At 35.4% G+C, this 288,358-nt stretch overlaps 2 protein-coding genes, 1 non-coding gene and 1 pseudogene across 4 annotated transcripts in view; 3 read left to right on the top strand and 1 right to left on the bottom strand.

Moving 5' to 3' along the window:
• Positions 1-100,044: 100,044 nt before the first annotated feature.
• Positions 100,045-100,182, top strand: LOC150096889 (U2 spliceosomal RNA; annotated as a pseudogene).
• Positions 100,183-128,467: 28,285 nt separating this feature from the next.
• LOC150096887 (chloride channel protein C-like) lies at positions 128,468-263,245 on the top strand. 2 transcript variants are annotated; one of them, XM_090408430.1, is made up of 17 exons: positions 128,468-128,749; positions 143,131-143,292; positions 143,754-143,893; positions 151,814-151,943; positions 159,216-159,296; positions 170,139-170,314; positions 175,059-175,151; positions 184,557-184,800; positions 197,264-197,458; positions 202,616-202,817; positions 204,990-205,161; positions 209,218-209,389; positions 218,021-218,190; positions 223,206-223,385; positions 227,000-227,099; positions 243,014-243,115; positions 262,485-263,245. In XM_090408430.1, exons 2-17 carry the CDS (start codon positions 143,146-143,148, stop codon positions 262,728-262,730), a joined length of 2,550 nt encoding a protein of 849 aa, XP_090264556.1. In that variant the 5' UTR covers positions 128,468-128,749; positions 143,131-143,145; the 3' UTR covers positions 262,731-263,245. The 2 variants fall into 2 exon arrangements, with proteins under 2 accessions (XP_090264556.1, XP_090264557.1); XM_090408431.1 differs by lacking the exon at positions 175,059-175,151.
• TRNAS-UGA (transfer RNA serine (anticodon UGA)) lies at positions 134,862-134,943 on the top strand. The gene has a single exon. It is a non-coding gene; the product is annotated as a tRNA-Ser (tRNA).
• A 21,072-nt stretch (positions 263,246-284,317) lies between the features above and the next one.
• Positions 284,318-288,358, bottom strand: part of LOC150096886 (tubulin polymerization-promoting protein homolog) — a 90,799-nt gene continuing 86,758 nt past the window's right edge. Inside the window, exon 4 of the mRNA XM_090408499.1 lies at positions 284,318-284,828. Within this exon, the coding sequence (XP_090264625.1) occupies positions 284,646-284,828 (183 nt within the window). The 3' untranslated portion in view covers positions 284,318-284,645. The remainder of the gene's footprint in view (positions 284,829-288,358) is intronic.

The following is a 288,358-nucleotide window of genomic DNA, read 5'->3' as shown; positions in this document are numbered from 1 at the left end:
CGGAATTGAGGTTGACGCCACAATTCCGGCGATGCGAAAGCTATCATAGACTGCGTCGGCGCAGAGAACATTTTTGGATTTACCCCTTATGGGGGAGGAAGATACCAGGTAGTGACCAAAAATATCGAGACCAGAGAAAAGCTTCTCAAAGGGTTTGATTGTGGCAAAGTAAAAGTACCTCCCTTCATGGTTGGGAGCATCCTGAGAACCCTTAAGATACCACGATTTCCCCTAGAATACGCAGAGAACAACGATATAAGTCACAGCGTATTCTCTAAGTGGGGAGTTGTATGGGAAATCCAGGTTCACAATGACTCAGACAATCCTGAGTGGAAGTCAGGGGAGGTAACTATCTCTCTTGAAATGAGGACCGAAGTTCCTAACTTTGTCCTCATAGGATCTGCCCGGGTAATGGTAAATTACCCAGGCGTCAAAAAACAGTGCTTTAGATGTAGTGCCTTCAATCATCTTGGGGCAGACTGCCCTCGCATAAAATGCAAGAACTGCCTAAAAATTGGCCACAACCAAGAAAAATGTGAGGCAGCTTGTTTGAAATGTGGGGTCACTGACCACAAAGTCGACACCTGCCCATCCAGAACCCTCGCAGAGAGGATGGGTGGTGCAGTCACATCAGCAACAAAACCAACTAATGAAAAGGTCACAATACAGGAAGAGTTTCCGCCTCTTGAGGCCACTCCTGATCATGCCGCCATGTCTAAGACAACGAAAAGGTCCCGTAAGGGAGGGAAACCAACCAGAATTGCAGAGACGAGCAATACAATCCCAACAGAAGAGACTGACAATGCAGAAACCATCATGGTAACTCCCACGGACGAAAGCGAAGCTACCACTGCCAATATAGACATCGCCAATTCAGATACAGTAGAAGAAGCTGTGGGAGAGATGGAGACGAACACCAAAACTTCCAAACGGCCATTAAGTCCGCAGGAAGAAGAGCTGACAAATCTCAAAACAGCAAAAGTATCTGAAACCGAACACCCAGAAGTCCCTCATGCAAAAGCAGGGGAGACTCTAAAACATCTCCTTAGAGGTATGCCCGGGGTGGCAGAAAAGTTTAAAGAGGCAATAGATAAAGTAGGAGAACCTGAACTCCTCCTCACAGGGAAATATGGACCCGACATCGTCAGTGCAAAATGGGGTGACCTCTTCGTTGATGACATCAGCAAAATCACCCCTGAGCAAGTAGAGGTAGCCCTGGATATAGACGAGGAGGCAGCTTCGGCGTTCTACATTGCTCTCTGCAAACTAGACATGGCCAAGGGAAGTGAGGTGGCCAAAAGAATCATAACAGCCCACAACAAAAGAAAGGAACAGTAACCACCTTGTGGATTTCTGTACTCAGTTTCACTGGTTTTTAGCTCCCACAGGTGGCGGAGGACCTGAGAACCCGAGCGGCGAAGGCTTACAGCGAGGCGGTGCAGTTCCTTGTGAGCTGCATCACTCGGGCCAGATCCTTCCTTCACCTCTAAGTTTACCTTTCAATTTTTGCTTTTCTCTGTACTTTTTTTTTTGTTTGTTTTGTTACATGTTTCCTTTTTAGGATTTTTCCTTTTTGTAAAGTGAAAAATCAACGACCGTTTTAGAAACGCCCCTGGGGGGCAAACAGGTCAACTGAGGCCTCTTTAACCTACTCTACCACTATGCATTCTATCTTTATTTCCTCTCCTACTATCTGCTGACTCTCAGCCTATCTTACTCTACAGGCCGATGATGAAGATTTGTTGAACTCACAAATTATTATTATTTTTTTTTATTATACGCTAAGATCCATAATGCTACAATTTGCGTTGTATCCATTGACACTGAGGTTAACCCCTCTTGTAAGCACACTATTGGAGTTGCAGGTCGAGCTTTTTTTTTTTTTTTTTGAGACTCGGCCAACATTTTTTCCCGGCCCAGTTCAATCAAATTAGCGAGCGTGCAGTAGCAGAACGGCAACGCTAGTGTAGCGTCTGTTTATACAAAAGTGCTAGAAAGGCTCTCACATTACATGGGAAACCGTCATAAAAATGGCAACTCGTTAGATCAGTGTTCGGGAAAGAGTTCTTGGATTGTGCACTTGGTGTAATCTGTCAACCCTCGTTGGCTTCGTGTCAAGAACTTACTGCTGTCAGGTGACTAAGCATTCGTTCTATGTGCTTCGTTGCCATAAGGAAGGATGTCAGGTTCTCTCTATTCTTGCTACTTCCTTCCCCATGTAGCTCGGCCCTGTTAACATCCCTTATGGTGTGATCCAACGAGTCAGGTGAATTGGTTTGAACTTGACAGACAGCCAAGCAACTTGGGGAGAAAATTACTTTGGGAGGGTGGTGAAAATAATTTCCACTTTATCACTGTTTAAACATTTGGTTCCTCTCCATCTGGAGCTATTACATTATTTATATTACGCTCCATTTGATTTTCACCCCCCCCTCTTGTTGTGTATGTTTTTAAATGAAGGTCTGTATTTTTCTTGTATGTTTAGAATTTCTCCACGTAAAGTAGTGGCCCTTATTATTTCAAAATAACCCCACGTATTATTATTATTATTATTATTATTATTATTATTAATACACAACAACTAAAAACTGCAGTAATTACGCCAATATACAAACATGGCAAAAGATACGATACTCAGAACTACAGACCAATATCTACCCTACCAGTCATCTCAAAAATTCTAGAAAAAATAACACACACCAGACTACAGAACTATTTACAGAAGTACAACATCATCTCACAAAACCAATACGGCTTTCAGAAAACAAAAAGCACCATCACTTTATTAGAAGACATCGCCGACACAATAAACAAAGTTCTCAGCAAAAACAAGTACGCCGTCCTTATACTGCTGGACCTAACCAAAGCTTTTGACACACTTGAACATGACATACTACTCACCAAAGTATACTCAATAGGTATAAGAGGAGCACTGCATACATGGTTCAAGAACTACCTCTCAAACAGAACACAAGTAACAAAAATAGGTACATGTCACAGTCGGAGTATACAAATAAAATACGGTGTACCTCAAGGTGCCATATTATCACCCACTCTATTCAACATATACATTAACGATGTTCATAACATATCCATAAGAAGTCAAATATTTCAGTACGCAGATGACACCGCACTACTAGCAATCGACACAGACATCAACACGGCTCTCTCCAAAGCACAACAAGACCTAAATGAAATCACAACATACTTCCACCAAAATGCAATTGTAATCAACGGCACTAAAACACAGATGTTGATAATATACAACCCAAGAATCATACACCCCACATCATTATCGATACACTCACACATACCGCTGCATTAACACAAAAATACCTGCCAATTTTCCGAAATCAATCCTGTAATACATGCAAAGCACGTCGGTCTGTATATATATTCCCACCTTAAATGGACAAAACATATAGAATACTTACACACCAAACTCCGAATCATCGCAGCAAAACTCTTCCAAGTTAAAGACATTATTCCATCCAATATAAGAAAAACTCCTATATCACGGTATCTGCGAATCCCTACTCAAATAGGGAATAACAGTCTATGCAAACACATCAAACAGCCACCTAACAAAATTAGAAACATTACACAGGAAAATGTGTCAACAGTGATCTGGACACCTTATACGCAACAACCAATATCCGACAAGCACATGGCGATACACAGAATTCTGAGCATTAAAAACCTGAAACATTACATGATATTAACAAGGAATTACTTCAACATCACCTATCGAAACAACAGAGACACATATCGTATAACACGACCCACAACAACGCTCTATATCCCTACACCCTTCAACAACTCATACGATTCTTTTGTGAGATCACATCAGATACCCTCAACTCGACAACCTACCAAGAAATTTAAAACACATAGATAACTACAGAACATTAAAACACAAACTCTGGAAAATATACCAACAAAGTTAAGATACCAGTAACACTAATATGCACATCTCAAATCACCAGCATCCAATGCCAACATCCCATACATAAACAGTAGCAAAAACATAAATAGTGAAGCCTAAATCCCACTCTCTTCACAAAAGCTAACCTAAGCTTCGAAGTAGGTGGGATTAACTCGCCTCACTCAACCACACGTAATCCTTATAACCAAAGAAGCAGATTATATAAAAAAAAAATAGTTAGTAAAGTATACAACAATAAAGAAGATACTGAAAATACTGATTATTATGTGATAATATCATTAATATAATACTCTTATGTAACACGAAAAAAATAATGTAATAAATTATTCTCATAATTAAAAAATTATATAAACAAAAAAAAATATTATACAAAAAAATTCTGATTAATCTTCATTGGTAACATTAGAAGAACATGTGTTGTAAATACATAACATATGGAGGCAAAAAAGTATTATTAAAAATTTTAGTCGAAATCAATGTAAAAAATGCAGCACTTAGAGCTGAATTCTGTAAAATCATAAGTTGCAATGTCACACAAGATGTTTATTGCATGTGTAAATATTTTAGCAATCAATAAATTACTATATATATATATATATATATTATTGACTGTATATATAGAATTGACTGTTCGTAATCATAATGAGGTGTATTTGTTTATTATTATTTATTTAATATTTTATTTATTATTTCTTCCAGCCTGCCCAAAATAGACCCTCTTACAAAAAAAAAAAAAAAAAAAAAAGGATCCTGTACACACTGCAAAGAGTGTAGTTTTTTTTTTTTTTTTTTCAAAGTTGCGACGATTTTTTATTTATTTATTTTTCTGATGTGGAGAAGGACAGGGATTTGGGGAAAGCTAAGTAATTTGTTAACCCTGCTAGAATTTTAGCTATTACATACAATTTTAGCAGGGATAACAAGTTATTTAGACATTTAATTTTTAATAATTTTTATTAAACATAAATAAAAATTTCATTATATTTAAAATATTTTAAAAATTATTAGATCAATTAAAAATCTTTATAACGTTTAATATATTTTAAAATACACCAATTATTTGTTACTATACTGTTCTTTAAGATGAAAAGTATTGTTTTATTTTCATTGTAATATAAGACATCTGAAAAAAAAAAGTCCTTTTCAGGACTTCCAGGGTAACAAATAGCAATGCTGAACCAAGGAAGTTAACTGAGGTTCGGCTGTTGCTGTTATCCTGGGTGTGAGTTTTTGAGTTCGCTCATTTAGGGTTTTTGCCTTAAGGGAGCACCTTGAGTCTCCGGGGAAGGTGTTCTCCGGCAGGGCCCGCTGAGGGGTTCTTGTCGGTGAATTATTTTCCTCGGAATTTGAGCGGTTCTGCTCAGGAGTCGGGGAGCCCATCGGGGTGCTAGGATGGAGCGGCCGACACTGAGTGGAACCAACGCTGAGCGGTTCTGCTTAAACGGGGAGCCCGTCGGGGTGCTTGGACGGGGCGGCCGTCAATGAGTGGAACCAACGCTGAGACATGGACGGTCTTTCGCCCACTATGGAGTGGCCTAGAGATCGTCCGATTTTTTGAGATTTTACCCTTTACTTACTAATCAGGACTTCCAGGGTAACAAATAGCAATGCTGAACCGTGGAAGAAAACTGAGGTTCGGCTGTTGCTGTTATCCTGGGTGTGAGTTTTTGAGTTCGCTCCCTTAGGGTTTTTGCCTTAAGGGAGCACCTTGAGTCTCCGGGGAAGGTGTTCTCCGGCACGGCCCGCTGAGGGGTTCTTGTCGGTGAATTATTTTCCTCGGAATTTGAGCGGTTCTGCTCAGGAGTCGGGGAGCCCATCGGGGTGCTAGGATGGGGCGGCCGACACTGAGTGGAACCAACGCTGAGCGGTTCTGCTTAAACGGGGAGCCCGTCGGGGTGCTTGGACGGGGCGGCCGTCAATGAGTGGAACCAACGCTGAGACATGGACGGTCTTTCGCCCACTATGGAGTGGCCTAGAGATCGTCCGTTTTTTTTGAGATTTTACCCTTTACTTACTAATCAGGACTTCCAGGGTAACAATTAGCAATGCTGAACCAAGGAAGTAAACTGAGGTTCGGCTGTTGCTGTTATCCTGGGTGTGAGTTTTTGAGTTTGCTCCCTTAGGGTTTTTGCCTTAAGGGAGCACCTTGAGTCTCCGGGGAAGGTGTTCTCCGGCAGGGCCCGCTGAGGGGTTCTTGTCGGTGAATTATTTTCCTCGGAATTTGAGCGGTTCTGCTCAGGAGTCGGGGAGCCCATCGGGGTGCTTGAACGGGGCGGCCGACACTGAGTGGAACCAACGCTGAGCGGTTCTGCTTAAACGGGGAGCCCGTCGGGGTGCTTGGACGGGGCGGCCGTCAATGAGTGGAACCAACGCTGAGACATGGACGGTCTTTCGCCCACTATGGAGTGGCCTAGAGATCGTCCGATTTTTTGAGATTTTACCCTTTACTTACTAATCAGGACTTCCAGGGTAACAATTTGCAATGCTGAACCGAGGAAGTAAACTGAGGTTCGGCTGTTGCTGTTATCCTGGGTGTGAGTTTTTGAGTTCGCTCCCTTAGGGTTTTTGCCTTAAGGGAGCACCTTGAGTCTCCGGGGAAGGTGTTCTCCGGCAGGGCCCGCTGAGGGGTTCTTGTCGGTGAATTATTTTCCTCGGAATTTGAGCGGTTCTGCTCAGGAGTCGGGAGCCCGTCGGGGTGCTTGAACGGGGCGGCCGTCAATGAGTGGAACCAACGCTGAGACATGGACGGTCTTTCGCCCACTATGGAGTGGCCTAGAGATCGTCCGATTTTTTGAGATTTTACCCTTTACTTACTAATCAGGACTTCCAGGGTAACAATTAGCAATGCTGAACCGAGGAAGTAAACTGAGGTTCGGCTGTTGCTGTTATCCTGGGTGTGAGTTTTTGAGTTCGCTCCCTTAGGGTTTTTGCCTTAAGGGAGCACCTTGAGTCTCCGGGGAAGGTGTTCTCCGGCACGGCCCGCTGAGGGGTTCTTGCCGGTGAATTATTTTCCTCGGAATTTGAGCGTTTCTGCTCAGTGGTCGGGGAGCCCGTCACTGAGTGGAACCAACGCTGAGATATGGACGGTCTTTCGCCCACTATGGAGTGGCCTAGAGATCGTCCGATATTTTGAGATTTTACCCTTTACTTACTAATCAGGATTTCCAGGGTAACAATTAGCAATGCTGAATCGAGGAAGTAAACTGAGGTTCGGCTGTTGCTGTTATCCTGGGTGTGAGTTTTTGAGTTCGCTCCCTTAGGGTTTTTGCCTTAAGGGAGCACCTTGAGTCTCCGGGGAAGATGTTCTCCGGCACGGCGCGCTGAGGGGTTCTTGTCGGTGAATTATTTTCCTCGGAATTTGAGCGGTTCTCCTCAGTAGTCGGGGTGCTACGACGGGGCGGCCGACACTGAGTGGAACCAACGCTGAGCGGTTCTGCTTAAACGGGGAGCCCGTCGGGGTGCTAGGACGGGGCGGCCGTCACTGAGTGGAACCAACGCTGAGATATGGACGGTCTTTCGCCCACTATGGATTGGCCTAGAGATCGTCCGATTTTTTGAGATTTTACCCTTTACTTACTAATCAGGATTTCCAGGGTAACAATTAGCAATGCTGAACCAAGGAAGTTAACTGAGGTTCGGCTGTTGCTGTTATCCTGGGTGATGAGTTTTTGAGTTCGCTCTCTTAAGGTTTTTGCCTTAAGGGAGCACTTTGATTCTCCGGGGTAGGTGTTCTCCGGCACGGCCCGCTGAGGGGTTCTTGCCGGTGAATTATTTTCCTCGGAATTTGAGCGGTTCTGCTCAGTGGTCGGGGAGCCCGTCACTGAGTGGAACCAACGCTGAGATATGGACGGTCTTTCGCCCACTATGGACTGGCCTAGAGATCGTCCGATTTTTTGAGATTTTACCCTTTACTTACTAATCAGGATTTCCAGGGTAACAATTAGCAATGCTGAACCAAGGAAGTTAACTGAGGTTCGGCTGTTGCTGTTATCCTGGGTAATGAGTTTTTAAGTTCGCTTTCTTGGGGTTTTTGCCTTAAGGGAGCACCTTGAGTCTCCGGGGAAGGTGTTCCCCGGCACGGCCCGCTGAGGGGTTCTTGCCGGTGAATTATTTTCCTCGGAATTTGAGCGGTTCTGCTGAGTGGTCGGGGAGCCCGTCACTGAGTGGAACCAACGCTGAGATATGGACGGTCTTTCGCCCACTATGGACTGGCCTAGAGATCGTCCGATTTTTTGAGATTTTACCCTTTACTTACTAATCAGGATTTCCAGGGTAACAATTAGCAATGCTGAACCAAGGAAGTTAACTGAGGTTCGGCTGTTGCTGTTATCCTGGGTAATGAGTTTTTGAGTTCGCTTTCTTGGGGTTTTTGCCTTAAGGGAGCACCTTGAGTCTCCGGGGAAGGTGTTCTCCGGCACGGCCCGCTGAGCGGTTCTTGCGGGTGAATTATTTTCCTCGGAATTTGAGCGGTTCTGCTCAGTGGTCGGGGAGCCCGTCACTGAGTGGAACCAACGCTGAGCGGTTCTGCTAGGACGGGGCGGCCGACACTGATTGGAACCAACGCTGAGATATGGACGGTCTTTCGCCCACTATGGAGTGGCCTAGAGATCGTCCGATTTTTTGAGATTTTACCCTTTACTTATTAAACAGGATTTCCAGGGTAACGAATGGCAATGCTGCAGCCAATGAAGCTTTAACTGAGGCGCGGCTATTGCAGTTACCCAGCCATGACTAGAGCTTTTTAGCTCAATAACACTCCATCCACACAGATTTACTTCATTCAGATGACGGGATAAAGAGTCAAGGACTCAGTCCATCGCCCAGTTCTTATAAGAACTATAAGAGGAGTATTTTCATTGTAAAATGGAGATGAAAACATCAACCCTTGGCGGGTAATGGTGTAGTTCATGAAGTTCTAACTGAGGCTCGGCTATTGCTGTTACCTTCCTGCTATGATCAGAGCTTTAATAGCTTAATAGCACCTTATCTCTGCACTGTCCTCTACAGACAATGGGGAAGATGAAAAGCATTCTTGCTTCGCCCCTTTAAGCCAGTCCTTATAAGGACTATTTTCATTGTATTTGTTACTATACTGTTCTTCAAGATGAAAAATATTATTTTTATTAATTTCATTATGTATATGTATATTTCAATATGTACGGTGTATATGGTAAATGGCAACAGAGACTGATAGCGAGGTCCTATATTAGTTTTAATGATACTGCTAGGGAGGATTAGAACAATTTTCATGTACATGTATTTGGTAGAGTGAGTCGGTTAGGTTTTTTTTTGTACACTGTAAACGAGAAGCTACCATTTGGAAAGCGTTTTAATAAGGTATCTACAAAGACATACTATTATTAATCTTTTCCCACAGTAAAACAGAAGTTAACTGTTAGCCTGAAGGAGGAATGAATCTTTTGTCCATGACGTCAAATTGAGAACAAATTATTAATAAACTTTAGCCAGATAGAAGGCTTAAGTGGTGGATGTGTAAATAGCCTGTTTTTCAAAACTCTCCATGTAAAAATTGGTAAGGGAAGTTGAAAGAGTAGATCTCATTCCTGTAACTTCATAGGTTTTTATATTTTGTTCTTCCAAGAAAAGTAAACTAGTAGCATGGATAGCAAAGGTATAGAGATCTGTGATATCACGAGTTTTTATGTTGCTCTTGTTTCTCTCTCTCTCTCTCTCTCTCTCTCTCTGTGTGTGTGTGTGTGTGTGTTACAATTTATATTGTATCCCTTGAAGATATCCCTTTGACAAAGACGAAATATTGGAAACATTAAATTCTTGTTTAATTCCTTCCCTGTGTGGTTTTATTCAATTAAACGTTCAAGATGAATATCTAAATAAATTCAAATATTCACAAATATTTATATGATGGTACTATTATGTTATATTTGTAAGATGATTACGCGAGTGTTATATATTTGCAGAATTTATTATATTTAAAGATGTTTTTACAGCCAATTTATTGATAAGAATGTTATGAGTAACTGTATTTATAGAACTGTTATAAGTGCCATATTATAAGATTATTATATAATTATTTCTTTGAATGAATACATTCCAAAAAAAAAAAAAATACATCCAAAATTCCTACTTAACATCTGTAGTCTTGTGATATGTTTCTGGCTTCGTAATACCAAACGAAAGATTGTAGGTTCGATTTAGACTCTGACCATAACAAATTTTCTCAATATTTATAATATGTTACATTATAACATAAAGATAAATTTACATTTACTATAATAAAGCTATGTAATATGTCATAATAACAGCTACAATATATACCTATCATTATGAGAATGAATAAATTTAAAATTAGTTAACTCCTACACTGTTATCATATTATGATAAAGAATAAATTTAAAGTATACTTCATTTGCTATAATATTCTTGATTTTCGAATTAATAGTTTCTATTTTTAAATTTAATGAACATTTATTATAATACTTAAATAAACGGGCGTTAAGTGTTTTTATTTTTAAATGTAATTTATTTAAAAATCTGAATTAATATTTAAACATTACCACCACACTGTCATGATATTATAGTAAAATTTAGTTATATTATTATTATAAAGATATTAATTATGATAAAATACTTTATCAATGCATCGCTATGGTATTCCTGTCCCTGTTAATTTCTAAACGACGCTGTAATAATTTTATAATAACTTAAAATTAAAATGAACTGAATTGTTAAAAATTAAATTGAAATAACAGATATGAAATGAATTATATTTACATTGATATTTTATATTAATTCCATTAATTATAACATTGCAAAAATATTTCGTTTATATTGATATTTTTGTTAACTGCCTGTATTAATAAAACAAAATTTCGATCTATTTGTATAAAATACGATAGTATAATTCATGTCCTTTGATGTGCGTATCCCGATTCCCAACAAATATATAGAATTTATTTTTGATTCCAACAGGCTTGGAATTATTGCAAAATGGACACTTTGTCCAAACTGATTCTTTCTCTATTCTAATATCTGAAAGCTTAATACAACCACGCCTTCTAGAAAATCCACGCAAACAGCATGCGCATAACTCAGATCTGACATGTGCGCAGAAATGCGCAGTGTCAGATTTGTCATGTTCCAGAAAATACTACCGATAAACAGGTTTCGTCACTATACTTCGGAATGGTAAACTATAAAAATAAAAAATAATAAAGGTAGTAAACTATATGAAAGAAAACTGGTAAAAGATAAATAAAAAAAAATAAATTAACACCTGATCGACACAATTCAAAGGGTTATCGTTTCTTCTGGACTATTGACTAGCTTCTTGTCTATTGGCGCAGGCATAAAGAGAACAGCGAATAATATGAAGGAAAAGAAATAAAAAATGAAAAGAAATTATTTTGCATACGTTTAGAATGAATCATAAAAGTCACGTGCATTTAGTGACCCAACCTTTCATTGCTCTTCACCTGGACAATACATCCGCTCACGTATGATGCGCACGCACATAGGAAGAGGCACAATGAAGTAAAGAGGAAATAGACGCGTCAATAAAAAATAAAAATAAAAGTCCCTCATGCTAGCTGTTGGGTTTTTCGCTATCTCGGTTTAGTATCCCATTTTAAGACACGTACTAGAGATCATAATCTGAGAATTCGTTTAGGCTTTCATGTTTTATTTAAAAAAATTATCTTAACTCCTTATTAGGAACCGGATGTACTTTAAAATGAAAGAAATAAATCTACTAAAACTTGATTCGAATTCCAATATCACTTCTATAAAAAAAAAGATATTTAAAACTGAATGTGAAAATTATGAGAATTACAGATGAAATGGCAAATTATTTCCACTCTTATTCCTCATAGGTATGGATCGTATTATGAATGAAAGCATATTAAGCCTAGTATCAAAAAATTGGGGATGTTAATCTCAACTCTTCCTTTATGCACATGATGTTATAATCCTATGTTATAACATCATGTGCATTTTATGTCAAATTTGTTATAATTTATATAACAAATTTGACATGAAAATCAATAATAAAAAAGGCAAAGACTGTAAAAATAGGCAGGGACACTTAAGACAATATTCAAATCAATTTTAACTCATGGATCTGAGATTTGGGTTAGAAATCAAATTTCTGATCAAATACGGGGAGCAAACAGATGGGATCAGTTGCAGAATCACATGAAAAAGGGAAATATTATATATATTTCTGAATGTTAATCTTGTTAGCGTCTAAGCAGAATATGTCACTAAAACAGAATGAGGATGAAAGATTAGCAAAACATGTTTGATGCTTAGATAGCAGGAAAACATCAAGTGAATATTAAGCTCTAGACGCATTCATATAGTTAGAAGTGTGTTGGAAGACAAAAATCGTCAATAGCGTTGACGATTACTTTGAAAGAATCTTTCGGAGTTCGATAAAGGTCTGGAGCCACGATTTTGGAAACATTAAAGCTGGCTAGTTTCTCAAAAGGTGAGATATTCCGGTTGTTTAATCAGTGGATAAATAACCTACATTGCTTATCTAAGAGCGTAACTGTGGTCTTAAGATAGTCTTTAAGGAACGAGATCGCCTCGTCTGAGAAGTCATGTATAGACAAACAGAAGACTTTTCCATATCTCACCGATCTATGCGCAAAGAATTGAAGAGAGTCAGTATTGGCAGCCGCATGCCCATACGGAAACCACTGATATCGGTGAAGAACCGTAAAGTTCGTCTACAGTGGTGTCAAGAACACCGTGATTGGACACATGAAGACTGAAAAGAAATTCATGTTGTTCGACAAATCACGGTACACCTTTTTCTGTACCGACAGTAAGCAGAGTTTGGGAGGATCCCCATGAAGCAATGAACCCAGTTTGCTTTGTAAACACAAGGTTCTGAAGGTTGTGTCATAGGGTGGGACCTGTTCTGTTAGAACGGAACAGGTCCTCTCATATTGTTGGATAGTCAAGAGTTATCCAAGGAATATCTGAACATTTTTATTGATCAAGTCTATCTTGCAATGTTGACTTTTTATCCAGCAGGTGACAGTTGTTTTATGGACGACAATGCTACTTGTATATTTATAGACACAGAAGATGGTCTGTAATGTAATATGTATATTTTGTAGACACAAAAGATGATCAGTAATATGTATAAATATACATATATTTGTATGTATGAACAAATATACAAATATTTGTAGACAATTGTAAACACAGAAGATGGTCTGTAATATTCAGATTCAGACCGAACCGAAATATTTGGCAAATTAAAGTCCTTATCCTTATAAGGACTGGCTTAAAGGGGTGAAGCAAGAATGCTTTTCATCTTCCCCGTTATCTGTAGAGGACAGTTTAGGGATAAGGTATTATTGAGCTATTAAATTAAAGCTCTGATCATGGCAGGAGGGTAACAGCAATAGTCGAGCCTCAGTTAGAACTTTATTGGCTACAGTATTGTCATCCATTACCCTCCAAGGGTTTTAATCATCGCATCCCACCCCGTCAAATTAAACGTTAACATTAACATTTCTGGCTAGATGGGTGAAGCAAAATTGCTTTTCATATTCCCCTTTGTCTTGTAATGGAAGAACTTTGAATGGAGTGTTTGTGAGCTATATGCTCGCCCATTGAGGGCAGTGAAGTTAGTTGCGTTCAGCTGAACTTAAAATAGATTTTGGTCTTTTAAATTTGTAGATTTCTTCTTCATTATATTCCGAGGCTTCCTTGATTAACGGGATGGTTACTTGTCTTGGTAAAGAACTTCTCAGCTAGATTTATGAGAAATGAAGAGATATAAGGGATATTAACTTCTCTATGGATCTGGGTGTTTCTTATGAACCAGGGGGCATCCAGAATCATCCTCAGGCACTTATTCTGTAATCTCTGAAGTTTTAGAATGTTAGAATTTGCGGTGTGGCTCCAAGCTGGGGATGCGTAAGTGATAACCGGTCTAATTACCATCTTGTAAATTGTTAATTTTGTTTGCATGTCCAGTTTACTTTGTCTGTTGATCATAGGGTAGAGCTGTGCTAAGACGTTGGATGTCTTTGAGGAAATGTAACTAATATGTTTGCTGAATAAGAGTTTACTATCAAGAATCACTCCAAGATATTTAACTTCAGTCTGCCATGGAATCTTTACTCCCAATAAATAAATATCCTCCATGGTATGGATTTTCTTTCTAGTAAACAATATAGCTGAGCTTTTCTGGGGGTTAACTTGGATCCTCCAGTCTGCCATCCACTTTTCTAAAGTGTGTATTCTATTTTGTAGTCTTTTAGTTGCCAGTTTTGGGCTCAGTGATCTTGCCATCAGTGCAGTATCATCTGCATATAATGCGGTGAATGTTGTTCTTGGGTTCAGAGGGATGTCTGCTACATAGATTGAAAACAGTAAAGGTGCCAGAAGAGATCCTTGAGGTACGCCTGCCGAGATCCTGCGTCTGATCGAAACCGTTTCGCCTACCCTGACCTGCATGTATCTGTCTTTCAGATAAGAATGTATTACCTTTATTAGTCTGACTGGGAAATTAAATTTTATCAGTTTGTAGAGAAGACCTTGATGCCATACTTTATCAAACGCCTTCTCTGCGTCGATGAAGATGGCAGGTGTATTGAGTTTCCAGTTGAAACCTTTAGTAATGATTTCTACCAGCCGGTGCACTTGTTGGGCTGTACTATGGGCCCTACGGAAGCCGCACTGTTCGTTAGGCAAAATTCCTAACTTATCTGTTTCTGCTTGGAATCTTGAGAGGATCACTTTCTCTGTTACCTTTCCGAGGCTGGATAATAGGCCTATGGGTCTGTAGCTTTCAGGAAGGTGAGCATTTTTTCCTGGCTTCTTCAGTGGTATGATTGTGGCTGTTTTCCATGTAGAAGGGAAATGCTGGAATCTAAAGATAGCATTTGTAATGTTGACGAGATGGACTATGGCCTTTCTTGGAAGTAGTTTTTTTTACTATTCTGTTAGTTATGCCATCCGGTCCTGGAGCTTTTCTATTGTTTAGATGGAAGATGATATTTATCATTTCTGTTGGATTTGTAGGAGTGATATGTTCTGAGTTGACAATGTTCTGTCTTAAGGTTGACCTAACATGACGATGAATCTTGTACATAAGGTTGATATTTAAATTAGTATACAATGGGTTGCACTGAGATTCTAGGTTATCTACTAGTGCTTCGGCTTTCTCTTCATCTTTGTGAACTGTCCCTTTCTTGGTTTGGATAGGGGGTATGAGTTGCTTTTTGGTGCGGATTGCTCTTAAGAATTTCCATACAGAATGATCTTCAGTATTGATGTTAGCCAATTTGGTTTCCCATTGATGGTTTCTGTGTTTTTGAAGATCTTCCCGGACCTGCCTGTTTAGATTGTTCAATACTTTTTTATCTTGTGGGGCTCTGGTATTGTGGTATCTCTTCCTGGCTCTATTTTTTGCTCTGATTAGGTCCATGATTTCTTCAGGGATACGGTTAGTTGGGTTGAAGACAGTTGATTGTCTGACTGATTCAATTGCTTTCTGAATTTGTATGGTTAAGTTATTTATTGCTGTGTCAATCTCTTCCTTTTTACTGATATTGGGTACCGGACCAATATGATCGGGAAGAACCTTGGCTAACTTGTCCCATGGTATGAATGTGTGCAGAGGAGAGAATTGATCTGATGAACCTAGATTGAGCACTATGGGACTGTGGTCAGAAGATAATTCGTTGACTGATGCCAATTTGAATTGGTATCTTAAATTTTTAAAAATGACAATGTCCAGCACATCCGAGCCACCCGAAGGGCTGAAATGGGTGGGCTCAGTAGGGCCGGCGACTATAACAGAGTTGAGCATTGCATAGTTGAAAAGTGTGTGGCCTTTGGTGTTAGTAAATGAGCTGTACCAAAATGTGTGATTTGAGTTGAAGTCTCCTGCTATTATTATGGAGTCATCTGGATCAAGTACGGAGTCTAGATCTGTTGTCAGCAGAGGAATGCTTGGAGGGTTATATGCAGCATAGATCTTGAGACTCCCAGCATTGAAGGTATGTACCTCCACACCAGTCACCTTCAGGTTTACTGTTTTGGGCTTGTCTATTGTGTTATGATTCAAATAACTCTTTATATATATGGCTGTGCCTCCACCTCTTGTGCCAATTCTGTCGTTTCTGTACATAGCGTATCCACGGATTTTTGGGTTATTAGCTGGTCTTAGGTGTGTTTCACCAACCAAGATGATATCAGCACTGAGACGAGTTGAAAGTTCTTGTAGTTCCAAAATCTTGTTCATCAATCCATTTGCATTCCATGCTATTATCTTAAGAGCTTTTGGTTTGAATTTATTATTCATGACAAATGGCTGTTATAATGTTTTGAGTGCTTTGCAGGAATCTCTTTCTGGAAGATGTTGAGGGGCATGTCTTGCTGAATTCTTGCAGCATAGTGGCAAGTGAGGCTGTTAAAACGGATGTTATGTTGGAGCTTTCTAGCTCGAGAGATGTAGGAGGCTTAGTTCTTGCAGCCTCAGCATATGTTTTGGTCATGGTTGTTCCGTCTTGTGAGGAAGAAGGCAAGGTGTTTCGGACTGGAAGACGATTTGTTTGGTTGCTTAAAACGTTGTTACGTGGCGGAACAAGATTGACTTTTGTTGGTCCTCGGTTTTTTGGGTTGGAAAGGCATCCCTTGTAGTTGGCGGGGTGAGGTCCTCTGCAGTTTGCACAACATACTGGAGTTGTGCGAGGTTTGGTGCAAGAGATGGTCTGGTGTCCCTCACCGCACTTCAAGCACCTGTAGGCTGCCTTACATAATTTTTGGGCATGTCCAAATCTTTGGCATCTATGACACTGACCTGCAGATGCTCTTTTCCTTAGAGGCTCAGTTGTAATTTTGAGACCGCATACTACAGTCAGTTCATAGATCTGGTTTTGTGTGTGTTGTTTATTTCCACCAGCACCAAAGGCATTGGCCTTTTATCTGCTCTGAGCAACTGGGGCAGACCCTGTCTGGAGAGATCAGTGGACACATCTTCAGGAGTGATACCTTCAGCTATCCCACGCAGAACAACTTTCAGATTCTTTTCACTAGGTAAAGTGAAGGTGTGGTATGAGACAGATGACCAGATTTGTCCATAAATCTGCTCATCTGTCTGTAATCCGAGACTGTAGAGGGTTGTATTTTAAATCCCTCATCTGTGCTTTTAGCGCATGAGAATGAGATGTTTTGTTCTCTTAGGGCTGATGAGATAGGGATCCATTTTTCTTTATCACTTAATATGACTGGTGGTATCTTTTCTTTAGGACCATTGAGTGCTTCTATCCCTGATGTTTTGGGTTCTTCCACATTGGTGGAGATTTTCCTCTTCTTTTTCACCAATTGGAACTCTGTATCAGTTTCCAAGGTATGATGACCGCTGTCTTGGAATGTAGCATCTTCCATACTCGGGGAGTGTGCTAAATCTGATTGCGTCTGAGTTATGGGCTCTTCACTCATGTCAACCATATTATCCTCTATGACTGCTGTGTGTGTGTGTGGGGGGATGTGTCAAAGAGCTTGACTTTTCCTGGCCAATTATCACTCAGCAGCTTTCCCAGTCTGAGGAATTCAAAGTAAACTTCCTCGAATTTGGCCTTATTTAGAAGTTTCGCCATGATAATATTCGGAAATAAGTCACGGATGGAGAAAGAGTAGAGATTGCTCGAGTGTTCCGAGCAGGTAAAGATAATCCTGTGGACTTTTGAGGGCCATTAGCAAATCCTGTAGACACACTAAGATGTCTACCAGCAATAAGATGTGGCGATATAAAATACAACAATGGCGATACTGGCGGCAGTAGGCCTAGCGTATCGCCCTTGTAAATTCAATAGACTTACCTGGATAAACCAGTATAGAAAATAAAGTGCCTGTTTATGGCAGCAAGAAATTAACTGATGTTACTAATGAATAAGCATAAATCTCTAAAAACATATCAGTCAAATTCACCATCAAAAATACACGACACGAAACACTAACACGCGAGCCGCCATCTTACTTTCACTCTTGTTATTGGTAAATTAAATCCTTATATTAGTCCTTATAAGGACTGGCTTAAAGGGGCGAAGCAAGAATGCTTTTCATCTTCCCCGTTATCTGTAGAGGACAGTGTATGGATAAGGTGTTATTGAGCATTTAAAGCTCTGATCATGGCAGGAGGGTAACAGCAATATAGCCAAGCCTCAGTTAGAACTTCATTAGCTACAGCATTGCCATCCATTACCCTGATTAGTAAGTAAAGGGTAAAATCTCAAAAAATCGGACGATCTCTAGGCCACTCCATAGTGGGCGAAAGACCGTCCATGTCTCAGCGTTGGTTCCACTCATTGACGGCCGCCCCGTCCAAGCACCCCGACGGGCTCCCCGTTTAAGCAGAACCGCTCAGCGTTGGTTCCACTCAGTGTCGGCCGCCCCATCCTAGCACCCCGATGGGCTCCCCGACTCCTGAGCAGAACCGCTCAAATTCCGAGGAAAATAATTCACCGACAAGAACCCCTCAGCGGGCCCTGCCGGAGAACACCTTCCCCGGAGACTCAAGGTGCTCCCTTAAGGCAAAAACCCTAAGGGAGCGAACTCAAAAACTCACACCCAGGATAACAGCAACAGCCGAACCTCAGTTTACTTCCTCGGTTCAGCATTGCCATTCATTACCCTCCAAGGGTATTGGATTGAATGTATCAATCCGATTTCATCCACCTACCGGCAAATTATTCTTGTGATTATTTCAATGGAAAATTATATTATAATTAGAGGTGTTAATGTATAACTTCAAATATTGCTGAATACCTTAAACATAATTTAAAATATTTTATAAAATTTCATTTATAATAAAGAATTTAATTATATTTTATAGGAATTTCGAACTATATTTTAATTTTTAGCTGTCGTTCGGTGATATTACTAATATTTGGTATTTGGGATCTCTGCTAAAATGTGCGGAGCTAGTTTTGGTTTGAGACAGCTTCTTTTTCAACCCATCCGTCTTTTAGGGTGGATTATGGATTCGAAATATATGATTGTTTCGAATCACTTTGTCAATTTTTTTCCACCAAAACTGAGTGAACTCGAAAATTTTAGTCACGATACAAAACCAAAACATCAATTCTAATAACACAGAAATAGCCACACGTAAAATAGAGGGATAAATTCATATACTAAATTATATGAATTTAGTACACTGTCAATATGAATTTCATAGGCACTTATATATTTTTGTATTTTGCATAAACACACATAAACTTTTCAATGAATTAATGACTGACTTCATTGCATTAATTAAAAAAAAAGTTAACTGTGCTAATTGATTACATAGATATTTCTCAACTGTAGCAGTGTGTAAAACCTAGGGAGTATTTGTGAACTCCATATATATATATATATATATATATATATATATATATTTATATATTGACAAAAATAAACAAGAAAATTTGCAAATTTTATTAAGAAAAATGTATAAACTATTATATAATGTCAAAATATTTTAATTTTTTATTTTATTTTTAATATTGTAATAGTTATAAAAAGTCAGGAGAAGACACCATTTACTTGATAACGTATTTCGCTTATAAAATTGTATATAAGCGCCTTAAGGGAGAGGAATAATCGACCATGAGATGCTGTGATTAATACCCTTGAAGGAAGCAAAATACTATTATTGTTATCACCATAAAAGAGTGGCTACTTCATTTGAAGCCTCCTGATGATGACTTCGCCTTTAGGCGAGTTTCGAACCAAAGTACCTCATCGAATACTGACGGAGGCTCAGCTGGTTGAACTTTCAGATTTAGTTGTTCTTCACTAAAGAAAACGCATAAGCCACAGTCAGATGTTTTCTTAATTTTAATTCGATTCATGTTATATTTCTATCTACTGAGACAGAGATTCTTACAGCGTGAGTCGCGTTAAATTTTAAAATATCAGGAGAGTTTAGGATTTAGAAACAAATTTCGAAATAAACTTCGGTTATCAAACACCATGCGTCTGAAAATAACACATCAATGTGGACGTCAAAGGCGTTATCAGCAAAAATTGAAAACAAACCCATTCTTCACACACACGCCTCATTATGTGTCTGATTAATAAATTTATATATTGATTAATTGTATTCAGTAAAAAATTAAAAATTATTAAAGCGATATTTTTTATTCACCCTCCCTCGTTCTTTTCAAATATGCATTACAAGCAAGTGGGTAGCGGGGATTTTGGGAAACTGAACTCTTTCAGGAAAAAATTAAATTGACATTTATAATTAAATCCTCAGTATTTCATTAAAATTTATAATCACTTACATTATTTATAAAATGAATGCGTTTAAATTTTAATTATCAAAATTATTTACGCAATCAACCGCTCACGTACATCACGCGATATATTTGAATCTTTTAGCGACAACGCTTCTGTACTTTAATTTTTTCTGGAAATCATGTCCAAAGCTCTCAAAATGCAGTTGCACAATAGTTCTAATGATGGTCTAGTAATCTTAATCCATCCCTGAGCAATCCAAGATTGAAGTCAGTGATCACACTCCCACATGTCCTCTACTGGTGGCTTCCATCTCTATGCATATGATTGCTGCGGTATGTTTTAAGAGAGATCATAACATTGGCAAACTTCTGTAATAAATTTAAATTTAAATATCGGTTTTAGTGATTACGTTTAAACAAAATTAAATATTTAAATACATTTTTGGAGATTACATTTAAAGTTTGAATATTATATTTCAATTGAGAAGATTCCATATCACTTTGGATATGGATTCTATTGTTGGTGTAATATCGCATTAAAAATTTTAAAAAAATCTGCATTTTTTACATAAGACATAACGAACTGAAGAATAGAGCATAGAATAACTACTGATGACAGGTAGAAATACAGAATATTAGACATACCGGTGTTCAAGAAAAATAAATAAATAAAAAAAATAAAATCTGACATTAAGCCTAACAAATATGCCACATTTTTATTATATATAAATGGTTTATATCCTAACGATTTGCAAACCTGTAGTTCATTATTACCTTTTAATTATTACTTTGTTTATTTATTTATTTGTATGTTATTTGTTTTTTAGGCAATTTGTAAACCCTTTTTAGAGAAACATGGAACATTTTTTCAAGAGCCATTTTCCAAGCCTCCAATAAACGATATATTTGTTAAAATACGTAAACGTATAACAGAAATCATGCTCGATATCTGAAGTGGATTTTGCCGAATTTTTTATTTTTTTTTTTCGATTTTGAGGGTGCATAGATATAAATAGCATATTAAAATTTGCGTGGTCCTTTTTACTTAAAAAGCTCTCAAATCTGTTAACACAACACTTTTATTATGTAGCTCTGATGGTTGCTGCGAAAGTTATTCAATAGACGATATTGCAAATCATTAAAGGATGTCTATTTAGGTTTTATTATAAACCATACGATATATCAAGAGAAAATCATGCTCTAACTTCATTATTTTATGGTGCAAATGGGACATTATATTGAGCAATACATAGTCTGTATTTAATTTGTATGTCAGCAGTTAGAATTGAAAAAGGGTGAAGGAAGATGGTTTGACTGAAAGTTAGGTGTAAGACAAGGATGCCCACATTTTATTCTTATTCGCCATCTATACGAATCAAATTATGAAAGAAAGTGGAAAATAATCAATGTCAACCATTCGGGATTCTTTGGCTAGATTGAATAATTTCCGTAACAAACTTGCTGTGAAAACAACATATTAAAAATCACATTAAAATTGAAGATATTTGGAAGAAACTTGACTTCGCTAGCATTCAAGAATGTTTCAGCAGAGTTAATCTAAGGTGGTATGGCCACTTAAACAGAAGAGAAGTGGAAAGGTTAGTAAAATAAGTGTTTGACGCCAAGATGGCTGATAAAAGACCCTGAAGAGGGCCAAGATATAATGGAGTGATGCACTTATAAGTGTCTTAAAAGAGTGAAATATGAGATCTGACACTATTGGAGTTCTGACAAATACAGGGTGTCCCAAAATTCACGCAAGATTTAAATTTAGCGCCATTTGTGCGGTAAAGTGTTGCCAACGAGAAAAAAAAAGACAGCGTGACAGCTGACAGTTCAGGGTTATTAAAAATGGAGCGCTACACGAGAGAACAACGCATTTTCATTGTTGAGCAATATTTTAAAAATAATGAACGTTTGGCAGCTACAGTTCGCAATTTTCGTACGAAATATGGTCGGAATAGTGATTTAACTTCAACTGTGAAAAGATTAATTAAACAAATTCAAGGAAACTGGATCAATTAGTGATCTTATACACTCTGGCCGTCCTTCAACAAGTCGTTCCACAGAAAACATCGAAGCAGTTGGTGAGAGTGTTGCTGAGAGTCCAGGAACATCAATTCGGCACCGTGGTCTTGAATCGGGCATTTCGAGAAGCTCTCTACAGCGTATTCTCACGAAAGATTTGCATCTTTATGCTTACAAAGTTCAATTGACTCAAAAACTGAAGCCTACTGACCACACACAGCGAAGAGAGTTCGTTGAATGGATTATGGAACAACAACAAGTGGATGCTTATTTTTCGAACAAAATCATCTTCAGCGATGAGGCTCATTTTCATCTTGATGGCTTCGTTAATCGACAAAACTGTCGCATTTGGGGTTCAGAAAATCCACGAGGGATTGTTGAGAAACAAATGCATCCACAACGTGTCACTGTTTGGTGCAGATTTTGGGCTGGAGGCATCATCGGTCCATTCTTCTTCGAAAATGCAGCTGGTAAGGCAATAACAGTTAATGGTGCTCGCGATCGCGACATGATAATCCAGTTGTTTGTGCCTAAATTGCAAGCTATGGATGTAGACGACATGTGGTTTCAACAAGACGGTGCCACATGCCATACAGCCCGAGAAACAATTCAATTACTGCATGAGTCATTTCCTGGTCGTGTAATTTCCCGTTTTGGTGATCAGAATTGGCCGCCCAGATCATGTGACTTAACGCCGTTGGACTTTTTTCTTTGGGGTTTTTTGAAGTCTAAGGTTTATGCCAACAAACCCACGAACCACCCACGCCTCGAAGGAGGAAATTGAGCGCTGTATCAGCGAAATTCAGCCACATTTATGCAAAACGGTCATGGAAAATTTCGACAAAAGAGTGCGTTTGTGCCAGCAAAGCCGTGGAGGCCATTTACCCGATATGCTATTCCATGCATAACCCTATACTGTATACTTTATGAATCAATAAGAAATTACAATTTTTAATTAAAAACCTGTGTTTTCTATCAAAATTACTTCTTGCGTGAATTTTGGGACACCCTATAATACATTAATTTGAATGAATATTGTTGATAGGAGGTTAATAATGATGTAAACTTAATGATGAAGTTCAGTTCTCTGTCATTGCATTTTGTACATATCTTGAGAACACCTATCAGCGAATTGATGGTGATATCATAAGATTTTAATGTTAAATAATCGTAATATTAGAATATTGTATTATCGGCTAATAACAATGCCAACTTACGATGTAGTGCTATCTTAGTATACTGTACTCCTTAATAACTGTAATATTCACGATAATCGCCTGTAGAGTAAGATAGGCTGAGAGTCAGCAGATAGTAGGAGAGGAAATAAAGCTAGAGTGCATAGTGGTAGGGTAGGTTAAATAGCCCTCAGTTGACCTGTTTTAGCTGTTTGCCCCCCAGGGGCGTTTCTAAAACGGTCGTTGATTTTTCACTTTACAAAAAGGAAAAATCCTAAAAAGGAAACATGTAACAAAACAAAAACAAAAAAAGTACAGAGAAAAGCAAAAATTGAAAGTTAAACTTAGAGGTGGAGGAAGGATCTGGCCCGAGTGATGCAGCTCACAAGGAACTGCACCGCCTCGCTGTAAGCCTTCGCCGCTCGGGTTCTCAGGTCCTCCCCCACCTGTGATAGCTGAAACCGGTGAAGCTGTGTACAGAAACCCCACAAGGTGATTACTGTGTCTTTCTTTTGTTGTGGGCAGTTATTATTCTTTTGGCCACCTCACTTCCCTTGGCCATGTCTAGTTTGCAGAGAGCTATGAAGAACGCCGAAGCTGCCTCCTCGTCTAAATCCTGGGCTACCTCTACTTGCTCAGGGGTGATTTTGCTGATGTCATCAACGAAAATGTCACCCCATTTTGCACTGACGATGTCAGATCCATGTTCTCCTGTGAGGAGGAGTTCAGGTTCTCCTATTTTTTTTTATCGCTTCTTTGAATTTTTCCGCCATCCCTGGGATACCTCTGATGAGATGGCTGAGAGTCTCCCCTGCTTTCGCGTGAGGGACTTCTGGGTGGGCGGTCTCAGATACTTTTGCTGTTTTGGGCGTTACCAACTCTTCTTCCTGTGGGCTTAATGGCCGTTTGGAGGTGTTGGTGTTCACCTCCATCTTTCCTTCTTCCCTATCTATATCATCTGTATTAGTATCTATATTGGTATTGATGGTTTCAATAGCGACTGTTTCTTCTTGTTGGATTTTACTGCTTGTGGAAGTTTTTTTCCCCTTTCGGTTTTTCTTAGACGTGGAGGTATGGATTTCTGTTATATCAGGAGCAGCCTCGAAAGGAGGAGAAGCTTCCTGTGGTGTGTCATTTCCATTGCTTGGTGGAGTTGCTGGCGTGATTGCACCACCCATCCTCTCAGCAAGGGTTCTGGATGGGCATGTGTCCACTTTGTGGTCAATTACGCCACATTTCAGGCAAGCTGACTCACAGTTTTCTTGGTTGTGGCCTGCTTTGAGGCAGTTTTTACATTTCACTCTAGGACAGTCCGCCCCAAGGTGAGTGAAAGCACCACATCTAAAACATTGTTTTTTTACACCAGGGTAATTTATCATTACTCTGGCGGATCCAATAATAATGAAGTTGGGAACGGGCGTTTTCATCTCGAGGGAGATGTGGACTTCACCCGACTTCCATTTGGGGTTTTCTGCGTCATTTAGGACTTCCACCTTGTGTATAACGCCGAATTTCCCGAATATTTCGTGGATGATCTTTACATCCGTTTCAATATATTCTAAAGGGAATCTGGGGATTCTAAGTAGTTTGGTAATGCTTCCTACCAAAAATGGAACTATTGTTTTTCCATTACATTCGAATCCTGCAAGTAGTTTGTACTATTGTTTTTCCATTACATTCGAATCCTGCAAGTAGTTTGTCTCTTGTTTGCTCACTCCTTACTACTACTTGGAAGCGGCCACCACCAAAGGGATTAAACCCAAAAATCTGCTCAGCGCCGACGCTTTCGATGAGGGCTTTGGCCAAACATCGAGGTCGTAGATCAGCTTCCACTTCGATTCCAAGGGTCCGCGTACGCGGCAAAGCCATGCTGGTGTTTATTATGTATCTGCTGCTGTAGTTTATTATCAAGTGCCTCTATGAGACGCTTTGCCGATAATAACTGAGCTAACATATACTATACTACAATTTGCGCTTAGCTAAACAATTTGCTAAACACTTATGGGGAAAGTTCACAAAAATGAACTACACACTTGATCTAAGGAAGCAATGATACACAATGCACGTTCATCCCAAACTGTAATAATCACGATAATCGATTAATTACGTGATTAATTTTGTCCTTATAGTCCTTATAAGGACTGGCTTAAAGGGGCGAAGCAAGAATGCTTTTCATATTCCCCGTTATCTGTAGCGGACAGTGTAGGGATAAGGTTATTGAGCTATTATTAAAGCTCTGATCATGGCAGGAGGGTAACAGCAATAGCCGAGCCTCAGTTAGAGCTTCTTTAGCTACAGCATTGCTATCCATTACCCTCCAAGGGTATTGGATTGAGTGAATCAATCACCGCATCTCACGGTCGATTGACCACTCATCGCCTGATTAATTTTGTGATAATCACCATGTTTAAAGTAAAAAGTTATATATTAAACATTTTGGTGTTTAAACTTTCATATTTATAATTATTAATGTCTTTCAAAAATTCCGAATAACGTACATTTTTCGAAATATATATTATTCGTAAATATATATTTTATATATTTCAAATAAAATATATTTCATTTTAACTACATTTTTGATATTTCTATATTTTTATCTCATTATAATGATGATTTTATCTCATTAGTCTAAATTATAAATATGATGTACAATATGTGCTTCCAAACTTTCGAAATTGATCATTTAAAAAAAAAAATAAATAAAAAAAACTCGAAAGATGAAAAGCCTCTGATTTTTCTTTTTCCTGAAATTATCATCGTATTACCGTATTTTTCCGTGCAATAAAGACGAACCCTACTTTTTCGAATCTAAAATTAAGAAATCAATGTTTTAAACATAAAACAGAACACATTTGATATTTTTTTAAATATTCAAAGTATATTTAGTAATATACTTTGTTATTTTGCGTAATTGATGACTTTTAACTTGAATTTGAAGAATATGACAATCGTTTTTATTTTCGGACATTTTTATGGGCTTAATGCATGATTAACTTACCCCCCGCCAACAAGTTGCAGTCGTATGAATGTTTCGAGAGTTCTGATTGGTTTATTCAGAATCAGCCGTTAATGACGTTCGACAGAGTTAACAAAGGCTAATGATTGGCGGAAGCCTGCTCGCGGAGACAAGGTACCGGCGGTTTCGCCATGGCAACCGCGGGTCTCTCAACCGATTACCCCAGTGTATAAGACAACCCACAATTTTTGCTCAAAAAATTTTACCAAAAAGGATCGTCTTATACACGGATAAATACGGCATATGTAACTTTTCTGCAAACAGTCATAAATGTGGCATATATATATATACACACACTCTCTATTCAAAAAGAAACCGAACTTTTCGAAAATAGAAGAAACTAGTGGTGCCACCTGTTGTATCTTTTTGTTGTCGAAAGCGGCAACCTTCATTAGTGTTTTCTCAACTGTTTATGACATTTGTTTCATAAGGAGCAGAGTTATAGTGCCAAGAGTGATAGTGTATTTTGACGAACGGTCGGAAAATGAGTTTTAAACAGTGAGCTTCGATTGACTTTTGTGTTAAACTTGGTAAAAGTTTTACCGAAACGAATCAAATGCTTCAAAAAGCATAAGTGATGAATGCTTGTCTAGTACTCAAGTTTACGAGTGGTTTAAGCTATTTCAAAGTGGTCGTGAGACGCTTCAGGACGACGAAAAGCCGGGCCGTCCAAAAACAGGACTGAGCGAAGTTAATATCCAAAAAGTGCGTCATTTTCAAAAAAAAAAAAAAAAAAAAAAAAAAAAATTCGAAATCGTCCGTGAGATTGATTGAAGGTTAATTGGGGATTCCAAAATCAATTGTGCACAACATTTTGACCGGAGAGTTTGGGCCTTCATAAATTGAAGTCGCGATTTGTTCCCCCACAAGTTGACCGACGACCAAAAAATGTATCGAATTGAACACTGCAAGGACCTCATTAAAACCGCTGGTAAGGACTCAAACTTCCTTGAGACGATCGTTACTGGTGGTGTTTTGTGTATGAGCCCGAAACCGAGTGCTGAGTGGGGACCACCAGAAGAGGGGCATCCGAAAAAAAGTCGCTTGTAGAAGTCAAAAGTAAATACAATGTTGATTCGTTTCTACGATTCCAAGGGCATCATCCACAAAGAATTCGTTCCGTCTGGCCAAACAGTCAATGGTGAGTTTTATCTCGAAGTTTTGTCTCGCGATTGATAGCGAGAATTCGTTGCATACGGCATGAATATCATGACGACCGACCGTTCGTCAAAACACACTGTCATTCTTGGCACTATAACTCGGCTTCTAATGAAACAAATGTCATAAACAGTTGAAACAACATTAATGAAGGTTGCCGCTTTCTACAACAAAAATATACAACAGGTGGCGCCACTAGTTTCTTTTATTTACGAAAAGTTCGGTTTCTTTTTGGACAGAGGATGTACTTATGTAACGTGTTTAAGCCAGGAGAGGCTGGAAATATATGTCTGTCCAAGAAAAGAGATTTGATGATTTTCTCGTTATTGAAGCTAAGAGATGGTGAGCTGAAATCTCTTTTGTTAGAGAAAGGCAAGAATACGTTTTGGTGGAATTGATGGTGACCACATTAATGCTCTTGAAGCTTGGGATGTCTCAGTACTTCATGGTTTGTCGAATGAGTACACTGAATCAAGCGAGCAAATCTGTGGATAGGATTAGTAGATCACAGCCTTGAGGTACTCCTCATTCTTGATAAGGAGGAACACGTTAGATGTTTGGAAGTTTGCTCAGCAGGCCTCGATCAAAAGCCCAAGAGATGTCTTGTGCGAAGCACATGTGTATCGGAACCTTTCAATGTCACGTGTCCAATGGTAGGTGTCGTAAGCTTAGAGGTCATCATCATCATCGTCATCATCATCATCATCATACGTATCAAGGATTTAGGCTTAGTATGGCCTGTTCCGGCCTTAGAAATCATCGTTGAATCGTTTAAGAGGACGTCCTGGTTTTCTTTTTCCTAATGGCTTGTACTTTAAGGCTTGTTTTGGTAATCTTTCTGTTTTCATTCTTTGAAAGTGTTCCATCCATATATGTTTATATTTTTTAATGTTTTCAATTAATGGTTCTTGGTTTAATTCTTTCATAATATCTTCGTTTCTTTTGTGATCAAATAGGGTATACTTTGCAGTTTTTCTCATAAACTTCATTTCTGCCGTTGTTAACTTTTTGTTTGTCTTTTTGTTTTATTGTCCAGATTTCGCTTCCATACATTAAGACCGGTAGGGCTAATGTATTGTATACTTTTAGCCTGGTTTGTTTTTGAACTAGGTTTGGTTTAAATATAGAGTTAATTACTCCTGTTATTTTTAAATATTTTGCAATTTTTATGTTTATATCTTTTTTATTTTCGTAAGTGATAATACATCCTAGGTAGTTAAATGAATTCACCTGTTCTAAGATCTTGTTATCTAATACTATTTTAGTTCTTGCTGGATCTTGTCCTTTAAAGGCCATTGTTTTTGATTTTTCCGTTGATATTATCATACCATAATCTTTGATTTTTCTCATTTAGATTTAAAATAGCTTTCTGTAAGTTATCTTCAGAATTTGTAATTGTTATTTGCTCGTCTGCATAGAGGAGAGTGTTTAAGTTAACTGTAGGTGAAAGTTTAATTCCTTGATGTAAATTTTTACTCCATTTTATTATTATTTCATTTTAGTAGATATTAAAAAGAGTTGCTGAGAGGGGACATCCCTGACGGACCCCTTGGTTTATCTCTCTTGTATATGATAGCTCGTGATTTAATCTTATTTGTATTTGATTATTTTCATATATACTTGTGACAGCTTTTAGGATATTATTTGGTATTTGTCTTTCTTTTAATATGTTAAATAATATGTTTCTTTTAACTTTGTCAAAGGCTTTTTCAAAGTCAATAAATGCAATATGTGTTTCTAAATTATATTCTCTTCTTTTCTCTATTATTAATTTTAGGCAGAAGGCTGGGTCTATACATGATCGTCCTTTTCTAAATCCATTTTGTACCTCTAGAATCAAGTTTTCGGAATATTTCATTAGTTTGTTATTTAAGATTCTGCTGTATATTTTGTAACATGAATTTAGTATACTGATACCTCTATAGTTTTTAGGGTCATCTCTATTACCTTTCTTAAAGATAGGAATCACAATTGCTTTTTTCCATTCTATTGGGGGGGGATACCAGTTGAGTAAATTTTATTTAAAAATAATAAGAGTCTTCCTTTGAATCTTGTTCCTGCGTATTTATATAGTTCTGAACCCAGCTTATCTTTTCCAGGTGATTTTCCGTTTCTTGTTTCTTTCAGGCTGATTTCTAATTCTTCTTCAGTTATTTCCTTTTCATTTTCGTTAATTGTTTGCCAGTTGTCTTTTTTAAAATATTTGTCTGTCCACAGTTCTGTGTAGTAATTTAGAAATTCTTCTAATTTCAATTCAGTGTTTAATTTTATGTTTTCTTTGGTATCTGCATTTAAGTGTTTAAAAATCTTATATACATTGGGTCTTATTTTATATAAATCATGTTCTAAATTAGAAACAAATTTATTCCATGATTCTCTATGTCTTTTTCTGACTTCTCTTTTAGCTATGGCTCTTATTCTTTTATATTCTATTTCATCTTCTAATCTTTTACTGCTTAACCATTTGTGATAGGCTTCTTTTTTCTTTTTGATTATTTCTTTGATTGTATCATCCCAGATCTTCAATTTTTTCTTTTATTGAATTTTTTGGTCTTTCCTAAGCTTTCATTTGCTGCTGCATTTAGTATCGTTTTTATATTAAGCCATTCTATTTCTATTTCTTCATTTTGTTTTATTTTATCTAGATACTTGTTAATTCTTTGTTCATATAGCCATTGTACATTTGTGTCATTCAATAGTCTAGTTTTATAAACAAATGTTTCAATTTTTCTTTCTGTTCTTGTTACTTGTAGCCATTTAGGTGGTAATCTTAATTTTATTTTAACAAGGAAGTGGTCACTGCTTATTTCATATCCTCTGTGAACTCTAGTGAAAATTTTGATGTCTTTTCATTTAATATGAAGTAATCTAATATTGATTTCCATCCTCTTGCTGCCCAAGTATCTTTATGTATGTCTTTATGTTTATAGAAGGAATTCATTATTTTTAGGTTATTATAAACTACAAAGTCAATCAATTTTTTACCATTTCTGTTTAGAGTGTGTTCTCCATGTATTCCTATATTATTATTAATTTTCGTGTTTCCAATTCTTGCATTTAAGTCTCCTGCTAAAATTACGTAATCGTTTTTATTTATTTTATTATATATGTTTTATAGCTGATTATAAAAATCAATATTATCCTGTTCTCTTCCTTCTTCTAGGTCATATAAACCAATTCTTGTTAAATAGCCTCTGTCTATTTTTATTCTAGCTTCTATTATTCTTTCATTCCATAATTTATAATGTTTTAACTGTTTTGAAAGGGAGTTATGAATCCAAATCATGACTCCTGCTTGTGCTCTTTGGTCTGTTGACTCCACTGTATATCACATTAAAATTTTCGGTTCTCATAGTTCCTTTTAATTTCTTTTTTGTTTCAGTGATTACTGCTATTTTAAAATTTCTTTCATTTAATAATTGGTCTAATTCTATTTCTTTATATGCTGTTCCTCTTACATTCCAGTTTGCTATGTGTATTATATTTTGTCGTTTCCATTTTCGTTTTCCCTTTTCCATTCCATGGTCGTTTCCCATAGATTCAATCCGATTATCTTTTTCTGTCAACTTACAAGTAGGATTATGTTCTCCATGTCAGGGGACTAGCCTGACGATGGAATAGTTCAGTGGTAGGGCTGCTACCTTAAGGCTTCTGAACTCGCCTTCTTCCGAATTTAAACCCATAGGAGGAATAGGGTATATTGAAGGGGAAAGGGTAGATTATAGAAGAAATATAGTAAGGTTTATAGAGAGGACATAGTTGTAAGGCCAGAAATGAAAAGACCCCATGGCCCTCAAGTACTCTAATAGCACAAGGGTCATAAAGTAAGAAGAGTTGGCTGATAAGGCCTTATAGGAAAGATTAAAGTAAGCGGGTCTTCCTCAAAGTAGAAGAAGGAGAGGATAGATCCAGCTAGGGGTCTATGGGAGTGCCGCTTCCCTTACAATCAAGATGATTGCCCTGTTTGTCCACGAGTCCTTATTCAGTATATTCGGACCACCCCACCATATATATATATATATATATATATATATATATATATATATATATATATATATATATATATATATATATATATATATATATATATATATATATATATATATATATATATACACGCGCACGGGCATGTACACACACACACACATGGTGGGCTTCCCTATCCGCCACCCAGGGGACGCGCTCTCTAGGGGATTACAGGATCCCCTGAGAGAGCTCTACCATCTATTTACATTGTTGATGACTTTCTCCATTATTTTGAAGAAAAGTAAATCAGAAAAAATGAATATACAAGTATGATTCAAGTGGATTCAACTCAAACAACCAAAAAATCCCGTGTTGAGAATTTTGTCTTTGCCTGCCATAAAATATTTAGAACGCACTTTTCTGTCTTTGCTTTTTTGTTCTAGGTACACGACTAAATAGCTATAGACGAAACCAAAGTCCCTCTTTGTTTCCTAACCATTTAGTAAGTTCTCTTAGGCGTTTAAATACCTGGGGATATTCATCAGATTCATATGCCTCAGACAAATGGTTTCCATTATGCATTTCTTTTGACAACTGGGGATAATTGGAGTAAGTTTGTGCATAAGTCTTAATTGTTTTCTATACAAAGTAGTAAGTAAATTATTATGACAGTGTGTAGTCGCGAAGTAGAACTTCGTTGACGCCCCAACTCTCACTGAAGAATTAAAACGAATTATTATAATAACTACAGACGATAAAACTAAAGAAATTTCTATTAGTTACTTATAATAAAATTAATCAGAATCGCGCGTTCTTAATGTTGAACAGAAAAACAACTCGCATAAAAGCTTTCAAAAACAAATAAAACAATGCTGTTTTACTGCTCATCTAAACTAACTAATTCTAACATTCCTTATAGTCCTTATAAGGACTGGCTTAAAGGGGCGAAGCAAGAATGCTTTTCTTCCCCGTTATCTGTAGAGGACAGTGTAGGGATAAGGTGTTATTGAGCTATTAAAGCTCTGATCATGGCAGGAGGGTAACAGCAATAGTCGAGCCTCAGTTAGAACTTCATTGGCTACAGCATTGCTATCCATTACCCTCCAAGGGTATCAATCTCCTCCAAGGATATGACTAACGCATAACGCATAAACCATAACGGTACTGACTTGATGGGTGAAGCATAAATGCTTTTCATATTCCCCTCCTTCTGAAAAGGAGAGATCTTTGGGTGGAGAATTATTGAGCTTTAAGCTCGCCCTGAAAGGGAAGTGAGGTTAACTCTGTTCAGCTGAGCATAGAATTGACTTGGGTCTCTTGTATTTGCAGAAATCTGCTTCATTATAGCCTGAAGCTTGCTTGATCAGTGGGTTCGGATGATTAATTGTCTTATTGAAGAACTTTTCAGCTAGGTCATGAAGAAGAGTTGTGATGTAGGGAATGCTGACGTCTCTGTGGATTTGGGAGTTTCTGATAAACCATGGAGCATCTAAACTCTTTCTCAGACATTTGTTTTGTATTCTCTGCCGCTTCTGAATATTTGTCTTCGAAGTGTGACTCCACGCAGGAAATGCATAAGTTATGACTGGGCGTATTACCATCTTGTATATGAGCAGTTTGTTCTGAGTATCTAATTTATTTTTCTGTTGATCATGGGGTAGAGCTGCGCTATTGCTTTAGTCGTCTTTGAACTTATGTGTTCTATATGGTTGGTGAATTGTAGTTTTTTATCCAGAAGTACTCCAAGATATTTGATTGTATTCTGCCATGGGACTTTAACACCTAGTAAATGTATATCTTCCTTGATTTGAGGCTTTTTTCTGGTGAAGAGTATGGCTGAGCTCTTCTGTGGATTGGTTTGAATTCTCCAGTCCATAAACTATCTTTCCAGCGTGTGAATGCTGCTTTGGAGTCTCTTAATAGCCAGTTTTGGGCTGAGAGATCTGGCTAATAATGCAGTGTCATCAGCATATAATGCAGTGATTGTTGAGTTTGGGTTTTGAGGGATATCAGCAATATAGATAGAAAACAGCAAGGGGGCCAAGAGTGAGCCCTGCGGTACTCCAGCCAGAACCTTGCGTCTGGTTGATACAGTTTCATTTATTTTGACTTGCATGTATCTGTCTCTGAGGTAAGAGTGAATTATTTTAACTAGCTTAATAGGTATATTGAATGTGATGAGTTTGTAGAGAAGACCTTGATGCCACACCTTATCAAAAGCCTTTGCAGCATCTAAGAAGACTGCAGCTGTATGAAGATTCCGGTTGAAGCCTTCGGAAATGTATTCGAGCAGCCTGTGGATCTGCTGAACGGTAGAATGTTTTTTTCTGAATCCAAATTGCTCATTTGGGATTATATGTAGTTGGTCCGTTTGTGATTGAAGTCTAGTAAGGACTACTTTTTCTGCAATCTTTCCAAGGTTAGACAGAAGACTGATAGGTCTGTAGTTTTCAGGGAGTTGAGCGTTTTTTATGCCATCTTTTTTATTGGTGTGACATCTGCTATTTTCCATGTTAAAGGGAAATACTGGAATCTGAGGATGGCATTAATTATGCTGACTAGATGTAGAATGGCTTTTCTGGGGAGAAGTTTAATTATGCTGTTAGTAGTTCCATCTGGGCCTGGAGCTTTATTGTTGTTCAGTTGGGTTATAATGTTTATAACTTCTGTTGGAGAAGTGGGTGTGAGAGATTCTAGATCATCTTTTTGTTCTGTTATGGTCTGCCTAACTCGGCGGTGAATCTTGTAGATAAGATTGATGTTCAAATTTTCATATGAGGGGTTGCATTGACTTTCCAAGCTGTCGGCTAGAGCCTCTGCTTTTTCCCCATCATTGTGAGCTATTCCTTTCGAGGTTTGAATTGGGGGTAAAAGTTGTCCTTTGGTGCGGAAGGTTCGCAGAAACTTCCATATGGAGTTGTCCTCAGGGTTTAATTTTGTTAGCTTAGATTCCCACTCCCGGTTTCGATGTATCTGGAGGGCTTCACGTACTTGTCTGTTTAATTTCTTCAAATTTGCTTTATCTTGAGGAGCTCTTGTGTTATGATACCGCTTTCTGGCTTTGTTTTTCAGTCTAATTAAATCCATAATTTCCTCAGGGATCCGTCCACTAGGGTGAAAAACTGTGGTTTGGGTAACTGCCTTTATTGCATTTTTGATTTGAATGGTAAAGTTGATTGCAGCCATTTCTATCTCCTTTTTAGTATGAATAGTAGGGACTGGGCCAATGTGATCAGGTAAGATTCTGGTGAGTTTGTCCCAAGATATGAAAGAGTGGGGAGGGGAGAATTGTTCTTGTGTACCAAGTTTAAGCAGAATAGGGTTATGATCTGATGAAAGTTCATTTATTGCTTCCAGCTGGTATTGGTATCTGATGTTTTTGAGGACGACTATATCAGGTACATCTGAACTTCCAGTTGAGCTATGATGGGTGGGCTCTGTGGGTCCGGTTGCAACAATAGAATTTTGCGTTGCGTAATGGTTTAGAATTCGACCTTTATCATTGATTGTGGAGCTATGCCAGGCTGTATGTTTGGCATTAAAGTCACCAGCCATGATGATGGAGTCGGAGAAGCCGAGAATGGGGTCCAAATCGAATACCAGCAATGGAATGCTGGGTGGATTATATACAGCGTAGATTTTGATATTGCCAGCGTTGTTGGTATTAACTTCAATGCCTGTTATCTCTAGGTTCTTGGTTTGGGGATTGGTCAGAACATTGTGGCTTAGATAGTTTTTAATGTATATAGCTGTTCCTCCTCTACTTCCGGTTAGTCTATCTGTTTTGTACATAGTATAGTTCCGTATTTTGGGATTATTAGCTGGCCTGAGATGTGTTTCGTTTACCAGTATTATGTCAGGATTATGCCTGTGAGAGAACTCTTGTAGTTCTAGGGATTAATTGCTGAGTCCGTTGGCATTCCATGCCGTGATCATGAGAGAGTTGGGATGGAATTTTCTTCTATTCATTGTTGAGGGCTGTCAGAATTGAGTGGGTACCTTGTAGGAATCTTTTCGTGGAGGACGGTGAAGGATTCGTCAAACTGAATTGTTGTAACATGGTAGCTAGTGAGGCAGTTAGTACTGAAGTTAGATTTGAGCCTATATGGTCATGAGATGGAGTAGCCTTTGTTCGTGCTGCCTCTGCATAAGTTTTAGGAATTTGTTTCCTTTCTTGAGTTGTTGAGCTACTGATAGTTTGGGCTGGGGTGTGATTAGCACGGCTGGCTTGAGCATCGCTGAATTGTGTTGGAGGGGTAGTTTTTTTGTAACCCTCGGTTATTTGGGCGTGTAATGCATCCCTTGTAGTTTGCATGGTGAGGTCCTCCACTATTTGCGCATTTAGCTGGAGTGGATCTTGGTTTTGTGCACATGACTGTCTGGTGGCCCTCGCCACATTTTAAACATCTGTAATTTGCCTTGCAGAGTTTTTGGGCATCGCCAAACCTTTGGCACCTATGGCACTGCCCAGCCATCGACTTCATCCTTAGTGGTTCAGTAGAGATTCTGAGGCCACATATCGTTGTTAATTCATAAATCTCTTTCTGTGTCTTATCAATTTCTACGAATATTAGTGGCATTGATCTTTTATCTGCCCTGAGCATCCTGCTCACTTTCACTGGTGTTAAGTTCCGACTCATGAGATCAGTGGTGACTTCTTCACAGGTGACACCCTCGGTCACTCCACGAAGCACAACCTTGAGATTTTTCTCGCTGGGTAAAGCAAAAGTATGATATGGGAGATTTTTGTTATCCATTAGTCTTGTTAGCTGTCTGTAATCAGTGACTGAGGCTGGTTGGATTTTGACTCCTTCATCTTGATTTTTTGCCCAGGAATATGCAATTTTGTGTTCTCTAAGGGCTGTGGTGACAGTGGTCCATTTGTCCTTGTCCCTAAGTATTACTGGTGGAACCTTTTCGGTGTTCTTTGGGACTTCTAATGTACATGTGTCTTCATCGATCTGGTCTTCTATGATTCTTCTTCTTTTGTAAGTGTGCTCCCCTTGAGAGATGTTTTGACAGGGGGATTTTGGTGACAGAGCAGCAATGAGATCCTCTTGTGAGATCTCATTCTCCTCCTCTTCTCCATCATTAGAGTGAATGTACTCTTTTATGAATCCTGGCCAGTCAGTTTCTAATTTGCTTATTATAAGTTTGAGCACTTCTAGAGACTGCTCCTTGTTAAGGAACTGGATGTGATCTTTGATGTTGTCCATCTCAAAGTGGCGATTTCCTGCCAGCAGAAATGGGTTAAAAGCAGTATAATAATCCCGCAGGGCCGGGGGCCTGCCAGCAAAGTATCCTGTAGACCTAGACGGACTACTAGCAATATATGATCCCGCAGGGCTTTGAAGCCTGCCAGCAAATGCCCTGTAGACTGAGTTAGTCTATCTACTAGCAATGTAGGCCTAGCGAATCGCGCTTGTAATTACAAATGACTTACCTGGATAAAGCACTATGGAAAATAAAGTGACTGTTTATGGTAGCAAGCAATTAACTACTATTACTAATGAATAAGCATAAATATAAATCTCTAAAAGCATATCAAACCAATTCATAATTCATCATCAATAATACACGACATTAAACACTAACACACGAGCCGCCATCTTTTTCATTCTTCGATTGTTTCTCCTTTGAACTTTGAACTTTGAACTTCTTTGGGAGATGGACCGAGTCCTTGACTCTTTATCCCTTCATCTGATTTTGGCTTCTGTGAGAGAGGATTATTGTGGGTAATTTACCCGCTCATTGTGAGCATTGTAAGTTGTATTAGCTGTCTTTTGCGATGGCGGATTTTGTTTTTTTGTGTTTGAATTGATCTGAGGGTTCGTAGTCCGCTGCCTGTCGAATTAGCTGATTATCTGTGAGTGCGAAGAATTTTTCTGTTATGCCTGTCATGTACGTCTGGATATCTGGGAGGTCAACTTCTTGGTGTAACTGGAGGTTTCTCATGAACCAAGGGGCATCAAATGCCATTCTGAGGCATTTGTTCTGGATCGTCTGCAATCTGTTGATGTTGCTTTGAGCTGTGTGTGCCCAGGTTGGTGAGGCGTAAGTTAGCTGGGGTCTTATGACTGATTTATAGAGGAGAATTTTGTTGGGTTTATTTAGGAAGCTGTTCCTATTCAAAAGTGGATATAGCTGAGCTATAGTCTGACTTGCTTTAGTGGAGATAGGATTTATGTGTGTCTTGAAGTTTAGGCGTTTATCAAGATGAACTCCTAGATATTTGGTAGAGTTGTGCCAAGGGATGATTTTTCCAAACATTTGAATCCTTGTGTTCGGTTCTGCTTTACGTCTGGTAAAAAGTACTGCTGAGCTTTTTCCTGGATTGATGGCAATGCGCCATTTCGTGTACCAGTCCTCTAATTCGTTGACTGCTCTCTGTAGCTTGTTTGTGGCCAAATCTGGACGGAGGGATCTGGCTATGATAATTGTGTCGTCGGCATAAAGAGCGGTGGTGGATGGGGACAACTTGGGGAGATCCACCATGTATTTGGAGAAGAGTAGGAGAGATAGCAGAGAGCCTTGTGGGCGATTGTTTTTCGAATAGAATCTTCTGAAATAACTTTTCATTATGCAAAACATAAAAAGGTGTTTGTTTCTTTTGAAATATTAATTTTAATTTTTTTAAAGAATTTAAAATATTTTATAAATATAGAACTAGTTGAATATATATTAGTTATATTTCATGCCCATAAAAATTTTAATTTGGTCATGAATTCTTTTTAATTGTTCATTTGTTCTAAAAGAACTATAATCCTTTGGCACAAACGAGTCAATAGGAACATATTCAGCAGCATGTTATCCTGAGCCATCAAAATAATCTTCCAGTAATAACAGCTGCAATCTTGTAATTTGGTTGAAAACTGTTACTATATTCAATACCGATTTCGGATTTTGAATGTAGTTAAAAACATCATATAATAACTTTTGTCTTTTTTTTTTTTATGTACTTTCATATACAAGATCGTCCAACAGATAATACAATAAAATGTGTATTAAAAATATAAATAAAAAATATCTGTATTTATTTATTTTATTAAAAATTATTTTATTATTATTATTTTATTTTGATTTTTGGCTGGCTTGACACGTGCAGTTGTAAATTTCTGGGAATATTAATATTTTTTTGTTATTATTTTTTTAATTGAAAAGAAGGCTAATGGGCGCTAGGAACGATAACAATTGGCACCAATTGAAATCTATGTTGCTTATTCGAAAAGGAAAAAAAAAAAAAAGAAGAAGAAAGTCCCAGTCACACCTTGGACATGTGCCATGGGAAGGTTTATAACAACCTGTGCTGTTGCATTTGACATTTTTGTGGAATTTGGTAGGTTTTTTATGTTGGGCTTCTCGTCAAATGGCCTCATATCGTCAAAATAGGATTGCCAATTTTCTTTCGTGCTGTTCACTGCATGTAATAATGAAGGACATTCTGTATTGATGTTCTTCAGCGCTTTGTTATTTTATCCAAATGGTGCACATAAAATCACTTTAAAAAATATAGATGCTGTTCCGAAGAGGGTAGTTCGGATAATTACAACCTCTAACTGTGCAAAAATAATATCAAAAGATAGCTTTTCCTTTGACACCTGCGCACTCAAGGCTTTGACTCATAGCTATACAGCCTTTGGTATGCAGAGGTGATATATGCAAAAAAAAATAATAAATAAATAAATATAGAATGGAAATAAATAAATAAAATCAATTAATTGAAATAAATATTATATCATATTATAATTATGAATAAATTAAAATATTAAATTAAGACAACAAAACTTTTGTCATAACTGAAATACAAACATTTTCAAGTATTTAGATCCAAATGAACACGTTTGTTTCCAAATGATTACAGTAGTTCCCCTTATCCGCTGAGAATAGGTCCCCCCCCACCGCAGATACCTGAAACCTCGGATAGTACCGAATATATATATATATATATATATATATATATATATATATATATATATAAAATATAGGAAGATAATAATTCTAATAGCGATATTTGTCAACTTGCACCAAAACAATTTTTCACCTGCACAAGGAGATTTCAGCGTACACTTTTTGATCTGGACTTTTTTTGCTTAACTTTTTTTTCCTTCAGATTCTGTAAATCTGTGAGTTTTACTTGCTGAGTTTTCGATTTTTTTTCTTTGATTTATAATTGTTGCTTCCTAGATACTTCTTCTCCTTTACGAGAACCGTGGCTTCTCTACTTCTAATGTTTGTGATTCTGGTAGAGACTTGGAATCATCGATAACAACATTCTTCATCGATAACAACAAACTTTGGAAGTCTGTAAACTGTCCAGGTACTCTCTTACTCATCATTTCTGATACGTTTAACTGGCTTTTCAATGCATTTTCAGTGGAGTAAATACATTCTTGTGTAGACTGTGTTCATTTAACATTAATTAGGATACCTACAGTATGATGCCTAATTTTCGCATCCTTCAATGTCTATTTGCCATAGAAGCACTAAGTGATGAACTTGAATGTATAACTATATCGAGCAGAGAAAAGTTTCCTGATGTATGTATATGTTATCTTGAGAAAGCATTTCTGACAGTATTATGGATGAATCGAGTTTACTCGATATATTTAGGTGAGATATGAATTTCATCTCCTAGCATCAGACTATCACCCTGCTTACTGGAGGCATGAAGTGACTTGAAAAAATGTTGAGTCTTTAGAACAACAGGAATGGATTGTCGAACTCATATCGAGCTCAGTACCTATTCGGGTACGTAGTATGCGATAGGTTTACAAACTTTCATGGAAGATTTAGGTGGAATTCATGTAATTATATATAAATTCACATATTTTGATTTTACAGTAATCTTATTATCAATCGCGACTATGTTTTTTGCTCATTTTGTTCATTTATTATTATTTTATTTATTTATTTATTTACACGGTGTTCCAAGAAGAAGTTAACTTCACTTAAAACCTGTCATATAGGATACGGATTCTGTTCAACACACACACACACACACACACACACACACACACACACACACACACACACACACACACACACACACACACACACACACACACACACACACACACACACATTATCATTAATTTGAAAGGAATATATGACCAAGATGGGGTCTAAAACTCATCGATTACTCTTGTTGACTATCCACGATACCATAGCTTTGTTTAAACCAAACCATATTTACCTCTTTAATTAAAATTTTTATTAAGATTAATTTTTAATTTTTAATTTTTTTTCATCCAGAACAATGAGATGTGTCTTTGTATGAAGTAAATCGAACAAAAAAAAAAAGTAATTCTAAAAAAAAAAATAATTAAAACCTAGTTGCAAAAGTCTCGAGCTGAAATACCCACAATTCTATATTTAAATATTCCATGAAAACTACACCGAAATGAAATTCAATCTTTGTTCTATAGATAGCTAAGCGTGATTAACGATATGTTTAATACACTCACGGATATCAAAGCTGAAAATCTTACCCTATAAAATATTTCAAATTAGGAAAAGCCAATAAAAGAATGTCTACTCAAGATGGAAGCTCCAACACGTTTAATTCCACGCAGAGGGGTGGGGGATAAAGGGGTATATAGTTCCACTTTATAGGCATTAACTGTGTTCCACTACAGCAGACGTTTAACAAAAAAAATCAGCTGGACTTGATCCAGCCACAACGCTGAAGACAGGATATCGATACTTGCTTTAAAAATATGGAATTAGACAGATGTCAGATTACTTTTTTTTAAATTTTATTTTAATTACTTTAATATATTTTATTAACTTATAAAATAAGTTTATATCCACATTTTTTTTTTTTTTGTAAGCTTCCTATTATAGTACAATATGTTGAACAATCACATTGTGTAACCTAAGAGCAACAGCTTATCCAGGTTACGACATGCATAAAGTTACAAAAATTAACGTAATGCATTTTCATTATATACACACATGTCATCATCATCATCATCATGCGTATCAAGGATTTAGGCCTAGCATGGCCTGGTCCGGCCTTAGAAGACATCGTTGAATCGTTTAAGAGAACGTCCTGGTTTTCTTTAAATGAAAAACGAATCCTAATGGCTTGTACTTTAATTCTTGTTTTGGTAATCTTTCTATTTTTATTCATTCAACGTGTTCCATCCATTTGTGTGTTTATTTATGTATTTATGTGTTTATTTGAACGTGTTCCATCCATACACATATGTACATTCATATAATATACATATTATTATAACATAATTACATAATAAAATCGCAGGAGACATGCTAATATGTACACAGAAAGTTGATTAACAATTAATTAGGAACAAAATTTACAAAGCAGCTAAATAACATTTAAATTTTACGTTTTACACATGAGACTGGATCTTTGAATACAAATATGCTAAAAACCAATAATTGATACAATTATTTTGAACAGAGCTTCCTCATTTCTGTGGGAAAATAAATACTCTTCGATTAGAGTTTTGTATTTGTTTGGGTTAGTTTCATTTCTTATTGTTAAAGGTAATGTGTTGAATACTTTTGGCGCTAAATAAGTATAATGTTTGTGTATTGCTTCTTTATTTGCTTTTGGAACTAAATATTTTAGGCCCTTATGTCTACTAAGGAAAACATCTTGTTTGATATTTACGTATTTGTTATCCTTTTTTATGAATAATCCTTAAAAGGACTGGCTTAAAGGGCGAAGCAACAATGCTTTTCATATTCTCCGTTATCTGTAAAGGACAGTGTAAGGATAAAGTGTTATTGAGCTATATAAAGCTCTGATCATGGCAGGAGGGTAACAGCAATAGCCGAGCCTCAGTTAGAACTTCATTAGCTACAGCATTGCCATCCATTACCCTCCCTGGGTACCCATTTTAGTCGCGTCGTACGACATGCATGAGCTACATTGAGACTATTCTTCTTTTCCCGGCCACCACACGGGAGTTTAGGAATAATAGTTCATAATAATAATTCATATTCCCCGTTGTCTGTAGAGGACAGTGTAAGGATAAGGTGTTATTGAGCTATATAAAGCTCTGATCATGGCAGGAGGGTAACAGCAATAGCCGAGCCTCAGTTAGAACTTCATTAGCTACAGCATTGCCATCCATTACCCTCCCTGGGTACCCATTTTAGTCGCGTCGTACGACATGCATGAGCTACATTGGGACTATTCTTTTTCCGGCCACCACACGGGAGTTTATGAATAATAGTACCCTATAGACGTATAAATATCTAAGGGAGAGTAAGTTTAGTATGGTGCATTTGTTACACATTGCAGTATCCTTATATTTGTTTCTAGTTAAGATTTTAATTACTTTATTCTGAGTCGAGACTAAAGGTTTCAGAGTAGTGCGACAGATTCCTCCCCAACTTAATATACCATATTGTAGTGTGCTTTGTATCCAGGCAGAATATAATATTTTAAACATATTTAAATTTAAGAATCTCTTTAGGTAGTGAAGTCTGTTTAAGATAGTCCTTACTTTATTTACGACATCGGTAATATGCGGTTTCCAGCCTAAATTACTACAATTTTTAATCCCAAGTAAGTTATTACACTGACTTTTTCTATTTTCTCGCAATTGCAATTTGAATTTGTCCTGCAATTCCAATCATGCAAGATTAATTGTGCAGTGAAGTTCATTTTTCCAGTTGTATTTCGCAAGTCAAAATTTACATATTTAGTTTTTGAGACATTCAGACTGAGTTTGTTTGACTGGAACCAATTTGTTACTTTCAAAAGATCTGCATTCATGATAGTTTTCATTTGTTCGGTTTTGTCTGTAGAGAAAATTAGTACTGTATCATCTGCAAAAGTATCTAATTCACTGTTTAGTTTAAGGCTGCAGAAGTCATTGATATAAATATTAAATAAAATTGGTCCCAAGACAGATCCTTGTGGTACACCGCAGTCTACTGTTTTGGAGCTGCTATAGCTGTTGTTTATTTTTACAATTTGTGATCTGGCATTTAAGTAATTTTTGAAACAGTTTAGGGCAGTACCTCGTATTCTTATGACTTCTAATTTTTTTATTACTTTTGTGATGTTTGTGAATGTAGGTTAGGTACCAAATGAATTTCATCACCCGATGTGATACTACTGTGATGCTCTTTTAGAGGCTTGCTTAAAATGTTCTGTTTAGTGTCTAGAACAGCATTTCCAGATTATGTAGCACCTAAATTAAAAAAAAAAGTAATAATAATAAATATTAGTCCAATATACCAGAAAGTTACAACATTTCTTGGGAGTCGCATAACAACTCACACATATCGCCAGCATACTACCAAAGATCACATAATTTCAACATAGCATCACTCAATAACAATGACTACCTTGCGAATTGCGAATACAATTTCAAATTTCAATTTCAATTTCAATTTTATTGGCTTAAAGGGTGAAGCAGATGCTGTTCATATTCCCCGCTGTCTGATGAGGAAACCTGTGAGAGGGAAAATATTAATGAGCCTGTTGCTCGCCCTGAGTGGGCCTAAGGATTAATCATTGAGGTTGCAGTTTAAAATAGCTTTTGGTCTTTTGTACTTGGTGTCATCTGTTGCGTGGTAATTTGCAGCTAGTCGAATTAGATTGTACACATGTACAGATAGGATGTACAGATGCTATTGAAAAGAACTTAGATGCTATAGTCTGCATGAAGGTATAAATATAGGGGACTTCTGTGTCCCAGTGAAGTTGCACAGTGCGTATGAACCATGGTGCGTTCAGGATTATTCTGAGACATTGATTCTGTACACGTTGTAGTATGAGGATATTAGTATTAGCATTATGACTCCAAGCCGGAAAAGCATAGAAAAGTATAGGACGAATCATCAATTTACCTATAAATAGTTTGATTCTGGTGCTCAATTTGCTGTTTCTGTTTATAAGAGGATAGAGCTGTGCAATGATTTTTGATGTCTTTAAACATTGACACTTGATATGGGAGCTGAAAGTCAATTTTCTGTCCAATAATATGCCAAGATATTTGATCTCAGACTGCAAAGGGATTTCCATGTTAAACAGGAGAACATGTGCAGCAGGAAGCATTGATCTTCTGGCGACCAGTACGGCTACGCTTTTTTGAGGATTTATTTTGAGTCGCCATTTGGTGAAATATTGTTCAATTATCAGTAGATTTTCCTGCAGTCTTTTGATTGCTAGGTGCGATTTTAAAGATCTGGCTAATATCACTATATCATCTGCATATAAAGCCTTGATAGATGACAGTGGGTTGTGCGGAATATCACACATATACATGGAGAAAAGAGTTGGTGCCAGTAGTGATCCTTGTGGGACACCAGCCAAGATGCGTTTTTGTATGGAGAGTGTGCCATTTAACTTAACTTACATGCGCCTATCATAGAGGTATGATCTGATCAGGTGAACCACTTCCAATGGTATTCCAGATGTTATCATTTTATATAGCAAGCCGTAGTGTCAGACTTTGTCGAATGCACTGGCTATGTCAAGGAAAACAGCCCCAGTGCATTGACGCCAGTTAAATCCCGTGGTAACATATTCTACCAATCTGTATACTTGTTGTGTGGTACTGTGAAATTTTCGGAATCCAAATTGCTCCTCAGGAAGAATGTTTAATTTGTGCACTAGCTCTTGGAGTCTAATGAGAATGACTTTCTCGGAAATTTTGCCTAGGTTGGAGATAAGGCTAATTGGTCTGTAGTTTTGATTGGTCTGTAGTTTTGAGGTGATCGCGGGTCTTACATAAAATATTTAATAATATGTTTACATAAACTATATTTTGGTGTCTTATACTTTCTAGAAAATATTGTATCAATTTTTTTATAAAAATTAAATAATTTAAAAAATTTTAGATATAATATAAGTTGCCATTATATTTCATATACGTTATATTATTTTAGAAAATATATATCTTAGTATTATTAAGTTCTTTAGAATATGCAGAAATTAATTTTTACACAAATTACTGGTTCTTACAAAACGTTTTTATTTGCAAATGACCATTAACACATATATGTCATCTTACAAGAAAAAATCGTTTCAAATATTTATATTGGCAAACATTACCCTAACCCTGGAATGTGTTATTTTTGATTTATAATTATAAATTAAATAATCGCAGTGTAGTTCGATGATCTGCAATAATAATTAATATTAATTATTAATAATATTAATTTCATTAAAATATAAATAAAAATTAATAAAAAATAAAAGTAAATATTAATAATTAATATTAATACATTAATAATTATTATTCAAATATAGAATATCCTTATATTTTGTGGATTAGTACCATGCAAATTGAACTGGACAAAGTTTTGCAAGAATTCCTAATGGCGACAGATTTCAATGCAGTCCGTCCATTCAGAGCTTTGAATAACTTGCGAATTCATTTTTATTTTCTTTTATTAACTATTATTGAGTAATTGTGGATAATATTTATATTTAGGCGTAAAGTAAGCATAATAACGGGAACCATTATTACTTGATATTGGTACCAAATCTCAGGGATTCTTTTTATCTGTTTCTAAATTCATGTTGCAAAAGTTTAATCATATTTAGTACTTGGGATAACCAACTACTCTCGTCCACACCCCCTCTGTGCGTTAAATTGGTGCATTCGTTTCATTTTTTAGTTTACAATGCAGCCGCTCATACTAAATGGCGCCACTTGTATTACACAGACAGAAAAGATATAGAAACATGTTAAACAAAAAATTGTGACAGTCTGAATTTTATCAGTGACACGAAGAAAAGATAGCAAACGAATTGATTGACGAATTAAATAATTAATACAATCGACATTTTAAAAATCCTAAGTTCTAATGTGAGAACTTGGAAAAATACAAATTAAAATAATTGGTAATAATGATTATATTTTTCATATAATGATATATTTATTACAGGTTTATAATTATGATAATTTTATATAAAGATATGTTTATCTTGGATTTAAAATTATAATAACTATAATAATTTTCATCTGAAAAATTGCTTTATAAGATTATATCTCATTGAAAAATTCTGGTTGCCATCTGATAAACCTTTTCATGGAATATATGTATGGAGAATAAGAATTTGAATTGTCTAGTCTTGAAAGTCTATCCCTCCTCTCCACATAAACAGCAATTTTATTTTATAAGGATAAAATAAAATTGCTGTTTAGGTGGAGAGGAGGGATAGACTTTCAGGGTAACAAATGGCAATGCTGTAGCCAATGAAGCTTTAACTGAGGCTCGGCTATTGCCGTTACCCAGCCATGACTAGAGCTTTTTAGCTCGATAACATCTCATCCACACAGATTTTCTTCATTCAGATGACGGGATAAAGAGTTAAGGACTCAGTTCATCGCCCAGTTCTTTTAAGAACTTTAAGATAAAATTGCTTCCTATTATATAAAACCCCATATTATAAATCCCGCAATTTACGTTTTCCTGCCATATACGTCATTTTCCGTTGGTCCCGTCGTAAGGCCTATTCTTACGATATATTGTTTTCCCGCAGTACGAATTGATTTTGCAGAATTTCTGTTACGTAATTTAGCTTCTGAAAGTTGCTTTCAAGTTGCGGTAGTGGATTATCACTTTGAACACGATAGTAGAAAACAGGTCAAGCATCGAACTCAATTCAAAGCAATCTGGCGCTATGTCAAAAAAAAAAAAAAAAAAAAAGCAAAAACAATCAACAATTAAAGATTTTTTTAAATAGATAAATGTAAGTAATTCTAAATTCATTTATTTTCAGTTATTAAATTGTGTAATCAAGTATGTAGACTCACATACTAGCAGCAAGTCATCTTTTAGCCTTTTTTTAAAATATTTTTAAATTCTTTTTTAAAGAGAGATGACAAACTACCAAACTGAGTGAACATCTAAGTTAGGAGAGCATGGAAAGAAGCCTATATTCAGACTATTACAAAGAGAGATGACAAACTACCAAAAAAAAAATAAAATAAAATAAAATAAAAAAATGCTAGTGATGATTTACGAATTGAACATGTTGGAAATGAGTAAACTCAGTCATATCCATGAATATCCTTAAATATGAATTGCATTTTATTATTATTATTTTTTTTCTTTTCCTGGTTTATTTGAAGTTCATTTGAACGCAAAGTTTGTTGTGAGTCATCCTTACAGGAAGACGTGTGTTCTTTTTGAGTACTTGGGAACAAGCAGAAACATTGAAATCCGAAATCCAAATAAAGACAGCCATTCCTTCTATTCACCTGACTGCGGTCGTCAGCATCAAACAGTACAGTTCACTCCAATATTGGCCTCTTCTCTTCCGCTTCCCACTGTCTTTTACGGGATCAGCGGTACCGTGAACTGTCCGCTAATCCAGCATGACAGTCATGCTATCCATCACTTACCCAAGAGTGTATCGACAGCCTGGGGTCATTTTCTCGACTCCTCCCAGTCTCTTTCTTTCGTAGGCGGGCACAAAAGGCATGAGCCGATTCCGCAGTCGCGTCCGTCACGTAACACCGAATCACGCCGCCTTGACAACAAATACCGATATCAAAGACTTCGTTTTTTTTTTTTTGTTTTCGGCGACTCTCTCTCTCTCTCTCTTCGCGCCCACGATCTCACTCCCCGATCTTCTCTAAACCCCGTGCTTTGACCTGTGTGACCTATAATTTTGCAAAGTAATCTCGTCATTGCATCTCTTTGCACGCTTTTCTCATCAGCAAATGTGATAAGTAAAATGATTCAGTGCTGATGTGCAGCTCTACAAAATCCGCTGTTGCCTTTTTCCCTGCTGTTCGGAATGCCAAGAGCGGTTGGATCGCTTTTTTTTAACAACAAGGCGCGGAACTGAAGAAATAATTCAGCTTTTGCCTAGCAATTATCTAACCAGTGTTGTAATCTAGAGATAACCTACATTTGTCACAATTGTAATGTCCAAGAATTCTTTTAGAAGTCATTCAAAACAGAAAAAAGTCTGAAATGTTCACCCATTTTATAGTACTAAATTGATCAGATTAGAGTTCAAAGAGAACGTGTGGAATTAGCGTGAATGAATTAAATATCCTATTTTAAAGATATCATATATGACTTCAACAGAATTAAACATTATTTTAAGAGTAATTTAATTTAATTAGAATTAAATATTATTTTTATTATTGAATTATATTTTATTTTTAATAGTTTCAAATTTAATTGGATTTCATTTAAAATCCTCATATTTATTACAATTTAAATTAAAAATTAATTGAATTCAAATATTCAGAATCTATCCTATTCATCATCGTCTGCTAGGATGGCATTTCTGTTGTTATTAATCAAAGATAGCCACCCTATCCTAAGAATCCCCTAAGAAAGCGTTTAAGTCCGCCTGGACGTATCTGCAGGAGAGCAACTTTTTCCTTGTTCATTTTATGTTACTTGGCCTCTTCTTCTTCTTCTTCTTCTTCTTCTTCTTCTCATCATCATCATTAGACTAATCTAGAGTTTAGGCTCCCTAAACGTAATAATAGTTAATAACAATGACCTTGATTTTATATAATATATGAGTTCGATTGCTGCAAATAAAACTTAGTTATGTAAAAAGATAAATGCAAATGCTGTGACTAATTGGCAAGTGTCGCCACCTAACTATGTGAAAGTAGCTTCTTCAAAGGTTCAGTACGTGTATAAGTATGTGAAACGTGGAAATTGTTAAACATAGGAAACATGGAGAATAAAGAGCGAGTCAAGTGTTTCAAACTATATTTAATAAGCTTTGATCTTATTGATTTCAGGTGATGGGTAGAATTGGATTCGAATCCTGTCAGGACGCGAAGAATCCCTCTATGCTACTGATGTTACCTATTTACGGTGTTCATCTTTATCGGGGGATCATGTGGTCCTCCGATTGTGGCCTTCCTGTCACTTTTCGCAATGTTTGCCATTCTTCTCTGACTTCGTGCATCAATGAGCTGTTTCCGCCCACAGGACTGGCGTTGGCTTCAAGTTGTCTGGCACCAACAATCATACCACGCTCAAAGTCACGCTTTTTACCCATTCCAATGCATCAAGCACAAAAGACAGAACCGTCGAATGCCTGTCCACCTGATTTATAAGCAAACTGCACCCATCAACGTATTCAGGAACAGTCTATTTTTCTAAAATCGACAGGTGTTCCTATCGAAGTGGTTACTGGTGTATACCACTTTCCTTTCCTTTTCATACTTCGGTAAATTTCTACTTACATTGCTTCATTATTGAGTAATTTAATTTTCAGGATAACTTTAAAGCTTGTAAAAAAAAAAGTCTTCGAATGGACACTCTTTCCCAGACATATCTACCAGTCTATAAAATAAATTCACTGTTTCTGTGGAACAACCTACATAAGTCAGACGGTAACATTTTTTTAAAAAATGCCATTAAGGAAGGCGACATCTTTAGTAATATTACTCTTAACAGGAAGGAATGAGAAAAAAAGTGTTAGCCGAACACATTTTTTCTTCAAACCACAACATATAAGGGGCCACTACCTACAATACTACGTAGAAGAAAATTATTAATTCTGATAGTATCCTTGTGGTCAGAGATTGATTCTTCTTGACATACTGACTACAAAAAAACAACCTGTTTATTATTATTAATATTATTATAAGGTAGCAGAACAAAATTATACAGTTTATTAATTTAAAATTAATTAATTTATATTATTCATTGTATTATATTAATTTAAAATTAATTTATTTATATTATTTATTATATTATATTATATAAGGTAGCAGAACAAAAATTATAATTATACAGTTTATTGAATTAAAATTAATTTATTGTTTAAATCTATTATTTATTATAATGTATTGTTTAAATCTATTTATTATATATCTATATCTATTTATTATATATTGTATTGTATTATTTTTATTATTATTAATGAAAATAACAGCAGAAAAACGACGGTAAAATCAATTTGATTACCACTCTATACTACACTAATTCTCTTTATTTAATATTAATTCATCTTGATTTTTATCAAGTGTAAGAACTAAAATATTTTGCTTTTCTTTAATTCTAAATATATTTAAATAAAATTTTACAGTTTCAATAATAATATTATCTGCATTATGTTTATTAATAAAATAATTAATAAATTTAAAATCAAAATGCCAAGGTTTTTTGTAAGTGTAGGCAGTTGAAAAGTAATTAAAATTAAAACTGAACAAAAAGAAGTGTCACAAACAACATTTCACTACTCTTTCTTCCTATAATAATAATAATAATAATAATAATAATAATAATAATAATAATAATAATCCTCCACAGCTGCAGTTTGGCGAATTCCTTTGATTTGAAATACCCGGGTTCGAATCTGGTTAGGAGGCGAAGGACTTTTATCAGAGCTTTTCAACTAAAGATGTTTTTTTTTTTCATCCTGAAATCGGCCAGAGAACACACAATTTACATACAATATATATATATATATATATATATATATATATATATATATATATATATATATATATATATATATATATATTATATATATATATATATATATGGGTGGGAATAAATTTTTAACTTGGGTATATTGTATATTAGGATAACCAAGCAATTTTATATGCTTGGTTATTTTAGCTCCTAATCCCAAGTATGCAAACAATTAAGTTTGCGCCTGAAACAAAGTTCAAGTCTAAAGATGGTACAACACCTGTGCAACTCATTGTAAAGGTGGGTAAAGTTCTGATCACTATTCTTAGTATTTTCCCATAATGTAAAGCACATCTCACTAGAAGATGTATACTGCAATGCATTATGGGTGGGGTCACTACCCAGACCGGTTTCAACCTTTTTTGAGGTCTCCTCAGTGAGTAGCTAGACCCTAAATACCAAGGTTTTAGTAATACAAAGCCTTATCAACTTTACCTATATAAGTTGCAACAAGGTGTATTAAGTTTTAATAAAAATCTCTGGAGGAGATATTGATGGGAATAAATTTTTAACTTGGGTATATTGTTAAAAAATTTATTCCCATCAATATCTCCTCCAGAGATTTTTATTAAAACTTAATACACCTTGTTGCAACTTATATAGGTAAAGTTGATAAGGCTTTGTATTACTAAAACCTTGGTATTTAGGGTCTAGCTACTCACTGAGGAGACCTCAAAAAAGGTTGAAACCGGTCTGGGTAGTGACCCCACCCATAATGCATTGCAGTATACATCTTCTAGTGAGATGTGCTTTACATTATGGGAAAATACTAAGAATAGTGATCAGAGCTTTACCCACCTTTACAATGAGTTGCACAGGTGTTGTACCATCTTTAGACTTGAACTTTGTTTCAGGCGCAAACTTAATTGTTTGCATACTTGGGATTAGGAGCTAAAATAACCAAGCATATAAAATTGCTTGGTTATCCTAATATCCTAATATATATATATATATATATATAAGGGTTACCAAGTAATTTTATAAACTTGGTTATTTTACTCCTAATCCCAAGTAAGCAAACAATTAAGTTTGCACCTGAACGTAGGTCAAGTCTAAAGGTGGTGCAACACCAGGGCAACTCATAGTAAAGGTGGGTAAAGATCTGATCACTATTCTTAGTATTTTTCATAATGTAAAGCACATTTCACTATATATATACATATATATATATATATGTATATATATATATATATATGTATATATATATATATTCCCTCTGTCCACCTGAATGTTGCAATGCCTTATTCAAAATTTGCTGTTACTGATGTTCATGAACGCAAGTACGCAGATACACAATCTCATTGCTACCACCTACACGCTACACTGGTGTCATATTCCATCAGTGATTTATAGGTGGAGTGTTAATCTGTTTTTTTCTCTCCTTGCACAAGAAATAATAAGATGTTCTGCCTGTACGTAAAAAAAGGTGCATAATAGCATAAATGCAATATGGCGAGATCCTGTATACAAGTATAGTCCTTAACCTTTCTCTCTATGAGTCACCTTTAGAATTTGTTGAGGAGCTAATAATTCGTACGTAAATACGACTCTAAGGGGATAAACGGATGCAAATGCAGCACAGATCTAAGATATTTTCCTTAACCCAAGAAAGTACAGTACTAGAGACCGCTTCTACATCATGACAATGCTCCTGCTCACTCTACCTTTTGTCCGTGCAATAATTTATGGCTAAAACTACAACTTTTTCTTTTCTTTTCTTTTTTTTTTCTCCAGTACGCAGAGAATTGAAGAAATCTTGACTTTAAAACTGAAAAGCTATGCATAAAGTTTTCACAATGACATGAATTGGAAACTCACTGCATACAACAACAAGTTATTATTGTGGTCTATTATAGACAAAAAAAAAAACATCCGAAAAAATATTTATTACACTTCAGATTTCTTAAATTCTTTATGTATAAAAAAAATTAGAAGTCACTTTCGAATTAAATATTTAAATCCTACACCAGTAACAGACTCCATTGTTACCGGCATTTCTCATTGTTTTACCTAACAGAATAAACTCCACGCAGCCATTTTTCAATTGGCATATCAGTCATTCTCGTGGAAAGGCTTAGACATTGGTTTTGCATTTTTTACTAAATAATTTAAGGAAATTACAACGTCAACTAGGCTATACATTAAAATAAATTTACTACGGTAAATACAAATATGAAAGGCTTTTCATGGAATCAGCTTCAGCCCTATCAAACAATCCAAACTTCAATAAATTTGGGAAACGTACATCAGAAGACCTTCAGCCCAATCGCCCAAGAATACCAACATTGCCCACTGGGGGGGCACCATCAGGACTTCAGGAGAAAGAATAGCTTCCTGCTTCTTCCTCATTTACTGTTTGTTGTGCCTGCGTGCACGTGTCTTGTTCTTAAGTTCCTCTGAAAATGGCAACGTGATGTTGCCGAAATATTGGAAGTGTATTAAAATTTATTTTAATGTATATCCTAGTTGACGTTGTAATTTCCTTAAATTATTTAGTATAAAAAAAGCATACCAATCAAAGTAATTATTTCTAAATCAGAATATATCACGGAAAATTATAACTGAAAAACGAACATTATAGATGATTATTCCTTAAGTAATTTTTATTAAAACATATTTAGATATCTACATCTTTCATAATAATAATTGTTAATTTTTTTGATTAGTTATTCGGTAATAGATTGCAATAAAGAGGTAATTAATTCGCTAGTGTGGCATTTTTAACATCAAATTAATTATTATTCTAAGTGAAATTAAAATATCTAAATGAATATTGGCAATTCGAATTAAAATGATTTTTATGGGTTAAAAAAAAAGATCTAAAATAAACGTTTACTCAAAAGTCAGAAAATATTGGAAACATGCAACAATTAGCTGTAAAGCACATTACCATATTTGCATGGTTGAGTCATAAGCAAAGTTGTCAAGTCGAGGCTCAGGAAAGATCTGGTGGCTGATTATATATTTTGTTATTTAACGATCAATCTCTTTGGGTGTTTTGGTGAAAAAAATTCATTCAAAGATATCAAGATATTTTACTGAAGAGACTAATTTCCCCAACAGTTCTTCATACTCAACCTTGGATGTGCTTCAGTTTTTATCTGAACACAGTGCATTGCACTTCAGACAACCAAATACTAGATCACAATGGATTGGGTTGATTTGAATTGCGATGAAGTCGCTAAGGCTTGACGTCACTATATTATATCTGTTAAGAGCGTGTCTGTTCATATTGCCTGCTTTGTCTGAATGCGACATCAACCAACGAACCATCTTCAGTCATTAACGACGATGGTTTGTTACAAAGACCCAGGTTCTTATCCCGTCTAGGAGCGAATAACCATTATAAGGGCTTTGCGCCTAAAGGTAAGTTAGCTGGTCTCATTCGTAGTGGAAAGGTTTTCATCAAGAAGAGAATACACGTAATTAAGAGAGTAGACAGGATTAACCCTTTCAGAACATTTAGAATTCTGTTACAACTTTAAAGTAGATTGAAAGTTAAAGCTCTTTTCATGTCATGTTGGCACAATTAAAGATGATACAATGAAGAAAGGGTTCTAAAATATCTCCCCTAAGAATATTTTGTTAACTCCCACAGTGGAAACTTTTATTGAATAAAGAGCATAATGTTAAAAAAAATGTAAATCTCAAATATTATTGGATATTTCTTTTTTTCAATGGCATCGTCAGAAAGTACTAGAACTCCTAGACACTAAAACTACATCATCCGCAACTCCGCTCTACCCTTAAACATATTTTGTCTGAACTATGTTCTTACAAATGTCCTTTTTAGTGGGAAGAAAACACCCTGGTTATCAATTGGAAATTACTCAAGAACACAGCTCCATTAAACATTTTACAAGTAACATAACGTTGCCTTGCATTCACAATTTGTAGTACGGGAGTTTGTATGAAAATTAAGGATTTCTCAGGGCATCAGGGACAAAACACATTATTTTAAAAAAAATAAATAAAGGAAGACTTATAGTACTTACGTGATAAGCGTTTTTTTTTTTAAATATTTTTTCTTACTACTCCAAATATTTTCATTGTTACACATACAAAATGAGCTAAGGTGTTTTATTGAAAAAGATTATTATTATCGTCCGGTTTGTTATAACCTTGCTTATTCGGAGCTTTTATTGACTCGAAAAACAGATGCTATTTGTTTATTTATTTATTTTTATATTTTTATTTACGAGAGAGAGAGCAAAAAACATTTAGAAGGTTTCAACAGTTTAAATATCGTTAAGAATCGTACCCAACTTTTTTTTTTAAAAAAAGACTATTTATTGAGGGGGGGTAGAAAATAAATTACCCCTTCTCTCTATCCAGCTAACAGCGCATAGATATAAAGGAACAGGAACGATAAAAAAAAAAACTTTTTTTTTCATTCTTTCTATTCCCTGCTGGAACTGTAATAGTTGACAGGGTAGTAGCAACGAAGCCAACCTGAGCACGAAGGAATGCTTCTGTCATTGTTGACCGTCTTAAGATTTTTCGCGGGTGAGAAAACTTGTATAGAGCGAAGGCAATATCAAGAGACCTTACTGTCCACCACTACTTGCCGAAAGAATAGACGAGCCTTACAGAAGCAGGGAGCATTGTGAAAGTGTAGAATTTAGCTGACGAGCTCTATTATATAAGAAAAAAAGCCAGAAGAGAAAGAAGGTTTATGGCAAGGTATGTGTGGTAGATTACAAACATAATCTACCGTGAATCGTTCGGTTTCCTTATACATTTCGGAACTTATTTCTAGATAGAAGGAAGGTCAGATACGTGACTGCTACTACTGGAAAAGTATACATTGTTGTAATGATCCAGCGAAGATAGAAATTCTGACCACATAACTTTTGATCTTTGCACTTAATGCAATCATTGTAAAGGCTAATCCTACAAAAAAGAGCACAGTTTCACTCATCTGTACATCGACAGTCAAAATCTATCCAATGAAATATGAATAGCAGTATTAATCATAGCAGAGGTTAGTTTGTTGTGTTAAATAATAAAATACAAATCTGTTGATTTATTTATTATTGAATTTCTAATCTATAAAAATAGTCTCTTGGATATCTTGACAGTTTCAGATAAATGGGACTCTTACAATTTTTTCTCAGTTATTTTTATTCTTTGCTCTACTTTTTTTAAATAAATAATAATGTTATATATATTTGAACTAAAATTTCTATTTTTTAATAAAAATTACTTAAATATTTTAAAAGTATATAATATAATACACCATTAAATAATCCATATTAAAACACTACAATTGAATTGTGAAAATAGAGTCCTTGATTCGAGAGAACGGATTCATTCAATCCAATACTCTTGGAGGGTAATGGATGGCAATGTTGTAGCCAATGAAGTTCTAACTGAGGCTCGGCTATTGCTGTTACCCTCCTGCCATGATCAGGGCTTTAATAATAGCTCAATAACACCTTATCCCTGTCCTCTACAGATAACGGGGAATAAGAAAAGCATTCTTGCTTCGCCCTTTTAAGCCAGTCCTTATAAGGATAAGTCATATCCTTGGCAAGGGGGGGGCAGTAATATAATAGATGGCAATGCTGTAGCCAATGAAGTTCTAACTGAGGCTCCGCTATTGCTGATACCCTCCTGCCATGATCAGAGCTTTAATAGCTCAATAACACCTTATCCTTACACTGTCCTCTACAGATAACGGGGAAGATGAAAAGCATTCTTGCTTCGCCCCTTTAAGCCAGTCCTTATAAGGATAATATAAGTCATATCCTTGGGATTAGTGAATTACCCTTGGAGGGTAATGGATGGCAATGCTGTAGCCAATGAAGTTCTAACTGAGGCTATTGCTGTTACCCTCTTGCCATGATCAGAGCTTTAATAGCTGAATAACACCTTATCCCTACAATGTCTTCTACAGATAACTGGGAAGTTGAAAAGCATTCTTGCTTCCTTTAAGCCAGTCCTTATAAGGACTATATAAGTCATACCACGAGATGAATCAATCGACCGTGAAATGCAGTGATTGATTTATTCAATTCAATACCCTTGGAGGGTAATAGATGGCAATGCTGAAGCCAATGAAGTTCTAACTGAGGCTCGGGTTTTGCTGTTACCCTCCTGCCATGATCAGAGCTTAAATTGCTTACTAACACCGTATCCCTACACTGTCCTCTACAGATAATAGGGAAGATGAAAAGCATTCTTGCTTCGCCCCTTTAAGCCAGTCCTTATAAGGAGTCATACCACGATGAGTGGATGCGAACAGGAGGATAGTCCTGTTATTCTGACGCCCCTTGGTACATCAGAAACTCACAAATCCACAGAGAAATCAACATCCCTACTCCTAGGGAGGAGATGTAAGGAGTTGTTGTGGCAAAGAACTGCTCTTGCTGAGAAGTTCTTTGCCACAACAAGCAACAACCCAAACCTGTTGATCAAGGAAGCCTCAGAATATAACGAAGAGGAAAGATACAAACACAAAAGGCCAAAGTCCATCCTACGTCCAGCTAAACTCACAGCTATCACGTGCGAGCTTAAAGCTCATTAAACAATACACTCAAAATACTCCCTTAACAGACAAAGGGGAAAACGAAAAGCATCTTTGCTTCACTCATCCAGTCAGTAATGTTATGCGAGTAATAATATGATATTACTAATATCATATTACAATTCTAGCAGTGTCAACGGACTTTTTGTTGTTGCGAAAATCAGGGTTACAATCCCGTCTGGGATGAGACGAATCTTTATCTAGCTCTCTTCAACTGAAAAAGACATGTTAAATCTCATGCAGAGATTGTGTTTTCATGCCACAAAACAGGAAAATCGACCGAAGAACACACGTTAACAGACGCATTACACGGACCTCATAGCTTTAGTTTCTTGGACTGTAAATCCAAAGATCAATAACCTAAAATAACTTTTTTTAAAATTCCAATTGCTCTTTCTGAATGTTTATTCGATTTCAATTACTTTATCTGAGTACCAAAAATTTTTTCCTTAAATTTTATTTTTAAAGAGTGTATCACATAAATACTTGGATAAGAGGACTTATTTTTTGAGCCAATTAAACTTCGAAGGTTTTTTGGACATGGTATCAAAGTGACTCTTTGTGTGTCTGAACTGGTTGCTGTATCAGTCATTCTGATTTTACATACACTTCTAATATCCCATTTGCACAAAAAGGGTGGGGGTGATATCATTACCTCGCTTATTGGAAGTCTGAATGCCTTAAAAAGTTATATGTTTGGTATACATGTACTCTCTGGCTTATGTAAAATACAAATATAAAATTACTAAAAGTAACAAAAATTATCAGCCTGCTGATGATACTAATGTACTTTTGTTGATAAGAGTCACATAAAAAAAAAAAACGCACATTGGTAACATCTAGAGTACTTTAGGTCTTCAGAGTAGCAACTACATTAGCGAACAAATTAATCCGAACAAGCTGAATTTTCGTCAAGTTTTTGGTTTTTGTTTCAGTTCTTTTGGAGGGGGGGGGGAATCATCTAGTTATCCCTAAGACTTCTAAACCGCTAAGAAGACTTCTCCTGCTGCCCACCTTCAATAAGCTCTTACGCACCCAGCTAAAAGATGTTCCGGGATTTCTTTATACATGATGGTCCAGGAACACATGTACCTGTTAATGAAAAGTGATCAATACATAAAAATATTAGGGAAACAGTGGTTCCAGAAAGACAGCGAATTCACTTTCAACAGGATCTGAGTGGTAGTAGGGGTACTTCTGACAAGATCAAGATAAGATAAGGAATCGTGACGTGATTGGTTTTTCATTTGATGACGTCTTTGTTTGTGTGACGTCATGAGTTTGGAATGTTTGGGATTTTTCTGGGGACCATCTTTGTGTGTGACGTCACGTTGTTTGTTTTGTTCGCGTATGGAATTATGGGTGATGGTAGCGATAAGGATTCGTGTCATGGTTGGTGGGACACTTTGAACAAGATCAAGATAACATAAATCGTGTCGTGAATGTTTGTTATTATCAGATATAGATAAGTGAAGTCATTTGTTAGTTGTAAATAAGTGAAGTTATTGTTTTGAATGGAAAAGAGAGATATATTAGTGGATAAGGATTCGTGTCGTGATTGGTGGGACACTATGAACAAAATAGTGGTAGGGTGAATGGGGGAAGCAACGTCAGTGTCTTGGATGTGTATTGTTATGATTTGTAGATAAGTAAATGGTTTGCATATGCATTATGGGTGATGGATAGTGATAAGATAAATTTTGGAATGTTTGGAATTTCGCTGGGGACTCACTTCTGTCAAGGACATCATGTGATGTTTGGTTTGCGTATAGTATTGTGGGTGTTATTTAGAGATAACCAATCGTGTCGTTATGTGTTTGAAAATTTCTGGGGAACATACTATGTCTCTCTGTGATATTACAGGATGTTTTGGTTTGCCTATGGAATTGTGGGCGATGTTTTTGAGATAAGATATCTTGGGATTTTCCCAGGGTGACACACATCCATCATTATCGTCAAGTTTTGTCTTTGGATGTCTGTACTAATATTCCAATACATTTTGGGGTATTTCTTTCCTGTTAATGGGTGAGAATTCTTAGGTAGAGTGGTGATGGCGGCAGTGTTTAGGCTTTATTGAATAATTTAATTAAATGCTGGTGTCCCTCAAACACACACACACACACACTAGATATGAAAAGTCGCTAATGGATACTCTAATATATACCCTATGATTATTCTTATGAAAAAAACAAAAAACTATTCAGTATTAGAATTACGCTTACCGAAACATATGAGCAGTGATTATTGAAATTACAATTATCAATTGTTATGTTTTAGTTAAAAAAAATTAACTTACATTTTTTTCCAGAATGGGAGCATCTTGGTACTATCTAGGTTTTCTGAATATTCCAAATTGTTGATTTTTAACATATATTTACAGCGCAGACCACAAACACGAGTCTGAAAATGCAGTTGACTTTTTCATTATAGGTTACTGGGGCTAACTTATATTCACAGCACAAAAACACACAAAACATAGGAGATGAAAGACATAAAAGCTAGTTGAGTACTAAATTTAGATTTCTATCCGATTGGTTCTCTGTATTAATTCCTTCCCACAGTTGCTCATGCTATGTTTTCCCAAGCTTGGTGGGAATGTCTATGCGCCGTTTTGTTTCGGGTAAGTGTTATTTCCGGTTTCGAATTCCGAGTGCTGTTAGAGTATGGAATTCTGACAAGTGAAGTGATTTTTTTTTTTCAAATTGATTGGTTATTTTCCCTATTTTACTCTTAAAATTCATTTTAACTACATATTCTAACAGAAGAACTGATCAAAATTAATAAATAAATAAAATGTGTGTGAATTTATTTTCCAACACTGTAGATTTCTCATTAAGTTTTACCTTAAAGATATCTCTCTTATCCGGTGGCCAAATTGTTGTACGTAGATGAGAAATCGCGTGTTTAGGTTGGAACTCTTCGTTCTCATGGGAAATTATTGCTGTAGTAAATTAATGCTTACATTTATTTTTTTAAAAACCAATATTACTGTTAATTTTACCTTCGATTCCTTGTGCTCATAACCTATTTCTGTAACTGGAATTTATTTATTTATTTTTTCTTTAGCATTAGTAATTTTAAGTAACGGATATGAGACAAACAAGGTTTTGAACTCTCCACAGTGTTTTCGTTTAGAAAATTCTTTTGCCAGCACAACAAATAAATAGTTATTTCTTATTTCAAATGAATATTAGCTCTGTAATATATACTTTGTTAATTTCTATGTTACCTTTTATTCGACTGTAATATTATTAACAAATTGTATTTATAACTAACATACAGAAATTAAATAAAGTGAAAAAGACAGTATTTGTTTTTTCTTATTCTTCTGATTTAACATTTATGCTGATGTTCATAGTGTATGATTTGCCACTGGTGCTTACGTGTAATTCATGTGATTTTTCTCCATGTGACATTTCAAAACAAGTTGAACTATGGTTTTTATATAGTTCAACTATGCAAAACTCATTTCCGTTAGTCCCAGTTGACTCTCAGCCCGACATTTATTTTACAGTAGGGATATTTATATATATATATTTTAACATAATTATTATATTAGATATTCTTTCCAATACAAATAAATAATTATTTATTCTTATTTCAGATGAAAATTAGAAAGCCAGAAAAATTGTAAAGAAAAAAAAATGTTTACCCTCAAATAAATATTTATGATCACAGCAAACAAGAAATTCATCACCCTTTCAAAGTTTTACAATTCCTACCCATATTGCTTTCATCATTTGGTAGCATTTAAATGAAGAATGGGTCTGGCTATTAAGTTTGTTAATGTTGTTTGATTTTTCTCTTCCAATGGCGAGTATTATTTGATATTTGCATGTTGATTCACTTGTTATCTGCATGCTACGATACCTTTTTATTTATACAACAAACTTTTTAAGAGTTTAGTAACTTGATGGGTTAAAATATCTAATGTCCCTCTGTAAATAACCAAATTCTAACAGTCGTACTTTAAGTAAGATTTTTTTTCCTGGTCTACTGGAGGTATCTACATATATAATAAATAAATTGTCACTTTTCAGGTGAAACATTCTCCACTAAAATTCTGGCTATTAATTTAATACCCGATTCCTTTTGCTTCCAAGTGTTGACACCGTTTCATGAAATATTTGAGGGCTTGCATGAACAAATAAGACTTTTAATTCATTGAGTGGATTTTCAAAAAAAAAAAAAAAAGAAAAGAAAAATTCTCTGGTTAGTTTATGACAAAAAAAAAGCTCTTACTTAAATTTGTATAACACATCAACGACAAACAATCGTTCATTTAAATGTACACATTTATTTGAGTATAATATTATTTACCTTCTTTTTTTTTTCAATCTAATATTCAAAAATTAAATAAAATGAAAACTGCATTCTAATTTGTTCCTTACTATTATTGTAACATTAGCGGTCATAGGTTATGATTTCCTGCTCGTGCGCAAGTTTTTTCATCATTAATTACCCTGAAGACATGTTGTCCAGAATATCGCTTAAATCTAAATAATTTTTTAGAGTGTCTGGGCATTCCAACTTCTAGACACCATCCTTCAGATTTCTTCCTGATGCGTTTCTGATGGAAACACGATTTTGATGAAGCAGCGAAGGGGGGTGATGGCACCCGTTCAAACAACCGCTTCTTTAAATCACTGTCTTCGACAGCATCAAGAAACAACTTGTTTTTTTAACCAAGTTTGCTTCTGTAAATCAATTCCTGCGGCCACCATCAACATAACACCCCTCTTGTTTCCGCTCCTGGTTAGTCGAAATAACGGTGATGTGTGCCATCTTTTACATTTCCTCAGCTCGTAGTTAGCAAAGACCAATTTTTCCACAACATCGGGCAGTTCGAAATCTGAACTCATTCGCATCAGATCCAATCCTGAAGAATCGTTTACATCTGCCCCTGTATTTAACATGTATTGGATGGCTTGCAATTGTTCGTTGTATCAATAGGAATCACCTTCTAAATGATGACGAAACGTCTGGCCAATGGAAAAGTGGAGAGCTGTAAAATTGATATTCGGGAATCGGTGAAAAAAAAAAAAATCAGCTAACGCCTTTTTATTCCCGTATACGGGAGTAGGCGAGGCCATTTAGCCCTATCTAACTTTGGAGACTGAGTGGGCAGTTCAATCTCCACTGGTACCCAATCAGAGATAGATGGCCCAAAGCTATCACTAATTAAGCGGTACGCAGTGAAGAGAGACGGCTCAAATGTGCCGCCATCTCGTGGTCCCTAACCCTAACACAATATATTTAATGTCTGTAATAATGTGGGTTCTACGGTCGATTTTCTTGAGTTTACAGGACGAAAAACCCGAGTTTCTGGGAGGAAAAACCTGCTTGCCCGTGCCAGAGATCGACTAACTCGGGAACCGGTCGAAAAAAGGCTTAGAAAAATTTCCTCTAGTCGCCGACTAGACTCGAAATGAAGTCTTCCTTCGTGCGGCCAAGCGCTGTGGTGTGCAAACGCCAAAAAACAAATAATAATAATAAATAAACAAATAAAAAATATGTTAGCTAATGAAAATTGCACATTTTTAGAGCTTCTGTAAGGCATTCGTGGAGAAGATATAATATTTGTCTATTTACAAGAAATAAGTGACGTGTAATGTCTTTCTGTTACTCGCACAGTCGTGTGTATGCAATCACATGCACTGATAGCGAAGTTCGAGAATGTAATTCAGGAAGATCCAAATGTCATCCCCAAATCACAATAATAGACTGGGTGAGCACTTATGTACATGAAACATATCATGCATTGTCATACCCTTTTGTAGTTCCGCATGAAAGGAAAGGCCATTCATATATTACAACCAAAAGTATTAGAACAGATAAATTACGTTTTGAATATAATTATGTATGAGGTTGTAATTAAGGTCTGTTAATGGTAAGGTATTTTGAAGAATCCAAAGCGATTTTTCAACACATCCTGTCGAATACCTTACAGAAGCTGTCAGTAAAATAAAAAAATAAAAATAAAAATAAAAAACAGATGATGATTTGGGAATTTACATTTGCTCCCAAGGTTAGCAAAGACGACAACCACATCAGAATTTCTGGAGAGAGTTGCAATAAGTAATGGGGTAACCCCATCACCAGCAATGTAGTTAACTTCAGCCCCGTTTGCGATAAGGTATAAAACTAAGCGATCACATCTTTTCTTGCAGGCCAAAATCATAGGCGTAAGGTTTCTATTGCTTCCACATTGATCTCACAACCAGCGTGTACAAGCACCTGCAAAATTTCTGCAATTAAAATAATACTAAAAAAAAAAGAGTAAAATTAGCGATTATTGTCAACAAAAATTTCAATTAATATGCGCAACATATGTTATTAATATATTTAACACTAGAATATATAATATGGTGTTAATTAAATGTCTGATAGTAATAATACACTTTGAAATACCTTCTGATTATCAACGAATTTTTAAGGATTTTGTGTGTACCATCGAATGAACAATGAAATGAATAAGAACAGTCGGCAAATGGGGGAGCAGTTTAAGTTTCATCATTCCAAAAACACTCGAACATCATTAATATGTGATCCATAATAGAAACCGGAATACTATTTTGTACTACGAAAGAATAAAAAATAAAAATAAAAAAAAAATACTAAGAAAACCATTTGTTGCAAAACGGGAAATGATTTTCCCTTTTCTTGTAGATGGGATTTAAAATCAAAATGAATAATTTGAATATTACCAAGATCGGCATCTCTTCTTGTCAGCAAAAAAGAGCACAGGGACTCCCCTGTAAATTGCATTTGGATCTGCACCATCCATCAAGAGATGAATCACTCGTGGTATATTCCTCCATTGGATGGCCCTTAAAAATTGGCGATAACGAATGCTGGAATTCTGTCTTTCCATATTTTGTGATTATTACGTCACTTATCTTTATCTGAAAACAACAACCATTTCACGTAACGATTCCTTATCTTATCTTGATCTGGTCAGAAGTGTCCCACCAATCACGACACGATTCCTTATCCACTAATATATCTCCCTTTTCCATTCAAAACAACAACGTCACTTATTTACAACTAACAAATTACGTCACTTATTGACAACTAACAAGTGACGTCACTTATCTACATCTGAAAACAACACACAGCCACGTCACGATTCCTTATCTTATCTTGATCTTGATCTGGTCAGAAGTGCCCACCAATCACAACGCGAATCCTTATCTCTACCATAACCCATAATTCCATACGCGAACGAAAACACGGGAACTGAAGCCATTGACACATATGCCCGCAGGGAAATTCCAAACATTCCAAACCCATGACGTCACACACACAATGACGTCATCAAATGAACAACCGATCACGTCACGATTCCTTATCTTATCTTGATCTGGTCAGAAGTGACTACACTACTACTGATCTGGCTTCATGACACACTTCAAAAAAAAAAAAAGTGAAAGAGTTCCTTAAAAATCCCAACATACAATTGCTTCAGTGGCCATGTAACTCTCCTGACATTAACCCAATAGAAAATTTGTAGCACATAATGGAAATAAATACAAAAAAAAAAAAAAAACTTAATACAATGCATTATAAAAGTATGGTTTCGAGATGAAGAAATAAGAAAAATGTGTGCTATGTTGGTAGAGTCCATGCTTAAACGAATTAATGAACTCATTAGGAACAGAGGAGCACATATAAATGATTACGTAAAGTTAAGTTTAATTTTCTTACTTATTTTCTTGCAAAATTAAAATTTTTCTTTAAAATGTGAGTGTTCGGATTCATTTGTTTGCTACTGTATGTTCTCTGTATTTGATGTTATTAACTAGAAATTCGAGATTTTGGCGTTTCCTTCAAGCGAATGAGCAATCAAAAGGATATGTAAAACTAACCATTGTAAAAACTGTTATTTTTGTTGGAATTAATGATGAAACAGCAACTAAAGCCAGTCGTGTGTGACCAAGCTTTGGTTGTTAGGTTATGCATTCATAGTGCTGAGTCACCGAAAGAAGGACTTGTTAAGTTCGATTTAATTCGACTTGAGCAACTTTTTCTTACTTTTATCTCACCTGTTGATCTCTTGCACGGGCAAGCGCGTTTTTTTATTATTATTTTTTTTCTTTTTTTTTTTTTGGAAGCAGGTTTTTCATGTTGCAAACTCAAGAAGATCGACTTACATGTGTTCTTCTGGTTGGTTTACTTGTTTTACAGAATGAAAAACCTGAGTTTCCGGAAGAAAAAATCCTATCACTACCGTATGAGATTGTCTAACTCACCTTTAACTGAAAAGTCCTTATGCTGGTACTTCACATCTTAGACGGCATTTGAACCTGGTAAATATTACGTATTTTTTTAAAAAAACGGAAGCTTTGGGAATAATAGATATGATAATGAAAATGGAATCAGCATAAGGAAAATGGGATCAGCATAAAGGAAATAGAAATATAAACAATATTAAATGTCAGAATAATTTGGAAATTAAGTTTTGGGATTCCCTACTTACCTGAAGCAATCGAAAATTTACATCAAATATATATATATTTGATTTACTTAAATATAAAGCGCCAATAGGCTTCGTTTCGGCGATATAAACATTATTTAAATTAAGGGGATATTAAATCCCACATTGTTTTAAAACTGAATAAGAAACTCAAAGATTGGAATCAGAGAGTTTCATGCCGAATAAGTAAACTATAAAAATATCGGCGATTACTAGCGTGAGCTAATGCAAGTAGTCCTAGTACATAGTACAATACCGGGCAACTCGCAGCAAAGGTGGTAAAGTTCTAATCGCTATTCTTGGTACTTTCCATAATGTAAAAAGATATATATATATATATATATATATATATATATATATTTTCGCCTGTGATATATACTTATAGTCCTTATAAGGACTGGCTTAAAGGGGCGAAGCAAGAATGCTTTTCATCTTCCCCGTTATCTATAGAGGACAGTATAGGGATAAGGTGTTATTGAGCAATTAAAGCTCTGATCATGACAGGAGGGTAACAGCAATAGCGGAGCCTCAGTTAGAACTTCATTGGCTACAGCATTGCCATCCGTTACCCTCCAAGGGTATTGGATTGAATGAATCAATCACCGCATCTCACGGTCGATTGATTCCAACCCCAAACTTCATATTCCTTCCTGTGATACCTTATAGTCCTTATAAGGACTGGCTTAAAGGGGCGAAGCAAGAATGCTTTTCATCTTCCCCGTTATCTGTAGCGGACAGTGTAGGGATAAGGTGTTATTGAGCTATTAAAGCTCTGATCATGGCAGGAGGGTAACAGCAACAGCCGAACCTCAGTTAAACTTCATTGGTTACAGCATTGCCATCCATTACCCTCCAAGGGTATTATTGGATTGAATGAATCAATCGCCGTATGTGTAAGTAAAGGTGATATCTCAAAAATATCGGACGATCTCTAGGCCACTCATTCGTGGGCGAAAGACCGTCCAAATCTCAGCGTTGGTTCTACTCAGTGAAACTCGAGTACCGAGCAGAACCGCTCATTCCGAAGAAAATAATTCACCAGCAAGTACCCCTCAGCGGGCCGTGCCGGAGAACACTTTCCCCGGTAACTCAAAGTGCTCCCTTAGGGCAAAACCTAAGAGAGCGAACTCATTTACCCAGGATAACAGCAACAGCCGAACCTCAGTTAAACTTCATTGGTTCAGCATTGCTATCCGTTACCCTATACCCTATATGTATATGTATGGGCATCTCATAATAAAATCAATCTACCGCATCTCACGGTCGATTGACCACTCCAACCTTCCTGTGATACCTGTTTTCCGTTCTTTACTATAGTATATTTATCGATATAAAAATTTCCTGTTGCATTTTGTTAATACTTTTTGTTTAATTGTTTTCAAAATTTACAATTATTTTATTATTGTACATACATACAATTATACATATATAATTATATGTATATGTATGGGCATCTCATAATAAAATCAATCTACCGCATCTCACGGTCGATTGACCACTCCAACCTTCCTGTGATACCTGTTTTCCGTTCTTTACTATAGTATATTTATCGATATAAAAATTTCCTGTTGCATTTTGTTAATACTTTTTGTTTAATTGTTTTCAAAATTTACAATTATTTTAAAAGAGTTTAATAGCATTTATAAGATTATTAATTTTTATATATTCAGTTATTTGAGTTTTAATTTTTCTAATATTCCGATTTTTTTTATGCCAATCTTTCAAATGTTTTTTGCTATTTATTGTTACTTAGTCATATATATTTCCTATATTATTTCCTGACTGAGAATATGTATGTATAAAGCAATACATTTATATAATGAAAATAATAACTAACTGTAATAATTCAACTCATTTTAAGAAGAAAAAAAATTAAGAAAAATTTACTATTATATGTGACTAATCTTAATCTAGTGAACTGAATGAAATGAAGATTATTATTATTATTATTATTATTATTATTATTATTATTATTATTATTATTATTATTATTATAATAACAAAGTACACAGACTTATCATATTGAAGTTTACATTTATTAATTAATTTTGTGTTATGACTTCTCAGCATTCATTACGAAAAAATAATGAAATTATTTTCATTAATAATGATTTTTGCAAATAGTTATTCCAAAAATAAATACATTTTAGGACTTAATATTAAGATATACGAAAAGGTTAAGGCGTAAAATTAATACACATCTGTAGGACTATTATAAACGCATTTATCGTTTTATTTTATTTTAAAATATAAATATTTGCATTTGTTTTTTAGCGCAAACTGTCTCGGTAATTTTTATGACAGCTATTCCTATAGTGTAGAAGTTAATGCGCAGACTCGGAAAATGTTACTAATAAAATAGCAAATACAATATCTGTATAGCGTCTAGAATTTTAAATATTACCTAATTCCTTTAAAAGTAATTTATATTTATAAAATAATGATGCAATTTTATATTTTGTTGTTTATAAATCGGGCTATTATAAAGTATTATATTTTTATAACTCAAAATCTTTATCACTTAATCCCAAACCTAAATACAGAATTAAGATTTCAGAATTAAAATTATATATTCGCTAAAAAATTAATGTATTGAAATTCTAATACATTTTATTTTATATTTATTAAGTCCCAAGCAATTATTAGATGTTACAATGTATATCGTGTACTGTGGAAGGCAGTACTGTGATACATGTTATGTAATTGAGCTATTTTAACATCACTTGGCTCCTTGGTACAGATTTTTGTCTCTCTAAGGTGATGTAATAAATTCGAAGACACGCTATATTGATAAACATTTTTAAAAAAATGAAAATGAAAAAAAAAAAAATGAACGTTTTATTTATGAATTTCACAAAGTCAGAGTCATAATACATTCCAGAAAAAAGAATGTGGATCTTTAATTGAAAACGCATTTTACTATTAATTTAAAATCAATAAATGGATACAGGTACTAATAATTCGACCTAATGTTTGCAGGCAGTAGTCGTAATTACAGCACACTGCTTAGAGCAGTATACATGTCTGAGCTCATGAAAATTAGATTTAATTCAACGTAATTTACTAACGACGAGATGATTATTTGCAACATTTAGATTATAATTGAATCTTTAGGCATAATTCTTCTACCTGCTTTCGTTATGTTGCATATAACAAAAATTCGTCAGTCATATAAAAAAAAGTTAATATATAATTCATAAATTAAGCGAGGATAAATCCAAACAATTCCTGTATTAAGATTTTTCTTCGCAAAATAAATATTCCGGAAGTGGAAACATACTATCGTCTGCCAATTGACGTCATAACAGTGATGTATTCATTTTGTTTGTTGGCATACGATTCATTGCCTTTGGCTGTTATTCGTTTATATCTCGTGTTTTATTGATTTATTTTGATGTCCACCACACATACGCACATGAGTACGTGTGCGCATGTGCTTGCTTTACTTTATCCCTGAAATAAGGTGCCTGAAATTATACAGTGTTACTTTTAAAAGGCTCCAACTGCAACATGATTTGTGGTTTCCACAGCAACCTTTGTAATAAATTACTTGAATAAACACAATATGTCAAGTGTAACCTACTTTTTTTCTGCCAAATTCTCACCCCTTTTTAAATGAGCTCATTACCACAGGACTGATAACAGCGATACCTTTAGTTTTCACACCCAACTATGGCCCTATACGGAATACAGTGGCTATGATCTGGTGTGGAGGATATTTAGAGATGTTTGTGTTTGCAGTCGGAAGCTGAGGAAAGGGCCATATCTTTACGCGTTTGTTACACCTCTGTGTCATCTATATAAACTGCCGGTCTATTTGTGGACGGCTGAAGCGATCTGACCTTCTTGTTTTCTTAAGTGAAAGAATTAGTTCGTTCTTTGGATAACTGCCAAGATCTGTGACGTCACTTCCGACATTAAGTCAATATATAAACGCATTAATTTATTTCAACAATTAATTTTGCGCTTTGTTTTCTGAAAATATTTTTAGGGATTACAAGGTTACCAACCTAATTGATTTATAAACAAATAGAAACTAGCAATGGTCTTCTATGTTCCAAAACCAACATTGAAGAAGTTATAGCAAAGAAAAAAGAAAAATATATACATGCATATTATATTTCTTTTTTTTAGATTATTTATCGATCATTATAATTTATTTGAATAAGTCTATCAATGAAAATGCGTTGTAAGGTAAAGTTTATATTTAAATATCACAAATACTGCAAAGAAATTTCATACACAATTTCTATCCTCTATGTTACTGGCAGCAAGTATTTATGGATAGTGTGGGTATTTTCACAGACAATTTCATTATATTAGATGCGTTAAAGAAATATGATAATTACCTTATTGTTATTTGTCGTTATACATAATATTCGATTTAAAAACTACTTTTAATAAATATTATTCATTCAATATTTTAAAACGTTTAAAGAATAACGACATATTTAAATCGTGTATAAATGTAATAAAAATTTAATACATATTTAGAAAAAAATTTTAAATATCTCCCAAACCGTAAATTAAAAATAATAATTTTTCTTCAAGTACCGATCGATGAGATATTGTTTCGTTAGTTTTTTTTTTTTTTTTTTTTTCATTACCGTTTCGTTACTAGCATAATCCATCAGACAGACGTCTTGTTCTTAAGATGTAATAATCACAGAAAAAAAGCTTTAGTGAGCTATGGAGTATATAAAAAAACGGGGGAGGGGGGGGATCCTGATTACATATTTTTGCGAAGATGCCGTTTATTATAATGAAAGCCAAAATTATCTTTTTTTTTTTTTTTACAAAGAATGTTCATTTAATAATGGGTTGACGGCAATGAGTCGAACTTTTTAACATATCAAGCGATACATTTTTGAAATACCAACATCCCATGAAGAAATCCAATAAAACCTGGAAGAAATGAAAGGAGATATATTGAGTTGTTTTGAAAGCAACTAATTGATGTATTATGTTTGTAAATTGTGTTCTTCTTTCGGTTTGCTATTTTGTATGACGAAAAAAAACTCGGGATAAAAGCCCTCCACCTCCGTATGAGTCCTAACACATGTCCAGTTGAAATCCCTTATAAAAGTTCTTTGCATCCTAACCCGGATTGGAATCCAGGTGTTTCTAGCTAAAGTACGTCGTCAATACCGACTGAGTTACAAGAGAATGTAACTCAGTCGGAAATTAGAAACATCTATTGATATTTTCAGTTCTCCTAGAAACTAAAATTATTTCAAAGACTAAATCAGACTGTACTGTACAGCCTTAAAGTGGGAAAAATCACATAAAAGAATTGGATGCTACTCCTAAGTCTCCGGTAAAGTGGTAGTCCAGCGAAAATTACGACTTTCCTCTAGGGTTACTACGATACTTTCGTGACGGCGAACACGGTCAACTGGGCCACGGACATCTGGGTAACAAAATAATAGATGAAATATGCAATGCAAATAAAAAAAAATTTCGTTTTCTTTATTAAAATCACTATTCTTTTCTATTAATCTACTACTCTATTGATCTCGCTTATAATTCCGTTTATTTTTATTGTGTAGAATTACAAAATTGTATAGCACGTTATATTGAAATTCCCATGCAAAAAATGAGTAAGCTAGTTAACAAATATTTTGTCGTTTGTTTTCGCAAAATTTGTTTTCGAAGAACTTACCGTGAATCAAAAATAAGTATGTATAAGAGCGAACGTTTTCAAAAAAAGAGAAGTATTTCTAAGCTTCATTGCATAAGGTCTCTTCTTTGTGAATTTATCATTTGTGCGGTTATTTCAATAAGCTTTCGCAAGATATTTTGACTTTTATTAAACAATCAAGACTAGTTGTTTTTTATTACACCGTTTCCAATATTTTTGTCAACGTTTACAGTTACAACGTGCAAAGAACAACTGTAAGTAAATAAAAGGTATGTATTCAAAATTTATAATCTTAAGCACGTACTAATTTTTTGGGACTATTGCTTTTTTAACACAGGACATATTTATAAGTAACACAAACAAATTATATATGTAACATCTAAATTAATTTAAATACATTTTAAATTGTTGATTATCTGTCAAATGAAACAAATTGCTAATTACAATTATTGTTATGAATCTTTTATTTGTGTCTTAATTTGTTTGTGTCTTTGGGCGAAAGAAACTTTACAATTTTTAAGTTTCTTTCGCTCAGATGACTGTCGCCCATTTGACCATCGGCCAGTTGTTGCGTACCGCGTGTGTGTGTGTGTGTGGGGGGGGGGGGGGGTAATTGTCCACTCTGCACTGCCACTTTCTCTGTTTACTCTGTAACTTTATTTCCATTGCATAGGGATCCTAAAAAAAAGAAATGTTCTTAGCTGAAATCCATACCTTTTAAATGACAATTTGTTAATAAAATAAAATAAAAAAAAACTGTAATCAGGCATGCAAACTGATAAATTTATGTCCCCCCCACATATATTCACGAGTTGTTATATTATATTATATTATATTATATTATACCACAATTTTATCGTTGTTTTAAAATATTTTATATTAAGAATTTAAAATTATTTTAAAATTTAAAATATATTTAGTGATACTTCTATATGATTATATATCAGTTATTTCTTTATTAGTGCATTGAGATTGCTTTCGGGTTAGTTGGCAGAGTGGATATGATTTCCACTTTTCAACCAGCAAGCTGAAGATTCCTACACCTGTATGTGTGTGTGTGTGTGTGTGTGTGTGAGAGAGAGAGAGAGAGAGAGAGAGAGTTGTAACAGTTTTTCACAACTTCCTAGATGAAACTGGAATCCAGGTCTTTCGAACCAGAAGGTGGTTTTGGAGGTTTTTCCAACTCTGCTACGGACTGCTATTCAACGTTTAGATTGTCTCTGGTATAATAATATGATTTTAACATAAGACCTAATTGAAGGTCTTGGAACAAAAAAGAAAACATGCACACAGAGATAGATATGTTAAAAACTTCAAAGTAGCCTAGAATACTTAAAGTAGTTGAGAGTTAATGCTGCCCCCCCCCCCCAAGGAAGGCTTAAATTCGAAGGCAGAATAAATAAACGTACTACACACACACACACACACACACACACACACACACACACACACACACACACACACACACACACACACACACACAAAAATAAATAAATAAATGAATAAATACAAACATATTTGGACAGTTTGATCTACTGTGTGAAGCGTATACATTACCTTCAGCATCAATATGGGAATTAGAGTATTTACGATACTGAATTAATTGCGACATATAAACAAACTGTTACAGAATGGTCGTCATGCCTTGCATATTATTAATAATTTATAAAATCCTCTCAGAGTTAACTAGCAATAGCTAGCAGTTAGGTAATCGATGCATCCTAGATATTCCTGGTTAACAGATATTCTTAGTTTATTAATTTTAGTATAGCATGTAAAAAACATCTCTGAAAATTGTCAGTATTTTTTTTCTTTAGTGAACCTCGTATTAGGCAGAGCCTCAGCTATGTTTCCGAATTGTATTATTGATAGAACAAATGCATTAATAATCAAAAATAATCATCATATTAATGTTAGATCAATAATTTAAGCTTGCATTTATATAGTACATAATAAAATCTGTACCTAATAAAACAAATTCATTTACAAAATTATCTTTTGCATAATTTTGGTATATATTGGAAATATTTAGTCATTAAATATCTTATGATGTTTAGTATATTAGATCCAAAGATCCTTTATATAAATACTAGCATAGCTAAGTCGCTATTATAAACTGTTAACATTTAAAATGTCAGTATATTTAGCCATTAAAATCGTCTTATAATGATTCACACAAAATGTTGTCTAATCATTATGACGTCGCTTGTAATCTTTTGGGCTTTTAAACTAATGACGTCATAAACATGTTAAATCAGTAATTTCGCACACTGCATTAACCTTTTTTTGTAATTAAAAAAAAATTTTTAAATTAATTTATGCCGCATATGGTTACTGTATATGTAGTTGCTCAGATAGCTAATTCATTGCTGTATGCGTTTAACTATGTGTGTAATTTACGAATGATGACATAATTTGCAAAAATCTCGAGATCGCTTGACTTGTTAAGAGCGACATCTAGGAGTCTAGTAAAAACAACGTCAAGGTTAATTTCAAAGTCAAATATCGTTGTTTATCGTTCATTTATAGGGTGTTAAAGTTCGTCAGCGAAGTATATCACTATTTTTTTTTTTTTTCTCTCTCTCTCTGAGTGCCGACAAGTGCAGGGATGCCAACACAAGAACAACCTTGTTACCGCAATCGGGAATTTTGCCAAATTCCGATTTCTTCATTTCAAACTGATGTTTCTGGCCTATTTAGTACTTGATGCTATAACACCACCGTGATGAAACAACTCGACAGCAATATTGTGGCTATTTTCAATTAATAATAATCATAATTATTATTTCGTAGTTATTATAGCAGTTTGGTTTGATTACAAATGCAAATTCTTAAGAATTTGTTAATAGAAGCATTAAATTTGAAACAGTTTCTACCAGTGTCAAAAATATTTGATTTTAAATTAGGATTATTTCCATTCTTTAAGAAGTCATATGCTTCGGTCAATTAAATTTCTTTATGAGTTTCATAAAAATGCCAGTTATTGGTAATCACATTTTTTCCGCATGAAAGTAGGAGCGCTGCATGTATTATTATTAATACTTAATTAACAAGTCGATTATTGATATTATCAATGATAATAAAAGAAACTCTTTGATTTTAAATTAGGATTATTTCCATTCTTTAAAGAGTCATAGGCTGTGGCCAATTAAATTTCTTTATGAGTTTCATAAAATGCTAGTTATTGATAATCACATTTTTCCCGCATGAATGCAGGGGCGCTGCATCTATTATTATGTAATACTTAATGACAAGTCGATTATTTGATATTATTAATGATAATAAAAGAAACTCTCTCTCTCTCTATATATATATATATATATGATTTAATTAATACTTAATATTAATATTAAATAATAATTAGAGAAAATATTTTTGAATGTACTTTGATTATTATGTTTACAAAATTATTAAAACATTCTGATGATGCAAAATTAGGAAGAGCGATAGTCGATTCAGATGATGTAGATATTTGTAGGATGACTTAAATAGGCTGTCAGTTTAACGTAGCTAAGTGTAAGATGATGCACTTTGGGAGGATGAGATCACATGTTGTTTACTATATTAACGGAACTGAACTGCAAGAAGTTGACGAGGCAAGGGACTTGGGGGTTATTGTGGACAGAGAACTTAAGTTTAAAGAGCATATTGGAAAGATTGCCAAAACATCACATCAAATTACATGGTTTTGAAGAACACACTGACAAGCAGAGATAAGGAAATTATTGTTCCACTTTATAAGGCATTAATAAGATGCATTTTGGTGGAGAGGATTCAAAGACGAGTTACAAAGATTGTTGCAGGTCTGTGGGATGTTCCCTACGAGGACAGATTGAAGATCTGTGGACTCCAAAAATTAGCTGATAGACGTAGCAGAGGAGATATAATAGAGGCATAAAAATTATTAAAGGGATTTTACAGGATTGATACTGATGACATTTTTAAGACCAGTGCAGGAAGGGAGAGAACAAGGGGCCATCCCTGGAGATTATGTAAGAGTGTGGTTAACAAGGGTGTTAGGACTAGAATTTTTGCCTGGAGGATTGTGAATGGGTGGAATGCGTTGCCAGAGGTTGTTGTGAATGCTTCGTCTGTGAATGAATTTAAGGAGAGGTATGATAGGTATTGTGTAAATAATGGTCAGTGTGTCAATGTAGGGTCTCCCGCGATGAGTCTTTTGGCTCCATGGAGACACAGTTATAATAATAATAATATTTTGTTGAGTCGTTTGTATTAATTTATAGGTTTCATGTATGCGCATAAACAAACTACATTTAGAAATAAAAAATAAAAAACGAATGACATTTTTCGTATTCATGTGATTTCTAAAGTTTAATTAGGTATCTTATAATCGGGAAAGAAAACTTTCTTCGGATACAGTAATATGTAATACCGTTCATTTTGTTCATTTTATAATTATTTTTATTTTGGGTAATTACCTCATTATTAACATGAGTGTAACGATATAGCTGCTAATGGTATTAACAACGCACTTGTCAATACTCTCCCTTGTCTATCATTCCATGAACAGAAAAAATACCACCCCATAAATCATCTTCAGTCACATGTCATTCTTGACAGAATGCCACCCGACAAAGTCAAAGGTGTCTTGCAATGGAACCTGTGTCATGACTTTTTTGAGCTTTCTAAGAAATTTTCCCATGTTCTGAGAAAATCTTAATATGTGGCAATTATTGGTAGACAGATATCCATGCCAGGATATCGGAGACATTTTCTCCGCCTCTCTACAAATATCAACACGGGTTGAATAACGAATCCAAAAAAGAAAGAAAGAAACGAAAAAAAAAGTTATTTTTAACTTACGCTTTTATTTTTATTTTTTTTTTTTAGTGACAAGCAATTTTGTCAAGTTTTGCCAGCAACAACTTAGTCATCAGTAATTCTCAGTGTTTGTTTTGAACACATTGACTGGGCAACTCTACTATATTTTATAGAATTCAGATATAGTTTTAAAAGATTTTATTTATTTGTTATTCTGAGCCAGGACCGAAGTCAAAAAAGCAAATATATGCAATTATTATTATTATTTGTAAATGAGTGTTCCTAACTGTAATTGCTTTCCCTTATATATAATTTTTAATATCTGTGTTTCTTTTTACCTTGTAATAGTAAAAGAAAACCGAAGCTTCTGATTGGCTGGGGTGTAAAAGGAAGTGCTTTATTAGCCATGAACATTAACCATTAAACATCTCTCACACCTGGATTCCAACTCATATACGCTTAAATGTGCGGTGAATTTAAAAACCGCAAAGGAAAAGCGGATGCTTAGCGTTACAATACGTTTTATCTGCAGCTGAAAATCCCTTATTATGATGAACAAATCACTGAAGCAACCACGGGACAATAAATGCGAATGATCAAGAGGAAGATATACCCCGACAATGTTAAACGTCTTCAGATCCCAGGGAATCAATAGATGTACGTTGGGAGGAGCGGAAATAAGGTGGAGATAGCAATAGCTACCCCTAATTGTCTGCCGTTTATCGCGCATGGCCCTGCACACCATATTTCACTGACGACATCGCTGATAGTCAATAACAGTCAGGTGACATGGGTTGCGGTAAGGTACCTTAGCAAGCAGGCAACGCGGATTCATTTGCATAATAAACGACACCAATAAATCAACCGACCTTTTTTTTTTTTTCGTGTATTTTTTTCAAATGATGGCAGGGTAACGCGAATCAACCAACCCACGTGCATTTTGAAGTATCCCAATTTTTAACTTTGCCACCGTTCCTAACGGACGCTTTATCGGTGACGCGTATCTTTGAAGCATCCGCAGTTGTGCATCTTATGTGTGTCCCTAGTCCGCTCGGGTCACTGGGTTTCCTTATGCCGAACTGTCGCACAAAAGGACACACAGGCTCTGCAATTCTACTCCGCCTAAAAGCGGACTACAGAAAAGAGACAGATTTTATGACGATGCCACCTCTATTGTACGACAGCGTCCAGTCCAGTCGTGAATCAGATGCACCTATTGAACTCTCCCGGCACCGACCGGGCGATGCAAAAGATTCGGAAATTATGGGAACGATCTAGCGGCGTGCATTCTGATAAGCTCATTGAAACGCTTCTTGGCTTGTCTCTTTTAACCCTTTGAGACCGGAAGGTTATTGTGCAACAGGTAGCTTTTTGTCCGTAACTGCGCGGCCTTCGCCTGCGGCATAGGGATTAGTGCCGTCATTCTACTTTGTTCCGTCTTGATAGATGGCGATACTACTCGCCTGCAGTCTTGCGACACACACACACACACACACACACACACACACTGGCGGACCAGATGGGCTCTCTTTTCTTCTTTACCTTTTGCAACTATCCAGAATTAATGCCCATTGCAACTAACAAGCACCCCCCTCCTCCCTCAGCTTAAAAAAAAATGACCTTGTGAACTGTTCGCCATTTTCAGCGCGTTACTGGATGCTGACCCAACCACACCTGTCGAGTTCGATAGGCTCTTCTATTGGGTGGGGTGTCAGGGGAGCCAAAAGGGATGTTCCCACGGGAGTTAGGTTAAAAGGATATAAAAAGGGAGCTTTTGTTCAACCTGCCCCAATACTTTTCTTGAATAGCAGGTTGGATATTGGAAGGTGTGATTTTTTTTTTTTTTCTAAGTCTAATAACCCACATACCAAATAGTGAAAGGAGAGGCAAAGGAAGATAAAAGCGGGACTGTGCTTAGATAACATCAAAAGGTTAAAAGAGACTGATAGAAAAAAAATGAAAATTAAATAGAAAACAGGTTGTCAGAAGGCGAGCTAAGAAAGTGAATTTTTTTCTTTCACTTTTAGTACGATATGAAAGTAACGGTACCAATGATATTTTATAACGCATATTTGTATGGATCGGAAACGAGAAATAAATAAGGAATCAAGAAAAAGAATTTTGACACTTAAAAGAACTTGTTACAAGAACATTCTAAGAATATGATGGGTACAGAATGTCACAAATGAAGAGCTCTATCAGAAGATACATCCAAAGGAGAATCTAATGTAGAAGATTATAAAACAGAAGCTGCAATTATTTGGACACATCTGCAGAGTGAGTGAGGATCGGATGATAGATGATAAAGACATTCATGTTTGGTATTATGGATGGTGCAAAGAGAAGAGATTGGCCATACAGAGAATGGATGGACCACATACAGGACTAGAATGGGTGTACTGAAAGTGCGACACTATGCACTGGACAAAGAAAGGTGGAAGAAGATAGTGAAGGAGGCATCGGACACCAACAAGCACTGAGCCCACAGTTCGTGATGATGATGATATTTTATATACACGACCACTCATGAGCATAACCAATCAGCTTTGAATTTAATTTAGGTCATACCAAGCTCATCGATCGGTCACATTATGTTTATTTTCTACGGCAAATGATCAAGTGTTTATTTGCTGTAGGCAATTAAGACATTTCACATGTATTTTAGCTAATTATAGCTTCTTGTAACAGCTTCTTAAACAAAACCCAATAAACTACACAGATTTGACGGCACTGGAACTCAAGTCCGTCAACTCCGAGTAATTACAATGCCAATTACATTGTAAATAAATAATTTCTAGATTTCAAGATATCTTTGTCATTTTTCTGCAAGACTTTTTAGTACACAAAATAACTTATGAAAACAAATATCCTACATCTACTTTTATATCTGTCATTTCCTTTATTCTTTAATATAATAAAGGCCGTAAAATGTTAGTAAAGAAACCACTTCAGAGAAGCCTATATATAAACGTTTCCCACTGTTGAATGTCTACTTTGTTGTTGGCACTCGGTCTAATACTGTTGCCTTGGCAATTAATTGCCTTGACATTTTAGAGACAGCCCTAAATGTTTCATTGTATTTTTAATTAGCAGTGTGTGTGTTGTTTGGTTTGTTTCAAGATTAATGCCGAGGCAGACAAGGCCAAAAGAGTGGGATAATCACATGTGTTCAACTGCCGGTTTGTTTTAATAGGGCAAAATAACATTTATATTCTCACTCACTCTCTCTTTCTCTCTCTCTCTCTCTCTCTCTCTCTCTCTCTCTCTCTCTCTGAGATCTTTATGTTAAAATTGGCTTGACCATCTTGTATAGCCCCCGTGATGTTTGGCTGTTTGCTTTATTTACTAAATACATTTTGTCTATTAGACACATTTTCATAAGAAAATCAGCAATAAAATTTAATAACTTGCTTATATGTATTTAATTTAGTCTAAAATTATTGAAAAATGTATTTAAAAACAAAATACGGGAGAAAAAAGAGTCATGAGCTAAGCTTAATTGCTTCTATTTTGACGAGAGAAAAAATATAATAATGCGTGCACATTATTACATTTTTCACTATAATAAAGTTAATCATAGCATGTGATTGTTGCTTTATTTTTCATGTAAGATCTGTTGGTTCCTCACTTGAATATAGAGAAACATGCACACATCTATGCAAACATAGATCTCCATCCGACGTCAAAAACTTGTCACCATCCGCTAACTGCAAGAATCATAATTTCATCGGGTTAATACATGTGCATAAATGCCCTATATATCCCCTCATCACTCACTCTCATAAGTTGTGAAACCTGTGACTCATTGGCTCCGAAAACTGCAGAGCAGGACAAGGACAAGACTTGGCAATGACACAGAACTCCTCGTTAACACCCTTACCCCCTCATGCCATCCATAATCCGAGCTTGTCACCTTTTCCTCTGTGGTTGTCGCCTTCCGGCTACTGGCAAACAGTAACAGCAAGTGAATCACACCTCACTTTACAGATAAAAACGAATTCGCACAAGTACAATAAATCACAGATGCCGACGGTCCATGTCTTAGACATTGTTTTAAACTGTCATCAAATAAGACGTGGCTCTTTAATTAATTACCATGACAGCTACTTAGGAATGTGACCCTCAGAGGATCCATTAATATTATTTAAATTTGGTATCGAACTTGAGTTTAAAAAAACACGTTCGCGTTGGGAAGATACCAAATAAAACATTCTCTGTCTGTTTTCACTAATGTTCTTCAAAAAAATGTTGGAAGGGGAGGGTTTTATACTTAAAAATAAGACTAATGTAACAACGTTATTTTATTTGGTACAAGAAAATCTCTTTAGAAGTGTAAAAATGGGTAAGATGTTCTCCCCTAAGCATCTAACGCCAGAAGTGAGTTTAGGTTTCGAGGAGTTTAATTGCTACTTGTTAACAATAATCACACATAATTTTCTCAATATTAAGTAAAACTTTATTTTATTCTCTTTAATTAGTTTAATTAAATATTTTGAATTTATATAATTCCTACGTTTCACAATGAACTTGTGGTAGCTAATTAATTCTAAGTTGGTTATACATCGTATATGAATGTGGCTTTACTAATTTATAAAATGAAATTTTGAATAACCGGAAATGGTTTAGTAAATCATTTCCGCCTAAATATTGGTAAACTACGATTTCAGAGACCCGATAAAATCCATACATTTTTAAATAATTAATAAATGAAACCGAACGAAATTCACGACGATGGATTGGAAGGAAGGAAGGGTTGAGATTATTACAACTAAATAATGACAGAGGTGTTTGCAACAACGGTAAGGAAAAAAAAGCAACATTAAGGTATACTTTGATTGATAACATGTTCTTGTATACTAAGAATAAGCTCGTGTGGTTTTAATTATTAACTGGTGAAATTAAGGTAATTTTTTTTCTTTAATTGACTCTCGTCCATGAAATATTGTAACCTATAATACATTGTACCACAGGTAGGCTAAGGATTTTTTTTTTTAATTTTATTATTATTATTATTTTAATTTACCCAGACGGGTAACCTTGAGTAGAGTCCAACTATGAAACTTTTTCATACTTATGAGGCCCGTGTATTATATACACTATCTACCAATAATTGTCCAGACACCCCTGTTATTTGAGTTATGGAGCATTCGAGGTTTGTTATTAACATAAAAGCAAGTGCACATAGATAGTAGAAGCAGCATTTCATCGTAGCAGTTGGATCCAGATGGAACGGCAACACGACGTGAACTCAATGACTTCGAGAGAGGTGTCATTGTGGGCTGTCACATTGGTGGTATGTCCATACGTGTCAATGTCGCTCATCTGGAGCATTCAAAATCAACGGTTGGCGATCTTATCAACAAATGGAGACGTTCTGGCATCACCAGTGCAGGAAAATACCCAGGACAGCTGCTGAAAATGACTGACAGGGACAGGAGGGTGTTAAAACTGGGGGCAGGCAAAAATCGGCTATAATTGGGACAGACCATCCGTGATGAGTTCCAGAGCGCCAGTACCATCATGGTGAGTACTAGTACTGTACGAAAAGAATTCCATTTCCTTTGCTATCAATTCTGGTTATTTTTCTTGGAAGAACAAAATCTACAAACAGATAGAGGGAACTTCTATAGGTTCCCCCCTCTCACCTCCTTTTGTCAATTTTTATATGGAAAATTTTGAAAGACTACCCACAGAGTCATCCCTCTCAAACCTTCTATCTGGCTAAGATATGTAGATATGTTCTTTAGTTGACCTCATGAAAGTCCACAAGCTCCAGACACATGAGACTCCTTCCTCAGTCACCTCAACAGCCGACATCCAAGAATCCAATTTACGATGGAAAAGGAAAACAACAATAGTTTACCCTTCCTGGACACTTTAGTAGCACGCATTCTTAATGGTAACCTTTCCTTCACTGTATATTGAAAGCCTACTTACACAGTCAGAACATTTACAAACATTCCCACCACTACCCCTCTGAGCAATACGGCATTATTACAACTAACCAAGAAAGTCCACAAGCTTTCTTCCAGTGGAATCGTCCTTTCAACTGAAGTCAAACACATACACAACACCTTCCTTTCCAATGGCTACAGCGATTACAGAATTAAAAAATAATAATCAGTTCCTCTTCTATTCCCGGCCATCTCTTCAGAAAGACCTCAGAAATGCCATCGCCATACCCAACATCCGTGGCACATCAGAAAAACAGGTCGTTAAAAAAGTACAATCTCCACAGCGTTTAAGCCCCACCGTAAACTTGTTACCCTTATCTGTTCTACCTAAGATCAGCCCCCTCCTCTCTCTCTCTCTCTCAGTGCCTGGAGTTTATAAAGTATCCTGTTCTTGCATGCTGACTTAATTCCTGACAGACTGGCAGATCAGCAATCATCCCTTTAGAAGAACACAAATCGTACATCTGCAATCATGACTATGGTCAATCTGGTCTTGCAGACCATGTTTTGGATACAACCAACAAGATATCCTGGAGAAAAACCACCATGCTTCACCATAGCAAATTCAAAAAAAGAAAGACTGTTTTTAGAATCTGCAGTGGCACTCAGAAATCAACCGAATTTAAATAAATACAGTGACATAAAACTTCCCAAAAATTTGGAAACATTAATTATCCGCCATCTCACGTTACAACCTAGCCCACATACAAACGCCCATAGAGGGCGCACCACTTAGATAGGACTTTAGATTAACCCACGTGTTTCACTCAGTATTGTGTTGTATTGGAGTGTGCTGTTACAAAAGTTATCTGTAATCCCTGAAGATGTCTCAGTGACTGAGACGAAATATTGGAAGCATTAAAATTAGTTTTAATTCTTTCCCAGTGCTGATAATACTCCATCAAACCTCCAACATGATGTCCCTCACAGCACTTAAACCTCAACACACGCATCCTATTCTAAAGAAATTAGGACCAAATATATCCATGTTTATAGATGTGTCAAACAATATAACACATCTATAAACATGGATGTGTCAAACAAAATAACCGCCTATCAATGTTATTTACTGGAAAACGAAGTGATTCAAGCATTTAAATCACTGAGAAATAACAAAGCGACAGGTGTGGATGGTATATACCCTGAGTTCATTAAACATCTTGGAAATAACGCTCCTGATTTATTAGTTACGTACGGCAGAACCAAAGCTAGTGCTCTGTCGAATCATGTCCTGAATTCTGCCGAAGCTAATGAGGAAAACTTCATTCATCCAGTATGGGACAAATCTGAAAATATCTTTCGATGCTATGATGAACTGGAAAGAAGAACTGTGGAATCCAATCGTTCTTCTCAATCAAATTCGTCTCAACACCAACCTCAGCTATAATCTCTCAGACCTCCGTTTCGCTGCCATCTAACTTTGGCGATCACGAGATGTTGATCGCATGCGCACGCCTAACAATGAAGAGTCCACAGAACAGCTTCAAATGTCAATACGCTAACATTTTAATGTATAGTTTTTTTTATCTTTCGGAACTTTTTTTAGTTATTTCCTCTTGTTATGCACCCAAAGAAGTCTTCAATGAAGACCAAACTAGTCGTGCAATATAATTAATTAAATAGTATTTTTTACTTTTATATCTCGGCTTTCGGTCAGTTAATCTTTTTTTAAAAAATATGTCTCTCAGCCGAATAAATCCGTTATATCACACACACACACACACACACACACACACACACACACACACACACACACACACACACACACACACACACACACACACACACACACACACACACACACACACACACACACACACACACACACACACACACACACACACACACACACACACACACACAGTTTTATTTAAAATTCTAGTTAAGGGGATCAATGACAATATAAACAATAGAGAAGATAATGAGTCTCCTTGAAAGATACCCCTTTTTATATTTACCTCTCCAATTTCTTCTCTATTCAGAACCAACGTTGTTTTCCAGTTTTTCATGCTGGATTGCAAACATTTTTAGGCACGTTTTCGCTAATACCGAATAGTTCTATGCATTTTAAAATCCAACTATGAGGCATCGAATGAAATTATTTTTTATAATCTATCCAAGCCATATGAAGGTTGGTTTTTCTACGTTTGCAATTTTTCAGAATCATTTTATCAATCAGCAATTGGTCTTTTGTGCCTATTGAATTTTTGCGATTACCTTTTTGTTCAATTGGGAAATGGGAATTTGCTTTAAGATAACTGTATATTTTATTAGCTAGCATGCCTGTGAGCTTAAAAGTTGTTGGCAGGCTGGTTATTGGTCGGAAGTTTTCTGGGTTTGGACCTTTTCCTTTATCCTTTATGATCAAAAACGTTTTCCCTGCTGTGAGTCACTCTTCTTTGCTTTTTCCTTCTAAAACATCATGAAATAAAATAAATTAATTTCAACCAGTAGCCACGTAATTCATCCTTCCCGGGTGTTGACCAATTTTTTTATTTTTTTAGCTTGCTTTTGAACCATTGCAGTTATTATTTTCAATTGGTCTATTTTTCCTTCTTGAGATTCGTTCGTAATATATATGTAGAAAGTATTTTACCTTGGGTACAATAAATGTTAAAGATACCAAGCTATTTTAAACCTCGTTTTACTCCATTTTCCTAAGTAAGCAAACAGACAAACAAGTCAAGTTTGCGCCCGCAAGTGTTGAAAGTCTAGCTGATCTGCACGTAGTGCAAGACCAAGGCAACTCATGGTAAAAGTAGAATAAGCTCTGATCACTAATCTTAATATTTACCCTTAATGCAAAGCACATCTCATGGAGGAGATGTATGATGCTATGTACTAAAGGCAAGGGGCCACTACCCAGACGGTTTCGACCTTTATTGAGGTCTCATCAGTGGGAGCCAGGCTAGAAATGAGTTGGATTGGACTTGCACCACTTGCAGGCGCAAAAAAAAAAAAAAAAAAAAAATATATATATATATATATATATATATGCAGAGCCTGTGTAGCTCAGCGGATGTGGCGTTTGCACACCGCCGCGCTTGGCCGCACGAAGGAAGACTTGGTTTCGAGTCTAGTCAGCGACTAGAGGAAATTTTTCTAAGCCTTTTTTCGACTGGTTCCAGAGTTAGTCGATCTCTGGCACGGGCAAGCAGGTTTTTCCTCCCGGAAACTCGGGTTTTTCGTCCTGTAAACTCAAGAAAATCGACCGTAGAACCCACATTATTTCAGACATTAAAATATATTGTGTTAGGTATAGGGACCACGAGATGGCGGCACATTTGAGCCGTCTCTCTTCACTGCGTACCGCTTAATTAGTGATAGCCTTGGGCCATCTGTCTCTGATTGGGTACCAGTGGAGATTGAACTGCCCACTCAGTCTCCAAAAGTTAGATAGGGCTAAATGGCCTCGCCTACTCTCGTATACGGGAATTAAAAGGCGTTAGCTGATTTTTTTTTTTTTTTTTTGATATATATATGCCCTGGCCTGCGCAGAGTTCTGACCTCAACTCCATCGAACACCTGTGGGACGAATCGGAATGGTGATTATGGACGTGCTCCAGAGCAGCACATCCTCAATCGCTCGCTGAACTCAGTGCTGCTCTGATGGAGGAATGGGGACAAATTCCACCTGATGTCTGTCTTACATTGGTGGAAAGCCTCCCTCAAAGGGTGCAGGAGGTGATCAAAGCCAAAGGTGGACATTGCTAATGTCCGGACAATTATTGGTAGAGAGTGTATATTCTCTGGCAAGTCTGTCTCATTTCTGGGATGAAAAAATTCGAATTTCCAGCAAGAAACTTCTCTGCCACTTTCATAAGAAAACGGCTATCTTACCTTCAATTAAAGAATCGTTATAAACATTTCTTGCATCCTTGATTTCAGCGAAATCTTTTATTGTTCTATTTTTTTTATTGTTGAAAGACAGCGACTTTTGATTGTCATCGGAAAAAAAATATACAAAAAAAGTTTTTGAAAATAATTAAACATCTTTCTGCTAAATAAAACAAAGCTGTTCAATCTGTCTTGAGAGAGCCTCATTTTTTTTTTTTTTTGCCAAAAAATTATGTTTAGAAGGCAGTCTTTACAGGAACATATAGTCAAGCGGATATTACAGGATTCGGTGTTAGAACCCTTGTTCTTTAACATGTTCATAATTAATTTCAGTTCAAATATGAAGGAGTAAAATGTCACCGTTTGCTGATAATATGAAACTGTAATGTAATCAATTGTATGGATGACCAAACAATTAAGTTCACAGAATAATCTTAAAAATATTCGAACAGTGGGTGAAGTTAAAGTTAAATGTAACGCGCTCCAACCAATTATACTGTGCATTTAAATTTCCTGTTAAAGTCCTTATAAGGACTGGCTTAAAGGAAGCAAAAATGCTTTTCAACTTCCCAGTTATCTGTAGAGGACAGTGTAGGGATAAGATGTTATTGAGCTATTAAAGCTCTGATCATGGCAGGAGGATAGCAGCAATAGCCGAGCCTCAGTTAGAACTTCACTGGCTACTGTATAAGTAAAGCCATCTCTAAAAATTAGGACGATTCCTAGACCACTCCATAATGGCCGAAAGACCGTTCAACCGAGCGTTGGCTCCACTCAGTGACAGACTGCCCCACCACCGAGCGGAACCGCTCATATTCTTCCAAGGAAAACTCCCCGGAGACTCAAAATACTCTCTCAGGCAAACCCCCATCACTGGGAGCAAACCTAAGAGAGCGAAACTCAGCGTCCCAATGTGTAACAGCAACAGCCGAGCCTCAGTTAGAACTTCATTGGCTGCAGCACTGCCAATGAAGTTATATAGTCCAATGAAGTTATTGAATCAATCACCGACTATGTAAGTAAAGGTGAAATCTCAAAAATACGGACGATCTCTAGGCCACTCTATCGGGGGCGAAAGACCGTCCTAATCTCAGCGTTGGTTCCACTCAGTGACGGGCTCCCCGACCACTGAGCAGAACCGCTCATATTCCGAGGAAAATAATTCACCGGCAAGTACCCCTCAGCGGGCCGTGCCGGAGAACACTTTCCCCGGAGACTCAAAGTGCTCCCTTAGGGCAAAACCTAAGAGAGCGAACTCCTTTACCCAGGATAACAGCAACAGCCGAACCTCAGTTAAACTTCATTGGTTCAGCATTGCCATCCGTTACCCTATATGGGCATCTCATATAAAATCAATCACCGACTATGTAAGTAAAGGTGAAATCTCAAAAATACGGACGATCTCTAGGCCACTCCATATAGTGGGCGAAAGACCGTCCTAATCCGTCCTAATCTCAGCGTTGGTTCTACTCAGTGAAACTCGATTACCGAGCAGAACCGCTCAAATTCCGAGGAAAATAATTCACCGACAAAGCCCCTCAGCGGGCCGTGCCGGAGAACACCTTCCCCGGAGACTCAAAGTGCTCCCTTAAGGCAAAAACCTTAAGAGAGCGAACTCAAAAACTCATCGCCCAAGGGGATAAGAGCAACAGCCGAACCTCAGTTAAACTTCATTGGTACAGCTTTGCGTTGCTATCCATCACCCCCAAGGGCATTAATGGACCAATCGACCGCATCTCACGGTCGATTGATTCAATCTCCGGACCAATTTCCGGTTACACATAAATGTTTTTCTTTAGATAGAAGATGAATTTTACTGAAAGGTGTGAGAACACTATCTCATTTATTAGAGGTTTGGAGTATTTTAATAAAATTTTATTTTGGTTTCTGAAGTAGAATTTCTATTCCATGTAAAAATTAAATAAAAATACAAAAATTACACAAAATAATAAGAATCTATAAAAATTTTCTTTAGTTCACCCATGGTACTGATATACAAAAAATGCAAGTAATAAGTAAAGTGAGCCTTCTCTATTAAATAGAGAAGACTCACTAAGTGCATGAAGGATCATTATTATTACATGGCACCTCCAGTGAGTATAAAGACTCATCGAGGGAGGACACCTACTCTACGAATCTCCGTCTCCACCACTCAACCTCATCCACAAGCTGTCTCTTCTACACCAACGCCATCTACTGGCCACCATCACCCCTATTATTTTCACAGACAATCACAAACATCCATGCATACGGCGGGATTCGAACCCGCAGCCTTTTGCGTGGAAAACGGATACACTAACCACTCGGCCAACCAATCCGTCTAATTATATCTTAATAGTTATTAGAATCACCTGTTGTTCATTTTTTATAGTAGTCTTGACAATAAAATGTATTATAATTTCTGCAGACCTGATGTGGCTTGAAAAAGTTTGATGTTTTGTCACTAGTGCAGGATATTCAGACTAGGTAAAAAAAATACGATTTTTTTTTTTTAAATAGGAATTTAAAAAAAAATCCTTATCCACTCACGGTAGTCATTCACTATGGGCTTATAACTTTGCAAGTGGGAATGAGAAGTTATCAAAAGCTTAAGAGTAATCGAATAGAAACAATATTCTCTTTCATTACGTTATATTTTCAATTTTCTTACCCCATTTACGAGTTTCTTAAAAATATGGCGGATTAATTCGCAGCAACATTAATTTAATTAATCCTATAATACACCTACAGATACGAGACCCTTCACCACTTCTGCGCATGTCGAAAGAAGGAGAATCCATTCCGATAATAGGGTAATCAATCCGCATTGTTGGATGAGCATTTATTATTATTACACGTCGGAAAAATAACTTCTCTTTTACGAAAGCTCTCGCTATAAATAGCTAATAAAAATAATAGTTCTAATAAGAACTGGGCGATGGACTGAGTCCTTGACTCTTTATCCCGTCATCTGAATGAAGAAAATCTGTATGGATGGTGTTATTGAGCTAAAAGCTCTAGTCATGGCTAGGTAACGGCAATAGCCGAGCCTCAGTTAAAACTTCATTGGCTACAGCATTGCTATCCGCTACCCTGGAAGTCCTAAAAAGGACTGGTTTTGAACTTCTTTCAAATAAAAATAACAACAACAACAACAACGTTACCGGCTTGCTGGGTGAAGCATAAAATGCTTTTTATTTTCCCCTTTATCTGTGTGGAGAAGCTTGATGGGGGAGGTTGTGAGACTTATGCTCGCACTTTGTGAGCTATGGAGTTAGCTCTGTTCTGCTGAAAGCAGGATTGCCTTGGGTCTTTTGTGTTTTTGATAGTCATGTTCACTATAACTGGAAGCTTGTCTGATTAGTGGATTGGGATGAGAGTGTGCCTTGCTGAAGAACTTTTCCGCATGGTCATGAAGGAGAGAATGGATGTCGGGGGTTCCGGTTTCTCTGTGGATCTGCGTGTTTCTGACGAACCACGGGGCGTCTAAGATCATCCGCAGGCATTTGTTTTGTATCCTCTGTAGTTTCTGGATGTTAGATTTGGATGTGTGACTCCATGCCGGGGATGCATATGTGATTACTGGTCGAATTACCATCTTATATAATAACAGCTTGTTGCGTTTATCCAATTTGCTGTTGCGATTGATCAGGGGATAGAGTTGGGCTATGGTTCTGGATGTCTTTGTGCCTATGAGCCTGATATGGCTGTTGAAATTTAGCTTTTTGTCTAGCTGTACTCCAAGGTATTTGGCTTCTGTCTGCCATGGTATCTTTTTTCCGAGAAGTTCAATATCATCTTGGATGAAGGCTTTGCGTCTGGTGAATAGTATAGCTGAGCATTTGACGGGGTTTACTTGTATCCTCCACTCAGAGAACCATTTCTCTAGCTTTGTGATAGTATCCTGGAGACGACTGATCGCCAGGTGTGGGCGGAGAGATCTTGTCATTATGGCTGTGTCGTCAGCATATAGGGCTGTGATGGTAGTCCTCAGGTTCTGTGGAATGTCAGCCACGTAGATTGTGAAAAGTAAAGGAGCTAAAAGAGATCCCTGTGGTACTCCTGCCAGGATTTTGCGCCTAGTTGAGATGGTGCCATTTATTTTTATCTGCATGGATCTGTCAGTGAGAAATAAAGATAAAAATCGTTCACTAACTATTTAGTTTAGTTTATAGAAATCAATGAAAGGTGTTGCAAATAAAAAATGAATATATTAAAAAATTTATAACAACTAAAATGTTTTTATATTTTCAAAAATTTAGTTATACTTACTACAACTTAATATAAAAATAAAATAATATTATCTAAATTATTTAAGAATTTACGATATGTTAGCACGAGCTAATACTGTTTATAATAATAGAATTATTCATGAATATTTATTGACTGAAATAGTCTGTTGTTTTTAATTCTATTTTACATGAACATAACCTCTTTTTCAGATACACGAAGACATTAATGGATGGTAGAGATCACGCAACTATTTTCCGTTATTGTATGACATGTTGGAAATAAATATTTCACACTTAACTGTAATCTGTAATGATAAACATAGATATCATGTTTAAGTAGACTAGAAACATCGTGGATGGAAATCTTTAAGCTGAACTTGCTTATATTATAGATCAGTGGCGCACACTACGCATTGCATACGACCTATGACTGAGCATCTACAGTGATCGCCAATACATGATAAGTAGTATAGAAATAGAAGACACAAAATAAATAAAAAATGAATTTTAATTAGGAAAAGATTTTTGTAAAATTTTCTAGTGTTTCTTTCCATTTTCGTTTGGGGAGCATGGCCCCTTGGTCCCCTCCCTGGGTGTGCCACTGGGAGGGGACTAAGATTCCGACTCAAAGTCTAATTGATGACTGTGAACAATGAAAAAGATTCTGAAATTTTAACCAAAACAGGCAAAAATTTCTCTTGCATGGATCAAAAAAAGAAATTCTTTATGGATTACTTTAAAAATTACTGAAATAAATTTGAACTTTATTTTACTAACAGATAATCTTAGTCTTTCTTCTACTTTATCCAAGATAAGCATGTATTAAAGCATTAAAAATAGAAAGAAATCAAAAATTTAAATAATTAAATCATAAAACACTATAAAGTCACTATTCAATGACACGATCTGAAAAGTATGCAATACAAGCAACCATGAGCCATCCTTGCTATGTTGCTGCCATCTGCCGACGATTTGGTAAAGTCATTGACATTTTTCGATTCTAATATTATGAGTAACGTATACCATACAATCATTTAAAATTTGCTCCCTTGGGATGGTTGTCATGTTTCGTGGCTACTACAGAGAGATGACTTTTTTTTCTTCCCTAATCGACATTCGAACACTTAAAAGCAAAATTCATTTTTTTTTATTAAACGATTTTGAAGGCCAGTGTTCATTCTTATCTATACTCTTAAATGTTTTAGAAATACAGCACAATATCATGATAGCAAATCCCCATTTTTTTAATATTAATTACTTAAGATTTTATTTAAAAACACATTCGAATAAAACTATCAAAATTCTATTCAAAAACATGTAGTAAAGAAATAATAAATTTATTTATATTTAAATATATTTGAAAGCGTGCAGAAATATGGTAACTCCAAACTATTGTGAATTTCATAACAACCAGTAGCGTCTAAAAGGGGGGGGGGGAGTTACTTCCTTAGAGACGGATCGCTTTGTCATATATTAATATACGGAAGCACACGTGCCTTTAACTGAACGTAACCTGCGGTGAATTACAGAAGGTGTGGCACCAATCGATCTTCTGTATCAATGATGCCAAAAAGTACTAATCTATCTTTCTTTTTTTTTTTTTTTAACGAAAAATCATTGTCCGTTGACTGGGCAGAATGAAAACTCAACTATTTTCTTAAGATATGATAATAGTTGCTTCTTTTTTTTTAATGAAAGAAGTGTTGAATCTCTTTTATTTCTTTCACGTTGAGAAGGTAAGCGCTAACTTTAAAAATTATAAGTACATAAACAGTCTTCTTTGATGCAAAGTCAGGATTCGTGTACACCTGGGCATAATCTTTTGAAAAAGGTGGCCTTCACTAAACCATCCGGTCTTTGTTCTATAAGCAAACGCTTGCTTTTTGAAATGCATCTTAAGTAAACAGGACAGTAAACATTTAAGATAAATGTTAAGCATATCTCTGACCTTTGCGAGTTAACAATTATACGCCCAGGGTAAGCATTACGGAGTTATAAGATGGCGCAACGATCGCTTTTGTTCATACTGTGAAAAATAGAAAAGAACACTTTAAAATGTTGATAATTTTTTATAGAATAAAAAAGAAAACTGTTTTATAATTAGAGAATTTTAAAATGTAAATAGCGTTTCAGAAGTATACACTTTATATTTGCAAGTTGTTTTCATTTTTGTGAACAAAGTTATATCCAGGTGGCGTTTGTAACAGTTTAACCTAAATATAAAATAAAGAAAGAAATTATTAATAAACAGTAGTCTTTGAATAAATAATAAACATGCATAAATAACAAAAGTACCAAATAAATCATTAAGGCACGATTGTAAGAGTGTCATCGAACAAATTAGCCATCTAAATAGATACACCTTTTTTTTATATATATGAAATGATAACATCTTCCATTTGATGAAAATTTGAAATCGGCGGTTGAATGGGGAATCAGTCGACCGTTAGAAGCGATGTGGGATTTTGCCGCTTTGGAAAAAATGATATATATAATAACGCTGTAATGATATAATAATGATATAATAATATAATAATATCATAATATCATAATATAATAATGATATAATAACTGTGAGTCAGCTTGCCTGAAATGTGGCGTAATTGACCACAAAGTGGACACATGCCAATCCAGAACCCTTGCTGAGAGGATGGGTGGTGCAATCACGCCAGCAACTCCACCAAGCAATGGAAATGACACCACAGGAAGCTTCTCCTCCTTTCGAGGCTGCTCCTGATATAACAGAAATCCATACCTCCACGTCTAAGAAAAACCGAAAGGGCAAAAAAACTTCCACAAGCAGTAAAATCCAACAAGAAGAAACAGTCGCTATTGAAACCATCACTACCAATATAGATACTAATACAGATGATATAGATAGGGAAGAAGGAAAGATGGAGGTGAACACCAACACCTCCAAACGGCCATTAAGCCCACAGGAAGAGTTGGTAACGCCCAAAACAGCAAAAGTATCTGAGACCGCCCACCCAGAAGTCCCTCACGCGAAAGCAGGGGAGACTCTCAGCCATCTCATCAGAGGTATCCTCCCAGGGATGGCGGAAAAATTCAAAGAAGCGATAAAAAAAATAGGAGAACCTGAACTCCTCCTCACAGGAGAACATGGATCTGACATCGTCAGTGCAAAATGGGGTGACATTTTCGTTGATGACATCAGCAAAATCACCCCTGAGCAAGTAGAGGTAGCCCAGGATTTAGACGAGGAGGCAGCTTCGGCGTTCTTCATAGCTCTCTGCAAACTAGACATGGCCAATGGAAGTGAGGTGGCCAAAAGAATAATAACTGCCCACAACAAAAGAAAGACACAGTAACCACTTTGTTGGTTTTACTGTACTCAGCTTCACTGGTTTTTAGCTCCCACAGGTGGGGGAGGACCTGAGAACCCGAGCGGCGAAGGCTTACAGCGAGGCGGTGCAGTTCCTTGTGAGCTGCATCATTCGGGCCAGATCCTTCCTCCACCTCTAAGTTTAACTTTCAATTTTTGCTTTTCTGTGTACTTTTTTGTTTTTGTTTTGTTACATGTTTCCTTTTTAGGATTTTTCCTTTTTTGTAAAGTGAAAAATCAACGACCGTTTTAGAAACGCCCCTGGGGGGCAAACAGCTAAAACAGGTCAACTGAGGCCTCTTTAACCTACCCTACCACTATGCACTCTATCTTTATTTCCTCTCCTACTATCTGCTGACTCTCAGCCTATCTTACTCTACAAGCCGATGATGATGATTTGTTGAAATCACAAATTATTATTATTATGCGGTGATTGATTCATTCAATCCAATACCTTTGGAGGGTAATGGATGGCAATGCTGAAGCCAATGAAGTTCTAACTGAGGTTCAGCTATTGCTGTTACCCTCCTGCCATGATCAGAGCTTTAATAGCTTAATAACACCTTATCCCTACACTGCGCTCTACAGATAACGGGGAAGATGAAAAGCATTCTTGCTTCGCCCCTTTAAGCCAGTCTTTATAAGGATAAGGATTGAAAGCGGCTGATAAAATAGCTAGCTAGCTATTGATATTGATATGTTGTTGTCAGGGTTTGGTTTTGGCGAATGAAAGATGGATGGCGGTTGCCAAGTGTTTATGTTTATATATATATTTATATATGTTTATGTTTATATATATATATATATATTTATATATATATAAATAAGAAATCTGCTTCACACAAAATGGCCAGGAACGGTAGCAGTTCACGAAATACAAGAAGTTGATACAGACGACTCTCAACTTTTAGAACTTCTTCAAGACAGCGCTACCGAAATAGCAACAACGGCCGAGGATAATTCACTTACTGACCACACTGATTATCAGGAGGTTCGCGCAAGCAAAACTGCGGCTTCTGAACCACCAAATGTGGATGTAATGGAAGAAGATGGCTCTGTCCCAGACTCTCCTACCTCCTCAAGGGCAAAGATCCCCCCAATTATTCTGCGTGAAAAGAATAAATGGATGTCGCTAAGGAATACATTGAACAACTTACAGATCTCTTACCACCATGCAAAGAATGTCACAGACGGTGTTAAAATTCACCCCAAAGACTGTGATGGACTATCGTCGGTTAACATCCGAATTAAATACCAGAGGAATTCAGTATCATACATTCTCACTTGGTTCGGCAAAAAATCTCAAGGTAATGATCAGAGGTGTATCTGAGGATGTCTACACAGACGAAATCACTACAGATCTGCACCAGAATGATTTACCACCAGTAAAGGTCAGCAGAATGATCAGGAGGGACAAGACCCCAATGCCACTAGTGTTGATTGAGATCAGTCAAACCTACAAACACATATATGACTTGACGACCATCTGTGGATTGAAAATCTCGGTTGAACCGTTAAGAAAAAGAGCTTCAACTGGGCAATGCCATAGATGTCAAAAGTTTGGGCATGCCCAGAAAATATGTAGGGCCGAATTTAAATGTTTGAAGTGTGGAGTCGGTCACCCAACGAACACATGCTCTAAGCCGAAATCTACCCCGGCCAAATGTGCCAACTGTGGCGGTCCTCACACTGCCAACTACAGAGGATGTTTGCATAATCCACATAATAGAAAATCTGAAGAAGGAACATTCTCTTCCTCTCTTAGCTCACCTACATCAGCGACTACTTCACAGCCTCCTATAGTTCAGAACAAAGACTCAGAAGCCCATCTACTGAAAACTGAGGCCCCCAAAAGAACAACTCAAAAACAGCAGTCTAGGACATATGCGGATGTAAACCGCCCTAAATAGACATCCCTAGAACAGTCAGCATCACGCCCAAATCTGACAGCTATCATTACCGCTTCCTTGGCAAATATGCTGTTAGATTTTAGCAGATCCAATCCTTCACAAAGTTCTACTAAGAGATTTCTAAAGGACACCCAAGTCATCATTTCAGCGCTCACTAATGAATGGCAACAAACTAAAACCAGAATCCCTAGAGATCATTGCACGGAACGCGAACGGCTTGAGAAATAAGATTCTAGAACTTCAAAATTTTGTCCAAAGACATCAGCCAGATGTCCTTTTACTAAATGAAACGCACATAAGACTTTCAGACAATCCCAAAATTTGTGGATATCAATTGTACAGAACTGACAGATCAACCCACAGAGGTGGAGGCACGGCAATTTTCATCAAGAATTTTATCTCTCATCACTTCACAAACATCCCTCCTACCTCCAATCTTGAGGTCACCGGCATTGAGATTCTCACGAGTTCTGTCGGCAAATTAAACATTTTTGCAGCATGCCATCCCCCACAAAAATCATTATTATTCAACGCCCTTAGGCAGGTGATTTAAATGCCAAGCATTCTACCTGGAATAGCCATTCCACTAATAAAAATGGACAGATACTACAGAACTATGATGTTTTCAACAACCTTCATGTAATAGGTCCTGCTGATCCCACCCATCACAACACTTATGGTAGGGCTGATGTATTGGACATAGCCATACTACAGCACATCAGACTCCAATACAATTTAATGACAATCAATGATCTATCATCAGATCATAACCCAATAGGGTTAAAATTAGGAAATCTTGAAAAATTATCTCCCCCCCTTCACTCATTCATTCCTTGGGAAAGGCTCTCCAAGGTGCTTCCAAAATATATTGGTCCTGTTCCCATCTTTAAATCAAAAGAGGAAATTGAAACAGCTGTTAAAAATCTAACAGAACAGATTACAGCAACCTGTGGAGCAGTTACTACTCCTGCAACTACCTGCAAATCCAACCACTTGCCTGAAGATATTATGAATCTGATTAGAGAAAAAAATAAGGCTAGAAAAAGATACCATAACACCAGGGCGCCACAAGACAAGAGGATCTTGAACAGGTTCAATTCTGCAGTGAGAGATGCACTCGCGGCTCATATAACTCAACTCTGGGAAGAAAAACTGACCTCCATCTCCACTGACAACCACTCTGTATGGAATCTTATCCGAAAGATTAAAAACAGAAATAAACCTCTTCCCCCTCTTCAAACAGATTCAGGTCTCATCCACACTGATGCTGATAAAGCTGAAGCAATAGCAAATCATTTCGAAACACAATGCAAACCTGCATATGACCACCTTGATATTAGTCATATATATACAAGATTCACCGTAACATCAGATATTCGCTCAATTCAGCTCTCACACATTCCACTCAAATTGCACCCACCTCACCTACTGAAATATATGCTATTATTCAGAAATTCATGAATAAAAAGGCTCCTGGACCCGATGGTATCTCCAACAAAGTTATAAAACTTCTACCACGTAAAGCTATTGTTCATCTAACAAATATAATTAGCTCCATCCTTCACTACAAATATTTCCCTTCCTATTGGAACTGGCGTACATAATACCAATTCATAAACCTGGAAAAGATTCCAGTTTGCCTCAAAATTACAGACCAATTCAGTCTCATCTATAATCTCGGCAAAATTGTCGAGAAGGTAATTCTTACCAGGCTTCAAAATTTAGTACTCCGATTAAATATCTTTCCTGAGGAGCAGTTTGGCTTCCGACAGTTGCACAGCACCACGCAACAAATACACAGATTGGTAGAACACATCATCACAGGTTTTGACTGGCGTCAATGCACTGGGGCTGTTTTCCTTGACTTAGCCAGTGCATTTGACAAGGTTTGGCATTATGGTTTGCTATACAAACTAATATCATCTGGTATACCAGTCGGAATCATTCAACTTTTAAAGGCATACCTCTACGATAGGCGCATGCAAGTGAGACTAAGTGGAGTAGTGTCCTCACAGAAACACATCTTGGCTGGAGTTCCACAAGGGTCCTTACTAGCACCAATCCTATTCTCCTTATACCTGCATGATATGCCACACAACCCATTATCTTCAATTAAAGCTCTTTACGCTGACGACACAGGGATATTGGCCAGATCATTAAAGCCTCACCTAGCCATTAAGAAACTGCAAGAAAACCTACAGCAAATTGAACAATCTTTAGCCAAATGGCGACTCCTAGTGAATCCTCTAAAGAGCGTAGCCGTCCTATTTTCAAGAAGATCACTGCTTCTTAAAGAAGATATTCTCCTATTTAACACAAAAATTCAGTGGAAAACAGAGATCAAATATCTTGGTGTAATATTAGACAGAAAACTGACCTTTAGTTCACATACCAGCAATCTTTGTGCCAACACATCAAAAACCATAGCTCAGCTCTACCCTACTAATAAAAAAACAGTAAGCTGAGTACCAGAATCAAACTTCTTATATACAAACTGATGGTTCGTCCAATACTCATCTACGCCTCACCGGCCTGGAGTCATACTTCAAACTCGAATATTATCAAATTACAACGTATCCAGAACAAATGTCTCAGAATGATCCTGGGCGCCCCATGGTTCATCCGAACTGTCCAACTGCACCGGGACACGGAGGTCCCCTATATTTATACTTTCATGCAGACTATAGCAACCAAATTCTTCTCAAAAGCAACTGTGCATCCTAACAGACTGATCCAACTGGCTGCTGATTATGATGTAATGGACTATTCTAAGCACAAAAGACCTAAAGCCATCCTCAACCCCAACACCGAGGATTAATCTCCTAGCCCACTCAGGGCGAGCAATTAGCTCATAAACTCTCTCAAGATAGCCGGGAATATGAAAAGCTTTTGCTTCACCCGTTAAGTCAGTAATGTTAATAGTTAATAGTTAATAAATTTGAAAGCATATAAATATATTAAATTCTTAATAATAAAGTATTTAATATTAAATATATTAAATCCTTTTAAATATTTTAAATACTTTTTATTAAATATATTAAATACTTTTAAAAAACGATTAAACTTCAATATTAGATGAAAAGCATTCTTGCTTCGCCCCTTTAAGCCAGTCCTTATAAGGATTATAAGGAATATATATATATATATATATATATATATTTAAAAGGATTTAAAATCCTTTTAAATATACATTTAAAATATTTAAAAGGATTTAATATATTATCAGTTATCTGTAGAGGACAGTGTAGGGATAAGGTGTTATTGAGCTATTAAAGCTCTGATCATGACAGGAGGGTAACAGCAATAGCCGAGCCTCAGTTAGAACTTCATTAGCTACAGCATTGCCATCCATTACCCTCCAAGGGTATATATATATATATATATATATATATATATTAAATACTTTGAAAAAACGATTAAACTTCAATATTAATTATATTAAATATATATATATATATCTGTGAAAAGTTTTTTATCTCAAAAAAAAAAAAATCAGCTAACGCCTTTTTATTCCCGTATACGGGAGTAGGCGAGGCCATTTAGCCCTATCTAACTTTTGGAGACTGAGTGGGCAGTTCAGTCTCCACTGGTACCAATCAGAGATAGATGGCCCAAGGCTATCACTAATTAAGTGGTATGCAGTGAAGAGAGATGGCTCAAATGTGCCGCCATCTCGTGGTCCCTAACCCTAACACAATATATTTAATGTCTGAAATAATGTGGGTTCTACGGTCGATTTTCTTGAGTTTACAGGACGAAAAACCCGAGTTTCCAGGAGAAAAAACCTGCTCGCCCGTGCCAGAGATCGACTAACTCGGGAACCGGTCGAAAAAAGGCTTAGAAAAATTTCCTCTAGTCGCCGACTAGACTCGAAACCAAGCCTTCCTTCGTGCGGCCAAGCGTGGTGGTGTGCAAACGCCACATCCACTGAGCTACACAGCTGATAGTTTTTTATCTTTGGGATAATATATATTAAGGATACCAAGTAATTTTATAAACTTGGTTTTTTTACTCCTTATAAATTTTTACTTATAAAATTACTTGGTATCCTTAATATATATATATTCTATTATATTAAATACTTAATATTAAAGTATTTAATATTAAATATATTAAATACTTTAAATACTTTTAAAAAACGATTAAACTTCAATATTAAATATATCATATATATATATATATATATATATATATATATATATGTGTGTGTGTTTGTGTGTGTGTGTGATATTTAAATTTATATAATATATTTGCACAATAATTTAATTTTTACTGCTTACACACCTTCAAAAGGTTATTATCCTGCCTACATTAGTATCGTGGAAAGATTAGGGCGATACGCTAGGCCTACAGCCGCTAGTATCGCCTTTGTCTGTATATAGTGGGATGGCGATGCAGCTCCTTGTGGGCTACATCATCAATGTCTAAAAATTCAAATCGCTTCTCGGCCTTTTGGCTTAGATCAAGTGTGTAGTATAGTTCGCGTTTTTTCGTGAAACAAACTGAGCATCTGTTCATAACCGTTGATATCGGTACGAGTCCCATCGGGCCTCACGATATTTAACGGAGATTTACAGATCTTCCTAAACCTCGGACCGGGGCAATAATAAACACTTGGGGGTGGGAATAGCTAGGTCCCCCTCGCCAGTTATGGCCAATGTTTTGCCGCGCACGCGGACTCTCGGCATCGAGACTGACGCTGATCTGAGACCCCGACTTTTGGCTAAAGCCCTGATTGACTGCGTCGGTGCGGACCAGATATTTGGATTCACTCCTTTCGGTAATGGCAGAAATGGCAGATACCAAGTTGTAGTTAGGAGCGCCGAGACTAGGGACAAGTTGCTCAAAGGCTTTCAATGTAACAGAAAGGAAATTTTTCCGTTCATGGTGGGGAGCATTATCAAACTGCTCAAAATCTCCAGATTCCCCTTGGAATATATACAATGTGATGAAAAAATAATCCACGAAGTGTTTGGGAAATGGGGTGTTGTTCGAAACATACAAATCTTAAACGATGCAGACAACCCCCAATGGAAGTCGGGGGAAGTAAACATCTCGTTCGAGATGAAAACAGCGGTTCCAAAAGTTTCGTCAGCATTGGATCCGCTAGGGTAATGGTAAACTACCCTGGCGTTAAGAAGCAATGCTTCCGATGTGGATCCTTCGACCATCTAGGAGCGAACTGCCCAAAACTGACATGCAAAAACTGCCTAACGACAAGTCATTCACTGGACAAATGTCTCATGGCTTGCCTCAAATGCGGGTCCAAAGACCACAAAGTTAACACCTGCCTATCAAGAACGCATGCAGAAAGGATGGGAGGTGCTATTATACCAGTCATAGTCTCCTCAGTAGAGAAGCCTACAGCTACTACAGAACAAGAGTCGGGAAACACAGATTTTCCAACTATAAACGAGGCATACGGCAAAATAACGGCTATAGAAGAAAAGGCAGCCGCCACAGAAACCATAGCCTGCACACCCAAGAAAGAGAAGAAGCGAGAAACAGCCAATAAACAAGCTGTGTCACATGATGAAATCACTGCAGAAGGAAAAGTAAATAAAACAGAAAACATGGAGGCAAGCAGCGCCCCCTTCAAAAGACCTCTGAGTCCAGAGGAAAAAGAGATGAAAAAAATAAAACCAGCAGAAACAGAAGAATTGGAGACTCCTCATGCAAAAGCAGGGGAGACTCTAAAGCATCTAGTTAAAGGTATCCCTGGGGTGGCAGGAAAATTTCAAGACGCAATAGTGAGAATAGGGGAACCTGAGCTCCTCCTCACTGGGAAATATGGTCCAAACGTAGTTAGTGCAAAATGGGGTGACATATTTGTTGAGAACATCAGCCAAATCACCCCTGAGCAAGTGCAGCTAGCCATGGACATAGACGAGGAGGCGGCATCGGCGTTCTTCATAGCTCTCTCCAAATTGGACATGGCCAGGGGAGGTGAGGTGGCTAAAAGAATAATGACTGCCCACAAAAAGCGACAGTCACAATAACCATCCCATGGTTTCCTGTCCACAGCAATAGCTCTCTAGTTCTAACAGGTGGGGAAGGGCCTGAGAACCTGAGCGGCGAAGGCCTACAGCGAGGCGGTGCAGCTTCTTGAGAGCAGCATCACTTAGGCCAGACCCTTTTCCCCCCATCTTTTTTTGGTTTCCAGTTCTTTCTATATAGTTTTATTTTCTCTGTACTTCATGTTTTTGTTTTTGTTCCATGTTTCCTTTTTAGGATTTTTCCTTTTTCTTCTAAAGTGAAAAATCAACGACCGTTTTAGAATCGCCCCTGGGGGGCAAACAGGTCAACTGAGGCCTCTTTTACCTACCCTACTACTATGCACTCTATCTTTATATTTCCTCTCCTACTATCTGCTGACTCTCAGTCTATCTTACTCTACAGGCCGATGATGAAGATTTGTTGAACTCACAAATTAATTATAGTGAAAATTTATTGCTGGTAGATACCTAAGAGTGTCTGCAGGATTTACTAGTGGACCCTCAAAAGTCCACAGGATTATCTTTACCTGCTCGAGACACCTGAGAAATCTCTACTCTGAGAAATCTCTACTCTACTCCGTCTGTGTCTTAACACATTTTAAATTATTGAAATGGCAAAACTTCTGAATGAGACCAAATTCGAGGAAGTATACATGGAATTCCTCAGACTAGGAAAGCTGCTGAATGATAATTGGCCGGGAAAAGTGAAATTGTATGACACGTTTCCCTCCGAATGTGTCTCAGACGTTGTCTCTGAAGATCATTTAGAATCGGTGCCTTCTACTCCTTCAGACGTTGTAGAAGTGCGCGCACGCAAAAAGCGAAGAACAACAGATGAACTGCACAATGACAATACTGAAATGGAACCGGATTCTCAGGGTTCGGACGCCGCTATTTCTCCCAAAGAAAAGGTGCCTCCGATCATCCTTAGAGAAAAGCGTAAGTGGGCAGCTTTAAGATCCACAATGTCCAATCTGCATATTGGCTTCATTAAGGCCAAAAACATGGATGAAGGCATAAAGATCCAGCCAGCAACAGTGACAGACTACAGAAGGTTGACCAAAGAACTGGACGACAGAGGCATCCAGTATCATACCTTTGCGCTCAGCTCCGAAAAAAACTTAAAAATATCCTTCGTGGTGTCTGTGAAGACAATGACACAGCAGAAATAGCTGCTGACCTAAATTCTCAGGATCTGCCTCCAGTCAAGGTCAGCAGAATGTACAAAGCAGACAAGACTCCCATGCCTTGTTGAGATTCAAAAATATACAAGGATATCTACAACTTAAAAACAGTCTGTGGTCTCATCGTCACACCGGAACGACTCTGTAAAAGAAATGCCACAGGTGCCAGAAGTTTGGCCATGCCCAGAATTTATGCAGAGCAGAATATAGATGTTTAAAATGTGGCCACCCACTAGACAGCCACCCAAACAATACCTGCACAAAGCCGAGGACCACCTCGGCCAAATGTGCCAACTGCAGTGGCCCTCATCCTGCGAACTACAAAGGATGTACTCAGCACCCAAAGAACAGACGAATGGAGGTAATCAATCAGCCCTCCTCCTACAGTACAAGAGCACCAGAGGCCCAGCCATCAAAACCAGAGACTCAGCGACCACAGTCGGAGACCTCCAATAATAGAGACACCCAAAAGCAAACAAGAAGTTATGCCGATGTGACCCGTACAATTAGACCAATTCCAGAACAAAATCAACCAACAGCACCTAAAAACCTAACTGCTGTTATTACGGCCTCACTAGCAAAGATGCTACAAAATTTCAGCCTATCAAACCCTACTGAAACCTCCACTAAAAGATTTCTTCGTGAAACACAGGTCATCCTCACAGCTCTCATAAATGAATAGTAACAAACTCATTCAAGCATCTCTTCAGATAGTTGCTTGGAACGCAAATGGCATCAAAAACAAAATTCTGGAACTCCGAGATTTCGCATATAGGTATCAACCAGATGTTATTTTAATCAGTGAAATTCATTTAAGACCCTCAGACAGTCCTACAATAAGGGGCTATCACCTATACAGAAATGACAGACTACTCTACAGAGGCGGCGGCACTGCCATCTTCATTAAAAACTACATTAAGCACCACTCTGTGAGCATTCCTTCAACCACTAACCTTGAGATCACAGGCGTGGAAGTAGTCACCAGCTTCACTGGCAAACTGAAAATCTACTCAGCTTACAACCCTCCCCAAAAATCTATACTTCACTCTGATCTAAATGCCATTTTATGCATCAGAGAGCGCACCATTATTGCCGTGGATCTGAATTCCAAGCATCCTGCGTGGACTTGTACAACCACAAACAAGAATGGTTGCATCCTTTCCAATTACTTAGGATCAAGCAACGCTGTTGTGGTAGGCCCCACCGAACCAACTCATCTCAGTACGTTCGGCACTGCTGACATCCTGGATATAGCTATGCAGGATATTAAACTTCAGTACAGCATTATATCTATGGATGAACTATCATCCGTCACAGTTCAATTCTACTACAGCTGGGAAATCAAGAATACCTGTGTCCTCCTTCTCACTCCTACATTGCACGGGAAAGACTGTCAGCAGCACTCAAGGATTATATTGGACCTGTTCCTCACACAACAAATTAATTCTGCTATAAAGGTAGCTTCCTCCTACAAATCTGCCGCAAGCCAGATCGTTTGCCTGAAGACATCATGAACTTGATCAGAGACAAAAACAGAGCTAGGAAAAGATTCCGTAATACGTGTACACCACAAGATAAAACAAATCTAAACAGATTAAATGGGGCAGTAAGAGATGCACTCAAAGCTCATAGAGACCAAGTATGGGATGAAAAGTTATCCTCCATTTCACCTACTGATCACTCCATCTGGGGACTACTGAAAAATATCAAAAACAAAGACAGATCCCTTCCCCCAATATTCTCTGACCAGAGCCTTGCTCACACAGATGTAGACAAAGCAGAAGTTATATCATACAACTTAGAGGAGCAATGCAGGCCTTCGTATGGAAACCTTGACTTTGACCACATATATAAGATTCACAGCAAGGTCAGACACTCACTCAAACTTCCTATCACCAGCGCTGTCCATATTGCATCAACATCACCTGCTGAGATATATGACATTATTAAAAAATTAAAGAACAAAAAAGCTCCTGGGCGAGACGGCATTACTAATCGGATGATAAACTTCTGCCCCGAAAAGCAGTAGTGCACCTGACCAGTATAATAAATGCAATTTTAAGATTTCACTATTTTCCTTCCACCTGGAAACTGGCTGACGTAATTCCTATACATAAGCCAGGCAAAGACCCACACTACTGCAAAATTATCGTCCAATCAATCTCATCTCAAATCTGGGTAAGGTTGCAGAGAAAGTCATCCTCTCAGGACTCCAAACCTCATTAAATGACTCCTCCCTAAAGAACAGTTTGGTTTTAGGCAACACCATAGTACTAGTATAATGTAGGTTCTCTTGGTTCTCTAAGTGGAGATTGGAAGTCAACCCCCAGAAAAGCTCAGCCGTTCTTTTCTCAAAAAGGCCAATGTCTCCTGTAGGAGATGTGTTACTATTCAATACTAAAATTCCCTGGCAGACAGAAACAAATTACCTGGGCGTAATTCTCGACAAAAAGCTATCTTTCAATCAGCACACCAAGTCTGCGTGCACAAAGGCATCTAAAGCCATAGCTCAGATCTATCCGCTTAATAGAAATAGTAAGCTCAGCAACAGAATCAAATTACAACTATACCAGATGACAATTCGTCCTATAATCACCTATGCCTCTCCGGCCTGGAGCCACACCTCTAATGCTAACATTATCAAAATACAGCGAGTGCAGAACAAGTGCTTGAGAATGATTCTGAACGCCCCGTGGTATGTTAGAAACAATCAACTCCACAGAGACACAAATATTCCCTATATTTTCTCTTTTCTACAATCCTTAACAACCAAGTTTTTCCTAAAGACGTCCATACATCCCAACGATTTGGTTCAGCAAGTTGCAGCATACGATCCAACGGACATATTCAAATATAAAAGACCAAAAGCTATATTAGCCTCCTTTAGTGATGCATAATCTCCATGCCCATTCATGGCGAGCAATCTGCTCATAAATTTTACCTTCACTATAACCACAACAGATAGAGGGGAATATGAAAAGTATCTTGCTTCACCCCTAAAGACATAAATGTCAGTTGTCAATTGTTGAGCAAATCTCAAATCTCAAAAGGCTTCAATTGAAATCTCCATACAGCTGCAGTCTTTGTAGATGTTGCAAAGGCTTTTGATAAAGTGCGGTGGCATCAGCGCCTGCTTTATTTATAAACTCATAGAATTCAACCCAGCAATTAAGCTAATAAAAATAAAATAATATAATAATGCATACCTCAAAGACAGATTTATGCAATTAAAAATAAATGAAATTGCATCTACTAGATGCAAAATCCTGGATGGTGTGCCTTTTGGCTCTCTCTTGGTCCCCTTTTATTTTCAATTTACACAGCTGACATCCCCCAAAACTCCTAGTAAAAGGGACTGGGGATTCAAGTAAACCCCCCAAAAAGTTCAGCTATAATGGTTTCCAAAAAGAAGGTCCAGAGCAAGAAGGACATACACCTATTAGGAGTCAAGACTCCATGCCAGACCGAAATTAAATAAACATAAATAAAACATATTGGCTCGAAGACATCTAAAGCAATCGCGCAACTCTACCCCATGATCAACAGCAGAAGCAAGCGGGATGTACGTAACAAACTACTTATATATAAGATGGTAATACGCCCAGTCATCACTTACGCATCTCGTGCTTGGAGCCATACCTCGAATACAAATATTCAAAAACTGCAGAGGATACAGAACAAATGCCTGAGGATGATTCTGGATCCCCCATGGTTCATAAGAAATTCACAGGGAAGTCAAAATTCCTTATATTTCTTCCTTTTTTTCCACGATCTAGCAGAAAAGTTCTTCATCAAGGCAAGTAATCATCCAAACCCGCTGATCAAACAAGCTTCGGACTACAATGAAGCGGAATACTACAAATATAAAAGACCCAAATCTATCTTATGCTCAGCTGAATGTAGCTAATCTCAACGCCCTCACAGGGCGAGCCTAGAGCTTAATAACACTCCACTCAAAGAACCTCCCTCTCAGACAAAGGGGAATATGAAAAGCATTAGTGCTTCACCCATCTAACCAGAAATGTTCTGCTGGTTCTGCAGGTTAGATAGATGTGGATCTTTATCAAGTCGGTTCAGATGTTATTCAAAATCACTACTTAGAGAATGCTCTTAAATTCTTGGTCAAGTTCAAATCAAGAGAATCAAAGTTTTATAAAAAGTTCATTAATAATATATAATGTATTTAAATTTTTATATTTAATAATTGCATATTTAATAATTCCTAAAAATTTTTGAAAAACTTTTAATTTTCTTTCAAATTAAAATAATATTAATCAAAATCATTAATCTACCTTTTATTTTCTATTATAATTTAAATTAAATAACAATCGGTTCGGAAAATGAATAAAATATATAAAATATAAAATAAAAAAACGAGACCCATCTGCGACCTTCAGGGGTTATCTCCGAAGCTGTACAGAACAGACAGATTATCCTGCGAAGGCACTGCTATATGCTAATCACATCACTGTACAAATATTCCATCCACCACTAATCTTGAGATTACAGGCATTGAAATTCGTACGTGTTAGGCGGGTAATCTAAAAATCTTTGCAGTTTACAATCCTCCGCAAAAAACATTGCTCTTCTGAGATCCGAACGCCTTACTCAACAACAGGGAGCCTGTCATCATGGCCGGTGACTTTAAGCATCCTGATTGGAACAGCCGTTCTATCAATGAAAATGGACAAATACTAGCCAACTACTCAGGATCCAACAATGTGGTTGTGGCGGGCTCCACCATCACAACACATACGGTCGTGCTGATGTTTTGGATATAGCTATCCTACAAAATGTAAGACTACAGTACAGTACAGTACAATGATCTATCATCCGATCACAATCCCGTTCTATTAAAGCTGCGAAAGCAAGACAATTTGTTTCCCCCCCCCCCCTGCACATTCATTCATACCCTGGGACAAGCTATCCAAGATACTTTCAAAATATATTGGTCCTGTGCCGATAATAAAATCAACAGATGAAATTGAAATAACTGTAAAGGATCTAACTAAACAAATTAACTCAGCAGTTAATACTTCCACAACTACCTGCAGACCAAATCACTTTCCAGAAGACATCATGAACTTGATCAGAGAGAAGAACAGGGCAAGAAAGAGATATCACAACACCCGAGTACCTCAAGATAAACGAATCTTCAATAGATTCAACTCCGCAGTAAGGGATGCCCTCATAGTGCACAGAAGTCAACTTTAGGAAGAAAAATTGACTTCTACCTCTCCTGATAACCACTCCATATGGAATCTAATCAGAAAGATCAAGAACAAATACAAACCTCTTCCGCCTCTCCAACCAGATCTTGGCTTCATCCATATTGATGCAGATAAAGCCGAGGCAATAGGAAGAAATCTAGAGAGGCAGTGTAAACCCTCTTACGACCACCTCGACTTCAATCACATATACAAGATCCACCGACACGTCAGATCTACGCTCAATTCTTCTATCACATACTCTAGTCAAATTGCATCAACATCACCTGCAGAAGTATACGACATAAGCAAGAAGTTAAAGAACAAAAAGGCTCCTGGACCTGATGGAATCACCAACAAGGTGATAAAACTACTACCCCGCACAGCTATTGTGCATCTGACTAACATAATAAACTCCACATTACGCTACAAATATTTCCCTTCCTACTGGAAGCTAGCAGATGAAATCCCAATTCATAAACCTGGAAAAGACCCGTGATTACCTCAAAGTTACAGACCAAGTAGCCTCATCTCAAACCTGGGCAAAATCTCAGAGAAAGTTATTCTCACTAGACTCCAAGAATCAGTGCACATGCTAAACATTATTCCTGAGGAGCAGTTTGGATTCCGTCAATCTCATAGCACCACACAACAGATATATAGATTGGTGGAATATGTTACCAGAGGATTTAATTGGCAATGCACTGTGGGCTGTTTTCCTGGACATAGCCAGCATTCGACAAGGTTTGGCACTACGGCTTGCTATACAAAATGATATCTTTTGGTACACCATTGGGAATGGTTCAACTGATCAGGTCATACCTCTACGACAGGCGCATGCGAGTTAAGTTAAATGGCGCACTCTCGATACAAAAGCGCATCCTGGCTGGAGTCCCACAAGGATCTCTACTGGCACCAACTCTTTTCTACATATATATGTGTGATATCCCGCACAACCCACGGTCATCTATCAAGGCCCTATATGCGGATGATACTGCGATACTGGCCAGATTTATAAAACCCCATCTAGCAATCAAGAAACTGCAGGAAAATCTACTGCTAATCGAACCAATAATTCGCCAAATGGCGACTCCAAGTAAATCCTCAAAAGAGCGTAGTAGTGCTATTAGCCAAAAGACCAATGCTTCCTACTGGAGACATTCTCTTATTTAACACAAAAATTCTATGGTTAACTGAGATAAAATGTCTTGGCGTACTAATGGACAAAAACCTGACTTTCAGCTCCCATGTCAAGAATATCTGTCTAAGGACATCAAAAATCATTGCCCAGCACTATCCTTTAATCAATAGGAACAGTAAATTGTCACCAGAATCAAACTGCTTATATATAAATTGATGATTCGTCCTATATATTCTTCGCGATCCATCGATTGCAGTCTCCATAAGTCCATGAATATCGCCTTTTATTATTATGTAACACAAATAATTAATAACACATTACTAAAATATAATATGAATAAAATATATATTCAAATTGCTTTAAGTCTGCTGACTACGGATTTCGTTTATTTGCCCTAGACTGGTGATTTTATTTATTTATTTATATTTCGTCTACGCATGTCTTTTGGCAGATAAAGCACTGACAGCTAATCAATTATATTCGTCTGCGAGCCAAATGTACAATTAACTTATGAGTAAAACGAAATTATATAAATATTATTATGTTAAAAATATACTTTATGTGATTAATACATCGATGCGTTGTACAAAACACATTAAAAATTCTACAGGAAAGATAACAGAAACTCAATGATGAGAACCTGTACTGTATATATGAATTTTATCATCTTTAATCCATCACCAAGTTCGCAACGACCACATGCGTCTAAGATGTCACGTACCACGTCTCGGCCCTTTTCTCATATTTTAAGTTACGGAAGAACACGTGCTTTCACCTTAACGCGCCCTGAGGGGAGTGCAAGAAGGTGCGGTACCCATCGATCACCTATACAAATGCCGAAGTACCAATCCATCTTTCTTAACAAATCTTCTAATAGAGACTACAAAGAAATCGATGATCTTGCTTGGCACCTCATGCGACACAAATGCCTTTAGTCAACAGACTCGACGGTTGATTGTGATGAAAATGCGTAAGTGGGGAATCGATAGCACATGAAAATATTTCCTCACCATTATTATTATGATCATCATCATCTTATTTATTGAGGAAACGGCTGCTCCTTTGATAAAGGAGAAATCGAAGCACACACACACACACAAAGTTTATATTTTGATGAAAAAAAAAAAAAATATATATATATATATATACACACACACACTTGGAACACGAGTTAAAAAAAAATTAAATATGGACGGAGAAAACTTGAATTGTTTACAAATCGCCGATGATATCAACATCACCAAAAATAATTAGCTCACGTGATTACAGAATTAAAGTAAGTTCAGATACAGGCCTATAATAAATGTTGATAGAGCAATTTTGGAAATACTCTAGAAAAAATAAATAAATAAAAATTATTGAAATATAAAGTTCATATAAATATGCGGGCAAATCATTACTACAATAATAACAAAATTAAATTAAATTACTATACAGACATATTTAAAGGAAGTTTAATAAAGCGCATAAAAATGTAAATAGCTACAACCACGACAGTAGGCATCGGACAGCGCGGTTGAATACATAAAAAAAAGAGTGCGGCTTATAAAGCGGTAATTACACATTTTTTCCTTTAGTTACTTTAATTACTTCTCTATTTTAGCGTTCTAGTTTCTGAATGATCAATAAACAGCAAGAATTTGGTAATTTGGAATTTGGTAAAAAGCGCATAAAAATATAAATAGCTACAACCACGACGGTAGGCATTGCACAGCGCGGTTGAACACATAAAAAAAAAGAGTGCGGCTTTTAAAGCGGTAATTACACATTTTTTCCTTTAGTTACTTTAATTACCTCTCTATTTTCGCATTCTAGTTTCTGAATGATCAATAAACAGCAAGAATTTGGTAATTTTAGTGTCGATTTTGGAGGAAACCGTGCTCATTACTATAAGCCTATAAAATTATAATATAATTTTGCCAAAAGGTAATATTATAACATAATCCATTCTTACCAACTTAATCGACATTCTAATTTTACTTTCCTCCCCTCTTAACGATCTTATCCTTCTTTCTAACTTAATAATAATAATAATAATAATAATAATAATAATAATAATAATAATAATAATATCTTTTACTCTATCAAACTTCCCATTCGGAAATGCGTCATCTTTCAACATCACACTGCCTTGCGCTATCAAAGAAAAGTAAAATTTCTCTTTGTATAAATATAAATAGCATTAACTTTAGTTGTGAACAAGAATACAATTCTTCAGTTACAAGAACTTGTGAGAAATGTTAATATTTTCCCTCCCATCTGCTTTTCAAGTTCCATAAATAAAAGTCAATTCCAGGTGAGTCGTTTCTTGCTTTGCTTGATTCCAATAACGATGTTATTAAGCATCGAATTTGCGTATATTTCTCTTATACAAACATTAATAATGAAATTACTCTTAAAAGGAATAAAATATTACATTTTTAGTTAAATATTTGTATGATATACTAAAAATAAAGCTTTTTTTTGTAAAATATTAGCTGTCACTAAATTTAAAAAATACAAAAAAAAAAAAAAATCAGATACTACTAAATACAAGATACTTTGCATTGTTGTAGATTCTCTTTAGTTACTGCCTACAAGAGCTTCTTCTACGCCTTTCTGCAGCCATTAGTCGATATTTGGCTCAAAAAAAAAAAAAGTATAGTTAAGTACGTCCATTAAGTCCGTGTTTTTAAACCAGCAACACAAAGTAAATCGACCATATAACTCACTCTACTTTAGACATAATATTCATCTCTTCAGATTTAGGAGCACTAGATGGCGCCACTTATCTGCTGTAATATTTCATCTGAAAGTCTTTCTTCATTGATAGCTTAATGTCACTGTTATTAATAACTGAAGGGTAGAGACTGCCTATCCACTAACCAAAAGTTAGGGTTTAGTAGCATCACCTGCTTCCTTTGGTAAGTAAAATAAGTTACAAAGATTATTATTATTATTACTTTATTCACACAATTGATACACAGTCAAAACAAGATATCATTCCAACAACAATTTGACTGGTGACAGAGCAATTCAGATTCTATTCAAGAATCTAAGAATAGTCCGTCAGGTAGCGTCGTAAAATATGGACAGTTCTAAGTAATGCTGTTTTTTGTAGGTCATATGGGGTCACTTCGTTGATGTTTAATTGCTGTAAATAGTTGGATAGCTTCTTTGAAATTGCACCAAGTGCACCGATGACTATTGGGATGACTTTGATGTGTTTAAGCCACAGCCGGCCAACTTCGATTGCCAGATTTAGTAATTTTTTAATCGACACTCATCTGACCGACCCTCCTCCTTTATCCAGGCTTGGGACTGGCATGAGATCCCTAAGGATTCCATGGCGGCTTTTTGCTTTGCTTCCTGCCAAATCAGAATTCACTTACAGCAGATTATTCAGTCACTTAAAGGGCTTACGTTCATCATTAGATCCCGAAACATTAATGGTTGACTTCGACAAAGCAACTATCGCTTTTTCTAACATATTTACATCGACAACTATAACAGGTTGTTTATTTCATATGGCCCAAAATGTTTATCGCAAAATTATTGCCATTGGTTTGAAGTTACTCTAGCAAACAGATACTGAATTCAACACGAAAATTAAATACTTCACAGTATTAGCATTTTTTCCAATGAGCGATGTTACATTTGGCGAAAATGTTTCGCTGCGTAAATGTTTACGGCGAAAATGTTGCGGCGAATTTTCCGGTCACGTGCATTTTTATAGTATTTATACAATAACAATGAGTTATATATATTTACAATTTCTGATTTAATGTATTTAGTGCTGTAACTACTGCACTTAAATGTAATAAATGGATTTTTTTTTCTTTCTTTTTTTCTTGCAAGCTGAGACGTTTTTTCTGAATTTCTGTTGCAAATACAGTATACGAAGATAAGGAAATACGGATACGATTGAAACATTAATGGTTCGAAAGTTAGCGATTGAAACATTAACAGCATCGAACAAAATGGAAACGCGTTACTCGAATATAATAATCAATAGGAAACATTATAATTGTCCTTTGACCAGGGGCGGCTCGTGCATAGGCATTACGGAACTGCAGCACCCCCAATTTTTCTGTATATATAAATATATTTATTAATTTATTTATATTTGCTTGTAATATTTAATTTTATCATCAACAATCCTATATAATTCTCTTATTTTGTATAAAAAATCATAAAAATCCATCTTGTAGCACTTAGGAGGGCGCTAGCAGCACTGTGTTTATCACAGTGCCATATTACTACCCGCGCAAGCATAAGCACGTCATAGTGAGTTGCGAGCTATAGCGTAATGCGGCACTGTCCGTCGCGCAGTTCCACTGTTGTTTGTATGCAGTTTGCGCCAATAGTAGAGTGTTCATAGTGCTTATCGTGTTTACTCCGTCTCTTTAAATATTTGGAGATTACAATTGAAGACATAACATTTGTTATAGTTTTTATTTTAGAACATTATTGGGGTTATCATAATGGATTTTATTTTTAAGTAATTTTGAATTATACCAATTTTATCGATAATAAACAATATGTTTTTCATGTTTAATTTTTTTTAAAAATGTTTGCCATAATTTTGATATTTTATCCAAAGACGTAGACACTGTACTTACAGTGTGTATGTATTTAAATTAAGGGGATATTAAATCCCACATTGTTTTAAAACCGAATAAGAAACTCAAAGATCGGAATCAAAGAGTTTCAAGCCAGATATAGTAACTATAAACGTATCGGCGACTACTAGTACAAGCTAAATCAAGTAGTTCAAGTACGTAGTACAAACTAGGGCAACTCGTTGCAAAGGTGGAGAAAGTTCTGATCGGTATTCTTAGTATTTTCCATAATGTAAAACCCATCTCCTAGGACATAGATGGCGAACCTTAACGAACTTTAAATCCATAACATGTGAAACTGCCATAACAACATTCATTTTTCTTATATTTTTCTTACATTTTTCTTATATTTCTTACATTTTTCATATATATTTCTTAGTTTTAACACATTCACGACGGGGGTGTCGTTTATCGTTCTGACAGAACTTCTCTTTATCGATGTTCTCAACTCACGCAAAGTTTCAACCTTTGGTTGAATTTTATTGTTGTTTATTTGCGTTTAAGCTGGCAAAGGAACTCACACATATATGGCTTATATGGCATATTTCAATTAGTGGTAGAATTTTATTTGAAGTTAGCCTTTGTGATCTGTCATGATGACTTCGAGAATTTCAAATGCGATAAAAGAAACACTTATTTCATGTAATTGAAAAACTGGACAATAGTTTTTAGTTAGATACTGTGTTTCCGGTGCAACATGTGGTTTTGCTTGAGTCTATACAGAATAGTTTCTGTGAGATGGGGACATGTGATTCATTAGTTTGCGCCGTTTTTATTGCAGCTGTCTCTAATTGCACTATTTGTTGAGAATATATTACACAGACTGCAAAAGCCTCCTACATTAATCAGGTATAAAATAAAACGACTTGTTTTTCTTGCATCTGCAATATAATGGTTATTGGGGAGGGTGTGTTGTTAACTGAAGTGAGCGAGTCATATCGCCTCGACCTGAACATGTTTAAACATTTTGCGTATGTGAGGCATATGCAACACTTTTCAGTGTATTTTTTCGTAAAGTAAACTCAGGGGTGCCAGTTAGGCGATTTAGGTGCCAGTTAGTTAGGGGTGCCAACTATTTTCGAGTAAATACGTAAGCGTTTTATTTTTATTCCCGTATATATACGGGAGTAGGCGAGGCCATTTAGCCCTATCTAACTTTTGGAGACTGAGTGGGCAGTTCAATCTCCACTGGTACCCAATCAGAGACAGATGGCCCAAGGCTATCACTAATTAAGCGGTACACAGTGAAGAGAGACGGCTCAAATGTGCCGCCATCTCGTGGTCCCTAACCCTAACACAATATATTTAATGTCTGAAATAATGTGGATTCTACGGTCGATTTTCTTGAGTTTACAGGACGAAAAACCAGAGTTTCCGGGAGAAAAAACCTGCTCGCCCGTGCCAGAGATCGACTAACTCGGGAACCGGTCGAAAAAAGGCTTAGAAAAATTTCCTCTAGTCGCCGACTAGACTCGAAACCAAGTCTTCCTTCGTGCGGCCAAGCGCCGTGGTTGGCAAACGCCACATCCACTGAGCTACACAGGCTATTATATACAATAATTTAAAAGGTCACAAATACAGGAACATCCCTTATATTTATTTAAGCGAGTCTATAATAGTAATTTGTCATTCTTTGTTTCTAACACGTTTGTTTCAATTTGTCAAATGTTACTGCAAGCGTCCAAAGTTTCATGTGAATTATTTGACAGGATCTAAACGCAACTTCAGTTTTGTTCTCTGTCGTCATGCAACTGAAATATCAGAAAGCATGGCCTTCATAATCATTTCTTTTTACTGCATTTCGAGAGTATATGACTTAGCTACTGCCGCAGGAGCATCGTGTTGCTCAAAATAGGACATCATTTTGAAAAGAAACCCAGCCACAACAGAAAATGCACATAACACAGTTGTAAGTAATTTTACCAACTTTAAAAAATCTTAAACATTTCTCATCGTTATAGCAAAATAAAAATAAATAAAATAAGAAAAACTCTTTTTTATTATCGTTTTGAATATGTATTTAGGATATTCCCAACAATATATAACTGAAATTAAGATGTTTATATTAGGGTATCTTCATACCTATTGCGAATGCAAAGCTACATATAAAAAATAAAAAATAAATAAATAACCGTTGTTTCCATTTCCATTTCCTTTTCGTTCTTTATATATATATATATATATATATATATAAATTTAATTCACGATATTGGAAAGTGGGTGGTAGAGTGACGATTCTCAATTATGGAGGTCAGACAACCAATGAAAGGTTTTTCCCGAACCTTTTTCAGCCTACTTACAGCCTTGTGATAGCACTAATATGTAATTATTTCGCATTATTAATATGCAGTATTTATTACATATTAATTACCAGTAAGATGAAAAAAAAAATCTGCACGCCTTGTTTTTTGTAAATTTTCTTTTTTAAAAATTAAATTGAATAAATTTAAGCGACTTTTTTATTATTTTTTTGTTTGTTATTTATCATTACATTTTTAAAGGGAATAAATGAGAATAATAATAAGAAACAAAAATAATTCACATACATTACAAATAATATCGTTAATTCGATAATCGCCCATCGGAACTATCCCTTGAAGGATAGTTCACTGGGACGCCCGCCCACACACGGCCAGCGTAACACAACAACTTCTTGCCGCCTTCGGCTGGGAACAATTCCTACATCCCCTATATAGTCCTGACCTCGCGCCAAGCGACTTTCATCTGTTCAAACATCTGAAATCTATCCTTGGTGTCCGGCGGTTTTCAAGAAGACGACGAGGTCAAAGAAGCAGTCAATACGTGGTTTGCGTTACAGGCGGCAACCTTCTACGACGAAGGTATACAACTCTTGACGCCCCGTTATGATATAGAAAAGTAGTGAAAGATGTCTACTTTAATTTCCAATAAAGTTTTTTTGTAAGTATATTTTTGTTTCTCTGACAGCCCATCGGAACTTACTTTCTGGAGTCCCTCGTATATATATGTATTATAAACATTATTTTTAATCCGTTAGGAAATTTATTGACCTTTTTAGTTATCTCACATTAATTAAACAATAATTGACAATTCCAAAAGGCGCCACTTAGGTGGCGCCTTTTGGAATTGTCAATTATTGTTTGATTAGCTTTTTGCATGTATTTGATACTTAGGCGAAAAATATAAAATAATATTTTACGTGAGTTTATTCTGGTATTAGAATTTAAAGTTAATTACAAGAAATTAGAAACTGAATAAGATATTAATATATATATTAATCAAACTCATCATTTTCATCGTTAATTTTACATAACTGCGAAGTGAAATAAACTAAAGAGGAACATGAAGAGGAACTGAAAATAAACATGAAAAGGGACGCAAAATAATAATTATAATAACCGAGTTACACATTATCTGGATTTGGCAATTTGGAAGAACAGCTTTCTTCTAGCTTTACTTATTGCAGCATTTCTAAAATGGGTTTAGCCATGTAAAAATCCTCTAATGTGACAACTTGCCTTCCATTTATTTCGCAAATAAAATTGGTCATGCCTAACAGCTTTGTTATGTATGCTTCTGTGGTTTCTTGAAGCGCAATTATTGCTCTGTTTTGGTATTGCAGCTCTGGATTTTCTCGAATTCCAATTTCCCTGACAGAACGTTGAAATGATACTCCTTGTATAGAGAGCTCAACATTTTGTTTCCTATTTACTGGTTGCTCTTGTCTCCCACGTCGGACATTATTTTCTTTTGATTTAGTCGTTTTATCACGAGGCATCTTTTCCACCAGTTCTACCTGCAGATTAAGCATAAGAAATTGATTAAATTTAAAAGGAATTAGCATTTTTATCATTAATAAATATTTTTCGTTTTCTTACAAAATAAATTAGATTCTGGTTTTAATCCTTTACCTAAAGAAAACAAGTAAAGCTGTGAAGTATCTTCACGACTACGCTACGTAATAAAGACTTTTGATCGATTGCCTTAATGTCATATATGCAACAACATACTTTCTTTCAGATGTGGGTTGGAGGACCCTTCCCATAATGCATAGCAATATACTCATCTGAAAGGAAACGTGTGGAGCATTATGGAATACTAAGGCGGTTGATGTGAAGTTAACAGCCTCTATATGCAAATAGAGGCTGTTATTAATATTATTAATAATAATAATAAGTTATTATTATTATTATTATTATTATTATTATTATTATTATTATTATTATTATTATTATTACACGACACCTCCAATTCTGAAAGGAGAGCCTACGTCTTATTAACGTACGCCATGGCTGTTTGTTCCTTACACTACGTCCGTTTACTTTTTTCCAGGCAGTATCATAAAGTCTTTCTATGAAAAGTCTGATATTGTTGAGGCAGAATACAGTAAAGAAAACGTTTTTTTTTTTATTTTCTTACCTTTTTATTAATAATAGTTGCATTATGGACAATTTTATCTTACTTTCTAGTTCAAAAAAATAAAAATAAACCAAAATTACAAAAATACCTGACTGGATTAGTCCCAATAGAGGCTCAAATATAAAGATCGTTAACACAAGCAGAATATTTAGAGTGCAATTGACAATTGTGTTATAGCACGCGTAACAATCCAAACATTTTTTTAAAAAATTATTGCATAATTCTAAACAGTTAATGTGAGGTATAATTGTTGATTGGACAGTCACACTGCTCAAAGAATTAAAGTAAATTCATCATTTTATTGGATTGTTCGATGGTAATAATGGACGAAATAAAATGCAGCATTTTTGATATTGGTTTTTATACCACAAGTTTTTTTTTTTTTTTAAGAAAAAGGTATTATTATTAAAATCTCTATGGAGTCAAGAGATTCATCGTGGGAGGTCCCACTCTTACACATAGTTTATCATACCGCGACTTAAATATGTTCGCTCACTGCGCACTCACCATACTCTCGGGCAATGCATTCCAATCACTCACCACGCAAAACACCTGCTTCTCATCCCCTAGCTCACACTCTCCTTATACAGCTTGTAAGGATGACCCCTTGTTCTTTTCCTCTCGTCACTCATGCAAAACCTCCCCGACATTAATCTTGTAATAACCTTGTAACAGCTTTTGCCAATTTTTGCAAATCTCATTTTCTCGATCTGTCTTCAAACTCAACATTCCAAAGACCAGAAACCACCTTAATCAATCCTCTCTGAACTTTTCCAATACATCCTCATCTTTTTAAAAACCAAGTAACCAAATCTGTGCAAAATAATCCATATGTGGCTTTATCAAAGCCTTATGCAAAGGAAATATAACATCCTTACTTCTACAAATCAGAATTTTAGCAACATGTTACCGAAATTTTAGGTCCTTATCCGCAATCTCCAAGATATGTGTGCTATACATCCCATCTCTGCTTCCCAAATTTCAAAACCTTACACTTTGAAACATTGAATTGACATCCCCACTCATGTACCCATTCAGCCAATGTATTCAAGTCCTCTTGCAAAGCCACAGCATCCGCTCTACTCCTGATAGCTCCTAAACTTTGCATTATCTGCAAACAACTTCATATCACCATTCATACCTCTCCCAACATCGTTTATGTACAAATTAAATAGCAATGGACCCAAATCATACCCTTGGGGTAGACCACTAGTAATTTCCCTCTTCTTGGATATCACTCATCCAATTTAATTACCAGCTTATCATGTGGAGATTTATTAAACGCCTTTGCAAAATCTAAATATACCACTGTATATGCAACACCCTTGTCCAACGCATTTGTTCCTTTATTATAAAAAGTAAGCAGACTGCTAAAGCACGATCTTCCTTTAGTAAATCCATGCTGGCCGCCAAAAAGTATTTTTCTGTTGTCAACCCAATTCTGAATCTTGGTCCTAACTAACTTCTCTAATACCTTAACCACAACTTCAGACAGACTGGCCTATAATTTAAAGCCGTAGTCTTATCTCCTCCCTCATGAATCAGAACAATTTTACCATCGTTCCACTCCTTTGGAACAGACCCAGGGCATCTCATGTTAAAAAGATATATATCAAAACTGTTGGTAACTTCCAGGAACATTCTCTCAAAACGTATGGTGAAAGAGCATCATACAGCCTTATTTACTCAATTCCTCATATTCCTCCTGCTCACTTACTAACTGTACCTCCTCTTCCTTTCCCACTCCATTCAAGTTTTGGATGATGTCACATTCACAATGAAATACTTTTATAAATTATTCATTAAATACCTCAACTATATCCTCGCAGTGGTTATCATCCCTCCCTTTTCACCAATCAATGCAATGCTTCCATAATCATTGTTTCTTCTAATGGTCACATATCAAAAAAATTCTCTAGGATTTTTAGCTGTATTAGCTAACTGCTGCTAAGACTGCATTTTTGCTACCAAGCAAGTGACCTTTCTCGTCAGCTCTTTGTATTTCTCATGCAGCTGGTTGGTGTTTCTTCCAGATTGCATACTTTATCTCTTGGTTCATCCATTTAACACCTGGTCTATTTACCCTCTTGACCTTTGGAATATATTCTGATACTGCCTCCACCAAACAGTTCTTGAGTAGGGCCCAAGCAGCATTCACATCCTTCCCATCCAGTTCTTCTTTCCGATTTAGTGCCGCAAGCTGGTCCGTGAGTTTTTCATAATTACCAATAAATAATAAAATGAAATTATTTATTTTTCATAAAAAGATTCATAATTTTTTCTGCATATTGTTATTTGTATTTACATTTTAATAATGTTTTTATATATTATGTATTTAGTACAGATATTTTACTTGCAGTTAAGTCATAATGATAGTAATTCCATATTAATATCACAGTTTGTTAGTATACAGCGTATGATGATCAGCCTGTTTTCTACCCATTACAGGATGAAGGCCTCTCCCATTACGGGAGGGTTGGGTCTTATTCTCCCATGGTAACCTAGTTCGTCTTGGAAGAGTGTATTTATACTTAGATGAATGAATGAAGATGGAAAAACAATCACAAACATTCATGCCTAACTGGGATTCGAACCCGCAGCCTCTTGGTTGACGAGCAGATACACTATTAAAACATTTTAGTTACATTTTTTATCACAACAAAAATTTAGTTCATAGGTTGCTATGTTCGTTTATGATAAACTTCTTTATTTGTTCGGGTGGCCTTTCTGTTGTCTTCTTCGATGTTGCGCTTATGCAGAGCATATCTGAGGAAGGTTTTTTTTAATAATAATAATGATAATTTATTGATTGCTAAAATATTTATACATACAATAAACATCTTGTGTGACATTGCACCTTATAATTTTACAGAGTTCAGCACTAATTGCTGCATTTTCTACATTGGTTTTCAATTAAAATTTTTAATAATACTTTTTTTGCCTTTATATTATGTATTTACAACACATATTCTTCTAATATTAACAGTGAAGATTATACAGAATTTTTTGTATAATTTTTTTTTCAAAGTTTGAGAAAGAGTAATTATACAAACAAATTTCTGCATTTGTTTATAATAATTACTTGTAGATGAGTGAGGCAAGTTAATCCCACCTACTTCGAAGCTTGGGTTGGCTTTTATGAAGAGAGTGGGATTTAGCCTTCACTATTTGTGTTGTTGCTACTGTTTATGTATGGGATGTAGGCATTGGATGCTAGTGATTTGTGATGTGTATATTTAGGTTAATGGTATCTTAACTTTGTTGGTATATTTTCCAGAGTTCATTTTTTAATGTTCTGTAGTTATCTACGTGCTTTAAATTTCTTGGTAGGTTGTTGAGTTGCGTAGGCATCTGATGTGATCTCACAAGAACCTTATGAGTTGTTGAAGGGTGTAGGGATGTAGAGAGTTGTTGTAGGTCGTGTTATACGATATGTGTCTCTGTTGTTTCGATAGGTGATGTTGAAGTAATTCTTTGTTAATGTCATGTAGTGTTTCAGGTTTTTGATGCTTAGAATTCTGTGTATCGCCATGTGCTTGTCGGATATTGATTGTTGCGTGTAAGGTGTCCAGATCCCTGTTGACACGATTTTCCTGTGTAATGTTTCTAATTTGGTTAGGTGGCTGTTTGATGTATTTGCATAGACTGTTATTCCGTATCTCAGTAAGGATTCGCAGGTACCGTGATATAGGAGTTTTTTTATGTTGAATGGAATAATGTCTTTAACTTGGAAGAGTTTTGCTGCGATGATCCGGAGTTTGGTGTGTAGGTATTCTATATGTTTTGTCCATTTAAGGTGGGAATCTATATACAGACCGACGTATTTTGCATGTATTACAGGATTGATTTCAGAAAATTGGCAGGTATTTTTGTGTTAATGCAGCGGTATGTGTGAGTGTATTGATAATGATGTGGGGTGTATGATTCTTGGGTTGTATATTATCAACATCTGTGTTTTAGTGCGTTGATTACAATTGCGTTTTGGTGGAAGTATGTTGTGATTTCATTTAGGTCTTGTTGTGCTTTGGAGAGAGCCGTGTTGATGTCTGTGTCGATTGCTAGTAGTGCGGTGTCATCTGCGTACTGAAATATTTGACTTCTTATGGATATGTTATGAACATCGTTAATGTTGAATAGAGTGGGTGATAATATGGCACCTTGAGGTACACCGTATTTTATTTGTATACTCCGACTGTGACATGTACCTATTTTTGTTACTTGTGTTCTGTTTGAGAGGTAGTTCTTGAACCATGTATGCAGTGTTCCTCTTATACCTATTGAGTATACTTTGGTGAGTAGTATGTCATGTTCAAGTGTCTCAAATGCTTTGGTTAGGTCCAGCAGTATAAGGACGGCGTACTTGTTTTGCTGAGAACTTTGTTTATTGTGTCGGCGATGTCTTCTATTAACGTGATGGTGCTTTTTGTTTTCTGAAAGCCGTATTGGTTTTGTGAGATGATGTTGTACTTCTGTAAATAGTTCTGTAGTCTGGTGTGTGTGTGTTATTTTTTCTAGAACTTTTGAGATGACTGGTAGTGTAGCTATTGGTCTGTAGTTTTTTTTCTTTCTGAGTATCGTTTCTTTCGCCGTTGTAATTACGCATTACAACGGCGAAAGAGACTGCAGTAATTACGCCGTATATTGGCGTAATTACTGCAGTTTTTAGTTGTTGTTGTGGAATGATGCCTGTGTCGAATATTATGTTCACGAGTTTCACAAGTATTGGATTTATTTGTTCAAAGTGTGTTATAAGGTCTGTGAGTCTTATTTTGTCTATTCCTGGAGTGGTCTTTGGTTTTAGTTGTAGGATTGCTTTTTTCAGTTCCTGTTTTGTTACGGGTGGAAAATACATCGTTTGTTGTTGACTTTGTGTCGGTAGTTTTTTGTTGATTTGGTAATTTGTTTTTTTTTTGAGTTGTGTGATGTTGTTTGTGAAAACATGGTTGAATGAGTCTGCTAGTTCCTCTTAGTTTGTGTCCTGACCGATGCTTTTTGCAATAAAATCTTGTGCTGAAGTTTTCTTTTTTCGAGTTACTAATTCGTTAAGTGTAGCCCATGTTTGCTTAATGTTGTCGTTATATTCCATGAATTTTTGGAAGTAGTAGCGTCTTTTTGCCCTACGAATTTTTGTTGTTAGTTGATTTCTTGTGTTTTTGTATAAGGTTTGTAAATGTGTGTTACTGGGTGACTTTTTAAGTTTTTTTCCATAGATTTTCTTTTTCAGTAATAGTATTTAGTATGTCGTATGGATTGTTGTTTATTTGTAGCCTCGTTTGTGTAGGTTTTTTTGCTTTTTTTGTATATTTCTGTGAACTTTAGTTGAAACTTCGTATAATGTTACAGGATCATTTATTTTAAGTAGGGAATTCCAGTCTGTATTTTTTACTTGGTTATCGACAATGCAATTTAGTATGATCGAGTTTTGTCGACTTTTGTGGTGGTGGGAGGGGGGTAGGAAACGTAATAAAACGAAGTTGAGACAAAGTAGTGATCGGGAATTTTCACGTTAATTACTGATGATGTATATGTATGGATGGGAGCGTATGTCGATATGATCAATGCATGATTTTGTTAGTGAGTTATTGAGTATTTCTTCTCTTGTTGGGGAGTTGATGGTAGGGTTTATGTTGTACTGACTTAGTATATCTAGATATGTGTTAGTGGTTGAAGAAGCGTGGTCAAGCGTATTTATGTTAATGTCTCCTATTCGGATGAGCCTGTGTGTTGTACGGGGTTCGATGCCGCTTAGCCATGTTTCTAACTCGTGAAGAAAACCGAGTGAATTATTATCTGGGGGGTCTGTATATTGTGTATTTGATACTATTGTGGCTATATGTGATTTCCAAAATTAGTATTTCCGCATGTTCGAAGTGAGTTTGTTTTTCTGTCACATTGTATTTTTTTTTTTCGATAAATGCCACAATGCCACCTCCTTTTTTGTGTGGTCTACATAAGTTGTAGGTTCTGTGTCGTTTATTGCAGCTTCGGTCAGTATTAGCGCATGTGTGTTTGTCATGGTATAATTGAGCTCTGTTATCAATGTTAGCCAGTGTTGTTTTATACTTCTTATGTTTGTGTGTATGATAGTGAAGTTGATATTAGTGGAAATGTTGTCTGACCATTTCTTCAAAGAGTCAAAGACCTTGAAGTTTATGTTATCTGACCGGATATGTTCGCCTACGTTTGAGATCTCCATTATATAGTTTTTAAATGAGTTCTAATCTTATTCTGAATGATGTGAAAAGTTAGTGTTTTATATTGGTATGCTGTGTAAGTCTTTTTCACTTGTAATTATGTATACTGAAGTGTTTTCATTCTTTCTCATAAATATCTGGGAGTTCTTTGTCTGCAGTAACTTGTAGTTTTTCTCTGTTTTTGTCTTCCTAGCTTGGTATAAAAGGTTTTTTAAGAATGGAGTCCAGTGTTCCGTTATATAGATTGGTGTCGGGAGTTTCTTATCAGTTAGAATCGTTGTTGTCGGCCTTGTTTTCTTGCTTGCTGTAAGAATGGAGTCTCTCAGACTTCTGTTGGTAAAACGAGCGATGATTGGTGGCAGCCTCTCTTTGTTTTTTTGTTTATTTTTTGTGGGCCTCGATTAATAGAGGTGATATCTGTGGTTGCGATTTGAATTCCAATTTTGCTGCTGATCAGTTGCATTATGTTGCTTAAGTCTTCTGTATTTTCTTTCATTATTCCATCAATTTGAAGTTCTTTTTTTCTTTCTTTTTGTAGCATGTGCTCCATTTGACCCCTGAGTGTGTTTACTTCTTTCCGCAATTCTTGATTTTCGCGCTGGACTGTTCCTTGCGTTTCTATTGCTACCATTAATTTCGTCTTTATTTCTTGCACGGTTCCTAACATTTCTTCAGAGGTCTCGTTATTGAACTGTATGTAATGTTCATACTCCTCGAATTTTTTGTTAATTTGTTCCATGTGTGCATTTAATAAGTCTTTCACCATGAGTTCAAATGAATCAAAGTTATCTGTAATTTTAGGATCTGAAAGTGACTTACCTTGATGTGCGTCGTCTTTGTAAGTTATCTGTAATTTTAGGATCTGAAAGCGACTTACCTTGATGTGCGTCGTCTTTTCTTTGGTGTCTGGTCTTTGTTCTTCATTTTCTCACGGCACTGTTGATATCGACATTCGGTCCGTTTCACGGATCCTTTTGCTTTCCACGTGCTTTCTGAGATCCCTGAACAGTGGAAGTGTTGTTTTTTGTTACATCCGGAACAATGCGGCCCGTCCCCTTCATCGCTTAATGGCTTATTGCACTTGTTACAGCTCATTTTGCTTGAACTTCGCTGTTTCGGTGACCTTTAGCCTTTCTTCCCGTTAGCGACTGTAGTGCGACTTTTAAAATGGCGACGTCCTTTGTTCTTCGTTGGCTGGTGACCGCAGTACACTCTATTAACTTCCAACACTGAGAATTTGAATATTACTTATGCGATTTTGGTGATTTGAACGAACGTCCCTGAGTTCAGCGTGACTAGTGGAATTAAATAGTAGCACTTTCAAGGTAGAAACATGAGTTAAATAACACTTTAAACCTATAAAACCAGGAGCAGTGATACAGCGTCCGTCTGCCTACACAGCGCCCTCTATTGATACTAACGTTAATAATAATAATAATAATAATAATAATAATAATATAAAGAAGTGATATCCTTTTATGCGCTTATAAATTATTCCTCCTTTTTTTATTGTTACAATACGTACAAGTTAAATTTTGTTTTACACTAGAGAGCAGCTATGAAGATGTGCATATGATTGGTGCGGTATTAACAAAAGGTCGCGCGACCCAAGGACAATGGTTGAGTTGAAATACTAATTCTCTTCAACCGAATTCCATAACATGCAAAACTATCATAACAACATTCACTATATATTTCTTAGTTTTAACACATTCGTGACGGGGTGTCGTTTATCGTTCTGACGAACTTCTCTTTGTCGGTGGGCTCAACTCACACGAAGTTTCAACCTTTGGTTGAATTTCATTGCTGGCTAGAATTTTATTTGAAGTTAACTTTTGTAATCTGTCATAACGACATCCAGAATTTCAAATGCAATAAAACAAATACTTATTTCATGTAACTAAAAAATTGAACAAGAGTTTTTAGTTATATACTGTGTTTCAGGTACAACATGTGATTTTTCTTGAGTCTATACAATGTAGTTTCTGTGAGAGGGGAGATGTGATTCATTAGTTAGCGCCGATTTTATTGCAGCTGTCTCTAATTGCACTATTTGTTGAGGAATATATTACACAGACTGCAAAAACGTCCAATCAGGGATTCAACAAAACAACGTGTTTTTCTTGCATCTGCAGTATAATGGCTGTCGGGGAAGGCGTGTTGTTAACTACAGGGAACGAGTTACTATCATCTCGACATGAACATGTTTAAACATTTTTCGTGTGCGAGGCATATGCAACACTTTTTAATGTATTTTTTCGTAAAGTAAAATCAGGGGTGCCAGTTATACGCGAGGGGGAGTTATTTTCGAGTAAATATGGTAAGCGTTTCGCCGACAAGTTGACATCTCCTTCTGCTGTTTTTTCCCTTGCTCAGCTAACTTCGATGGTGAGTTATAATGCATAAATATTTTTCTCACTACTGTTTTTTTTTTCAAATCAACATAATGAAAATCAAATTAATAATACAATAATCAATTTTACACTGAATAACATTATAAATTGATTGGAGGTATCAGGAATAATAATAATAATAATAATAATAATAATAATAATAATAATAATAATAATAATAATAATAATATTCAAGAGGACTTTACTATTAATGAAGAATTCCTCAGTCTTATATCTCTACATGAGACTACTAAAGGTATTGATATTTTCGAAGCAGTTCAAAGCTGTTATGAACTATGGAGGATTCGATAAATGTTCCTGCATCGTAAAAGATAGGACCAAAACTATGATGGGGACCGGAAGTTGCTTTTGTGGACTGTTGAAACACAATAATTTTAACTGCCCTACAATGCATTGCACAATTCACCAAGAAGCACTCTGGAAAATTTCTACGTCAAGTCAATGCCATGAAAGTAGCTGTAAAAATAACTCATATACGAGGAGGTAATAGATCTCTGACTCATCATAAGTTTCGCGATTTATTAAGCAAAATGGATGCTGCATATGACAATTTGCTCCTTCCCTCTGATATTATTTCGCTAGTTAAGTGCGGAATAAGCATTTAAGCTTATTAATGCGCTAGTTAAGTCTGGAACGCTTTTTTGCTGTTCGTAAAGAAATATCCATATTTCTTAAAAACGATGTGAAGTCTGACACGACAGAAATTGAAAATCAAATGCAAGATCCCATATTTTTTATCAGATCTTGCATTTATAACAGATATGACCAATCATTTGAATGAGTTGAACTTAAAACTGCAAGGTAAACAACAGAATATTGTCCAACTAATATGGTTATTTGAATGGCTTTAAAAGTAAATTGAAGCTTTTTAAATCAACATTGGCTAATAATATTTTTACTTTATTTTTCCGGATAGTAGAGAACATTTTGAAGAAATTAAGAATTTTGAGGAAATATTACTTTCAGCTTATGGAGAGTATATTGAAATGATCATTGAGGATTTTGAGAATCGATTTGGTGATTTTAAGGAAATTAAAGAAGACATTTTAATTTTTTACTCAACCCTTGACTGTCAGCATTGAAAATGTAAGATTTGACCTTCAGCTGGAATTGCCCGATTTCCAATCAGACCCTTTTTATACTAACAGAAATGAAAAAGGAGAAGATTTTTTTAAATTACTACCAACCGAGAGGTACCCGAAATTGAGGAACTTTGGACTCAAGATGTGCTCAATGCTCGGGAGCACATATCTTTGCGAAAGTACTTTTTCAACAACGAAATTCATTAAATCAAAGTACAGATGTTCACTGATATCTGTACTTGCAAATTTATTGCGATTGGCAACCACAAGCATCAAAATTGATATAGGTACTTTAGTAAACGAAGCCGAACTACCGCAGAGCTCTCGCTAAAATGAAATACACAATTATTGTTTCTTGTCTACTGTTTCAATTAAAACTTTTATAAGCATGACTTTTCTTTCTTACGAAATTTTCGAAGTGCTTGCTAAATCTAACTAACGGTAGGACTCCCCAAGTAATTTAATATATGTACTGTATTTGTTATTCTGGATGCGCCCTCGCATAAATCTTTTTTTTTTTTTTTTAATGCGGTCCTCGAATTACCTAAGGACAGTCCTATTGTATATTATTTGAATGTTTAAAAATATATTTAGAGAGGGCGCTTCATCAGTAAACACAAGCACTTGACATGAGTCCGCTAGTTAAGGGTGGAATATTAGTGTTGCACATTTTGTTGCCAACTGATAATTAGTGATTTCCTGTATTTGCTTCATGTTGTGTTGTGTATATGTGCTATTATCCAATAGTACTGCATATTTCAGTAATGAGACAGTTGATTGTAATCGGAAAAAAAAAAGCACATAGGTTACTTTCTATTATCATTCTTGGAATATGCAATTCAGATGGCGCATTCTAATTCTGTGTAATAGTGAATTATTTGATAACAGTTAAACAGAAGTATATAACTTGCATTAGAGAGTAATGTAAGTATGCTTATTTTGTTGCTAAACTTTTAGGATATTACTTTACGATAGCTGGTGTCTGAGATAACTGAAGCAACCATGTGATACTTGTCACATGACTGACGTCACTAGCACATGTAAACCATGAAAATAAATAAAACCAACAAAAAATACCACACAGCAAATGATAGGATGCTTTTTTATTATTATGGAAGGGCACTCTAACAATAACAAATACAAAATAATAACAGAAAGAGCAAACAAAATAAGGAGGCCAGTTATAAAAGTGCTTATACGAAAACGTTCAATAGAAACTAGTTGAGAGGGAAAAGTTATGTTATTAAAGCATAACATGACTTGCCAAGAAATTACATTCGTGTTTAAACCTTTCATCCAAGTGTAAGCAAACAAAGCTTACACATGAAGGATCTTCATGGCTGTTCTATTTATACTGTATGTGCGCTTTGCATTAAAGGATAATAAGGCAATTAATGGACCTCTATAATGCTAATGAGAGACCCATTAATTGCCTTACTATCCTTTAATTCAAAGTGCACATACTTTCCAGTGTGAATAATGTTAAGCATTATGGGAAGGGCGACTACTCAAATTGACTAGGCCTTTCTCGAGCCAGATCCAGAAAAGATACCAAGGTTAAAGTAATGCAGGAGGCTTATAATGCTTAGCATCATACACAACCGAAAAGATGTTCTTTGTATTATGGGATATTGAGGCAATTAATGCGAAGACATAAGCCCAGTGGTGAGCTATAAGGAGCTCGCCCGAGCCCTTTGTTAAATTTTTCTCGAATTTGCGAGCCCCTTGTTCTTCTTGTTTACTTTTTTATTTTTTCAAAAAAAAAAAAAAACATAATGTTTTGAAATATATTAAGCGAAAAAATCATATGGTAACCTAACAAAGTGATTTTATTAAATAAAATATTATAGTTACGGTTACTACCATTTTACAAATAGGAATTCACTTTTAGTAATCGCATATAAATAAACAGGACTATAAAATAATGTCCCTTGATTGGTACCGTTGATTATCCCTCGAAGTATAAAAACAAAAGAGAAATATAACGTACTTCAATATTATTGTGTTTAGATAATAGTTATTTATTATTTATAGATTGTTTGTTATCATAAAAACTATTATCGCAAAAGAAATTTATTTTGTTTATAAAAAATGCGGACTATTTCATATGTGCGATTATAAAAGATTTTATTCTTATTATATTTTGATAGTCAAAAATGTTTTTCTTGTGTAAGATAAATTAACACAGATGATTGTGTGCAAATATTTCATGTTTAGATCATGAAAGATTTGTTTAAAAATGATAGCATTTAGAGGTTGATTGTCCCTGATACTTTTTGATTGGCATTTGTGCACAAGCTGTATTAATAAACGATTTTATATGAAATGCGGGGTTTTTTTTGCTCGACGATGCGAACCCTTTGTTAAAATTTCCATAGCTCACCACTGCATAAGCCTCTATGAGTAGCCTAGTTGTGAAGATACTTCACAACTTTGTTTGTTTATACTTGTGTAAAGTAAATAAGATACAATTTCTTGGCAAGATAACTTTCTTTCATGTTATGTATATGTGCTATTATTATTTAAAAAAAAAAGCATCGCTAGTACTATAAATGCTTGTAAGCTTGTACCAAAAACCAGCAACTAGCAGTATACTGTTCAGCACCTTTGGCTTGCAGCCTTCCAGACTACCCTGACTTTTTAAAGTCAGTAAAATCAACATATCTCTCCAGAGACCTAGGTTCAAATCCTTTCTAGGATGCAAAAAAAAAACCTTTATAAGGGTTTCTCAACCTGAAGGTGAGTTAGCTAGTTGCATACAGAGGTGACAGGATTTTTACTTCCTGGAAATTTGGGTTTTTCATCCTGTAAAACAAACAAACTGGGCAATAGGAACACATGCAATTAACAGACAATACATTGTCCTCATAGCCCGAGTTGCTTTGGCAAAATGATCTAACCTAACATAGTTCCTCTAAGATAGGGCTGAATTTAAGGCTAGTGTGGTCACTAAAAAAAAAAAAAAAAAGCAACACCAGTACTGCAAATGCTTGTATGCTTATACCAAAAATCAGCAGTATACTGTTTGGCCTGGTTGTTTTGTTGTTTTATTCATCTTCTGTTATTTATACAAGGAAGCACTAATATGAATAATCACCACATCTTGTCACTCATATCACTGATATGAATAAGAGTGATTAATAAAGCAGAGTATGTAATTTGATATATGGCATATGGCAATTAATGTGCATCTATATTGCTTATCTGTACATACATTAGCATCTACATGCAGTATAAATTTAGCATGTCTGCCATGGATGTTTGTGATTGTCTTACTAACTCTGTATGGAAAGGGAATCTGCGACCCTACCACTTATTCTAGCAGAAAGTTTCGTTCCCAAAACCCAGTGAGGTATGGGAGTGACCATACGGCACCTATGGATGTCAAATGTGATTTTTTTTTTTTTTTTTTTTTTTTTTTTTTAGGTTAGGTTAGCTATACTGAAGTCAAGGCCCTTTTAATGTGAGACCTTAAGCTCTTATGTAAATCTTGCTTTGCTTCCAGTTACAAAAACATTCACAACAACAGGAAAAAGATATGGTATGAGAAATACTGGCACCAAGAACAACCAGTACTACTGCCTTCATGCTCAGATTCCTAAAGCCATTCCTAACATCATTTCCAGTGACAAGCATGTAATATGTGAAATATGTCACATATCAAATTACATACCCTGTTTTACTAATCACCCTTATTCATATCAGTGATATGAGTGACAAGATGTGGTGATTATTAATATTAGTGCTTCCTGGTATAAATAACAGAAGAGGAACAAAACAACTTAGCCTACTTTGGACAGACTTTGAGTAGATATTTATGGGTCTGTCTTTTTTTATTATTATTATTATTATTATTGTTCCGGGAAACTCCAAGGAGTCGACAGACTCATCAAGGGAGGCCCTAACATCATGTCTGGAACAACTATTCAACATTCACACAGTATCTATCATATCTTGCCTTGAACTCATTCACGGTCGTATCACCCACAACAGACTCTGGAAGCTTATTCCACTCATTCACCACTCTCCAAGTAAAAAACTTAGCTCTAACACCCTTGTCAACCACGCTCTTGCCCAGCTTCCATGCATGGCCCCTAGTCCTCCCACCACCAGTCATATTTTCAAAAATATCTTCTGGATCAATCTTATAAAAACCCTTCAGTAATTTGAATGTCTCTATCACATCACCCCTCCCTCGCCTATCGTCCAATTTCTGCAACCCACAAATCCTCAACCTATTCTCATAAGGTTCATTCCACAGTCCTGCTATCATCTTGGTCACTCGTCTCTGGACCCTCTCCACTTCCTCCCCATCACAAAGAAACCCTGGTGCCCATAACTGGGCACAGAAGTCCAGATGGGGTCTTATCAAGGCTCGATACAGAGGAACGACAACTTGTTTGTCTCTGCATGTTAAAGTATTTTTCATAAGCCAAGTGATTTGGTGAGCTGTTTTAGTCACTTTTGCAATGTGCCCCCTAAACTTCAACTCCCTATCCACCAGCACTCCCAAATCCCTGGCCTCATCAATCTCCTGGAGTACGGTTCCACCAATGCGATATACTGCTGCTATTCTTTTCACCCCGAAGTGCATAACCTTACACTTTGCCACATTAAATTGACATCCATTTTTCCTAGCCCAGTCCTCCAAACTATCCAAATCATCCTGTAAAATTTTAACATCCTGTGCACTCACAATTGCTCTACCCAACTTTGTATCATCAGCAAACAAGTGAACACTTCCTCTCAAATCCTTTCCCATATCTGATGAACAAATTGAAAAGCAGTGGTCCAAGAACAGAGCCCTGCGGCACTCCACTAGTCACAAGACGTCTTTTTGACTCCACTCCTGAATAAACCACTCTCTGGTATCTCTGCTTCAACCACCCTCCTAAACCCATTACCCCTATGAAGTTCAGCCGTCACTGTGTTATAAAATGTGAGCAAGTTACTGAGGCATGATCTACCCTTCACAAAACCATGTTGTCCCCCATACAATATCCCATTTTCATCTATCCAATCCTGTATTCTTTTCTTGACTAATTTCTCTAAGACCTTGACAATGATTCCTGATATGCTAATCGGTCGGTAATTTACAACAGCAGTCTTGGAACCACCTTTATGCAGTAGAACTATTTTCCCCTCCTTCCACCCGCTCGGGACTAACCCGGACCCGAGACTCAAATTAAACAAACTGGTCAAGGGTACTGACAATTCTTTAGCTGCTTCTTGTATTACACGAGCTGGTATACCATCCAATCCCACAGATGTATTGACATTGAGGTTATGCAATAGACTACTCACCTCCACTTCATTAACCACAATTCCCGTATAATCTACTGGTTCGTTTCTGCAATGTCACCACTTCGATGATATATTCTTGCAAAGTGCTCACTCAGTAACTCAGCTATCTCAACTGATTCAGTTACCTCCCTACCATCGGCATTCTTTAAAATCATTCTGCCATGTACATTTTTCCTTTTACTTGCTACATATCTAAAAAACTGTTTAGGATTCTCTTTCGCCTGCATGGCCAATGTTCTTTCGTAATCCTTTTTTGCTTTTCTTACCACACTCGTCACCCTTCTGGCCTGCGCTTTATACCGTTCATGTGCCTGCCGGTCATCTTTCTCCATAAATTCCCTCCATAGTTGTTTCTTTTTTTGTAGCTCAAGCTTAATGGTGTTATTCATCCATTTAACTCCTACTTGATTTATTATTTGGACTCTAGGTATACAGTCAGCCATTGCTTCATGCAAGCACTTCCTAACTACCTCCCATGTGCTATCAACTTCTAGTCCTTGCAGTTGTATAGTTCGCCCACCGATTTGAGGTCCCTCGACACTTCTGCGCATGTCAGAAAAAGGAGAATCCATTCCGATAATAGGGTAATCAGTCTGTCTTCTGGGATGTAATAATAAACAAACTGAGTTTGTTTATTATTATAGGTCGGAAAATTTAGCTTTTCTTTTACGAACATTGCTGTTTTTAAAGTGTAACTATTTTGCTTGTATAACAGTTGGAAAAATGTACGTAGAGTGTTAATATGTGTAAATACTGCGTTCTACATAAAGCAATGTCACTTCGCTCCATGATAAGTTTCCTTTTATTCTGGGACTTTTTAAAACAAAATCCGATTTCATGAAATATTTTCCTTAAAGTTTCTCTTTTCCAAGGAAAATTAATTTTTTCTTTAAGCACAGGAATCAATTTCGGAACAGTTGGCACTCTTTTCTCGACCACATAAAATTCGTGAATAGTTCTTATAACGTCTACATCAAAATCATTCAAAGCTACGGTTTTCTTTCTCTGGCGCTTTTTTTAGGAGATTTAAATTTTGGCTTACCTTCACCTTTTTGATTCCCTACGAATTCTTTTAACAGTCAACCCCGATATGCCTGCAATTGCACTTGCACGTTTTATGACTTGAGAAAGGGGAAGAAGAAGACGGCCTTCTGACGATTCTTTTTCACAGAATGTCAGCACATTATTCAATATTCTTTTGCAAGAACTACTGAAACGTGTAACAATAGAACTTGTTGTCTGTTCTGGATCCATCATACAAATTAATAATAAAAAAAATAATGCAAAAAGAGAACAACAAAAATCAAGCTAGTACTAGCACAGCGACAGACAAGAAAGCACGTGATTTCGCATGTTGGCGACCAATTCATACATCCTTCATTTCTTTCTCCCCTTCAGCATGAATCGACTATTCTTGGCATCAAGCCAAGAAGGGATCTAGAAATTGTGGGCGAACTATATATGCCATGGCACTGAGCCAATCAAACTCCTAAGCTTGTCATACTTTCCCGCCCGATAATTCCACATGTACCCTGTCTTAATTGAAAATTCTACACCTTTAGCCACCTCCCAAGTCAAGACCTTATGATCACTCTCACCGATTGGTGGCAATGTGGTCATATTTGTTACAGCCAAATCCTCAGATGTAATTACTAGGTCAAGCACTCTCTGACCCCTAGTATTTTCCATTACATGCTGTCACAGATAGTTATCCCTTAATAACTGCTAGTAAGCAGTCATGGCCGAGTGGTTAAGGTGATGGACTTGAAATCCATTGGGGTTTCCCCACACAGGTTCGAATCCTGTCGGCTGCTTTTTTTTTTTTGCTGGCCTGATTGGCCGAGTGGTCAGTGTATCCGCTCTCCAGCCAAAAGACTGCGGGTTCGAATCCCGCTGTGGGCATGGATGTGTGTGATTGTCTGTGGAAAATACTAGTGTTGGCGGTAGATAGTTGCTGTCAGTTGGTGGAATGAGTGGTGGAGACAGAGTTGTAGAGCAGGTGCCCTCCCTCGATGAGTTCTTGGACTCCCTGGAGGTGTCTAATAATAATAATAATAATAATAACTGCATAAAATCCAATTTCTTCCTTCCGTGTGTCCTCTCCTCACTCCAATCAATGCGACCATAGTTGAAATCTCCCATAATAATCACCCTCCTTCCATTCATTTCTTCTATTTGCTTGTGCATACTGTCACCACCATCTTTTCCATCACCTGGTCTATAGCAGCACCCAATTGTATATTTAGTTCTGCTAGCCACAATCTCACACCAAATGGCCTCAAATGTGCTCTTTTCTCTATCCTGCAATTCAACTTCTATTCTCTTTGGCTGTTGCTCATCAGCTATCATCAACAATACTCCTCCCCCCATTTTATTCTCTCTGTCATTCCTGAACACACTATACCCATCACATTCAATCCCACTAGCTATATCATCTACAGTCAGCCATGTTTCACTAATACCAATAACCTGTGGTCTGGAAGTGCCAACCATGGCCAAAAACTCTTCCTTCTTGTTCCTAATACTCCTAGTATTAGTGTACATGAATTTAAGACCCACATTAGCCCCAACCCTACCTTGATGCCTTATATTAACTATCCCACTCTGGTTTGTTGTCCTTGTTTGCTCTAGCATATTATATTCATTCTTACATTCAACTGCTTCCCTAAGTATATCTACTCCCCCCCCCCCCTTAACAAATCTAGTTTCCCTGAATTTGCACATCCACTACATTCAGCAACACTTTCTCAAGTCTTCTTACACCATAACCATTCAAATGCAGGCCATCCATCTTATATAGATCCTTTTGCCCATCAAACTCCCTCCACACGTCCACAAATTCCACACCACTCGTTATACATAACCCACGCATAAAGTCATTCGCAATTATGGCCCTCCTTTTAAACATTTCACTGTCATACCGTGGCAAAAGACTAATCATTCTAACTCTCTCACTCTTTTCTTTTGCTACCTCAAACAATTCATTCAGGTCTTCTATCATTTCCATTTTATCTCCTTTCAAATCATTCGTACCTGCCACAACAATCATTTCTTTCACCCTTTCCTTTTGCTCTCTAATAGACTCGGTTACATCCTTTATGGTCGCACCAGGTTGGTATGATTTTGGACTGTCTTGAATAATATAAAAATTACGTTTGCTGTCATTATGGCAAATTGGGGCTGGTAGACTATAATCTGGATACCCCATCACAAGATTAAATGGAAGAGTACAACTGCAGTGCATCAAAGTTTATATACCTCTGAGAGACTATTTGTAGAATCAGCACCAACTATGAAACATTACTCCAACCTTAGCACTTATATGGAGAGGAGAATTCTGTAAAGTTCTAATAAACACCTAGAATAAAAATGATATTAAAGCAACTGATATAAACACAAGAAAGAACATACAAGGATATAAGAATATAAGAACGTAAGTTACCTTCATAACTCTGCTACTAGTATGTTCTTTCTTATGTCTATATCAGTTGCTTTAATATCATTTTTGTTCCAGGTGTTTATCAGAACTTTTCAGACCTCCCTCGTAATTAATTAATTGTTGCAGAATACATCTAGCATGACTTCTCTGAATCAAGTTCCTTTTATTCAACCTTAGTGGGCACCAAAATAGGCATTAATTCCTTTTTCAGTTATACTTTTAATTATTTCTGCAACTACCTAGTGATTTGAGTTTAATAGCAAGGTTGTATTTTGCGCTTCGAAGATATGGGTTAAAAATTCATCAAAATATTGGGCTAAAGATTTTTAAATTTATTTTTAGTAATTATATATATGCCGACCTGGTTGGCCAAGTGGTTTGGGTATCTGCTCTCCAGCGAAGAGGCTGCGGGTTCGAATCCCACACAGGCATGGATGTTTGTGATTGTTTTCTACCTTCATACATTCATTCATACAAATGAAGAAATACTCTCCCAAGATGGAGTGGGTCACCATGGGAGAAGTAGACCCAACCTTCCCACAATGGGAGAGGCCTTTACCCCTGCAATATATATATATATATTGGGTTGGCAAATAAGTTCATTTGGTTTATGTGTTAGTACAAGTTTACTCTGCTTCGCCTGTCGCTATTGTTGTGCTACCACGCAACGCTATTGCGCAGTTGAAAGGTGACATTTCACATAACCTTTCAGTGAATTTTCGTTCGGCCTACTTCAGTTGTGTGTGTGTGTGTAACACACACACGACTGAAGTAGGCCGAAAACTTACATTTTTAGAAATGGAAGGAAATAACGTACATTACCGGCATATTTTGCTTTTTTATTTCAAAAAAGTCAAACGAGCTGCAGAGGCCCATAAAAAATATGCAGCATATAATTCTGTTCTGGAGATTTCGACATCAGTGATGCGCCTTGTGCTGGTTGCCCGACCGAGGTTGCTGCAGTACTGAGCATATCCCATACAAGCTGGGATATGTTTCAAAACTCAGTGTTTGGGTGCTGCATGAATCTATCTGTGATTCGCTGCATCGTCGCCAAGAAAATGACCCATTTTTGAAGCAGATGATTACAGGAGATGAAGAATGGATCATGTACGATAACATGGTACGTAAAAGATCATGGGGGGGGCACAAGAGTGAACCACCGCAAACAACCTCGAAAGCAAGATTGCACCCAAAGAAGATCATGCTCTCTGTGTGGTGGGATTATAAAGGTGTTGTTCACTATGAAGTGTTGCCATCAGGCAGAACGATTGATTCAACTGTCTATTGCTCACAGTTAATGCGACTGGCCCATGCAATTAGCACAAAACATCCTGAATTGGCAAATCGGAAAGGAGTTGTCTTTCACCACGACAACGCCAGACCCCACACATCGTTAACAACTCAGAGTAAATTGTTATGTCTTGGCTGGGATGTTTTGCCACATCCTCCATATTCGCTGGACCTGGCACCTTCCGATTACCACTTATTCCAATCGTTGCAGAATTCTCTGAATGGGAAAACCTTCGCTAATGAAGAGGCTGTCAAAAGACACCTGGATCAGTTTTTCGCCAGTAAACCTCAGGAGTTTTATGAATGCGGCATAATGAAGTTGGTGGACAGATGGCAAGAGGTCATTGATAAAGAGGGTCAATATATAACTGACTAGTATGTATTATATATATTAAATATAATGTGTTGCATTCCACTCTGAAAAACCGAACAAACTTATTTGCCAACCCAATATATATATATATATGTTGTATTTTTTTTTTATTGATTACATAATCAGAAATCCCTGTTTTAGAGATCAAACATGGAATTCTTCATATTTATGAAAATTATGACTGATCATGCATAATGAGATAAGTTATATACAGTATCTAACAGTGGCATATGTCATTCATAATTAGTTTTTTTAATCAGACATATGAAACTCAAAATATTTGTAAGGTAGTTATTTGTAATGTAACAACATAATAATAAATAAATCAGTAAATCAGTGGTAAATTCATATTAGAATGGTGTTAAATATCAGGGGCAAATATTCCGGATGTGTGGTGCAGACCCATGGAATAGCAACATCACTGATGTTATATTTTTGCATTTATTCCATTAAAAACTTTCCTAGTTGTTTCCTGGCCTTGTGTGATTCCTAAAATTAAACACAATATACTGATGCTTCATGAAGAGGACACTTCAATGCATAAACATTGCATCACATTCGCGTTAATAACATGGGTGTGCAGTCAAAACTATATGGATACCTTTGGTGATAACTTTTAATTCAATTTAACTTTTAATTTAAGTGCTTGTTCATCAGTAATACCTTCCTGAAAAAAGGCTACAGCCAAATACTATCAATAAAATTCTTCTCGAGCCTCTTCTCATTACGGAACTTCTCATTATCGTTTGTGTATCTCTTCTGCATTGTGCGGGCAGGCTCAACTCGCATGAAGTTTCAACCCTCCAGTTGAATTTTATTGCTGCATGTTTGCATGCCACTTTGGTGTTGAGCTGGCTGGCAGACTTCCACAACATTATTTGGCATGTTTGCAATAGAATTTTATTTTCGATGTCTTAATGACATCAAAAATTTCAAATGCAATCAAACAAACATTTATTTCATGTAATTGAAAAAATAGACAATAGTTTTTGGTTAGATACTGTATTTGCTGGTCAAGCATATGGTTTTGCTTGAGTTTGTACAGCATAGTTTTTGTGGGGAGGAGGGGAAATGTGATTCATTATGTAGTGCCATTTTTAACTCAGTTGTCTCTAATTGCACTATTTGTTGACAAATATATTACACAGACTGCAAATGTCTCTGTACCTTATTCAGGGATACAATAAAACTACTTGTGTGTCTGCAGTATGGTGCCTGTTGGGGAGGTCATGATGTTTACCGCAGGAAGCAAGTTATTGCTCCGACATGAACGTGTTTAAACTTTTTTTCATGTGCGAGGTATATGAGAAACGTTTTGATTTATTTTTTCGTAAAGTAAAATCAGGGGTACGAGTTATATTCAAGTAAATATGGTAGGTAATTAAATTAAAAAAAAAACTTTTTTTATTTACTCATGTTGGTTACTCATAACTATTATTTATCAGGAAATAACAACATATACTAAAACATTAAGTATAATAACTTTAATTAATACTTTTCTATTTTTCAGCAACGTTATATTACCATGATCAGAGATCACAAAAATAATGATATGTGCATACAGGCACTAACACTTGGCAAATGAAACTGAAAAAAGGCAACCAAAGTTGTGCCTAGAGTCAAGGGGAGCCATTTAGAACTGAATGTTGCTGAAATATAGACAAGTATTAATTAAAGTTATAATTAATATTTTAGTATATGTTGTTATTTCCTAAAAAATTACACTTAAAAATACATATTTACACTCAGTGGACTAAACATTAGAGATATGGGTGATGGGAAGTTGACATTGGCATCCCCTGTGCAGAATGAAATATATCCAAACTGAAGCAGACAGTAAATAGGCAGACATTGGGGCCTCCCAACAGTGTATCACAATTGACAAACATGAGTAAATGTGGCGATCTTAGTGACTTTGATAGTGGACACATTATTGACACAAGACAGATGAGTCATTCTGTTGCCCAAATGGTAAGAACTTAGCATTCTCGAAGGTAGTCATATCAAGGGTCTACCATGAGTATACCATCAGTGGATGCACCAGTACCCAGCAAGCAGGTGGTAGTGGCTGACTACACAGCATTGATGACAGAGATCGACATAGACTGTCCAGGCTCATACAGGCCACTGCAGGGCAACGGCAGTACAAATTACATCCAGTTTCAATGTTGGAGGTCCAAGCAGTGTCAGCAAGTGAAGGGTATGGCATACCATGGCTATGGGAGCCAATGTCCTAATCGTGTGCCACTGTTGACATCTCATCATCGGGCATTGCACCGTGCCTAGTGTCAAGACCATCAAAACTGGACATCTACAAAGGTGGACCAGATTCATGTGGTGTGATGAATCCTGTTATCAGTTGTATCGAGCTGACAGTGCTGCAACAGACATGGCTGCAATTACCTCTGGCATCTGGTGGAGCCAATGTCTTGAAGAGTACAAGCTCTTATTCGCACTAGAGAAGGACCAATGCACACTATTAGGTAGGTGTCTCTAATGTTTTGTCCATTGAGTGTACATTAACATAGATTTTCTCTGATTGTAGAAGTTTTTTCTCCACATATAGACATAAATACTTTACAGACGTAATACAGCATAACGTATCTATGTTCCCACATTACTTTTTTTTTTTTTAAAGTGCGTAACAGATCATCAGCTGTGTTTGAACTGAGGACCTTTTTTCATTTACCATTGGCCCTCTTCCTGGCATAAATCCAAACTGCTCCTCACTGATTTTTGTTTCCTGCCGTATCCTTCCTTCAATTACTCTTTCCCATATCTTCAACGTGTGTGACATCAGCTTGCTCCCTCTATAGTTGCCACAATCTTGAACATCTCCTTTTCCCTTGTAGATTGGGACGAGAATGCTTTTCCTCCATTCCTCTGGTATCTTTTCCTGTTGGGCTATTTTCCTCATCAGATCCCATAATATGTCTACGCCCTCGCTACCCAAGCTTCTCCACACTTCTCCAGGTATCTGGTCCGCCCCCACAGCCTTTCCATTCTTTGTTTTTCTCAGTGCCAAATACACTTCCTCTCTGCTTATGTCCTGCACCGTTCCTTCGTTTGCCTCTCCATCCTCACACCTCTCTCTCTCTTGGATTCTCCTCATTTAGTAGATTACAAAAATATTCTTCCCATCTTCCTCTGATTTTGTCCTCTTGTAGTACTACTCCTGTGGCATCCTTTATCTGCTTAACTGATGTTATGTCTTTCGAAGACTTATCTCTACCTTTCGCTATTCTCAACAACTTAGCGTCACCACCGTTTCTCTCCAGTACTTCATAAACCTCTTCAACTGCCCTTGCCATAGCTCTTCTTGCACTTTTCTTCGCTAATCTATATGCCTCCTTGTCTGCTCTGGTTCCAGCCATGTCCCATTTTTTCTTTGCCTCTTTCTTTTCCCTGATCTCCAATTGCACCTCCTCATTCCACCACCATGCCTCCTCGGGTGGCCCCTTTCCTGATGTTATACCGAGCACCTCTTCTCCAATTTTTCTAATATTTCGACTATTTACATCCCACCATTCTTTCACATTCTCTGGTAACTTCATTCCTTCCAATACCTTTTCTTTAAACTCATTCCTTGGACCATTTTTCCACCATTTTATTTTCCTATCTTTCTGCCACTTCCGTCTATTCTTCTTTTCCCCTTTTATATCACAGTCTACCACAACCAACCTGTGCTGTGCCGCTACACTTTCTCCGTTTAATCACTTTACAGTTTTTCACCTCCTTCAGGTGTTTCCTTCTGCACATAATATAGTCAATCTGACTCATCATATCCCCGCTCTTATAAGTTATCAGGTGTCCAACTCTCTTCTTAAACCACGTGTTAGCTATAGCCAGGTCGAAGGCCACAGCATGCTCTACGATTCTTTTACCTTCTTCATTTCTTTCACCACTACTCCAACCCCCATGCACCCTTTCTTCACCACTTCGATGCCTTCCTACATGCCCATTCAGGTCAGCTCCGACAATCACTCTCTCACCATCAGGGATTCCCATTACTACCTGGTCTAGTTCTCTCTGAAATGCCTCTTTCACCTCCAAATCACAACCTACTTGTGGAGCGTATCTACACACTATCACAGCCACGCTTCCTCCAATCTCAAGTTTAACACTCATAATCCGATCGTTCTTCCGGCACACCTCGCAGACTCCACCCTTCAGCTCCTTGTCGATGATGATTCCAACTCTGTTTCTTCCATTCTCATTCACCCCTCTGTAAAACAGTTTATATCCTTCCGCCAGTCCTTTGCTTTATTGCCCTTCCACCTTGTCTCCTGCAGAAGATCTTCAGCTTCCTTCTTCTCATCATGTCTACTATCTCCCTACTCTTCTCATTCATTGTACCCACATTCAGCGACCCGATTCTTACTTTACACACTCTCTTTCTGTTGGACTCACTTCTTTAGCCAAACCTGTCCTTGGTTCGGTAGCCCAAGCTCACTTCTCATAGTCCTTAGGCGACAGAACTGAGCGTCGCTTACGGGGGATGCCCTAGTCATTGTTCCTTCTCTGTTATTCGACATTTCATCCCTGGTTTTGGCATTTATAAATTTACTAATATATTATTATATAAATAAACTACTATATGCATGCATTATGGAAGATATTCATACTTTCATCACATGATTTTTGGTTCCATGGCAACCCTCAGTCTATGATCCTATAATTATGGTATGTCTCAGTAATTGCATATTTTCCTTTGAAAATGTTGCTGTGCAGTTAAGTGTTATAGTGTGTGTATTTTTTTTTCTCTAATGATATGTTAATGAACATTGCAAAAGGCATGAACATATCCATATTCATTAATAAGAACTGCTTGATCTTGCATTTGGATCATTGATTCAAATGGAATTAACAAATTATTTGATATTTCTTTTTCTTCAGGTAGAATAGTAAAAAATGTCTGTTGAAGTAGAATTTAAAGGAATGCACATTGATAGCGAAAGGATACGGCATAGAGTTTTAAAGCATGCTATTACTTCTCCTGGTGATATAGGATCACCATTGCCCGAAGAGGATGAAGAAAAACATAGTTTCTTTGCAAAAGTAAGTGTTCGTGCATATAGTTTTTTTTTTCTTAGAAGCTAGCCTTTTATCACATACTCTACTCTTTTAGCCTTTATAGTGCAGATTCAACATTCTAAACTGGCAGGTTTTTTTTTTTAATTATTTAAAAATAATATTTGTGAAGAATAAGTTGGACAAATACAGAATGTTTGAAAGCAATAGTGTGTGTCTTAGCACTGTGTTGTAATACCTTGCTTATTGATGATGAAATATACACTGACTGTTATGGCATGAACAAAATCTGTTGTGGAAACATTTTAGTTGCCAAAAGTATTTTATTGTGTATAAAGTAACCATCACTGATATTACTAATTTCTTTAATTGTGTATTTCTCATTAGTATAATAATATAGCTTTGCAAAGCATTGTATGTTCATGAGAATTTTCTAAAATTTAACTAAATTGTCTCATTTCTGTTTCTTTATTCTTTTATTATATTAGGGACGGGACTTAGAAAGTGCATATGTTAATCACAAATATACAGAAAAAGAAAGAGAAATTTTAAAAAAATATGAAAGCCTTGATTATCTTCCTCCCCATAGCAAAGTATACAGAGATTGGATTACTAGACAGCCAGCAAGGTATGTAGTAAAAAGATTAAAGTTTAATAGCACTAATTTAAAACAAAATTACATAAACTTCTTGAACACTGTATGTATTTTCTGGAAATATCCTGCAGTGCATATATTTTTTTTATTGTATTTTCATTGTATAAAGATAGGAATTTCGATTGCTTTTTCTGAAGATACATGTGGTTATTCTATTAAATTGCTGTATAATAACAAGATTATTATATCTCTTCCTTATCATAAAAAATATACGATTTCATAAAAAAAAAAAAAGATGCATTTATTATTTAAAATAATAAACTTGCAAAAAAACTTATGGATGGCTAGAGATATATGATATATGACTAGAGATACAGTATGCATTATGAGAATGATTAACTTAGACAGAGACCCATCTGGAATTAAGATTGGTGGCAAAAAAATAAATAATTTAAGATATGCAGATGATACAACCATTATAGCAGAACTAAGGAAGATCTGGGGCAGTTGATTCTATTGGTTAAGAGGGAAAGCAACAAAGCTTGGCTTATTTTAAACATCACTGAAACAAAAGTGATAGCATGTGGCCATTTAGATGAATTTATGATAAGAGGGAGATAAAATAGAGAACATTGAAAGTTATGATTTACTGGAATCCAGAATAAGAAATGATGGTAAATGTAAAGATGGAATTAAAAGAAGGATAGTCATGGGGAAAAAAAAAGCTTTGTTAAACCTGACAAAAATTATGAAAGATAGAGGTGTGAGTAAGGCCACAAAAGTTAGAATTGTCAAAGCAATGGTATTTCCAGTAATAACGAATGGGTGCGAAAGCTGGATTATTAAGAAGAAAGACTGTAAGCGAATTGATTAATTTGAATTTTGGGCATGGAGAAGACTATTGAATGACTAATAAGAAGGTTTTATATAGATTGAGTATATAAAGAACAGAATGCTCCTTGGAAGCAATGGTCACTAAACTGAAGTTAATGTATTTTGGACATATTATGTGAGCAGATGATTCATTGGAAAAAGCAGTTATGTTGGGGAAGATTGAGGGCACGTGAAAGAAGGGAAGACCCCACAAGAGTTGGGTGGACAGCATAAAGGAACTTACCAACTTGCACTGAAAATTGATGAAAGAAAAGACAAGAGGCTGAGCTGAATGGTGAGCCTTTGTTTACAAGATCATGAGTCAAAAATGACTGGATTGCATATAACAACAACAGAGATATATGTTTGTTTTGTATGATCATTATTAACAAATAGCAAGTGTTTCTTTCCTTTACCTTGTTGAATACAACTATCAAGAAACAAGTCAACCAAGGCCATCTTGAGTTGACCATAAAATTATATTCATAACAGTGCTTTCATTCTATAAGTGATGACGTCAAGAATTGTTCTAAACATTTGCTATACTTGAAAGGTATTCCATCTTTCAAGAAAGTTTGCTGTTCTTCCTGTAGCTTTGGTCTACTGTCAATGTATTATTGCGCATTGAGGTAATACTGTATTGTATTTCTGATTTCTGTCCATTAGCTAATGAGATCCCAGCAAGGATTCAAACTTAAATATACCTTAATTAAGGACTCTTAACTATTTTTTTTCAGGAAATTACAATATATGCTGAATATTGATTAATTAAAATAACTTTAATTAATACTTTTGATATTTTCACAAAGTCAAATTGCCATCATCAGTGATCACAGAATGACACTTACACTGGGTAAATGATGCTGAAGAAAGGCAACCAAACTTGTCCTGAATGGTATTCCCTAGTAACTAAATTGAATGGTCTTAGCTGTTGGTCTGAGGATGAGTGCTTTCCAAATTTTGGGCAGTTTCATGCGCCCAAATTTGTTGATGTTTGGAAAGTTTCTTAGGGCTTAAACAGATTCAAAGAGTAGACTCTCATATTTGTATTTGCTGTAGAGTGGCATTCTTCCAGTATATTTTATAGTGGGTGTCCAAAGTATAGTCAGCAAGTTCAGAATGGAATTTGCTGATGTGAGACAAAGGTGCACATTATCGCCACTGTTATTCATCATTTATAAGTATCACATCTCTTTACTTTATTCAGATGATGGTATACTCCTAAATAAATCCAGAACCAGTCTATATGATTATCTAACTAAATTGAGTAACTGCTGTAATAAATTTGGTATGAAAATTAGAAATAAAAACATCAGCTATATTCTGAATTTCAAACCTATAGAATCAAGTTAAGCAATTTAGGTACACTTTTTACTGAAGATGGCAAATTAATATGGAAATAGACAACTGAATTGGCAAATATGGTATAGTAAGAGATTAACTGAATAAATTGATATGGAATAAGAGAAATTAATCAAAACACTAAACTAGCTGTATATAAGACAATGTTCAAACCAATTTTAACTTATGGATCTGAATGGTGGGTCAGAAATAAAACACTTGATCAAACACTGGAGACAGATATGAGAGTTATGAGAAAGATTAGGGAGAGTGAACAGATGACATCAGTGGCAGAATCATATTAAAAATGAGGATATTAGGATGGCACTTCATTGTTAGCATTTTGGAGTGTGTGAGCAGAGCTAATCTCAGGTTGTGAAGGAGTCATATTCAACATTCCTTTCTTCATATTCAACATTCCAGAGATCAGAAACTATTTTGGTCAATCACCCTTGGACCCTCTCCAACATCTCTTCATCCTTATGAAAACCAGGTGACCAAATCTGTGCACAGTAGTCTGTATGTGACCTAATCAGAGCTTTATACAATGGAACCAAAATCGTCTTACTTCTACAAGTCAGTGTCCTCCACATCATTCCCAGGATTCATTGTGTTTCCTCGCAATTTTGGCATGCCCTCTGAATTTCAGATCCTTATTAACCATCACCCCAAGATCTATTTCCTCCACCTCCAACAATATAGTCCCACCAAAAGTAAATTCTACATCCCATCTTTGCTTTCCAAAATTTAAAACTTACATTTTGCAACATTGAACTGGCATCCCCATTCCTGTGCCCATTCACTCAGTCTATTCAAGTCTTCTTGTAAGGCCACAACACGCTCTACTCCTCATAGTTCATCCTTGTATCATCTACAAACAACTGTATATCCCAATTCAAATCTTCTCCAATCATACAGGTTAAACAGCAATGACCCTAAAACAGACCCCTGAGGTACACCACTAGTGACTTTCCTCTTCTGGGATGTTGCTTCCCCATACAACTTGTTGACACCTATCAACAAGTTGTATGGGGATCAGCGCATTAAGTCGGAGAACAGCTGATCTCCAACTTAATGCGCTAGTGTAATATCCAATTCTATCTGCTCTAGTTTGACTATCAACTTATCATGCAGTAATCTATCAGAAGCCTTTGCAAAGTCTATATATATAACTGTGTATCCATCTCCCATGTCCATTGTTGCTGTCACCTTATTGTAATAAGTAAATAAGAGCCTTTGTAGCTCAGTTGGTATAGACAAAGCCTTTAATCAAAAGAGACCAGTTAAAGTTTCCTCATATCGTAGATGGCAAGTGAACGCAGATCTTTCCAACCAAAGACCTGGGTTCACTTCCCATCTATGATCCCATCTGTACCAACTAGTTTCTATAGTTGGTTATTGAGGGACAAAAAACTCAGGTTTTTTGTTCCTCAGAACAGGCAAACCGGCCCCCCCTGAACACCCATGGATTTACAGTCATAAAAAATATGCCTAATCCTTCATTAGGAGGACTCAATCTGCCCACACCAAAGGGATGGGAGAGAAATGGGGGAAACCCCATGTGAATAAATAAGTAGATTACTAAAACATGACCTCCCTTTAGCAAATCCATGCTATCCATCAAAGATATTACCATTGTTGTCAACCCAGTTTTAGATCCTGATTCTCACCTTGTGAGAATCAGGATCTAAAACAACCACTCCGCAACACCTGATGCACAGATTGGCCTATAATTTGATGCTTGAATTCTGTCACCTCCTTTATGAAGTGGTACAGTCTTGCCTTCCTTCTGCTCTTTTGGAACGTAATGCAATATAAGACTCATATTAATCAAATATGTTAAGGCAGATGTCAACTCCCTGGCATATTCCTTCTTTTTCTTGAATATCACCCAAGTAGCATTGATCTCCTTTCCACCTAACTCCTCATTCCATGCTACAACTGAAATCTGTCTCCTGAGCTTCTCATAATCACCAACCTTGTAGTTCCACATATTCTCTTTCCTCACGGAAGTCCTCACATGGTTGGCATTCATCCAGATAATCACTTCCTGGTCACTCTCACCAACTGGAGGGAGATTTGACACCTCATTTATAATAACATCCTCTGATAAGATGATGAAATCCAAGACTCTCAATTCTCATGTGCCCTCTGTTACATACGACCTGAGGTAGTTGTCCCTCAGAAATGCAAAAAACTCCTTTTATTTTTTACTTCTGGTGGTTGCTCTCTCATAATCTCAGTCTATATTGCCATTATTAAAATCATCCATAACAATTACTCTTTTCTTATTTGCTTATGCATTTTTTGGTCACTACCCTCCATATTACCTGGTCTGTAGCAACATCCAAGAAGTATTTCATTTTATTCATCTCTGTCTCATGCCACACTGCCTCAAAACCACTACCACTGTTTTTCCCTTGCATCTCTACGTTGTATGGACGTAACTCTTTTTCTATCATCAATAGAACTCCACTTCTCTTTTTACTCTTTCTATCTTCACAGAATACATCATACCCTTCCAACTCTATTCCTGTCAGAATGTCACTCTCATCCTACCATGTCTTACTTATTCCAACAATTTTTGGATGAATGAACTCAATCAATGCAACCATTTCATTTCCCTTGTTTCTGATACTGCTAGCATTCATATACAAACTAATTCTCTTTCCTGGATCTATAACAAGTTTCACTGATACCACTTATTAGATGTGACTTCTCCATATTTTCCTCGAGCAATTTCCTTTTCTCCTTATTCATCCCAGAATCTTCTTCAAATCCAAGTGTTTTCCATACATCCTAGGTCATCCCATTCCCTTTTTGTCTACATATCCATTCACATCCTCTTTGAGCATCAACCTTTCCCTGTGCACCCTGAGGCTCCCCATTTCACTGTTTGTCTTGCACACATGTTCTCTCATTCTCTACACTCACGTTACTCACTTCTTCATTCATAAGTGTACTTCAATCTCCCCTTCCTTACTTTCTCACTCTTTCACATTGCTTCTTACTTGCTCAGATTCATTCTCTGCACTCATTATTCTGCCTTCCAGTAGCAGTCTCTCCAAATGACTCACACCAAAACCATTCAAATACCATCCATCACTCTTATACAGTTCAGTTCTTTTCAAACTCATTCCACACATTAACTACCTGCACTCCATTCTAATCACAAATTTATGCTATCATTCATAATTCTTGATCTCTGCCTCATCTCATCACTGTCATACCTGAGCAACACACTGACTACCTTTCATATCACACTGTTATCTTTTATCCTTCTCAACAACCTGCTGATATCCAATCTTACATTCTCCTTATTCCCAGTCAAGTCATTTGTTCCTACTACTACTACAAACTCCTTTGCTCGCTTACTTCTCATATCCCGCGCCTCAATCACTCTATTCATTTTACCTCTTGGAAAACAAGCCTTGTGCATCTTCTCATTTACCACACATCTAATAATCGAATCACTTTACAATGCCACTCACAGGTCTTTCATTACCTTTTTCATACTGACATCATTTGTTTTCATTTTTTTCACTCTTTCATACATGTCTCCAATTCTCTTCATTTCACTCTGCATTTGCCTCATTTTCACTAACTCTGCTTCCAAATCTTGCATCCTTTTTTTTTTTTTATCATTCATTAACTATTTTATTGCCAGTCATACACACTGGTTTGTCATCAACCCCACTCACCACCTTACCGTTAACTGCACTCTCTTTTTTGACATCATTATTTCCCACTTTATTGTTAATTTCACTCTGGTTTTCAGCGTCATTATCACCTGCTTTATTGTCAATCAAACTTTTTTCTCACTATCACTTCCACACACTCTCTGAACATTCACACAATCCTCATTCTCTCATTTCTACATAAATATCCATGATATCTTCCCATGTATGCAGACTACATTCAAAACTCAATACTATTTTTGAGAAATCCATGTCGTTTACTTTATTTGTCATCCACACAGACCTACACAATGATTTGCCTTTCACTGCCATGTTGTATCAATGTTCTAACAAAAATAATGAATTTATGATAATATTGCCTAAGAAATTTATCTAAACACTACATCCCACCCTCAAATATCTAAATAAATAATCATTTACAGCATATCTGTCTAATGAGACGACTCAGTCCAACGTGCTCCTGAATAGCAAACTAACCTGCATATTTATATGTAAAATAAGTTTTGTTCATAAGCTTATGTATTCAACCACTACTAATTACATTGTTTCTTATATGACAATTTATTTTTATTTATTTATTTATTCTTTTTATATGAAAATAATACTGAGTTTCAATCAAACTTACAAACTAATTGTAAGTTTAACTAGTTGAAAGTATTATTACGGTCTACTGTTCTTGGAAAGTGGTAATACTTTGGGAGACCTCCAGATCAGCTAGCAAATAACTTTGCAGCAAGTATTCTATCGCATTGGGTATGGGAAAAAAAATGCAGTCATAGACATTCATCACACAGCCCAGTGTTAAAGTATGACTTGAGGTGGACTCTAAAAATAAAGAATTAAAAGTAAAGCTTTTCTAAAGATTATAACCTTTATATAATTTATTAATAATTATTAAATTATTCTTTATTCAGAAGCTTCACAATATATGAGGGAGGGGTCTGGAAAGTTCTGATAAACACCTAAAAGAAAATGATATTAAAGCAACTGCTATAACCACAGGAAAGAACATATTAGTAACAGAGTTATGAAGGTAACTTACGTTCTTGTATTCTTATATCCTCGTATGTTCTTTCTTGTGGTTATATCAGTTGCGTTATATAATTTTTATTCAATATTGTGAAAGGAAGAACAGCTGCCTACTTAGGACGTCTAATGAGAAACCATAAATATCACATTCTCCAGGTAATGCTAGAATGTGAAATCAATGAAAAGAGAAAACCTGGAAGAAGAAAAATATCATGGCTAGATAGTATAAAAAACTGGACTAAACTGAACACAGAGCTCTAAATCAGAACCACTAAAGACAAGTAAATTTGCAAAGGTGGTCACTGAACTCCTTTGGGAAATAGCACTTAAAGAATCTCATTTTTGTTCTAGGTGTTTATCAGAAATTTTCATACTCCCCCATATATATATATATATAATATATTATTTATTATTTTTTTTTTTTCTCTCTCCAGAAATGATAAAGAAAATGCTACATAATTTGTCTATGCAAAATATGAACAAAACCTATTTTACTTATAAAAATGTATATTAGCTTGATTTAAGAGCATGTTAGACTGATTCTCATTAGACAGATATGCTGAAAATATGTGCACATCTATAATATTTCACATTATTTTCCTATAATGGTGAAGTAACTTGACCTGATTTAGTAGGCTAATTAATTCTATCTCTATAATCTTATCTCTGTGTGTGTGTGTGTGTGTGTGTGTGTGTGTGTGTGTGTGTGTGTGTGTGTTGTGTTGTGTTATTGTTTTGCATGCTTTTGCAGGGGAAAAAAATCTGAGTTTGAATTTCTCCCTGAGAAATCCTTATCACCTTTGTGAGATGGCTGACTTATCTTCAGCTTAAAAAGTTTTTATAAATGTTCCATGTGTATTAGACAGGATTTGAAGCAGATATTTCTAACTAGAGGTCATTTTGATTACCAACTGCACCATGGAGATACTGAGGATGTTTTCTAGTATAAACTTTTGGAAAATATATAGCCTGTACAGTAATTAATTTTATTTATTTTTTTGAATCCTTATAGATTAGACTGGGATCGATGGGTTATGATGGGTCTAATAGGATTCTGGGTTGGCATAGCTGGATTTCTGCTACATCAGTTTATTGATCTGATAGCTGAACTGAAATGGGAAAAAGCTAGAGAATTAATCATAGTAAGTAGAATTTTAGTAATGCTGACAAAGTTTTTTTTTTTTTTTGTTGTTGTTTTTACAGTGGGAGTTAATATTTCTTTAAATAGAAATGATCCTCTTCTTGAACTTGATTCTGCAATTTTACACATTTCTTGTTAAATAAACACAATCACCTCTGTGGTCCATGTGTACTTCCAAAATACTAGAAGATGCTGCTCATCACGATAGAACTGTTTTGTTCATGAAGCATATATTTGCTCTCTTTCTTGACTTCAGATATTAAGTGATGTTTTTGCAAAGGTTTCTTTCCATTTAGGAATAGATCAAAGTCTGATGGATGACTCAAGACTGAAACCAAGGTGAATTTTTGTACAAGGTGAATTTTGTAGACCATTTTCTGTAGTCAAAAGCTTGACATTCTGTTTCATCTACATTGAAATTGTCTCCTTACAGTGCATCATTTTCACAGCTTTCATTCACACCAAAATATATAAAAGTTACTGAATAAATTGTGTTGAACAGAATATTACAGTGATATTATTCAATAAAATCAGGAATATGAAAATAGGGTGAAACATTAAAGTAAAATTTGATCATTCGAAAAATTTACATGTCCATAAGAGTAAATACTTTATTAAAACACTTAAGGAATAGAACAACGTAGTTAGGAATATAAATTAAATTAAACTTTAATAAATATTTTCCGATATTTCGGCAATGTCACATTGCCATTTCCTAAAGGAACTTACATAAAAAAGTTACGTGCAACGTAGGCACTACAACACAGAAACTGGGAATGAAAAGATGAAGCTATTGTTCTCCTAACAGTCCTGATGGTGCCCTCTAGTGGGCTAAGTAGGTGTTCTTGGCCGTTGGGCTGAAGGTCTGCAGATGTAGGTCTCCCAAATTTGGGGCAGTCGCATACACCCAAATTTGTTGAGGCTTGGAGAATTTCTCAGGGCTGAGGCTGATTCCATAAAGAGTCTTTCAAATTTGTATTTGCTACGGTGTATCACTGTAGCTTTCTTCCACCCTATTCTGTGGCGTGTATCCAGAGCATGGTCTGCAAGCCCAGAATGACTGTATTTGTGAAAATGGATGTAGTCCTTGTGTTCCGAAATTCTGATATTCGCTGTCCTGCCTGTTTGGATAATATATAACCGCGCTAGCTACGCGTTGCTACGTGAACAAATCACCGCTACGCCGTCGCTCTTAGCGGACATTAACGAAGCTATTCGTGCCGTCGGAGATGAACTTTCGCGCACTTTGAACCATGAACTTTGGTTGATTTTACATGACATCTCATGTACTGCTGCCGAAAAAGAATTTAAAAAAATACGAGGCCGACAGATAAAAAAGTTCGAAAAATTAAAAAAGAACTCTACCGTCTTTCCAAAACCTGCTACCAACACGGTAATCAATCTGTCTTCAGTCACCTTAAAGCCTGAAGCACTCAACGCACTGGCACGTGGACACAACTTCGCCATTGCTCCCAATAAAATACCTAGTGAGGATATTATGATCCAGATCGAGCGCGGAATCCGCCACCTTCCACAACAAGTCGCTAACAGTGTAAGACTGGATGTAGCCTGTGTCCTTTCCAAAGCAAGACCACCAAAAACCAACATATCAAACAAGGAATATAAAGCTCTACAGGAAATGAAAAATAATAAAGAATTAGTTATCACCAAAGCGGATAAGGGAAATACAACTGTATTACTTAACCAAAAGGACTACACAGGTAAGCTGAATGCTCTTCTATTAGATCGGGCCACTTACCTCCCTATCAATTACAATCCCACCAACTCTCAAATTAGAAAACTTCACAGGCTCCTTAAGAGTCACTTCTTGGCCTGTAGAAGTTACCAACAGATTAAAACCGTTTAACTCTATACCCCCCCCCCCATATTTACGGACTCCAAAAAATACACAAAGAAAATGTGCCATTATGTCCCATAGTGGATGGCATTGATTCCCCCACATACAAATTAGCTAAACATTTGGCCAAAGAGCTCACACACTATACTGGCAACACACCATCACACATAAAAAACTCAGCCCATTTCAAAGCCAGCATAGAAAACCTTACACTCCAACATACTGACATAATGGTCAGCTTTGATGTGTCCTCTTTATTTACAAATGTCCCACTCAAGGAAACTTTAGAGCTAATCCAAGCTAAATTTTCTCCCGACATCTCAGCCTTATTTCAGTTCACAATGAACTCAGGCTATTTCGTTTGGCAGGGAAAATTCTACAAACAAATAGAGGGGACAGCCATGGGTTCACCACTCTCCCCACCCTTGGCCAATTTCTTTATGGAGACCTTTGAAGAAAAAGCCTTAGCCTCTGCCCCACAAAAACCAACCATATGGCTTCGCTACGTTGATGATGTGTTCGCTATTTGGCCACATGGCTCTGAAACACTTCTCTCCTTCTTAACACACTTAAACAACCAACACCCCAGAATCAAATTCACTCTGGAAAAAGAGGAAAACAACAGCCTCCCTTTCCTAGACACACTAGTCACCCGCCAGCCTAATGGATCCTTGGTTTTCTCAGTTTACAGAAAACCCACCCATACTGGCAGATACATTCACCAACAATCCCCCCCCCCCCTCACAACAATATGGAGTAGTGAAAACACTATACAACAGGGCTAAACTAATCTGTTCAAACGACTTGGCCCTAAACACTGAACTAAATCACATCCTCAACACTTTCTCAGCCAATGGCTACCCCCCAAAAAATATTAGAACCTACAAACCACAGATCCCCTCCCTCCCCCCACAACAACGATTACTCTAAATCCATCACCATTCCCTACATCCAAGGCACCTCAGAAAAGATTACCAAAATCTTAAAAAAACATGACCTGACCTCCTGTTACAAACCTTACAGAAAATTGGCATCCCTTATCTGCTCAACTAAAGACCAACCACTTCCCTAGACCTACCTGGTGTTTACCAGGTCCCTTGCAGTTGTAAACTGTCTTACTTTGGCCAAACAGGCAGGACAGCGAATATCAGAATTTCGGAACACAAGGACTACATCCATTTTCACAAATACAGTCATTCTGGGCTTGCGGACCATGCTCTGGATACACGCCACAGAATATGGTGGAAGAAAGCTACAGTGATACACCGTATCACTGTAGCTTTCTTATTAGCAAATACAAATTTGAAAGACTCTTTATGGAATCAGCCTCAGCCCTGAGAAATTCTCCAAACCTCAACAAATTTGGGTGTATGTGACTGCCCCAAATTTGGGAGACCTGCATCTGCAGACCTTCAGCCCAACGGCCAAGAACACCTACTTAGCCCGCTAGAGGGCACCATCAGGACTGTTAGGAGAACAATAGCTTCATCTTTTCATTCCCAGTTTCTGTGTTGTAGTGCCTACGTTGCACGTAACTTTTTTATGTAAGTTCCTTTAGAAAATGGCAATGTGACATTGCCGAAATATCGGAAAAAATATTTATTAAAGTTTAATTTAATTTATATTCCTAACTACGTTGTTCTATTCCTTAAGTGTTTTAATAATGCATAACCAACGTATAAGCCTGTCTAAGAGTAAATACATATGTTCAAACTTAGACATTAATAGTAAGTGAATTTAATCTGGATTTGTGCAGAATATCATTCAAGGCATATTAGTGAAAAATGCTTTTATTACAGTCAGTATTAAGTGAAACGTATATTTGTGTAACCGTCTAGTAATTTTGTTTATACGTAGATACCACATTGCTAAATTTAATTTTTATTCATGCATATTGTATAATAATTCCTTTTTGCCTAATTTTGTACTGCTGTATAATAATTCCTTTTTGCCTAATTTTGTACTGCTGTTATAATTTTATCTATATGTAGATATTGCATTCTTTGGCTTGGTGTTTTGTACATGCATTTTGTTTATTAACTTGCATTGTTAACTATTTCTGTACTACTGTAATAACCTCTGACCTTGTGTGTTGCTGCAGCAATTCTGTTTATCTGTAGATGTTGCTTTGTGGAACTTAATTTTTGTATAGACATATTGCATACAAATTTCTTTCACTGCTTATGTATAGTTGTAACCTTTAGTATGGCACAGTATAACCATGGTTGTTTTTGTGCCAAATAAACTATTAACCAATTAAGTAAAAAAAAAATTTCCATACAAATGAATGTGTTATTGGACTGAGCATCATTTTGCTAGTGTTGGAGAATGCTTTCTGTCTCAGAAATCACAGGATTCATACAGGAATCACAGGATTCCTGTATGAATACCCTGTGATTCCTGTATGAATACATGAAAATACAATTCCTGTATGAATAATGTACAGGAATGCAGTGGTATCATACACGAGTAAGTTCTACTCTTGGTAGCAATTTCTTATTCTTCCTTCATTTCTGTTAATTATTACCATTATATCTAAGTGGTTTTTGTGTGTTTCTTTTACCATGCCTAATCTAATAAGTTAATTAGATTGGTAATATTGTGTGAAATAATATTGGAGCAGTTTCTTACTGTAATAATACTTTTCTGTATAAATACTGTTTCCTTTCACACATCAACATCAGATGGGCGTGATAAAAACTTCTAGTTTCCTTTGTTGGAAAGGAAACTGTTGGGTGATGCTGGAATGATTGATATTTTAACAATAAGAAGACTATATAGTTCTCAAAATCACCTCTTAAGGGAAAAAATATATTGTATTGAACCACTCAAATTCGTATGATATCCAGATAAAATTTTTGGACACTTCTGTGATTTTCTAAAAATCTACACTTTCAATTAATTGAAAGTAAAAACAGACAGTTATTGAGTGGATTTCTTGGAATAGATGCACACAGCATCAAAAGCACATATTAAATATATAGTTAATTTTTTTTATAACAGATAACGTATTGCTAAAAAGCTACAAAGTGCTTCGAGTCTCACTACCACAGATAGACCTTTTGACGCTTTAAAATGCTGAAGCTGCAAACTAGATATTGCAGAAAAGAAGAGTTTGCTTTGTGATTTTTGTTGCCAGTGGACTCATGCTGATTGTGCTAAAATCAACAAATCAGCACTCAAATTCCTAAGCAACCTCAGCTTGCCATTTTTTTGTCCTCAATGCTTCCCTACCATTAAACAGTTCCTAAAGCTCAGCAAGCACATGGATAGCCTGGAGCAGTATCTTATCATGCTCGATAAAAACCTTCTCTTGGAAAATGAACACCATTGAAAAAAAAACTCAAAGCAATCCACAATCAGTGTCTCAAAGCTATCATGCCTACCACAAACATCATTTCATACTAGGTCACTAGCAAGCTTTGCAACCTCATTGCTTCATCAGTTCCAGACACGGTTGAGGCAGAAAATGAAAAATATAATGGTATCATCCTGAATTTCTGTTCTATAACTGACACAATGCTAAATGATGACATTTGCAGGCTCATTGTCAGGTGTCACTGCTTTGGGCCCACAATTGTACAGTAATGGGCACCTGCTGACTTACATAGAACTTTTAATACGCTGCCTTCTTTTTTGAGCCCACCACAATGTTGGATTTTTCTATCCTAGCAAACAGCTTCACTACAGTATCATTCCAGGCTAAATCACTCGGTGTTTTCTTCAGACTTCACCCCTGGTCTCTTTTTTTTTTTTTTTGTGTCCATTATATAGTTTTGAACAGGATGAAAATGAATATTATATTTAAAAGTAAAATGTGTACAGAAGTTTTATATATAATCAGCAACAAACAGCTTTTATATTTGAATCTACAATTCACCTTTGAAAGCTTCTGAATGATTCCTTTTAAAACTTTGGTATGTATTTTTTTATTTTAATGGCATTTCAAATTCCAAGTATACTCTTGTGTCCCAAGTTAGCATGAAGGTATCACTATCAGTGGTAATGTTATCATCATTATTATTATTATTATTATTATTATTATCATCATTCAGGCCTCTATGGAGTCAAAAGACTCATCGAGGGGAGGTCTCCCCCTAAGAAACACAAAGTCTATCATATCACTCCTTAAACTCATTGACCAGTCTCGCTCTCACCACTCCATTAGGCAATGCATTCCATGGTTCAACCACCCTCCATGCAAAGAAACTACCCTCACCCTCTTGTTCACAGTTTCCTTTCGTAATTTCCAGGGATGGCCTCTTGTCATCACTCCTTCCCGCTGTTCAACCAAGCGAAAGAGCTCCCCAGTGTCAACCCTGTAACCAACTCTCAACAGTTTAAAAGTCTCAATCATATCACCTCTCCTCCTTCTATCCACCAAACTCTGAAGTCCACATTCCCTCAGCCGATCCTCATAACCAAAATTGTACAGTCCTGAAACCATCTTTGTCATCCACCTTTGTACCCTTTCCACAGTTAAATTATCCCCTTCAAATCCTGGGGACCAAATCTGAGAACATCATTAAGACCTTTTTTTTTTGTTTTCTTGTGTCTTCTCTCCATGTGAATTTGTGTTCAGTCTTTATATTAGAACATGTTATTAGTAATGATTTGTCTATGTCCCAAGTAGATATCCATCATACACTTACCATTACTGTTTGCTTTGCTCTTTTCTTCAAATTTTCCTAAAACATTTCTATATGTCTGGTCATTTCCTACTCTGCTATTTAGATCTTCAAGAAGAACAGTTTCCTTTTTATGTTTGTTGCCTTCTCTGCCTTTTTCATTTTTTTAGCAGATCTTTCTGTGTAACCAAAAACAGAAATAATGTTTTTATCCAGTTTTGTATTTTGAAATTTATCCACTTTACTATACTTCAGATTGCTTGCCATCCAAGAAGTTTATCTTTGTTCAGTGTTGAATATAACTTTTGTTAGCATTAGTTTTTCCAGAAACTGATTCTCAAAGAATTAGTACTGAACAGCTTCAAAAATTTTGAAGTAGTTGTAGTACAAATGCATTTCCATTGATTGCATTTTTAATGCACTCATTAGAAATGAAGATTAACAGTAGTAGAAAGCATACAAGCTCGGCATTTCTGATAGCAGTGATGAAGACTAAAGGTGGGTATTAGATATTTATAAAATTGATTAACAGTGAACCCAATATTTGCTGCTCTTTTTTTCCCCTTTGAATAATTACTAATTTTTTTTCCTCTCACTTAAATTCTGAAATTAAGATGTGTATAATTTCAGTGTACTGTTCAGCATGAAATGCTATGCTTGAATACTTAAGAACTTCAGTATATTAAAAAAAAAGCATGTAATTTATTTATCATTGTATACATCTTTATATATATATAATTTGTTCAACCAGTATTTTCTGAGATTTGTGATTCTGAATGCCTTTCAGGATGAAAAACTTTTTCATGCATGGGCATGGATTATTGGAATAAGTATTGTGCTAGTATTTTTCAGTGCAGCTTCTGTTGTGGTAAGTATACTTTAATATGGTTTTGTATAAAGAAAAAAATATGCGGTAGTAGATTCTGCTTTTATCAGATGACTATTTTAGATGGTTATTTTTTAATTTTTCAAATATATCAATTGATCATAAATTTTTATTGGGTAGAAATTTTATTTGAGACTAAAAATATTCTCCTGTCCTATCTGCTGTTAAAATAAATAGACATGAAACTATCTGGAAACTATCAGTTATTAATGAAACATAAAAACATAATGTTCATTGCATTGCATTAAGCAAGAGTTCTTAATGTGTTTTAAAGCTATGTAGGAATAATAAAATTAAAAAGAAAAAAGAAAGGTTAAGATAAGATATGATTTGTCTAAGTTAAAAATGAATGAAATAAAGGAAAATTTTTCTGTTATGATAAAGAATTGATTTGAAATTTTGACTAATGAGAAACTAGATAAAGTGGGAGAGAAGAAAGCCCAGAAGGCATGAGAAGATTAAAAACAAATATTTAAAATAATGAATAATGAGGTGAATAGTATATAACATCTGTAGTAATTACTTTGAAAGATTGCTAAATGAAACAATGGAGTGAGTATGATAGTAGAAAGTGAAAAAGCCATTAAAAGCTGAAATGTGGAAGGGCAACTGGAGTAGATAATATTCAACCAGAAATGCTCAAATATGAAGGTAAAAAAGCTTTGCAATGGCTACATTTGCATCTTCAGAAGGTAAAATTCCAGACGATTGGAGTCGAGCTCTCATAGTTTCATCTATAAAAAGATAAATAAAACTGAAAATGAGAATCATACAGGCATTTTCTGTTGAATGTTCCTGGTAAGATTTATGCAAGTATACTTGAGACAAGTATACCACTGTATATTGGCTAAGAAAAATTGTGAAAAGGAAGTTTGCACAACAAGTTGGATTCAGGCCAAATAGAGATTGTTAGGATCAAATTTTCACTTTAAGACAAGTAGTGGAAAAGTCATAGAAATAGAACAAAGATCTGTATTTAAGATTTGGGGATCTGGAAAAAGCATATGACAAGATGCTATAAGAGAAAAGTTGTTCAAAATGCTACAATATTTGAGAGTAAACAGAATGTTATATAGAGCAAATACATGGTTTACATTTGAGTTTTAAGTCAGTAGTTGCAACTGAAGGAGAGAAAGGAAGACAGTTTGGTGTTAAATCACATATGTAACAAGGGGTGTACAATATCCCCCTGTTAATCATCACCTACATGGATCCAATTCTGAAGGAAATTGGCAAACATCATCAAATTCTGACATTAAACCTGATATCAAATTAACGATGTTAATCTCAGCTCTTTATTTTATGTAGATGATTTTATACTTTTCAATAAATCCAATACAAGTCTGAAGGTTCTTTAACTAAATTGAATAACTTCTATAATAAATTTGCTGTGAAAATCAACAATAAAAAGACAAATACAGTGAAAAAGGCAGAAACATTGAAATGTCAACTGCATCTTAATGGAGAACCTATAGAACAAGTAAAACATTTCAGCTATTTAGATGGTTTTTAGTGAAGATGGCAAATTAAATATGGAAATAGACAACAGAAATAGCAAAACTAGTATGGGAGAAGTCAACTGAATAAACTTATGCAGAATATGAGAGAAATCATTCGAAACACTAAACTAGCTGTATACAAGTGTTCAAATCAGTTTTTATTTAGGAATCTGAGAACTGGGCCAGAAATAAAATGCTTGATCAAAGACTAGAGACCACAGATATGAGAGTCCTGAGAAGGATTAGTGAGGGAACAGATGGCATCATATTAGATGGCTCTCCATTCCAGATATATCTTTTATCCAAAAAGTGGGCCATCTGGAGACTGTTCCTTTTGGATAATGCAGTGCAGCCAGTGCCGTAGTTGGGGGGGGGGGGGTCTTCCCCAGGTGGCACTTTGGACCTTTTTTGAACTTTTACAGTTAATTCTAAAATACAGTCTTGAGAACTCAGTTCCAAATATTGTAATACTACCGTGAATTTTCCTCGCAATTGCTGCAAGTGTCGCTAGTTGTGAGAGGAGTTTTTCTAAATAAAATTTGATTAAGAATTACCTACATTACTATGAAATAGACTTCGCCAATGTCATCGACAATTTTGCTAACAGAAAAGCAAGAAAAATAACATTTCAGAATGTTAAAATTAAAGTTTTACTTCAAAAATAAACAGCGTTTTAATTTATTTCCCTATACGTCATTTTGACTTTTTGTAGTATTTTTGGTGTGTATTGAGAGGGGCGGCAAACTCAAGGACCGCCCCGGGCGGCAACAGCTCTAGCTATGCCAGTGAGTGCAGCCACTGTAAAACTTTGTTGTTGTCCTATTGAACATTTCTGGTCACATGTCTTTTATTCAGCTGCTTTTTCAATTTCTGGTTTATGATGGCTTTTACTACCTGAGTATTACTGTGTACTACTGATTTTATTCCTCTTGAATATTTTATGCTACCATTTTTCTTTCATTTAGCATTTCCTCACTGTAATTATTCCAAACATCTAGTATATATTTATAATCAGTCGTCATGTCTCCTTTATCATGTCTGACTCCTTTTACCCTACTCATTCCTCTGTTTCTGTGCTTTCTCATCTCCTCCAGAACATTTTACTGCCTTCCTGATATTTAACTTCTGTATCCTTACTGAAATGTTTCCAGTGACTTCTGGTTTACTACATTTACACATTGTTTTGCTATCTTACATTTTGGTTTGTGTTCTCTTAGAGCGTATGTTGAATTACTTGTTAGGAATGTTTGGCAAGCTTTATTCTTTTCTAGACTGTCTCTTTAACTTCCCTGAGTGCATCCTGAAGTTCTGATTTTTCAATCTTTGCAGTCAACTTCACCATATGCTTCTGTAACTGAATCAATGTTTACTTCAGTTTTTTGATTGGTTTCTGAGGTTTTATATTATTTACAAACTACTCTTTCATTTTTTCTTGAAAATAGTTATATATTTCAGTCTACAGTTCACCTCTTAAAGCAGATAATGCATTGCATTATGCACGTCCAAAAGAAAATGTGTTTGCATTATGAGATACTAAGGCAATTGATCTGAAGTTATCAGCCTCTATATACAAGTAATCTATTTGTGAAGATACTTCATGCAAAACTTTGTTTGCAAACACTTCGATAAAGGATTAATCAAGAATATAATTTCTTGGAAAGTGCAATTTATTTAGAGTAATTACTCTGAAAATTTGTTAAATGAAACATTAGTGACAGAACAGTTATAGAAAATATTCAAGAGCAAATGCAATAACGAATAGATATCAATACTTGAGTTAGAAAAAGTCATCAGAGAACCCTGAAAAGTTATAAAATTTATACAGTGGCTGTGCTGCATTATTCAGGAGAACTGGTAAGAAGATCAAATTCTGAATTGGTAGAGTACCCTTCTGTAAAAAAGCAAAATAAAACTAAATGTGAGAATTATAGAGGAATTTCCCTATTGTGTGTGTGTGTGTGTGTCAAGTAAGATTTATGCAACTATACTGAAGAAGAGACCAAGAAAAATCATGGAAGAGAAACTTTGAGGGAATAATCTGGTTTCATGCCCATATATAACAGTTATCAGAATCATATTTTTACTTTAAGACAAATAGTTGAAAAATTATTATTATTATTATTATCTGAGACCTCCAGGGAGTCAAGGACTCATCGAGGAAGGCTGTAAATTACCCAACTTAGCTATCACACCTACCCTTGAATTCATTCACATTAGATGCACTCACTACCCATAAGGGCAAATTATTTCACTCACTCACTGCTCTCTGGGAGAAAGCAGTGAGTGAGTGGAATAATTGATCCAAGCCCTTATCCCTGCTGATCCAAGCCCTTACCCCTTTCTTGACTGCAAATAAATTTGACTTCCATGGATACCCCTGTGTTCTCTCCCCACCTTCCATATAACAAAACATTTCATCAGTTGAAATGCTAACACCCTCTCAAAAGTTTATAGACCTCTATCATATCACCCCTCTTTCTCCTGTTAACCAGAGTCTGTAATCCACATATACTCATAATCTAAATCCCATAATCCAGATATAATCTTTATAACTCTTCTTTGCACCCTTTCCACAGCTTCTTTATCCCCTTGGAACCCAGGTGACCAAATCTGTGCACAGTAATCCAATGTGGTCTTATCAAAGCCTTATGAAGAGGCAAAATTACTTCCTTATCCTTACATGTCAAGGTTTGCTTCAACATAGCAATTATCCTCTGGCTATGTGACCTTTGAACTTTAAATTATTATCCACCAAGATCCCTTGCTTCAGTTTCTTGTAGCATAACCTGCTAATATAATATGCCGCTGGAACTCTAATCATGCCAATGTGCACAACTTTACACTTACTAACATTAAACTGACAGCCATTTTCGTTTACCTAGATTTCCAGTCTATTAAAATCATTTTATAATTGCTGAATGTCAGTAGCATCCATGATTGCCTTGCCTATCTTTGCATCATCAGCAAACAATTGCAAATCTGATGACAGACCCTGCTTGATGTCATTAATGTATAGATTGAACAATAATGGCCCTTGGGCCATTATTGTTCATGAACCCTGAAGTACATGAACAGGGTTCATGTATATTACTGTTAATATACATGAACCCTGAAGTACACCATTGGTTACCTTAAATCTGACAGATTCACACCCAGTTGATATCTGTCTTTCAACCATCTCCTGATCCAAGTCAATAGATTATGTTCCAATACCATATTCTCCAGTTTACACTACAGCCTATCGTGTGGTATCCTATCAAATGCCTTAGAAAAATCTAACATTATCATAGTGTATCCATTCCCTTTATCTAACTCGGCCGTAACATGGTTAGAATCTTGGGATTATAACAAGGATCTGTATTTGAGTTCCTCATCATCAAATTCCTGAAATGTACCCTCAAGGGATGATATGATAGTACTATTATTATTATTATTGTTCCGGGAAACTCCAAGGAGTCGACAGACTCATCGAGGGAGGCCCTAACATCATGTCTGGAATAACTATTCAACCTTCACACAGTATCTATCATATCTTGCCTTGAACTCATTCACGGTCGTAGCACCCACAACACTCTGGAAGCTTATTCCACTCATTCACCACTCTCCAAGTAAAAAACCTAGCTCTAACACCCTTGTCAACCATGCTCTTGCCCAGCTTCCATGCATGGCCCCTAGTCCTCCCACCACCAGTCATATTTTCAAAAATATCTTCTGGATCAATCATATAAAAACCCTTCAGTAATTTGAATGTCTCAATCATATCACCCCTCCTTTGCCTATCGTCCAATTTCTGCAACCCACAAATCCTCAACCTATTCTCATAAGGTTCATTCCACAGTCTTGCTATCATCTTGGTCACTCATCTCTGGACCCTCTCCACTTCCTCCCCATCACGAAGAAACCCTGGTGCCCATAACTGGGCACAGAAGTCCAGATGGGGTCTTATCAAGGCTCGATACAGAGGAACAACAACTTGTTTGTCTCTACATGTTAAAGTATTTTTCATAAGCCAAGTGATTTGGTGAGCTGTTTTAGTCACTTTTGCAATGTGCCCCCTAAACTTCAACTCCCTATCCACCAGCACTCCCAAATCCCTGGCATCATCAATCTCCTGGAGTACGGTTCCACCAATGCGATATACTGCTGCTGTTCTTTTCACCCGAAAGTGCATAACCTTACACTTTGCCACATTAAACTGACATCCATTTTTCCTAGCCCAGTCCTCCAAACTATCCAAATCATCCTGTAAAATTTTGACATCCTGTGCACTCACAATTGCTCTACCCAACTTTGCATCATCAGCAAACAAGTGAACACTTCCTCTCAAATGTAGTACTATATATCAGGATATGATAGTACTACATGAAAAATTTACATCATTACTAACTTCCTATCTACAATTTGCCTCCAAATCAGTCTGTTACTTGTCAAGACTCCAACATTATCAGATCTTATATTTCTATCGTCTAAGAAACTTTATACCGTATCAATCCACCTATATCTTGGTCTTCCTCTGGGTCGTTTTCCTGCCAACCTGGCAGAGAACACTTGTGCTAATCTTTCTTTGCCCATTCTGTTTAAGTGCCCATACCACCTGAGATTAGCTCTGCTAACGCATTCCTGGATGCTGACAATGTCAAGTTCTTTTCTAATATCCTTGTTTTTAATACGATATTGTCATTGATGCCATCTGTTCACGCCTCTAATCTTTCTCAGGACATATCTACATTCTCTAGTCTTTGGTCAAGTGTTTTACTTCTGACCCAGCTCTCAGATCCATAAGTTAAAACTGGTTTGAACACTGTCTTGTATACAGCTAATTTAGTGTTCCGACTAAATTCTCTCTTATTCCATATGAATTTATTCAATTGACTTCCTACCATATCAGCTTTGTTGATTCTGTTGTCTATTTCCATATTTAATTTGCCATCTTCACTAAATATTGCCTAAGTAGCCAGAATGTTTTACTTGTTCCACAGGTTCTCCGTTCACAACGCAGTTGACATTTTCAATGATTCTACCTATTTTCGTTGTCTTTGTCTTTTTATTGCTGACCTTCATACCATATCTATTACAACAGTTATTCAATTTAGTCAGGGAATCTTGCAAACTTGTAGCAGATTTATTTAGAAGTATAACGTTGTCCGCATAAAGCAAAGAGCTGACATTAACATCGCCAATTCTGATATCATTTTTAATACCACTTTCCTTCATAATGTGATCCATATAGATAATGAGTAACAGAGGGGATAATGTACATCCTTTTCTCACACTTTAACATTAAACCATCTTCCTGTACCTCCTTTAATTCTAACTGCTGACTTACAACTCAAATAAAGACTAAGTATTGCATGATATAATGGCCCATTGACACCATATAACTGTAGCATAGTGAATAGCTTCTCAATTGGCACCTTGTCATATGCCTTTTTCAGATCGACAAAACTTAAATACAGATCTTTGTTATATTCCCATGCTTTCACAACTATTTGTCGTAAAGTGAAGATCTGATCCTGACAGCCTCTATTTGGCCTGAATCCAGCATGCTCTTCACCAAGCTTTTCTTCCACAATTCTCCTCAACTGTTCCTCAAGTATACTTGCATAAATCTTGCAGGAACACTCAGTAGGGAAATACCTCTGTAATTCTCACATTCAGATTTATTTCCCTTTTTATATATGGGTACTATGAGAGCTCTACTCCAATCATCGGGAATTCATCCCTCTGTCCAGGCCTTTTGAACTATGCAGTGCAGCCATTGTAAGACTTTTATACCACCATACTTCAGCATTTCTGGTCGAATATCATCTACAACTGCTGCCTTTCCACATTTCAAGCCTTTGATGGCTTTTTCTACTTCAAGTATGGATATGTATTCCTGACTGTATGCCTGTTGAGTGTTTTTTACCACTGTGCTATCACTGCTTGTTTCATTTAGCAATTTTTTGAAGTAATTACTCTATACTTCAAGGATATCATTTGAGTTTACTTGAGGAGTATAATCCTTACAGAAGGAATGTAAAAGTAAAACAGTTCTATCCCTTTCATCAGAATGCAGTCAATACATTAATCCTTTGATCCCAGACACAATCATCTGAAATATTCAGGAATTTTATTGCTTTTAGAATAATTGCAAGACCCACATGCAGTACTATAGACAGACAGAAAAATTTATTCACTGCATTGAAGAGCATACTTGAAACAGAATACCAGAGAAGTGAAACTACCACTCTGTCATCATATATCATCTTCAGCTAATCTGTATGATGTCTTAAAAGAAAGGCATCAGGTTCTATGGGATGAATTAGAAATCCTAGAAACTGTTGTTATGACAAGATTCAGAGAAAAATCTGGGCGTGCATGAAGATATTATTAGATACTCTACACTTGCATGCAAGCCCTAGCATTAATCTCTCTGAATGCTATGGTCAATCAATTATTCAAACAAGAACATGCACAACAATGGACACATGCTTATAAATTATTTGATTTATCAGAATCTAACATAATACTGGATTAGTTATTGCCATGCTAATATTTTATTGTTTGCAAGTTTGGCTCTTGATATTTTATGTTTCTTTCATACTTGAAGAAGTCCTATATATTAGGACAAAACTAGTTGGATTGTTAATTTCATTATTATTAATTTGGATTATTATTATTACTATTATTGTATGAGCACCTTCATGGAATCCTAAAACTTTCGACTTTCATAGGAGACCCACACTATCAACACAACATCTATCATACCTCTCCTTGAAACCATTAACAGACAGAGCACTCACACTGATTCAGGCAACCCATTTCATTCATTCTTCACTCTCCAAGCAAAAAAACCTAGTCCTCATGCACTTGCTAACCACACTCTTACCCAACTTCCAGGGATGACTTCTTGTTCTGTCCCCCCTCTAGCCAAGTGCTGAAATATTTCCCCTGCATCAATCCTCAGTTTATCCTAATAGGGAGCATTCCACAGAACACTCAGAACACAGTGACCACGATAGTGAGTCACTCGCATTTGGATTCTCTTCACCATTTCCTCATCCCCAAGAAATCCAGGTCACCATACCTGAGCACAGTAGTCCAGATATGGTTGCATCAAGACTTTATAAAGATGATTAATAACTCCCTTATTTATGCCTGTTAGTGTGTGTTCTTCAATGACCGAGTAATCCTGTGAGTTACCCTGGCTACATTAGCAATATGACCTCTAAACTTTAACTCTCTATCTACCACTGCCCCCAAATCCCTAGCTTCTTCAATTTTGTGGAGTACAGTTCCCTCAGTGTGGTACACAGCTTGTAATCAAAGTGTCATAACTTGACACTTTTTCACATTAAATTGACATCCATTATGTTTTGCCCATACTGTCAGCCTATTTAAATCATCCTGCAAGCTCTCTACATTATTACCTCGATTAACTATTACCGTATTGTTAGATACTGAATGGAGAACTTCTTGACAAGTTATTCATTCAGGATCTAACATGTAAGCCTTACAAAATTACAAAGAAATTTGCATAATACCTGGCTTACTGGTGGAAGGTGAGAAACACCTAAGTTGTTGTATATGAAAGTATGTATCAGTATGAGTAATATATTGGAATTTATTTATTGTAAAATGGAAAGCTAAAAATCAAGAATAATGTCAGATTAGCATTTCATGTAAAGGAATAATGGCTTAATTTATGTATTATCAAACTATCATAAAATCATAAGTCGCTAGGTAAGAAATGACTAATAGGATCAATGGTCACATCTAAGCTGCAAGTACCTGTCGTAACACCGAAGGCTGTAGCTAACGGGGGAAGGCTGATGTAAGCGCTTTTCCTCGAAAACAACACCTAATAGCAAGGAGGGAAACAAGAGGATCAACCTAAGGGCGATGTAAGCTATGGATCGTGCAAAAAAACAATACAGAAAAGAGGGTGCTGAGAAAAAGTATTTAAAGCAATACGCGCCAAGCTTAAGGCTGTTTTCCTGTTTTCTTCAGAGATTTTGGAGATCGAGGACTCTCGACGAGTGATTTTAGATAGGACAAGCCAAGGGTGCCATGTTGACGACAGCCGGCCATATTCATGACCTACGCCGAGAGGTATTCCACAGAGATCCATATGAGAATCAACAGCTCATGCAGAATGCCAAACGCTGAACGACCCACCCGAGCAAGCGGAGAAAGCTCGTAGCAACAGCCATTTCTTGATTTGTGTCAGGTAGCAGAGAATGGAACAACTCAGCCACAAGACAAAGGATGACCCAAACAACATGTGGCAGCTAATAGACCTTCGAAGGGACTTGGTATAGTAAAGATTCTTTTGTTTTATATCTTGAGATTGTTTGAAGGTAGAATTTGTGTCTTGATAAAGCAAGACTGAGGACATTTTAGAGAACTTTGATAGGATTAGATAATTAATACAGCCAATTCTATTAGACAAAGAATTGTATATCATAAATCTCTAACGTGTATATGATTGAAATAGTGGAAACCCTTTGTTAATTGAGTAAACTTAACTAAGAGAGAAATGATTTGAGAAATATCTATTTAAAGTAAATGTGAATGAAGGAACTTGACTTGAGTGTAACATTGTTTAAATTATCCATTGTATTACATGATTTTGCATGTCAGTTTATGTGAGAAAGTCAGATTAGTATTGAACAGTTTGTATAGATAAGCATAAGACATTAACTTAGCTAGAAATTCAGAAGTTTTGATAACTTGATACAAGATTTAATGTACCTGTCTTTTAGTATTAATAAACATGTTTAGTTATTTGAATCTGAGTTTTGCCTGAATTCGAGATATTAACCCACCACTTATAAAATTTGAACCAAATAGCAGGAAAGAGTTTAGAAAATTATATAATAGAGATTAGATCTTAGGTCACGACTGCAAGGAACCGAGATCTATATACTTGCGTGTGAATTTAGATTAATGTATATGCCTAAAACTTAGGAATATTTCCCTGAGCCTGAATAATTCTTGTTATAGGAAGCTGGCTGGTGCAGTTAAAATATAAATTTGCCAGTTTCTGAAGAGGAAATATCCCTTGGGGTCAACTCGGGTTATATATTAAGGAGAAAGATATAAAATTTAGGTAGAAGGATATAGAGAAGACTGGATCAATTTGGATCATATTTAAATACGTACTCTAATAAGAAAACGAAAATACAGAGACGTTACAGTATCCAACTTTTCATGGTCAGCAAATGGTAGAAAATAACAAGAGGTTGTTTTATTTTAACTTTTTCTGGCTTTAATCATATGAATGTGTTGCTATATAGTGGCAAAGTTGACATGCTTATATATATTATTTTTATTTTTGAAGTTTCTTCGACCTAGTGCTGGAGGATCTGGTCTTCCAGAAATCATCGCTTTCTTAAATGGAACATTAGTAAGGCATATTTTTAATGTGAAAACATTAATTGTTAAATTCTTCTCCTGTGTCTGTGCTGTTTCAAGTGGATTGCCCGTGGGACCAGAGGCACCAATGGTTCATTTAGGGTAAATTTATTAATTTTTCTTTTGCATTAAAAATAAAATGCAAAGCACTAGTAACCTTTTGAACTAGTAGTTGTATTGATAAATTGATATTTTAATTTTAGCTATTTAAATATAATTGCCATAGGAAACTATTTCAGTTTCTAAAAAATCAAAAATATAAAATATTGAAAATTCATTTTGATCTATTAGTCACACCTTATACTGCACCCTGATGTCTAAAAGGGACAATTACAAATTTCGTAACAAATACAAAATACCTTTGTTCTCTTAATCCTTATTTATCTTTTATTTGAAAATGCCTTGAAATCTAAATTTAGATTTCAAGACATTTCAAATAAATTTAATTAAATAAATCTAAATTTAGATTTCAAGGCATTTCAAAAAGATGAATAAGGATTAAGAGAACAAAGGTATTTGTTATTGTCTCTTTTTTCTTTCAACTACTCCAAAAATGAACATGATCAGAATATCAATTATAGTGTCACTGTAGATAAAAAATCTGACTAGAAAACAAAACAAAAAAAAACACAAAAAGTGCTATCAGCACAAATCATTCTCACATCCATTTTAACAGCATTCATGGAATAAACACAAACATAAATGATTTATCACCTCTTCCAAACATGAAGATCTGATTTCCTATTTCTAACAGAATCTTAAATATCCACCTCAACAAGTACTATCAAACTACACTCTGTATGATTCTTTTCACCACAAAAGAGGAACTTTGCATTCTAGTATCTCGTGGCAGAGAATTTCAAATCTAGAATCCTCTCATTTTGACCCCTGGTATGAGGTTTCCACACCTCACTCAGTTTAATTAATCTTCCATCCCCTTCTCTCTAAATTGTGAAAGTCACTCTAGCCTCTTCAGCTTTCTGTCAATGAAATGTGACATCTGCAATCTGGGTACCTAAACAGTGAAATCATTTTCCCGTGTGACTTCAGCCTCTGATTGTTTTCCCTTTTACAGTTTTGCTGACCATGCTGGAACAGATGTGAAAGTATTTGCTGTAAGTAGTAATCTAAGTAATCTAAGCAGTAATTTGGTTGGCAACCAAAATACTAGCTAATTCTCTTTGCTATCCTGACATTCTTGATCTTAACCAGTTCTTTTCCCAAATATACTGCAGAAGTCACCTCTCTTCTTCTTCAATATATCTATTCCTAATCCCATGTTCTTTGACACTACAATGGTGCCAGATGGGATAATCTCCAGAACTTATACTCCTTCTTTCTTATCTGGTCAGACTACTACTTCCACTCTCCTGATATGAACACTTGCTGTTAGCCAGATACTGAAATTATTCTTGCTGGAATGAAGGTCTTCATTCCTTACTTTATCCAAGCCATGGTTTTAACAATGGCAGTACTAAGACAGTCCAAGAGAAAAATTCAGCATAGTGTGAGTAGAGTAATGCAAAAACTCCAGCATCATTCTCAGCCTATGCTGAAGCATGCAGCAAATTCAAATCTGATTTTGAAAGGGCCAAATTCAGAAAATTTTCCTCCTATACAAATGGCAGTCATTCCTGGTCCTGTGCAAGGGTCATCAGGAATGATTTTTGCTCTTCTGTGCTGTTGCATTGCTACAACCACACCTAAAGATTTATCTGACATTCTTCTCCTTCAATTCCTGCATAAATGATTGAGGCAGATCACCTCTTGCTGTATCAGAAACAGGTTACTAACCACAAAGACATCAAAAGAATTGAATAATCTGGATACCAAAAAGTTTCTGTTGTACTAAAAATTTGTGCTGTAGAACTTTATTCTATATTATCTGTATGCTTTTTTATGCTCAGTTAACATCTGTTTCAGTGCATAAAAGCAAGCATGCGACAAATGGTAGTCATCCTGTTTGAAAAAAAAAGGGGAGATAAAAGTCTGCTGTCAAACAACTGAATTTCTTTCATCTCGGTCCTCTTCCTCTCTAAAATAGAGAGTCGTCAACAGTCAACGCCTTACTCTCTGGAGACCCACCAGTTAATCAGTGATTAGTGTAGATTCCACGACTTTCAAATCATTGTCATGATTTGGAAGTCATGGAATCTACCTAGCCTGCATTACCCACCTCTACACACATGCCATGGAAAGGTTTGGAGAAACCGGTGGAGTAATTTTTTGACATTTCCAGAGCATTTTATTGGGTCTGCCATTCAGGCCACTCAGCAGATTGTCCTTACTGTGAATTGCTTCTATTCGCAGTGAGGACAGAATCCAATGTAGGAATGTCTCAGAGCCCTGTTCTGTCCACTACCTTAATTCTCCTGTACATAACTGACTTCATTTTAAATTTTCACTGACCAATAATCCTATCCATAGTTTTGATGATGATAATATATGGGAAAACCTCACTTAACACAATTAATTAATCTATCAATTAATGTGCACTAAGCAAAGTCGTGTTAAGCGAATACAATAAACAATAGGAATAATTATAACTTGCCCATCAGTTAGTTTAAATTTGGGAAAAAAAATTAACATTAGAGGATAAAATCATCGAAGTTAATAAAAATCAATTGCTTAAATTTTTATTTAATGTCTAAATGTTTGATTGAGCTACTTTTTTTACAAAAAAAAGTAAGTAAAGATGTTTGAATTATGCTGGACTTTTTCATCTTGTCATGCAATTTGCGATAGCTGGCAATCGCTTTATCAAGATTTCGACGGATATCAAAGTTTTGTTCCATATCAGGATCAGCATCCAACAAAATTTCCTTAGCATACTCAATTTGATTGCAAACTATCTCAAGTTCTTTTGCAGTTAGCTTCTTAGTCTTCACATTCTCTTCTTCGCATTTCTTATCTTCTTCTTATTCATATGCACACTGTTCTTCTAGTTGAAGGAGATCATTCTTGCTTAACTGTTCTGAATGGGAATCGAGCAAGTTTCTCACATTTTCATTATCCAGTTCATTAAATCCAAGTTCTTTTCCAATTGTGCTGATTTCTTCAATAATGTTAGATTTTGGATTTTTCGCACGATAAACCAACAGACTTGAGTTTATGTTAGTTTATCTTGAGTTTGAAAACCTCTGCATTGCCTCCTAATAAACGCGTAAAAATAAAAGACGATCTTTAGATATTCTGTATCCTGGTTGAGATGTTTCAGTTTATCTAGGAAAGTTTTTGTTGGCATATGCTTCCAAAAGAGACCAATTTCATCAATGTTGAGTATTTGCTGATCGTCATAATCACCCTTCTGAATTACCCTTTGCAATTCTTCAGGAAATGTGGCAGAATCTTTATCAGCATTAGCAGATTCCCCAATTATTCTTACATTATGCAGTCTAGCTCGATTTTTAAAATGGTCAAACCATCCTAAACTCGCAGTAAAGCTTTCACGTTCCTCTTGAAATTTGGTCTCTTTCAATGAGGTAAAAATATTGAGAGCTTTTGCATGAATATTCCCTGTACTAAGAGGTATTCTTTTTTGTTTATAATCCTCAATCCAGAGCGATAGGAGATGCTCCATCTCAATCATTAAATGGCTTCTTTTTCAGATGATCTGCATGCGTAAAGAACCAGTAGCAACTTTCTTTGTTCTTTGTATTCTTTGTATTCTGCTCTTATTTAATATAGTCCAAACTATAGACTTGCTGTATCCCAGGTTTCGCACAGTCATTATATTACTGGTGCCACTTTCATGTCTCTTAATGACTTCCAGCTTTTCCGCTTGCTGCAGATTGGCGACAAAAAATTTTGCATAACATAAAAAAATCGCATTAACTGATTAATCACTCACTTAAAGTGGGAAATAGTGTCATTTCAGTCAATCACACTAACTGATAATCGTGCATATCGAATTTACGTTAAGTGAGGTTTACCTGTACTCCATTTTTCATACTCATTTGACACCTTGTGGTGCTCAAACATCATAACAAAAATTTCTACAGCCAGTGTCTCAAATGCACACCTTCATGCTATTCTCTGATTAGGCGGAGAATAGAATTAAGATCTTTTTATCTGAAAACTCATTCACATAAAAAAGGTCTTAATTTACATTCTCATATCCTGGATAATACCAAAATTGTCAGTTAGATTCAGATCTCGCTTCTTGGTCTGACCTTTATGTATAAATCCTGGTAAAACACATCATTTCATAATGATGTATTTTACCAGGATTTCACCAATCTACTATGTACAAATTTGAAATTTACCTCACCTTAGAATACTAAGCTTATGTTTGGAACAGTGGACCAAGGACTACTTGGTCCAAAATTCTTGATCCCGAAGCAATCTAGCTGATCTGTGACTTCTGTCTCTTCCTCTCATAGTTTTGCAGTCTAAGTTTTATGCTGCTCCTCTGCAGGTGGTTCCATGGACACTGCTCCATCAAACTGGCATCCACCATTCTTATGCTTTCCTCTTACTAAGCCTGTGTGAGCTGGCTCTAGTCAGTAAGGTCTTCATCTCTTGTTCCTCCTTCATTCCATCTATTCCTATTTTGCAATACAGCCTTCCCCATGACATGTTCCCCATCCTGCAACCTCTAACTCTAAAGTAATAGTAATAATGATAACAAAATAAGTAAGTTCTTCCTCCCTTAATTCTTGCCACACAACATCATTGTGTTATAGGGTCTGTATCCTCTTTTGTGTGTGATTTATATTAAAAAATACACACACACACAGTCTATAACTCAGAAAATTCTGATCTTTGTTCTTGTTTTATTATAGAAAAACATTATAAGTTATAAAAGTGAAGATAAATTATACAATATATTTTATCTATTTTTCAGAGCTTTGGTAGGAGCTGGCCTTAGCCAGTTTAGGTCATCAACTCTTGGCATTAGGCTTCCATTCTTTTCCCGATTTAGAAATTCTGAAGACAGGTAAATAGAACTACAGAAATAAAATCTAACGTTATAGGTATATATTTGTCTCTCACTATATCGAATTCATAGGGACCAAAGAAATAGCGTGTTATAGCAGAAAAAGTATGCTATAGTGAATTTCCATTAGAATAACATTGATACAGTGAGGATTTGGCTCAGAATTTTAGGTTGTTTTTATAGAGAGTGAGCTCACTATAATGGCATTTGCTACAAGAGTTGGCTGTCTTGAACTAGTATTCTAATCTTATAAAAATAATATAATAAAATAAGTAATGGTTAGTTCTTTGTCAGCCTCATGATTGTTGAAATAGGCTAATCATGCAAATAATTTCTCTGTAATAAATTGACAGGTTTTTAAGGATAACAACAGTTCATCTTCAGCGTTCACATCAGAGACGTATGTTGCAATATTCAAAGCTCCTTGTGCTAGGATAAATTGGTTGGTCATTGAAATGATATTAAAAACAAAAGAGAACAACTATACTTTGCTAAGGTAGTCTGTTTTTTTTTGTGTGCTCCACCAACTCTTTTCGTAAATGAAGTCAGAAAGAACTATCTATTTTATTATTATTATTATCTGAGACCTCCAAGGAGTCAAGGACTCATCTAGAAAGGCTATAATCATGCAAACAAATTGTCATACCTTCTCTTAAATTCATTCACACTATATGCACTCACTAACCCTAAAGACAAACTATTCCACTCACCCACTGCTTTGTGAGAGAAAAACCTAGCTCTCACCCCCTCTTTCTTGACTGTGAACAAACTTAACTTCCATGGATGCTCCTCTGTTCTCTTTCCACCTTCCATATAATGAAAAATTTCATCACACAGTTTACTATAACACCCATTCAAAAGTATATATATATATATATATATATATATACCTCTATCATATCATCCCTCTTTCTCCTGTTAACCAACCAGAGTCTATAATCCACATACTTGCAATCCATTCTCATAATCTAAATCCCATAATCTGGATATAATCTTTGTAACTCTTTGCACCTTTGCCACAGCTTCTTTATCTACTTGGAACCCGAGAGATCAAATCTGCATACAGTAACCCAGGCCTTATAAAGAGGCAAATAGTTCATGAAAATGAAAAGTGACCTTCATCTTCTGCAAGAGAGGAATTGGAAGTGCTCAGTAAGGAGACTCTGGAAATTAAAACTGAGTTAATTGTGTTGAGTAGAGAAATTAGTACAATGGAGATTATTTTAGTTGAAGTAACTAGAACAGGATTGAGTATAGGAGAGTCTTTGGTGATTGATGATGTAATAAATAGCATGGGAATGATTGGGAGTCAACAGAATGAAAGCACAAGAGGTCTAGAAGAAATGAGATGTCATGAAAGTGAGGGAGTAAGTAAAAGAGCATTGAGGGAAAGTAATGAAACTGGGAGAGTCATGCTGAATAGCGTAGAAAATGAGGCTGTGAGTGATGCTTGTTTGGATTTGAATGAAGTTATGAGTGGTACAATATATGGTGATTCTATGATTAAGGGTATGGAGAGCGGTATGCCTGAGGAGTGCTTGGCTGGTGGAACAATAGAGAGAGTGGCTTTAGCAATAAAGAGAGGGCATGATGCAGAAAAGATGATAGTTATGGTGGGTACAAATGACCTGAGTGGTAGTATTAATCAGGTAGCAAAAGATTTAAAGACATTGTTTGATATTGCAAAGAAGAAAAGTGTCAAAGGGAGGATAGTGTGTGTGCTGCTGCATTTTGACAATTATGAGTTAAATAGACGAGTGATGATAATGAATGATATGATTGCAAGAATGTGCAAAAAAAGAGGTCTGGAATATGTTAATATCTGGAGTGTGTTTGAAGGCAAAGGACAGCTGTATGCAAGAAATGGATTGCATCTGAACATGGAAGGTCATAAGTGATTGAAGAAGTTACTGTTTTCTGAACAACAAGTTGAAGTAATTGAGCAGGGAAACTAAACTTGAAAAGGTTGAATGTAAGAGGGAGACACTTATGCAGTGATTGTATATTTGTTGAACCTTATTTGCTGAATAAATTGCAGAATAGAGTGGATAAATATCAGCATGGGACTACCGAAATTAGTGACATATATCAGTTCTAAAGCTGGTACAAGAACTAAAGGGAATTTGCAATTTTTGTATACTAATGCAAGAAGCATTCAAAATAAGAGGGAAGAATTTTTGGCATTAGTCAGTGCAATCTCACCAAAAGTTTTAGGCATTAGTGAAACTTGGCTGTCAGCAGAAGATGTAGTTACTGGAATAGTTCATTTGAGGTTGTCTAGTATGAAATAGTGACCAATGCAACCAAATATACAGTTGGTTGCTGCTATAGGCCAGGAGGTATATGGGGGGTGATATTTAATTCATGCATCAGCAAATTAGTGTAATGAGTGCAGGGTTAGTGATTATTATTATGGGGGATTTTAATTATGGTGATATCATTTGGAAGGAGGAAATATCACGTGACAAAAAGGAAATGGAATTTATACATCTTCTAAGAGATAGTTACTTGAAACAGCACATAACTGAAGGGACACATGGTGTGAGAATGTTGGACCTGGTCATTGGACCTGTAGTTCCATATATACCCCTTAAGAAGGGGTATATATGGAACTACAAGTTAGGCAATTATAATAAGCTTCACAGTGAGCTTACAGCCATCCCATGGCAGAACATATTGCAGGGGAAAGATGTTAGCAGTGCATGGGATAAAATCAGCAGGTATCTGAGGGAAGGCAATATCAGAATGTATCCCCATGGTCAGGAAGACAGACAAGGTAGGCATTAGATGGATGAGTAGTAGTATCAAGCTTAATCTACAAAAAAAGAAAATGTTATGGAGAATTTATAAGGAGAAAGGTGATCAATACACCCATGAGCAGTACAAGGCTCAAGCTAGGAAGGTTACCAGCATTGTAAGAAAAGCTAAATCAGAATATGAGAAGACCTTAGCCAAGGAGATCAAGGGTAATCCCAAAGAGTTCTTCTGCTAGTAAAAGGAAGAATGACTTCGGTAGGATAATTTTAGTGGGTGCTGATGGTATCGAGGTGACCAATTCAGATGTAATAGTAGAGTTACTGAGTGATCACTTTTCAAAAGTCTATCACCCAAATGAGGATATCTCTGTACTTGTAGCAATAACTGATGTGAGAATTGAAGTTAATAAATCACAGGTACTTAGTATATTGCAAAATTTAAATACAAACACTGCTGTAGGTTTAAATGGAATATCAGCTTAAGTGTTTCGTGAATGTGCAAAGGAATTGTCAACGCCTCTTACTTGGTTATTTAACTTAAGTTTGAACTTTGGTATGGTTCCTAGGGAGTGGAATGAAGGCAATGTAGTTCCTTTGCATAAAGGTGGCTCTAAAACTGCTGTTGTTAATTACAGACCAATCACCATCTTGGGAGTAGTGGTAAAAGTATTGGAAAAGTTGGTTAAAGACAGAATTCAAGAATGGGTGGATCAGGATATGATACTCTATAGGGGCCAACATGGTTTTGTTAAAGGTCGATCCTGCCTTAGCAATTTATTAACTTTTTATAATAGAATGACATCTGAGTTGGACAAAGGAAATGGCCACACAGTACTACTTCTGGATTTTGCTAAGGCTTTTGACAGGATACATACCCCATGGAATACTGTTGTGCAAATTGGAGCAGATGGGGATGGAATACCAAACTGGTGATATGGATAAGAGAATGGCTCAGGGAGAGATACCAGAAAGTGGTGTATGGAGGAGCAGAGTCCAGGATGAGGCAGGTTACCAGTGGTGTGCCTCAGGGCTCTGTGCTTGTGCTGTTATTGTTTAATTTGTATATAAATGATATAGGAAATGGTTTAAAGGGAGATATATTCAGTTCTTTGCTGATGATGCAAAGTTGGGTAGTGCAATAAAAAATCAAGCTGATGTTGAGAGTTTGCAGGATGATTTAAATAAGCTGGCAAAATGGGCAAAAGGTAATGGATGTCAGATCAATGTGGAAAAGTGTAAAGTTGTGCATTTTTGGGATTAAAAGATTACCAGCTGTGTACTACATATTACATTGATGGAACAGTACTCTAAGAGATTGATGAGGCTAGGGACTTGGGGGTGTTGATGAATAGGGAGATGAAGTTCAGAGGACACTTTGCTAAGGTGTCCAAGATTGCACATAGGATTACTTGGTTATTGAAGAACACACTAACATCCAGAGATAAAGAGGTTATTATTCCCCTTTATAAGGCATTGATACTTCCACATTTGGATTACTGTGTTCAAGTCTGGTCACCTGGATTCCTTGGAGATGAGGAGGTTGTGGAGAGTTCAGAGGAGAGTGACTAAGTTGGTGAGTGATGTAAAAAATTGATAGATTGAGAGATTGTGGATTGTAGAGGTTGGTTGATAGGCAGAGAAGAGGGGATATGATAGAAACATTTAAATTACTAAAAGGTTTTTATAAGATTGATGCATGGGAAATATTTCAGCTGCGTGATAGTGATGGAAGAACAAGAGGTTATCCCTGGAAATTAAGGAAAAGTGTGGTTAACAAGGGTGTGAGAACGAGGTTTTTTGCCTGGAGGATAGTGAATGAGTGGAATGAATTGCCGAACTCAGTTGTGAGTTCTTTCGTAAATGAATTCAAGAAGAGATATGATAGATATTGTTTTAATAGTTTAGGTCTCCCGCGATGAGTCTACTGACTCCATGGAGATACCCATAATAATAATAATAATAAAATTGACTTCCTTATCCTTACATGTCATGGTTTGCTTCAACATCGCAATTATTCTCTGAGACTTGTATTTGAAACTTTTGCTATGTGACCTTTGAACTTCAAATTCCTGTCTGCCATTCACCAAGATCCCTAGCCTCATTAGTTTCTTGTAGTATAACCCCTCTAATATGCTGCTGGAAATCTCATCATGCCAAAGTGCATAACTTTACACTTACTAACATTAAACTGACAGCCATTTTCTTTTGTCCAAATTTCCAGCCTATTCAAATCATTTTGTAAGTGCTGAATATCAGACATCCCTGATTGCTTTGCCTATCTTTGCGTCATCGGCAAGCAATTGCACATCTCCTGTTAGACCCTTCCTATTATCTGCACATCTCCTGTTAGACCCTTCCTTGTACATTAATGTATAGCTTGAACAATAATGGCCCAAGGACTGAACCCTGATGTACACCACTGGCCACCTTAAATCTGGCAGATTCACACCCACCATATACCACTTTTTCATATCTGTCTGTCAACCACCCACTGATCCAAGTCAAGAGATTATATTTCAATCCCATATTCTCCAGTTTAATCAACAGCCTTTTGTGTGGTACCCTATCAAATGCCTTAGCAAAATCCAATATTATCTTAGTGTATCCATTCCCTTTATCCAACTCTGCCATAACATTGTTATAAAATATAAGCAAATTGCTAAAGCATGACCTTCCTTTAGTAAAACCATGCTGCTCCTTGCAGAGTATAGCTTGTTGGTCTACCCATTTCTGTATGCAAGTTCTTTCCAACTTCTCTAAAATCTTCACTACCACATCAGAGATACTTGATAGGTCAGTAGTTAGACATATCTGTTTTTGTATCACCCTTGTACGGTGTGGAACTATCATACATTATTGTGGGTATCATCATCAGCTGAGACTCAAGTTATAAAACGTGAAAGGTTTAGCCAGTTTGGCTGAACGTTCCTTTAGCAAACATGCTGATATTCGATCTGTTCCTATTCACAAATTCCTATACAGGTTATGCAATAACTCTTCAACTTCATTTTCATGCACATCTAACTCTTCATCCAATATAGCAGTAGCACTATGTTACATATCACGTGACTGCGACAGCAAAAAGCATCTGAGTTTGTAGTCCTTGGTAATGTTATATGTAAATCTTGCTAAGAAGTCTGCAGTTGATAGTGTCATAGGCTTCAGTTAGGAAAACCAAAGCAAGTTCTGTCATAAGGTTTTTTTTTTTTCAGTGTACTTTGTGAGATTCTGCAAATTGTATTTTCCAAGTCTAAAGCCAGATTATTCTGAAATGTTTTTCAAAGGAAAGGCTTAACTCTGTTGAAGGTCATCTTTTCATGCAGTCTGTTAGTGATTTGCCTGATTTTAGAAAGTCCACAATTCTGAATTCCCTCCAGATTGCTAACAGTGAAAGTGTTTCAAAATGTTATTAAAGTGGCATCAAATCCAGATTTTATTATTTGGGCCAAAATTTAATATTTGCTCATTACACAAGTCATTTAGTCCTTCACCTTTTTTAAACACTTCATAGACATATTAAGTTATGTTATATCAAAAGGTCAGCTGAAACTGTCTGCTTTAGTCTCACTTTTATTTTCCCATTTGTTTCTGAATGGTTGTCTGTTTGTGATGTTACACTTATTTTGCAGTTTTAATAAAAGATGGCCTGTCTGATGAACACTGACCTCAGGAGTGTCATTTTTGTTTTTTTTTTATGAAAGATACCCACTTTACTTTGTCAAAGTTGAAATGTTATTGAAAAGGAATGAACTTAGGTGTAATCACACTCTTAATTTGAACCATGATAGGCTTGTACTGCAAATGTGATATTTGCCCTAAAACTGTCTTTATATAGTTATTAGTAATGTTGAAGCCAGCAAATCTAAGGTCAGGGTTAGAATCCTGGCTCCACCTGTCAATGTCAAAGTGGGGGGAGGTAGTTTGTGATTATGTATTAAATCAAGAGTATATAAAAAAAAATATAAAAAAAAAACATTTCAAAATGCATATTATTAATATTCCTTTCTTTTAGTGTTGCACGGTGATCAGCATTCATTTTAGAAATTACGGACTTTATAACCATATTATAAATCTTTTAATTTCCCGACGTTTTGATCTTCATATTAAGATCATCATCTGGAGCATATACAAATATACAGGACAAGCTGAGTTACATTACATACAGTAAGCCACAGAAACAACGATTTGATCACAGGTTATTCTACTGGCATGACCTCTAGTGAAAAAAAAAAAAATTACAAATTAATTAATTATTTAGAAACTACATTAAGCTGAATTCTATTTATGATAACATGAGCAAACATTCTTTCTTATAGATAGTTTTCTTTCAGTAACAATGATGTCCTATTCTTAGCATTACAATTGTTATTTTTGATTTAGGATCCTGGATTATCTACAGTCCTGTTTATAGTTACTCTTAGAGAGGAAGGTTCCATGGTCAAATATGTGCCTTCCATATGTTTGCGATTTTTAGACCATCATCATTGTTCAGATTGGGGTGGTTGATAATAATCTCACAGGCTTCCTTAAATTTGCGTTCATACCATGTTTTGGGGTGTAATATAAACAGCTGGTGCTTTTCCAGTCAATTCTATGTAGGGTGTTCAGGACATGATCAGAAAGGCTAGCTTCACCATAGTTATTATATTTAATGTGTTGTTTATGTTATTTTTGTCTGATAGGATTTGTGCATCCTGTTTCCTCTATATATGGTATGTTACAGGTGCAATAAATATGGTATACTCCAGGGTGGGCCAGCGGAGGGAGTGGGTCTTTGGATGAGTTGAGTAAGCTTTTTAATTTTGCAGGAGATTTAAAGGTGGCTTTGAGGTTGTATTTTTGTAGTATTCTGTTTATTTTATCTGATGTCCCTTTAATGTTGCTTCTGCCTTAGTATCTCCACTCTGGGCCTGGCTCCCACTGACGAGACCTCAATAAAGGTCGAAACCGGTATGGGTAGTGCCCCCCCCCCTTAATGCATAGCAGTATACATGTCTGCAAGGAGATGTGCTGGGCATTATGGGAGATACTGAGACAAGGAGTTGAAAGCTTGATCCACCTTTGCTGTGAGTTGCCTGGTGTTGTACTACCTTACCTCAATCCTGAAGATATTTTCAGGTGCAAACTTTGTTTGCTCATACTTGGATAAAGGATTAAACTAAATTTATTATAGTCTAACCAAGCTAAAAATAAACTTTCAATGTAAGGAATGGTTATAGTTTTATTGTAGTCTGGTTTATCTTTGTTTTTTATTGATGGCTTGTAGATTAAAATTTAAAGTTATCAGCAATACTTTTCTAAAAAATTAACCATTTTTTAGAAAAGTATTGCTGATAACTTTAAATTCATCTTTCAGTGCATGTTCATTGGAGCAGATCTTCAAAGCCTTGTTTTTTAGAGTATTAATGACACCTAGTTTTTGTGTTGGGTGGTGGTAGGAGTTTATGTGTATATTGGCCAGTATGTGTCCATTTCTGGTAAACAGTGAAGGAAAGATATTGCCAGAAGGAAGACGTGTGACAAGTGTATCTAGAAACGGAAGTGTGTTCTGTTTTCCAATCTCAATTGTGAACCTGTATGCGTTTGTGTTGTTTGTTTAGGTGGCTAAGGAAAGTGTCTAGCAGCCATGGGACCAGATCGCAAAAACATCATCAACGTATCTGAGGCAGACTTAGGGTTTTAAAGGAGAGGAATCTAAAGCATGTTGCTCAAACTGTTCCATATAAAAGTTAGGGGATGGGGATAATGAGAGATAATGGCAAGCCCATGGCTGTGCCTTCTTTTTGTAGGTAGAAAGCATTTTGCCATACAAAATAACCATAACGTAATACATGCGTAAAGAGCTTCGTGATATCTGGAGGGAATTTGTTCTGTAAAAGAAGGATTGTCATTGATTGGGACATTCGTAAAGAGGGCAGAGACGTCAGAACTGACTAATAAATCATCTTTTTCTAATGTAATGTCTTTGATTATGTTTATGAAGTGTTGTGTATTTCTGAGATAGGAGGGGGAATGACCTACCAACTCCTTGAGTGTTGCCGCTAATTTCTTGGCTAGGTGATAATTCGGGCTATCTATCCCTTCGACTATCGGCCAGAGTGGTGTGTTTTGTTTGTGTATTTTCGATAGCCCGTAAATTCTCGGAGAACGAGCATAGTGCAGAAGTAGTTTTTTTGACCGTATCTTTGTGCCATGTAGTAATTGATTTAAGTAGTTTCTCTGTTTTCTTTTTTATTCTATTGGTTGGGTCGTAGTTAACAATTTGGTATGTATTATTGTTTGAGACTAGCAGATTCATTTTTTCTAAATTTTATTATTACTAATATATCTGGTCATCAGTTTTCTTATTTGGCTGAACTGTTTTTAATTTTCATTTAATAAGCAAACAGATAATTTTGCAAAATAGGCTGTATTTGTCTTTCTTCTAAACTGGACAGGCTACTAGTAAACACACACACACAAATTAAATGATGGATATTTTTTGTCTCTCGTATAAGCTGTGTTCTTTAAAATATAATTACATAGAACTTGAATAAGACTTTAGAAAGTATAAACTGAAGCATAACATAAGGTTATAGTGTCAATTTAATTTTTCAATTACTTAAGTTATTTACAATATGATTTACTGCAATAATTTTACTTTGTGTAGGCGAAATTTTATATCTGCTGGAGCTGCTGCAGGTGTTGCTTCAGCTTTTGGAGCACCAGTAGGGGGCCTGCTTTTTTCAATGGAAGAGGTGTCTTCCTTCTGGAACATGAAGTTATCTTGGCAAACTTTCTTCTGCTGTATGATATCAACATTTACTACTGATTTATTTAACTCTGCTTTTACAGCTTTCAGGTATCAAGGAAACTTTGGATTATTTAAAACAGAGAAATACATTTTATTTCAGGTTAGTAAAGCTAATATTGATGTTCTATTAGTATAGTAAATCTGTTTGCAAATTTGCTTGCAAGAATTAAGCTCATACATTCAGCCCTCAGTATACCATATATAAAGAAATATTAGAACAATAGTAAAAGATTTGGAGTGAATTTCCTTTAAACAGCACAACTGTTATGAGACTAATAATAGTTTGTCATAAATTGCGATAGTTCTTAATGTGATGATAAGCTTTCAAGTATCCCCCTAACTCCAATTGTTTCTTGTCATTCCTTTTGTTATAGAAACATTGATGACCTTTTTGTTGTTTGGAGGACTTCTCCCCATTTAGATCTTGGCCTTTTCCAAGATAGGATAAGTAGCATTCATCTGTGTCTCAGATTTATTGTGGAGATTGAATCTAATGACTCACTAATATTTTCACTAATTGCTACCACACTGATTACACCTTAAGCCAGTCTTTTCTAATGGATATATATATGTGTATATATATATATATGGCTTAACGGATTTACTTGGCTAAGAGACATATTTTTTAAAAAGATTAAATGACTGAAAGCCGAGAGATAAACTATGCATCAGAGTGTTAGCGTTAATACACTAAAGCTTTAATGTATAGATTTTTTGTTCTTTTGCAATTTTTGTTGGTTGTTCCCTCTTATGCACCTGAAGAAGTGTTCTATGAAGACGAAATTAGTCATGCAATCTACTTAATTAAACAGTAGTTTTTACTTTTATCTTTCAGTCATCATTTAATCTTTAAAAAAAAAAGTGTGTGTGTGTGTGTGTGTAGGAATTTCCATTCCTTCCTTTTATAGAAAAATAAGTGTAGTTCCCTTCAGAAGAGTTGTTCTTTCCCATACTCAACTTCCACAATCAAAATTGACATACTTTACAATGATACAGTTCCACTCTAATGCATTGTTCCATTCACGTTTACTTTTCATTTCCACAACAACCTAAAGGGATATCTCTGTTTCTTAGATCAAAAAAGAATTTCTGAACAAAAATTAAGATTAATTTTAATTTTTATTGCTATTTTTGTTTAGGAGTACCCCTTTTTATAATGCCATTGGATTTTTACTCACCATATGCCATCATCAAAATTGACATACTTTACAATGATACAGTTCCATTCACATTTACTTTTCATTTCCAGAACAACCTAAAGGGATATCTCTATTTCTTAGATCGAAAAAGAATTTCTGAACAAAAATTAAGATTAATTTTAATTTTTATTACTATTTTTGCCTATTTTTGTTTAGGAGTACCCCTTTTTATAATGTCATTGGATTTTTACTCACCATATGCCAGCTGCCGCTCAATAAGAAGACAACCAGGAATATCCTACAAAGGTATATTCGAAATTATTTCTTCCCATATATTCTTCATGTCTTTAAAACATCAGTAATGTCCCAAAGAATGAGTAAAAAGCCAATGATATTTTAAAAAGGAGTACTCCTAAACAAAAATAGTCAAAAATAGCCATAAAAATTAATATTTATTTAGAGGATTAACATGAAAATTTTTCCGAAAATTAAGATTCCCAGAATTTTAACTTTTACATCTTCTTCTCTTCATTTAGAAAACCATATACACTGTTTACCTCCCAAAATGAAATGTATCCCACCCTGATATTTTTCAGATCCCCTAATTCTGTAATCTCATTTACTCTGGGTCTCTGGAAATTACAAGAACATAAATATATCAGGCTTTTCCAGTCTGGTAATTCTGAACTTTCAAAACATGCCTTATCTACTATGCATAATCAGATTTCTCTTCTTGGATAAAATACACTTCTAGCTTTTCCTTACACAAAAAAACATCTAAGAAATCATCATCACAAAAAACCTCTAAAAATGTCTTGTTTTCCATTTAAGACACTACTTCTCTCAGGGTGCTTAAGGGTAAAAGCTGTATATCCGAGAAGAGATCTCCGAATAGCCTTTAAAGGAATGTGGAGAACCGACCAGGGCATCTGACCTAATGTCCAATTTTCACCTTCTCATGGTGCACACTGTTACTTATCTACCCGGATACATACTGAATGAACGAGGATGGGCTGGCAATTTGGGATTAAGCTGACCGAATTGTATTCTTATTGACTTAAACCATGATGTAAAATGATATTACAATATGACAGAATTTCATGTGGGCTGGGCATTACCCTGTTAAACAAAGGCCCCTGTTATTTTCTTTCATCAGGGAACCAGAGAGAGAGAACAGCAAAAAGTCAGCTACTGGAACAAATCCTGAAACACATCCCAACTCAACATCACCAGAGTTAAAAATCGGTATTATCAACATAAAAAGCCTGAATGGTAAAGAAATGAAACTAGCAAAAGAACTGGATTAGTACCAGATCGACATAATAGGGGTGACTGAAACAAAAACTGAGATCTTCCTAAGCAATAAATATAAAATGTTATATTCAGGCAATGACAATCAAGGAAAGGAAGGAGTAACAATAGTATTCAACACAAAATACGAGGCTAATCTTCTTGAATGGCAGGCAGTCTCAAGTAGAGTGATGTGGGCAAATATGAGAATGCGGAACTGGACAATGAGACCTATTTGTGCCCATGGTCCCACAGAAGGTTCTACTAAGGTAGAAGTGGAGGAATTTTTTCAGGCTTTAGAGAAAGCAACTGACACAAAAGGAAAAGTTGGTCCTTGTTGGTGATCTAAATAGCAGAGTAGGAAATGATTGTCAGACATACAAAAATATTTCAGGAAAATTTGGAGAAAAGAGCAAAGCTAATAATAATGGCAAATACTTGTTGTATTTCTGCTCAGGAGATGGACTGGTTATTACTAACACAATGTTCCAACATAAAAGTGTGCACAAATTCACATAGAGAGAAGAGGCAAGCAAGGAATAAGAAAAGTCTCATTGACTATGTTATTCTTGATAGCAATGTTTTCTCCCTGGTTCAGGACACTAGAGTGTACAGAGGATTTGAAATTGGAAGTGATCACTATTTAGTCTTGAACAGGATAAAATTGAATTTCATATTGAAAAGAAGAACATGTAAGAAAGTTTTAAAGTGAATAAAAGTTGAGCAGCTCTCAGATGAAATATAGACTAAAATACACAAACATTATTCAAGAAAAATTAAAGAGTTTGAGAACAGGAACCAAACCTTGGAGATTCAGCAGAAAGCCCTGATTAATTCAGCCAATGAGGCATGTGGTGAGGTTATCTGCAAAGATAGAAAAAGCAGAACTCCATGGTGGACACAGGAAGTTAGAGATGCATTGAAGGAAAAGAAGAAAGAAAATTGAAAGTTCTTGGTGAATAAATCTGGTTGTGCTCTTAGAGAATACAGAGACAATTGTAAGAAAGCTAAACACTGTGTAAAACTAGCTAAACAAAAGTCATGGGAGCACTTTGGAAAGAACATAGAAAATAAATATCAGGAAGGTGGCAAAATATTCTGGAGGCTGTTGAAAAACCTCAGGAATGGATGAAAGAGTGCTGAAAGGATTAGAGATGATAAAGGTGACATGAAAACAGGAGAAAAATATAGCCTTGATATATGGAGTAATTACTTAAAAAAATTGCTAAATGAAACAAGCAGTGACAGCACAGTGGTAAAAAATACTCAACAGGCATACAATAAGGATTACATATCCATACTTAAAGTAGAAAAAGCCATTAAAAGCCTGAAATGTGGAAAGACAGCAGGAGAATAGATGATATTCGACCAGAAATGCTCAAGTATGGAGGTATAAAAGTCTTGCAGTGGCTGCTTTGCATAGTTCAGATAGCCTGGACAAGAGGGATGAATTACAGATGAATTGGACCTATATATAAAAAAGGGAAATAAAACTGAATCTGAAAAATTATAGAGGTATTTCCCTACTGAGTGTTCCTTAAGATTTGTGCGAGTATACTGGAGAAATGGTTGAGACAGATTGTGGAAGGGAGGAGGGAAGAACAAGCTTGATTCAGTTCAGGCCAAATAGAGACTGTCAGGATCAGATTTTCACTTGACGACAAATAGTTGAGAAATTGTATGAATATAACAAAAATCTGTATTTAAGTTTTGTAGCCTGGAAAAGGCATATGAGAAGGTGCCAAAAGAAAAAAAGCTATTCAAAAATGCTACAGTTATATGATGTCAGTGGGACATTATATCAAGAGCAATACTTAGTCTTTATTTCAGTTGAAAGTCAGCAGTTAGAATTGAAGGAAGATGGCTTGATGTTAAATCTGGTGTCAGACAAGGATGTACATTATCCCTTCTGTTATTCATTATCTATATGGATCACATTATGAAAGAAAGTGGTATTAAATCTGATATCAAAATTGGAGATGTTAATCTCAACTCTTTACTTTATGCTGATGTTGTTATACTTTTTAATAATTCCAGTACAATCTGCAAGATTCCCTGACTAAATTGAATAACTGTTGTAATAGATATGGTATGAAGGTCACCAATAACAAGACAAAGACAATGAAAATAGGCAGAAGCATTGAAAAGATCAACTGCATTGGGAATGGAGAACCTATAGAACAAATAAAACATTTCAGCTGCTCAGGCACAATTTTTAATGAAGACAGTAAGTTAAATATAGAAATAGACAACAGAAGTAAGAAAGCTGGTATGGTAGGAAGTCAACTGAATAAATTTATATGGAATAAGAGAGAAATTAGTCAAAACATTAATTAGCTGTATACAAGGCAGTGTTCAAACCAATTTTAACTTATGGATCTGAGAGCTGGGTTAGAAGTAAAACACTTGACCAAAGACTAGAGACCGCAGATATGAGAGTCCTGAGAAAGATTAGGGGCGTGATGGCATCAATGGCAATATCATATTAAAAACAAGGATAATAGCAGGAACTTGGCATTGTTAGCATCCAGGAATGTGTTAGCAGATCTAATCTCAGATGGTATGGTCACTTAAACAGAATGGGAGAGGAAAGATTAATGAAACAAGTGTTCTCTGCCATTTTCTTTAACTGTTTATGTCTAGCTCTAACCTTTACTGTGACCTTTGGCTGACTTTTATCACTGTTTATCACAGAAATATAAGATCTGATAATCTTGGAGTCTTGACAGATAACAGATTGATTTGGAGGAAAATTTTACTATAGCACTACATGATATCCAAACAGGATATCATGTAGTGCTATCATAATATCCTGTTCAAAATTTTAATAACAGATTGATTTGGAGGAAAATTTTACTATAGCACTACATGATATCCAAACAGGATATCATGTAGTGCTATCATAATATCCTGTTCAAAATTTTCCTCCAAATCAATCTGTTATCTGTCAAGACTCCAAGATTATCAGATCTTATATTTCAGGAATTCAATGATGATGATGATGATGACACTACTTCTCACCTATACAACTTCCCATACTTTTTTCAATCTCAAATCCTCCCATCTTTATACTGCTCACATATTCTGAGTGGTCCATCAAAAGCTTCTCTAAGAATGCCTTATTCATTCTTAATACTATCCAGAAGAGAGTAGCTTGATGAATTGATGATCCCACCATCACGCAGGTTCACTTCAATCATTCTCTCATAGACATTCTGTCTCTTCCTTATGTCTCTTTTAGATATTTTTAGGGCCTTAAAAGAAGAATATTTGATGTATATACATCTGATCATGACATGATCAGAAGTAGTTGAAGAGAAATGTTGACTTTGACTAAAAAATTGACTAACAAGTTGAGGACTACCTAGAAGAAAATAGAAAGATCACTGCTTGGTATTACCAATCAAGGTAGTGGAATACTTGGGTCAGAGCCAGGGTGAGTGACATTGTAATAGCCATTAAAAAATCCAAATGTCAGCAGGCAGGCAATATTGCAAGAAGTAACCCTTAAATGCACACAGTTGATATTTGAATGGTATCCAAGAAATGAAAAGAGAGCTACAGGAAAACCAAAGAGATGGCAGGAGGGAAGGATTAAATAGATGACTACAACTCGATGGCATAGAAAAACAGTTTTTTGCTGAACTGTTCACCTTCATTCTAACTGGTCTCATACAGAGGTGGTGAAGTTTTTTCACTTGGAAACAAGTTTTTTTATACCACAAAACCTGCAAACTGTCCAGAAGAACACACAATTGACAGACAGAATGTGCTGGCCTCTTAGATCCTTAGCCAATTCAGCCATAATTCCAAACAACACAACCACAAGACTGTAAGAACATAAGCTTTGAATAACTTTTTCTATGGCTTTGACAGAACTGAAGTGAGAGCAGTTGGACAGTAGTTTGTTGGCTGACGTTTATCACCTTTTTTGGGGCCTAATGATCTAGGGACCTGATTAATTAGTGATCACCAATATGGAGTCCACCATTCTTGTTTTATGGCAGACATCCCCACTAACCTCACCCACCTTTGTCCAGGCCGTGGAAAGATTTGGAGAATCTCCATGGTCACTTTGTTTTTTCCAAGGTATTTGATCGCATCTGGCATCACAGCTTTCCTTCCAATCTGCCATGTTATGGTCTCCCTCCTGCTGTTTATGAACAAATTCCCAGCTTCCTCTCTGATCATTCATTCATTGCTTAACTGGTAATTAGTTTACGGAATTAACAACGCATATAAAGTATATTAATTAAAGGTAACTTTAATGAATAACTTCTATATTTCAGCAACGTCACATTGCCATCTTCAGGAACATAAAGATATGGTATGTGCACGCAGGCACTAACACAGCAAATGAGGAAGAAAGCAAGAAACTAATATTGTTCCTAAAGTCCTAATGGTGCCCTCTTGCGGGCTAATTTGGTAGTCTTGGCAGTTGGGCTGAAGTTCTCATAATGTAAGTCTCCCAAATTTGGGGTATTTGCCCAAATTTGGGAGACTTACATTATGAGAACCCAAATTAGGGCTGCACATTTGCAGCCCTACAAGAATTGAAAAACAACAAAAAAATAGTAATCACCAAGGTGGATAAGGGAAACGCCACTGTGGTGCTCAATTAAAAAGACTACAAAGGTAAGCTAACTACTTTAGTACTAGACCGTACGACTTACCTCCCCATTGAATATAATCCGACCAGCTCTCAGATTAGAACTCTCCACAGACTCCTTAAGAAGGTCACTTCTTGGCCTGTGGAAGTCGCCAACAAACTAAAACCTTATAACTCTAGACCCCTCCGATTATATGGACTCCCAAAAATACATAAACAAAACGTGCCATTGCATCCCATAGTGGATGGCATTGATTCCCCCACATATAAATTAGCCAAACATTTAGCCAAAACGCTCACACACTACACTGGTGTTATGTCCCTATCTATCTTATGATTTTGCTTGTCTTACAAACAGCCTTCGTCTATATTCTTCTAACTTCTACTTTCAAGACATCACCAAAATTTCTACCAATATCTGAGCTATTGTTCCCCTTAGTATCCCTAGTATTTGTATTTTAACTGCGCCCTTTGGGATATTTAGTTTAAGATATTTTATACATAAACAGAGAAAAGGAACTCAAATATCTGAAAGTGTAACTATTGCAGTCGTGACACTATTTCTTGTTACTCAACATTGATTCCTTAAACTTCCCGTTTCTTAACATTAATTCCCTGCGTGGTTAGGCTCGAATGTTTCTAAGTGGTGCATTAGATTAGCAATATCAGACAACTCTTTTTTTTCATTAAACAAAAGGTTTATTATTTCTCTAAACATGGTACATATCAAATTACTTAACTAAATTACTTACACACTAAAATTAGCTTAACACAAGTAGTTGGGCTATGATTTGACAAAAGTTACTACAATCATGCCGCCACTAAATTTCTTACAAAACATGAATTCACTTAACATAAAAAAATTAGATCACCACACATTATTAGATTATTCAACTTCAAGTACACTAACAAAATCATTAACTACTCTAGCACATACTTATGACAAATTCTGATTCTCTACACATCACACTAGGCATTCAAATTCCTCAGGCACTCAGTTCACACTAATCAAACTCAATATTAATAAAACCATTTACTTCATTAACACACAACTATGTCATTAACTTTCCCTTTACAATATAGTAGGCACTCAAGATTCTTAGGATAATTAATTATTCACAAATTATCAACACTAGCTAGCTTACTTTTAACACTCTCTATCAAATTCTAAAGTCCTATTATAATTTCTCCCTAATCACTTTAACAGTTCCGTATTATGACAATGGTACCTATCACAAACAACTTCTAGTTAACATAAGACAAAATTCACAATACCTTTCTTTAGCTTCACTTACGGGCCTTTACCTTCTACTGAACGAACTTGCTTGCATAACTTTTTGCAATTCAAGGCTATATAAACATCTGCGCCGCCAGCTGTACTATCCGAAACGAGGACATCGATATCTTCACAGTTTCCTATGACTCTATGGTATATTTCGCATTCTACATAGGAATATGGGAATAGCTTTCCCGCTCACCTTCGATTCCTTGTTGTGGCATGAGGATATAAGCCATATCTCTCCACTCAGGAACACCGTGAAATCCACTAGAAAACCAAACTAAAACCACCGCGACTATCCAAACGTTTCTTCTCTTCTGGCAAAAGGCCTCAAGCCTCCTTGGCTATCTCAACGTCTTCCCCAAAACCCAAAAGAGCCTACTCCTCGAAAAAGCCTCGAAGGGGGGGGTTACCAACCCTTTTATAGCTGCCTCCCTAACGGCACCCTTTCTTACTTCTTTCTCCCGCCTCCTACTTGTTTTCAGTCTGTATACCAATTGGGTAGCATTTTGCCGCCATACGTCATTTTGATCGGCAACTCATAACGAAGTTTCTATCCGGGCATAGGCCCTAAGCAATATTCCGTTATTTCTCTTGTCAGCCTCTATCTTAAACCCCTTTTAAACCTTTTCTCAGAATTCTACTTAATGCTTAATCTGTAGCCTCTTACATAGCGTATTTCATGACTCATTCTTTTATACTTATGCACTTAACTCTTTCATTCTTAATCGCATTACTATATTAATTCTTAGTTAGCTACTTATTTAATACTAATTCCTTGTTTAGTCATAATACATCTTAATACATTCTTTTCTTTTGTTATCTTAACTAAACAATAGACCTTTACATTTTACTCAATTTATACTGGAATAACAAGAATATTTTATTAATTAAATTATCCTTTTTATGCAGGGGTTTTCATTTATGTTATTTATTTTTCATGTTACACCACGATAACTGAGAATACTATATTCTCAAGATATCGGGTGTAACACTGGCAACACACCATCACACATAAAAAACTCAGCCCACTTTAAAGCCAGTATAGAAAACCTCACACTCCAACACACTGACATAATGGTCAGTTTTGACGTCTCCTCCCTATTCACTAATGTCCCACTCAAAGAAACCCTAGAGCTCATCCAAGCCAAGTTTCCTCCCGATATCTCAGCCCTATTTCAGTTCACAATGAACTCAGGCTATTTCGTTTGGCAAGGAAAGTTCTACAAACAAATAGAGGGGACAGCCATGGGTTCACCGCTTTCCCCACCCTTGGCCAATTTCTTTATGGAGACATTTGAAGAGAAAGCCTTAAACTCCGCCCCACAAAAACTCGCTATTTGGCTTCGTTATGTGGATGATGTGTTTGCTATTTGGCCATATGGCTCAGACACACTCCATTCCTTCCTAACACACTTAAACAACCAACACCCCAGAGTCCAATTCACCTTAGAAAAAGAGGAAAACAACACCCTCCCCTTCCTAGACACTTTAATCACCTGCCAGCTTGATGGATCTTTGGTTTTCTCTGTTCGCAGAAAACCCACCCATACTAGCAGATACATTCACCAGCAGTCCCCCCCCCCCTCACAACAATATGGGGTTATAAAAACACTATATAACAGGGCAAAATTAATCTGCTCAGATGACAAGGCCCTAACTACTGAACTAAACCACATCCTCAACACTTTCTTAGCCAATGGCTATAACCCCAAAATAATCCAAAAAATACTAAAACCAGTAAACCACAACCCCCCTCCCACCCTTCACAATAAAGATTACACCAAGTCTATCACCATCCCCTACATCCAGGGCACCTCTGAGAAAATAACCAATATCCTCAAAAAATATGACCTTACTTCCTGTTACAGACCATATAAAAAGTTGGCATCCCTTAGTTACCAAAGACCAACCACTTCCCCTAGACCTACCTGGTGTATACCAGGTCCCTTGCAGCTGCAAATTGTCCTACTTTGGCCAAACAGGCAGAACAACAAATATCAGGATTTCAGAACACCAAGACTACATCCGGTTTCACCAGTACAGCCGCTCTGGGCTGGCAGACCATGCCTTAGATACCCACCATAAAATTCGTTGGAAGAAAACAAAAATAATTTATCGCAGCAAGTTTAAATATGAAAGTTTATTCAAAGAATCTTCAGCAGCTCTAAAAAACGTTCCCAACCTCAACAAATTTGGGTGCATGAAACTACCCCAAATTTGGGAGACTTACATTATGAGAACTTCAGCCCAACTGCCAAGACTACCAAATTAGCCCGCAAGAGGGCACCATTAGGACTTTAGGAACAATATTAGTTTCTTGCTTTCTTCCTCATTTGCTTTGTGTTAGTGCCTGCGTGTACATACCATATCTTTATGTTCCTGAAGATGGCAATGTGACGTTGCTGAAATATAGAAGTTATTCATTAAAGTTACCTTTAATTAATATACTTTATATGCGTTGTTAATTCCGTAAACTAATTACCAGTTATGTCTGACCAACGTATAAGCCTTGCTACTGGATTCATTCATTGCGTATCATGGCAAATGGTTGCTTCTCATCTGATTTTTTCATCAATCCTATTCATACCATTACTGATGACGGTATGCTCTATTCATCTTTATCATTCAGAAAACCTTTCAGTACTCATACGATCTAAGCTTCAAGATCTTTTGTGGCTAGCATCTTAAACACTGAACTTCTAGCCATTCTTGAGTGGGGTGGTAAAGATAATTTAGCCAATTAAATGCTACCAAAGCTCAATCCTACTTTATTTTCTGGAAGAAAGACCATGTCTCATCCTTTCTCCCTTTCCATTCACTACTCAAGATCAGTTTTTTTTTCTCTTCTGGGCTAGCTTTCATATGTAGCCTATCCTGGCATAAACATACCACATTCATAGCCTTTTTAGCCACCAAAGCTTGGTATTATTTTTCCATTCTAAACATTATTTCTCTTTTGCTCAACTCCTAACACTTTATAAATCTCAAATCTGCCCACTTCAAAATGTTGTTCTTAGCATCTAGGGTGGCATACCAAAAACCACTCTCAAAATGTTAATGTATTTTGAAGAGTATTTGTTAATATATGACCCTTTCTCACTGACTCCCTCCAGTCACTTTTTAAAAGATGCCTGTTTTGGCATTATGCCTCTTTGATAGGTATTTCTATAGATGCTACTTCACTGAACTGCCACCAACATTCCTCCACTTCCTTCTAATCATTTATGAACATGAGTAGTTGCTGTTCTGCTCCATACTTCCCAAAGCAACTCTCCAAACCAACTTCTCATCGTCTTTCATTCCATACCTTTATCCTTTGGAACATCTTTTCTCACACCATTTTCTCCCCAGTGAACACAACTTCCAGCTCTTCAAGAACACATTAATAGGGTGTTTTCTTCGCTCTCTCTAATCACTTGCACATGCAGGGCACTTGTCATGTTGTAGGTCTTGAGACCTCCTGATTTTTTATATATGTATATATATAATATATAAACACAATTATATATATATATATATTTTTTTTTTAAAGAATAAATTTTAAATGACTTTAAACCGAGATAAAATATTAAATTTTAATGATAATGATGCAACTAGTTGCAGCCTTTTACAGCCTTCTTCAGGTATCCACTAAAGATAGAACACAGTAATAAAAAATTGAAGTTACAAAAAACTGAGAATTACAGGCAAAAAATGTAATACATAAATGCAATGTTTTTGTGTCAATCATGTATTGCATTTTTTGCCTGTAATTCTCAGTTTTTTGTAACTTCAATTTTTTATTACTGTGTTCTACCTTTAGTGGATACCTGAAGAAGTGTAAAAGGCTGAAACTAGTTATATCATTATCATTAAAATTTAATATTTTATCTCAGTTTCAAGTCATATATATATATATATATAACTGTGTTTTGGTTTCAGTAAGTAAGTCTATTTTTCCATATGAGATTATTTAAACAACTTGATATCTTTGTTTAATACCTATTAATAACTGGTTTTATTTATTTATTTTTTTTCTATATTCCAGCCAGGGTTTAAATACTTCAGTACCTGCATTGTTTTCTTTTCTACTATTTAATTTGAATTTGCATCATATTGGTTCTAAGGAGATGGTGGTGCATTTGATTATGATATGCTTTGGCACCACATCCTCTGTATAACAGATTATTCTTATTACCATCATTAAAAATTATTAGACATAAAGTTTAAAATTCATGCATTTTAAATATTAATTTTTTTACAGGTTGAAACAGGAATTGTTTTAAATATCATAGCGCTTCTTCCAACAGTAATTGTTGGCATCATTGGAGGAATACTAGGTGCTGTGTTTACTTTCATTAATCTGAAAATAGCTCGTGCACGAAGATGGCTTTTAACAAAAATAAAATCATCTTTCCAGCAGAAGATTGTGCAGCTAACAGAGCCAATGCTAATTATGGTTTGTATACTGAAATTATTTCTGTTTAAATTCTCATGATGTTACTTATTATATTATCTTTTCATTTATGCTTTTTTTTTTTTTTTGTTAAATATTGATTAAAATCATGCTAGTTGAATGTTACTATGTCAAAGTCCAGTAGGATAAATTTTTGGGTCAGAGTAGCGAGTGTGAGTGAAGATGATTATTGCCATTAGGTTCCTTATTATTATAATAAATTGCCATGGAGTGAACATGCTCATTGTAGGAGATCTCAGCAATCAATGTATCTATCATGTAGGACCTTAAACTTAGTCACACTCCTGCCAATTTACAACATATTCCCTCTCTTTCATATCACCTCTTTTTTCACCTTACTAAACTCTGCAATTTATATTTTTTCAACTTTGACATAGTCAAAGTTGAAAAAATATAACCATTATTCCAGAATCTTTGCCTTTCTTCTAGTCATTCATTTCTGTAACCTGTCCAAAGTTTCTGCATCACAGTCTAACAGGGTAACCAAAAAATGTTAAAAATTTGAGTGCAATAGTGCATATGATGTCTGATCATTGCTTTGTACAGTGGAAAACTCTCTCCTTATCTGTATTTGTCAGTGTGTTTCTTATCATAGGAGCAACACAATGTTTAATTTTCACAATACTTGTAAAGTGCCTGCTGAATTTCAGCTTTTTATATTTGAAGATAATGAAAATAATCATAACTTAAGTGAGTTCATTCTTTTGTAAAAGAAACTTACTGAATTAAGTTGAATTCCATGAGTATATTAAGCTTATTTTAGTGCAAAGGTAAATTTGATGTTACTTCAGATGTAATTTGTTTATTATTATTATTATTATTTCAGAATTTATTATTATATGGAGTTAAACATAATTCCGTAATTTTTCTTTTGCAAAAGAATGAGTTCACTTTGATTATAATGATTATTTTCTGAGGAGTTTGGTTGTGTGTATTAAAATAACTTCACCATTCTTAATTATTCTAAAGCAATCATATTTATATGGTTGTGCATTTAAAAATACTTAAAAATTGTTTATTATCAGTGTTGTTTTTTAGACATATTTTTGAGTAATAAATGCAATATGTATTTAAACAAACTAAAATAGAAACTTTCTCAAAAATTTGTCTGATGTGACTAAACCTCATCTATTCAGGTTTAATTACCTATCATATATTAGTACCTGGGTGGTGGTAGGGAGAGTTCAGATAATCTGGACTCATGGATAAAAAAGTACTAATCATAGTACTTTTAGGCCTTGATTAAGCAAGGTGGTGGTCTCACCCCAAGCAGTAAAATTATTTGCTACCTAATAACATTTCCAAACATCTATGTCCATGGTGGTGGAATTCGAATTCACAGCTTGTTGAATAGGGAATGGAAATGCCTTCCACTCTTCCAACAAGGATTGGTTTGAATGCTTCACATTCATGGATTAGTTTCTTCAGCTGTGGGTGCAGTTGTTCTTGCATAAGTTACAGATTATTAATCAAGGATGCAAAGTGTATTGCTGAAATTGAAATGTCATTGATATACCATTGGTACTTCAACAGTATATCAATGCCATTGATATACTGTTGAAGTATCAATGAATGCCAAATTTTAATACAGGGTGGCCATAAAATAATTTTCCCTCTTTGGAGGCATCTGTAGTTAAAACCAATAAACAGAATGAGACCAAATTTTATATTGAGACTTTTGAAGGCATGGGGAGATGATCCGCGATAAAAAGATTTAGTACCAAAAGTCGCTGATAGGGGAAATTTTGGCATTGGAGGAGCTGAAAACAAGCGGATAATTACATTAAAGGCAGATAAAATGGAATAATAACATTTCGACGGTGTAAGTGACAGCCGCGTCACTCATTCCAGCTGGATATGTGGCGCGTTACAATGATGATAATAATAATAATTAAAGTAAAACAACTTGCGAGAGACACAGAAATTAATGTAGTGATTGAACTCTCAGAAAATAATGTTTTATTCATCAGAATCAGGATCACATACACAATTTTCAATGTACTGCTTTCCATCCTCTGCCAGGTTTAACTCCTAGTGATCAAGTTTCTTCAAACTTCTTAATCATAGCTCTCAGTGCTGCAGCTGACATAGGACCTGTACACAGGTTATGAAGCTTTCTAAATTCCCAAAGGGCCGCTACGGCATTGCACTGTTTAAGGTAAAACAACTTAACAAGTAAAGCACGCTGAGACAAGGTGGGATGCATATTGTGCATATGATGCTTAGCATATAACTTAAGTTTTTGTTAGTAACAAAGTAGAACTATTTTAAATTACTGATCTAAGAAGTCAAGGTAATTTTCTAAGGACTATAAGCTTGAGCCATGTTTTATCTTCTTTAACTAATGAATCTGGGGAATTGTCAGTGGAAGAGTATCAGTGGGAAGCTTGATGTGTAAAAACATGCTATAGTTGAAGAAATTGAATCATCATTGTCAAATGTGTGGAGGATAGTACTGAATGAAAACTTTGCATCAGTGCTAACTTCTTATTGACGGTTTTCCTTCAAATTAATCTGTTTTCTGTCAGGGCTCCAATATTGTCAGATCTTATATTTCAGTTGTCTAAACCATTTCTTACTGTATTGTGTCAATACATCTAGGTGTTGGACATGGAACTTTGCTCATTCTGTTGTCTGTTTTCATATTTAATTTGCCATCTTCATTAAAAATTGTGCCTAAATAGCTGAAATGTTTTATTTGTTTTATAGGTTCTCCATGCAGTTGAAGTTGATATTTTTTCATGTTTCTGCTTGTTTCATAGTCTTTTTTTTATTGCTGATTTTCATACATTTATTACAGCAGTTGTTCAATTTAGTTAGGGAATCTAGACTTGTAATGGATTTATTTAGGAGTATAACATCACCTGCATAAATGAAACGGCTGAGATTAATATCTCCAATTCTGATATCACATTTGACATAATCTGCACCCTTGTATCACGCCTGAATTAACATTAAATCATCTTTCTATACTTCCTTCAATTTTAACTGCTGACTTACAATTCAAATATACACCAAAAAAGACTCAAATATGGAGGTATAAAAGTTTTGCAGTGGCTACATTGCATAATTCAGAGGGTCTGGTCAGAAGGTCGAATTCCAGATGATTGGAGTAGTGCTCTCATAGATATCATTCATAAAAAAAGGGAATTAAACTGAATGTGAGAATTAGAGGCATTTCACTAAGTGTTTCAGGTAAGATTTATGTAAGTCTTGAAAAAGGGTTGAGAAAAACTATGGAAGAGAAACTTGGAGAAGAACAAGCTGGGTTTAGGGCAAATAAAAGTTGTCAAGATCAGATTTTCTCTTTACAACAGACAGCTGAGAAATCATGGAAATATGACAAGAATCTGCACTTAAATTTTGTAGATCTGGAAAAGCATATGACAAGGTACTTATAGAAAAGCTTTTCAAAACACAGTTATATGGGGTAAATGGAACATTATACAGAGCAATACATAGTTTTCTATGAAGTATGGCATACTTCATAAAGAATAGTTACTTTTCAATTTGAAAACATGCAGTAGCAGATTATTATTATTTTTTTTAATGCATAAACTGACATGAATGGAGTCATTGTTAAAATGATAGTGCATATCGTTTTGAGATGTCACATGCACTTCATTGTTGATCTCTGCTGTGTAATATCTACCACAACCTAGTTCTCTTTATATATGCCAACCACATTTGGTTTAGGATAAGATATTGATTTGTATTTCACTATGTGTTGGACATATTGTCATTTCTTTAAAATCTCTTTAACTTGGCTATTAAATCCAATATATGGCATTCTTGTTATTCCCAAATTACCTGATGTTTTTCCTTTATAGTATGATAAGCCAGGCGAGATGTGTATGCTTCCCCTCTCCCCAAATTCCTTAGTATATTCCCTCATGCAAATTTCTGTCAAATCTTCCATTTGTCCAGTGTATTAACATGCCACAACTTAGAATATTTTATAAACACCTGACTTCTTGAGATGCAAGTAAGGTACTTGCATCTCAAGAAGTCTAAGTATGGGTGACCTCAGCATCATGAAGATTTTTTTTTCATAGGTGTATGAGACCAACTGAGATCATATTGTTTTTATATCCTAGATATTTTATCAGTAATGTTCTTGATGTATGTATGATCAAGTGACTGTACCTTTGTAATTTATGCTTTCATGCATGTTTGAAGTAACACTGGTGGTTTTGGGTAGGATGTTATTCATAGTTTTCAGATTTCTGTCACAGAGCATAATAAAAATCAAGTCATTATCCTAAACCATCTGTGATTAGCTTACATAACCCTAAAATTCACAGAACTAGGTTATATGACATTAACATTATTAACATTACACAGCACAGATCAACAAAACACATGACATTTCAATATAATGCAAACTGTTAGTTTAAGAGTGATTTCATTCACGTCAATTCATGTATTAAAAATCATTCTATTACTCTATTTTTTCAAATTAAAAAGTTAATTTATTCCTCATGAAATATATCAGAGTATGTAGGAAGCTAACTGAATGAATAAGTAATTTTCCTTGCATAGTTATATTGTAATTTTACCAGAATCATTACAAAGTAGTGTTTTTATCCCCTCTTAGAAGAAAATCAGGTTTTTAATCCTGCAATTCATAAAAATCAACTGTAGAAGCATGATTGCATGTATGTATAGTACTTTACTGTACTGGTTCGATTAGGAACATGAGATGGTGGAGTTCATTACAATTATATATTCTGATTGCACTCATCTAGTATGTATGAAAAAATGCACTTGGTCAGCAGCAATAGTGAATGTCAAATCAGTAGGAAGCCTCCTGATTTTGAGAACGTTAGGGCATAATGAAGTTCATTCTCCAAAACTGTTAGCTATCATATCTACTAAGGAATGAAAGCATGTAAAATTTATTTTATTTAGTATAAGAACCAATATATGAGGCATGTAAATGTGTTAATATCAGTTTGCTTTTTTTGGTGGTTAAATAAATTTTTTTTCATTAAATGCAATCTTAAAACAAGAAGGGAAAATAATTTATAGAACTAATCAAGTATGATCAGAAATATTATTTCCAAATTTGAGTTGGCTGTCAATAATACTTTATTTATAAACATAATTAGAATTTCTGTCTTTGATTTTACATTTCAGCTAATCATGGGAACTTTATCTGTGTTGCTACCTGCTGCCTTTAACTGCACTCCTTTTGTATGTCATTTTGAAAAAGATGTCTCTCACTGTGATCAGAATAACCCAGTTCATACAGAAGCTAGTGTAGAACACTATACTTGTCCTACTGGGATAACTGAAATGATAAATGGAACAAGATATACCAATGGATCTTTTAATGAAGGTAAATTGCAGAATATTTTGATAGTTTCTCAAATTTGAATGCAAAATAAATATTAATAAAGAAAATTTTCCTATTTTCCACCATTAAGATAATCTAAAATAGTAAATTGAATACTTAGATCATGCTGAAACTTAATGGAGTCAAAATAGCACAAAAATAAAAGTTAATGGTTCTAGTATTTTCTCTCAAGGATACGATATGAAAATTATAATTGTGTACACAACACAAAAATTAACTAGAAGATATTAGGCACTAACTCTTAAAGTCCTAAGAGGAGCACTCTCTGTGGGGTGTGCCAGTAGGGAGCGTTGGCTGTTGGGTAACAGATCTAAACATTGCAGTTTCTCAGATCTTGGAAGTTTTGTGCAACCACATTTATTAAGATTTGTTGGTTTTTTAAAATCTGTTGCTGATTCCAAAAAAAGCCTATCATGTTTGTAATTCTTGTGGTGAAGCAAAGTAGTTTTTTTTTTCTATTTCATTTCTATACAAGGTATCCATTGTTGTATGATTACCTAAATCTTACTTATCATAATTGTACTGGCAGATATGTTTCTTGTGTTCTTCAAGATGGATGTTGACAGGTTTCAAGTTTGATCATAATAGGACAGGTTGCAAAGTTCTAGGTGAATAAAAGTTGAGTAGCTCTCAAATGTGAACTGTAGACTAAGATATACAAACATTAGTCAAGAAAAAATGAAAGAGTTTAAGAACAGGAACTAAAGATGATATAGCTAGTGGGATTGAATGTGAGGGGTATAGTCTGTTCAGGAGTGACAGAGAGAATAAAATGGGGGGAGGAGTGTTATTGATGATAGCTGATGAGCTGCAGCCAAGGAGAATAGAAGTTGAACTGCAGGATAGAGAAAAGAGCACATTTGAGGCTATTTGGTGTGAGATTGAGGCTAGCAGAACAAAATATACATTTGAGTGCTGCTATGGACCAGGTGATGGAATAGATGGTGGAGATAGTATGCATAAGCAAATAGAAGAAATGAGTGGAAGGAGGGTAATTATTATGGGAGATTTCAACTATAATAACATTGATTGGAAGGAGGAGAGGACACATGGGAGGAAGGAATTGGATTTTATGCGGTTATTAAGGGATAACTATCTGCGACAGCATGTAATGAAAAATACTAGGGATCAGAGAGAGTGGTTGACCTAGTGATTGCATCTGAGAATTTGGCTGTAACGAATATGACCACATTGCCACCATTTGGTGAGAGTGATCATAGCTGTAATTCATAACAAATTTAAACTGTTTTTAATTTGATTTTCAACAATAAAAAATTATGTTAATTTTGAAAAAAAGGAAAAAAAAAATTAAGTTCTTTTCATTACTACTTGGCACCATTATTATCTGATTTGGGTGTGTATGTTGGGGGGAGGGAGTATTGATTGATATTGTTTTATTGTTACTGACGGTGGGCGATGGATTGTTTTACTGTTACTTGCTAAATGTTCCATTCTGGCAATTAAAAATGCCAATGGAAAAGAAGAATGTTGAAAATTCTTCCTTTTATCAAAATCAAACATCATTTGATTTTTAAGGAACTGAATGAACAAAATGCACAAAAATAGCTAGTACAGTAAAGATTAATATAAAAGAAAGAGTGGGCATAGTGAATAATGTTTGTGATTTTGTCAGCATATCTGAACTATATGTGATATGTTTATATATGTTTCAAGTGAAACATTTAATTTAATATTCATTTGGAAATATAACAAAGTAACTTTGGCAGGTGAAATTGTTGTCTGCGACTAACAAGAGCCCAGTGAGAGAAGATAGAAATGGAATTATGAGTATTCTTTGACATATGTTTAACTAATTGAATCATCCAACTAGTTATACAGATTAAATATATCAACCATTTTATGTTTTGTATCCGTGTTATTTCAATGGTATATGAATGTCATTTCAAAGGACACTTCATATCCATGGTTTTGATTGATATGTAAACACAACATGGCCAGTAGTGTGGTTAATGTGACAAAGTTAAGAAACTTCAGGTGTAATGATGAAACAGTAAGAAATGTGTAGTTAAAAAGCCATATAAGATTGACTTACTACACTGTGTTTACTGCGTGATATTTTACAGTAGGGTCTCTCAGTATCCTGTTGTTTCTAAACTATATAAACAAATTGAATTATATATTTTTTATTTTCAGTGGCTACACTGTTTTTCTTGACTGGAGAAAAGGCAATTCGTCATTTATTTTCCAGAGAAACTCATGTGCAATTTAGTTTCGTTCCTTTACTGGTGGTTCTTCCTTGTTATTTCATTTTGGCTTGCTGGGCTGCAGGCACCCCTATAGCAAGTGGAGTTGTTGTCCCTAAAATGTATGTACTATTTTATAAATCATAAGAAGCTTCATTGCAATATTCAGAATATTAACACGCTTCATGGCAATATTTAGAATATTAACAAACATGTAATTGTGAATTTTAAAAATAAAATAAAAATTGTTTCATAAACAGTTGTTAATGGGACAAAAATCATCATCAGTTTTTGATATGAACTTTCATGAGGTATATCAAATACATTCCATGACCTACACAATTAAGTTTATATTATTACTAGCTTCCTATTAACAATCTTCCAAATCAATCTATTGGTTAAATTTCCAATATTTTCAGATCTTATGTTTCAGTATTCTAAAGCATTACTAACTGCATGAATCTACTTGATCTTTCTCTAGGTGTTTTTTCTGCCATTAAATAGTTTTGCTAACCTTTACTCTTCTACTCTGTTCAAGTGATTATACCACCTTAGATTAGCTCTGGTCATGCATTTTGGAATGCTAACAGTGTCAAGTTCTATTTTAATATCTTCATTTTTAATATGATTCTTCCACTGATGCCATGTGGTCACTATCCTAATTTTTCTCAGAACTCCCATTCTGTGGTTTCTAAGCTTTGATCAGTTGTTTTATTTCTAACTCAATTCTCAGATCTATTAATTAAAATTGGTTTTGAACACTGCTTTGTAAACTGCTAGTTTAGTGTTTGAGTTAATTTCATTCTTATTCTGTATAAATTTATTCAGCTGGCTACCCACCATACCAGTTTTGTTTATTCTGTTATCTGTTTTCAAATATAATTTTTCATTCTTTGTTAAAATTGTGCCTAATTTCTAAAATGTATACTTGTTGTATCAGTTCTCTGCTGGGATTGCAGTTGATGCTTTCTGCTTCCCTGCCTATTTTCATGGTTTCAGCCTTTTAATTACTGAGTTTCATACCATTTCATTTGGCTAAAAAAAAAAAAAAAGACAGGTTTTGATTTATTTATAGGATAATATCATCTGTGTAAGATCAGGAACTAAGCTTAATATCTCCTGATAATTCTATTTTTTCAACCACTGACTTTGATTCAATAATAAAATTAGACTGGAATTTATTGGCCGAAGATTTTAATAACAAATTCAGCTGACTATTTTAGCCAGTGTGACTTGGCTTCGTCTGGACATACATAAGGTGATAAAAAAACAGCTTAAAACAGGTCAAGAAAGAAACATAAATGAGTATTAAACGTTATACAAATTCAAAAGATGCATTACATCAAATGCAAGGAGCTTGTGTGATGTCATACGTTGTCATACAAGTGCGTTCTGTAATTTGCAGTGAAGTTGAATTCTGGTGTGCTAAGTGATCTTATGAGGGTCTTCCACATGTCAGCAAGGATTATCCCTTGGTTCCTATTGAGGCTGCCTTTTGAATGGAATACCACAGTAGCTGTTTCGAAGCTTCGGTTACGAAAATCTTCATCTAAATATGGCATAGAACTTTTGTCCCATTCAATGTTGTGATCAGTATTCGAGAAATGAAGGGCTAACCTGGAATTATCTTTTCTGTTATTATTAACATCTCCTATCCTTTTATCCCCCTCCTTGTGCAGACCTATTTATGGAGAAACTAGAAAAAGACATTCTTTCACAATTAGACCCAAAACCAGTGGTTTGGTGGAGCTATGCCGATGGCATTTTCATCTTATGGAGAAACACAGAAGCAGCACTTTATGATTTCTTAACTAAGATAAACTCTTTCCATCAAAAAATAAAGTTCACCTTAGAGATTGAAAGAGATAGGAAATTACTGTTTTTAGATACCTTAATTGCAAAAACAAGTGGATGGACATATTAACCTAACGATTTACCGCAAACTGACTCACACTGGCCTGTATCTGCATTTTTTTTCTTCACACCATATATCTCAAAAGTTGAGTATCATACATATGCTCAAAAATGGAGCTACTTGCATCATAACAGAAGAGAAACTCTCAAGGATGAATTAACTCACATATCAGAAACCCTGAAAGACAATGGCTATCCAAAAAATTTAATTCAAAAGATACTTTTCTCCAACCCCTCCCAACAGCAATCCAAAGAAACTCAATACAAATCTTCCATCGCCATTCCTTATGCTGGGACACTTTCACAGAAGATTGCAACACTTCTCAAACCATATGAAATAAGAGTAACTTTCAAATCAATTAAGACAGTCTGCAACTTATTAAGGTCACCAAAGGATAACAAAGCTTTCTTCAAACATCCTGGCATTTACAACATCCCTTGTTCATGTGGTTTAAATTACCTAGGACAAACCTACAGAAGTTTGGAAATAAGAAAAAAAGAACACATAGGAGATGTTAATAATAACAGAAAAGATAATTCTGGGTTAGCCCTTCATTTCTCGAATACCACAACATTGAATGGGACAAAAGTTCTATGCCATATTTAGACGAAGACTTTCGTAACCGAAGCTTCAAAGAAACTACTGTGGTAATCCAATCAAAAGACGGCCTCAATAGGAACCAAGGGATAATCCTTGCTGACATATGGAAGACCCTCATACGATCAATTAGCACACCAGAATTCAACTTCGCTGCAATTACAGAACACACTTGCATAACAATGTATGACATCACACATGCTCCATGCGTTGGATGTAACACCTCTTTTGAATTTGTATAACGTTTAGTACTCATTTATGTTTCTTTCTTAACCTGTTTTAAGCTGTTTTTTATCACCTTATGTATGTCCAGACGAAGCCAACAGTCACGTTGGGGAAACTAGTCAGCTGAATTTGTTATTAAAATCTTCAGCCAATATATCCCAGTCTAATTTTATTACTTAATGTCTCCTATTTGATTATCACTTTTAATACCACTCTTCTTAATAATGAAGTCTATATAGTTGATAAATAACAGTGGAGATAGTGTATAACCCTACCTTACACCTGATGAATGTTAAATCATCTTCCTATACATCTTTCAGTTTGCGGACTAATGTTCTGTTGTAACCATTCTTTGATAGTATAGAATAATAGAACATTATTGTTTAGTAACACGTATTCCACAGTAAAGAATTTTTTATTATGTAAATATTTTGTCTTAGGTATCATAAGACATCATCAGTACAACTAACGAACAGAATAGGAATGAATTCAAAAACAGTAGTGCACATGCTCAAATTACTATTGCTCTATGTATACAGTCATGTGTTCATGGATTAAAAACTACTGGGCTAAAATTAAAATTACTTAAATTAAAATATAGCAGATAAATTATTGAATACAATTGATGATAACAATTTCCTGCACTTTTGGGATAGTGAAACAGTCATTTTGATTAAGATTAGGTCTATGAAGTAAGTCTTCAGCACCTTCTTTATATAATCGTTCATGTTTATATGTGGATCTATGTAGTAACTTGGTGTTTTGCCATTGGATCCTATGGTTAGCATTTTCGATTCTATGTTGTGCGAGGCCAGATTTGTGGGGTTTGATAAGCCAGATGGGGTCGACGTTCAGAGATATGTTTATTTATAGATCTTCCTGTTTGTCCATAGTAGGACAGTTTCATGAACGTGGTACTTGGTATACACCACGTAGCATCATTGGTGAGAGTTTGTCTTTCGGAGAAGGTAGAAAGTTATGAATTTGATTGATGGGTTTGTAGGTGACAACAAGTTAACATTTTCTCATAATTAATTTTTGCCACACGTTCAGAGATGCCTTTGATATATGGAATGGGATTTATTTATCCAGACAAGAAGCCCACATTTATATAATAAATGTGGGCTTCTTGTTTGGGTTGATTTGTAGAAGAGAGGTTAATTTTTTTATTTATTTTATTTATGTTTTGTTTTTTTGCAAATGAGATCCCACCCACTCATCTACGAAACAGAAAGATCAGCCAGAGAACACAAGCAATTGATAGACATAGTAAACCATGAAAATAGAATTAATTGTCCTATTTTAGTAAAATAAATAAATAAATAGATTTATAAAAGCAAGTTACTTGGATATGTGTTAGCAGGCCACCATTCAGCCTGTGGAAGATGAGGCAAGATTGTTAATTTTTATTATTCAGCATATGAATACTATTTGGTTATAGGTTTATTGGTGGTCTAATTGGTAGACTTGTTGGAAGAAGTATGGTCTCAATGTTTGGTGTTCATACTGATCCATTTTGGGCTTGGATGGATCCAGGTGCCTTTGCTTTGTTAGGTGCTGCTGCATTTTTTGGAGGAGTTGCTAGGCTTACAATGTCTCTTACAGTTATTATGGCAAGTATCATTCATTTTGTAAACTGTTTTATTTTTATTGATTTAGAACATGTTTTAAGAAAAAAGATATCTATAATACTTTTTTTTTTTTTTTTTGCAGATTTCTCATTACTTAAAATATTGTACCCTAATTGTAATAGCCAATAGTCATTTACTTTGGTAATTGGTAATAACTGACAGCCATACCTTTACTTCTTAATTCCCAAGAAGTAAATTTAATTTACATGCAAGAATGATGGATCATTATGTTTGCCATATAGATGAACAAGTCTGTATTATATTGCTTGCCAATGCTTATGGACAAGTAGCAACTGTTACCTCTGCTTTCTAACATGGGGTCAAACCTACTAATATTTACAAAAGAATCTGAAAAGTAACGAAGAAAAGTGTATGAATGAGCAGAAATGTTCAATTAGCTGTCATTTGTAGATTTTAAAGGAGTTGAAACCTGCTATTCACACCCAAAGCAGAGGATTGCTCACAAAAGGTGTTATTTTGCATCATGACAATGCAAAATCAACTGATGCAATTGCTGAACCAGTCCAAGAACTTAAATTTTAAATTATTTTGTATTCAACCACCAGACATTGTCTGAAGTTATTATTACTTTTAAAAAAGAACATTTTGCATTTTATTTATAAATTTTTAATATTAACTCCCATCCATAAGAGGTTGGAAACCTACAGTATGTTAATATTCCAAACCAGTTTAGGCATCAAATCAGCAGGCTAGTAGTCTCATACCATTTGGTGAACTTCATCTACCACCTAAAAAAATTTACAAACATCTATGCCCAGTAAGATTTAAATCCACAGTTTGTTGGTTAGAAAAGTCGGTATTCATATCACACAGTCATTCAAACTGGCACTGAAGGGCACAAAAAAAAAAAGTGAATACTTGGCTGCAGGATCCAAAAAATATTGCCTTTATTTATTTACTTTATAAAGTAAGATCATTGTAGAGTACAGTTTCATAATTTCTCACTAACTTTTTTCTCCTGAGGTGTTGGGCTAGTCTGGGGTAATTAGTTTTGTCCCATTATAGTTTATCATGCGATGTTTAATTAAGATCTGTTCTTGCTGTATACACACACACACACACACACACACACACACACACACACACACACACACACACACACACACACACACACACACACTTTAGATGATGATTGTGATACAAAGGTCAAAACATTAAGTTATTAATTTTAAGCTTAATTAAAATTATTTTTACTTCATCTGGTAGTTATTTCCAGAAATGTGATTTAATGAAAAGAACAAAAATATTATTTTATCACTGAGACTTAAGAAAAAAAAAAAAAAATCTTAAATAGGAGGAAGTTTTAGTAGAAGTGAGAATAAAAATTGGACATTTCATGTATTGTGTCTAAGGTGCCATTGAGAGTGTCAAAGAATGAAGAAATAGTAGAATCCCTTGAATCATTCAAGGAGGAAAAGTACTGAAATAAAGAGAAGTGAGAACTGGTTCTTTTTGCATTAATATTTTTATACGAGCATCTCCATGGGGTCCGAATGCTTTACACTTATCATCGAACTTGTTCGCTGACAAAGTACTCACAGCTGCATCTGGCAACTCACTCATTCACTCTCCAAGCAGAAAATCTGATCCCTGTTTCCTTGCTGTGATAGTACTACATGATTAAGTTAACATTGTTACTAACTTCTTATCACAGTCTTCCTTCAGATTAGTCTGTTATTGGTCTCCAATATTGTCACAACTTATAATTCAGTCTTCTAACTGCATCAGTCCACCTAGATTTTGATCTTTCTCTGTCTTTATACCTTCCATTTTAGCATCAAGCATCTTTTTTGTTAACTTTTCCTCTCCCATTCTGTTTAAGTAATAACCATTCCACAGTTAGCTCTATCGATTACATTAATTAATGCTAATGATGCCAAGTTTCTTCCTAATATCTGCATTTTTAATATGATACTGCCATTGATACCATCTATTCACTTCTGATTTTTCTCAAAGCTCTCATATCTGCGATCTCCAGTTGTTGATCAATTGTTTTAGTTCTAACCCAACTTTTAGATCCATTAAGTTAAAATTGGTTTGACACTGTGTTTGTATACTGCTAGTTTAGTGTTTCAGCTAATTTCTCCCTTATTCCGTATAAATTTATTTGGCTGACTCACTACCATCTATTTCCATATATAATTGTAATTGTCACAAAATTGTACCTAAATAGCTGAAATGTTTATTGAAAAATTTCTTTAGCATCTGTGCTATAAAACTTTTTTAGTAACTTAGATGTCTCTCTCATGTTCCCTCTTCCCTGCCTAGCAGCCAAATTTTGTAATCCCCAAACCCTCACTTTAGGAAGAACTCTATGGGTCAGTCATCATTTTGATTAATTCCCTCCACCACTTCCATATCTCCAAGAAACCCAGGCGACCAGATCTGTTTACAATAACCCAGATGTAGTTGTATCAGAACCTTCTAAAGAGGAATAATAATCTCCTTATTTCTGCTTGTTAGTAAGTTAGTTTTATTTCTTAGCATCCAAGTGATCCTTTGATCCATTTTTGGATGTTCCTTCAGATGTCTGTTCATCTTATTCATATCCCCCTTACTTAATATGTTCTCTGAACATTAGTTCACTGTCTACCATCATCATAGGAAAGGCATGCATGAGGAAATTCTGTTTCCTCATGCATGCCCTTTCCTTCTTCCAGTCTATGTTCCCATATAATTGAAGTCTCTCATAATGATTACTTGCCTGTGCTCATTGTGCTAATTTGCTGACATATATTATTCCACATATTCTTTTGCCCTCTCACTGGCCTATAACAACAACCAGATATATATTTTGTCTTGGCTTTTATCTCATGCAACATAGCTTCGCTACCTCCCTCAACTCTGCTTTCCTACTCAGCTTCTACTCTTGCTACTTGGAGTTCTTCTAATCATTAGCAGCATACTTTCCCCATCCTGTTTTCCCTCTATCTTCCTTGAAAATACAATATTCCTTACATTCTATCCCTGTAAAAATATCTTCCTCTTTAACCAAGTCTCACTAATGTCTGTAATAATTTTTGGCTAGGCCATGCTAATCTATGTTCCTGATGTATCTGACATTAGTATATATGCTTACTAATATTCCTTATGGCTCACAGAACCCTTGCATCTTTTCATGACTATTCTATTCAGATTTGAGTCTGAAAAACTGCATTCTACATTCTTTGATCTTTCTCATCTTACAGTTGCCTGCACACACACGCACTTTCCTGATCCCCCCCAGTTTTGCTTCCAATTTCTCTCTCTCTCTCTCTCTCTCTCTCTCACTGAACAAACTTCTTCAAACACTTAACTGCAGATCCATTCAAGTATAATGGGAGGTGTTCAGCATGCTTGTGTACTGCGTGAATGTGCAAAAGAATTGATATTGCCTCTGACAAATTTATTCAGTCTTAGTCTCAGCTCTGGTAGGGTTCCAAGGAAGTAGAAAGAGGGGAAAATAGTACCATGGCATAAAGGTGGCTCCAAGACAGAGGTAGCAAACTACAGACCAGTTAATATATCGGGAGTGGTTGTTAAAGTATTAGAAAAGTTGGTGAAAGGTAAAATACAATAGTGGATGGATAGGGATGCGATACTCTATAGTGGGCAGCAATGGCTTTGTAACGGGTAGGCCCTGTCTTAGTAACTTATTCACATTTTATAATAAAGTGACAGCAGAATTGGATAAAGGTAATGGCTACACCATAATACTGCTCGACTTTGCTAAGTCATTCGACAGAATACCACATGGAAAACTATTACAAAAACTGGAGAAGATGGGAATGGATATGAGGTTAGTAGCATGGACATGGAGATGGCTGATGGACAGACATATGGGAGAGTGGAATGATGGTGACCAGTGGAGCACCTCAGCATTCAGTACTAGGGCCACTACTCTTTAATTTGTTTATCAATGGCATAGGGAAAGATTTAAGAGGGGATATTCAGTTGTTTGCTGATGATGCAAAACTCGGGAGAACAATAGCTGGTTAAGATAATGTAGATATCCTACAGGATGATTTAAATAAATTGGCATTGTGGGCAAAGGATAAAGATTGTCAATTTAATGTTCCAAAATGGAACATTAAAACTATTGAAAAGAATAACATGTAAGAAAGTTTTAAAGCGAATAAAAGTTGAGCAGCTCTCAGATGTGAACTATAGACTAAAATACAGAAAGATTATTGAAAAGAAAATGAAAGAGTTTGAGAACAGGAATCAAACCTTGGAGATTCAGTGGCAAACTCTGAAGAAAACATTGATTGATTCTGCCAGAGAGGCATGTGGTGAGGTTGTGTGCAAGGATAAAAAAAAATCAGAACTCCCTGGTGGACACAGGAAGTTAAAGAGACAGTGAAGGAAAAGAAGAAAGCATATCAAAAGTTCCTGGCAAATAAGTCAGCTTTTACTCTTACAGAATACAGAGACAAATGTAAGAAAGCTAAACAGTGTGTAAAACTAGCTAAACAAAAGTCATGGGAGGACTTTGGCAAGAATATAGAAAATAAATATCAAGAAGGTGGCAAAATATTCTGGAGGTTGTTGAAGAAGCTTAGGAATGGAGGAAAGAGTGCTGTAAAAGGAGTTAGAGATGATAAAGGTGACATGAAAACAGGAGAAAAAGATATCCTTGAAGTATGGAGTAATTACTTTGAAAAACTGCTAAATGAAACAAGCAGTGATGACAGCACAGTGATAAAATACACTGACCAGGCATGCAGTCAGGAATACATATCCATACTTGAAGTAGAAAAAGCCATCAAATGCTCGAAATGTGGAAAGGCAGCAGGAGTAGATGATATTCGACCAGAAATGCTGAAGTATGGTGGTATAAAAGTCTTACAGTGGCTGCACTGCATAGTTCAGAAAGCCTGGACAGAGGGACGAATTCCCGATGATTGGAGTAGAGCTCTCATAGTACCCATATATAAAAAGGGAAATAAAACTGAATGTGAGAATTACAGAGGTATTTCCCTACTGAGTGTTCCTGGCAAGATCTATGCAAGTATACTTGAGAAACGGTTGAGAAGAATTGTGGAAGAAAAGCTTGGTGAAGAACAAGCTGGATTCAGGCCAAATAGAGGCTGTCAGGATCAGATCTTCATTTTATGACAAATAGTCGAGAAAGCATGGGAATACAACAAAGATCTGTATTTAAGTTTTGTCGATTTGGAAAAGGCATATGACAAGGTGCCAAGAGAGAAGTTATTCAATACGCTGCAGTTATATGGTGTCAATGGGGCATTATATCAAGCAATACTTAGTCTTTATTTGAGTTGTAAGTCAGCAGTTAGAATTGAAGGAAGTACAGGAAGATGGTTTAATGTTAAATCTGGTGTGAGACAAGGATGTACATTATCCCCTCTGTTATTCATTATCTATATGGATCACATTATGAAGGAATGTGGTATTAAACCTGATATCAAAATTGGAGATGTTAATGTCAGCTCTTTGCTTTATGCGGATGATGTTATACTTCTAAATAAATCCGCTACAAGTCTGCAAGATTCTCTGACTAAATTGAATACCTGTTGTAATAGATATGGTATGAAGGTCAGCAATAAAAAGACGAAGACAATGAAAATAGGCAGAATCATTGAAAATGTCAACTGTGTTGTGAATGGAGAACCTGTGGAACAAGTAAAACATTTCAGCTACTTAGGCACGATTTTTACTGAAGATGGTAAATTAAATATAGAAATAGACAACAGAATCAGCAAAGCTGGTATGGTGGGAAGTCAATTGAATAAATTCATATGGAATAAGAAAGAAATTAGTCGGAACACTAAATTAGCTGTATACAAGACAGTGTTCAAACCAGTTTTAACTTATGGATCTGAGAGCTGGGTCAGAAGTAAAATACTTGACCAAAGACTAGAGACCGCAGATATGAGAGTCCTGAGAAAGATTAGAGGCGTGAACAGATGGCATCAATGGCAATATCATATTAAAAACGAGGATATTAGGAAAGAACTTGACATTGTCAGCATCCAGGAATGTGTTAGCAGAGCTAATCTCAGGTAGTATGGTCACTTAAATAGAATGGGAGAGGAAAGATTAGCAAAACAAGTGTTCTCTGCCAGGTTGGCAGGAAAACGACCCAGAGGAAGACCAAGATATAGGTGGATTGATATGGTACAAAGTGCCTTAGACGATAGAAATATAAGATCTGTTAATGTTGGAGTCTTGACAAGTAACAGACTGATTTGGAGGAAAATTGTAGATAGGAAGTTAGTAATGATGTAATTTTTTTTCATGTAGTACTGTCATATCCTGTACACCCCTTGAGGGTACATGGCAGGAATTTGATGATGATGGTGATGATGTTCCAAAATGTAAGGTTATGTACTTTGGGTTGAATAGGTTGCATATGGAGTATCATATTGATGGTATTGGATTTCAGGAAATTGATGAGGCTAGTGACTTGGGGATAATTCTTGGTGGAGACAAAGAGTTGAAGTTCATAAGACATATTGCAAAAGTTGGTAAAATCACTCAAAGGATTACTTGGATGTTGAAAAACACACTAACAAGTAAAGATAAGGAAGTTATCCTCTTTATAAGGCTATCTTTATATGATTCAACTGCATTTGACTACTGTGCACAGATTTGGTCATCTGAGTTTCTTGGGGACTAGGAGGTGGTCAAGAGGATTCAGAGATGAGTAACCAAGATGGTGACAGGTCTGTGGAATACTCCCTATGAGGATAGGTTGAAAGTTTGTGGGTTACATAAGTTTGGTTGATAGGTGGAGGAGAGGAGACATGATAGAAACCTTTAAGATATTAAAGTCAGATAGCTAGGGGCCATCCATGGAAGTTGTGTAAGACTGGTTAGTAGGGGGAGGGTGGACCAGATTTTTTGTGTGGAGAGTGGTGAGTGAAATGGATTGGCAGAATTAGTTGTGAGTTCCCTGATGGTGATTGAATTCAAAGAAAAGTATGATAGGATTTGTGTCTATGATAGTTGATTTACATCTCCCACAATGAGTCTCCAGACTCCATGGAGATGCCGTAAAATAATAATAATAGTATAATCCATCAGTCGTATGCAAATCCTTTTGTCCATCAAATGCACTCCATACATATAAAAACTGTATATGTATGGAGCAAATACATATACAAATGTATGCAAACTATGCATTGACTCATTTGTAATCATGGCCCTTCTTATGATATCTTGGCTTACAACTTTTACTTTCTCTACTTTTTTTCTTTTCCTTCTAGTAACTCTCATATCTTCTCATGTTCCATACTTTACACATTTTAAATCATTCATTTACTAAAATTATTAACCTTTTTATTACTCTCTTTGCATTCTAACTTTATTACTTTCTAACTATTATTTATGACTTCTTTAATCTTCACAACAGAGAAAAAGAATCATTTCATCAAACACCCCTTAAGCACTTCTCTAATCATAGACTCACCACACAGTATTGTCTCCTTACCCTCCTTCTTTCTCTTGTTAATACACTCCTTAAACTTTCCTTTCCTGTCTATATACTTACTGTTCTCTGCTATACTACTTGCCAGTTGCTTCTTCTTCTTTAGTTGTTCTAGTCTATAGGTTTTCCTCTGAAAGATTTTATATATGGTGCCATTCACCAACATTCCTTTGTCATGTACCTTCAAATTACTCAAGCAAGATATTCTTGATTTTGTTCTTCACTCTGGATATATTACTATTCAGAATAAATTGTATCAACAAATTGTGAAGGTACAGCAATGAGGATAAGTCCTCATTGCTGTACCTGTGTTATATCAAACCAACCTTTTTCACAAATGGTTTCAGTGAAGCTTTTATTAACAAAGCTTTCAATAGTTATAAGGTTTATGCTTCTTCTGCTTAAAGAAGAAATTATTTATATTTCAGTTCCCTATGTTAAATGAATATTTTAATTTTATTTATTTTTTTAAATTTAAAGCCTCTCAACATCTATGTGGCCTTTTGCTGTATTAGAAAAATCTCTACCTTTCTCTCTTCTGCAGAAGACAAGCTTCTTCCACTTAATTTCCAGATGTCTAACCAGATATTCCCTTGCTCTTAGGATCTATCTTATGCGCTTGCATTTTTTTTTTTTTAATTTATACTGAAGATTCCTTAGATGCTTAGGTGAAAATTCTACCAATAAAATTAATTTATCTAATGTCCGTTCTTTTATTTCTAACTTTAAAGAAAAAGAGAGAAGATGGAATGTTAATCTGATCTGTATTGTTTATACAATAGTAAATTCAAGTTATTTTATTCAGTTTAATCATGAAAATAGTTAACAACATAAAGCCTCAATGAGAAGAAGAAAATATGTGTAGACTTTTGAAAAATTAAAACTCAAAAATGCAAATTTGCTTTAAATCATTTGGCATTTTTAGAGAGTTTCTGAAGCAGTTATTTTAACATATATGAGTGCTACTTTTTCAAAGAATGAATTGTGCAATTAGATTTGAGTTAAATATAGTTACTTTGGCCATAAGGTGTCTCAGTGGTGCATATCCTTGAAAACTGTTTATCCTGTTGGAATCATATTAAGTAATATACAAAACATGCTGCTGCTGCATATGCTTCAATAATATGAAAATTTTGTTTCATATTTTTTTTTTTTTGTAGGTGGAATTGACAAATGATGTCCAGTTTCTTCTTCTTATTATGGTAGCCATAATGGTTGCCAAATGGGTTGGAGATTATGCCACTCATCCATTCTACCACTCATTATTGGAGTTTAAATGCATACCCTTCCTTGACTCTGAGCCAGTTGTTATGTACAGTGGCAACAAAAAGTAAGTAAATTGTATTAGTGTAAAATAAAGTATTTCTATTTTAGTTATGACATATATTAGTATTAATTAAAAATTAGTCCTTTGTCTTGAATACTAATGAATCAGAATTGATTGTCATTGCTGAAATGGAAAAAAAAGTTTTCCATTTTACTTCTAATAAAATATGATTAATACTGCTGTTGAAAGTAGAAATTGGCATTATAAGTGACATAATGGATCAGTGGCGCACTAGGATTTAATCTTGGAGGGGGCCAAGCACTCAAGATTTAATCTTGGGGGTGGGGCGAGTTGAGTAGATGATTTGAGAATACACACTATGCATTGCATACGAGCTATGACTGAGCATCTGCAGTGATCGCCAATACATGATACCCGTGATCTCCTCTGGCCCAGCTTGGGCAAACGAAGTAGCGCCCGAGCACTACTTCGTTCGCTTTGCGTTCGTAGCGGCCAGGATTCCCGAGTGCTATAGGGTATTCCCACCTTATGTGATCGCTAATTATAAGTAGCATAGAAATAGAAGACCCAACATAAATTTTTTAAAAAAATAATTTTAATTAGGAAAAGATTTTTGGAAATTTTTCTGGTGTTTTATTCATTTTTCTTTTTTTGGGGGGGAGGGAAGGTCAGGGCCCCTTGGCCCCTTCCCTGGGTGCACCAATGTAATGGATAAACACAAAGAATATTACTGAAAACTTCACATAGCATATTAAAAAGACTGCTATGTGAGAAGACAAAAATATTTGTATAATAAACAGCTATATAAGAGTATTCAAAGGAGTAGCAGAAGTAATGTCAGTCTGATATTGGAATAAGCACCATGGGATGACAGTTTTATATGGTCTACACTGATTTAACAATTTAATATGTTACATTGACAGCTGTGAATATAAGAAATTACATACACATGAAACTAAATAATGATTTAGTTTCATATGTATGTATGTATTAAGAACAAGAATCAGTGTTTTTTTCTGGAAACAAATGCAAATTGTATATTACGTATGTGGCTTATTGTTAGCAATCGAGAGCAAACACATTCGACACGGCAAATAACTTTAATGAAAATAATGCAATTAATAATACAATATTACTGTGTGGAATAAACAAGCAATTCAAAGAGACAGATTACAAGGTAAATACAACAATTGATTAACCACTGAAATGGGTGCTGTGTGCTGGAAGGATCATAAAAAAATAAATTAATAAAATAAAAATGAAATAAATAATAAAAAATCATTTCTGATATTTACATAGGATGAGGATCTTCCAGACTTTCAGAAGGAAGGAAGAGAGAGGGGCAATCATTCTGATTCAAATTAGGCCATTATAAAAGTGCTTCAGTACTTTTTTGAAGAGATGTTTATATTTAAAACTGCTTCTGTGGAGAAGGCAAGCCTCATTCCAGAAGATACTTCATTTGGTATCAGTGCTGTGTTAGACTATGCTATGTTTATAAGTCAGTAAGGACTTTTGAGTTTCAAGATATTCAGTGTGGTATTGATGTTTGCTAATTCTTTTTTTCCACAGAACAGCATATCTGTCCAAAGTATGTTAGATTACATTCGCAGTTCTCTAGTAAACACCAACTAGAGATAGAGGTAAAAGTTTATCTTTTGGAGATGGTAGCAGATCAGAAATTGTGTTGATAGGAAAATATGTGAGTATGAGGTAAAATATCAAGATTCTTCTTATAGGTTTGGAGATGCCAGAAATATACGGGATTGGAACTCTGCATTCTGTTGAAGTATCCTTTGGTTTAGAAACACAGGAGTCAGCTATCCGTTGAATTTTACAAGGATTATAGCCATTTGATTTCATGAAAGTTTTGATAAGGAGAAGCCCTTGTTGTAAGGTCTGAAGGAGAAGAGCAAATGTTATATGCTCTATAAATTAATTATTTGAATTAAATTACTTTTGTAGCGTTGAATCCCTAGAATATATCCGTGTTGATTAATTAGCTGATTGTGCCAAAGCAACCAACACTATTAGATGCATTATATAGACAAAGCATGTGGTTTACATGTTTTGCTGGAATGAAAACTCAAAATGTCAGAGGGGAAAAATTCTACCACCTACAGAGGAGACTAGCCTACTCATGTTGAGAAGACTAAACATTTCCACGCAGTTAAAAGCTTTTTTTTGCTGGGTTCTTGTATAACAGTTGTGTATATACAATATGCCAGTACGAATCATATTACACAATTTATGTTTATTCTTGAAATCCAATGTACAATTAGGAATGATTTTTAAGTTATTATGAAAAGTTATGCTCCTCTTTTGATAAAACTTAGAAATAGATTAAGAAATGTTGGTATAAATAGTTTTAATTTACTTGAATAAACAAATTAGGAATTGCTTAAAGTTGAAAGCTCAGTGACTGAGAGGAGACCTCCATATTACCTTTAAAGATCAACTAGAGCTGCCGATCTAATGTCCAATCCTCACTTTTCGTGATATACCCTATTAGTAGGTATCCAACTGGATATCAATTATGTAAGGAATGGCTAGCAGTTTTGGATTTAGCTGACCAAATTATATTATGTTTTGCTTTAAAAACAAAATTATGGTATATCATGATGAAATGTTGGCATAGATCCCCTTTGGTTCCATTGAGTAATCAGAGCAATCAGCAAAAGTCAGCTGTCAAACTCAACATCAACAGAATTCAAGATAGATACCATCAGTGGAAGATACTTCTTCCACAGATGGTATTTATTGCTGTTCCTGAGACAAAGAAACCTAAAACAGGTGAGATAAGATTCTTCTAAATAATAACTTAGATGATGTTACAGAGATCAGGAGAAAAAAAGTTGTAGTGATGGTATTCAACACTTACAAATATCAACTTGTTGAAGGGCAGGCAGATTCTAGTAGAGTGATGTGGGCAAAATGGAAACTTGGGCACGAAACTTATTATGCCTGTGGTCTCACAGAAAGTGCAAATAAAGGAATGGGAAAAACTTTGAGTCATTAGTGAAGGCAGCTGTCACAGAGAAAAAGGAAAAGATGGATCTATAGATTTGAACAGTAGTGTGAGAAATAAATACAGGAGCATTTGGAAAAAAGAGCAAAGATAATAAATATCAAATTCCGTTCAGGACTCGGACTAGTTATTACTAACACTATGCTCCAACATGAAGATGTTCACAAGTTCACATAGAGAGAAGAGAAGAAATAAGTGACAGAGCAATTGCATTAAAAATTGCAGCTCAACCTTTTAATATTTTTATCATCCAAATATATGCACCTACTGATTCCCAGATGAAGATGTAGAACATTTCTTTGAAGGCATTCAAAATGCACTTAACAATGCAAAATCAGATGACATAACTATCGTTATGGGAGATCTAAACGCTGAAGTAGGCTCAGAAAAGATCTCTTCCTGCATGGGAAACCAAGGCCTGGAACATAGAAATCCAAGAGGAGAAAGATTAATACAGTTCTGTGAAGAAAATGATCTGATAATAACAAATACTTTATTTAGCCAACCTGCTAGAAGACTTTACAAAAAAAACAAGAATTAGGCTGTCCAAATGCTGCATATGGTCAACACTGCTATGGAGCAGAAACCTGGACAATATTATTATTATTATTGACACCTCCAGGGAGTCCAAAGACTCACTGAGGGGAACATCTACTCTACAACTCTCCATCTCCACCACTCACCACCACCACCACTAGTATTTTCACAGATGCAAACATCCATGCCCATGCCAGGATTTGCATCTGCAGCCTTTTGGCTAGAGAGCAGATATGCTAACCACTCGACCAACCAGGACAGCAAAATATTGTGAAAAATAAACTAAAAGTCTTTGAAATGTGGATCCTCAGAAGAATCCTTAGAGTCCCATGGACTGCCAAAAAAACTAATTTAGAGATGATTGGAGAAGATAGGACTCTGTTGAAAACCATTAAGAAAAGGAAAACCACCTACTTTGGTCACATACTAAGGCATGAATCTCTACAAAAAACACCTAGAAGGAATGATACAAGGAAAAAGAGGAGGAAGACAAAGAACAGATTGGATGGGAAATATTAAGGACTGGACCTTTTTGTTTTATGAAGAATGTGAAAGAGAAGCACAAAACTGTACATGGTGGAAGCTCATGGTAGTCAACCTCCTGGAAAGAGACAAGATCTGACAAGAGAGACAAGCTATCCATTTGCAGTTTATCATCAAACTAACTTTTAGTCAGCTTCATTTGTTCCTTACACTATCATTCTTTGGAACATGTATTTTCTTAAAATTACAACTTATAAATATTCAAATCTAAAGTTAATTAGCTTCTTCTTCCTTCCTAATCCAGGCACCTAAGTAGCACAGTTAGTAGTGACAACTGCACCTTCAATTGGAAAGACTTAGATTAGATTCTCTCATAAGAACTCTTCACATAGAGGGAAATTGCTGGTCTCATTCAGAGATGAATTATTTTTCCTCTTTTAGAATTCTGGTATTTTATGTTACATAACATGTATACCAAATGAAGAACAAACAATTTGCAGACTATAGACATGATACATTCACCTCGTGGTGAATATATCATATCTATAGTCTGTAAATCTTTCTTTCCAAGTCTTTCCTAGTTGCTTTATTACAGTCTAAACATCACAGCCTTCCAAGTCTTTCACTCTAAAAGTTAATTAGCTTCACTCACTCATATACAGTATTACAGATTCAGGAACTTTTTATGCATGATCAGATTATTATCATTAAAAAAAAAATATATATATATATATTAGACCTATTTAGAATAAGTGTACTTTCCTAAATGTAATTCTTCTATAATGAATACTTTATTTAGAAGAATATATAAGAAGAAAGAAAGAAAGGAAATGTTACAAAATTTTTGTGATCTGTGTGTTTGTAAGTTTTTATGTAGTACTATCATAATATCCTGTACACTCCCTGAAGATATATATCAGGAATTTGATTATGATAAATATTTTTTTTATTATTAAGAAGTAATTTTTAATTGTCAGTATGCTATTTCATTGTCTTTTGTTTTCTTTAGCCTTAATTTGGAATTGTTTGAAGCACAGCATGTGATGTCAACTGAAATAATTACTTTGAAAAGTAAAGAGAATGTGTCACATTTAGCCCAGCTTTTGCTAGATAGCAGACATGGTGGATTTCCAGTAATAAAAACTGGTAAAGATGGAATGGATAAAACTTTTTGTGGACTAATTACAAGGTTGTATAATAATCTTTCTTATTTGATTATTGAAGTATTGTTATCCTTGTTAAGAAATTTCATGAAAAATGAAATTTTTTCATGAAATTTCTTATGTTTTACTTTCATGTTTTACTTTTTCATCTTTTACTTCTGGAAAAAATGTTATCAGAAGTAAAATATCTCTTATAATGATTAATGCATATTTTGTTTTGATGATAATATACATATACATGTATATTTTGATGATAATATACATGTATATCATGTATAGACCTGGCCTTTTGCCTAAAATTAATATTAGACAAAAGAAGAGAATACAATTTAGAAACACATATAGCATTTATTGACTTTGAAACAGCATTTGACAAAGATAAAAGAAGCATTTTATTTAATATACTAAAAGAAAGACAAATACCAAATTATACCCTAAAAGCTATCATAAGTATATATGAAAATAATCAAATACAAATAAGATTAAATCATGTGCTATCATATCATATACGAGAGAGATAAACCAAGGGGTCCAACAGGGATGTCCCCTCTTGGCAACTCTTTAATATTTACTTAAATGGAATAAAAATTTCCATCAAGGTATTAAACTTTCTCCTACTGTGAACTTAAACACTCTCCTTTTTGCCGACGACCAAATAATAATTACAAATTCTGAAGATAACTTACAGAAAGCTATTTTAGATCTAGATGAGATAGCCAAAGATTATGGTATGATAATATCAACAGAAAAATCAAAAGGTATGGCCTTTAAAGGACAAGATCCAGTAAGAACTAAAATCGTAATAGATAACAAGATCTTAGAACATGTGAATTCATTTAACTACCTAGGATGTATGATCACATATGAAAAAGAAAAAGATATCATCATCATCATCTTCCTTATACCCTCTTTTACCTTGCGGTGTCGAGGGTCCATTGATCATCGGACCTCACTCCGTTTACAGGATAAGGTGGTCAGCCTTATGCCCCGGTGTATCCTATTGCCTGTAGTGTTGAGTTCTCAAGGCCAGTTTGCCTGCTTTGCGGGATGAAAAACCCCAGAATAAACTGGGGAAAAAACCCTGCTGTCCACACCCAAGACTGGCTAACTTGGCTATGGCTGAGGAAGACCCTTCAGCTCCTCACGTCACCGACGGGAATCGAACCTAGGACACTCCTTCCCCAGGCATATGGTTGCGAAGCGCAAAGCCACTAGGCTAACCGCATAAACCTAAAAATTGCAAAATATTTAAAAATAACAGGTGTAATTAATTCTATATTTAAACCAAACCTAGTTCAAAAACAAACCAGACTAAAAATATACAATACATTAGCCCTACCGGCCTTATTGTATGAAAGTGAAATCTGGACAATAAAACAAAAAGACAACACAAAGATTAATAACAGCAGAAATGAAGTTTATGAGAAAAACTGCAAAGTATGCCCTATTTGATCACAAAAGAAACGAAGAAATTATGAAAGAATTAAACCAAGAATCAGTAATAGAAAATATTAAAAAATATAAACATAAATGGATAGAACACTTTCAAAGAATGAAAATAGAAAGATTACCAAAAAAGCTTTAAAGTACAAGCCATTAAGAAAAAGAAAACCAGGATGTCCTCTTAAAAGATTCAACGATGACTTCTAAGGCCGGAACAGGCCATGCTAGGACTAAATCCTTGATATGCATGATGATGATGATATACATTATCTGCCACAATAAAGTAAACTTTAAATAATTAGTTTACTATTCAAAGGTCACCTGGGTTTCTTGGTGATGAGGAAGTGATGGAGAGGATCCAGAGGCAAGCGACCGAGATATGGTGAGTGGTCTGTTCCCTATGAGGATAGATGGAGGGTTTATGGGTTGCAAAAGTTGGTTGATAGGTGAATAAGAGGAAGGGGGATAGAAACATTTAAGTTGTTACTTGAATTAATTAAACAAAGAAAATGCATGACTAGATTTTTCACTTGGAGAATGGTGAATGAATAGAATGGGTTGCCTGAGGTCAGTTATGCGTGCTTTGTCCATTAATGGTTTCAAAGAGAGATGTACAATAGCTATTGTGTTGATAGTTTGAGTCTCCCATGATGAGTCTTAGGACTCCATGGAGATATGTGTAATAATAATAATAATACTTATTATTAAACAATAATTACTTAATAATGTGTGAGTAAACTGAACTAACAGTTTATTTCACAAGTGTCATGATAGAGCTGGAAAATAATGATAGCAATAATCTTTACTTTAACAGATCATGGAATTTTAGGAGTGGTTTCTAAAACATTCATTTGTAACTCAAGCAGGAAGCTTGATGGAAAGAATTTTAGATCATATACGATTCTTGTAGTCTGGCTTCTTGTTGAAATTGTGGTCTGTCAAATGCAAAAGTTTGAGTAAGCAACATGAAAGTTTACTTTAATTCTGTACAAAACTGTGACATTAATTTTGTTAGAATTTTTTTTGTTTTGTTTTTATTTCTATTTTGCTTCCACCCATGAAATGTTTTTCTATAAACCTATAGTATATTTGTACTGTAGGTGACCTAAGGATATTTTTTTTTGGATTTTTTTATATTAATTTTATATATTTTTGGTATTGTTTATTGATTTTTTAGATAGTACAGAAACCCTGCTAGAGACCAAACATGGAACTTTTTTCAAGCCACTTCAGGTCTCCAGTAAGCAATGTGGTGGTCTCACACTGGGTAGTGAAATTCATCTCCCACCTAAAGACAATCGCAAACATCCATGCCTGCAGCAGGATTCAAATCTGCAACCGGTTGGTTAGAGTGTGGGTGCCCTAACCACTCAACCAACGAGGCCAGCAAATATAGATCCATTGTTTTCTTAAAATCAGTGCATGCATACCATTTTGCTCTGTTAAGCATGACTCCTTTCAGGGCTGTTTCTCATTTTCAAATTTCAGAGTTATAATACTTCACTTTTCAGTTACATCCAGTTGATTTCATAGCATTTCAGCAGGCTTTTTGGTATACCAGCAAGAATTCTCTCTCTCTCTTAAAAATATTAATGAATGATGAAATCCTGCTCCTAACAGGAGAAGCATCTTTCGATTATATTGTAAGTACTGAGACAATTAGTTGTGATATTTTTTAGCATTGCTGATAATATAATAAATTTAATTTATCATCATTCTGTACAATCGTGACTGAAACTATGGATGTATATTCATTTTACATAGGTATTTTACATTATGAATACATTATGAAAAATTATGGAGACAACTACCGTGTTAGAGCAAAACTTTAGTTTAATATAAACCAAGATGAACGCTCGATGTTTTGACCTTCATATCAAGAAAGAAAGAAAGGATTACATAGATATGTTATTCCACCAAGCATGAAGAATTTTGGGATTCTTTTCTGAGCTGGAGTGTTATTTAGGCTGTATGGAATAATGTTTCATCTAGCCAAGATTAGTGGCCCTGAAAAAGTATAAACTATTTAGGAAGATACATGCTACTTTTATATCAGCCCATGACTATTCAATAATTGAAACTTTGTTTATAAACCAATGATTTTTAGACAACCATATGACTATAAATAAATTTTGCTTCAATATTTTTTTTTGAAATATATAAGTTTATTTCATTTTATTTATTTGTTCGCTTTTAGGACAGAACTTTGTGTCCTCCTGTGCCATGAAGAAGCATTTGAGCAGCTAAATGACACTAATCCAGATATGCCTGATATTTTATACTTGGATTATAATCAGGTATATAATCTAGAACATTTTTGTAATCTATCTTATACACTAATATGTATATATATATATATCTTTTATTGCACTATCCCAGTGAAATTAGAATTTGTGTAACAATAATTCAGAATTTGTCTTGTTTGAAACATTATTATAATGTTTGTAGTAAGAAACCTTGCAAAGTTGTTTCAGATCATATTCCCTATGAAAATGGAAGTTTCATTCAGTATATTTGTAGACTGTACAGTTTACTACAGTATATTTATGTGATTAAAATTCTGTATAATGGCCTTGGAGCCAACAAGCTGTTACAGTCTATACACCAAATGATTCAATAGAGATGCATTTTATTTGTTATAGAGCAAAACTGTATTTCATGTTTAGTCCAACTAAATGTGTAGGACTTGAAATATAGTTTTGCTAGAGAAAGTTTACATACTAAGCCTCTCTAAAATGTAGTTTGACTATGAGAGATGACCTGTCAGTAGATTGGCATGTGAAATATGATTATAATAATAATAATTCTTCTTCTTATTATTATTATTATTGTATGGGCACCTCCATGGAGTCCGAAGATTCATTGCAGGAGACCCAATTTATTCACACAATCTATCATACCTCTCCTTGAACCCATTATCAGACAAAGCACTAACAACTGACTCTGGCAATCCATTCCATTCATTCACAACTCTCAAAGTGAAAAATCTAGTCCTCATGCCCCCCCCCCCTGCTAACCACACTTTACTCAACTTCCAGGGATGACATCTTGTTCTGCTCCCTCTGAGTGCTGAAAAATTTTCCCTACATCAATCCTATAAAACGTGTGGAAAACATCCTCATAGGGAACGTTTCACAGCCCACTCCCATCTTAGTTGCTTGCCTCTAAATCCTCTCCACCACTTCTTCATCCACAAGAAACCAGACCTGAACACAAAAATCCATTGTTTACATATCAAGACCTTATAAAGAGAAAGAACAACTTCTTTATCTCTGCTTGTTAGTGTTTTTCACTAGCGAAGTAATCTTATGAGCTACCTTAGCAATGTGATCTCTAAACTTCAACTCTCTGTCTACCACTACTGCTAAATTCCTAGTTCCATCTATTTCGTGGAGTACAGTTCCATCAATGTGGTACATAGCTTGTAATCTGTTTATTCTAAAATGTGTAACTTTACACTTTTCTTTCCACATTAATCTGACAGCCTATTTAAATCATTTTGCAAGCTCTGTACATCACCTCGATTCACTATTACTGAACCTAATTTTGCTCATCAGCAAATAACTGAATATTTATTTTCAGGTTATTTCTTATATCATTTATGTACAAATTAAATGGTAGTGGTCTTAGCACTGATCCTTGCGGCACACCGCTAGTCACCAGCTTTTGCCTGGATTCTGCTCCTCCATATACCACTTTTTGATATCCCCCCACACCACACAATCTCTTGAGATATGGAATGGTGATAAGAATAGTGCACATATTTTCAGTGCTCTAAACTCAGATGAAATTTAAGTATGCCAACTTTCAGCTTGCTGCAGTATTGGAAAGTATCTTAGGACTTTAAAATCAATTTGATGATTTTATCAATTTTATTTCACCAGTTTTAGACCACTATACCAAATCTGCTATTCTGAGTTTTACAGTGTCTGATATATTCCTCTAAGTATGCTAGATTTAAGTTCAACTTTCTGCAATGTCATAAATTGCTTTAAGAATTTTAGAAAGATGAGGTAAATTTCAAGAAAATCAGATCCTAATTGATCCCATTGATCGCCTGTGTTCACTAGCTTTTGGGATTTACCTGTGCTGTCTCTCACTGTTATAAACTTACCAGAGCTGAACATGAAGTTTCAGCTAACTTCAAAATAGTTAATTTGACACCATAGTAGACTTAGTTGTTCCAAAAAAGTTATTCCATGTGGATTCCAAGGTCTAGAATTTAAGTCATCATCATCATCAAATTCCTGCCATGTACCCTCAAGGGGTGTACAGGATATGATAGTACTACATGAAAAAATTACATCATTACTAACTTCCTATCTACAATTTTCCTCCAAATCAGCCTGTTACTTGTCAAGACTCCAACATTATCAGATCTTATATTTCTATCGTCTAAGGCACTTTGTACCATATCACTCCACCTATATCTTGGTCTTCCTCTGGATCGTTTTCCTGCCAACCTGGCAGAGAACACTTGTTTTGCTAATCTTTCCTCTCCCGTTCTATTTAAGTGACCATACCACCTGAGATTAGCTCTGCTAACACATTCCTGGATGCTGACAATGTCAAGTTCTTTCCTAATATCCTCGTTTTTAATATAATATTGCCATTGATGCCATCTGTTCATGCCTCTAATCTTTCTCAGGACTCTCTTATCTGTGGTCTCTAGTCTTTGGTCAAGTGTTTTACTTCTGACCCAGCTCTCAGATCCATAAGTTAAAACTGGTTTGAACACTGTCTTGTATACAGCTAATTTAGTGTTATGGCTAATTTCTCTCTTATTCCATATGAATTTATTCAATTGACTTCCCACCATACCAGCTTTGTTGACTCTGTTGTCTATTTCTATATTTAATTTACCATCTTCAGTAAAAATCGTGCCTAAGTAGCTGAAATGTTTTACTTGTTCCACAGGTTCTCCATTCACAACACAGTTGACATTTTCAATGATTCTGCCTATTTTCATTGTCTTCGTCTTTTTATTGCTGCCTTCATACCATATCTGTTACAACAGTTATTCAATTTAGTCAGAGAATCTTGCAGACTTGTAGCGGATTTATTTAGAAGTATAACATCATCTGCATAAAGCAAAGAGCTGACATTAATATCTCCAATTTCGATATCATGTTTAATACCACTTTCCTTCATAATGCGATCCATATAGATAATGAATAACAGAGAGGATAATGTACATCCTTGTCTCACACAAGATTTAACATTAAACCATCGTCCTGTACGTCAGTTCTAACTGCTGACTTACAACTCAAATAAAGACTAAGTATTGCTTGATATAATGTCCCATTGACACCATATAACTGTAGCGTATTGAATAACTTCTCTCTTGGCACCTTGTCATATGCCTTTTCCAAATCGACAAAACTTAAATACAGATCTTTGTTATATTCCCATGCTTTCTCGACTATTTGTCGTAAAGTGAAGATCTGATCTTGACAGCCTCTATTTGGCCTGAATCCAGCTTGTTCTTCACCAAACTTTTCTTCCACAATTCTTCTCAACTGTTTCTCAAGTATACTTGCATAGATCTTGCCAGGAACACTCAGTAGGGAAATACCTCTGCAATTCTCACATTCAGTTTTATTTCCCTTTTTATGTATGGATACTATGAGAGCTCTACTCCAATCATCGAGAATTTGTCCCTCTGTCCAGGCTTTCTGAACTATGCAGTGCAGCCACGGTAAGACTCTCTCATACCACCATACTTCAGAATTTTGGGTCGAATATCATCTACTCCTGCTGCCTTTCCACATTTCGAGCATTTGATGGCTTTTTCTACTGCAAGTATGGATATGTATTCCTGACTGTATGCCTGCTGAGTGTTTTTTACCACTGTGCTATCACCGCTTGTTTCATTTAGCAATTTTTTGAAGTAATTACTCCATACTTCAAGGATATCTTTTTCTCCTGTTTTCATGTCACCTTTATCATCTCTAACTCCTTTTAAAGCACTCTTTCCTCCATTTCTGAGCTTCTTCAACAACCTCCGGTGTATTTTGCCACCTTCTTGATATTTATTTTTTATGTTCTTGCCAAAGTGCTCCCATGACTTTTGTTTATCTAGTTTTACACAGTTTTTAGCTTTCTTTCTTTCTTTCTTTTTTGTCTCTGTATTCTCTAAGAGCACAAGCTGACTTATTTGCCAGGAACTTTTAATATGCTTTCTTCTTTTCCTTCACTGCCTCTTTAACTTCCTGTGTCCACCATGGAGTTCTAAATTTTCTATCCTTGTAGACAACTTCATCACATGCCTCTCTAGCTGAATCAATCAGGGCTTTCTTCAAGGCTTGCCACTGCATCTCCAAGGTTTGATTCCTGTTCTCAAAGTCTTTCATTTTTTCTTCAATAATCTTTGTGTACTTTAGTTTACAGTTCACATCTGAGAGCTGCTCAACTTTTATTTGCTTTAAAACTTTCTTACATGTTATTCTTTTCAATATGAAATTCAATTTTATCCTGCTCAAGACTAAATAGTGATCACTTCCAATTTCAAATCCTCTGTACACTCTGGTGTCCTACACCAAGGAGAAACATCTCTATCAACAATAACATAGTCAATGAGACTTTTCTTATTCCTTGCCTCTTCTCTCCATGTGAATTTGTGCACATTTTTATGTTGGAACATGGTGTTAGTAATAACCAGTTCATGTCCTGAGCAGAAATCCAACAGGTATTTGCCATTATTATTAGCTTAGCTCTTTTCTCCAAATTTTCCCAAAATATTTTTGCATGTCTGACAATCATTTCCTACTCTGCTATTCAGATCCCCAACAATGACCAACTTTTCCTTTTTCATTGTATCAGTTGCTTTTTCTAAAGCATCAAAATATTCCTCCACTTCTACCTTAGTAGAACCTTCTGTGGGACCATAGGCTATTTGAATAACTCTCATTGTCCAGTTCCCCATTCTCATATTTGCCCATATTACTCTACTTGAGACTGACTGCCATTCAAGAAGATTAGTCTCGTATTTTGTGTTGAATACTATGGCTACTCCTTCTTTTCCTTGATTATCATTGCCTGAATATAGCATTTTGTATTTATTGCTCAGAAAGATCTTACTAGTTTTTGTCTTTTTTGTTTCAGTCACCCCTATTATGTCGATCTGGTACTTATCTAATTCCTCAGCTAGCTCCATTTCTTTGCCATTCAGGCTTCTTATGTTGATAGTACCGATCTTTAACTCTGGTGATGTTGAATTTGGGTGTGTTTTCAGATTTGTTCCAGTAGCTGACTTTTCGCTGTTCACCCTGGTTCCCTGGCGAAAACAACGGGGGCCTTGTTTAACCGGGTGATGCCCCAGCCGGCATGAAATTTTGTCATGTTGTTCCCTCATTTTTTATTTTGGTTTAACCAATAAGAATACAATTTGGTCGACTAAATCCCAAATTGCAAGCCCATCCTCGTTCGTTCAGTATCCAAGTAGATACCCAACAGGGTGCACCAGGAGAAGGTGAGGATTGGACATTAGGTCAGAAGCCCTGGTCGGTTCTCCACATTCCTTTAAAGGCTATGTGGAGGTCTCCTCTCAGTTATACAGCTTTGACCCTTAAGCACCCCATAAAAATGTATAGATAGAAAATTTTTAAAATCTGTAACATTTATTTTTAAGATGCATATAGCCGCACTAATCGGGGGAACATTAATCGAGGGATTACTGTATATGGTACAGAATAATATAATAAGTAAAAAAAGGGTAATATTTCCACTGAGTAAATAGCATAACATGCATCCCATTTACAAACCATATTATACAATAAGGAAAGAATATATATTCCTTTTCTCAGAGGGAGGAAAAATAAACAAACAACAACAGAAAAAAAAAATAGTTACATATCCTTTTCTTGCTCAAAACACACCATTCACTGATTTTCATACAAGGCATGTGTATATACATGCATATCTAGACAGCAGAAGCATTCATGTCCCCACTTTCCTAAGAAAAATGGTAATAAAAATTCCTTCTTTACCCTTTATTTATCAAGTTTAATAACTGGAATGTGCATTACATCTCTTACTTGATTCCTTGCATGTACTTAAAATTCTGGGGTTTCCATTGAAGAATGCTAGCATCTCAAATGCAAATATTTCTTAAACCAAGTCATTCATAGTACCAAATATAATACCTAACAACTAATATAGTTGTTTACTCTGAGTTTTTTATGCATACTTCAGTGTTTTAAATTAAATTTGCCAAGAAATTATGATCTTATTTAACCCTTTATTTGAGCAAAAGCTAACCAAATTGGTATGTGAAGTATCTTTATAGCTAGGATACTTATATATAGAGGATATTGACTTTACATCATTTGCGTCAGTAATCCATAATGCAAAAACATTATGGGAAGGACCACTACCCAGACCAGTTTGACCTTTGTTAGTGTCAGCTTTAACAAAGGTCAAAACTGGATTTATGCATTAATGCAAAGGTCATATATTTTACTGTACACAAGTGGTTGTATACAAATTTAGAGAAAAGGGCAAAGCTAATAACAGTATCTCTTGGATTTCTGTATGGAATACTAATCATTGCTAGTAATTATTATTACTAATTTATTACTAATCATTATTAACCATGTTCCAACATAAAGATATGCACATGGAGAGAAGATGCAAGAAATAAGAAAGTCTCATTGACTGTCTCACTAGTGTTGATAGTGATATCTTCCGGCTGGTTCAGGATACAAGAGTGTACAGAGGATTTAAAATTGGAAGTGAACCATCATTTAGTGATGAGCAGAATAAAAATGAATATAACTTTGAAATGAACAGTACATATAAAAAAAAAAAAAAAAAAAAAAAAAAAAAAAAAAAAAGTTTTTTTGTTTTTTTTTTACATACAAAAGTCATTGGAAGACGTGGGTAAGAATATAGAATATAAATATCAGGAACGTGGCAAATGTTCTGGAGGAGAAGAAATGAAGGAAAGAGGAATCAGAAATGATAAAGGTGACATGAAAAACTGAAGATAAGGATATCTTAGATGTCTGGAGTACTTTGAAAGACTGTTATATAAAACAAGCAGTAACAGAACAGTAGTAGAAAATTTTCAAGAGGAATGCATATAGGAGTACATATCAAACTTCAGGTAGAAAAATGACACCAAAAATCTGAAATGTGGAAAAGTGTTTAAAGTAGATGATATTCAACTAAAAATGCTTAAATATGGAGGTATAAACATTTTGTAGTGGCTACACTGCATAATTCAGAGAGCCTGGTCAGAGAATTCCAGATGATTGGAGTAGAACTCTCATAGCTCCCATCTATAAAAAAAAGAGAAAAATAAAGCTAAATGTGAGAATTATGGAGGAATTTCTCTGCTAAGTGTTCCAGTTAAGATTTATGAAAACATACTTGAAAAGAGGTTGACAAAAATTGTAAAAGAGATTCTTGGAAAAGAATAAGTTGGGTTTAGGCCAAATAGAAACTTTCAAGATCAGGCTCTCTTTTACTGTTTTTACTTTACAAGAAATAGTTGAGAAATCCTGGAATATGACTATAATCTGTACTTTGTAGTTTTGTAGATCTGGAAAAGACATAGAACAAGGTGCCCAGAGAAAAGCTTTTTTCATGTATTACAATATTTGAAAAGAGGTTGACAAAAATTGTAAAAGAGATTCTTGGAAAAGAATAAGTTGGGTTTAGGCCAAATAGAAACTTTCAAGATCAGGCTCTCTTTTACTGTTTTTACTTTACAAGAAATAGTTGAGAAATCCTGGAATATGACTATAATCTGTACTTTGTAGTTTTGTAGATCTGGAAAAGACATAGAACAAGGTGCCCAGAGAAAAGCTTTTTTCATGTATTACAATATTACCAAACACTATTATTACATAATATTGAATATTAGAGTGGCAATATTTTAGCAATATGCTAGCCATTTATAATAAAGTTACAAGAACAATAGATGAGGAAAAGGCATATACTGCAATTTTTTTAGACTTATTGAAGGCATTTGACAGGGTGCCACATGATAAGCTGATATTTAAGTTGCAGCATGAGTCTCGATGTCAGATTGGTCAATTGGATTCAGGATTGGCTGTCTGATAGGTATCAGAGAGTTGTGTATGGTGGAGCAGTCTCAAGGAGGCAGAGAGTTACAAGTGGGGTCCCACAGGGCTCAGTACTAGGACTTCATCATCATCATCAATAACTGAGAGGAGACCTCCACATAGCCTTTAAAGGAATGTGGAGAACTAACCAGGGCTTCTGACCTAATGTCCAATCCTCACCTTCTCGTGGTGCACCCTGTTGGGTATCTACTTGGATACTGAACGAACGAGGATGGGCTGGCAATTTGGGATTTAGCGGACCAAATTGTATTCTTATTGGTTAAACTAAAATAAAAAATGATGGTACAACATGACAGAATTTCATGCCGGCTGGGGCGTCGCCCGGTTAAACAAGGCCCCCGTTGTTTTCGCCAGGGAACCAGGGCGAACAGCGAAAAGTCAGCTACTGGAACAAATCTGAAAACAAACCCCAACTCAACATCACCAGAGTTAAAGATCGGTACTATCAACGTAAGAAGCCTGAATGGCAAAGAAATGGAGCTAGCTGAGGAATTAAATAAGTACCAGATCGACATAATAGGGGTGACTGAAACAAAAAAGACAAAAACTGGTAAGATCTTTCTGAGCAATAAACACAAAATGTTATATTCAGGAAATGACAATCAAGGAAAAGAAGGAGTAGCCATTGTATTCAACACTAAATATGAGGCTAATCTTCTTGAATGGCAGGCAGTCTCAAGTAGAGTGATGTGGGCAAATATCAGAATTGGGAAATGAACAATGAGACTTATTTGTGCCCATGGTCCCACAGAAGGTTCTACTAAGGTAGAAGTGGAGGAATTTTTTGAGGCTTTAGAAAAAGAAACTGACACAATGAAAAAGGAAAAGTTGGTCCTTGTTGGGGATCTAAATAGCAGAGTAGGAAATGATTGTGAGACATACAAAAATATTTTGTGAAAATTTGGAGAAAAGAGCAAAGCTAATAATAATGGCAAATATCTGTTGGATTTCTGCTCAAGACATGGACTGGTTATTACTAACACCATGTTCCAACATAAAAATGTGCACAAATTCACATGGAGAGAAGAGGCTAGGAATAAGAAAAGTCTCATTGACTATGTTATTGTTGATAGCGATGTTTTCTCCATGGTGCAGGACACCAGAGTGTACAGAGGATTTGAAATTGGAAGTGATCACTATTTAGTCTTGAGCAGGATAAAATTGAATTTCATATTGAAAAGAATAACATGTAAGAAAATTTTAAAGCGAATAAAAGTTGAGCAGCTCTCAGATGTGAACTGTAGACTAAAATACAGAAAGATTATTGAAAAGAAAATGAAAGAGTTTGAGAACAGGAATCAAACCTTGGAGATTCAGTGGCAAACTCTGAAGAAAACATTGATTGATTCTGCCAGAGAGGCATGTGGTGAGGTTGTCTGCAAGGATAAAAAAATCAGAACTCCCTGGTGGACACAGGAAGTTAAAGAGGCAGTGAAGGAAAAGAAGAAAGCATATCAAAAGTTCCTGGCAAATAAGTCAGCTTTTACTCATACAGAATACAGAGACAAATGTAAGAAAGCTAAACAGTGTGTAAAACTAGCTAAAAAAAAGTCATGGGAGGACTTTGGCAAGAATATAGAAAATAAATATCAAGAAGGTGGCAAAATATTCTGGGGGTTGTTGAAGAAGCTTAGGAATGGAGGAAAGAATGCTGTAAAAGAAGTTAGAGATGATAAAGGTGACATGAAAACAGGAGAAAAAGATATCCTTGAAGTATGGAGTGATTACTTTGAAAAACTGCTAAATGAAACAAGTAGTGATGACAGCACAGTGATAAAAAACACTGACCAGGCATGCAGTCAGGAATATATATCCATACTTGAAGTAGAAAAAGCCATCAAAGGCTTGAAATGTGGAAAGGCAGCAAGAGTAGATGATATTCGACCAGAAATGCTGAAGTATGGTGGTATAAAAGTCTTACAGTGGCTGCACTGCATAGTTCAGAAAGCCTGGACAGAGGGATGAATTCCCGATGATTGGTGTAGAGCTCTCATAGTACCCATATATAAAAAGGGAAATAAAACTGAATGTGAGAATTACAGAGGTATTTTCCTACTGAGTGTTCCTGGCAAGATCTATGCAAGTATACTTGAGAAACGGTTGAGAAGAATTGTGGAAGAAAAGCTTGGTGAAGAACAAGCTGGATTCAGGCCAAATAGAGGCTGTCAGGATCAGATCTTCACTTTACGACAAATAGTGGAGAAATCATGGGAATATAACAAAGATCTGTATTTAAGTTTTGTCGATTTGGAAAAGGCATATGACAAGGTGCCAAGAGAGAAGCTATTCAATATGCTGCAGTTATATGGTGTCAATGGGGCATTATATCAAGCAATACTTAGTCTTTATTTGAGTTGTAAGTCAGCAGTTAGAATTGAAGGAAGTACAGGAAGATGGTTTAATGTTAAATCTGGTGCTGACAAGGATGTACGTTATCCCCTCTGTTATTCATTATCTATATGGATCACATTATGAAGGAATGTGGTATTAAACCTGATATCAAAATTGGAGATGTTAATGTCAGCTCTTTGCTTTATGCGGATGATGTTATACTTCTAAATAAATCTGCTACAAGTCTGCAAGATTCTCTGACTAAATTGAATAGCTGTTGTAATAGATATGGTATGAAGGTCAGCAATAAAAAGACAAAGACAATGAAAATAGGCAGAATCATTGAAAATGTCAACTGTGTTGTGAATGGAGAACCTGTGGAACAAGTAAAACATTTCAGCTACTTAGGCACGATTTTTACTGAAGATGGTAAATTAAATATAGAAATAGAAAACAGAATCAGCAAAGCTGGTATGGTGGGAAGTCAATTGAATAAATTCATATGGAATAAGAGAGAAATTAGTCGGAACACTAAATTAGCTTTATACAAGACAGTGTTCAAACCAGTTTTAACTTATGGATCTGAGAGCTGGGTCAGAATTAAAACACTTGACCAAAGCTAGAGACCGCAGATATGAGAGTCCTGAGAAAGATTAGAGGCGTGAACAGATGGCATCAATGGCAATATCATATTAAAAATGAGGATATTAGGAAAGAACCTGACATTGTCAGCATCCAGGAATGCATTAGCAGAGCTAATCTCAGGTGGTATGGTCACTTAAATAGAATGGGAGAGGAAAGATTAGCAAAACAAGTGTTCTGTGCCAGGTTGACAGGAAAACGATCCAAAGGAAGACCAAGATATAGGTGGATTGATACGGTACAAAGTGCCTTAGACGATAGAAATATAAGATCTGATAATGTTGGAGTCTTGACAAGTAACAGTCTGATTTGGAGAAAAATTGTAGATAGGAAGTTAGTAATGATGTAATTTTTTCATGTAGTACTGTCATATCCTGTACACCCCTTGAGGGTACATGGCAGGAATTTGATGATGATGAGATTTGGGATGCTGCATACTCTATGGGAGGAGCTATACTGGAGGAAGTAGGGGAGACAACAGATCTGGGGTTGATGATTGATAGAAACTTGAAATTTAGGGGACATATTGCAAAGGTGGTGAAGGTAACACAGAGGATTGCTGCAATTATGAGAAGGACACTGACCTGCAGAGATAAACAGGTTATCATTCCGTTGTATGTCTCTGATCAGACCACACTTAGACTATTGTTCTCAGATTTGCTCCCCAGGATTTGAAGGGGATAAATTAATTGTGGAAAAGGGTACAAAGACGGATGACAAAGATGGTTTCAGGACTGTACAATTTTGGTTATGAGGATCGACTGAGGGAATGTGGACCAGAGTTTGGTGGATAGAAGGAGAGGTGATATGATTGAGAATTTTAAACTGTTGAGAGGTGGTTACAGGGTTGACAGTGGAGAGTTCTTTCGCTTGGTTGAACAGCGGGAAGGAGTGATGACAAGAGGCCATCCCTGGAAGTTACGAAAGAAAACTGTGAGCAAGAGGGTGAGGAGTGGTTTCTTTGCATGGAGGGTGGTTGAACCATGGAATGCATTGCCTGATGGAGTGGTGAGAGCAAGAACGGTCAAATGAGTTTAAGGAGTGGTATGATAGACTTTGTGTTTCTTAGGGGGGGGGGACCTCCCCTCGATGAGTCTTGACAGACTTTATGTTCTTAGGAAGGACCTCCCACGATGAGTCTTTTGACTCCATGGAGGCCTGAATAATAATAATAATAATATAAAGTGGCATTAATTTGGTATGAAAATCAGCAATAAAAAGACCAAAATTATGAAAATAGGCAGGAGCATAGAAACTGCAGCTTCATTCTCAGTGGAGAATCTACATATAGAACAAATAAAATATTTCAGTTATTTAGGCATGGTTTCTAGTGAAGATGGCAAATTAAATATGGAAATGGACAACAGAATAAGCAAAGCTGGTATGGTGGGGAGCCAGATGAATAAATTTATATGGAATAAGAGAAAAATTAGCCAACACCTGAAACTAGCAATATACGAGACACTGTTTAAACCAGTTTTAAGTTATGGATCTAAGAGTTTGGTTAGAAATAAAGCACTTCAAAGAATAGGGACTACAGATATGAGAGTTCTGAATAAAATTAGGGGAGTGAACAGATAACATCAATGGAAATCATATTAAAAATGAGTTAGAAGGAAACTTGACAGTGTTAGCATCCCAAAATGGGTGAGCAGAGCTAATCTAAGGTGGTATAGCCGCTTATATAGAATGCTTGAGGAAAGGTTAGGAAAGAGACCCAGAGGAAGACCAGTGTCTAGGTGGATTGATTCAGTCAGAAGTGCCTTAGAGGCAGAAAATGTTATATACAGCTATATTGGAGTGCTGACCAGTAATAGACTAATTTGAAGGAAAATTGCTGATAGGAGATTAATAATAATGTAAACTTAATAATGTAGTGCTGTCATAGTAGACAGTGGACACTGGCTCCTTGAGGGTACATAATGTACCCTCAAGGGGCGGTCTGGGGGTAAATATTATGATGGTAAATAAATTGATGATGATGACCAAGTGAAGAAACTTTCTTTAACTCTTTCTAATCCAGAGTATTTTAATAATAAGGTGATATAGCTTTTTACTACTTCAAATTACTGATATCGATATGTATCCTTAGTGAGACAAGGTATATGATATTATGATAGTATCGCATGAAAATGTTACATCATTACAAATTTCCTATCAACAGTTTTCCTTCGAATTAATCTGTTATCTGTCAAGACTCCAGTATTATCAGATTTTATATTTTGGTCTTCTAAGGCACTACTTACTGTATCAATCAACCAAATCTTGGTCTTTCTCTGGGTCTTTTGCTAACCTTTCCTCTCCCATTCTGTTTAAATGACTATACCATCTAAGATTAACTCTGCTTACACATTCGTGAATGCTAATAACGTGTAATTCTTTCTAATACCCTCATTTTTATTGTGATACCATCGTCAATGCCATCTGTTCACTCTTCTGATCTTTCTCAGAATTCATATCTGTGGTCTCTAATCTTTTTTTTTTTTTTTTGATCAATTGTTTTATTTCTAACCTAACTCTCAGATTCATAAGTTAAAATTGGCCTGAATGCTGTCTGGTATATAGCTAGTTTCATGTTTTGACTAATTTATCTCTTATTCCATATAAATTTATTCAGTTGATTCCCCTACCAGCTTTGCTAATACCATTAGCTATTTCCATATTTAATTTACCATCTTCACTAAAAATTGTGCCTAAATACACTGGTTTCCATAAATTAATGAACGAAGAGAAAAATCACAATAACTCAAACTGTATGGTGAATTCTTTCATTTAGGGTTACACAGTAGTCAGCATTCATAGGGAAGAATTTTTATGCAATTTGTTGAAAGCAATATGATATGATATGAGATGTGAAAGAAACATGTACAAAAATTGTAAATAGTTTTAGTCAGTAATAAATGGGTACATTAAGACATTGGTTTTAAAAAGAGTTAAAATGTGATTGCCAGTGTCTCTCAATAAGGAATGTAGTCACCCCTCAGAGTAATACAGTGCTCACAACTGTTTATAATGGTGTCCAGGAGCTCAGTTGTTAATAACAACCATTGTTCCTGAAAAGCTATACACTATGCAGCTATGTAGAACAACTATGTAGAGCATCAGGAACCATTGTTCCTGATGCTCTACATAGTTGCTGTTTTCAATCCCCATCCCCCAAGTTCTTTAAGATTTGGGGGATGGGGGATTGAAAACAGCAACTATGTAGAGCATCCCAGATGTGCTCAATAGAATTAAGTTCTCGATACTTGGCTTGCCATTCCATACTTACAGTAGTCTCTTCTCGAAGTCCACAAACTTTGCTCAGTGAGGACAAGGATTATCGTCTTGTAGGATGTCCTTCCTATTGCACCTACATATAGATGAACATAGCAATCCAGGACCTCTTCTCTAAGTTGCAGTATTGATGGTTCCGCTGGGAAGATAGTGAGTTCCCCCCCCCCCCCCATAGCATTCAAAAAATAAACTAAACATTATATACAAAAACAGATAACTAAAATCATTCATTGTTAATTTTATAAAATAATCAGCCTTCTTTGCTTTCATTTACAAAATACAATTCCAAATCCAGTAATATTATATTTCACATATTTCAACATGAAATAAAGTGTCAGGCACATCAACAAGTTTTGAGTCAGGTTTTCAATTGCATGAAACTTTGAAATATTTTATTCCAACTTTTTACTCCACATGATTTCCAAAAAATAAAAAGAAATTAACATAGAATATGAGATCATCAAAAGTTCTTAGAATAATTTTCATTTGTTATTTTGAAATATACTGTTAGAAAATTGTACAGTATTTACTGCTACAATAAAATGTCTACATTTTTTTAAAAAAATGTTTGTATAGTATTGGGGAGGGAAGGAGAGAGACATTATTCTTTATACACTCTCATTTTTATTCCAGTCTTCTTAAAGCATAGATGTTTAAGTTAACAAACTGCTTTTGTTTATTTTGAAGTACATAAAAATGAATCTGTGTTTCCAAGAAAGGAGATACTTATAGAAATTATTTTAATTATTAGTATACACACACATATACATATATATATATATATATATATATATATACACACACACACACCAAACACAGTATTTCCAGTTTACAAAGCTTTGGTTTTGATAGCAAGTGTACACTAGTTTGTAGTGTGCCCATCTGATATATACACACAAACAAAAAGCAAGATGGCACAAGATAATTTCTTACGTTGTCCATTTTTTCATATAACACGAGACAATTTTCCCATGCCTGGTGTGAATATCTTCAGAAAAATTGTTCATTTTACTGAAGATGGCAAGATATCTATTTTCTGAAGATATCTATTTACTTGCATGTTTTCATAGTTTGTCTTTTTATTGCTGATTTCCATACCAAATTTGTCAGTTATTTAATTTGGCTAAACCATCATTCAAAGACTTTGAAGATCTGTAAGTACATTTATTTAAGAGGATAATATCATCCTGCATAGAATGAAGAAGTAGACTTTGAAGATCTGTAAGTACATTTATTTAAGAGGATAATAGCATCCTGCGTAGAATGAAGAAGTAAGCTTAATATCTCCTATTTGAATGTCAGATGTAATGCTACTTTCATTAATAATTGCAGCTCATGCAATACACTACCTTCCACCTAATTTAAGATAAAAAATATATATACTTCCTGTATATTTTTCATTTCTCACCACACTGATTTGCTCTTGAATGTTTCCATTTAACATAATTCAAATTTCGTATTTTGACAGTTTTTTAGCTTTACAAAAACTTTTCAATTAACTGAACTAATAACTGAATCATTCATTCCAAGGATTCTCATATGATTTAAATAGCAATCCTTGTTAGATTTTTATTTTACAGCTGAATTTAATATATATTGTGCACAAAATCAGCTTAAAATGCATAGTGATGAAGCAGATGTCAAAGTTATTTGTATACTATGTTTTATGTAATTAATGTTTTAATTGATAATATGCATTTATTTCATTTATATATCTCATAACAGCACATGAGTAATGAAGCATTGTTTTTTTTTTTTAACTTTTAACTTCCTTTTCTAGCCATAATTGTATAATAGTCTTATTATTTTTTTGTAATATTCTAATATATATATTTTTTTTGTAAAATTATTGTAATATTTTTAACTTTCAGTTTTGCGATGATGATGCTGAAAAATTAAAGGAATCCAGAACATTTCAAAAAATGTTACAAAAATTAGCATCAGACCAATACAGTCATCTTTACCTTAATTTGGTAATTATTTCATATCATCCTCAATTATTTTTTGTTAGCCTGATGTGTGGGGCTAATTTTGGAACATGGTAATGTTTCAAAATTAGTCCCACACATCAGGTGATATATTAATGGAAAAAAAAAGTAGTAACATACAGAGTATATTACCATGATAATATACAGGGTATGATTTAAAAGTTCTTATACTAGTGATGTAGTTAATAGATATTTTGAGACAGCATTGTTGAACTATAGATGTATACTTCCAATGAATCAATCTACACATATACAAAACATATTTTTGCATTACCTTTAGCATATGTTCAGTCTCAACTGTAAGGAGAAATGTGTGAAACTTAGTAGAACAGCTAAGGAGATTTTTTTAAAATGCTTACCATGGATGCTTATGTCATTTGTTTTTGTGATTTTAAAGATGTTAAAGATCCACTTGATATAGGACTTAAAATTAAATTTTAAAAAATTCTTAAAACAGCATCTTCATGATTGGAAAAGTATTAGAACATGTCAACATTGGATGGGGTTAGTATCAGTGGATTTTAATAGATTTCAGGATTCAACTGGTCTCATCAGAAGTCATTCCAAGGATTTTTATTGAAGATTAAAAAGGAAATCATATAAAATAATCTTTAGAACCTTTTTTCAGTGGACAGAAATGATTTCTGGCAGAGTTATCAGCCGGCTGTATAACGGACTCTCCATAAAAATACTTTTAGTAAAAATACTAAAAAAATGTTAATATATTTTTCATTAAATATATTCTTAATATCTTTATAAATTACCATCCTTATGGAAAAATTTTTTCATTGGGGTAAGCAGCATATGGTAGTGTCCCTCCTCCAGTCTTTATGACTTCCCCTTTTATAATAAAAATTTTCTATTATGACTGTACGAAATGCCAGACAAAAGCAAGGTAATCGGAATGTGTATAAAACACTTTAATTAATATGAATGATTTCTAATGACTGAATCAATATAGTTTATTTTTGGTCCAGTTTTATGTCACAAAATATTGCACCCATCATTTAAAAAATCACTTGAATCGATGTGCTCAGATCACTTCACAGGTGTAGAGGAGAAGTCTACAATTAAAGTGGAGTGTAGTAATTTTTTCTTGCTCTTCATTTATTAATAATTTTGTTTAAAATTATTTACAAATGTAGTACATATTTATAAAGCATTAACATTAGAAAAGAAGCACAAAATGTTCAGGAATCTGGAATGAAATTGATGGAACTTTGCTCCAAGTTTCAGTTGACCCATTCTTTGAAAATAAAGAACAAAGAATCTTAAAGAATACATGCTTGTTAGTTTTTGTTTTCATACATGCAGTGTCTGCACTTGTGATGTACTCGTTATGAAAATGTTATATTAGAAGTAACATGTAAAGAAGTAAAAATATTGACTTACTAAACTGATTATTTGTGTTACTTATAAGAAAGTTTGTTGAATTTTGTTGAATAAAATGTTGAATTTTGTGTTTGTGAAAGACTTTCTTTAGCGCTGATGGATACAGCGAGTCAGCCATTTTATTGCAGTGCGTAGTTTCTGACTTTTGTGAAGTGCGCATGCTCCCGGAGAGAACTTGATGTGTGATTGACAGCTGACAAGGAAAGCGTTGCGTATCCAAGTTACAGTTGTAAACAAGAGAGCGTTCGGAAAGTTTTTAGAACACTGGCTGAGATATATTCAAGTTGGAAGGAACTTGATTTTTTTTGTGCGGCAGTCAAAAGGAAATTTCATAATGTATTCCGAAAAGGGAATAGTAAAAATAATAGGTTTCAAGCAGGAATAAGTAAAGAATAAAAAGGAAATCTTGAAACTATAAGTTTTTATAAATTGGCCGGTAAATAGTCAAGTTAGAAGGAACTTGATATTTGTTTTTGTGTGTGGCAGTCGGAAGAAATTTTATAGTGTATTCCGAAAAAGGAATAGTGGAAATAATAGGTTTCAAGGAGGAATAAGTAATGAATAAAAGGAGAACTTGTAGCTTGCATTCTAAAGTGAATGTTTTTCTTAGAGAAAATATTGATAAGGAAGTTCTATAAGTATTAAGGATGCCTGAAAGTGAATGTTTAGAAAATATATTGATTAAGAAGATTTTTAGGTATAAAGGATGCCTGATCTGATGAATATTGCTACTAAAAGGAAACAAGATTTAGTCAAGAAGACTTTTATGTGTGTTACATTGATTGATGAAAAGGATCCTGAAAATGAAGTACAGAGCTGTATAACTTCTGGAAAAGAGCCTTAACAGAAAGAGAAAAGGACTATGAACATTTTTTTTGTGATTGTGAAGGAAAAAGTGTTTAGTCTTAAGAGTAAGTTTATATTTTTTAATGAGGCCTTGGATCCATATAATCTGTAGTTATAGCTATGTATTATTGCTAGAAGTGTATATATATATTGTTTTAGTTTTATTAAATGTGTTTATTTTGTACTTGGTATTGAGTCAATGATTAGTTGGATTCTGAAAGAGATAGTTAAAGTCATTGCACCAATTGGAGTGAACTTTTGTGCAATACAATAACATATAGGGACACTCGGAGTCAAAATAAAAATAATTGTTAGTAAAAGAATTTTATATAATAAATCACCTCATAAGTATATAGTATAATTATTAACAAAGGCATAGCCGGTAGACAAAAATAGTTAATATAATATATATATAAAAAAAGGAGGGAATATAAAATATAAAATAAATATATATAAAAGATAACACATACACACAAAAAAGTTTAGTTATATTTTAAAGTTCAACTATTCATAACCTCAGTTCATGACACTGAGTCTATGTGAAATTACAACAGCTCACTTAATGGTTTCTTAGGAACTAGCCAGGTTGTAAAAGTGAGAGGGAGTTCATCTTATATTAAATTATATTTTATCCTAGCATAAGCAAACAGTAATAATAATTGTTGCTCTAGGTTAACCAAGACATTGCATAGAAATTATTGAATTAAAACAAATATGCAAAGGATAATCATTAAGCCTATAATAATGTGTACTAATTGTAATCTTCAGAGGGAAAGTCACTGAAAGTTTATGCGTAGATAGGCTTAGCTATTTGTGGTTATTTTATCCATAATGGTGCTGCATTGTATAAATAACCATAAGAAAAAAAAAATTAATAATTAATTTATTCGACGTACCAATATTTCACCGTTTTTCTATCCTGCTTCATCAGAACACATATTACAACAGAAGTAAACACGTGGTACTCAATTAGATTGCTATAGAAACAACTCAAATTATAACCATAAAGAAGTTAATGTCCTCACAAGGGCTGTAGACTAAATAATAACAAAGCTAATTTGGAGAAGTTAGGATAAATGTAGTCTTATAATTACTGTGAGACAGTCATTCCAAGACTTAATGCAGCCATACTTATTAAGGTTAGAGGAGTGCTTCATAGTTGATGCTGATTCTAAAACTAGTCTCTCGTATCTATAGCAACCTCTCTAGAGCAGTCTTCCATTTAATCCTGTATGAAGGAATATCTATTGCTGTCTGTTTGATGCCAGGTCATCCTCATACCCCATGGTGTTTTGGGAGTGAGGTCTGTTAGAAGAAATAGTAGGTTTGCAACTCCCTTTCCACACAGAATTAATTAGTAAGATAATCACAAACATTTATACCCTTGATGGGATTTGAACCCACTCAGCCAACCAAGCAAGTGTGGAGAAAAGTAAGTAGATGCAGTTTAGGCATAGTATTAAACAGATAGAAGTGAAATGGATAGAATTTGGAAAGAATTTGTGAATATAAGAATTTTGGTATTTTGAATGATAGGAAATGTCATAGTAGTAATACAGCTTAGAAGACTATATATTTAAAAGAAGCTTCACTTGTAGAAAGAAGTTTTATGATTCTTTTAAAAGGTCTCGGGTGAGGATTTTTCTGAGTACTTTTGGTATTCAGAAAAAAGATCTCATTATGTGTCTTATTAGGATTATATTATAGTTGTTGCAGAACTCAGTTTGTTAGTGCTAATTTGAATTTATCTAATGAGGTATGGAGAAAATTGCCACATTGCAATTGAAATTATGAAAAATATCTAGGGTAGAAGGCATTAAAAAAAAAAAAGTCAAGAAAAGAATAAGAACAGAAGGCTTATTTTTTTTTCTGTTGTTTCAAAAATATGTGGAATAGCCTCTAGAGCAGTGGATTATAGAATTGGTAATATTAAAAAAGAGTGGAGGATAAGTTATTTAAAATTAATTGATTAAATGTAGGGAGACGAATTTCAGGCATATATAGAAATGCTTTAGGAAAATAGTAAAGTCTTATTGATTGTATTATCATTGATAGTGATATTTTCATGCTGGTTCAGGATACAAGAGTGTACAAGGGAAATTATCATTACTTGGTTTTAAGCAGGATAAAAATTAATAACATATTGAAAAAAAATTGTATGAAAGTTTGAAAATGAATTAAAGTTGAACAGCTTTTGTAGGTAAACTGTAGATTCAACTATGCAAAAAGTATTCAATCAATGTTTTCTTCAGACAAATTCTGACGCACGAACATTGATTGATTGATTGATTTAGGAGGCATGTGGTGAAATTGTCTGAGGATAGAAAAACCAGAACTCCATGGTGTGAATGCAGGTAGTTAAAGAGAGCAGTTCTAGAAAAGAAGAAAGCATATGAAAATTCCTAGCAAGTAAATCAGTAGATGCCTAGGAGAACACAGAAAAAAGAGATAACAGAGCTAAGCTATATGTAAAAGTAGCTAAACGAAAGTAACAGGAAAACTTCTGTAAAAATATAGAAGATAAACATCAGGAAGGTGGCAAAATATTCTATAGGGTATTGATGAAAAGCTTAGAAATGGAGGAAAGAGTACTGTGTAAGGGATTAAAGATGATATAAAACTGAAGATAAAGATATTCCAGATGCCTGGAGTAATTAACATACTCAATGGAGTTTGAAAGATAGTTAAATGAAACATGTAGTGACAGAGCAGTGGCAGAAAATGCACTGAAGAGGAATGCAATCAAGAGTACATAAAAAAAAAAAAACTACCAAAAGCATGAAATGTGAAAAAGCAGCTGGAGTAGATGATATTCAACCAGAAATGCTCTAATGTGAATATATAAAAGTTTTACAGTGTCTACTCTGAATTATTTAGAAGGCCTGATCAGAAGGTCAAATTCCAGATGGTTGGACCCATCTATTAAAAAAACAAACTAATGTGAGAATTGCAGAGGAATTTCTCTACCAAGTGTTCCATGTTTATATAAGCATACTTAATAAAAGGTTAAGAAAAATTGTAGAAGAGAAACTTGGAGAAGAACAAGGCAGAATGAGTCCAAACAAAGCTTGTCAAGTTCAGATTTTCACTTTGTGACAAATCATTAAGAAATCCTGGGAATATAACAAAAATCTATACTTAACTTTTGTAGATATAGAAAAGCATATGACAAGGTGCCAAGAGAAAAACTTTTCAGAACACCTATCACATGACTAAATGGAACATTATACAGTGTGATACATAGTCTCTGTTTAAATTTGAAGTCGCTGCTAGAATTGAAAGAAATATAGGAAGATGGTTTAATGTAAAATCAGGTGTGAGACAAGATGCATTATATCTCTACTCTTATTCATTATCTATATGGGTGAAATTATGAAAGTGACATTAAACTTAATGTACTCAGAGATAACAAACTTAGGTCTTTGCTTTATGCAGATGATGTACTTCTAAGCAAATGAAATCTATAAAATTCTTTAACTAAATTCAGTAATAGCAATAACAAATTTAGCTTGAAAATTAGCAATTAAAAGACCAAACCTAGGCACAAACATGGACAGCTTCAACTTCAAGTGGAGAAACTGTAGAATAAGTAAAATATTTCAGGATTTTGGTGCAATTTTGAGCAAGGATGACAATTAACCCTTTAACTGAGAACGTATTATTACAGGCTCGGAAATGCTTTGCTGAGCCTGTATATGTATGGTTGATGCTCTTTATATATTTTGATTAATTTTTACATAAACTAATGTGTGTAATTTGCATTATCAAATGGACACCCCTTGATTATGCAAATTTTATAAAACACTATTATTGCCATTTTTGTGAGTGAAGTATATATCAAGAATGCATGATGCTGTCCGGACTTCTTACTTCAGTAAGAATTTTAATTGATTTTATTTATAAATTTTTTGCAAAATTAATTCAGCACATGGGACAATATCAGTAGAATATAAAATAAGCAGTTAAAGGATTAAATATAGAAATAGACAACAGAATAAGCAAAGCTGGTATGCTGGGGAAACTATTTGAATAAAATGTTATGGAATAAAGTATTAGTAATATATTCATTAATTCTTACTGTACCTTACACATAATTTTAATACTTTACAGAATTATACTTTCATGTTTTTAAAATATATGCCACCAATCTCGCAGTTCACTTACATAAAGGCTTCTTATGCCTGTCCTCCAGTGTATCTTTTCCTGATTGAAATACTATTTATTTACTGATTTATCTAATAAACATATAAGGCATCATCAATAAATCCTTTACAATGGAGGGAATTCTTTGATGACCTCATCTTCCCTTTTATTACATTCTAACTAAAACTATTCTTTCATATAATGATGTGCTTGCTGCTATAATGGCTACAATTTCAAGGCGTTTTTTCTGAGAGAAATGGAAACCTGGAAAAACCTGTCTTTATTACTACATAAATGTACATACAATCTTGTATATTTAAATGCTTCTCCCACAACTTGGAATGCATAACATCATTTCATCAAATTTATTGATATCTTCCATATCTTCAGGCCACATAAATGTATCAAACTACTGAGACATCTTAATTTAATTTCTGAATAATTTTCGCCAAAACATTTTAACAAATACATTACTCCTTTGCACGAGCTTGTATTTTATTTTATTTTTTTTCATTCAACATTTTTATTTACTTCCATTATGCATTCATGGGCTCTGTACTGTTCAATATGTTGCCCTTTCCCCGTATGCCACAAAATGCATCCTTTGCACAGTGTGTTCAAATGGCAGAACACATCTGTTGAGGACTGATGGCATGCATATGCTGCGTAATGCTGTCTATCAGTGCTGGCAAGTTATCAAAATGATCCTGATTAACCTTATCTTTGAGAAATCCCGAGAGTCAGAAGTTACAGGGGTCAGATCAGGTGAATGAGTTGGCCATGCATTGGGAAATGCACAGCTGATTGCTCTGGCTTCTGTGAAATGCTCTCAAAGAACATCCTGTACAAATCAGCTGATGAGTGGAGGGGGGGGGGGGATGCCATCCTTCATGAAAATGACTGAATCCATGCACAGGTGCTGCTATAGCTGTGGTCCAACAAAATTGTTTATCATATCACAATACCTCTCAGCAGTAACTGAGCAGGTCACAGGAGCTGATTAGCGAATCAGCTCCTGTTCTTTCAAGTCAGCTTTTCAAATGCAAAGGAATTTGTTGTATTGCATATGGGTTTTGCTTAGTCCATACCTGGTAATTGGGTATTCATAGCTCCATTCAGGTGAAAGTGAATCTCATCTCCCCACACAATCGTCCACAGCCATGCAGCATCCAGCTCTACTAGAGCAAGAATGTTAAACTGAATGTCAGAGTCAACTTTCAAAGTCTGCAGGGTGCAACTCCTATGACAGGGTTATCTTGAATGGATAAAAATTCAGAATCTTCTATAAAATTTTCCACAGAGTTGTGTAAGGCACATCTATATCTTGGTACAGCACATGCACTGCAAGAACCAGTGCCGTTATTCTTGGCCTGTTCCAACAATAGCAGTAGCAACTTTATTTACTTGTTGTGAACTGATTGGTTTGTGACCTCTGCCAGGTCTAACTCCCAATGATTCCAGTTCTTCAAAAAAGACTAATCATTCATTGCAGAGCACATGGAGATGGTAGACTTCATCACCATTTATTCAGGTGATGAAATTTGCTGTGTGCAGCAACAGCATTCAGTTGTTTAGGTAATACAGCTTTATGAGCAAAGCACATTGGGGCAAGGTTAGTGCCATCACTGTAGACAGTATTAACAATCAGAATGAAAGAAAAAATCCCATGTCCATCTTTTTAAACCCTCCTGGCACCTGCCAAGTTGTGTGATATACAAACACTTTTTTTTTTTTTTTTTATCAGATATCACTTCCTCATGATGCACAATAATACATTTGCAGGAATACCCTGCAAAGTTTCACAGCATTTGGATCACTGGTTGGCATTCCACAAGACCTTAAACTTGACCACCCTGTATATACTGTATGTCTATATTTTATTAACAAAGTGTTTGTATTTAACGACATATAAAATAAAATTGTATGGATTAATGACCATTCTACTTACTCACTCACTCTCACACAAATTCTTACAACATTGGGTTATGTTTTCATAACTAACATATTCAGTTATGTTTTGACATAGGTTTGTAAAAGTGTTTACAAAAAAAAAAAAAAAAAAGTTGACCTAATCAGCTAATGAATTGAACATACAAAAAATTGTTAACATATTCACTACTTTAGAACTTGAACTTCAAAATACACATTTAGTGCAATTCTTGAGCAATCTGAATTTGTGGAACTGTTCTAAGAGAAGCAGAAAAACATTGTCAACACATCCATTTATCTTAAACAGTGCTTTACTGCAAGCATATCCAGTTTCTGTTTAAAGCAGATATCAAAACATTAATGATTTATTATATAGACCAGTAGCAGCTTGTGGCTTGATATCTTGGGGGTGCTGCAACTTTTGAAATATACATACACATTGTAAGTACAGTGTATATGTGTTTGGATAAAATATCAAAATTATGGTAAAAATTTAAAAAAAAAATTAAACCTGAAAAATCATTGTTTATTATCGATAAAATTACAGTTTGCATAATTTAAAATTACTTAAAAATAAAATCCATTATCATAACCCCAATAATGTTCTAAAATAAAAACTATAATAAACTTTATGTCTTTAATTGTAATGTCCAAATATTTAAAAAGACGGAGTAAACACGATAAGCACTACGAACACTCTACCACTGGTGCAAACTGCATATAAACAACAGTGGAACTGTGCGACGGACAGTCCTGCATTACGCTAATAGCTCGTATCTCACTATGATGCGCATATGCTTGCGCGTGTAGCAATATGACACTGTGGTAAACACAGTGCTGCTAGCTTCCATTGCCCTCCTAAGTGCTACAAGATGGATTTTTATTAGTTTTTATGCAAAATAAGAGAATTGTATAGGATTGTTGATGATAAAATTAAATATTACAAGTAAATATAAATAAATTAATAAATATATTTATATATCAAGAAAAATTGGGGGTGCTGCAGTTCCGCAGTGTCTATGCACGAGCCGCCTCTGATATAGACTTCAACTCCAGTGATAAAGCAGAATACAATTATTTTGGAACATTACATGCTATTAATTGACAGCTGTCAGCTCCATAAACATAGTGGATGGTTCCAGATTTCAGTTACAAAACTAATTTATAACACTGTGGATACATTAACTTCTCAATAGGAACTTAAATACAGAAAATCGCCATTCATTTGTTATATTATTTTCTTTATTTCTTAAGGGAATTATTTACAACACTCACTCTGCTTTCTCCAATACCTACTCGTTCTTACCACATTATATATGTATATTATTATTATTCTAACACCCCATGGGAGTCAAAGACTCATCTAGGAGGTCCCTTTGTCATACACACAACTCATACCTCACCTTAAACACACTTAAATTCTCTGCAGACACTACACTCTCAGGCAAGGCATTTCAATCATTCACAACTCTGCATGCAAAAAATCTGCTTCTCACTCCCCTGTTCATACCCTCCTTATACAGCTTCCAGGGATGAGCTCTTGTTCTTCCCTGATCTCCCACATTTTATGATAAACCTCTTCAACATTGATCCTATAACAACCCCTTACCAACTTGTACATCTCTATCAAATCACCCTTCTTCCTCCTATCCACTAGACTCTGTAAATTGCATCTTCTCAACCTTTGCTCATGTTCAGTGTTCGAGAGATCAGAGATTACCTTAGTCAGTCGTCTCTGGACACTTTCCAACATCTCTTCGTCCTTTGAAAACCAGGTGACCAGTAATCCACGTGCAGCCTAATCAGAGACTTCTACAATGGAATAAGAATTTCCTTCTACAAGCCAGTGTCCTCTGCATCATTCTCATAATTCGTTGTGTTGTCTTCACAATTTTGGCAATGTGTCCTCTTAAATTTTAGATCCTTATCCAACATCACCTCGAGATCTCTTATTTCTTCTACCTCCAACAATATATCCCCACCAAGCATAAATTCTACATCCCCACCTTTGTTTCCCAAATTTTAAAACCTTACATTTTGCAACCTTGAACTGTTATCCCCACTCACATACCCATTCACTCAATCTATTCAAGTCTTCTTGTAAGACCACAACATCTGCTCTACTCCTCATAGTTTGTCACAACTTTGCATCATCATCTGCTAACAACTCAATATACCCATCCAAATCTTTTCCAATATCATTAACATACAGGTTAAACAGCAGTGGTCCTAAAACAGACCCCTGAGGCACACCTAATGACTTTCCTCTTCTTGGATATTGCTTCCCCATACACAACTTGCGGATACCTATCGAATAGCCAATCTCAGATCCAATGCACTAGTCTAATATCCAACCCCATCTGCTTTAGTTTGACTATCAACTTATCATGTGGTAATCTATCGAAAGCCTTCAAAATCTAAGTATGCTACTGTGTATCCATCTCCTTTGTCCAATGAAGCCATTACCTTATTGTAATAAGTAAGTAGATTACTAAAACATCACTTTCTTTTAAGAAATCCATGCTGTCCATCAAAGATAATACCATTGTTGTCAACCCAATTCTGGATCCTGGTTTTCACCAGCCTCTCCAACACTTTAACCACAACAACTGACACACAGGCCTATAATTTGATGGTTGTGTTCTGTCACCTCCCTTATGAAGCAGTTCAATTTTGCATTCCTTCCGCTCCTTAAATTGACCTAGTGCAAGACTCATATTGAACAAATATGTCAAGGCAGATGCCTACTCCCTGACACATTCTTTCAAAATACATGGTGATATATTATTAAGTCCCACAGCCCTGTTAACATAAAGTTTTCTCAATTCCCCATATGCCTCTTGCTCACTTAGTCATCCAGTCTCTCCTCCTCCTCAACAACTGCTCTCAAACTCTCCATGATGTCACATTCACAAGAATGAAAGACCTTTATGAAATGTTCATTGCCATATCCTCTGCAGCAGTTGTTCTTATACCATTTTCTCCCATCAGTGTCATCCTTCCATAATCATTCTTTTTTTTGCTGGCTAGATATTGAAAGAACTCCCTAGGATTCTTTTTGACTTCATTAGCTAACTGCTGCTCATACTTCACTTTTGCTATCCTTACTAACCAAGTCACCCTCCTTGCCTATTCTTTGTATTTCTCATGAAATTGATTATTACTACTCGTCTTATGCCACCTCTGTAATGCCCTTTTCATCTGTATTGCATACTTAATCTCTTCATTAATCCATTTCACACCTACCTTATTTAACCTTCTAACCTGTGGAATACATTTAGACATTGCTTCTACTAGATAGTTCTTGAATATCACCCAAGCTGCATTGATCTCCTTTGCCAAATCCTTATTCCATGCTACACCTGCTATCTCCTGAGCTTCTCATAATCACCAGCTTGTAGTTCCACATATAACCTTTCCTCATAGAGGTCCTCACATTCCTGGCAACCACTCAGGTAATCACTTCGTTATCACTCTCACCAACTGGAGGGCGATTTGACACCTCATTTATAATAATCATCCTCTGATATGATCAAATCCAAGACCCTCAATCCTCGTGTGCCGTTTGAGGAACAACTACCTCAGGCATTATGTAACAAAAACTCAAACTTATTTTCTTTATTTCCAGCTGCTATCTCATCAACCCAGTCTATATTACCATAATTAAAATCGCCCATAATGATCACCCTTTTCTTATTTGCTTTGCTAATTTGATTATACATTTCAGAGTCATCACTGCCATCCACATTACTAGGTCTCTAACAACATCTGACTAAGTAATTTCATTATATTCACCTCTATCTCGCACCATACTGCCTCAAAACCACTGCCACTATTTTCGTCTTAAGCTCTACCTTATATGGGCATAACTTTTTCTCTATTATCAATCGCATTTCCCTCCCTTTTTAAACTTTCTATCTTCACAAAACACATCATACCCTTCCATCCCTTTTCTTGTCAGGATATCATCCTTGTCCAACCATATTCCACTTATTCCAACAATTCTTGGGTGAACAGACTCAATTAATGCAACCATTTGCCTTGTTTCTTACACTTCTAGCATTTGTATACAAACATTACAGCTCATTCCTGGATCTACGAGGGTGGTCTGAAAAGTTCTTGGCCTCAACCATAGATGGCAACACTATCAGCATGATTTTTTTTTTTCTAAGTTGGTACATCTGTCATAAGCATCCATGTGAAATTACAAGTCATTCTATCAAGTAGTTTGTTTTATACAGTCTGAAGCAAAAGTGTTGTCTGTATCCCTTGAAATATCGTGCAATTATAAAATTCTTTGTAAAAGAAGGTTTAACAGCAAAAGAAATTCATTTGAAGTTCATAAAAGTTTATGGGCACTCTTCTCCTTCGTTTTCGACAATTAAGGAATGGGCTGCCGAGTTTAAACGTGGTCGTACCAGCCTTGAAGATGATCTATGTGATGGATGTCCAAAAAGTGTAACAACACCAGAAATCACTGATCAAAGTGCACAATATGGTATTTGATGACCAGCGAAGTGCATGAAATTGCTAAGACTATAGGCATTTCAAAATAATGTGTAGGATATATTTTGCATGAAGAATTTTGCATATGAAAAAGCTTTGTGAAGATGGGTGCTGCGCTTGCTCACAGCAGATCAAAAACGCACTTGCATGAAAATCTCTGAACAGTGCTTGGAGCATTTTAACAAGAATGAAACTGATTTTGTGCATTGATTTATATGGATGAGACTTGGATTTGTCATTACGCACCAGAATCCAAACAGCAATCAAAACAGTGGACAGAAGCCAGTTGTTCAGCACCAAAGAAAACAAAGTCAGTTTCATCAGCAGGAAAGGTCATGGCATCAGTGTTTTGGAATGCTAAATGCATTTTGTTTATTAATTATCTTGAAAAAGGGTAAAACAATAACCGGGGAATATTATTCCGATCTTTTACCCAGACTAGACAAAAAAAATTCGTGAGAAAAGATCCGGTTTGCAGAAGAAATAAATCATCTTTCATCAGGACAATGCACCTGCCCACAAAGGGGTTTTGGCAATGGGAAAATTAAGGGATCTGCACTATGAATTGTTGGAACATCCACCCTGTTCCCCAGATTTGGCTCCCTCTGACTTCTGTCTCTTCCCAAAACTAAAACTCTTCCTCGCTGGTCAGCGTTTTTCTTCGAATCAAGATGATTGCAGCTGTAGAGGGGTATTTTGCAGATCTTCGAGAACCACTACAGGGATGGGATAATAATGGTGCTGGAACATCGCTAGAAGAAATATATTAGTCTTAAGGGAAATTATGTTGAAAAATAAAAATAATTTTGTTAGGCTGAGAACTTTTCAGACACTAGTATAACAAATTTCACTGATAACACTTATTAGATGTGACTTCTCCATACTTAACTCAAACCATGTTTTTTCTCTCCTTATTCATCTTAGAACCTTCTTCAAATCCAACTGTTTTCCCTTGATTCAAGGTCATCCTCTTCCCTTTTTGTCTACACACACATTCACATCCTCTTGGAACATTAAGCATTCTCATGCTGTGTTCTCCTGTCCACCCTGAGCCTCCTCTGTTTACCTTGCACACTTGTTCTCTCATTCTCTATACTCATGCTACCCATTTCTTCATTCATAACCACCACTTCAGTTCTCTCCTTTCTTACTCACCTGCTCTTTCACATTGGTTCTTACTTGATCAGATTTCACTCACTTCTCTACTTTCTAGCAGCAGTCACACCAAAACCATTCAAATGCAGTCCATCACTCTTATACAGTTCAATTCATCCTTCAAACTCATTTCACACATTAATAAACTGCACTCCTTTCTCCTCACACATCATTCATAATCTTCATTCTCTACATAATTTCATCACTGTCATACCTGGGCAACAGACTGACTACCTTTCTTATCTTACTATTATCTTTTATCCTTCTCGACAACAACTTCCTGATATCCAATTTTATGTGTTCCTTGTTCCCAGTCAAGTCATTTGTCCCTATTACTACTATCAACTCTTTTGTTCACTTACTCCTCATATCCAACACTTCAATCACTCTATTCATTTTACCTCCAGGAAAACAAACCTTGTGCATCTTTTCGTTTACCACACTCCAATAAATGAATTCCCATACGGCACTCGTGGATCTTTCATTACCTCTTTCAAACAAATATCATTCATTTTTGTTTTCACTCTTCCATACATATCTTGAATTCTCTTATTTCACTCCACACCCGTTTCATCTCTTGCCTCATCTTAATCAACTCAGCTTTCAAATTTTGCATCACATTTTTGCTCTCATTCACTCTCTCAATTTTATTGCCAGCCATACATGCTTGTTTGCCATCGACACTGCTCGCTACCATACCTTTAATTGTACTCCTATTTTCAACTTCCACTACATTTCGTCTTTCTTACCATCAATTGTTAAGTTCATCAGATCACTCGCTAGCTTTTTCAAACTTTTTTACCATTTTTTTTCACTGCTCTTTTATACTGTCCCTTTTTTTTTTTCTATCCGTGAGCACTCATCCTCCTTGTGGCATTCTCGCTACTAATACTTTCAGTTACCAATACATTACTACTCAAGTCCTCATTCAGATCATACTTTGCACACATCTTACTTCCATCAGCCTTAAATATCTATAATTTATCTACATAACAAACAAATACATATAGCACATCTCACATTAATATTGACTCAATATTTCAGTCGTTTCACGAAATGACTGAAATCAATATTAAATTCCTGCAAAGACTAAGCCGCCACCATCTTTCCTTCATCGGTTGCGATACTAAGCTCTAAGTTTAACGATTTCATAAACAAACTTAAACTAACAAGCCTACACACTAGAAATACTGCAAGCACACAACTTTTATAGCAACTCTTACTCATAAATACAAAATTATTTACAGTTAATTATTCCAAAAAACTTATCTGAAAAAGGAGCCTTCTCTACACAAATATTCCAACAAGGAGATATTGGAGAGGGTCCAGAGACAATTGATTAAGTTGGTTTCTGATCTCTGAAATGTGAAATGTGGAGACAGATTGAGGGAATGCAAATTATAGAGCCTGGTGGATAGAAGAAAGAGGAGAGACATGATCGAGACGTGCAGGTGAGTAAGGGGGTAATTACCAGGTTAGCATGGATGAGATTTTTCATAGAATATCTGGAGATGGGAGAAAAAGAGGCCAACCCTGGAAGCTGTATAAGGTGGGTGTGAGCAAGAAGGCAAGGAGTTGATTTTTTTTACATGGAGAGTGGTGAGTGATTGGAATGCATTGCCTGAGAGCGTGGTGAGTGTAGAGACAGTGAATGCATTTAAGTCGAGGTACAATGAGCTATGCATGTGAGAGTTGGACCTCCCATGATAAGTCTCTTGACTACATGAAGGTCTATTGATGATGATGATAATAATAATAATAATAATACACACACCACTGCTTGGAAAGAAGGGCACCATAGTGCGAGGTACAAACAGCCATGGCATCCACCTTAATAAAATGTAGGACCTCCTTTCACTGCGATGACTGCAGCAATTCTATGGGGCATATTTTCTACAGGTGTGTGATAGTAATCACTGGGAATTTTGGACCATTCTTCCTGTAGGTATCTAATGAGGTCCTGGACTGTTGTGGGGGTGGATGGCCCTTGACCTAACCCAACACTCCAGTTCATTCCACAGATGTTCAGTAAGAACATCTGTGGAATGAACTGGAGATCATGGCTCTGTGAGGACCAGTCAAGTGTGGTGACATTCATGTCCACAAACCACTCAGTTACAGTGGCAACCTCATGACATTGTCTTGCTGAAAGAGACAGTGAACAGTTCTGTAAAAACACCACAAAGTAGGAAGCATTGATTGTCCAGATACCTCTCAGAGCCCAGTGTTCATGGCACCAAAACAGAGATATAAGGCCAAACCAGAAAAAAACAGGACCATACCATCACACTACCACCCCTGAATTCAATAATTGGGGTTACATTCTGATAAGCGATGTTCACCAGGCATCTGCCACATCTGTCCTTCTGCTCGGTAGAGGGTGTAGTGTGATTCATCGTTTCATAACACAGCTTTCCAAGCTTCCACATCCTACTGTATACGCTCCTTGCACCACCAAAGATGATGCTGTATGTTGATTTGAGTAATGTGGAGCTTGCATAATTGCAGTCCTACCATGGAAACCCATGTTATGAGCCTTGGTTCTGAATGATTTTGTGCAGATTTGTGTTCCAGTTGATGCCAAGAACTGCATTCAGTGTGTCACCCCGAATGGCAGTTTTTACATATTATTCTTTGTAGCACCCTATGGTCACGTTCAGTGAGTGTGGTGGGCTGTCCACTACAGGTAGCACTTGTGTTCGACTCTTTGCACCTCCATCTCAGTATGGCATCACTGATTGTTGACGTGGGATGGGTCAATTTGTGCCCTTTCACCTGAACATAGCTGCACTGACTCGGGAGCATCATATTCCTCCAATTTATATCGGCTACAAACATGACTCGTTACATGGCATGATGCACCTTGCCTATGGGAGTGTCTGTTGACTTCTTTTCCAAGCAGTGTATATACCTATTTTTTTTTTTCCTCATACCGATCAGCTGTTAGCTTTCTGTTGCAGTATAGCATACTCTGTATTCTCTATGGCGTGCAACTGGGTGAATGACATCACATCTGGATATCACAAACAGCAAAGAAGAACAGTCCAATAATGTTGTACTCAAGATGATACCTCTTTTTCACTCAATGTCTATTTCATGTAGTTGGCATAAAAACGCCTATAGATATTTTAATTCCAATATTGTAGGAAGGTACGTATATCTTGCTGATTCTTCTTGCTGCTAAATGAAAAACTGTTTTCATTGGTGAATTTAACCATGATCAAAAAAAAATTTGAATGTCTGTCCTGAGACAGTTAGTGACCATTCAGGAAATTAGCCTTCCATTTGTAAAGTGTGGACAGTAGACCATAAGATGGTAATTTGGCAAGTAAGCCTTTGTGCCAGATTCAATCACATGTCTTGGAGATGTCATGAAAAGTTCCACCAAACCTTTCTATAGCTTGTGTCCATAAATGAGTAATGTTGGCACTGTGAATTGAGGGTGATAGAATCCATACTGATAGTGATTGTTTAATTGGTGGGCTTGTAGGTGATGGTGAAGTTGACTGTTGATTAATTTTCATCATTATCTTCAATAGAGCTAATGAGTACAATGCAATGATAGTTTGAAAGGAGATAAAAGCTGACTTTTATCTTAGATTAGTTGAATCTAGGCTTATTTCCATGCTGAAAGGTGGATGCCAGATGAGTATGAAAGATTTTAAAGATGATGTAGGATGGGCATTAATTTAGGAGACATGTTTCATGCACACTTGGAGGAATACCATCAGGACCAGAAGACTTGGTTATATCTAAGCTATTCATGATTCTTCTGATGTCTTTGGTGGAAAAAATAGCAGACATGCCGGGAGCAGTTCATCATAAAGTGGGGAATACTTTTGTCTTTATCATCAATGCAGAAGTTTGAAGGGAAGAATCTTGTCAGGAGGCCAACCTTTGGAAGATGCTACGAGGTGGAAACATACATAAGCAGAAGTTGCATCCAATGGCCTTAGTAAGGGACCAAAGGCCCAACTGCCATTTGAGCAGAAAGTTTTCTGCACTTGATACAACATCTGACTTGGATTTGCTGATGGGCTTTGTGCCCTTGTTGCATGGTATGGTTTAAGCTGAGTTTTATGATTTGTATTTTGATTTTAAGCCACTGGTGATGTGCTGAATTCTTTTCCTGGACTGCCTTGCCTCACCTGCTGGAGAAGTGAAGTGTGAATAGTGATCTGGTGTGAAGGTTTTCATTCCAATAAGAATTATTCTGTTTTAGCAAGTGCTTTGGTCAAAAGAGTGAAAACAGTAGTCGGCAAAAGTAGAAATTATCCCATTTGGCACTATATTAGTGCCAAATGAGATGGTTTGCATAATTTCTACTTCAGGAACATATGTATCATGTCCACATGTTTTGTTACATAGAGAAGGAAACCTGGATGAAGATATGGTTTGAGTTACCAAGAGGAGAGCTGGCATCTGTAGTGTATAATCTCTTCTCTTCTAGAAGAGATTAAGCATGCTGAGAGAGTGCAGAGGATTATCAGACATTCTGCTGGACAGATGACCAGTTTGGGAAATATCTGACAGCAAATATCTCTTCGTCTCTTGCATATTGTTCAATAAATCATGTCTTCATAGAAAGGAAGGAAGCCAGTTTGAATTATGAATGTTGAAACCACCAAGAAAGAAAGAAACCTTGTTATGATATTTGGGACTGTAGATATTAAAAATTCAAAGAAAAGTAATAAAAAAAGCCAGAATGGTTATTGCAATTTGGAGAACTTAGCAAATAAATGTTTTTAAATGGAACAATGAAATGTTGAGCCAGAGCAAGTCAAAAAGACGTACTTTGAGATTTGCCATTCTCTGACACAGGATGTCTAGTTTGACATTATTTTACATAACGTTATGTAAATTTTATGGAAGAAACTGCTTTGAAATCTTACAGTTCTGTCTCAGCTGTCAAGATATAACATCAACACTTTAACTTTGTGACTAATTTTGCCACTACTCCAGTATCCATAGATTTGTTTTTGCATTCCTAAGTGGTGTTAAGCAAATTTTATTATTCCTTGGAAAATAGCCCTAATGCTGTCTAAATAAAGAATTTATATCAGAAATTATGCATTATCTTGAAAAAGGAACCTTACCTATTCCAAAAAAAAAAATAAATAAATAAATAAACCACTGCTTTTTTTTTGCTGTTTGAAAGAAAGGTTGATATTTTCTTTACATAGGTAATTATTCAAAGAAAGCAAAATTAACTCATCTTTAATAACAATATTTCATTCAAGTATTAAAAATATATAATTGACATATTTTTATAATGTCAATTATATATTCATTATATCTAATTGACAATTTTATTATTATATTTGTTATATCATTTATGTTTATATTATGTTTATTGTAATCAAATTTTTATTTACTCTTCTAGCTTCCTTATACCAATCAATCAGCAGTTTGTGTCCATAAGGACTTTTCTCTCCATAGAACGTATATTATTTTCCGTTCTTTGGGGCTGAGACATCTAGTTGTTATAGACAGAAGAAACCAAGTAGTTGGAATGATTACTAGGAAAGATTTAATGGGGTATAGGCTAGAAGAAAACTTGTCCTTTATTCTGAATCAGCGGTTCCAAACCTTAGAAAATGATATTGAGACTCCAGGTTCTTCAAGGTGATGAGAATATGTGCCATTAAATTTGAATGGAAGAATTGACTTAATCATAATTTCATGGTAATGTTACTATTGTACAATTATGAGAATCTTAGTGTCATATTTGTCAGTCAACAGATGGCCAGTTAATTACATTGTAAAGTAGTACAGTAATATATTCTTTATCTGACCATATTGGGAAGGAAATTTGCTCTTCTGATAACTGAAGGGTCAGATAATTTAAGTGCAAGGAAAAGCACTAGTTGTCTATTGCACTAAAACATGGTATGAATGGAAATTTAAGGAAGCCTGTGAGATCATTATCAACCACCCCAATCTGAACAATAAGGATGGTCTTAAAAATCCCAAACACATGGAAGGCATATATTCGACCCACGGAACCTTCCTCACTAAGAACAACTATAAATGGGACCGCAGAAAATCCAGTATCTTAAATAACAATTGTAATACTAAAAATAGGACATCATTGTTTCTGAAAGAAAAAAGAAACAATGATGTCCTATTTTTATGATATCCATCTGTAAGAAAGAATGTTTAATCCTGTCATCATAAATAGAATTTAGCTTGATGTAATTTATATATACATATTTTTTTTTTATTTTATTTTTTTTTTCACTAGAGGTCATGCCAATAAAATAACATGTGATCAAATCATTGTTTCTCTAGTTTACAGTTAATAATGTAACTCAGCTTGTCTTGTATATTTATGTATGCTTCAGATGATGATCTTGATGTGAAGATCTAAACGTCGGGATAATGAAAAGTTTTTAACAGGGTTGTAAATTCCATAAAATTTTTAAATGAATGCTGATCACCGTGTAACACTAAAAGAAAGGATTTAAATGAATAATTTAAGTGCAGTTACATGGTACTGTACCAGAAATCAGTTGACATGGAAAGATCAGTTAATTGTGAGGGTCTTTGAGAGCCTCCATAGCTCTGGGTTTAAATCATATCTAGGATATGAAGAACTTTTATAAGTGTATTTTCACCTGAAGATGAATTATTCATCTCTGTATGAGATGGAAGGGAAAACCTTTCTACCTTATACAGAAGTGAAAAGGTTACCCCCTTCTGGAAACTTGGGTTTTTCATTCCTCAAAACAGGCAAACTGATCAAAAGAAAATGTGGAATTTACATAATACACTTAGTCTCGTAGCTTCACTTGCTTCTTCCATAATTCCAAACAAAAGTAAAATCCAGGTTATGAAATGAAATAAAATTACTGCTCAAATAAGTAATATAAAATACTAAAACAGAAAGAAACTAGAGCTTTGTTGGAGTAAATGAAGAGGAAAAAAGGTTATCCTTCTCCATATACAGAAAACCTACCACAACGGGAAGATTTTTAAATGCTGCTTCACTCCACCATTCATTGCAAAAAATAGACATAATTAAAACTTTGCGAGACAGGGCATACAATATATCTAGCACATAGATTTAAAAGAAATGAAGAATTACACTACCTGACACAGAACCTCGCACTTAATGATTTTGAACCCAAGATGATCAAAAAAAATTTTAATACAGATCCTGCAACTCCCTTATTTAAACATTTCAAGAATGCAATCATGTTGGTGTATATCAAAAATGTCACGGACAAAGTGGCTATGTTGCTCCATGAGTACAACATAAAAATGACTTTTTTTACCTTTACAAAAAAATAACACGATTCATACATCCACCAAAACCACATCACCCCATGAAAAAACGAGGCATCTATAAGATTCATTGCTCTTGTGGCATTTGCTATGTAGGCCAAATGGGAAGGGCAGGAGAGATTTGCATTTGAAAAAAGAAGGGAGCACAAATCAGGTGTAGCATTGGACACAACCACTACTGGCCATCAAGTACACTGGCAAAAATGCTATATATATATATTGATAACGCTTTCACAAGAAAATTTAAAGAAGCCTCACAAATGCTTAGGATCCCTATACAGTGCAATAAAATTGAAGGCTTGGTTTTACATCAAGTGTGGTCCGCTTTCATCAAAAACTTAACTGCCACGGACCTAGGATATAGCACGCTTGAACCACAGAATGTGACAACAACCAGCAACAACACACATACAGTAACGAATATATCATTTGTATTCTGGTTTATCAATTTGCTTAACAGTTATGAAGTTATAAAAAACATGTGTAATTAATCGTCAATAAGCTTTTGTTGTGTGAAACTTTTATGTACCATTATCCCCGATGATCTAAGTTTTACGACACACGAAACTTGTCGGGATTTTTAATTGTCTATTTTTAACAAACTCCTTATATTACAATGTGGTCTTAATACCAAAAAGTACCTACAAGTATTTTTATTATTTGGATATAAAAAGCATTATAAAAGATTAAGTTGTCCTGAATAGGTCACTTCACTCCAAGTAGCTGATGAAGGTTTTTTTGAAATTATTCATTGCTGGTTGACTTCAACTTTGGGAAATAACTGAGAAACTAAACCAATGCCATAAGTTTTAATTTAGTAACATTTCTTCTTTATTTCCAAATTTAGTAAGTTCAGTGATTTCCATCACTTCCCTGGAGGAAAAAAAAAAAAAAAAAAAAGATAACTAGAGATAGTTAGCATCACTGGAGAAATTTGTTACTAAATTGGTAAATCCTAAAATATAAAGTAATTCAGAGTAATTGTATCATCTTTTTTTTTTTTTTGTCTCACTAGTTCTTCAAGATCAGGATTTCTCACACAGATGGCTGTCATCCTCAGAAGAATGTTTGATAAATGTTTACTACCACCATTTTTCACTTTTTCTGTCTCCTATTATTTCTTAAAATTATGACAGGATCTTTTACATTCTTCTCAGAATGAAAAATTACAAATCGCAGACATTAGGCTTCTATAATCTAGAGTTTTTGTTAATTATTGAAGTGTATCCAGTATTATCACACTATAACAAGAAAACTAAAATCAAATTATTCAACTAGTTTCCTTTGCTTTGTAGTGTACTTCTTCAGGAATATAGATATTTCTCAGTTTGTGTTGCATAATGTGTATCATAACCTAGTTCCATGAATTTCAGGTCTTTTATGTAGGCTGACTGAAATTGATTTAGGATATGGTAGACAGATTAACTTCACTCAAAGCATCTGCTATTGCATAAAAATCTACATTACTTCAAATTTAGAAATTTAATGGATGAGAGGGCAAACCACCACTACCAATTGACAAAATCATTGTTAACCTCCCTTCACATACTTTCTCTTGGCTGAATGGAATATTTTGTCTAAAAAGCTTCAATTTTGCTGTAATACCAGATAGCATATCCAAGGTAGACATCTTGGTAAATATAGAAAAGAGTTTGAATAGAATTTCAAGAAATGCAGCAAATATAACACATTCCTCCCTTCACTGTCTCTACATATTTCCATCATTTATAATACAATAATTCCTGATTGTTAATTTATAATCTGCATTGCCAACCATATATTTATACTTCTTTTACCCTGAAGAAGCCACAAATAATCTATGGTGAAACTAGATTACTTCTAAGTTTTGTATATTTTTAATTTTTAACAACTAAGTAAAAACCCGGTTTTTCCTCATTTTGACTGGTTTCCATAGCTTTCTAATCTCATAGTAGAAAAACTGCATGAAATGCATGGTTAACCACTTCATTATCACTTGTGCTACACTTGTGCAGAGATCAGATGATAGGTTCCCTTAACTTTACTATAGGTATTTATTCTCACATATTATATAAAAATGAAAAAATCATTCCACAGTTGAAATAATTATTATTACAGCATGACACCTCTAAGGACTTATCATGGAAGGGCACTCTACTCCACTATATATACATTCTCCAACTGTGCATAACGACACTACCACCATGAATGCTATCTACTGCCCATCACCACCAACAACAGTCATTTTTGTCTGTAAATTGTATGTGTTCTCTTGGCCGATTTGCTTGTATGCAGGATGAAAAACTTGAGTTTCTGGGAGAAAAAACCTGCTACCTTTAAAGGGGTGTGTCAGGGTTGTATACTGTCATCCTATATTTTTAATATTTATAGTGAATATATTATGAGAATGGTTAACTTAGACAAAGATCCAGCTGGAATTAAGATTTGTGACAGAAAAATAATTTAAGATATGCAGATGATTCTATTGGTTAAGACAAAGTAACAAAGTCGGGCTTCATTTAAACATCAGCAAAACAAAAGTGATGACTTCTATTAATTTAGATGAATTTATAATAGAGGGACCCATGTGTGGAGGCTTAAGTGCTGTGAGAACATCATGTTGGAGGCTTAATGGATTGTATACAGCACTCAGAAAGGATTAAAAACAGAATTTAATTCTTTCTATATTTCATCTCAGTCAATGAGACATCTTCAGGGATTACAAAAAAACTAATGTAACATAATAACAAATAATACTAAACCCAATCATGTGAGTGACACTCAAGTCTTATCTAGGTGACCTAGACCTAGATAGGTCTTTAGTGTCACCCACATGGTTGGGCTTAGTATTATTTGTTATTATGTTACATTAGTTTTTTTGTAATCCCTGAAGATGTCTCATTGACTGAGATGAAATATAGAAAGAATTAAATTCTGTTTTTAATCCTTTCTGAGTGCTGTATACAATCCATTAAGCCTCCAACACGATATAATAGGGGGAGATAAAATAGAAATTGTTGAAAGTTATGATTTTCTCCAGAATTAGAAATGATAATAAATGTGAAGATGAAATTAAAAGAGGATAGTCATGGAGAAAAAAAGTTACGTTAAACCTGACAAAAATTATGAAAGATAGAGGTGTGAGTAAGGCTATGATGCTTAGAATTGTCAAAGCAATGGTATTTCCAGTAGTGATATATGGATGTGAAAGCTGGATTATTAAGAAGAAAGACAGAAAGTGAACTGATTCATTTGAATTATGGGTGTAGAAGAGACTATTAAGAATCTCATCGATTGCAAGAATGACGAATAAGAAGGTTTTAGAGAGAGTATAAAGAAAATATGCTCCTTTGCAGGCGATGTTCACTAAATAGAAGTTGGCTAACTCACTTTCAGTTGAGAAAGCCCATATGAAGATTTCTCTCTCATCACAACCAGAATTGAACTTAGGTCTTTTCCAATTAAAGGGCACAATGTTTCATTGTTGTGGAATAGTAAATTTTCTCATAGCATTTATTATATTTCTACTAAACAGTTCCTGCAAGTATAATATATGATGATGTAGTTTATATTAACCTTAAACTCTGAATTTACAGAAATAATTAAAGCTGACCGATTACTGATTTTACTGCAAAGGATTTTTACTCCTAAAAAATCATGTACACTACCAAGTTCAAGTAATCATCATATTGTGTTAAAATGGAAAGTTTTGGTTAATCAAATAGGCAACAGAAAAGTTGCTTTACTAACTACTATAATTAAGAGTTAAATTTGAGTTGTTTTGAATTATGGCCAAAGCAGCTAAGGCTACTCTGAATCAGTGACACATTATGTGTTCTTAGGCTTGTTTACCTGTTTTCCATCAAAGTTTCTGGGAAGATAATTAAAAGAAGCAGTTAAGTGATCAGCATATTATCTCTTTTATAGCATGTTTTAGGGTTTACTAGCTATATATGTATAATATATATATTTCACATATGAGATAGGCTGTAGGTATCTTTTGAAATTACAACATGGGACTTCTGACTGAAGATCAGTTAAATCTAAAATTGCTGTATAACCAGTTAAATCCTAAAAATGCTCAAAACCCTAAAGAGGTCTGAAGTGGCTTGAAAAAAGTTCCATGTTTGATCTTCTAAAGCAGGGTTTTCAAATTATCTCACTCTTAGCCTACTTATAATGCTAAAATGTACAATAAGTTTCTAGCATTTTGTGGGATTCACATTTATAAAGAAAGACAGTATGTAGCTCCCATTATGGAATCTTATTTTTTAATTCCATTAGTATAATGGGAAAGCAACTCTTAAAGGTCATCATTGTTTCTAAGCCAAATGTCCTACTTGGTCAAATTTTGTTTTAATTTAAATGATCGTTAAATAGTAAATTTTCTGATGGATTAATTTATATTAATAACTGAAATAATTATTGATGCTTTATAAATGTTTAATTCTATGTATACTGAGCAAAACAATGTCATACTCTGATAAAAATAGTTCAGATTTTTGCTTGGATGAATATTCACATTGCAAAATTCCAGAACTGGAAATTGATAAATAGTTACTTTTGAAGATAATTTTATAACAGTTGTATTATATAAGATTTATATAATGCAAAAATTAAACTGATTATGATAAAATTTTTTCATATTAATGTTCAGGATTCTTACCTGTATAGTGCCACTATTACTGTATATACTGTAAATTTTTGATTTTTTTTTTAAATACATTCGATCCAATGTTTGAGGTTTTTACCCAACAGTTTTTCTAATTTGACTATATATATATAAATAATGTATTATATATATATATATATATATATATATATATGTCTTTAATAAATGTTAATTTTTTGAATAATTTTGGAATTATTTATTGGATATTAATTTTTTACATAATAAATACACACTAGAAAATTCAGAATATCAGTGGGAAAAAGTGTAAGAAATATTTCCCAACTTAGAAATAATGTAGCAGGGGATTGACATGAAGTATACCAGAATAAATTTAAAGTGGAAAGTTACACTGAAAAATATAGTTGAAACATTATCTTCAGACTGAAAAGATCTGCTGATATGATTCCAGTTAATGCAAAGGGAGTAAAAATCAAAGATGTGGAAACTATGAAAGGATTTAACTCGTATCCATAAATGATAGAATACTATTTAGCATCTTGCTTATGTCAGAATAATTCAGTATGCAGAAGGAATCCTAGTGAATATTAAGATTTCAGAAGAAATTTTTCAGTAATTGCCGAGATATTCACTATATGATAGGAGCATGAATTGATTCACATGAATTTATTTATGTGAATCAATTCACATTTATGTGTGAATCTCACCCACAGAATGTAAACTTATCATGCATTAACCTCTCTACCGACAAGGTGGAAGAAATAGCGAGACCAAATTGCATTTCTTATCCATGTTATTCAATGGGTGTTACAGAATCTTATCCAGATTTAGCTGGACGTCTATAGATGTCATGGCTGATTAGGGGATTAATACTGTGGGTAGGTTGAGCATTAGATAATCTGGCAACTGTGCCTTAGAGACCAAAAATGAAACTTTCACAGATATCCATGCCTATAGTGTGATTCAAACTGGAATTTGTTGATTGGAGAACAGAAACTATATCCACTCATCCAACCAAGAAAGCAATCTCTTCATAGATTTTTTTAAAAGCATATATCCTTGGATGTATTGGATGCCTATGATTCTCCTTGGAGGTATCACTTAATAATATTAATCATACATAAGAATAACCACTAGAATATGCTATAAAATTGGGGAAGGGGGGGGGAGTACTTGCAATTTCACACCTTCCTGAAGGAAAATGTTTTACCCAATTAATGAGGAGAAGTAATTTGGTGAACTGTATCTTAAACATGATGCTTCAGCTTATCATGTATGAAAACAAAGCTTGTTACCTGAGATTGCACATTTCATGAACAAGAGCATATATATGGGTGAATTAAAAAATACATTAAACAGAATTAGATCAGACCAAAAGTCAATACACTGATCCTGGAAAAACTAGATAATCTCATTGTGGAAAGCAAAGCATAGCGAAAGGACATGGTGGAAAAAAGTACTGCTTTCAACACTAATTTTCTGCATTATTGGAACCTTGGAAGTTCATAATGCTAAAGAAGACGAAACAGATAATACAAGAGTTTGGATGTGTTCCAGTTTTATCATTTGTATTATTATTTAATCACCATCTTATGATAAGAAACAACATTATTGTATTCAAAATTAAAACAAACCTAGTAATTTTTCTGATTTAATTTCTTAACCCACCCCTGGTGAGGTGGGAAAACGTAACAAAAGTGGTAAGGTGGGGTCCCAGAGACCCACCCAAATAATGTAGTGTATTATAGAAATCCATATCTTTTTAATCAATATTAGTGGATTCTTCCTCACAGTCTTGTTCTGTATCAGACTCATGGTTACTGACTAATTCTAAATCAATTTCACTATCATCATCTCCACTAAATGGCTCCTCGTTTGTCAAAGCGTCATCTATAAGTTAACGTAACCTCTGTTCTTCCTGCTTGTAACTCATCTGGTAAAAAAAAAAAAGATCTTATCCTAAAAATATCCTCTAAATATTTATGAAAATGTATTTGTTTATAGTTGGTATGTAAAAATATAGAAGACACAGCAGAAACGATAATATTTTAGTAGAATATACATGGAAACAACTTACATTTCAGAATATAGTCACAATTTTGGTAAGGTGGAGTCTGGTGGACCCCAGCACACGTTACACTGCACAGTAAACTTGCTTGTGCACAACAGCCTGTCGTCTATGGCTTCGAGTAGCGGGTTACGGGAGGGGACGCTATACTGATGCATGACTCACTGCCACGTGTTGTTAAAAAGTTATAGTCAATTTAAAATCTTTGGGATCTGTGACATCCCACCTTACTAACACCAGGTTCAAGTACATAAACTGACAATTTTCCTTTATTTTTGGGAAGAGTGAATAGTTCAGGCATTTATAAAAGAATATAGATACATCGTGGCAGTTAAATGTTGAAATATATCAGTGTAGCGAGAAAATCAGGTTCGTCTATATATTTTTTTAGGGGGGGGGGAGTAGTAAATATATGTACAGATTATATATATATATACACACACACAGTCCTCATTTTGCATGGTAGTCCGGAACTACAAAATGACCATACAAAGCAATCTTAATAATCAATAGGGAGAGGGGAAAAATATATAATAAGATCATTCCATGACTGTTAAAAATGTTTGTTAAAACATTAAACTCTCTTACTGTCATTTATAAATGTATAGCAAAATGAAAAAAAAAATAGTGAAACTAATTTTTTTTAGTGCATTGAAATTTAAACAATTAGAAACACCGAGAATTAAAGTGAAGTAAAGGGCTCCACTTTACTGTGTGGTTCAGCGGAAATGGTGTTTGCACAGCACTAAACTGTCCGAAGATAGACTTAAGTTCAGCTCTAGTTGCAAACTAGAGGAACTTTTTATAAGGCTTTTTTTGACCGATTTCTGAGTTAGTTGATCTCTGGCACACGCAAGTGGGTTTTTCGTCCCATAAACTCGAGAAAATCGACTGTAGAACCCACACTACAGACATTAAAAAAATTCTGTTAGGGACTACAAAATGGTGGCACTTATTGAGCCGTGTCTTCACTGCAGGTTGCTTCAATTAGTGATAGCCTTGGGCTACCAGTGAAGATTGAGCTGCCACCAGTCTCCAAAACAGCCTTGCCTACTCCCTATATATGGGAATAAAAAAAAAATAAATAAAAAAGGGGGCATTAGCTTTTAGAATTAAAGTATTTTATTTCTTTAAAAAACTTAAAAGTAGCTTGAACAGTGCTTGCCTTCTTCTTGTCATATAACTTGCATTCCAGAGCGAGCATCTTTTCTATGCACTGGGAAACTGTCATACTCCTTTCTAAGTTCAGATCAGCTTCCAACATTTTATCCTCTGTGCTTTTAGTGCACTGTGGTAATTGTGTTGTTGTGGAACTGGTGTTATTTAACCAAAATGTGATGATTGAAATGCATGCGTATCAGACTGGTGCAAATCAAAGACCACCTGAGTGTGTGTATATAATGAAATATACACACACCCAGGGAGTCCAAATATATATATATATATATATATATATATATATATATATTTGGACTCCCTGGAGGTGTCAAATACTAATAATAATTTTTATCCATTAATGGAATTTAAATTCATGGATAAAAGGAAGACAGGAATATATCATATTTCTGTCTTTCTTTAAATTCACCACTTAGCATGTTTGTGACTACTACTATTATATTAAATATATAATATAATATATTTACATGTCTTATTATACCATGCAAAAGCTAGAATGAAGTTAAGAATTTTTCATATCTTTTGTGAGGATATTTAATAAAATTACAAATAATTAATGAATATAATTAAAACTAAATTTTCTACTAATAAATGAAACAAAAATATATTTATTCTGAAATATGATTTTATTTCTTACTGTACAATATACACAACAGACATATTTAAAATGTACATCTAATACATATAATAGCTATTTTTATTAGAGCATTTAGAAAGAGAGTCATAGAAGCTCCATTTTTTCACAATATATATATACTGGTGCAATAGACCTTGAAGTACAAATAATAGTTTTTAAAAAAGGCAAAAAACCTTAATTATTTGTATAAGAATGTGTTTTGGTAAGGCTATTTCTTGCATAAAAGGGGTGATAATGAAATGTTGACAAATGCTCAACTGATAGATCTTCCAAGATCTATCAGTTAGCAAACTAGAATCTACTTCTATTTCAGATTTTTATTACTGTTATCTGTTAATCTTCAGTAATCATCTGAATTATCTGCTGAATATTTTATGTATAAGAATATAAAATAACGGCATTACCAAAGTGTTGTTTTAAAAACGTACTGTATCTCAAATGACATAACTAGGTTAGCAATTTTGGTGAAAGGATGAATTTCAAAGTGAGGAATATGAAAATTAAATTTGTCCAGTGACTGTTAAATTACATTTTTTGGAAATTATGAAGTTACATGTTTATTTTTTATTTTGTCCGTTTCTGTTGACCTTGAAAGTCATCACTGTGATGTAACATTGATAACACAACGAAAGTTATTCTTGTCAGAAGAAAGTTGTTATCTGTTACATGTGTTAATAGACTAGTTCTTCATATGAGGAGGAAAGAAGCCTGCTATCTCAATTTGAGATTGGCTAAGTCAGCTTCAAGAGACTTATTAGAATTCCTCTGGTTGGCATATCTGCTCTCCAGCCAAAAGACTGCAGGTTTGAATCCCACCGTGGGCATGGATGTTTGTGACGGTCTGTGAAAATACTAGTGGTGGTGGTGGTAAAGGACAATAGATGGCATTCATGTAGATGATGCGGTTGGTGGATGAGGTTGAGTGGTGGAGATGGGGAGTTGTAGAGTAGGTGCCCTCCCTTGATGAGTCTTTGGACTCTCTGGAGGTGTCAAATAATAATAATAATTTTTATCCATTAATGGAATTTAAATTCATGGACAAAAGGAAGACAGGAATATATCATATTTCTGTTCTTTCTTTAAATTCACAACTTAGCATGTTTGTGACTACTATTAACTACATTGCAGTATTTTATTGCACTTTGAAATTCATTTTCACTTACACCAAAAAAATAAACTTTAAAGAGTTTTATATATGGAATGCCAAGAATTTTATACAATTAATAAGTTTCTAAAACATTAGAAAATTAGTCTTTGCATTCATCCTAAATTACTAATCTGTAAGAGAGAGACTCATAATATATAATTTTATATTTCCTATTCATTTAAAACTCATAATATTAAGAGTTCAGCTATGGGTTGAACTTGCATATACATTTAGTAGGAATTTTGAAAGATGTGACCTATCAGCCTAAATTATCAAAACCAGTACCATCTTATACAAATCACTTGCATTTATAAGAAACTTTCAGTGTCATACTGCAGATATTTAATGTAAAATGCAGAACATTGCTCTTTTAAATTATTAACATAATAAATTATCATTATGAAAATTAAAGTTGGTAGTATTGAAAAAGGAAATATGAAAATTGACAAGTTATTTTATAACATTATTGTAAAATAAAATATATATAGAACCAAAAAAAAAAAAAAAATAAACTGTTTGAATACTCAGTTCATTTTTTCATTTTATATTATCTCTTAGCAGATATATATTTTTAAAAATGTCATATCATTTGCTGCACATACGGAATTGATTTTCTGTATCCAAATGACATTAACGGAAAATTTAATTACTTGGACTGAATATCCTAGAAATTTACCAAAAATAGCTATATATTTATATTTCATAATTAAGATTGGTTTTGATTATAATCCAGATTGTCATGTGTTGTGGATTCAGAAGTCATTTACTCCTCTATGAAATTTTCTAAATAAAAAAACAAGATCAGTGAAATACATCATTAATGGAATACAGGGTTAAAATTTTATCTAAAAAAATTTGAAAAGATCAAACATTTTTACGATATCTTAAAATATAGATTTATTATATTGCATATTTTAGACAGTTGCCATCGTGTTGTTAAACATAATATATAAGCAACTTCTTCATTATGCATGTACACTGAATACAGCATAACCATCTGCAACAGACTAAATGCACTTCTGATGCACATAGAAGCTTGCTAATCAGCATCTGTAGCCTTTTTATGAAAAACTTCTCATTGAGTTTATGCATGCTGTATACTATTTTTTCGCATGCAGCAGCCAGTTGGCTAATGAACACAAATGAGGCAGTCTCTCTGGACGTTTGTTATGCTTATGTGCGTGAATGCAGTATCAAATGGCATTATTGGTCTCATAGGTATAATTAATTCTTGTGTTGAAATATTTTTCTTTTTTTCCACTGTTAGTTTAAATTAGTTGTTTCTAACTGTTTGGTATCTGTATAATTCCATGAATCTTGGTACTTCAAATAATGACGAGTACTTTCTTGAAAAATTACAAGGTCATAAAATATACTTCTTTAGATACTTTTTTTATACAGTAAAGGTGATTTAAAACATTATTAGTATGCTCTTTACTTCAGTCTTTTATATTTATAATAGTTAAATACATTTTAAATAGCCAGAATTCAAGTAGAATAAATCTGAACAGAAATAATGCCAAAATTGTCTGAAGCCTGATGATTAAGATCTCAGCATTGATGTGTTCTTATAAAACAGGAAAGATAAGAGGAAAGGGGGGGAAGCCAAAGAACGTGATATTGAAAAAAAAAAAAAAAAAAACAGATTTGGGAGGTGGGGAGGGGCAGCAGACTTCTGATTTAGTATGAATCTGCTTGAAAATTCTGTAAACTCATTGCATATGCATGATAGCTTCATAAATCAGTATGTTCTTGTACTGTATTTTTTTTTTCTTTTCTTGTCTGTTGAAAAATTAACACCTTCGCAGTATACAAAGAGTTTTGCATCTTCCACTATTTAGAAATCGGAAATCATGGTAACATAAATCAGTTTGGATAATTGGTTAGCAGTTAACTGGGCATTGGCTCTCTATTAGGTATCAAGGAGCAGTATGTAAGAAAAGGAAGGTGACAAATGAAGTATTGCAGGGCTCTCTTTACAGGCTGTTATTGTTCAACTCATACATCAATAATATTTAGAATTGATTGTTGGAGGAAATATATTTGATTGTTAACATCTGATGCAGAGTTGGAGAGGATTATCAGTGCCAAAGCAGAAACCTTCAAGGGGATGCAAATGGGAATAAGATAGTTCAGGGCTTCTGAATGCAGCTTACATCTACGGAATTAAGAGTGAATGCCCTTGTATAAGGGCATGATGACATTTGATGAACTGTGTACAGATTTGGTCACCTGAATTTTGGAGAGACCGATGAGAACCTAGAAGTAACAAAGATAATATCAGTGCTATCAAATGCTAATTTTGAGAGGAGATTGAGAGAATGTAATCTGCAGAGCTTAGTGGATAGAAGAAAGAAGGGTGATATAATTGAGATATAATATAAATTGTTCAGAAATGCTTATTGGATAGATACTACTGAAATCTTCTAGAGGACAGAAGTGTGGTAACAAAAAAAGGTATAGATTTCTTGTATGGAGGGTAATAAGTGAGTAGAATATGCTGCTACAAAGGGTTGTAAGTGCATGAGACTCAACAACTCTCCACCAACTACAACTAACTGAAGCTACACAAATGCCATCTACCATCTACAACCACCACCACTAGTATTTTCACAGACAATCACAAACATCCATGCCCACGGCAGGATTCGAACCTGCAACCTTTTGGCTGGAGAGTGGATACGCTAACCACTCGGCCAACCAGGCTAGATTATGAACATATTTTTTCAAGCTTTCAGCATATCCAATTTTCATATCCAGATCCCTTATCACCTGCTGTTTTTAATAATTATCTCTCAGTAGCTGCATAAATTCCTTTTCCTCTCTCTGTTTCCATAGTTGAAGCCAAAAAAAAGAAACATTATGATAGGTTAGATGTAGTAAGTCTGATTCTGTTCAGGCTCAGTTGTAACAAACAATAACAATAATGAAAACTAGAATAATTTTAAAAGGTCTGAAATGAACCATCACATTGCATGAAAAATAACAGTTTGATTCACATATCAAGGAATGCATCAGGAATATCATGTGAATACATATTATTGTATTAATGACATCTCCCTAGCAATGTTGGTAGTAAAGACATCCTTTGGTTAAAAAAAGTTCGAGAGTGAATTATCCATCACATATGGAAGTGATGGTGGAATTTTCAACCTTAAACTCTGGTTTTCCTGCACAACAGACAACTAGCCAGATAACACACATACAACTAACAGATATAGTAGACTCTGTAGAGGATTAACTGCCCGTTGTGGCATTAATTAGGTTTGTGTGAAGCCAAGGTGCTTGGCTGTGATGGACTGTTGAGCCTAATATGTTTAAGGGAAGACAAGATAAGATTGCATGATAGTGATCATACATTTCTCTGTGATTCAGGCAGTACAAGAAATGAAGTAGGAGGTTTAAGGAATTCATGGAAAGAAATAAACAGCAATTTACCTCATTTCAAACACAACATGCACATATACATAATCACTAATTTGTATTATTTTTTTAATATTAGAATCAGGCTGTTCAAGAACATGTGAGCAGTAATGCGTTTCAGTTGTGTTTATTTGAGCCTGCACTAATGCCACTAAAAGTGCATTATACGAGTAACTGAGAAATTCTCCCACTTCTGCTATTCAAACTTAAAAATGAAAAAAGCAACATCAGATGACTACTATTCTTTCTAATTAACAGAAAGAATTTGAGTACAAGGATAATATATATAGGGAGGCAGCAGGAGGATATGCAATGCAGTTAAGAATGATGATCTATACATGAAATATATCTATAAAGCAGTAACTGACTTTGAGTTCACTCTCAAACTTTTTTTTTCAGCCAAAGGATGTCTTTACAACTAGTAGTCCTATTAATTAAATAGAGGCCAACATATACAAGGCAGTGATAAGAATGATGAGCTCTATATTTAAAAAAAAAAATTAATGATAAAAGAAATGGTACAGACCCCCCCCCCCCCACTTAAGGATCAAAGCTGTATAACTGAGAGGAGACTCCATATAGCCTTTAAAGGAATGCAGAGAGCCGACCAGGGCTTCTGACCTAATGTCCAATCCTCACCTTCTCGTGGTGCACCCTGTTGGGTATCTACCTGGATACTGAACGAACGAGGATGGGTTGGCAATTTGGGATTTAGCCGACCAAATTGTATTCTTATTGGTTAAACTAAAATAAAAAATGATGGTACAACATGACAAAATTTCATGCCAGCTGTGGCGTCGCCTGGTTAAACAAGGCCCCCGTCGTTTTCGCCAGGGAACCAGGGCGAACAGCGAAAAGTCAGCTACTGGAACAAATCTGAAAACAAACCCCAACTCAACATCACCAGAGTTAAAGATCGGTACTATCAACATAAGAAGCCTGAATGACAAAGAAATGGAGCTAGCTGAGGAATTAAATAAGTACCAGATCGACATAATAGGGGTGACTGAAACAAAAAAGACAAAAACTGGTAAGATCTTTCTGAGCAATAAATACAAAATGTTATATTCAGGAAATGACAATCAAGGAAAAGAAGGAGTAGCCATTGTATTCAACACTAAATATGAGGCTAATCTTCTTGAATGGCAGGCAGTCTCAAGTAGAGTGATGTGGGCAAATATCAGAATTGGGAAATGGACAATGAGACTTATTTGTGCCCATGGTCCCACAGAAGGTTCTACTAAGGTAGAAGTGGAGGAATTTTTTGAGGAATTAGAGAAAGCTACTGACACAATGAAAAGGGAAAAGTTGGTCCTTGTTGGAGATATAAATAGCATAGTAGGAAATGATTATCAGACATACAAAAATATTTTGGGAAAATTTGGAGAAAAGAGCAAAGCTAATAATAATGGCAAATACCTGTTGGATTTCTGCTCAGGACATGGACTGGTTATTACTAACACCATGTTCCAACATAAAAATATTGCACAAATTCACATGGAGAGAAGAGGCAAGAAATAAGAAAAGTCTCATTGACTACATTATTGTTGATAGTGATGTTTTCTCCCTGCAGGACACCTGAGTGTACAGAGGATTTGAAATTGGAAGTGATCACTATTTAGTCTTGAGCAGGATAAAATTGAATTTCATATTGAAAAGAATAACATGCAAGAAAGTTTTAAAGCGAATTAAAGTTGAGCAGCTCTCAGATGTGAACTGTAGACTAAAATACACAAACATTATTGAAGAAAAAATTAAAGAGTTTGAGAACAGGAACCAAACTTTGGAGATTCAGTAGCAAGCCTTGAAGAAAACCTTGATTGATTCAGCCAGAGAGGCATGTGGTGAGGTTGTCTGCAAGGATAGAAAAATCAGAACTCCATGGTGGACACAGGAAGTTAAAGAGGCAGTTAAGGAAAAGAAGAAAGCATATCAAAAGTTCCTGGCAAATAAGTTGGCTTGTGCTCTTAGAGAATACAGAGACAAATGTAAGAAAGAGAAACACTGTGTAAACTAGCTAAACAACAGTCATGGGAGGACTTTGGCAAGAACATAGAAAATAAATATCAAGAATGTGGCAAAATATTTTGGAAGTTGTTGAAGAAGCTTAAAAATGGAGGAAAGAGTACTGTAAAAGGAGTTAGAGATGATAAAGATGACATGAAAACCAGGAGAAAAAGATATCCTTGAAGTATGGAGTAATTATTTTGAGAAATTGCTAAATGAAACAAGCAGTGATAGCACAGTGGTAAAAAAACACTCAACAGGCATACAGTCAGGAATACATATCAATACTTGAAGTAGAAAAAGCCACCAAAGGCTTAAAATGTGGAAAGGCAGCAGGAATATATGATATTCGACCAGAAATGCTGAAGTATTGTGGTATAAAAGTCTTGCAATGGCTGCCCTGCATAGTTCAGAAGGACGAATTCCCGATGATTGGAGTAGAACTTTCATAGTACCCATATATAAAAAGAGAAATAAAACTGAATGTGAGAATTACAGAGGTATTTCCCTACTGAGTGTTCCTGGTAAGATATATGCAAGTATACTTGAGAAACAGTTGAGAAGAATTGTAGAAGAAAAATTTGGTGAAGAACAAGTTGGATTCAGGCCAAATAGAGGCTCTCAGGATCAGATCTTCACTTTACGACAAATAGTGGAAAAATCATGAGAATATAACAAAGCTCTGTATTTAAGTTTTGTTGATCTGGAAAAAGCAAATGACAAGATGCCAAGAAAGAAACTATTCAAAACGCTCAAGTTATATCATGTCAATGGGGCATTATATTTGAGTTGTAAGTCAGCAGTTAGAATTGAATGAAGTACAGGAAGATGGTTTAATGTTAAATCTGGTGTGAGACAAGGATGTACATTATCCCCTCTGTTATTCATTATCTATATGGATCACATTATGAAGAAAAGTGGTATTAAACATGATATCAAAATTGGAGATGTTGTCTGTCAGCTCTTTGCTTTATGCAGACGATGTTATACTTATCAATAAATCTGCTACGAGTCTGCAAGATTCCTTGACTAAATTGAATAGCTGTTGTAATAGGTATGGTATGAAGGCCAGCAATAAAAAGACAAAGACAATGAAAATAGGCAGAATCGTTGAAAATGTCAACTGCATTGTGAACGGAGAACCTATGGAACAAGTAAAACATTTCACCTACTTAGGCACGATTTTTAGTGAAGATGGTAAATTAAATATGGAAATAGAAACAGAATCAATAAAGCTGGTATAATAGGAAGTCAATTGAATAAATTCATATGGAATAAGAGAGAAATTAGCCGGAACACTAAATTGGCTGTATACAGGACAGTGTTCAAACCAGTTTTAACTTATGGATCTGAGAGCTGGATCAGAAGTAAAACACTTGACCAAAGACTAGAGACAGACCGCAGATATGACAGTCCTGAGAAAGATTATAGGCATGAACAGATGGCATCAATGGCAATATCATTAAAAATGAGGATATTAGGAAAGAACTTGAAATTGTCAGCATCCAGGAATGCGTTAGCAGAGCTAATCTCAGATGGTATGGTCATTTAAACAGAATGGGCGAGGAAAGATTGGCAAAACAAGTGTTCTCTGCCAGGTTGGCATATAAATGACCCAGAGGAAGACCAAGATATAGGTGGATTGATGCGGTATCCAAAGTGCCTTAGACGATATAAATATAAGATCTGATAATATTGGAGTCTTGACAAGTAACAGACTGATCTGGAGGAAAATTGTAGACAGGAAGTTAGTAATGATGTAAATTTTTCATGTAGTACTATCATATCCTGTACACCCCTGGAGGGTACATGGCAGGAATTTGACGATGATGATAATAGACAGACAAAAAATTATCTATGAATGTAGAATGAAATTAATATTCGTATTACATAGAAGACAATATATATATAAAGAAATAACTTAAGTTGCAGACTGTCAGGTAGTAAAATTGCCAAGAAAAAAAAAAAAAACGGGTCTGAATATGATCCATTGTAGACTCTGGTTTACTAGTTTAGAAACATTACTTTAAACTGTCAGTGGAAAATTACAGCATTGGCATAAGCTGTAATAATATATATAGTCTTGTAGAAGCAAAAGAAATGCTCTCTAGTTTTGCACTCTATATAAATATATAATAGGACATATCTAGTCAAGCTACAGTTATCTATTAAAATATATGATTTCATATTTTTAAGATTTGGTAAGTATGAATGATTACATTTAAGAGACAGCACACATATGCAGGGCAGCATCACTGACATCGTAATTTTAAAATATAACTGTAAAAAGTCACCTTTACAGTACACTTAACTGGCAGTTGAAATTATATGGTAAAGACCTGTCAAATTTTAAAAATCTGAATGTATCTAAACAGCCCTCAGTATTAAACCATCAAAGAAAATATCACAAAATACTTTCTTCCATATGCAATGATTTTTCCCCATTAATTCAAAATATTGACTGACCTGCTTAATGAATATTTTTTAAGTTTCAAGATTATCAAAACTTAAATTTATTAATTTCTCAAGATTATGATAAACTGTTAGTGAAACATATAGTAATAGAATCCTGCTTTTATTTAGCTTCAGTTATATAGTTATAATTAGGCCATGATTTTAATTACTCTGATTTGGAAATTTCGTATGTTATTAAATTCAATGTTTAAAGGGTTGTTTAAGATTCAAAGCTAGATAACTGAGAGGAGACCTCCACACAGCCTGTTAAGAAATGCAGAAAACTGACCAGAGTTTCTGACCCAGTGCCCAGTCCCCACCTTTTCATGGTACACCACATAATTAGGTATTCATATGGATACTGAACAAATGGTAAAGTTCCAGCAATCTGGAACTTTACACACTATTTTGTATTGACTTCAAAAAAAAAAAAAAAAAAAGACAAAATGGTGTGTTGACCAGTATATTGCCCATTTAAACAAGCTCCTACTGATTTAGCAGTAAACCAGGACAAAACAATGAAAGGTCAATCACATTATTATTAAAAAAAAAAAAAAGGTTAATAATAAGTTGAAACACCTCTTCACTACTTATATATGGGAAATATGTGAAATCTGCATTAATTCAACCTTTGTATCTTCCTGGGTCTGGCTTGCACTATGCACATCCAAAAGGAAATGTGCTTTGCATTGTGGGATACTAAGGCAATTGATGTGAAGTAATCAGCCCCTCTGTATACAGTAACTTAGTTAGGAAGGTACTTTGCATGCAAACTTTGTTTGTTTACGCTTAAGAATCAAACCAGAATATAACTACCAAGGATATGGACAAATTGCTAAACTTGAAGCTGATAACACCCCAAATCCAGATCAAATGCATAATGTGGATTTTTTTTTTTTTTTTTTTTTTTTTAGATAACAAAACCTGTGGTGTGATCATAATTAAAAGAAACACACGTATTAACCACAGTGAAAATTATTTAATTGTAAATATTTCATCCTAAGTATCTTAGGACATCATCAGTACAGTAGTTTTAAACAATAATAGGAGTAACATACAGTTAGGGCACATGATTACTCATTGAATGAGATTCTATTGTAATCATGCGCCCTAACTGTATGTTATTCCTATTATTGTTTAAAACTACTGTACTGATGATGTCCTAAGATACTTAGGATGAAATATTCCTATTATTGTTTAAAACTACTGTACTGATGATGTCCTAAGATACTTAGGATGAAATATTTACAATTAAATAATTTTAAGAATAATGTGCATGAAACTGCATTATATTGGCAGTGCATACCATAAAGGGCAAAGAATGGCCAACAAGATTCAGACAATCTAAGGATAGAGTTACTATCCTAGGGTGCTGAAATGCAGCAATCATGTACAGATGTAAGCCTGGAAATTAAATGTTCTAAAGCCTTGAAAGGCATTAAAATTTACCTTATAATATACCACGTAAATAAAAATTGCTGGATTAACACCCACCCTTAAAAATAATATATGTATATATTATACAAAAAACCAGGGGTTTTTCAAATTAATTCTCCCACATTTCCTAAGCCCCCCCATTCCTCTTTCAACACCATAACAACAGAAGTATGCACACTGCAGTAAGAAGACAGGCACAACATCCAAGAAAAAGGTATGTGTGAATTTTTTTCTATTATGCTACATATATTTGTCTCTAAATACATCTGCAATGCCCTAAGAATTCTCGAGTAAAAAGCCAATGTCATTAAAATAGGGGCACTCCTAAACAAAAGCAGGCAAAATAGCCATAAAAATAATAGTTTTTAAGAGGAGTAACACGGGAGTTTTCCCAGAAATAATACCTATATTGTACTGTATCATTTATATTAATGTTTTTCATTTAATCGCTTAATTCACATTTAATACTTTCTGAAAGGCCATAGCTTTAGAGACATGGAAGGGGAATATTTAGTGAGTCAGATGAAATATTATTAAATGATCTCAGTCTGCCAAAACAGCTAATCCATCAAGGCTCTGAAACCAAGGATGCTAGAAAATCTGAGCACTCAAAATTTCATCTTCTATATTCACAGCTAGGCTTACTCACTGTATAATTCAATATATGAAACACTAGAAGAATGACTCTTATAATCTGCAATGAATGTGAACAACTGCTAGATTTCTAAATACAACGTGCCTTGTTTATTTAATAAGAATTATCCTCATCAGAGTAATTGATATCTCAAAAAGAACACACACACACATATCTTGAAATGCCAAAACAGTGAAGATTGGATGGTAGGTATACAGTTAAATATTTTAATGCTGATGAAATTCCATTAATTATTTCATTTAGAATAGATGAAATAAAGAAATGGATTTGTTTTTTTGCTGAGCACTATTTCAAATTATCTTATTTGTATGCTATCTACAGTTTCACAAATATAAGCATGCAGAACAGCTGTTATTTCACAAGCAAAATGTATATACAATCTAAACAGTTATCTAATGCAATCTAGCAATACCTAAAAATAGATAGGCTGAAGAACAAGCATTAAAAAAAAGGGGAAACCAACAGAGTAGCTCCAAACTTGCACAGAACACATCAGAATATATCACAAAATACCACACAGTCAGAAAAATTAACTGTAGGGATTGAAATATTGGAAAAAAAAAAAAACATGCTGAAACATCATAACAAACTTAAATCCTAATTAAATCTGTACCAGTGCTTTGAGCAGCACTCTATGATCTTCTTCAGTGACTCTTGTCATAAGTTCCCTGGGCCTTATACCCACTCACATAACCACTTTCATTTGGCATATCCACACGACCCTCTTTGCCTTTGCCTTTACCTGTATCATCAAACCTTTGCTTATGCGTTCCTGTGAATTTTGTATGGTCTGTCAGTCGACTCACTGCACCAGCAGTATCAACAGCCTGAAATTTTAAAGCACAAACTTAGTAACAACAGTAATTCCATTAAAGATACCAAGCTATTTTATATATATAAATATAAACTTGGTTTTAAAATATCCTATTTTCAAAATAGGATATTTTCAATATCCTATTTTCCAAGTAAGAAAACAGACAAGTAAGTCAAGTTTGCACCTGCACGTAGTGCAACTTGTGGTAAAGGTGGAATAAGCTCTGATCACTATTCTTAGTATTTACCCCTAATGCAAAGCACATCTCCACAAGGAGATGTATGATGCTATGCATTAAGGGTAAATACTAAGAATAGTGATCAGATCTTATTCCACCTTTACTACGAGTTGCCTCGGACTTGCACAACGTGCAGGTGCAAACTTGACTTACTTGTCTGTTTGCTTACTTGGGACATAGGATTAAAACTAAGTTTATATATATAAAATAGCTTGGTATCTTTAACATATATTATACCCAAAGTAAAAAAACTTTCTACAACAACAGTAATTATAAATTATTTATTGCTAAGGTGTCCTACACTTTTGTAATGTTATTAAAAATTAGTTGCATTGCCATAATATCTCTGTCATGCGATGATAATGTCATTGTCTTTCCTGTAGCAAGCAAGGTTTTTTTTTTTTTTTTTAAAAAAAGTATGAATATGTCAATGTTAACTTTGTTCTTATTATTATGATATTCCCCAATGCATTTCTTCAGATTTGGTCATGTGCTACTAATTTCTAAAGTTAAAACAGTGTTTCATAGCAATCTTTATGATTGAAAGTATGAAGCACCATTCTTGCATTAAATGTGGTTTTAAAATGGACAAAATGGCTAGTGAAATACATGATTTATGAAGACAGCACATGTTCCAACATAAAGATGTGCACAAGTTCATGTGGAAAGAAGATGGAAATAAGAAAAGCCTCATTGAGTATGTTATTGTTAATAGTGATATCTTCTTGCTAGTTCAAATCCTGTGTACACTCTTGTATCCTGAACTTGCAAGAAGATATCATTATTAACAATAACATACTCAATGAGGCTTTTCTTATTTCTTCATCTTCTTTCCATGTGAACTTGTGCACATCTTTATGTTGGAATGAATTAAGTGATATTCATTTTTTTATTCTACTTATCCCTAAGTGATGGTCACTTCCAATGAATATCACATTGGAAAGAACAATATGTAAGAAAGTTTTAAAAGCAATTAAAGCTGAGCAGCCTTTTCAGATAAACTGCAGACTAAACTGTGCAAACCTTACTGAAGAAAAAATAAAACAGTTTGAAAACAAGAGCCAACCTTGCAGTCTCGGTGGCAAACTGAAGAAAACATTGACTGATTCAGCTAGTGAGGTACAGCATGTGGTGAAGTTGTCTGCAAGGATAGAAAAATAAGAACACCATGGTGGACACAACATATTAAAGAAGCAGTCCTGGACAAGAAGAAAGCATATTGAAACTTCCTAGCAAATAAGTTAGCAGATGCCTTAAAAGAATACAGATAAAAATGCAAGCGAGTTAAGCTGTGTGTAAAAGTAGCTAAACAAAATCATGAGAAGACTTCAGCATGAATATAGAAAATAAATATCAGGAAGTGGATAAAATGTTCTGGAGGCTATTGAAAAAGCTTAGAAATGGAGGAAAAAGTATCACGTTGTTTAAGGAAATTAACAGCATAAACTAGATAACTAAAAATATTTAATTATTACTTCTTATATTTCACCAAAGTTAAAAATCGGCATCTTCAGGAATTAATACACTAGTATTAAACACGTGAACACAGGCACACTTCAGTAACAAAGATGGAACAGGAGAGAGAGCAGATTCGAGGAAAAGCCTCTTGAATCTGGGCTAGGAAAAATGGATGTCAATTTAATGTGGCAAAGTGTAAGGTTATGCACTTTGGGGTGAAAAGAATAGCAGCAGTATATCACATTGGTGGAACCGTACTCCAGGAGATTGATAAGGCCAGGGATTTGGGAGTGTTGGTGGATAGGGAATTGAAGTTTAGGGGGCAAATTGCAAAAGTGGCTAAATCAGCTCATCAAATTACTTGGCTTCTGAAAAATACTTTAAACATGCAGAAACAAACAAGTTGTTGTTCCTCTGTATCGAGCCTTGATAAGACCCCATCTGGACTACTGTGCCCAGTTATGGGCACCAGGGTTTCTTCGTGATGGGGAGGAAGTGGAGAGGATCCAGAGACGAGTGACCAAGATGATAGCAGGTCTGTGGAATGAACCTTACGAGAATAGGTTGAAAATTTGTGGGTTACAGAAATTGGTCGATAGGCGGAAGAGGGGTGATATGATTGAGACATTCAAATTACTGAAGGGTTTCTATAAGATTAATCCAGAAGATATTTTTGAAAATAGGACTGGTGGTGGGAGGATTAGGGACCATGCATGGAAGCTGGGCAAGACTATGGTTGACAAGGGTGTTAGAGTTAGGTTTTTTACTTGGAGAGTGGTGAATGAGTGGAATAAGCTGCCAGAGTCTGTTGTGGGTGCTATGACCGTGAATGAGTTCAAGGCAAGGTATGATAGATACTGTGTGAATATTGAATAGTTGTTCTTGACATGATGTTAGGGCCTCCCTCGATGAGTCTGTCGACTCCTTGGAGTTGCCCGGCATAATAATAATATAAATTTGCTTCAGTGGAGTAGGGTGGCTTTTTTCAACGGATCCTGTGCTAGGTATCCAGGGCATGGTCTGCTGATCTTGAGTGGCCGTAGTGAAATGGATGCAATCCTGGTGCTCCAATATATAGATGTTAGCTATCCTACCTGTTTGTCCATAGCATAAATGGTTTTCATATTATGGACAAACTATTTTAGTCTCCAAAAGTTATCTGGGCTAAAACAGCCTTGCCTACTCTCTATAAGGGAATAAAAGGTTTTAGCTGATTATTATTATTATTTTTTTTTAGGAAGTTAATAATGTTCTAACTTTTTCATGGCATGCTATCATAATATCCTGTATATTCCCTGTGAGGGTACATATCAGGAATTTGATGATGATGAGAAAACTTCAATCAAAAGCAATCTATATATACGTTTCATCAATACTTAAAAATTGGTCAAAAGTGCACAATTTATATCAAAATGACTCATGATTAATTCTGTATGTAAAAGTTGGAATCTCCATAGGATTTTGGCAAAGTTCATACCATATCTGCTAACATAAGAGAAACATGAAAATTATTCAGTGATTGCTTCTGATTTGTTTGTGCATGTATCTTCTGATGGTGAAACCAAGCAGCGGTCAGGACAGTGATAGGCATTGCAAAATATAAAGTTGCAAGCTTTCTCAGTAAATGAAAAACAAAGATCCATAAAAGAATATGATGCCTCAAGGCAATAATTTCCTGTGCCTCTCCATCTTGTACAAAACATTTTACATTGGAGTTCCAACATGGTTATGTGTAGCAATTCGAGGAACTGTGAAGAAATAGCAGTTTGAAAGGTAGATGCTTCATAATGATATATCCACTCTTTTTTCAGCTCATCCAGCATTTTTTAAATTCTCCAAAAATTATT

Source organism: Typopeltis vanoorti, chromosome 18, assembly GCF_054136105.1.
Source record: "Typopeltis vanoorti isolate ZY-2024b chromosome 18, IOZ_Tvanoo_1.0, whole genome shotgun sequence".
NCBI lineage: Eukaryota > Metazoa > Arthropoda > Arachnida > Uropygi > Thelyphonidae > Typopeltis > Typopeltis vanoorti.
This window is presented reverse-complemented; position numbering and strand designations above follow the sequence as displayed.

Bases quoted from the DNA above. Each gene is read 5' to 3' on its own strand.
- LOC150096887 (XM_090408430.1), top strand. From the start codon at position 143,146: ATGTCTGTTGAAGTAGAATTTAAAGGAATGCACATTGATAGCGAAAGG. The intron at 143,293-143,753 runs GTAAGTGTTCGT...TTATTATATTAG, and splicing joins AACATAGTTTCTTTGCAAAA to GGACGGGACTTAGAAAGTGC. The intron at 197,459-202,615 runs GTTTGTATACTG...TTTACATTTCAG, and splicing joins CAGAGCCAATGCTAATTATG to CTAATCATGGGAACTTTATC.